Genomic DNA, 265,824 nt, shown 5'->3' with positions numbered 1-265,824 from the left:
ATCGTCTGTATATGCGTAGTGGCATAACACTGTCTGCTGGCAGGAAAGGGGATCTGCGGCGTACGGCAGTCGTGACATCAGTAGGCCAGGACAGACACGGGAGGGGGATCTCGGGGAAAGGCCACAGAAGGGGCCCACCAGGAACCCGCTGGTAGGTTCCAGATTGGGGGCGTGGCCGGGGGCGGAGCGAGGCCACGTGACAGTATAAGAGGGGCCCCTGTGGGGACCTCGTGGCTGTTGCTGGAAGTGGGATCCCCGCCATCGCCATCGTTCTTCTCGTCGTCTTCTTCATTCTTCTTGTCGTCTTCATCATTCTTCTCGTCGTCTTCATCATTCTTCTCGTCGTCTTCATCATTCTTCTCGTCGTCTTCATCGTTCTTCTCGTCGTCTTCACCATTCGTCTCGTCTCCGTCTGCACCATCCCGGGGCGCCGCTAGTCAGACAGCCTACCAGCTGTTCTAGCCAAGCAGTGCCGCCCACAATAGACGGCCTTCGTAAAGAGTGTGTTATCCCGATGGTGCTTGTTAAATAAAGAAGTGCCACAAGTCTTACTGTCTCCGAGTTGGTCACTACGCATGTGCTCAGGAGTGATATGCACTACATCGTTTTAACATTAGCAATTGGGGCGCCACGGTAGCGAGATGGTATCTGTCTCGCCTAGTATAAGGAGGTCGTGGGTACGATCCCGACCCTGACGCTTGCTGTATATTTGGAGTTTGGCATGTCGCGTGGATTTTTCTCCGGGTCCTCTGGCTTTTCACTCCACATTTAGAAACGTGCGTTTAGAGTATTTGGCTGCGATACATTTTCACGAGATCAGCTGCTTCGTTGAGCTGTAATATGTGGCCAAGTCTCACCTGAAAGAAAGCTTTTCGATTTAAAGCTTTCGTGACTGCAGGGATTCAACTTCTTGGTTCTTTCGGTAAAGTAACGTAGAAGGGAAATAATAAAATAATAAAAATATGTTTTAGTTTTATTATTTTCCTTCTACGTGACTTTACCGAAAGAACCAAGAAGATGAAAGAAAGCTCTTTGGGCCTTACCTGGTAAAATAAGTGTTGGAGAGTGCTGAAGCAGTAACTATTTGGCGTGTTTTGTTCTCGTGACAAACTTTACTACATACATTGCAAGAGTTCCCGTTTGGTAACAAAATAAGGTGGAAAATATTGGGCCAAATTTGGCCAAAACGACATAGGATAGTATGTCGATTTTTATTTTGAGGATCGAAAATTTCACGTGGAATTTCCTAATTTCCTTTAATGTGGCACCCTAAGACTTAACACATTTCAAGAGTTCCCTTTTGATAGCAAAATAAGGTGGAAAAAATTGGGCCAAATTTGGCCAATAACGGCAGAGGTTACTATGTCGAATTTTATTTTTATGGGTCGAAAATTTTAAATGGAATTTTCTTTAATGTGGCACCCTAAGACTAAACACATTGCACGAGTTCCCATTTGATAGCAAAATAAAGTGGAAAATATTGGGCCAAATTTGGCCAAAACGACATAGGTTAGTACTGTATGTCGATTTTATTTTGAGGATCGAAAATTTTCACGTAGAATTTCCTATTTTCCTTTAATATGTGGCACCCTAGGCCTCAACACATTGCAAGAGTTCACTTTTTATAGGAAAATAAGGTGCAAAAAATTGGGCTAAATTTTGCCAATAATGACATAGGTTAGTATGTCGATTTTTATTTTTGCGGGTCGAAAATTTTAAGTGGAATTTCCGATTTTCCTGTAATGTGGCACCCTAGGCCTAAACACATTGCAAGAGTTCACTTTTTATAGGAAAACAAGGTGCAAAAAATTGGGCCAAATTTGGCTAAAACGACATAGGTTAGTATATCGATTTTTATTTTTTTGGGTCGAAAATTTTAAGTGGAATTTCCTTTAATGTGGCACCCTAAGACTAAACACATTGCAATAGTTCACTTTTGGTAGCAAAATAAGGTGAATAAAGTGGGCCAAATTTGGCCAATAACGACATAGGTTAGTATGTCGATTTGTGTAGGTCGAAAATTTTAAGTGGAATTTCCTAATTTCCTTTAATGTGGCACCCTAAGACTAAACACATTGCACGAGTTCCCATTTGATAGCAAAATAAGGTGGAAAATTTTGGGCCAAATTTGGCCAAAACGACAGGTTAGTATGTCGATTTTTATTTTGAGGATCGAAAATATTCACGTGGAATGTCCTCTTTTCCTTTAATATATGGCACCCTAGGCCTAAACCCATTGCAAGAGTTCACTTTTTATAGGAAAATAAGGTGGAAAAAATCGGGCCAAATTTGGCCAACGACATAGGTTAGTATGTCGATTTTTATTTTGAGGATCGAAAATTTTCACGTGGAATTTCCTAATTTCTTTTAATGTGGCACCCTAAGACTAAACACATTGCAATAGTTCACTTTTGGTAGCAAAATAAGGTGCAAAAAATTGGGCCAAATTTGGCCAATAATGACATAGTCCTAATTTCTTTTAATGTGGCACCCTAAGACTAAACACATTGCAATAGTTCACTTTTGGTAGCAAAATAAGGTGCAAAAAATTGGGCCAAATTTGGCCAATAATGACATAGTCATTATTGGCTCGAAAAATTTTAAGTGGAATTTCCTTTAATGTGGCACCCTAAGACTAAACACATTGCACGAGTTCCCATTTGATAGCAAAATAAGGTGGAAAATATTGGGCCAAATTTGACCAAAACGACATAGGTTAGTATGTCGATTTTTATTTTGAGGATCGAAAATTTTCACGTGGAATTTCCTATTTTCCTTTAATATGTGGCACCCTAGGCCTAAACACATTGCAAGAGTTCACTTTTTATAGGAAAATAAGGTGCAAAAAATTGGGCTAAATTTTGCCAATAATGACATAGGTTAGTATGTCGATTTTTATTTTTGCGGGTCGAAAATTTTAAGTGGAATTTCCGATTTTCCTGTAATGTGGCACCCTAGGCCTAAACACATTGCAAGAGTTCACTTTTTATAGGAAAACAAGGTGCAAAAAATTGGGCCAAATTTGGCTAAAACGACATAGGTTAGTATATCGATTTTTATTTTTTTGGGTCGAAAATTTTAAGTGGAATTTCCTTTAATGTGGCACCCTAAGACTAAACACATTGCAATAGTTCACTTTTGGTAGCAAAATAAGGTGAAAAAAGTGGGCCAAATTTGGCCAATAACGACATAGGTTAGTATGTCGATTTGTGTAGGTCGAAAATTTTAAGTGGAATTTCCTAATTTCCTTTAATGTGGCACCCTAAGACTAAACACATTGCACGAGTTCCCATTTGATAGCAAAATAAGGTGGAAAATTTTGGGCCAAATTTGGCCAAAACGACAGGTTAGTATGTCGATTTTTATTTTGAGGATCGAAAATATTCACGTGGAATGTCCTCTTTTCCTTTAATATATGGCACCCTAGGCCTAAACCCATTGCAAGAGTTCAGTTTTTATAGGAAAATAAGGTGGAAAAAATCGGGCCAAATTTGGCCAACGACATAGGTTAGTATGTCGATTTTTATTTTGAGGATCGAAAATTTTCACGTGGAATTTCCTAATTTCTTTTAATGTGGCACCCTAAGACTAAACACATTGCAAAAGTTCACTTTTGGTAGCAAAATAAGGTGCAAAAAATTGGGCCAAATTTGGCCAATAATGACATAGTCATTATTGGCTCGAAAAATTTTAAGTGGAATTTCCTTTAATGTGGCACCCTAAGACTAAACACATTGCACGAGTTCCCATTTGATAGCAAAATAAGGTGGAAAATATTGGGCCAAATTTGACCAAAACGACATAGGTTAGTATGTCGATTTTTATTTTGAGGATCGAAAATTTTCACGTGGAATTTCCTATTTTCCTTTAATATGTGGCACCCTAGGCCTAAACACATTGCAAGAGTTCACTTTTTATAGGAAAATAAGGTGCAAAAAATTGGGCTAAATTTTGCCAATAATGACATAGGTTAGTATGTCGATTTTTATTTTTGCGGGTCGAAAATTTTAAGTGGAATTTCCGATTTTCCTGTAATGTGGCACCCTAGGCCTAAACACATTGCAAGAGTTCACTTTTTATAGGAAAACAAGGTGCAAAAAATTGGGCCAAATTTGGCTAAAACGACATAGGTTAGTATATCGATTTTTATTTTTTTGGGTCGAAAATTTTAAGTGGAATTTCCTTTAATGTGGCACCCTAAGACTAAACACATTGCAATAGTTCACTTTTGGTAGCAAAATAAGGTGAAAAAAGTGGGCCAAATTTGGCCAATAACGACATAGGTTAGTATGTCGATTTGTGTAGGTCGAAAATTTTAAGTGGAATTTCCTAATTTCCTTTAATGTGGCACCCTAAGACTAAACACATTGCACGAGTTCCCATTTGATAGCAAAATAAGGTGGAAAATTTTGGGCCAAATTTGGCCAAAACGACAGGTTAGTATGTCGATTTTTATTTTGAGGATCGAAAATATTCACGTGGAATGTCCTCTTTTCCTTTAATATATGGCACCCTAGGCCTAAACCCATTGCAAGAGTTCAGTTTTTATAGGAAAATAAGGTGGAAAAAATCGGGCCAAATTTGGCCAACGACATAGGTTAGTATGTCGATTTTTATTTTGAGGATCGAAAATTTTCACGTGGAATTTCCTAATTTCTTTTAATGTGGCACCCTAAGACTAAACACATTGCAAAAGTTCACTTTTGGTAGCAAAATAAGGTGCAAAAAATTGGGCCAAATTTGGCCAATAATGACATAGTCATTATTGGCTCGAAAAATTTTAAGTGGAATTTCCTTTAATGTGGCACCCTAAGACTAAACACATTGCACGAGTTCCCATTTGATAGCAAAATAAGGTGGAAAATATTGGGCCAAATTTGACCAAAACGACATAGGTTAGTATGTCGATTTTTATTTTGAGGATCGAAAATTTTCACGTGGAATTTCCTATTTTCCTTTAATATGTGGCACCCTAGGCCTAAACACATTGCAAGAGTTCACTTTTTATAGGAAAATAAGGTGCAAAAAATTCGGCCAAATTTGGCCAATAATGACATAGGTTAGTATGTCGATTTTTATTTTTGTGGGTCGAAAATTTTAAGTGGAATTTGCTATTTTCCTTTAATATGTGGCCCCCTAGGCCTAAACACATTGCAAGAGTTCGCTTTTGATAGCAAAATAAGGTGGAAAAAGTGGGCCAAATATGGCCAATAACGACATAGGTTAGTATGTCGAATTTTATTTTTGTGGGTCGAAAATTTTAAATGGAATTTCCTTTAATGTGGCACCCTAAGACTAAACACATTGCACGAGTTCCCATTTGATAGCAAAATAAGGTGGAAAATTTTGGGCCAAATTTGGCCAAAACGACAGGTTAGTATGTCGATTTTTATTTTGAGGATCGAAAATATTCACGTGGAATGTCCTCTTTTCCTTTAATATATGGCACCCTAGGCCTAAACCCATTGCAAGAGTTCACTTTTTATAGGAAAATAAGGTGGAAAAAATCGGGCCAAATTTGGCCAACGACATAGGTTAGTATGTCGATTTTTATTTTGAGGATCGAAAATTTTCACGTGGAATTTCCTAATTTCTTTTAATGTGGCACCCTAAGACTAAACACATTGCAATAGTTCACTTTTGGTAGCAAAATAAGGTGCAAAAAATTGGGCCAAATTTGGCCAATAATGACATAGTCATTATTGGCTCGAAAAATTTTAAGTGGAATTTCCTTTAATGTGGCACCCTAAGACTAAACACATTGCACGAGTTCCCATTTGATAGCAAAATAAGGTGGAAAATATTGGGCCAAATTTGACCAAAACGACATAGGTTAGTATGTCGATTTTTATTTTGAGGATCGAAAATTTTCACGTGGAATTTCCTATTTTCCTTTAATATGTGGCACCCTAGGCCTAAACACATTGCAAGAGTTCACTTTTTATAGGAAAATAAGGTGCAAAAAATTGGGCTAAATTTTGCCAATAATGACATAGGTTAGTATGTCGATTTTTATTTTTGCGGGTCGAAAATTTTAAGTGGAATTTCCGATTTTCCTGTAATGTGGCACCCTAGGCCTAAACACATTGCAAGAGTTCACTTTTTATAGGAAAACAAGGTGCAAAAAATTGGGCCAAATTTGGCTAAAACGACATAGGTTAGTATATCGATTTTTATTTTTTTGGGTCGAAAATTTTAAGTGGAATTTCCTTTAATGTGGCACCCTAAGACTAAACACATTGCAATAGTTCACTTTTGGTAGCAAAATAAGGTGAAAAAAGTGGGCCAAATTTGGCCAATAACGACATAGGTTAGTATGTCGATTTGTGTAGGTCGAAAATTTTAAGTGGAATTTCCTAATTTCCTTTAATGTGGCACCCTAAGACTAAACACATTGCACGAGTTCCCATTTGATAGCAAAATAAGGTGGAAAATTTTGGGCCAAATTTGGCCAAAACGACAGGTTAGTATGTCGATTTTTATTTTGAGGATCGAAAATATTCACGTGGAATGTCCTCTTTTCCTTTAATATATGGCACCCTAGGCCTAAACCCATTGCAAGAGTTCAGTTTTTATAGGAAAATAAGGTGGAAAAAATCGGGCCAAATTTGGCCAACGACATAGGTTAGTATGTCGATTTTTATTTTGAGGATCGAAAATTTTCACGTGGAATTTCCTAATTTCTTTTAATGTGGCACCCTAAGACTAAACACATTGCAAAAGTTCACTTTTGGTAGCAAAATAAGGTGCAAAAAATTGGGCCAAATTTGGCCAATAATGACATAGTCATTATTGGCTCGAAAAATTTTAAGTGGAATTTCCTTTAATGTGGCACCCTAAGACTAAACACATTGCACGAGTTCCCATTTGATAGCAAAATAAGGTGGAAAATATTGGGCCAAATTTGACCAAAACGACATAGGTTAGTATGTCGATTTTTATTTTGAGGATCGAAAATTTTCACGTGGAATTTCCTATTTTCCTTTAATATGTGGCACCCTAGGCCTAAACACATTGCAAGAGTTCACTTTTTATAGGAAAATAAGGTGCAAAAAATTGGGCTAAATTTTGCCAATAATGACATAGGTTAGTATGTCGATTTTTATTTTTGCAGGTCGAAAATTTTAAGTGGAATTTCCGATTTTCCTGTAATGTGGCACCCTAGGCCTAAACACATTGCAAGAGTTCACTTTTTATAGGAAAACAAGGTGCAAAAAATTGGGCCAAATTTGGCTAAAACGACATAGGTTAGTATATCGATTTTTATTTTTTTGGGTCGAAAATTTTAAGTGGAATTTCCTTTAATGTGGCACCCTAAGACTAAACACATTGCAATAGTTCACTTTTGGTAGCAAAATAAGGTGAAAAAAGTGGGCCAAATTTGGCCAATAACGACATAGGTTAGTATGTCGATTTGTGTAGGTCGAAAATTTTAAGTGGAATTTCCTAATTTCCTTTAATGTGGCACCCTAAGACTAAACACATTGCACGAGTTCCCATTTGATAGCAAAATAAGGTGGAAAATTTTGGGCCAAATTTGGCCAAAACGACAGGTTAGTATGTCGATTTTTATTTTGAGGATCGAAAATATTCACGTGGAATGTCCTCTTTTCCTTTAATATATGGCACCCTAGGCCTAAACCCATTGCAAGAGTTCAGTTTTTATAGGAAAATAAGGTGGAAAAAATCGGGCCAAATTTGGCCAACGACATAGGTTAGTATGTCGATTTTTATTTTGAGGATCGAAAATTTTCACGTGGAATTTCCTAATTTCTTTTAATGTGGCACCCTAAGACTAAACACATTGCAAAAGTTCACTTTTGGTAGCAAAATAAGGTGCAAAAAATTGGGCCAAATTTGGCCAATAATGACATAGTCATTATTGGCTCGAAAAATTTTAAGTGGAATTTCCTTTAATGTGGCACCCTAAGACTAAACACATTGCACGAGTTCCCATTTGATAGCAAAATAAGGTGGAAAATATTGGGCCAAATTTGACCAAAACGACATAGGTTAGTATGTCGATTTTTATTTTGAGGATCGAAAATTTTCACGTGGAATTTCCTATTTTCCTTTAATATGTGGCACCCTAGGCCTAAACACATTGCAAGAGTTCACTTTTTATAGGAAAATAAGGTGCAAAAAATTCGGCCAAATTTGGCCAATAATGACATAGGTTAGTATGTCGATTTTTATTTTTGTGGGTCGAAAATTTTAAGTGGAATTTGCTATTTTCCTTTAATATGTGGCCCCCTAGGCCTAAACACATTGCAAGAGTTCGCTTTTGATAGCAAAATAAGGTGGAAAAAGTGGGCCAAATATGGCCAATAACGACATAGGTTAGTATGTCGAATTTTATTTTTGTGGGTCGAAAATTTTAAATGGAATTTCCTTTAATGTGGCACCCTAAGACTAAACACATTGCACGAGTTCCCATTTGATAGCAAAATAAGGTGGAAAATATTGGGCCAAATTTGGCCAAAACGAGATAGGTTAGTATGTCGATTTTTATTTTGAGGATCGACAATTTTCACGTGAATTTCCTATTTTCCTTTAATATGTGGCACCCTAGGCCTAAACACATTGCAAGAGTTCACTTTTTATAGGAAAATAAGGTGCAAAAAATTGGGCCAAATTTGGCCAATAATGATATAGGTTAGTATGTCGAATATTTTTTTTGTGGGTGGAAAATTTTAAGTGGAATTTCCTTTAATGTGGCACCCTAAGACTAAACACATTGCACGAGTTCCCATTTGATAGCAAAATAAGGTGGAAAATATTGGGCCAAATTTGGCCAAAACGACATAGGTTAGTATGTCGATTTTTATTTTTGCGGGTCGAAAATTTTAAGTGGAATTTCCTCATTTTCTTTAATGTGGCACCCTAAGACTAAACACATTGCAAGAGTTCCCCTTTGATAGCAAAATAAGGTGGAAAATATTGGGCCAAATTTTGCCAAAACGACATAGGTTAGTATGTCGATTTTTATTTTGAGGATCGAAAATATTCATGTGGAATTTCCTCTTTTCCTTTAATATGTGGCACCCTAGGCCTAAACCCATTGCAAGAGTTCACTTTTTATAGGAAAATAAGGTGCAAAAAATTGGGCCAAATTTGGCCAATAACGACATAGGTTAGTATGTCGAATTTTATTTTTGTGGGTCGAAAATTTTAAATGGAATTTCCTTTAATGTGGCACCCTAAGACTAAACATATTGCACGAGTTCCCATTTGATAGCAAAATAAGGTGGAAAATATTGGGCCAAATTTGGCCAAAGCGACATAGGTTAGTATGTCGATTTTTATTTTGAAGAGCGAAAATTTTAAGTGGAATTTACTATTTTTCTTTAATATGTGGCACCCTAGGCCTAAACACATTGCAAGAGTTCACTTTTTATATGAAAATAAGGTGGAAAAAATTGGGCCAAATTTGGCCAATAATGACATAGGTTACTATGTCGAATTTTATTTTTGTGGGTCGAAAATTTTAAGAGGAATTTCCTTTAATGTGGCACCCTAAGACTAAACACATTGCACGAGTTCCCATTTGATAGCAAAATAAGGTGGAAATAATTGGGCCAAATTTGGCCACAACGACATAGGTTAGTATGTCGATTTTTATTTTTGTGGGTCGAAAATTTTAAGTGAATTTCCTAATTTCCTTTAATATGTGGCACCCTAGGCCTAAACACATTGCACGAGTTCCCATTTGATAGCAAAATAAAGTGGAAAATATTGGGCCAAATTTGGCCAAAACGACAAAGGTTACTATGTCGATTTTAATTTTGAGGATCGATAATTTTCACGTGGAATGTCCTATTTTCCTTTAATATGTGGCACCCTAGGCCTCAACACATTGCAAGAGTTCACTTTTTATAGTAAAATAAGGTGCAAAAAATTGGGCCAAATTTGGCCAATAATGACATAGATTAGTATGTCCATTTGCATTTGTGTAGGTCGAAAATTTTAAGTGGAATTTCCTAATTTTCTTTAATGTGGCACCCTAAGACTAAACACATTGCAAGAGTACCCTTTTGATAGCAAAATGAGGTGGAAAATATTGGGCCAAATTTGGCCAAAACGACATAGGTTAGTATGTCGATTTTTATTTTTGCGGATCGAAAATTTTAAGTGGAATTTCCTAATTTCCTTTAATATGTGGAACCCTAAGCCTAAACACATTGCAATAGTTCACTTTTGGTAGCAAAATAAGGTGAAAAAGGTTGGGCCAAATTTTGCCAATAACGACATAGGTTAGTATGTCGATTTTTATTTTGAGGATCGAAAATTTTCACGTGGAATTTCCTATTTTCCTTTAATATGTGGCACCCTAGGCCTAAACACATTGCAAGAGTTCACTTTTGATAGCAAAATAAGGTGGAAAATATTGGGCCAAATTTGGCCAAAACGACATAGGTTAGTATGTCGATTTTTATTTTTGCGGATCGAAAATTTTAAGTGGAATTTCCTAATTTCCTTTAATGTGGAACCCTAAGACTAAACATATTGCACGAGTTCCCATTTGATAGCAAAATAAGGTGGGAAATATTGGGCCAAATTTGGCCAAAACGACATAGGTTAGTATGTCGATTTTTATTTTGAGAATCGAAAATTTTCACGAAGAATTTCCTATTTTCCTTTAATATGTGGCACCCTAGGCCTAAACACATTGCAAGAGTTCACTTTTGATAGGAAAATAAGGTGCAAAAAATTGGGCCAAATTTGGCCAATAATGACATAGGTTAGTATGTCGATTTTTATTTTTGTGGGTCGAAAATTTTAAGTGGAATTTGCTATTTTCCTTTAATATGTGGCCCCCTAGGCCTAAACACATTGCAAGAGTTCGCTTTTGATAGCAAAATAAGGTGGAAAAAGTGGGCCAAATATGGCCAATAACGACATAGGTTAGTATGTCGAATTTTATTTTTGTGGGTCGAAAATTTTAAATGGAATTTCCTTTAATGTGGCACCCTAAGACTAAACACATTGCACGAGTTCCCATTTGATAGCAAAATAAGGTGGAAAATATTGGGCCAAATTTGGCCAAAACGACATAGGTTAGTATGTCGATTTTTATTTTTGCGGGTCGAAAATTTTAAGTGGAATTTCCTATTTTTCTTTAATGTGGCACCCTAAGACTAAACACATTGCAAGAGTTCCCTTTTGATAGCAACATAAGGTGGAAAATATTGGGCCAAATTTGGCCAAAACGACATAGGTTAGTATGTCGATTTTTATTTTGAGGATCGAAAATATTCACGTGGAATTTCCTCTTTTCCTTTAATATGTGGCACCCTAGGCCTAAACCCATTGCAAGAGTTCACTTTTTATAGGAAAATGAGGTGCAAAAAATTGGGCCAAATTTGGCCAATAACGACATAGGTTAGTATGTCGAATTTTATTTTTGTGGGTCGAAAATTTTTAATGGAATTTCCTTTAATGTGGCACCCTAAGACTAAACACATTGCACGAGTTCCCATTTGATAGCAAAACAAGGTGGAAAATATTGGGCAAAATTTGGCCAAAACGACATAGGTTAGTATGTCGATTTTTATTTTTGTGGGTCGAAAATTTTAAGTAGAATTTCCTTTAATGTGGCACCCTAAGAATAAACACATTGCAATAGTTCACTTTTGGTAGCAAAATAAGGTGAAAAAAGGGGGCCAAATTTGGCCAATAACGACATAGGTTAGTATGTCGATTTGTGTAGGTCGAAAATTTTAAGTGGAATTTCCTAATTTCCTTTAATGTGGCACCCTAAGACTAAACACATTGCACGAGTTCCCATTTGATAGCAAAATAAGGTGGAAAATATTGGGCCAAATTTGGCCAAAATGACATAGGTTAGTATGTCGATTTTTATTTTGAGGATCGAAAATATTCACGTGGATATTCCTCTTTTCCTTTAATATATGGCACCCTAGGCCTACCCCCATTGCAAGAGTTCACTTTTTATAGGAAAATAAGGTGGAAAAAATCGGGCCAAATTTGGCCAACGTCATAGGTTAGTATGTCGATTTTTATTTTGAGGATCGAAAATTTTCACGTGGAATTTCCTAATTTCTTTTAATGTGGCACCCTAAGACTAAACACATTGCAAGAGTTCACTTTTTATAGGAAAATAAGGTGCAAAAAATTGGGCCAAATTTGGCCAAAACGACATAGGATAGTATATCGAATTTTATTTTTGTGGGTCGAAAATTTTAAATGGAATTTCCTTTAATGTGGCACCCTAAGACTAAACATATTGCACGAGTTCCCATTTGATAGCAAAATAAGGTGGAAAATATTGGGCCAAATTTGGCCAAAACGACATAGGTTAGTATGTCGATTTTTATTTTGAGGATCGAAAATTTTCACGAAGAATTTCCTATTTCCCTTTAATATGTGGCACCCTAGGCCTAAACACGTTGCTAGAGTTCACTTTTGATAGCAAAATAAGGTGCAAAAAATTGGGCCAAATTTTGGCAAAACGACATAGGTTAGTATGTCGATTTTTATTTTGAAGAGCGAAAATTTTAAGTGGAATTTACTATTTTCCTTTAATATGTGGCACCCTAGGCCTAAACACATTGCAAGAGTTCACTTTTTAGATGAAAATAAGGTGGAAAAAATTGGGCCAAATTTGGCCAATAATGACATAGGTTACTATGTCGAATTTTATTTTTGTGGGTCGAAAATTTTAAGAGGAATTTCCTTTAATGTGGCATCCTAAGACTAAACACATTGCACGAGTTCCCATTTGATAGCAAAATAAGGTGGAAATAATTGGACCAAATTTGGCCACAACGACATAGGTTAGTATGTCGATTTTTATTTTTGTGGGTCGAAAATTTTAAGTGAATTTCCTTATTTCCTTTAATGTGGAACCCTAAGACTAAACATATTGCACGAGTTCCCATTTGATAGCAAAATAAGGTGGGAAATATTGGGCCAAATTTGGCCAAAACGACATAGGTTAGTATGTCGATTTTTATTTTGAGAATCGAAAATTTTCACGAAGAATTTCCTATTTTCCTTTAATATGTGGCACCCTAGGCCTAAACACATTGCAAGAGTTCACTTTTGATAGGAAAATAAGGTGCAAAAAATTGGGCCAAATTTGGCCAATAATGACATAGGTTAGTATGTCGATTTTTATTTTTGTGGGTCGAAAATTTTAAGTGGAATTTGCTATTTTCCTTTAATATGTGGCCCCCTAGGCCTAAACACATTGCAAGAGTTCGCTTTTGATAGCAAAATAAGGTGGAAAAAGTGGGCCAAATATGGCCAATAACGACATAGGTTAGTATGTCGAATTTTATTTTTGTGGGTCGAAAATTTTAAATGGAATTTCCTTTAATGTGGCACCCTAAGACTAAACACATTGCACGAGTTCCCATTTGATAGCAAAATAAGGTGGAAAATATTGGGCCAAATTTGGCCAAAACGACATAGGTTAGTATGTCGATTTTTATTTTTGCGGGTCGAAAATTTTAAGTGGAATTTCCTATTTTTCTTTAATGTGGCACCCTAAGACTAAACACATTGCAAGAGTTCCCTTTTGATAGCAACATAAGGTGGAAAATATTGGGCCAAATTTGGCCAAAACGACATAGGTTAGTATGTCGATTTTTATTTTGAGGATCGAAAATATTCACGTGGAATTTCCTCTTTTCCTTTAATATGTGGCACCCTAGGCCTAAACCCATTGCAAGAGTTCACTTTTTATAGGAAAATGAGGTGCAAAAAATTGGGCCAAATTTGGCCAATAACGACATAGGTTAGTATGTCGAATTTTATTTTTGTGGGTCGAAAATTTTTAATGGAATTTCCTTTAATGTGGCACCCTAAGACTAAACACATTGCACGAGTTCCCATTTGATAGCAAAACAAGGTGGAAAATATTGGGCAAAATTTGGCCAAAACGACATAGGTTAGTATGTCGATTTTTATTTTTGTGGGTCGAAAATTTTAAGTAGAATTTCCTTTAATGTGGCACCCTAAGAATAAACACATTGCAATAGTTCACTTTTGGTAGCAAAATAAGGTGAAAAAAGGGGGCCAAATTTGGCCAATAACGACATAGGTTAGTATGTCGATTTGTGTAGGTCGAAAATTTTAAGTGGAATTTCCTAATTTCCTTTAATGTGGCACCCTAAGACTAAACACATTGCACGAGTTCCCATTTGATAGCAAAATAAGGTGGAAAATATTGGGCCAAATTTGGCCAAAATGACATAGGTTAGTATGTCGATTTTTATTTTGAGGATCGAAAATATTCACGTGGATATTCCTCTTTTCCTTTAATATATGGCACCCTAGGCCTACCCCCATTGCAAGAGTTCACTTTTTATAGGAAAATAAGGTGGAAAAAATCGGGCCAAATTTGGCCAACGTCATAGGTTAGTATGTCGATTTTTATTTTGAGGATCGAAAATTTTCACGTGGAATTTCCTAATTTCTTTTAATGTGGCACCCTAAGACTAAACACATTGCAAGAGTTCACTTTTTATAGGAAAATAAGGTGCAAAAAATTGGGCCAAATTTGGCCAAAACGACATAGGATAGTATATCGAATTTTATTTTTGTGGGTCGAAAATTTTAAATGGAATTTCCTTTAATGTGGCACCCTAAGACTAAACATATTGCACGAGTTCCCATTTGATAGCAAAATAAGGTGGAAAATATTGGGCCAAATTTGGCCAAAACGACATAGGTTAGTATGTCGATTTTTATTTTGAGGATCGAAAATTTTCACGAAGAATTTCCTATTTCCCTTTAATATGTGGCACCCTAGGCCTAAACACGTTGCTAGAGTTCACTTTTGATAGCAAAATAAGGTGCAAAAAATTGGGCCAAATTTTGGCAAAACGACATAGGTTAGTATGTCGATTTTTATTTTGAAGAGCGAAAATTTTAAGTGGAATTTACTATTTTCCTTTAATATGTGGCACCCTAGGCCTAAACACATTGCAAGAGTTCACTTTTTAGATGAAAATAAGGTGGAAAAAATTGGGCCAAATTTGGCCAATAATGACATAGGTTACTATGTCGAATTTTATTTTTGTGGGTCGAAAATTTTAAGAGGAATTTCCTTTAATGTGGCATCCTAAGACTAAACACATTGCACGAGTTCCCATTTGATAGCAAAATAAGGTGGAAATAATTGGACCAAATTTGGCCACAACGACATAGGTTAGTATGTCGATTTTTATTTTTGTGGGTCGAAAATTTTAAGTGAATTTCCTAATTTCCTTTAATATGTGGCACCCTAGGCCTAAACACATTGCACAAGTTCCCATTTGATAGCAAAATAAGGTGGAAAATATTGGGCCAAATTTGGCCAAAACGACAAAGGTTACTATGTCGATTTTAATTTTGAGGATCGATAATTTTCATGTGGAATGTCCTATTTTCCTTTAATATGTGGCACCCTAGGCCTCAACACATTGCAAAAGTTCACTTTTTATAGTAAAATAAGGTGCAAAAAATTGGTCCAAATTTGGCCAATAATGACATAGATTAGTATGTCCATTTGCATTTGTGTAGGTCGAAAATTTTAATTGGAATTTCCTAATTTTCTTTAATGTGGCACCCTAAGACTAAACACATTGCAAGAGTACCCTTTTGATAGCAAAATAAGGTGGAAAATATTGGGCCAAATTTGGCCAAAACGACATAGGTTAGTATGTCGATTTTTATTTTGAGGATCGAAAATTTTCACGTGGAATTTCCTATTTTCCTTTAATATGTGGCACCCTAGGCCTAAACACATTGCAAGAGTTCACTTTTGATAGCAAAATAAGGTGGAAAATATTGGGCCAAATTTGGCCAAAACGACATAGGTTAGTATGTCGATTTTTATTTTTGCGGATCAAAAATTTTAAGTGGAATTTCCTAATTTCCTTTAATGTGGAACCCTAAGACTAAACATATTGCACGAGTTCCCATTTGATAGCAAAATAAGGTGGGAAATATTGGGCCAAATTTGGCCAAAACGACATAGGTTAGTATGTCGATTTTTATTTTGAGGATCGAAAATATTCACGTGGAATTTCCTCTTTTCCTTTAATATATGGCACCCTAGGCCTACCCCCATTGCAAGAGTTCACTTTTTATAGGAAAATAAGGTGGAAAAAATCGGGCCAAATTTGGCCAACGACATAGGTTAGTATGTCGATTTTTATTTTGAGGATCGAAAATTTTCACGTGGAATTTCCTAATTTCTTTTAATGTGGCACCCTAAGACTAAACACATTGCAATAGTTCACTTTTGGTAGCAAAATAGGTGCAAAAAATTGGGCCAAATTTGGCCAATAATGACATAGGTTAGTATGTCGATTTTTATTTTTGTGGGTCGAAAAATTTTAAGTGGAATTTCCTTTAATGTGGCACCCTAAGACTAAACACATTGCACGAGTTCCCATTTGATAGCAAAATAAGGTGGAAAAAATCGGGCCAAATTTGGCCAACGACATAGGTTAGTATGTCGATTTTTATTTTGAGGATCGAAAATTTTCACGTGGAATTTCCTAATTTCCTTTAATATGTGGCACCCTAGGCCTAAACACATTGCAAGAGTTCACTTTTGATAGCAAAATAAGGTGGAAAATATTGGGCCAAATTTGGCCAAAACGACATAGGTTAGTATGTCGATTTTTATTTTTGCGGATCGAAAATTTTAAGTGGAATTTCCTATTTTCCTTTAATATGTGGCACCCTAGGCCTAAACACATTGCAAGAGTTCACTTTTGATAGGAAAATAAGGTGCAAAAAATTGGGCCAAATTTGGCCAATAATGACATAGGTTAGTATGTCGATTTTTATTTTTGTGGGTCGAAAATTTTAAGTGGAATTTGCTATTTTCCTTTAATATGTGGCCCCCTAGGCCTAAACACATTGCAAGAGTTCGCTTTTGATAGCAAAATAAGGTGGAAAAAGTGGGCCAAATATGGCCAATAACGACATAGGTTAGTATGTCGAATTTTATTTTTGTGGGTCGAAAATTTTAAATGGAATTTCCTTTAATGTGGCACCCTAAGACTAAACACATTGCACGAGTTCCCATTTGATAGCAAAATAAGGTGGAAAATATTGGGCCAAATTTGGCCAAAACGACATAGGTTAGTATGTCGATTTTTATTTTTGCGGGTCGAAAATTTTAAGTGGAATTTCCTATTTTTCTTTAATGTGGCACCCTAAGACTAAACACATTGCAAGAGTTCCCTTTTGATAGCAACATAAGGTGGAAAATATTGGGCCAAATTTGGCCAAAACGACATAGGTTAGTATGTCGATTTTTATTTTGAGGATCGAAAATATTCACGTGGAATTTCCTCTTTTCCTTTAATATGTGGCACCCTAGGCCTAAACCCATTGCAAGAGTTCACTTTTTATAGGAAAATGAGGTGCAAAAAATTGGGCCAAATTTGGCCAATAACGACATAGGTTAGTATGTCGAATTTTATTTTTGTGGGTCGAAAATTTTAAATGGAATTTCCTTTAATGTGGCACCCTAAGACTAAACATATTGCACGAGTTCCCATTTGATAGCAAAATAAGGTGGAAAATATTGGGCCAAATTTGGCCAAAATGACATAGGTTAGTATGTCGATTTTTATTTTGAGGATCGAAAATTTTCACGAAGAATTTCCTAATTTCTTTTAATTTGGCACCCTAAGACTAAACACATTGCAATAGTTCACTTTTGGTAGCAAAATAAGGTGCAAAAAATTGGGCCAAATTTTGCTAAAACGACATAGGTTAGTATGTCGATTTTTATTTTTGCGGGTCGAAAATTTTAAGTGGAATTTCCTTTAATGTGGCACCCTAAGACTAAACACATTGCACGAGTTCCCTTTTGATAGCAAAATAAGGTGGAAAATTTCGGGCCAAATTTGGCCAAAACGACATAGGTTAGTATGTCGATTTTTATTTTGAGGATCGAAAATATTCACGTGGAATTTCCTCTTTTCCTTTAATATATGGCACCCTAGGCCTAAACCCATTGCAAGAGTTCACTTTTTATAGGAAAATAAGGTGGAAAAAATCGGGCCAAATTTGGCCAACGACATAGGTTAGTATATCGATTTTTATTTTGAGGATCGAAAATTTTCACGTGGAATTTCCTTTAATGTGGCACCCTAAGACTAAACACATTGCACGAGTTCCCATTTGATAGCAAAATAAGGTGGAAAATATTTGGCCAAATTTGGCCAAAACGACATAGGTTAGTATGTCGATTTTTATTTTTACGGGTCGAAAATTTTAAGTGGAATTTCCGATTTTCCTGTAATATGTGGCACCCTAGGCCTAAACACATTGCAAGAGTTCACTTTTTATTGGAAAACAAGGTGCAAAAAATTGGGCCAAATTTGGCTAAAACGACATAGTTTAGTATATCGATTTTTATTTTTTTGGGTCGAAAATTTTAAGTGGAATTTCCTTTAATGTGGCACCCTAAGACTAAACACATTGCAAGAGTTCCCTTTTGATAGCAAAATAAGGTGGAAAATATTGTCGATTTATTTTTTTGCGGGTCGAAAATTTTAAGTGGAATATCCGATTTTCCTGTAATATGTGGCACCCTAGGCCTAAACACATTGCAAGAGTTCACTTTTTATAGGAAAATAAGGTGCAAAAAATTGGGCCAAATTTGGCCAATAACGACATAGGTTAGTATGTCGATTTTTATTTTTGTGGGTCGAAATTTTTTAATGGAATTTCCTAATTCCTGTAATGTGGCACCCTAAGACTAAACACATTGCACGAGTTCCCATTTGATAGCAAAACAAGGTGGAAAATATTGGGCAAAATTTGGCCAAAACGACATAGGTTAGTATGTCGATTTTTATTTTTGTGGGTCGAAAATTTTAAGTGGAATTTCCTTTAATGTGGCACCCTAAGAATAAACACATTGCAATAGTTCACTTTTGGTAGCAAAATAAGGTGAAAAAAGGGGGCCAAATTTGGCCAATAACGACATAGGTTAGTATGTCGATTTGTGTAGGTCGAAAATTTTAAGTGGAATTTCCTAATTTCCTTTAATGTGGCACCCTAAGACTAAACACATTGCACGAGTTCCCATTTGATAGCAAAATAAGGTGGAAAATATTGGGCCAAATTTGGCCAAAATGACATAGGTTAGTATGTCGATTTTTATTTTGAGGATCGAAAATATTCACGTGGAATTTCCTCTTTTCCTTTAATATATGGCACCCTAGGCCTACCCCCATTGCAAGAGTTCACTTTTTATAGGAAAATAAGGTGGAAAAAATCGGGCCAAATTTGGCCAACGTCATAGGTTAGTATGTCGATTTTTATTTTGAGGATCGAAAATTTTCACGTGGAATTTCCTAATTTCTTTTAATGTGGCACCCTAAGACTAAACACATTGCAAGAGTTCACTTTTTATAGGAAAATAAGGTGCAAAAAATTGGGCCAAATTTGGCCAAAACGACATAGGATAGTATATCGAATTTTATTTTTGTGGGTCGAAAATTTTAAATGGAATTTCCTTTAATGTGGCACCCTAAGACTAAACATATTGCACGAGTTCCCATTTGATAGCAAAATAAGGTGGAAAATATTGGGCCAAATTTGGCCAAAACGACATAGGTTAGTATGTCGATTTTTATTTTGAGGATCGAAAATTTTCACGAAGAATTTCCTATTTTCCTTTAATATGTGGCACCCTAGGCCTAAACACGTTGCTAGAGTTCACTTTTGATAGCAAAATAAGGTGCAAAAAATTGGGCCAAATTTTGGCAAAACGACATAGGTTAGTATGTCGATTTTTATTTTGAAGAGCGAAAATTTTAAGTGGAATTTACTATTTTCCTTTAATATGTGGCACCCTAGGCCTAAACACATTGCAAGAGTTCACTTGTTAGATGAAAATAAGGTGGAAAAAATTGGGCCAAATTTGGCCAATAATGACATAGGTTACTATGTCGAATTTTATTTTTTGTGGGTCGAAAATTTTAAGAGGAATTTCCTTTAATGTGGCACCCTAAGACTAAACACATTGCACGAGTTCCCATTTGATAGCAAAATAAGGTGGAAATAATTGGACCAAATTTGGCCACAACGACATAGGTTAGTATGTCGATTTTTATTTTTGTGGGTCGAAAATTTTAAGTGAATTTCCTAATTTCCTTTAATATGTGGCACCCTAGGCCTAAACACATTGCACGAGTTCCCATTTGATAGCAAAATAAGGTGGAAAATATTGGGCCAAATTTGGCCAAAACGACAAAGGTGACTATGTCGATTTTAATTTTGAGGATCGATAATTTTCACGTGGAATGTCCTATTTTCCTTTAATATGTGGCACCCCAGGCCTCAACACATTGCAAAAGTTCACTTTTTATAGTAAAATAAGGTGCAAAAAATTGGGCCAAATTTGGCCAAAACGACATAGGTTAGTATGTCGATTTTTATTTTGAGGATCGAAAATTTTCACGTGGAATTTCCTATTTTCCTTTAATATGTGGCACCCTAGGCCTAAACACATTGCAAGAGTTCACTTTTGATAGCAAAATAAGGTGGAAAATATTGGGTCAAATTTGGCCAAAACGACATAGGTTAGTATGTCGATTTTTATTTTTGAGGATCGAAAATTTTAAGTGGAATTTCCTAATTTCCTTTAATGTGGAACCCTAAGACTAAACATATTGCACGAGTTCCCATTTGATAGCAAAATAAGGTGGGAAATATTGGGCCAAATTTGGCCAAAACGACATAGGTTAGTATGTCGATTTTTATTCTGAGGATCGAAAATTTTCACGAAGAATTTCCTATTTTCCTTTAATATGTGGCACCCTAGGCCTAAACACATTGCAAGAGTTCGCTTTTGATAGCAAAATAAGGTGGAAAAAGTGGGCCAAATATGGCCAATAACGACATAGGTTAGTATGTCGAATTTTATTTTTGTGGGTCGAAAATTTTAAACGGAATTTCCTTTAATGTGGCACCCTAAGACTAAACACATTGCACGAGTTCCCATTTGATAGCAAAATAAGGTGGAAAATATTGGGCAAAATTTGGCCAAAACGAGATAGGTTAGTATGTCGATTTTTATTTTGAGGATCGACAATTTTCAAGTGGAATTTCCTATTTTCCTTTAATATGTGGCACCCTAGGCCTAAACACATTGCAAGAGTTCACTTTTTATAGGAAAATAAGGTGCAAAAAATTGGGCCAAATTTGACCAATAATGATATAGGTTGGTATGTCGAATATTTTTTTTGTGGGTGGAAAATTTTAAGTGGAATTTCCTTTAATGTGGCACCCTAAGACTAAACACATTGCACGAGTTCCCATTTGATAGCAAAATAAGGTGGAAAATATTGGGCCAAATTTGGCCAAAACGACATAGGTTAGTATGTCGATTTTTATTTTTGCGGGTCGATAATTTTAAGTGGAATTTCCTATTTTTCTTTAATGTGGCACCCTAAGACTAAACACATTGCAAGAGTTCCCTTTTGATAGCAAAATAAGGTGGAAAATATTGGGCCAAATTTGGCCAAAACGACATAGGTTAGTATGTCGATTTTTATTTTGAGGATCGAAAATATTCACGTGGAATTTCCTCTTTTCCTTTGATATGTGGCACCCTAGGCCTAAACCCATTGCAAGAGTTAACTTTTTATAGGAAAATAAGGTGAAAAAATTGGGCCAAATTTGGCCAATAACGACATAGGTTAGTATGTCCAATTTTATTTTTGTGGGTCGAAAATTTCAATGGAATTTCCTTTAATGTGGCACCCTAAGACTAAACATATTGCAAGAGTTCCCATTTGATAGCAAAATAAGGTGGAAAATATCGGGCCAAATTTGGCCAAAACGACATAGGTTAGTATGTCGATTTTTATTTTGAGGATCGAAAATTTTCACAAAGAATTTCCTATTTTCCTTTAATATGTGGCACCCTAGGCCTAAACACATTGCTAGAGTACACTTTTGATTGCAAAATAAGGTGCAAAAAATTGGGCCAAATTTGGGCAAAACGACATAAGTTAGTATGTCGATTTTTATTTTTGTGGGTCGAAAATTTTAAGTGAATTTCCTAATTTCCTTTAATATGTGGCACCCTAGGCCTAAACACATTGCACGAGTTCCCATTTGATAGCAAAATAAGGTGGAAAATATTGGGCCAAATTTGGCCAAAACGACAAAGGTTACTATGTCGATTTTAATTTTGAGGATCGATAATTTTCACGTGGAATGTCCTATTTTCCTTTAATATGTGGCACCCTAGGCCTCAACACATTGCAAGAGTTCACTTTTTTTAGTAAAATAAGGTGCAAAAAATTGGGCCAAATTTGCCCAATAATGACATAGATTAGTATGTCCATTTGCATTTGTGTAGGTCGAAAATTTTAAGTGGAATTTCCTAATTTTCTTTAATGTGGCACCCTAAGACTAAACACATTGCAAGAGTACCCTTTTGATAGCAAAATAAGGTGCAAAAAATTGGGCCAAATTTGGGCAAAACGACATAGGTTAGTATGTCGATTTTTATTTTGAGGATCGAAATTTTTCACGTGGAATTTCCTATTTTCCTTTAATATGTGCCTCCCTAGGCCTAAACACATTGCAAGAGTTCGCTTTTGATAGCAAAATACGGTGCAAAAAATTGGCCCAAATTTGGTCAATAACGACAAAGGTTACTATGTCGAATTTTATTTTTGTGGGTCGAAAATTTTAAGAGGAATTTCCTTTAATGTGGCACCCTAAGACTAAACACATTGCACGAGTTCCCATTTGATAGCAAAATAAGGTGGAAATAATTGGGCCAAATTTGGCCAAAACGACATAGGTTAGTATGTCGATTTTTATTTTTGTGGGTCGAAAATTTCAAGTGAATTTCCTAATTTCCTTTAATATGTGGCACCCTAGGCCTAAACACATTGCAAGAGTTCACTTTTTAAAGGAAAATAAGGTGGAAAAAATTGGGCCAAATTGGCCAATAACGACATGTAGAATTTCCGATTTTCCTTTAATGTGGCACCCTAAGACTAAACACATTGCACGAGTTCACTTTTTATAGGAAAATAAGGTGCAAAAAATTGGGCCAAATTTGGCCAATAATGACATAGGTTAGTATGTCGATTTTTATTTTTGTGGGTCGAAAATTTTAAGTGGAATTTCCTATTTTCCTTTAATATGTGGCACCCTAGGCCTAAACACATTGCAAGAGTTCACTTTTTAAAGGAAAATAAGGTGGAAAAAATTGGGCCAAATTTGGCCAATAACGACATGTGGAATTTCCGATTTTCCTTTAATATATGGCACCCTAGGCCTAAACCCATTGCAAGAGTTCACTTTTTATAGGAAAATAAGGTGCAAAAATTGGGCCAAATTTGGCCAATAACGACATAGGTTAGTATGTCTATTTTTATTTTTGTGGGTCGAAAATTTTAAGTGGAATTTCCTATTTTCCTTTAATATGTGGCACCCTAGGCCTAAACACATTGCAAGAGTTCACTTTTTATATGAAAATAAGGTGGAAAAAATTGGGCCAAATTTGGCCAATAATGACATAGGTAAGTATGTCGAATTTTATTTTTGTGGGTCGAAAATTTTCACGTGGAATTTCCTTTAATGTGGCACCCTAAGACTAAACACATTGCACGAGTTCCCATTTGATAGCAAAATAAGGTGGAAAATATTGGGCCAAATTTGGCCAAAACGACATAGGTTAGTATGTCGATTTTTATTTTTGCGGGTCGATAATTTTAAGTGGAATTTCCTATTTTTCTTTAATATGGCACCCTAAGACTAAACACATTGCAAGAGTTCCCTTTTGATAGCAAAATAAGTTGGAAAAAATTGGGCCAAATTTGGCCAAAACGACATAGGTTAGTATGTCGATTTTTATTTTGAGGATCGAAAATATTCACGTGGAATTTCCTCTTTTCCTTTGATATGTGGCACCCTAGGCCTAAACCCATTGCAAGAGTTAACTTTTTATAGGAAAATAAGGTGAAAAAATTGGGCCAAATTTGGCCAATAACGACATAGGTTAGTATGTCGAATTTTATTTTTGTGGGTCGAACATTTCAATGGAATTTCCTTTAATGTGGCACCCTAAGACTAAACATATTGCACGAGTTCCCATTTGATAGCAAAATAAGGTGGAAAATATCGGGCCAAATTTGGCCAAAACGACATAGGTTAGTATGTCGATTTTTATTTTGAGGATCGAAAATTTTCACGAAGAATTTCCTATTTTCCTTTAATATGTGGCACCCTAGGCCTAAACACATTGCTAGAGTTCACTTTTGATAGCAAAATAAGGTGCAAAAAATTGGGCCAAATTTGGGCAAAACGACATAGGTTAGTATGTCGATTTTTATTTTTGTGGGTCGAAAATTTTAAGTGAATTTCCTAATTTCCTTTAATATGTGGCACCCTAGGCCTAAACACATTGCACGAGTTCCCATTTGATAGCAAAATAAGGTGGACAATATTGGGCCAAATTTGGCCAAAACGACAAAGGTTACTATGTCGATTTTAATTTTGAGGATCGATAATTTTCACGTGGAATGTCCTATTTTCCTTTAATATGTGGCACCCTAGGTCTCAACACATTGCAAGAGTTCACTTTTTATAGTAAAATAAGGTGCAAAAAATTGGGCCAAATTTGCCCAATAATGACATAGATTAGTATGTCCATTTGCATTTGTGTAGGTCGAAAATTTTAAGTGGAATTTCCTAATTTTCTTTAATGTGGCACCCTAAGACTAAACACATTGCAAGAGTACCCTTTTGATAGCAAAATAAGGTGCAAAAAATTGGGCCAAATTTGGGCAAAACGACATAGGTTAGTATGTCGATTTTTATTTTGAGGATCGAAATTTTTCACGTGGAATTTCCTATTTTCCTTTAATATGTGCCCCCCTAGGCCTAAACACATTGCAAGAGTTCGCTTTTGATAGCAAAATACGGTGGAAAATATTGGGCCAAATTTGGCCAAAACGACATAGGTTAGTATGTCGATTTTTATTTCGAAGAGCGAAAATTTTAAGTGGAATTTACTATTTTCCTTTAATATGTGGCACCCTAGGCCTAAACACATTGCAAGAGTTCACTTTCATAGGAAAATAAGGTGCAAAAAATTGGCCCAAATTTGGTCAATAACGACAAAGGTTACTATGTCGAATTTTATTTTTGTGGGTCGAAAATTTTAAGAGGAATTTCCTTTAATGTGGCACCCTAAGACTAAACACATTGCACGAGTTCCCATTTGATAGCAAAATAAGGTGGAAAATATTGGGCCAAATTTGGCCATAACGACATAGGTTAGTATGTCGATTTTTATTTTGAGGATCGAAAATATTCACGTGGAATTTCCTCTTTTCCTTTAATATATGGCACCCTAGGCCTAAACCCATTGCAAGAGTTCACTTTTTATAGGAAAATAAGGTGCAAAAAATTGGCCCAAATTTGGCCAATAACGACATAGGTTAGTATGTCGATTTTTATTTTTGTGGGTCGAAAATTTTAAGTGGTATTTCCTATTTTCCTTTAATATGTGGCACCCTAGGCCTAAACACATTGCAAGAGTTCACTTTTTATAGGAAATGAAGGTGGAAAAAATTGGGCCAAATTTGGCCAATAACGACATAGGTTACTATGTCGAATTTTATTTTTGTGGATCGAAAATTTTAAGAGGAATTTCCTTTAATGTGGCACCCTAAGACTAAACACATTGCAATAATTCACTTTTGGTAGCAAAATAAGGTGCAAAAAATTGGGCCAAATTTGGCCAATAACGACATAGGTTAGTATGTCGATTTTTATTTTTGTGGGTCGAAAATTTTAAGTGGAATTTCCTAATTGGTTCTTTACCCTTCTATCTGGCAACAAAACTGACACCTTTTTTTTTTTTTGTTGCCAGATAGAAGGGTAAAGAACCAATTATCATATTTTTACTGGCAAATGAGGTTCCCATAGTGTGGAATTTCCTAATTTCCTTTAATGTGGAACCCTAAGACTAAACACATTGCACGAGTTCCCATTTGATAGCAAAATAAGGTGGAAAATATTGGGCCAAATTTGGCCAAAACGACAAAGGTTACTATGTCGATTTTAATTTTGAGGATCGATAATTTTCATGTGGAATTTCCTATTTTCCTTTCATATGTGGCACCCTAGGCCTCAACACATTGCAAGAGTTCACTTTTTATAGTAAAATAAGGTGCAAAAAATTGGGCCAAATTTGCCCAATAATGACATAGATTAGTATGTCCATTTGCATTTGTGTAGGTCGAAAATTTTAAGTGGAATTTCCTAATTTTCTTTAATGTGGCACCCTAAGACTAAACACATTGCAAGAGTACCCTTTTGATAGCAAAATAAGGTGCAAAAAATTGGGCCAAATTTGGGCAAAACGACATAGGTTAGTATGTCGATTTTTATTTTGAGGATCGAAATTTTTCACGTGGAATTTCCTATTTTCCTTTAATATGTGCCCCCCTAGGCCTAAACACATTGCAAGAGTTCGCTTTTGATAGCAAAATACGGTGGAAAATATTGGGCCAAATTTGGCCAAAACGACATAGGTTAGTATGTCGATTTTTATTTCGAAGAGCGAAAATTTTAAGTGGAATTTACTATTTTCCTTTAATATGTGGCACCCTAGGCCTAAACACATTGCAAGAGTTCACTTTCATAGGAAAATAAGGTGCAAAAAATTGGCCCAAATTTGGTCAATAACGACAAAGGTTACTATGTCGAATTTTATTTTTGTGGGTCGAAAATTTTAAGAGGAATTTCCTTTAATGTGGCACCCTAAGACTAAACACATTGCACGAGTTCCCATTTGATAGCAAAATAAGGTGGAAAATATTGGTCCAAATTTGGCCATAACGACATAGGTTAGTATGTCGATTTTTATTTTGAGGATCGAAAATATTCACGTGGAATTTCCTCTTTTCCTTTAATATATGGCACCCTAGGCCTAAACCCATTGCAAGAGTTCACTTTTTATAGGAAAATAAGGTGCAAAAAATTGGCCCAAATTTGGCCAATAACGACATAGGTTAGTATGTCGATTTTTATTTTTGTGGGTCGAAAATTTTAAGTGGTATTTCCTATTTTCCTTTAATATGTGGCACCCTAGGCCTAAACACATTGCAAGAGTTCACTTTTTATAGGAAATGAAGGTGGAAAAAATTGGGCCAAATTTGGCCAATAACGACATAGGTTACTATGTCGAATTTTATTTTTGTGGATCGAAAATTTTAAGAGGAATTTCCTTTAATGTGGCACCCTAAGACTAAACACATTGCAATAATTCACTTTTGGTAGCAAAATAAGGTGCAAAAAATTGGGCCAAATTTGGCCAATAACGACATAGGTTAGTATGTCGATTTTTATTTTTGTGGGTCGAAAATTTTAAGTGGAATTTCCTAATTTCCTTTAATGTGGAACCCTAAGACTAAACACATTGCACGAGTTCCCATTTGATAGCAAAATAAGGTGGAAAATATTGGGCCAAATTTGGCCAAAACGACAAAGGTTACTATGTCGATTTTAATTTTGAGGATCGATAATTTTCATGTGGAATTTCCTATTTTCCTTTAATATGTGGCACCCTAGGCCTCAACACATTGCAAGAGTTCACTTTTATAGGAAAATAAGGTGCAAAAAATTGGGCCAAATTTGGTCAATAATGACATAGGTTAGTATGTCGATTTTTATTTTTGTGGGTGGAAAATTTTAAGTGGAATTTCCTATTTTCCTTTAATATGTGGCACCCTAGGCCTAAACACATTGCAAGAGTTCACTTTTTATAGGAAAATAAGGTGGAAAAAATTGGGCCAAATTTGGCCAATAACGACATAGGTTACTATGTCGAATTTTATTTTTGTGGGTCGAAAATTTTAAGAGGAATTTCCTTTAATGTGGCACCCTAAGACTAAACACATTGCACGAGTTCCCATTTGATAGCAAAATAAGGTGGAAATAATTGGGCCAAATTTGGCCAAAACGACATAGGTTAGTATGTCGATTTTTATTTTTGCGGGTCGAAAATTTCAAGTGAATTTCCTAATTTCCTTTAATATGTGGCACCCTAGGCCTAAACACATTACAAGAGTTCACTTTTTATAGGAAAATAAGGTGAAAAAAATTGGGCCAAAATTGTCCAATAACGAAATGTGGAATTTCCGATTTTCCTTTAATGTGGCACCCTAAGACTAAACACATTGCACGAGTTCCCATTTGATAGCAAAATACGGTGGAAATAATTGGGCCAAATTTGGCCAAAACGACATAGGTTAGTATGTCGATTTTTATCTTTGCGGGTCGAAAATTTCAAGTGAATTTCCTTATTTCCTTTAATATGTGGCACCCTAGGCCTAAACACATTGCACGAGTTCCCAATTGATAGCAAAATAAGTTGGAAAATATTGGGCCAAATGTCGAATTTTATTTTTGTGGGTCGAAAATTTTAAATGGAATTTCCTTTAATGTGGCACCCTAAGACTAAACACATTGCACGGGTTCCCATTTGATAGCAAAATAAGGTGGAAAATATTGGGCCAAATTTGACCAAAACGACATAGAAATTTTTCACGTGGAATTTCCTATTTTCCTTTCATATGTGGCACCCTAGGCCTAAACACATTGCAAGAGTTCACTTTTTATAGGAAAATAAGGTAGAAAAAATTGGGCCAAATTTGGCCAATAACGACATAGGTTAGTATGTCGATTTTTATTTTGAGGATCCAAAATTTTAAGTGGAATATCCTATTTGCCTTTAATATGTGGCACCCTAGGCCTAAACACATTGCAAGAGTTCACTTTTTATAGGAAAATAAGGTGCAAAAAATTGGGCCAAATTTGGCCAATAATGACATAGTATGTCGAATTTTATTTTTGTGGGTCGAAAATTTTCACGTGGAATTTCCTTTAATGTGGCACCCTAAGACTAAACACATTGCACGAGTTCCCATTTAATAGCAAAATAAGGTGGAAAATATTGGGCCAAATTTGGCCAAAACGACATAGGTTAGTATGTCGATTTTTATTTTGAGGATCGATAATTTTCAGGTGGAATTTCCTATTTTCCTTTAATATGTGGCACCCTAGGCCTCAACACATTGCAAGAGTTCACTTTTATAGGAAAATAAGGTGGAAAAAATAGGGCCAAATTTGGCCAATAATGACATAGGTTACTATGTCGAATTTTATTTTTGTGGGTCGAAAATTTTAAGAGGAATTTCCTTTAATGTGGCACCCTAAGACTAAACACATTGCACGAGTTCCCATTTGATAGCAAAATAAGGTGGAAATAATTGGGCCAAATTTGGCCAAAACGACATAGGTTAGTATGTCGATTTTTATTTTTGTGGGTCGAAAGTTTTAAGTGGAATTTCCTAATTTCCTTTAATATGTGGCACCCTAGGCCTAAACACATTACAAGAGTTCTCTTTTTATAGGAAAATAAGGTGCAAAAAATTGGGCCAAATTTGGCCAATAATGACATAGGTTAGTATGTCGATTTTTATTTTTGTGGGTCGAAAATTTTAAGTGGAATTTCCTATTTTCCTTTAATATGTGGCACCCTAGGCCTAAACACATTGCAAGAGTTCACTTTTTAAAGGAAAATAAGGTGGAAAAAATTGGGCTAAATTTGGCCATTAACGACATGTGGAATTTCCGATTTTCCTTTAATGTGGCACCCTAAGACTAAACACATTGCACGAGTTCCCATTTGATAGCAAAATAAGGTGGAAATAATTGGGCCAAATTTGGCCAAAACGACATAGGTTAGTATGTCGATTTTTATTTTTGTGGGTCGAAAATTTCAAGTGAATTTCCTAATTTCCTTTAATATGTGGCACCCTAGGCCTAAACACATTGCACGAGTTCCCATTTGATAGCAAAATAAGGTGGAAAATATTGGGCCAAATTTGGCCAAAACGACAAAGGTTACTATGTCGATTTTAATTTTGAGGATCGATAATTTTCACGTGGAATTTCCTATTTTCCTTTAATATGTGGCACCCTAGGCCTCAACACATTGCAAGAGTTCACTTTTATAGGAAAATAAGGTGCAAAAAATTGGGCCAAATTTGGTCAATAATGACATAGGTTAGTATGTCGATTTGTATTTTTGTGGGTCGAAAATTTTAAGTGGAATTTCCTATTTTCCTTTAATATGTGGCACCCTAGGCCTAAACACATTGCAAGAGTTCACTTTTTATAGCAAAATAAGGTGGAAATAATTGGGCCAAATTTGGCCAAAACGACATAGGTTAGTATGTCGATTTTTATTTTTGTGGGTCGAAAATTTCATGTGAATTTCCTAATTTCCTTTAATATGTGGCACCCTAGGCCTAAACACATTGCACGAGTTCCCATTTGATAGCAAAATAAGTTGGAAAATATTGGGCCAAATTTGGCCAAAACGACATAGGTTAGTATGTCGAATTTTATTTTTGTGGGTCGAAAATTTTAAATGGAATTTCCTTTAATGTGGCACCCTAAGACTAAACACATTGCACGAGTTCCCATTTGATAGCAAAATAAGGTGGAAAATATTGGGCCAAATTTGACCAAAACGACATAGGTTAGTATGTCGATTTTATTTTGTGGATCGAAAATTTTCACGTGGAATTTCCTATTTTCCTTTCATATGTGGCACCCTAGGCCTAAACACATTGCAAGAGTTCACTTTTTATAGGAAAATAAGGTAGAAAAAATTGGGCCAAATTTGGCCAATAACGACATAGGTTAGTATGTCGATTTTTATTTTGAGGATCGAAAATTTTAAGTGGAATATCCTATTTGCCTTTAATATGTGGCACCCTAGGCCTAAACACATTGCAAGAGTTCACTTTTTATAGGAAAATAAGGTGGAAAAAATTGGGCCAAAATTGGCCAATAACGACATGTGGAATTTCCGATTTTCCTTTAATGTGGCACCCTAAGACTAAACACATTGCACGAGTTCCCATTTGATAGCAAAATAAGGTGGAAATAATTGGGCCAAATTTGGCCAAAACGACATAGGTTAGTATGTCGATTTTTATTTTTGTGGGTCGAAAATTTCACGTGAATTTCCTAATTTCCTTTAATATGTGGCACCCTAGGCCTAAACACATTGCACGAGTTCCCATTTGATAGCAAAATAAGTTGGAAAATATTGGGCCAAATTTGGCCAAAACGACATAGGTTAGTATGTCGATTTTTATTTTGAGGATCGCAAATTTTCACGTGGAATTTCCTATTTCCCTTTAATATGTGGCACCCTAGGCCTAAACACATTGCAAGAGTTAACTTTTTATAGGAAAATAAGGTTCAAAAAATTGGGCCAAATTTGGCCAATAACGACCAAGGTTAGTATGTCGATTTTTATTTTTGTGGGTCGAAAATTTGAAGTGGAATTTCCAAATTTCCTTTAATGTGGCACCCTAAGACTAAACACATTGCACGAGTTCCCATTTGATAGCAAAATAAGTTGGAAAATATTGGGCCAAATTTGGCCAAAACGACATAGGTTAGTATGTCGAATTTTATTTTTGTGGGTCGAAAATTTTAAATGGAATTTCCTTTAATGTGGCACCCTAAGACTAAACACATTGCACGAGTTCCCATTTGATAGCAAAATAAGGTGGAAAATATTGGGCCAAATTTGACCAAAACGACATAGGTTAGTATGTCGATTTTATTTTGTGGATCGAAAATTTTCACGTGGAATTTCCTATTTTCCTTTCATATGTGGCACCCTAGGCCTAAACACATTGCAAGAGTTCACTTTTTATAGGAAAATAAGGTAGAAAAAATTGGGCCAAATTTGGCCAATAACGACATAGGTTAGTATGTCGATTTTTATTTTGAGGATCGAAAATTTTAAGTGGAATATCCTATTTGCCTTTAATATGTGGCACCCTAGGCCTAAACACATTGCAAGAGTTCACTTTTTATAGGAAAATAAGGTGGAAAAAATTGGGCCAAAATTGGCCAATAACGACATGTGGAATTTCCGATTTTCCTTTAATGTGGCACCCTAAGACTAAACACATTGCACGAGTTCCCATTTGATAGCAAAATAAGGTGGAAATAATTGGGCCAAATTTGGCCAATACGACATAGGTTAGTATGTCGATTTTTATTTTTGTGGGTCGAAAATTTCACGTGAATTTCCTAATTTCCTTTAATATGTGGCACCCTAGGCCTAAACACATTGCAAGAGTTCACTTTTTATAGGAAAATAAGGTGCAAAAAATTGGGACAAATTTGGCCAATAATGACATAGTATGTCGAATTTTATTTTTGTGGGTCGAAAATTTTCACGTGGAATTTCCTTTAATGTGGCACCCTAAGACTAAACACATTGCACGAGTTCCCATTTAATAGCAAAATAAGGTGGAAAATATTGGGCCAAATTTGGCCAAAACGACATAGGTTAGTATGTCGATTTTTATTTTGAGGATCGATAATTTTCAGGTGTAATTTCCTATTTTCCTTTAATATGTGGCACCCTAGGCCTCAACACATTGCAAGAGTTCACTTTTATAGGAAAATAAGGTGGAAAAAATTGGGCCAAATTTGGTCAATAATGACATAGGTTAGTATGTCGATTTGTATTTTTGTGGGTCGAAAATTTTAAGAGGAATTTGATAGGAAAATAAGGTGCAAAAAATTGGGCCAAATTTGGCCAAAACGACAAAGGAAAATAAGGTGCAAAAAATTGGGCCAAATTTGGTCAATAATGACATAGGTTAGTATGTCGATTTGTATTTTTGTGGGTCGAAAATTTTAAGTGGAATTTCCTATTTTCCTTTAATATGTGGCACCCTAGGCCTAAACACATTGCAAGAGTTCACTTTTTATAGGAAAATAAGGTGGAAAAAATTGGGCCAAATTTGGCCAATAACGACATAGGTTAGTATGTCGATTTTTATTTTGAGGATCGAAAATTTTAAGTGGAATATCCTATTTGCCTTTAATATGTGGCACCCTAGGCCTAAACACATTGCAAGAGTTCACTTTTTATAGGAAAATAAGGTGGAAAAAATTGGGCCAAAATTGGCCAATAACGACATGTGGAATTTCCGATTTTCCTTTAATGTGGCACCCTAAGACTAAACACATTGCACGAGTTCCCATTTGATAGCAAAATAAGGTGGCAATAATTGGGCCAAATTTGGCCAAAACAACATAGGTTAGTATGTCGATTTTTATTTTTGTGGGTCGAAAATTTCAAGTGAATTTCCTAATTTCCTTTAATATGTGGCACCCTAGGCCTAAACACATTGCACGAGTTCCCATTTGATAGCAAAATAAGTTGGAAAATATTGGGCCAAATTTGGCCAAAACGACATAGGTTAGTATGTCGAATTTTATTTTTGTGGGTCGAAAATTTTAAATGGAATTTCCTTTAATGTGGCACCCTAAGACTAAACACATTGCACGAGTTCCCATTTGATAGCAAAATAAGGTGGAAAATATTGGGCCAAATTTGACCAAAACGACATAGGTTAGTATGTCGATTTTATTTTGTGGATCGAAAATTTTCACGTGGAATTTCCTATTTTCCTTTCATATGTGGCACCCTAGGCCTAAACACATTGCAAGAGTTCACTTTTTATAGGAAAATAAGGTAGAAAAAATTGGGCCAAATTTGGCCAATAACGACATAGGTTAGTATGTCGATTTTTATTTTGAGGATCGAAAATTTTAAGTGGAATATCCTATTTGCCTTTAATATGTGGCACCCTAGGCCTAAACACATTGCAAGAGTTCACTTTTTATAGGAAAATAAGGTGGAAAAAATTGGGCCAAAATTGGCCAATAACGACATGTGGAATTTCCGATTTTCCTTTAATGTGGCACCCTAAGACTAAACACATTGCACGAGTTCCCATTTGATAGCAAAATAAGGTGGAAATAATTGGGCCAAATTTGGCCAAAACGACATAGGTTAGTATGTCGATTTTTATTTTTGTGGGTCGAAAATTTCACGTGAATTTCCTAATTTCCTTTAATATGTGGCACCCTAGGCCTAAACACATTGCAAGAGTTCACTTTTTATAGGAAAATAAGGTGCAAAAAATTGGGACAAATTTGGCCAATAATGACATAGTATGTCGAATTTTATTTTTGTGGGTCGAAAATTTTCACGTGGAATTTCCTTTAATGTGGCACCCTAAGACTAAACACATTGCACGAGTTCCCATTTAATAGCAAAATAAGGTGGAAAATATTGGGCCAAATTTGGCCAAAACGACATAGGTTAGTATGTCGATTTTTATTTTGAGGATCGATAATTTTCAGGTGTAATTTCCTATTTTCCTTTAATATGTGGCACCCTAGGCCTCAACACATTGCAAGAGTTCACTTTTATAGGAAAATAAGGTGGAAAAAATTGGGCCAAATTTGGTCAATAATGACATAGGTTAGTATGTCGATTTGTATTTTTGTGGGTCGAAAATTTTAAGAGGAATTTGATAGGAAAATAAGGTGCAAAAAATTGGGCCAAATTTGGCCAAAACGACAAAGGAAAATAAGGTGCAAAAAATTGGGCCAAATTTGGTCAATAATGACATAGGTTAGTATGTCGATTTGTATTTTTGTGGGTCGAAAATTTTAAGTGGAATTTCCTATTTTCCTTTAATATGTGGCACCCTAGGCCTAAACACATTGCAAGAGTTCACTTTTTATAGGAAAATAAGGTGGAAAAAATTGGGCCAAATTTGGCCAATAACGACATAGGTTACTATGTCGATTTTTATTTTTGTGGGTCGAAAATTTTAAGTGGAATTTCCTAATTTCCTTTAATATGTGGCACCCTAGGCCTAAACACATTACAAGAGTTCACTTTTTATTGGAAAATAAGGTGAAAAAAATTGGGCCAAATTTGGCCAATAATGACATAGGTTAGTATGTCGATTTTTATTTTTGTGGGTCGATAATTTTAAGTGGAATTTCCTAATTTCCTTTCATGTGGAATCCTAAGACTAAACACATTGCAAGAGTTCTCTTTTGATAGCAAAATAAGATGGAAAAAATTGGGCCAAATTTGGCCAATAACGACAAAGGTTACTATGTCGATTTTAATTTTGAGGATCGATAATTTTAATGTGGAATTTCCTATTTTCTTTTAATATGTGGCACCCTAGGCCTCAACACATTGCAAGAGTTTACTTTTATGGGAAAATAAGGTGCAAAAATTTGGGCCAAATTTGGTCAATAATGACATAGGTTAGTATGTCGATTTTTATTTTTGTGGGTCGAAAATTTTAAGTGGAATTTCCTATTTTCCTTTAATATGTGGCACCCTAGGCCTAAACACATTGCAAGAGTTCACTTTTTAAAGGAAAATAAGGTGGAAAAAATTGGGCCAAAATTGGCCAATAACGAAATGTGGAATTTCTGATTTTCCTTTAATGTGGCACCCTAAGACTAAACACATTGCACGAGTTCCCATTTGATAGCAAAATAAGGTGGCAATAATTGGGCCAAATTTGGCCAAAACAACATAGGTTAGTATGTCGATTTTTATTTTTGTGGGTCGAAAATTTCAAGTGAATTTCCTAATTTCCTTTAATATGTGGCACCCTAGGCCTAAACACATTGCACGAGTTCCCATTTGATAGCAAAATAAGTTGGAAAATATTGGGCCAAATTTGGCCAAAACGACATAGGTTAGTATGTCGAATTTTATTTTTGTGGGTCGAAAATTTTAAATGGAATTTCCTTTAATGTGGCACCCTAAGACTAAACACATTGCACGAGTTCCCATTTGATAGCAAAATAAGGTGGAAAATATTGGGCCAAATTTGACCAAAACGACATAGGTTAGTATGTCGATTTTATTTTGTGGATCGAAAATTTTCACGTGGAATTTCCTATTTTCCTTTCATATGTGGCACCCTAGGCCTAAACACATTGCAAGAGTTCACTTTTTATAGGAAAATAAGGTAGAAAAAATTGGGCCAAATTTGGCCAATAACGACATAGGTTAGTATGTCGATTTTTATTTTGAGGATCGAAAATTTTAAGTGGAATATCCTATTTGCCTTTAATATGTGGCACCCTAGGCCTAAACACATTGCAAGAGTTCACTTTTTATAGGAAAATAAGGTGGAAAAAATTGGGCCAAAATTGGCCAATAACGACATGTGGAATTTCCGATTTTCCTTTAATGTGGCACCCTAAGACTAAACACATTGCACGAGTTCCCATTTGATAGCAAAATAAGGTGGAAATAATTGGGCCAAATTTGGCCAAAACGACATAGGTTAGTATGTCGATTTTTATTTTTGTGGGTCGAAAATTTCACGTGAATTTCCTAATTTCCTTTAATATGTGGCACCCTAGGCCTGAACACATTGCACGAGTTCCCATTTGATAGCAAAATAAGTTGGAAAATATTGGGCCAAATTTGGCCAAAACGACATAGGTTAGTATGTCGAATTTTATTTTTGTGGGTCGAAAATTTTAAATGGAATTTCCTTTAATGTGGCACCCTAAGACTAAACACATTGCACGAGTTCCCATTTGATAGCAAAATAAGGTGGAAAATATTGGGCCAAATTTGACCAAAACGACATAGGTTAGTATGTCGATTTTATTTTGTGGATCGAAAATTTTCACGTGGAATTTCCTATTTTCCTTTCATATGTGGCACCCTAGGCCTAAACACATTGCAAGAGTTCACTTTTTATAGGAAAATAAGGTAGAAAAAATTGGGCCAAATTTGGCCAATAACGACATAGGTTAGTATGTCGATTTTTATTTTGAGGATCGAAAATTTTAAGTGGAATATCCTATTTGCCTTTAATATGTGGCACCCTAGGCCTAAACACATTGCAAGAGTTCACTTTTTATAGGAAAATAAGGTGGAAAAAATTGGGCCAAAATTGGCCAATAACGACATGTGGAATTTCCGATTTTCCTTTAATGTGGCACCCTAAGACTAAACACATTGCACGAGTTCCCATTTGATAGCAAAATAAGGTGGAAATAATTGGGCCAAATTTGGCCAAAACGACATAGGTTAGTATGTCGATTTTTATTTTTGTGGGTCGAAAATTTCACGTGAATTTCCTAATTTCCTTTAATATGTGGCACCCTAGGCCTAAACACATTGCACGAGTTCCCATTTGATAGCAAAATAAGTTGGAAAATATTGGGCCAAATTTGGCCAAAACGACATAGGTTAGTATGTCGATTTTTATTTTGAGGATCGCAAATTTTCACGTGGAATTTCCTATTTCCCTTTAATATGTGGCACCCTAGGCCTAAACACATTGCAAGAGTTAACTTTTTATAGGAAAATAAGGTTCAAAAAATTGGGCCAAATTTGGCCAATAACGACCAAGGTTAGTATGTCGATTTTTATTTTTGTGGGTCGAAAATTTGAAGTGGAATTTCCAAATTTCCTTTAATGTGGCACCCTAAGACTAAACACATTGCAATAGTTCACTTTTGGTAGCAAAATAAGGTGGAAAAGTGGGCCAAATTTGGCCAATAACGACATAGATTAGTATGTCGAATTTTATTTTTGTGGGTCGAAAATGTTAAGTGGAATTTCCTAATTTTCTTTAATGTGGAACCCTAAGACTAAACACATAGCAAGAGTTAACTTTTTATAGGAAAATAATGTGGAAAAAATTGGGCCAAATTTGGCCAAGAACGACTTTTTATTTTTTGGGTCGAAAATTTTAATGGAATTTCCTTTAATGTGGCACCCTAAGACTAACCACATTGCACGAGTTCCCATTTGATAGCAAAATAAGGTGGAAAATATTGGGCCAAATTTGACCAAAACGACATAGGTTATAGTATGTCGATTTTATTTTGTGGATCGAAAATTTTCACGTGGAATTTCCTATTTTCCTTTCATATGTGGCACCCTAGGCCTAAACACATTGCAAGAGTTCACTTTTTATAGGAAAATAAGGTAGAAAAAATTGGGCCAAATTTGGCCAATAACGACATAGGTTAGTATGTCGATTTTTATTTTGAGGATCGAAAATTTTAAGTGGAATATCCTATTTGCCTTTAATATGTGGCACCCTAGGCCTAAACACATTGCAAGAGTTCACTTTTTATAGGAAAATAAGGTGCAAAAAATTGGGCCAAATTTGGCCAATAATGACATAGGTTAGTATGTCGATTTTTATTTTTGTGGGTCGAAAATTTTAAGTGGAATTTCCTATTTTCCTTTAATATGTGGCACCCTAGGCCTAAACACATTGCAAGAGTTCACTTTTGATAGCAAAATAAGGTGGAAAATATTGGGCCAAATTTGGCCATTAACAACATGTGGAATTTCCGATTTTCCTTTAATGTGGCACCCTAAGACTAAACACATTGCACGAGTTCCCATTTGATAGCAAAATAAGGTGGAAATAATTGGGCCAAATTTGGCCAAAACGACAAAGGTTACTATGTCGATTTTAATTTTGAGGATCGATAATTTTCACGTGGAATTTCCTATTTTCCTTTAATATGTGGCACCCTAGGCCTCAACACATTGCAAGAGTTCACTTTTATAGGAAAATAAGGTGCAAAAAATTGGGCCAAATTTGGTCAATAATGACATAGGTTAGTATGTCGATTTGTATTTTTGTGGGTCGAAAATTTTAAGTGGAATTTCCTATTTTCCTTTAATATGTGGCACCCTAGGCCTAAACACATTGCAAGAGTTCATTTTTTATAGGAAAATAAGGTGGAAAAAATTGGGCCAAATTTGGCCAATAACGACATAGGTTACTATGTCGAATTTTATTTTTGTGGGTCGAAAATTTTAAGAGGAATTTCCTTTAATGTGGCACCCTAAGACTAAACACATTGCACGAGTTCCCATTTGATAGCAAAATAAGATGGAAATAATTGGGCCAAATTTAGCCAAAACGACATAGGTTAGTATGTCGATTTTTATTTTTGTGGGTCGATAATTTTAAGTGGAATTTCCTAATTTCCTTTCATGTGGAATCCTAAGACTAAACACATTGCAAGAGTTCTCTTTTGATAGCAAAATAAGATGGAAAAAATTGGGCCAAATTTGGCCAATAACGACAAAGGTTACTATGTCGATTTTAATTTTGAGGATCGATAATTTTCACGTGGAATTTCCTATTTTCCTTTAATATGTGGCACCCTAGGCCTCAACACATTGCAAGAGTTTACTTTTATGGGAAAATAAGGTGCAAAAAATTGGGCCAAATTTGGTCAATAATGACATAGGTTAGTATGTCGATTTTTATTTTTGTGGGTCGAAAATTTTAAGTGGAATTTCCTATTTTCCTTTAATATGTGGCACCCTAGGCCTAAACACATTGCAAGAGTTCACTTTTTAAAGGAAAATAAGGTGGAAAAAATTGGGCCAAAATTGGCCAATAACGAAATGTGGAATTTCCGATTTTCCTTTAATGTGGCACCCTAAGACTAAACACATTGCACGAGTTCCCATTTGATAGCAAAATAAGGTGGAAATAATTGGGCCAAATTTGGCCAAAACAACATAGGTTAGTATGTCGATTTTTATTTTTGTGGGTCGAAAATTTCACGTGAATTTCCTAATTTCCTTTAATATGTGGCACCCTAGGCCTAAACACATTGCACGAGTTCCCATTTGATAGCAAAATAAGTTGGAAAATATTGGGCCAAATTTGGCCAAAACGACATAGGTTAGTATGTCGAATTTTATTTTTGTGGGTCGAAAATTTTAAATGGAATTTCCTTTAATGTGGCACCCTAAGACTAAACACTTTGCACGAGTTCCCATTTGATAGCAAAATAAGGTGGAAAATATTGGGCCAAATTTGACCAAAACGACATAGGTTAGTATGTCGATTTTATTTTGTGGATCGAAAATTTTAAGTGGAATTTCCTATTTTCCTTTCATATGTGGCACTCTAGGCCTAAACACATTGCAAGAGTTCACTTTTTATAGGAAAATAAGGTAGAAAAAATTGGGCCAAATTTGGCCAATAACGACATAGGTTAGTATGTCGATTTTTATTTTGAGGATCGAAAATTTTAAGTGGAATATCCTATTTGCCTTTAATATGTGGCACCCTAGGCCTAAACACATTGCAAGAGTTCACTTTTTATAGGAAAATAAGGTGGAAAAAATTGGGCCAAATTTGGCCAATAACGACATGTGGAATTTCCGATTTTCCTTTAATGTGGCACCCTAAGACTAAACACATTGCACGAGTTCCCATTTGATAGCAAAATAAGGTGGAAATAATTGGGCCAAATTTGGCCAAAACGACATAGGTTAGTATATCGATTTTTATTTTTGTGGGTCGAAAATTTCATGTGAATTTCCTAATTTCCTTTAATATGTGGCACCCTAGGCCTAAACACATTGCACGAGTTCCCATTTGATAGCAAAATAAGTTGGAAAATATTGGGCCAAATTTGGCCAAAACGACATAGGTTAGTATGTCGATTTTTATTTTGAGGATCGAAAATTTTCATGTGGAATTTCCTATTTCCCTTTAATATGTGGCACCCTAGGCCTAAACACATTGCAAGAGTTCACTTTTTATAGGAAAATAAGGTGCAAAAAATCGGGCCAAATTTGGCCAATAACGACAAAGGTTAGTATGTCGATTTTTATTTTTGTGGGTCGAAAATATTTTAAGTGGAATTTCCTAATTTCCTTTAATGTGGCACCCTAAGACTAAACACATTGCAAGAGTTAACTTTTTATAGGAAAATAAGGTGGAAAAAATTGGGCCAAATTTGGCCAATAACGACATGTGGAATTTCCGATTTTCCTTTAATGTGGCACCCTAAGACTAAACACATTGCACGAGTTCCCATTTGATAGCAAAATAAGGTGGAAATAATTGGGCCAAATTTGGCCAAAACGACATAGGTTAGTATGTCGATTTTTATTTTTGTGGGTCGAAAATTTCACGTGAATTTCCTAATTTCCTTTAATATGTGGCACCCTAGGCCTAAACACATTGCACGAGTTCCCATTTGATAGCAAAATAAGTTGGAAAATATTGGGCCAAATTTGGCCAAAACGACATAGGTTAGTATGTCGATTTTTATTTTGAGGATCGAAAATTTTCATGTGGAATTTCCTATTTCCCTTTAATATGTGGCACCCTAGGCCTAAACACATTGCAAGAGTTAACTTTTTATAGGAAAATAAGGTGCAAAAAATTGGGCCAAATTTGGCCAATAACGACCAAGGTTAGTATGTCGATTTTTATTTTTGTGGGTCGAAAATTTGAAGTGGAATTTCCAAATTTCCTTTAATGTGGCACCCTAAGACTAAACACATTGCAATAGTTCACTTTTGGTAGCAAAATAAGGTGGAAAAGTGGGCCAAATTTGGCCAATAACGACATAGATTAGTATGTCGAATTTTATTTTTGTGGGTCGAAAATGTTAAGTGGAATTTCCTAATTTTCTTTAATGTGGAACCCTAAGACTAAACACATAGCAAGAGTTAACTTTTTATAGGAAAATAATGTGGAAAAAATTGGGCCAAATTTGGCCAAGAACGACTTTTTATTTTTTGGGTCGAAAATTTTAATGGAATTTCCTTTAAAGTGGCACCCTAAGACTAACCACATTGCACGAGTTCCCATTTGATAGCAAAATAAGGTGGAAAATATTGGGCCAAATTTGACCAAAACGACATAGGTTATAGTATGTCGATTTTATTTTGTGGATCGAAAATTTTCACGTGGAATTTCCTATTTTCCTTTCATATGTGGCACCCTAGGCCTAAACACATTGCAAGAGTTCACTTTTTATAGGAAAATAAGGTGCAAAAAATTGGGCCAAATTTGGCCAATAATGACATAGGTTAGTATGTCGATTTTTATTTTTGTGGGTCGAAAATTTTAAGTGGAATTTCCTATTTTCCTTTAATATGTGGCACCCTAGGCCTAAACACATTGCAAGAGTTCACTTTTTAAAGGAAAATAAGGTGGAAAAAATTGGGCCAAAATTGGCCAATAACGAAATGTGGAATTTCCGATTTTCCTTTAATGTGGCACCCTAAGACTAAACACATTGCACGAGTTCCCATTTGATAGCAAAATAAGGTGGAAATAATTGGGCCAAATTTGGCCAAAACAACATAGGTTAGTATGTCGATTTTTTATTTTTGTGGGTCGAAAATTTCAAGTGAATTTCCTAATTTCCTTTAATATGTGGCACCCTAGGCCTAAACACATTGCACGAGTTCCCATTTGATAGCAAAATAAGTTGGAAAATATTGGGCCAAATTTGGCCAAAACGACATAGGTTAGTATGTCGAATTTTATTTTTGTGGGTCGAAAATTTTAAATGGAATTTCCTTTAATGTGGCACCCTAAGACTATACACTTTGCACGAGTTCCCATTTGATAGCAAAATAAGGTGGAAAATATTGGGCCAAATTTGACCAAAACGACATAGGTTAGTATGTCGATTTTATTTTGTGGATCGAAAATTTTCATGTGGAATTTCCTATTTTCCTTTCATATGTGGCACCCTAGGCCTAAACACATTGCAAGAGTTCACTTTTTATAGGAAAATAAGGTAGAAAAAATTGGGCCAAATTTGGCCAATAACGACATAGGTTAGTATGTCGATTTTTATTTTGAGGATCGAAAATTTTAAGTGGAATATCCTATTTGCCTTTAATATGTGGCACCCTAGGCCTAAACACATTGCAAGAGTTCACTTTTTATAGGAAAATAAGGTGGAAAAAATTGGGCCAAAATTGGCCAATAACGACATGTGGAATTTCCGATTTTCCTTTAATGTGGCACCCTAAGACTAAACACATTGCACGAGTTCCCATTTGATAGCAAAATAAGGTGGAAATAATTGGGCCAAATTTGGCCAAAACGACATAGGTTAGTATGTCGATTTTTATTTTTGTGGGTCGAAAATTTCATGTGAATTTCCTAATTTCCTTTAATATGTGGCACCCTAGGCCTAAACACATTGCACGAGTTCCCATTTGATAGCAAAATAAGTTGGAAAATATTGGGCCAAATTTGGCCAAAACGACATAGGTTAGTATGTCGAATTTTATTTTTGTGGGTCGAAAATTTTAAATGGAATTTCCTTTAATGTGGCACCCTAAGACTAAACACTTTGCACGAGTTCCCATTTGATAGCAAAATAAGGTGGAAAATATTGGGCCAAATTTGACCAAAACGACATAGGTTAGTATGTCGATTTTATTTTGTGGATCGAAAATTTTCATGTGGAATTTCCTATTTTCCTTTCATATGTGGCACCCTAGGCCTAAACACATTGCAAGAGTTCACTTTTTATAGGAAAATAAGGTAGAAAAAATTGGGCCAAATTTGGCCAATAACGACATAGGTTAGTATGTCGATTTTTATTTTGAGGATCGAAAATTTTAAGTGGAATATCCTATTTGCCTTTAATATGTGGCACCCTAGGCCTAAACACATTGCAAGAGTTCACTTTTTATAGGAAAATAAGGTGGAAAAAATTGGGCCAAAATTGGCCAATAACGACATGTGGAATTTCCGATTTTCCTTTAATGTGGCACCCTAAGACTAAACACATTGCACGAGTTCCCATTTGATAGCAAAATAAGGTGGAAATAATTGGGCCAAATTTGGCCAAAACGACATAGGTTAGTATGTCGATTTTTATTTTTGTGGGTCGAAAATTTCATGTGAATTTCCTAATTTCCTTTAATATGTGGCACCCTAGGCCTAAACACATTGCACGAGTTCCCATTTGATATCAAAATAAGTTGGAAAATATTGGGCCAAATTTGGCCAAAACGACATAGGTTAGTATGTCGATTTTTATTTTGAGGATCGAAAATTTTCACGTAGAATTTCCTATTTCCCTTTAATATGTGGCACCCTAGGCCTAAACACATTGCAAGAGTTCACTTTTTATAGGAAAATAAGGTGCAAAAAATCGGGCCAAATTTGGCCAATAACGACAAAGGTTAGTATGTCGATTTTTATTTTTGTGGGTCGAAAATTTGAAGTGGAATTTCCAAATTTCCTTTAATGTGGCACCCTAAGACTAAAAACATTGCAATAGTTCACTTTTGGTAGCAAAATAAGGTGGAAAAGTGGGCCAAATTTGGCCAATAACGACATAGATTAGTATGTCGAATTTTATTTTTGTGGGTCGAAAATGTTAAATGGAATTTCCTAATTTTCTTTAATGTGGAACCCTAAGACTAAACACATTGCAAGAGTTAACTTTTTATAGGAAAATAAGGTGGAAAAAATTGGGCCAAATTTGGCCAAGAACGACACAGGTTAGTATGTCGAATTTTATTTTTTGGGTCGAAAATTTTAATGGAATTTCCTTTAATGTGGCACCCTAAGACTAACCACATTGCACGAGTTCCCATTTGATAGCAAAATAAGGTGGAAAATATTGGGCCAAATTTGACCAAAACGACATAGGTTAGTATGTCGATTTTATTTTGTGGATCGAAAATTTTCATGTGGAATTTCCTATTTTCCTTTCATATGTGGCACCCTAGGCCTAAACACATTGCAAGAGTTCACTTTTTATAGGAAAATAAGGTAGAAAAAATTGGGCCAAATTTGGCCAATAACGACATAGGTTAGTATGTCGATTTTTATTTTGAGGATCGAAAATTTTAAGTGGAATTTCCTAATTTCCTTTAATATGTGGCACGCTAGGCCTAAACACATTGCAAGAGTTCACTTTTTATAGGAAAATAAGGTGCAAAAAATTGGGCCAAATTTGGCCAATAATGACATAGTATGTCGAATTTTATTTTTGTGGGTCGAAAATTTTCACGTGGAATTTCCTTTAATGTGGCACCCTAAGACTAAACACATTGCACGAGTTCCCATTTAATAGCAAAATAAGGTGGAAAATATTGGGCCAAATTTGGCCAAAACGACATAGGTTAGTATGTCGATTTTTATTTTGAGGATCGATAATTTTCAGGTGGAATTTCCTATTTTCCTTTAATATGTGGCACCCTAGGCCTCAACACATTGCAAGAGTTCACTTTTATAGGAAAATAAGGTGCAAAAAATTGGGCCAAATTTGGTCAATAATGACATAGGTTAGTATGTCGATTTTTATTTTTGTGGGTCGAAAATATTTTAAGTGGAATTTCCTAATTTCCTTTAATATGTGGCACCCTAGGCCTAAACACATTACAAGAGTTCACTTTTTATAGGAAAATAAGGTGCAAAAAATTGGGCCAAATTTGGCCAATAATGACATAGGTTAGTATGTCGATTTTTATTTTTGTGGGTCGAAAATTTTAAGTGGAATTTCCTATTTTCCTTTAATATGTGGCACCCTAGGCCTAAACACATTGCAAGAGTTCACTTTTTAAAGGAAAATAAGGTGGAAAAAATTGGGCCAAATTTGGCCAATAACGACATGTGGAATTTCCGATTTTCCTTTAATGTGGCACCCTAAGACTAAACACATTGCACGAGTTCCCATTTGATAGCAAAATAAGGTGGAAATAATTGGGCCAAATTTGGCCAAAACGACATAGGTTAGTATGTCGATTTTTATTTTTGTGGGTCGAAAATTTCAAGTGAATTTCCTAATTTCCTTTAATATGTGGCACCCTAGGCCTAAACACATTGCACGAGTTCCCATTTGATAGCAAAATAAGTTGGAAAATATTGGGCCAAATTTAGCCAAAACGACATAGGTTAGTATGTCGATTTTTATTTTGAGGATCGAAAATTTTCACGTGGAATTTCCTATTTCCCTTTAATATGTGGCACCCTAGGCCTAAACACATTGCAAGAGTTAACTTTTTATAGGAAAATAAGGTGGAAAAATTTGGGCCAAAATTGGCCAAGAACGACATAGGTTAGTATGTCGAATTTTATTTTTGTGGGTCGAAAATTTTAAATGGAATTTCCTTTAATGTGGCACCCTAAGACTAAACACATTGCACGAGTTCCCATTTGATAGCAAAATAAGGTGGAAAATATTGGGCCAAATTTGACCAAAACGACATTAGGTTAGTATGTCGATTTTATTTTGTGGATCGAAATTTTTCACGTGGAATTTCCTATTTTCCTTTAATGTGGCACCATAGGCCTAAACACATTGCAAGAGTTCACTTTTTATAGCAAAATAAGGTAGAAAAAATTGGGCCAAATTTGGCCAATAACGACATAGGTTAGTATGTCGATTTTTATTTTGAGGATCGAAAATTTTAAGTGGAATTTCCTAATTTCCTTTAATATGTGGCACGCTAGGCCTAAACACATTGCAAGAGTTCACTTTTTATAGGAAAATAAGGTGCAAAAAATTGGGCCAAATTTGGCCAATAATGACATAGGTTAGTATGTCCATTTTTATTTTTGTGGGTCGAAAATTTGTAGTGGAATTGCTTAATTTTCTTTAATGTGGCACTCTAAGACTAAACACATTGCAATAGTTCACTTTTGATAGCAAAATAAGTTGAAAAAGTGGGCCAAATTTGGCCAATAACGACATAGGTTAGTATGTCGAATTCTATTTTTGTGGGTCGAAAATGTTAAGTGGAATTTACTTTAATGTGGCACCCTAAGACTAAACATATTGCACGAGTTCCCATTTGATAGCAAAATAAGGTGGAAAATATTGGGCCACATTTGGCCAAAACGACATAGGTTAGTATGTCGATTTTTATTTTGAGGATCGAAAATTTTCACGTGGAATTTCCTATTTTCCTTTCATATGTGGCACCCTAGGCCTAAACACATTGCAAGAGTTCACTTTTTATAGTAAAATGAGGTGCAAAAAATTGGGCCAAATTTGGCCAATAACGACATAGGTATGGCGATTTCTGTTTTTGCGGGTTGAAATTTTCACGTGGAATTTCTCAATTACCTATGCAGTAATACAAAGCACCCCAAGCCTAAACACACTGCAGTTCACTTTTAATTGAACTATAAGATACTGGTTCCTTTTAAAGCAGCATTAAATGAAGCAGAGCATGAGGAGATACACGAGGAGACACGTTGTCATCAGCCAGCTGAAAAAAAAACACTTTCATTTTCTGTTGAGATTTTTCATTCTTCCCACAAGGAAAAGTGACATCGCCAGACAAGAGCTTGATGAGTACTTCTTTTATTTTACAACAAAACCATCATACATTAAACAAATAACAAGTCTGACAAATCCATATAAGTGTAACACCACACAAGGATGTTTGCTACACAAAAACAATGTAAATATTTTAACAAGACAAAATCATTTCCCAAAATAATTTCATTAAAATGTCCATGTTTTCACGATAGGAACTACTGAAAACTTACAAGTGTACAATTCAAAAAGCATAAAAAATTACTCTACAATGCTATACTAACTTCATAAATGATGAGTGTGTAACATACTACAAACTTGAGCATAGATTTGGAACAAAGGCGTATAAGGCTGGTTATGCGAAGATTGCGTAAAACTTTTATTTTATTCTACCGCAGGTTGTAATAAAAAGTTGTAGATCCAAGCAGTGTCGCATCCTGCATGGCCACCAAACCACACTCAAAGATCAAATGACAACATGTTGTGTTCAAGTTTAGGGTCAAATTACAATGGCAATGTCATGTTCAAGTTTAGGGTTCCATGGCAAAGAAAATACCATGTTCAAGCTTCAGGTCAAATGAATATGAATATGCCATGTTCAAGTTTAGGGTGAAACAACACCGAGCATCTCATGTTAAAGTTTAGGGTCATCCAATTAATTAAAATGACATGTTAAAGTTTATGATTAAATAACATTGAACATGTCATGTTTAAGTTTAGTAAACTGCTGCCTTAACTTGGTGTCTTCATGCATTGTACAAAACAGCATCAACACAAACGATTATTTTATTTTTAGGACAAAAGTTGCCATCAAACTTTTGTTTGTACTTTCCTTTTAGATTTCAAAACAGATATACAATCCCAGGCCTTTGAAACAACTTCATGCTTGATAGAAATCACAGATTTTGATTAGATGGCCTCACCAAATGAAGAACTTGTGAATGCCTCAAGTCAAGCTACAATACAATTAAACCTTCACAACTAATAATATTTAGGAAAAACGGAGTGAAAAACAAGCTTCTTTGTTGTAATGCACAATACAAATGTCATGCATACATTACAAGCTTTATATAATTTCCGTGCTAAACCAGTTTGCTTGTTGTTATTCTGCAAAAACAAAACTGCATTCCCAATGCTTGAGGAAGCCCAATAACAAAATATTAATCACTTCAGGAATTATTCCTATATAACAAAGTTTTGCTTACAAAAATTACGATGAAGCTCGGTAAAATACTCAATGTAAAACGTAAACTGAAACCCTCTAAATATGCTAACTATTTAAAAATAGCTCACAATCAGCATTGCAGCACAAAGTGATTACGTTTTTTTTTGGAAATACATGAAAGCTCTGGTACACTATCAAACCTCAATGCATATCCTACAAGATTTAAAATATTACTACAGGACTACTATTTACAGTACAAAACAAACCATATACATATTACCAGTAGCTACAGTATATTGTAGATAAGACACTGCCGACTTTGACCTGACGTGAACAATGGCGACTCCTAAATGTTTTGGAAGCATTCTCAATGAACGATGCACGAACACACAGAATTAATGTGTGGGGTGGAACGGACACACCGGCGTACCAACACACATTTGACATTGCTTATTTTTTTGAAATCAACTACTTTCGAGTTGATGGCCCATTTTACATGCACACCCTAAACAAGTTGTCAAATATAAATTCGCAAGCTCCACTTTGCCGCAGATTTCCAAATTAATTTAAATCCACATGCACGTGCACCACGAGTGTGTCGAGTGGTTAAGATTAAACGAGAGTTGAAAGCTGGTCCTGAAGGCTGTAGTTGAGGAAAGGTTGTTCTAAATTATCAGCTTAGAGGACGAATGTTCATAACCGGTGCACAAAGACAATTATGCAAAATATCATTTTGGCATGCACTCCAACTCAAAATCAGTAAGACTGATTGCAAAGTCTAAGAACACCAATAAAGGTGTATTGATTGACATTTCTGAATGTAACATGGAAAATTATGTTGGTGGTATTCAAAACACAACAGTTATTTTCTAATGTATAGTACGAAGCAATATCATTTTTTTTAATCAGTGCAGATGCTGCTCACTGAACATGCGATCTTTCATGTGACCGACAGAAACTACACAACAAAAACTTAAGAGAACTGCATCCTACCCACTACCCAAGTATGTTTTCAGGTTTTACATTTTAGGTTTAACCAAGACACAACTTTAATAATTTTTATTGTGTTTTTAAATTCAAACATTTTTCTGACCAAAAGAAAGTTTGGCTTAATTTGTTTAAATTGAGAGGTGACAATATATGCAATGGTTCAAGCTATGCTGACACAGCACCCACCACCTTCCCAGATACAAAAGAATGTATTCACACACTACTAAGTACTATCAGTTCACAGAGTACGTCTGGATGGTCCCTAAGAATAAGGCCAGCTTGCACAAGACAGATTTAACCACTGTACACATCAGTTTCAATGTACCTCTTCCCTGCACTGTTGGACACATTTTAACAGACAACAGTGTTATTTTATAACTCAAGAAGATTGCAACTGAAACAAAGGAACTATCACCACCAACTGAAGACGACTCTCTTTTTAAAACCTAGAGTACGAAAGACGACAGTGCTGAATGCAAAGCCTTCATCATTGTAACCGCACAGTTCTGATACACACTTCAACCTACACTTTCACAAAGCTGCAATGCAACTCTACAATAGGTAAAGCCACCACAGCCGATCATTTATTGACTATCCAGTTTTACTGCATCAGCAAGATGGGAAAGACTCCTTAGTAGAACTGTTACCAGGGAGACAGGATTTGAAATGGATTTATAGGAAGGCATTGGCAATGTCTTTTTTGCAAGAAATCTGCCACCATTTAAGTGACCCACACTGCACATCAGCACCACATTTACAATGGGTCGGCTCATCAATGTGGCACTCATTTCGACCAAGTGTGTAGCATGACGATAATAAACTTTCACAATTACAGCAATTTAAGTAAAGAAAATGCTGAAATAAAAATCGCGGCAAATGAGCTGCAAGTTGTCCAGACCAAAATAATGGAAATAATAAAAATGCTTATCTCATAGCACTTTTAAAAACACAAGGCTTTGTTCCTCTGACAGTAATGACACTTGCATTTAATAATAATTAAAATAAGATTAAGCCGAATGTGGCAGTTCATACTTTTCAGGGTCAAGGTGTCAAACACAGTCCACATAATTAAATAAACAGGGTGATAAAATGCTATTTATATTAAATATGCCGTAATTATATGAACCCAGAAAGACTTGGCTGCCACCATTAGCTACTTTTCTCAACTTTTGGATTTCCTCATTTCTTAAAATTGAAAATAATTTCCCTAAATGAAATATCAATAGCTTAAACCATACAATTCATAGACCAGATGGCATTACCAATTCAAATGCTCCTGAAATTTTAAGAACGTCTGGGTGAAAACACCTTTGGGCATTGTCACACAATTGTGACCAGACTTCACACGGCGATAGTCACTGCAATCCATTAAACCACTGCCAAAACGTGCCGGAAGAAAATGCCACTAACCAAAATTCAATGCCTTCACAGTGTGATCAGCTCCTTGCTGCGTCACCATGAATAGCCCTCCTGTCCATCTCGATAAACACTACCAATGAACAGTCACACACTCACCCACCCACACCTCTACACCGCGCATAGTCAACACTTTTTCCCAAAACATTAGCCCCATGTACGCTGCAGCCATCAAACCTCCAACATCGCTCCACCTGCAGCACTGCAGCCTCCACTCAGACGCGCAGGATTTCCAGACAGTTGTTATAGCAGATGGCGATCCAGTCAGGCTGCGTGGAGGCCCATTGCACGTTATTTATCTCTCCCTCAGCCGTGTAGGCCAGGATGGGGTCCTCAATGGCACGGGGCATCTGCTGGATGTCCCAGATCAGCGCTTGGTGGTCATCAGCTGCAGCATGCACAGGGACGAAGATGACAAAGAACATCACTGTTATAATAAAAAATACAAATTTGGCCACTTTTTCACATGCTTGTGTTGTATAAGTGGGTCCACCAAACAACTTTGGAGACCCGATGAGGTTCCCTACACCCTGAGGATCCCTCTGAGAATTCCTTGGCTAAATCGGAGGGCCCCTTAGATCTGAGGACAAAGACAAACTGCCCCATCTGTCGCCCCACCCTCTCGGTGGCCCTGGCCATATGCGGATGTTTGCGAGCATCTTATCAGTTGTGCAGGTGTGTGTGTGTGTGTTCGTGTGCACCTACCAGCTGTGCAGATGTGGCAAGAGGAGTGTGGGGCCCAGGCAATGCCGTTCACACATGCACGGTGGTTGTTCAGTCGTGCCACCGGTGTGCAGGGCACGCGCACGTCCAAAATGATGACCTACACGCACAGCACCAGGACACGCGCATGTTAATGACGACACTAACTGCACACTAACTGGAGTAAAAACAGATATTTACAATGCTTGACGTTGTTCAAAGGTTATGGTATTTTGGAATAGCATGAACATGCATGTGGAATGGTTGTACTAAACTCATATATAAAACAAGTGCCTTGTCGATACCGTTGAGATGCACATCATGGTGTGAAGTGACAAACATGCCCAGACAGGGACACACACACACTTCCCAAGTGACCCACAGTTCGGCTGCTACGAATATTTACACCCATGACCACAAACACGCGTGGAGCACCTCAAGGCCATCCATGGCCATGGTGGCCAGGTAGTTGGGGTCCTGCTTGTTCCAGCAGAGCCGCAGGAGAGGCCGGTGCTGCGGATCCTCATAGATGATGGTACTGTGCTCCAAGTGGCGCAGGTCGAACATGCGCACGGAGCCATCGGCGCCCACGGACGCGAACATATCGCGCCCACCACCTGCCCGGCTGAATGCGATGTCATACACCTGCACTCACGCAATGCCGAGCAATGTCTCGTTAACTTGCAGGTTTTTAAGGTCACTCATTTATACGATAGTGTTTTTTTTCAACATTGCTATCTGGTAAAATAATGCCAATGGTAGAAAACTAAATTATTTTTCAGGAGCATACAAAATGTAGGACACCCCTAGAAGTGGTCCTGTACCACTCAATGGTGGAATACAGGCATCATATTTTGTTATTGGAAGTGCCCTGGAATCTGTTAGGCAGGTAATGATTCACTCCCATCTATGGTACAATAAATCGCCACAATTGGAGGTAAACGATTCAGTATAAATGTGTCTTATTTTTATTATCTTGTTAGTACTGTCTGGATTGTTTTGTCTCATTATGACCATTAGGCTAAAGGTAATGCTTGCAAACAAGATGCATATATCTTGCATAAACTTTTAATCATACCTCACACAAATAATAAACCATTGCAATATTTTTTTATCATTATATGCTCTAAATTGCCATCGATTGTTGGGCACACTTTGCCAACTGCACCGCCATGCACTGGAATGACAGTGACTTTGGAGTCCCTTGTGAGGAGGGTGCAGACCTCTTTGTCGTGAGCGATGAGCTGCGTCTTCACATGGCCTGACACCAGGTTCACTCGACCTAGCACCTGGCCAGTCTCAAGCCCCCAGATGGTGCAAGTCGTGTCGATGCTGGATGTGCCTAAAAATAAAAGACAGCAACAGTGCACGATTATTAAATATGAGAAATTGCAGCTTAGAAACCTTTAAAAAAACACTTTTGGTGAATTCAGCATATGCCATAATTGAAAAATCACTTAACAGTATTCAATAACTGGGTCGTACACATTATTTGGGGTACTTGAAAAATCAGAAGACCATGCCATACTGTGCAACAGTTTACTCTGACAAGGACTTATTTCATTAGGTCCAAACAGTGACTTCAAGTAATATTTTTATACAACAAAGTACCATTGAGGTTTTGTATTTACAAATAAAAATGAATAACCATACCAAGAAGATTTGGATCGACTTCATTCCAGTCAAAGGACGTCAAGGGTGCACAGAAGTCCGAGTTCTTGTTGTTGTTGAGCAGACACTCCAGCCGAGTCTCTGAGTCGCTCACCTAGGAACAGAAGGCAGGTGGCGTGGCAACATTGGCAGCTAAAGACGTCATTGCTCATTCCCTCACGCGCTTGGCAGCACTTGAAAAAGATTGGCAAATTAAATTATGACCGCTGGTTAATGTGGCTTTATAAGTCAAATATTATATTTATAGTTCGCCATTAAGTTCACTCCACTGAGTTAAAGTTAAAAATGCTTAGTGTTAGAGATCATAGGTAGAGGGAAAAAAGTGTCTGGTGTGGGCTGGATGGCTGGCCTCGGTGAGAGACTGGAATGATTGAGTGTTTGGGCTGGACAAGCTACTGGGATGTGTGAGCCTCTAGGTTATGTAAATGGGCGGTCAGGATGAGTGATCGGTTAAGGTGTCAGCTGGTGTCTAAGCCAAGCAAGTGTCTATGCTCGAGTGTTCAACGTCCGAACTCAAATCAGTCCCGGAGTCCCATGGGAGTCAATGAATCATAGCCACCATCGCAAAAAAAACTGAATGGGATAGGTGACAGAGCAAGGATGATCTTGGTGGAGAGCCTCAAGACAGTCTATGGAAAGAACAGACCTCTGTTAATGAGATCGTATAAAACGAGACACATCACTCTTTCGGTGGAAGCACTTTAGAGAGACTGACAAGGATCTCAATGGAGACAATCAGTTAACAGACCTTGGTGGACATGACCTTCATGGATGAGACCTTACTGTGATGAGGCCAAGAAAGATGTTGGTGGATTAGACTTGATGACCGAGACTGAGAGACCTGTGTTTGTTAAAGGGACATCGGTGGATGGGACCTCTGTGCAGAAAACGACGCCTCACCCGCCACACACGCAGGTAGTCGCCGCTCGTTGCCACCAGATCCGGAAAGACGCCTTTGGTGTCGGGAATCCACATCACTTTTGTGGTGGGGTACGGGTGGTCGAAGGTGCTCTTGCACACAAACTCAGAGCTCTCTTCATCCAGCCCCACCACCTGCAAATTCATGCCCCTTCATGACTCAATATTTCTGTTATTTCTAAGAGTAAATACTACATGTGGACATTGTTATTTTGACAATAATGACCCTCATACGTGGAATAAAATTTCATCTCTTACGTAACAATTCCCTCGTCAGTTCTGTTAGACAAATGAGCATTTTTCTTGAACAATACTTTACACCTCATTTTACATATCATATTGGTAAATTATTACATTGTTGTTAAAACATAACACTGAATTGCTGTTTTACTTTGACTGCCTAATATATAAAGTTTAAGTTTGTTTCTCTACCGGTTAGAATTTCAACTCTGAAATTTGCCGCGTGTGTTTTTATACATTTGATCACATTTTACTATCTTAATTTTTTGTTATATTTGTAATGTGAGGCTGTGGCCCAAATTTAACTGTGGACTTGTCATTTGTTAATCCAGGTCAGCTCACAATACATGCTTACAATTGGATTCGTAAAAATGGCTTATGACAGCTCGTGTCTCGTTATTCGGCAACTCAATAAACGGAATTTCGCTAAAACGTTACTTGTAAGTTAGAGAAGGAATTAGATATACGTTGCATTAAATTTGCACTTACGGGATTTGGGGGGGGGGGTGATTTATGGCAATGCATCAGTTTGTGGCAAGTACTGGACGGTATACATTTTTATTTTGCGACTTATCTTGAATCCAGTATTATTTTACCAAAAAATGATGGGTTTACCAGTGCATTTTTTATTTTAAAAGGTTTGCTGCATTCGGTATGATTTTATTATATCTTGGGGCCTTGCTTCATTCCATAGGAACGCATCTCGAATTCCGAACATCCCTCGATATACGAGCACAGATACGTTCCTGAAAAGTTGCTCGTAAAAAAACGAAATTCTGTTTATCGAACCCTAATTTCCCTTTGACTTACACAATACGTGATTTGTCACGTGGCAAAATGATTCCGACATACTTTGCAGGTGCGTATCTGTTCCGTTATGTCAAGGGATGTCAGTGTTCACATCAAGTCTCACGGCTCTTGGTATGCTTGTCATCTGTAACAAAAAAGAGCTTCATAGCTCATCGCATTTCTCCAGGATAAATATTCCGATTCTAAAATTCCACTCATGAGTGTGTGAGCATGTGGGTGGACACCAAAGAGCACCAATAGAAAGCCAATTAGAATAGATTTCGATTAATATCGTCGGATGTATTCGGTTCACGTGATCCGCGAATCGTTCCACTGGGCTCTCCCTTTAACAAGAGCGCGTTTCAGCGGGCGCTCACCTGGTTATCGATGACACCCGATGAAACCTGCGGTATTGCTTTTGCGAATTTGCTTTTGACTATCGGCGAGGGAGGTCGGTCATTCTCCTCGGCCCACACCGTAGTTTGGAAACTCTCTGCCCGTGTGTTCCTAGTCCCAGGCTCAAGAGTTTCCTTGTTACTCTGACCGACTGCCTCTCCGTGGACAGTTTGCCCACTGTTTCTGTACAGCATCTTGGCGCCCTCTAAATCCACATTTTATTGTGTTGCTAATGAGATTCGGAAGAACGAAACCTATACGGAGTTAGTCGGAGTGAGTAAACAATAGCTGCTGGGTGAAGACATGGGATGGCCAAACCAAGAAGGCCGACGAGCTAAACGATTTGGTTTTCACGCACAGACGGAGACTAAAGCGCAGGTTGCGATGAATCGGTGGTCGCAAATAAAATCGATCTCGCTCAGTCGCTAGGCTGCTCGACTGCCAAGCGGACGGTCGCATCTACAACCACCACCCATTCTCCCTCCCTCTCCGCACTTTACCAGCGCGGTGAAGTATGGTCAAACAAGCCGCGGGCCTTCATCCAGTCGCGATGAGTCGACGGCAAAATGATGACGATAACGAAGGGCGCCCCCCCCCACTCCACCCACCTGCACTTTGTTGTTGTACTCCTCCACGAAGCTGCCGAGCGCCAGGCGAAAGCGCTTGTCGGGCCTGACGCTCCAGTTCATGGCGTAGACCGTCCATGGCGCCTCGTACTTGTAGATCTCCTTCCTCTTGCCGTGCATGCTGCTCATGGTGGCGGCGGAGGAGGAGGAGGCGGAGGAGACGCGCGCGCCCTGCCGCTACTAGCTGCCGGGGGGCCCGGCCGTGCACGACGCCAACGCAGCGCGAGCGAGCGAGGATGACGGCGTTTTTCACGAGACGCACGGCGAACGTGTCTGGACAAAGGCGAGCTGTGGGGGTGGGTGGGGTGAGTGGGTGACAGACACAAAACAAAACAGAGAAGAAAGGAAAACCCCCTGCCCGGAGCGAGCGAGCGAACGCCACCAACACCGCCGCCTCGACCCCGCGGACTCGCTGCAAGTTCCCCCTAGGCCGCACTACATCCGGGTTACTGCAGCGCGCGGCGCGTCACAGGCCGTGGTCGCGGCCATCTTGCTAGGGGGAAGCTTTCCCTGGCGGCTTCAATGGAGGGGGAGGGAGGGGGGAGGCGAGGGGGTCGGGGGGGGGCGGGGGGGGCGCGAGGGGGGAGGGGAGGCGGGGGGGGGGCGAGGGGGACGGGGGTGGCGAGGGGGGCGGGGGGGGCGGGAGGGGGAGAGGGGTGCGGGAGGGGGCGGGGGGAGCGAGGGGGGCGGAGGGGGGAGGGCTGCGGAGCGGGAAGGGACGGCGGGGGGGGCGGGGGGGGCGGGGGGGGCGGGGGGGGGGCGAAGGAGGGCGGGGGGGGCGGGGGGGGCGAAGGAGGGCGGGGGGGTGCGAGGGAGGGGGCTGGCAAGGGAGGGGGTGAGGCGGGGAGGGCGAGTGGGGGCGGGGTGCCCGCGTTGTGAAGGCGGCGTCGCTGCTGAGTGACGCCGCGCGCTGCTGGGGCGCTCAGCCGGCCCCGGCCCAATATGGCGGAGTCGCTATCCCCTCGTGCGTCTGCCGACTACGGCCCTGACAATAACCCCGCAACACCACCAGCACCACCTCCACCACCCCGCACCACCAACCAGCACCACCACCCCGCACCACCAACCAGCACCACCACCCCGCACCACCACCATCACCAACCTCGTCCCTCGAAGTTACGCGATTCCCGATGGACTGCAAAGGTCACATTGACTACGGCGAACAAGGCTCGCGTCCCCTTGGAAAGGATCACTGTGGATTTTTTGTTAACTCCTTTGCCTATGTGATAATAAAGACATGGATGTTGGTTTGAAGTTTGATTACAGAAGTTGGGTTGGTAGTTGCAGTTTATTTTGTCCCTAAATGTGTTGCGGGTAATGGTATCGAGACTTCCCGCTCACTTAAAAGTTTTTATGAAAGTAGAATTATATCCTGTACACGGATCCAGTGCCTGTGTTGTGTAGGCGAATGTGTTAAGCATTTCCTTCTCATTCCAAAACTCCAACCTCAAGAATCCAGAATGGTTCACTCTATAAACGGTGAAGGGGCAGCCCCGCAATTGCTCGCTCACGCCACTGCTGTGGGAAGGTCTCCACTGTAAGAGGGTTACAGCCTAATATTTTATTTTTTATTCATTAAAATTTTTTACCTACGTGACTTTACCGAAAAAACCTAAGAATATGACCCCCAACATTTTGAAACACGTGTGAGTACCCACACTTTACCCTCCCCGGTGGTTGTGCCCGCCTACACTGCTGCTGGGTGGCAGAGCAGGGGGTGGGGGGCTGAGAAGCTACCTTCGTTGTGAGAGTGAAGCTGGAAGGCGACCTCTGGGTTGCATTGTCCTTATCATTGTGTGTTTTTTTTTGCATTTGACTGCAGGTATTGTGGTTAATGCAGACACGAATCCTTGTAAAAAGGTGTCAGTTTTGTTGCCAGAAAAAAAAGGGAAAAAACCCGATTATTATATTTTGGTACTGGCAAAGGAAGGTCCAATGATGAAGCGTCCAATAAGTTACGGGATGTGTATATTAGGTGCTATAGGCTGCTGCTTGGCTACTTTGTGTGCACTGCAATACAATCCTGTGTTGTACTGTACCTCTTTGCTCCATCCCCCTCCTTCAGCGCCGACTGATCATCGTGGATTCTGGTCAAATAACCCTTACGACCCGCACGGCGTGGGGAGGAGGCCCTCATCCGATTCATTGTTCAAAGCAGATCCTTCAGTCTCACTCATTGCTCGTGTGTCTGACTGGCCTGTAAACATCGCTTGACATTTTCACGTCATACTAATTCACCTTTGTTGCGGACGAAAAAAATTACCTTCGTTCTTTTCCCAGCCACTTAAGTTATTCATTTATTTTTGCCCATGGACCGAACGTCTGTACTGTCTGGTACGGCTGCCATGTACTCGGGTGGATATCTGTGAGGTTTCAGAAGACCACGTGTGGAATGAGACAGCTGGTTAGTCGGGCATCCGCCAGGCATGGCGCAATGCCCGTCCCTGAAATTTCAATCTGGGATTAATTAATGCACGGTCAGTGGAGGTATTAATCAGAAGACACTCCGTTACTGAAGTGGCCCAACAAGACGCATGTAAGGTTGCCAAGGCCACCGCGCTGACGCACATCATCGCTGGGTGTACACCTGAAGGTGGCATGGGGCCTCTGTGCCAGCAGCAGCAGCCATGGCTGTGGGTCCACCAGGGACCTTGCCACCCCGTGCGCGACTATTATTAGCGACAGGGACAGTGGGGACAAGGGGACACGGTGTGCCGTAACATCATCTCCAGCTTTTAATACGCACGGCGACGCAGAGCGCACCGCTGTGGACACAAACCACAAGTAGCCATGATACCGCAACTGCTGTATTCGTTTTACAACAAACAGTAAACAAGCATGCAACGACATGTTGTGTCACCTAAACATGAATTTAGCAATTTTAGTAATCCGTTAGCCTATCGGCTTTGTGGACCAATGTTTTCAAGCAGCTATTGTTTAAGAAAATCCCTGGACCAGTATTGATTCTATGAGTCACATCAGCGGTGTATGCCAGAGGTCGCAAATGGGTTTTGATTCCGTACCCGGCCGCACCAGGGTCGCAAACGGGTACCCGTAACCGGCCATACCCGATACCCGTACCCAGGTACCCGATACCCGTACCCAGGTACGGGTATCGGGTACCTGATTGCGACCTCTGGGATGAAGCCATGTTGCAGGTGCGGGTGAGTTGATTCTAGGAACTTGAATTGTGAGAAGAGACAAGACGTTGGGAAATGAGTGACAAACGGTGACTCACCAGTGACTCACGGCCTACCCGTACCCGGCCGCAACAGGGTCACAAAGGGGAACCCGTACCCGGCCGGGTCCGGGTAGCCGGGTATCGGGTAGGGTAAGGGTATCGGGTACCCGATTGCGACCTCTGGTGTATGCACATGTGTAACCACTTTGTCAATTGGATCGTTGGTGGGTTAAATATGACCATACGACACCCACGCTGATCAATGTGAGCGAAGTCGGAGGGAATGGGCAGTGCAAAGTTCAGCACAAGGGATTTGATACACTACCCACCTCTATCAAGGTAGTCCCACAGCAATCTGCAACATCTGCTTCATGCATGGGGGTTCGCACATCCAATCACGATCCAGGCTCATACCTGCTTAGATTCCAAAATTTGGGGTCATTCCACGTGATTTGGCCATAGGCATAAGCTTTCCGCTGTATTAGCAAATGCATAAGAACAATGCAATGTAAATGCATGGACTGTAACGTCTCAACACGGCTTGGAGGCATTGTTCGTTCCTTCGTTTCCATTTCGGGCTGGGCCCGAGCGGGTTATGTGGGTCACCAGGCGCTTGCCGGCGAACACCACCTCCAGGACTGGCTCCAGGGGGGTGTCCTGGTATACCTTGTCCGGGCGAGGTTATCTAACTCAAATGTTTACAAACCATTCATAAGGGGCGTTTGTTTGGACCGTCAATTGTCTGGAACCTCCCCTCAGACCTGTTCGCCCAGAGAGACCCTACCAGGAGTACAATACTCCAGGCGAGATAGCTCTGAGGGTCATTAGAACACACAAACTCCACCACCACGATAAGGTTACGATCCTTCGGTGGGGTTCACTTTGTCAAAGTATTTAACGTCAATTTTGCAGCAGATGGCGCTCTCTGATGATTCCATATAAAACAAAACGAAATTATGTTTTATTTTTGCAGGTAAGGCCCACTGAGCTATTACAGCTCATTTATCAAAAGCGACCTGGCCACAAATAATTGCTCAACGAAGTGGCTTACAATGTGAAGATTTCCAGCAGCCAATTACTGTATTCGCATATTGATTCTAAATGTGCCTGGGAAAAAAACGAACATTGGCAAGGATTGCTGCAATTGAACCTTGTACTCTGCAAAATGGCTCGGAATTGCGAGCTTGTGAAATCGCCACAAGGTGACACAGCCGCCGAATATTTGCGTATTTTAGTTCAGTACTAACTAGGAACGTTACGGGCAACATCTGCCAGATTCGACAGTTTCGTTCGCAAGCTTGGCTCCAGTTCCTCTCGGATGGAGGGGCAGTTGACCTGTTTCTTGTGCCACCACAGCTGTGAACACAACGCTAAGGAGCATGAGGGCCCAGCGCGACAATACCCCCTGCCACCGGCCCTGGTCGTTTATTTACGTTTTTATTACACAAGATCATAACATGGAAAGCGAACGTCGGGAAGGGGAAAATACCAAGCCACTAGCGAGAAACAAACCCGGGCCAGGTGGCCTCGGGGTAGGGATTGGCAAATGATGGCTGGGCTCACTGCCCTACTCCCTCGTAGGGGCCACGATTGGGAACGTTTTTTGAAGGGAGGGGGAGATGAGGAGTGGTGGGGGGGGGAGAGATAATGTACCCAAACAGAACCATAAACCAAGTAATATTTTAAACAAACTTTTTTTTTAAACACGCTTTAATGAAATGTACCGTACTAGTAATGGAAGAACTCCACGACTCCATGAAGTGGCCCCGAAGCTTGTGATAACGTATGGGACCATAGTGATTGACCACCAACATTAGTTGAGCGTGGACAATTAGACCCAAGCCGACACATAACATATAAAAAGAATGTTTAAAAATACGTTTTTTTTTATTGTTGATGATATAATATAGTATTGTCATCAGTATGACATAACTATACCAAGTTTGCAGTCGATACCACATTGGGAAGTAAGTAAAAATTTAGTTACAAGATTTGAGGATACAACAACAACAACAGACAGAGTGAGTGAAATGAAAGCGTGTAGTCATAATAACGACATACACGTGCCGAGTATGTCGTTACGTTGGACACTCGGGAGCGCCTGCCCAGTTAATCAGTACCTGAGGCAAAACCCTTGCAGGGGTTTAGTAGGGAACTCAAATAGGCTTGGCCAGTTAATCACAAACTAAGATACAGCCCTGGGCAATGAACGACTGGCAAAGGAACGTGGGCTAGGGTATAACGGGGAAAAGTAGTCCAGGACAGGGAGTTGTGGATGCGGAGTACCGTGTGACCGTGGACCTTAACTGTGGGTCAGTTTTATTTTTTTCAGTTTATTAGGTATAGCCCTGTGAGCCATTCGGCTCTTGAATCGGGTACAACTGCAACAAAACAAAAAAACAAAAACATGAACAAGAAAACATCTTAAAGTCACTATGCGCAAACAGAAAAATCCAGGAAAAAACTGCAAAGTTTTCCAGAAAAAGCACCGTACACCAACGCTGTGTGCAAAAATCCCAGTGGGATGCAAGTCAAACAACAACAACCACAAGACAACTTAGATTAAAGCCATCAGTCTTACTCCGTACTACAACAAGGGTCGTCTCATAAAGACAACTTGCTGAGCACGGCGTGAGGTGAATCCTTTCAATTCTTACAGATCCCCTGAAACAGGCCCTCTTCGTCTCAAATGATTATTTACATCACCCCTACGATTTCAGCTGCATTCAAGTCTGCATGAGGATGAAGGATCGAATTTACCCAGTGTTGTTCTCTGTTGCTCTGTTCCCGAATTGCTCCCATCGTGGGCCTCACCGTGGCTATAAAGCCACAGCTCACCTCAGTACAGAATATTTACAAGTGTGGGTGATAAAAAAAAATCCCTCACCTTATGAATGTAAACGTTCAAGCAGCAAAAGAACAAAACAATTTCATGCACAGGCAGCACCATGAAACGAAAAGGTCGAGAGTAGAACGGTGTTGGGTAACCAATATTATTGTAAAATAACGAAAAGTTGTTCATTCGATTAAAATACAGTGTACAAATATAAAACTTTTGATTTAAAGCTTTCGTGACTGCAGGGATTCATATTCTTGGTTCTTTCGGTAAAGTCACGTAGAAGGGATGTGGCAATCGACTCGTCTCGACGGGCTGGACACGATGCACGATTCAAAGTTTAATTGTTCGATAACGGAGTTTGTTATGCTAATGTTTGGCGTTTCGACATCGCGGAGTAGCACCGATTTCGGATTGATTGGTACCCCAGTCGCGAAGTTAAGTTACACCCCTGGAAAAAAAAAGTGTTCCAGAAATCAAATATTTAACTGCCGAGGCCAATTTGTATTATTTGGTACCCCGGGGTACCGCCACAAGGATCATTTATAGCCGCCAAATATTCTAAACGCATCATTATCATCACCACCACGCCAATCAGTGTGGGTTCATGTCAGCCGAGGTCAGAAATCGAATTCGGGTAGCGGGGTCCATCGGGCAGTGCGGTCACCACGGCGCCCCACATGTTGAAGTTTAAGAAGCCTTAAATAGTCTTGGCTGGTGATGTCAGATATTGTAATGAGTGTTAATGACAAAACACTGGCTATTGTGATTATCGTAATTAAATGAACCTGCTATTTTGAGCATAAATGCACCGAAGCAGCAAATTAAATACTTCCTCGCTGACAAGCACGCGTCTCTTGGAGGTGGTTGGAGATCGCGCCGAGACGCTGATGTCACTGCCGAGTGACGATCCGCTGAGAAACACGCCGCGCCAGCGGATTGATGAGCCCTGAATCACGCATCTAGAGGGGCCGCATTCGGACTCTGAGCTAATTACCGCAGTAGGAACATTACTGGGATACGTTACTTGAGACCAAGACGGGGGGCAGTTTTGTGGGTACGGGGGAGGAAGGTCTGGCTGTCTTAACGTCCTGGCATGAGCAATCCCCCCCCCTCGCCCCCAACAGAGGTGGCCAAATGCGTGAGTCACGATGCCAATATCAGCGCGGTCAATCCTATAAATATAATCACCGTGACAATCCGTGTCTCACACACACACACAGACGCGCACGACCTATCCTCCAGCGTATCTGCCATAGTTCTCACACTCCACCTTGCACAGGTGCATCATGAGGCCAGACGTGAGCATGTGCGGCAGTGGCAAGGGCACCCTGCGCTGCCAGGTGTTCGAGGAGAACCATCAGAAGAAGGAGTCTTACCGCGCCGAGTGGGACGACACGACCGTGAGCCACGTGGCCGAGAGCGCGTGAGTGGCACAAGGGGGGCGATTGCCTCGTCCGCAACACACGGACACACTCACTCACTCACTAACACACAGGCAGACTCGCTCACTCACTAACACACTCACACACGGACACACTCACTCACTCACGGACACACTCACACACTCACTAACACACAGGCAGACTCGATCACTCACTAACACACTCACTCACACACGGACACACTCACTCACTCACGGACACACTCACACACTCACTAACACACAGGCAGACTCGATCACTCACTAACACACTCACTCACACACGGACACACTCACTCACACACGGACACACTCGCTCACACACGGACACACTCACTCACACACGGACACACTCACTAACACACGGGCACACTCACTCACACACGGACACACTCACTCACACACGGACACACTCGCTCAATCACTCACACACTCACACACTGACTCACACACGGACACACTCACACACGGGCACACTCACTCACACACGGACACACTCGCTCACTCACTCACATACGGACACACTCACTCACACACGGGCACACTCACTCACTCACTAGCACACGGACACACTCACTCACACACGGACACACTCACTCACTAACACACGGACACACTCACTCACTAACACACGGACACACTCACTAACACACGGACACACTCACTCACTAACACACGGACACACTCGCTCACTCACTAACACACTCACACACGGACACACTCACTCACTCACACACGGACACACTCACTCACTAACACACGGACACACTCACTCACTAACACACGGACACACTCGCTCACTCACTAACACACTCACACACGGACACACTCACTCACTCACACACGGACACACTCACTCACACACGGACACATTCACTCACTCACACACGGACACACTCACACACGGACACACTCACTCACACACGGACACACTCACTCACACACGGACACACTCGCTCACTCACACACGGACACACTCACTCACACACGGACACACTCGCTCACTCACTCACACACGGACACACTCACTCACACACGGACACACTCGCTCACTCACTCACACACGGACACACTCACTCACTCACACACGGACACACACACGGACACACTCATTCAATCACATACGGACACACTCACTCACACACGGACTCACTCACACACGGACACACTCACTCACACACGGACACACTCACTCACACACGGACACACTCACTCACACACGGACACACTCGCTCACACACGGACACACACACGGACACACTCACTAACACACGGGCACACTCACTCACACACGGACACACTCACTAACACACGGACACACTCGCTCTCAAACCTGCAAAGACGACGAACATTCCCCCGTAGAGCCTTAACAGACTAACACGTAGGCTTTTGCGACCAATATCATCCATAAGAGGTTTTTTTTGGGCGAGTTCTAACCCAAAACAACCTCTATTATGGCTGTAACGGACTGCTGGGGAAAGTGCTGTTAGCGAGCAGCACCTACGAAGGGCACGACACACGAGGGGGTGGGTGGTCAGCACCACGCCCGGTCACCTTTGTCTCCCCAGTGGCGATATTTTACTCACTGCACCAGGTACTCATTTAAGGCAGAGTCGACCTAGGGGAGGCCCAGGACCGGTTCAGATATTCGTCATTGGTGTTGGCCGTGAGCGGGAATCGAACCCGGGTGGCCGAGTTCGTAGCACAGCGGTTAGTGCTGTCTCTCATGCACACACTCAACGATACACTCCCACAAATACAAAGATCCCCCCTATAGCCTTAATAGACTTTTAGGGGCAAGTGTTGTTCGGGTGCATCTATGAAGGCCGGCACGTTCACTCTCTCACGCACTCTATCTGGAACCTTCTAAGCAGGCTCTCTCTCTCCCGCACGCTCACACATTCACACAAATACACTCACATACACACTCACAAATATACTCACACACTCGCAAATACATTCACATACACTCACAATTACACTCAATTACACACTCACAAATACTCACATACACACTCACAAATACACTCACATAACTCACAATTACGCTCACTTACACACTCACAAATTCTCATATACACTCACAAAATCACATACACACTGACAAATACACTCACTTACACACTCACAAATACACTCAGTTACACACTCACAAATAGACGAACACACTCTAACACACCTTACACTTAAAAACACATTCACACAAATACATTCACACGCACACTTTCAAAAACGTATTCAGAAAACCGTCTCACGCAAGATCACGGACACACAAAGACACGGTCTCACACTCGCATATTCTCTTTTGCAAACATTCTCCCGCACACGCACACACGGACACATCTCCTATGTAGCCATATCGACTGTTGTGACAAGTGTTGTTAGCAAGAACCTATGAAGGCTGGCATGGTGAACTTACTCACCCACCTACCCAAACGCACAAGCAAACAGGCACTCACGTATCCACCACCAACCAACTCACCCACGCTCACCAATCCACCCATCCACTCACTCACCTGTCCGTCCCACCATCGTAACCTCTCGTGCCGACCGCGCGCACGCACAGGACCAACCTCCGGGAGGCGAACACGGCGCGCAAGGAGAGCCTGGAGCGCCGTGGTCAGATGTCCCTTTTGGTGCAGCGTTCCCCGGCGGGATTCATGCGCCTGGGCGGCATCGGCTGGTGGGGCGCGGTGCCCTTCCGCGAGCACCGCGTGCTGCCCGCGTCCCGTCCCGTGCTGCCCGTGCCCATCTTCACTCCGGCCAAAATTGGGCTGCCCAAGGCGTCCGAGCGCGAGCCCACGCCGCTGCCCATCAAGGGCATGTTGGAGTTCGAGTCGGCCCTCGGAGCGCGCAATCAGGCGGCCACGGGATCCCCCACTCCCAGGATCACGGATCCCAAGATCGATCTCAAGTCGCCCGGGATCTACCCGGCGCTGGCTCGATCCAACAGCCAGCTCCGCAGCTAGATGCTCGGCTCGGTGCGATGCGCGCGTGGCGTTTCGTCAGTGGCTACGTTCCCATCGCAGATGTTTGTCCGATAAAGTTACACTCATTAACAAGCAAAGTGTGACAGGCGCAATAGAAACAGGTATCATTTGCATACAACTGGTACTGTTGTGCAAATCTCCCAAATACGCCACGGTTTGAAAACGCTTGGCTTATTTTGAAAACTTCCATTGTCAATCGAATGCGAATCCGTTTGTCTTCATGCACACAGACACGGTTATTGCTGGCTAGCATAGCATCGCCGTTATGTAAACATAGCCAGTGTCTCATTCATAGCCTCCAGACGCCTGGCTTCACCGCACGCACCACCGCTGTCACTGCTGGCTATGTTGGTTAGCGAGTGCTTGAGTTGCCCTCAAGCCACAGCGTGCTTAGACGTTGCTTTGAGGTTGCATTCGAAGCCAGCTGAACTCACCTCGGCGTGCATTTGGGTCTGTTTATCTCTTTCCATCATAGTCTGTATTATTATTTAGTGAGTGTTGTAAGTGGTAATTGTATAAATATAGTTTTTTTTTGCTAACTATGAAGGTAGATGTTATTCACGCAGTTTTATTTTTAGAATTTTCATATTTTATCCCGATGTGTGGATGTGTGGCGTACGTTTAAATTGTTTCTGAGACTAGAATGTGTGTGATGGAAAGTCCCATTACTGCTACAGGTTCCGCGTAATGAGCAAAGTGGTAAAGTGTGCAGTTTTAATAGGTGGATTGAGAACGTTCGGATGAAGTGAAATGTTGAATTAAGGTTTTCTAAAGGTAGCACGGTAAAAAGATGTTTTAAGATGAATTGAGTGGTGGGTTGGTGGGTCCATGTGTATCTGATCCCATCATACAATGCTTCCCATCCACAATAAAAGCACTGCACCTGTTTTGGAACCCTACAAAACCGCACTGTTGGGCACAGTTGGTCACGGGACATTACCTGAATGGGCTCACAGCGGGTTGCTTTCATTAAAATGCCACTGGTGCCATGAAAATACCGCACAAAACACCACACATGTTCACATGTTAGTGACAGGAGGCGGTGGAACGCACGTGATGGAAACTTTGAAAGGACTTCCACTTCAATTAACTGTCGCCACCGCGGTGCCCCTGCATTTGCCCTCATGCTGCCGGAATGATAATTATACAGTATTGTGATATTTAACTAAATTAAGAAAATATGCCAACAAGCGCTACATTGCTATTTTCAGACTAAAACATCTATTGTGAGGTGCAGTGGATTTTTTATATTCTCAAAGCCTTACTAAACAGGATGGTTCGGATCGATATAAAGTGAACAAAAAAGTGAACAAAAAGTGAACATTGCAGGATGTTAATGAACGGGTCTAACTGATGCACTGTTACTCCGCGACCGTAGGAATGTAAAGTGACACGTCGATGGCTCTTTCGTGTCTCTGCACTTGTGGGAAATAAAAGCGTGACGTAGATGGAACGATGTCAAACATTGCTGTATTTTTTTTCAATAAACATTGGACTGCATTTGTCTTCTGCCACGCGAATTCATACTCTCGCAGCACAAATCCCGACACCTTTGTTTAAACACCGCAAACAAGGCCCTCCTCAAAAACATTACTTGAGAGTAAAGGGTGCGGCTTTCACAGATACACACATCCATGTCACTTGCTGCCCCAGGCGAGAGTTGAACTCATCACGACCTTCAGATTATGAGAACAACGGACTTAGGCCACAAAAAGTAAAAGTGCGGATTGTCCTTCAAATATCAGTCGACATTCATGGGTGGGGTACCCTGGTACAGTAAATCCGGGTTTTTAAAATCTAAAAACCCAGTTATTTCCATGAAGACCAAATGTACCCCATTTACAGCTTGTGGTGCCACTGCTGTTTTCCATATTGTATGTTACCTTTAATCTATATTACAACTACAAGTAGAGAGAGCAGACCTTCTGCTCGTCGTTCCACGCTGCGGTTCCGTGCAGCACCCAACGGGGACACGTGGCGCCTCTCTCTGCTGCGGCCAACGCCAAGTCACAAAAAAAACCCAAAACCTTTCGTCAATACCACTAATGCATGGCTTTAAAAATAAATACAACGTATTGAATAGGCGACGTTTAGGATAATAGCTGAGGTTTCTTTGTTATGTGTTCTTGTGCACCACTGTCAACGCAGCATCGCCAAAGAATGTGTTAAACATTTTCTTTCGGTAAATTCACGTAGATAGGTTCAAAGAAAATAACAAAAAACTACGACGTTTCGATCGCAACACAAGCGTTGCGATCGAAATATGTATTTTTTCGTTATTTTCTTTGAACCTATCTACGTGGCTTTATCGAAAGACCCAAAGAATATGAATTCCTGCAGTCACAAAAGCTGTAAGTCAAGATGTAATGTGTTAAACGACAACTTAGCATTGCTTTAGTCGTGATCACTGTAGTGACCTCACATCGGGGGCCCTGCGTCACTGATCGTGGTGCGTTCTCTAATCAGGTAGGTGCTGTATCTTCACCAGCCCGCAGTGGCCAGTGTGGGGAAGTATGTCCAAACAATCCCCCCCCTCTTACTTAGACGTTAAACCTAAACCATGCCCACAATACGCAGCAGCTCTGGTTCCACCGATAATAGGATCGGCTGGATAGGTGGACACGAATGCCACCTTTTGCCGATGGCTCATGCTGTCCACAACACGCGGACCCTGTCGAGTGAGCCAAAGGTTGTTGAACTGAACTACGCAAATTTGGGAAATCACTTCTGAGATGTCGTCAGATCTCAGGAGTCAGGAAACGCTTGAGCCGAGGCAGCTCTTGGTTGCACGACCACCGTGCATACCAGGTGCTATAGACCTTGGTGCTTCGCGGTGGGCAGTAGCGGGCAGCACAGAAAGAGCTGTTCCACTCCCGCATCTCGGCCTCCCGCTTCCTCCAGCGTGGCGAGGTCGAAACCCCTCTGCGACCCACACGGGTTTGGGAGTCCCTCATCCAGCAGCGGTTTGACGAAGAGGCTGCACTCGTGCAATGTTCATGACGATCTTGCTGTGGGCTATTCATTTATTACGCTAGTTCACTCAGGAAAGTCACGCTTTAACACATTCCTGCGGACGGAGCTGGTAGGAACGTTGGGTTGCTCGGTCAATGGCCAGGGTCAACGGCGGCGTGGTGTATTCCGCAAATATGACCGACTGTGAGGGCGGGCACAAGCCGGCGTGAGTAGGTTAAACGTTGAGTTTTATAAGGGCACCACGGGGTGACCAGCCCCTCCCCACCCAGCCCCACCCCTCCCACCCCCCACCCAGCCCCTCCCTCCCCACCCAGCCCCTCCCTGCACGACGGACGGACGGACACAATAATCCCGTGGGCTGGTGTAACCAGGAGGTTCCTACCAGTATTAGGAGGGTCCTATAAAGGCTGTTCTTTTTCAGTAGGGGCGATGATTGCGATGTAGAATGCCAAATTGGTGATCAAAAACAGCTGCAAAAAACCGCGGCTATTGTTGATTCTCAGGTGACGGCACTTGCAACACATTCCACAAAGGAGAGGAAGCCGCTATTTTTTGAACCCAGCGTCTTTCCGTGAAGCTCCCAGCAGACAAAGAGCGCTGTGCATTTGTGTCCTTCAGAGACAGGGCCGGGCTCAAAGGCATCTGCAGCAGCAGCAGTGAGCCAATTAGAAGAAATCATCAAGGCAGGACTTTCATTCACTGCGTGAGCCTACGAACATTGCCTTTGTGATACAGTAATCGTAGGGCATTCACACGGAACGCGGACGACGATGTGCCAGTGTCATTAGGCAGCCTGTGCCGATGACAAACGCGCCAAGTCACCGTTTAAATTTAGCCCACCTTGAAGTTATCGCTCAGAATGCGACAACTGCATTTCCGAAAACACTGCTCCGTCAGTCGAGACGGCGATATTTTCCAATACAGCAACCCGAGTCCACAATAAATTAGAGCAAACAGCGCTGTAAACTGCCTATTAACTGTATCTATGTGCCCTCTGTGGACCCCCCCCTTCCCCCCTTTGAGGAAATACAAAATACAAGCCGCACTCTCAACTCTGTCAAAGCTTTGCTGTCCTCGGTTACTCTGGGCTGTGGGTGAATAACATTGCACAGACAACTGTAAACTTGACTTCAAAAGACACCAGGCTATATTTAAAGAAAGAAGTTACCACTCAATGTGCCACTGCTCTAAACCAGAAGGAGTGGAGCCCGTCGTAGATAACGCTTTGGGACATGGCCTCTGTTCACGGTAACGGTAAGTCGCTTATAGATGGATATCGCACTTTGCAATATGTGCCCGTGATCTCTGTTAGTCACCTCGATCCTACTGCTCCCTCTCTCTGCTCTGAAGAAGGGCCTTTACCAAAACGTTAGTCCATATTAGTCGACGATTGTAGATAACTAGGAAAAATTAACTACAGGACATTATTGTAAAAACTTCACAAAGAAGGTTGCAAAGTTGGGCTTAAGGTATATAAGCTAAAGCATAAGAGATAAACAAGTTTTCCCAAATAAAATAACACAAATTGTTGCAGGGATTCAACAGGGAAGTACAGTAGAATATGTATACTTCGACAGTTAATGAATGTGGATCATATAAGGTTTTTTACCCTTTTTTTCTGGCAACAAAACTGACACCTTTTAAAAAAAAAAGGGTAAAAAACCTTTTATTATATTTTGCTACTGGCAAAGGAGGCCTCATGATGTGAATGTGGATCAGTTTCAAATTTAAGAAATAAGAGGCAAACAATCGGTGGGTGGAGAGCTTTTGCAAAAAAACGCTCCACAATTGATTTGCAGAACCATTCCAGCCAGTGCGCATTACTTGCAAAAGTACGGATCGTGAACAATGAACGCTGACAACAAAAATCACACAGAGCAAGAGCTGAAATGTGCAAAGTGGACACGCTTGGAATGACACAGAAACAGGAGGAGCACATGGATCAGGGAAGAAAGATAACCCAGAGGCCATTCATTGTCCAGGAGAGTTGGGCTTTGGCTTAAAAGGTTGATGGCCTTTGCAAAATACTGAACTATATTGTGTTTGGAATGGCAGCCACAGGACACGATGTAAATACAAAGATGACCACTGTGCAGATGGAGCGATGAGTGAGATCAATTCATGTGCAGGCATTAGACGGATTGTGAAATTGTAGAATTGTGAGGGGTGGCGATGGCACGGGGGAGACCTTAATCCAGCAGAGGATAAACCATGGCTAATTACGACGAAGGAGGCATTGGTGATGAAGATGGATTTGTTGATTTCGATCTGTGCTTGTTCCAAGTTGCTAGGCGCCGGCAACCTGCAGCTCTTCAGGGCCTGCTTCGTGACGCCACTTACCCGAGGACAACCACCGCCTCGTATTCACCACCACAGGGCATTGCGGCTCTTAAAATATAGAAGTAACCTTCTTGGTTCTTTCGGTAAAGTCACGTAGAAGGAAAATAAGAAAACAATAAAAATAAAACATATGATTTTTTTATTATTATTTTATTATTTTCCTTCTACGTGACTTTACCGAAAGAACCAAGAAGATGAATCCCTGCAGTCACGAAAGCTTTAAATCGAAATATAGAAGTAATTTTTGACCGAATGCTAAAGAAATGGCCAATGTTGTTGTTTTGGTTGCCGACCTCTGCCCATTGCCGATGCAGTCCCTGAATGTGTCGCTTTGAATGTGAACACCGAGCCAGCTGCAGTTTAACAAGCAAGCATCGCCACTCGCTACCTCCAGGGGACCTGTGCACAAGAAGAGGCGCTTCGAGGGGAAAAACAACGTACACACACACAGCGTACACACACACAGTGTACACACACATAGCGTACAGACATAGCGTACAGACACAGCGGCTGTACTTGGTTTCAGGTCAACACCAGATGCCCCCTGCAGAGGTTTCCGTGCAGCGATATCCTCCACTCCGTCCCGATAGCCAAAAATACCGCAGTGTCACCAACAACAAAAGCAAACGCGTTCCACCAATGTCCCTGCATGTGATGGGGGAAACTTACAGCAGCCAAACTCTAAACGCGATGTCTCTAAATGTGGAGGGAAAACCAGAGGACCCAGATGAAAATCCACACGACCACGGGGAGCGAGACACGCAAACTCCAAATATACAGCAGCAGGCGTTAGGGTCGGGATTGAACCCACGACCTCCTGTATACCAGGCGAGGTCGTTAACATCTCGCCACCGTGGCGCCATAGTCATTCAAATACCAAAAAATAATAATTAAAAAACATTTCAAATGTGATTTTCATCAGGCCCCACAGTGTAAAGTGCAGTCTCCATCTCTAATTATCAATTCTCTCTCTCTCTCTCTGACCTCTCCATGTGCGATGAAGCACGTTGCCCAAAACGTCGCCTTATATAGTTTCATTTTGCAGGCCACACTGTTCTTAACGAATGTTTGGAGATTCTCGAATGCAAAACGGCAATTGCAGCGACATTGCGTAGTCACCTGACCATCAACACTTTACCTTGAAGCTATATTTAAAAGCACACGCAATTTTTCCTAAAAATCATACTGTGCTATAAATTACCATACAAAATATTTGACAAAATACTAGTTTGATGAGTAATAACTATATTTTATAGCACTTTCATTATTTATTAACTTTATCGTTTAACACGTAGGCTTTCGCGACCAATATCATCTATAATACAGGGGTTTTTTTTGGGGGGGGGGGTTTGGGTGAGATCGCCTTAGATTACACGATCTCACCCAAAAAATTATGTATTATGAACTTCATCGTTATTTCACAAATAAATGACGAAGAAATTAAACAATGAAGACCAAACGAGCAACGAAGACTCGTGACGACCAAATTCATGCAAAAGGGACAATATGATGACCGTGGATGGCATTGCACGTTGTCGTTATATCGCGATATAGCGTAATATCGCCATATATCGCAATATCGCGATATGTAGTAATATCGCGATATTTCGGCAACTCGATCTACCATGCACGCTGAAACGGAGTGATGTCCAATCGAGTCGTCTGTGGATGCACTGTAGTTGACACTGAAACTTCAGAAACATTGGGTGGGAACTGTGTATACTGTACATATTGATGTGTATATATATAATGAATGTGTATATATTAATAAACTAAAATGTGCAAAGACGCCACGAAGGCTGGAGGCACACGCAGGCTGGCGCACAGCAACAGAGATGCGCGTGCTCATCCCGTGAGCCATGAACTGAAGGATGAGCATTGGCACATCATGAGACGCTCCTGGAAGTAAGGCGCACCCCAAACTTGTGTGCCCGGGTGTCATGTTTATCAAAGTGTGATCACACTCACACCAATCGCCAAACGGTTTGCTTTAAATACAGGAGGTAGGGGGGTCTTATTATAATCGGTAAACATTTTCAGAATCGATGACCAGCTCCGAAAGTCAGGAACCAAGGTCGGTCGAGCCCGGAGATGGAATGAAATCAGTAAGCTCGAAATTCCAAGCACAGTGCAACAAATATTACGACATGGCAGCTCCGTACACGTGTTTCTCAGTTTAAAAGGTGAACACTGCACGTGCATCGTTCTAGACACTTCTGTACTGTACCCGCCGCAATACGGTAACTGGTTGATACCGATCCTTCTCATGCGGCGACTGAGTGATGGGGGGGGAAACAACTCGAGTCGAGAACGCGCCCCATGAGGGCTGTGGCACAGCAATAGATCAGCGCCGCATGCCCGTGCCGTGAGCACGTGGGCCCCAGGGAGTGGCCGGATCTGGATTGGCCACTTCATAGCAGCTGCGTGGAAAGCGTGGCCACGACGCCGGTCCAACCAATACCAACACAGCCGCCACTTGCCACGAAGTGACGGAGATGTCACCACGGCGCCAGTGCCAGGCTAGGTGCACCTTGAGGCTACCACGTGAAGTGGCTCGCTGCTGACAGGAGGTCTCGGGACAGACCCAGCAGGTGCCATGGGTTGGCTGACTGAGATGACCGGTAGATGCATCACCAGCTCAACCCCCTACTGTGCCAACTTCGAACCGCTCAAGCGCAGAAATACACGTTCAGTAATTCGATGATGTAGGGGCAGACCTCGACTTACGAATGGGCTCCGTTCCTGAGGCCAGTTCCTGAGTCTAACGGATGGTAAGTCGGAACACAACAATGCAGTGTATTTAGATGCTCAATTCGGCCAGCTATACAATGTGTTACGGTTCAACTAAAATGGAAGCATTGTTGAACTCATAAGAAGAAATATTGTAAAATTTCACGTACTAATTTAATATTGTACAGAATATAAAAGAAAGTAACATGTATAGAAAAATAACATTCAACTTGGATTTTCACTTTCACTTACCTTGAGTCCCGATGCTGGCTTGCTTGTCGGAAAGGGCGCAATGAGTCCCCACAACCGTACACAAACACACACAGACAAGACAAACGCACACACAGACACTACTACGATCCCCCGTGTCGCCTTCCCAGGCTACTGGGGCAAGTGCTGTTAGCGAGTAGCACCGATGAAGGCCGGCACGGCACACGAGGGGGTGGGCAGCCAGCACCACGCCCGGCCGCCTTTGTCGGCTTCGGGGAGGCCCACGACCGGTTGAGATAATCGTCACCGGTGTTGGTCGTGAGCGGTTCGATTCCCGCTCAAGGACACCACCAGTGACGATCATCTGAGCCGGTCATGGGCCTCCCCAAGCTCGACTCAGCCTCAAATGAGTACCTGGTGCGGTGTGTAACAAAAGGCGGCCGGGCGTGGTGCTGGCCACCCACCCTCTCGTGTGCTGTTCCAACCTTCACAGATCCTACATGCGAACAGCACTTGCTCCTACAGTCTGTTAAGGCTATATGGGGGAACTTTGTCACACGAAACAGCATTCATGGATCGCTGTGAAGCCCATCCACCATGCTAATCGCTAGGGCTGAATGTGTCGTGAGAGCGAGGTAGCTGCGTAGCTGCGTTTCACTGCCCGCCGGGAGAGACCAGTGGCACTTAAGTGATGCCCATCCTCCATCTAACGCCCACCCATTGATTGATTTTAAAATCTGGCTACAGGAGTACAGTATTGATCATCATTCGCAAGAGTAGACCATTGTGTGCAGGGATCATGGCCCATTGCCAAATGAGAAACATTACCGGCAAACCACTCAATTGGAATATGCATTACAATCATCGCTCCCACCCCCGACTGCAAAATTTGGCAGGACCCTCCTTAACAAAGAGCCACGAGACTCGATGAGGCTTTGCTGGGTAAACAAAAAGCGTGGTAACTGAAACGTGCTCCCAGGTAGAGAGGCCCACAGGCAGACCTTAAGCGGTGGCGCTTTGCTTGCTGAAATGTCACAAGTTCTAAAAACGTACAACGGGACTTGAAGCTTTCGTGACTGCAGGAATGAATATTCTTTGGGTCTTTCGGTAAAGTCACGTAGAGAGGCTCAAAGTAAATAACAAAAAACTACGACGTTTCGATCGCAACACAAGCGGTCGTCTGCAGACGACCCAAAGAATACGTACGACGGGGTTGCGGTGAGTCTCATTAGATACGTTATTCATAAATTAAAGTTGCAAACCTTCTACAATTTGGCTGGTAACAACGTCTGCATTTCCCTGTGTATTATGGGTGGCAAAGTGCGGCTGCAACACTGGACAAACGAAGACGCATGTCGCCCTGCAAAGGTTAAAGCCCATTTTAAAAAATGTGTTATAAGTTGCACGTGAAAACGAGCGCCGTGGTCACGTCATCATCAGCCATGATTAGTCATCCACTGCTGGATTAAGGCCTTCCCATGTCGCCCTCTCACAGTTGCGACGTAACAACCCACCTCGCACCTGCACGCGAACTAGCATCGCTCCCTCTCGTGGATGAACATTCACACACGTGTTACGTTCAAAGCACCCCTTTTAAGTACCCCTCATCCGCGGATATCTTAACATTCCAGAAACATGAAGCAGAATATTCCTGTCGCTGACGAATGGGAACATTCCATTTCCTTGGCTCGGTAAATCGCACGGCGACGAACTCGCGCAAAGGACACTCGACGAGGTGATTGATGCATTGCTGGCATGAAAGGAACGTCAATGGGCCGAGTTGGCAGAGCAAAGGAGCGTCACACAGCCCACCTATCGGGTAGCCACATGAACCCCAAATGCAGCGAGAGCAAACCCGCGAGCTTGTTAGATCCAGCATCTCAGACAGACCGTGATTTTGGCAGTAAATTACTGCAAACGTTATAAATTGTCCAATTTGTAAAACAAAATAAAAAATGCATGTCGGTGTTCATTTACGTTAAATCCATTAAGTACCCTGGGGTAATGAAACCGCGACACACTCACAGGGGTAATAGATGGGGAGACACCCAAAGGGAACAATTGTGTCAATTTATTTACAGTTTGCAAACCAATGAAACGGTATAGTGTATTGATACACACGTGCCAATACACAGCCAGCCACAATTAAATGTAGAGCAAGATGTAACTGTGAGGGAATTGACTTTCAATTTAGAACCCCACTGCAAATACAAGTGGCGACAAATCTGCACATGTATCTATAAGTGTTAAACTTGTGCGGTCTGCTTACTGAGCATAATTTAAGGTAGTTCCCATAACGAAGCACATCAAGTATATTTGTATGAATCACTGTTTTAAATATTGAGGTCATAAGTCTATAGGACAGCTACCAAACATGCAATCTAAGTTATTTCCGGCAGTTCATACAGTTCAATGCATCTTATTTTGAATAACATCAACACTTTTGAAGCTTTCCCATGAGTTTTAAAATATCAATTTGGTATTTATGCATACCAAACATAAAAAGCTTGCCAATGTATTTATGTGAGTTGATGTCATTTTTCAAGGTTGTATGAAGCATGGTGGTAGATTGCTATACCATGAACATGTGATCATTAACTAAATCACCAGGATTAAGTGTAAATTAGAAGACTACCAGACCAGAAATGCGAACAGATTGCGAGACGTTACAATCATTATTTGAACTGTAGGCCAATTTCTCATCGAGTTTGTCATTGAAGATTCTAAACCTACTGTCCGACAACTTACACTCCTGGATATTGGACAGTCTTAAAATGCACACAAGGATCTCACTGATAAAGTTGTATACAATGAAGACATTAAATGATTAACCAATCTAAGAGTACAGAGATGAGTGGCATCAACTCAAAAGGCATTTGGCAGATGACACAACCTCAAAAGCTGTTGCTAGCTTTTACATCCCACAACACATCAACATATTTGCACATTACTTTAACATTATGAGCTCATCCTTAAAGAAAACAGTAAACATTGCCTACCAGTGCATGAGTTAGAACGTCTGGAAAGGTTTAATGCAAATGTCAATGTTCGAGGTACGTCGGTGAAGCTACCCGCATTGCGATTGAAAGGATGTAGCGTTGTGCGGTTGTGCAAAAAGAAAAGCCATGTAAAAAAATACAGGCGACTCTCTCGCCCAATTGAACAATTAAACAAAACGAGACGCGGTGTGCACGCGCTACATTTTGACAAAGTGGCAAAGGTAACAGGAAAGGGTCATTAAAAGTGTTGGTATAGCGCAGGGGTCAGCAATCTACGGCTCCGGAGCCGCATGCGGCTCTTTACGGGCTGCTTCTTGACGATATGTACGTATGTACAGTATGTACTCAGATGCATTGTGGCTCTTGAAATACTGAATTTTGTACCGAATTGGAAAGAAATGGCTCTTCTTGTTATTTTGGTTGCCGACCCCTGGTATAGCGGAACATTTGCCAGCAGTCTCTGTATGTTGGTTCTTGCGACAGCTATCTCGATTTGTAAATGGAAAAAAATGTCCCCACGTATTATTTAACTCACCGGTGCAAATTAATGTTCGGGATGAATGTCATTTTTTTTTAGGTCACAATTTAGGTGGCATGTGGGGCATAGTTTAGTACGATCTGATGGCTGGAGGGATGGCTGCACAATGTTCTTCATCCAATGTGTTGTCAATCACTGGTCTGTAATCCAATGTCACCTAAAGAGGACAAGAAATCCATCTCGATTAACACAAACGAACTATATTATACAAACTTACACTTGGCAGTCAACATTGGTTTTATAAATATAAACCACATCCACTTAACCACGCTCAAAACACTCAATTAAAATCGCTGCAAGGATTTTTAACTGGGCGTCTGAATGGCAACATGACACGCATACGTACGTACGTACGCACAATATCAAGCCCAATTTGTAGATAGATAAACGTACGGCAGTGATACGTCACTTGGCGGATTGCACAACCACCCCAATGTTACGAGTGAATGCCTGATATTGAAATGTCTTAATTCTGCAGTTAAATAAGGAATGCATTTTGGACAGCAAGCTAGGACTTCAATGTAAAGTTATCTTGGCAATATAAGAATAGGCTTTACCCTTTCTGGCAATAAAACAGGTGTTAAGATGTTAAAACATCAAACTGAAACCCTTTGCATGGAATCATGTCTGCATTAACCACATATATTTGTGGTGAACATGCAAACAAAAACATGTTCTGGTAGTATATGCATTGGCTGGTGTGGACCAATCAGTTTCAAAGACAATGCATATACTACCAGAGTATGTTTAATGTTCACCACAAGTATATATGGTGAATGCAGACATGATTCCTTGCAAAAGGTTTCAGTTTGGTGTTTTAACATCTTAATACCGGTTTTATTTCCAGAAAGGGTAAAACCTATTCTTATATTTTGATAACGGCAAGGGAGGGGTCCCCCATGATATCCTCGCAATGTTATGTAATTATTTTTTTTTTAAAACGCCAATGCAGCAGCCTCTCCTCACCTTGCCCGTCTCCGGCTCTGCCCAGGCGAGCGTGTGCTTGCGCCAGTGCTCCTCAATTGGCTTCTTCACCTGACCTTCCAACGGCTTCGAGAAGTCGTACTCGTCAATCCGCACCTGTGGTGCAGACATCGGCAGGTTAATTTGCACTCCTTCCGCCAGCTGTGTGAGAGCACGCGGAGAAACACGTTCTAAATTTTTTTTTTTTAAATGGGTCATCAGCTACATCAGTCATCTGTGACAAGGGGCAATGGCATCCAATAGGTTTTGAGGCAATGTTGTTTCAAGCCATATGAATTTCAGAATTTAAATTTACTTGCCAACTGCAGCTCATATATCATTGTGAACGTTTTGATAAGACTAGCAGCTATTTTTAGAAATAGTGATCTCCAACGCAGCTGCTGCATGATCATTCTCTCGTCATTAAATTGTCCTAATTCTGTCCTGTTGGGATGCTATTATTTAACCTCTTAAGCGTCCCGATAAGCTCCAGAACCCTACCCATCACAGTAATCCTGTATAATGCTCTAAAATTAACTTTGAAAAGGGATTTGATGAGATTAAGTTCTGAAATTTATTTTTTTGTGTGCAGCTGTGCTCAAGATATCGTTTTTCCTCTTACACAAAATATGTTTTAATACGTAATCCTCCGTGAATGGACTTGGCACGTTAATCTTTTTGCTGCAGCTCTTTTACGCTTGAGCATCACGTTCACTCTGGTGGGCTGCTATGAGACATGTGACTTCTATGAAATTATATTAAACATTTTGAACATACCTAGGGGTTGCTTTCACAACTAAAATCACATTAAACCAAACACACTGCTGAATTGTTATTAATCGGCTGCCCGCTGACCGAGATGATTTGGTAATAATCCTGGTTTTGCCTTCTTTTTGGCAATAGTGGAGAGCAACTTGCATTGCACCGATCTGTCATTGTATTCTGCGTTTAATTTGTTGAGAACAAAGACGCCTCTGGCAATCTGGGGTTTGTCCGCCGGAATCAAGTCAATTGTGTTCCTTTATTCACCCTTTTGGCTCCTCCGTGTCCACTTCCCAGACTCCTATTTTGACAACAGGCACTCATAATTCACGCACGAGAGGGTTAAACGACGAGGTGAGAGTGTGTCCGTCTCTGCAGGCGGGGGCGTCTCACGTTGTAATCCTCGCGGGCGTGCGCCCCGCGGCTCTCCTTGCGCGCTGCCGCCCCGTGGATGGTCTGCATGGCGCACAGCAGCAGGTTCTGCAGCTCCAGGGTCTCCACCAGATCCGTGTTCCACACGATGCCTGTCGGAGCCGTCGCAAAGCCGCACTCGGTAAGCACGTTCCCCCCCGTGTTGGTTTAATTTACTAACTTTACAGTGTATTCAAAGGGCAGTTGACTCTCAACACCTGCATGCTGCCTGGCTAACTCACATGCCCTCTGCTGGAGCTTTGAGAATTCATGGGCGAATTGAAGAAATGTCGTCTCTTACTTGCAGAAACACAAGTACCTACTCTCTCAATTATTATTTTTCAAATGACGCAAGATTTAAAAGCACCGCACAGCTTGGGATGAGGAAAAGCAGATGTAGAGGCCGTAAATTGTTTCCGACTGTCCCAGAGAGAGACGTGTCAAAGAGGCAGGATGGATCTTGTTTGTCTTGCTCAACTTTCAGCGTTCCCCAGTCACCAACAGAGTTTACACGAGGACAAATTACACCATCAGCAGCTGCCTGACCAGCCAAACAAGAATGGTGCCACTTTTATGAAGGTATTTCCATATGGTCTGAGTGGCTGAAGTTATTTTCTATTTTTTTTTCACGGTTTTATCAGATTTAGCCGTCAGGATCACTGACACACACACAACTGATAAATGTAATCGACTTGCACATACAAGGAAGATAAGCACTGCATAAGACAACGTCAACGCCATCTGCTGACGTGTGAATAGACAAACCCAAACCTTGTCACACCACGGGGTTGAAAGGCCAAAGCATGTGCAAGAAAATTCCTGTTCTCATCTATCATCACATCTTTAAGACTACCACCAACGGCCTCACACTTACAAGCATTCATGTTCACTGTTACCAGCGACTGGGCTTCCCAATGGACAGGGCAAGGCTTTCTCTTAATTTTGCCAATGTGTAAAAGTGTAACAACAGCCAAACTTGAAGACTCAAAACAACATCATGGCCCATTGCATTGAGACCTTTCTGACTTGCAACACAAACCGTACACACACACCTGTTTAAATGCTGCCTTGTATAATTGAACAACAATAACCTTGTAACATGTGTGACATTCACAATGTTCACACCAGCATCTACTCAAGTTTTCCCGCCTCCCCAGAGTCCGTTATTGTTCGTGTGTGCAATGAAACCACCTTCTGATTACTGCGCTATGAACAGCAGGAGTGCAGCTTTTTAAAGAATTCACCCAAATACACAAGCAACCAAATCAGGACTAGGCAAGTTATCAAAAGGGTGCCATACTCTAAGAGGACAACTATTTACACGCAACTTCACTGAATTGAAAAAAAAAAATTCATGCTGTCAATAGGGGGAGTAGGGGGAGTTAACTCATGATGAACTGTAGCAATGTTCCAACCCAGCTTTGTTTCAGGCAACTTGAGCCGTGCAAAAGTTAAACGTGTGCATTGCTTTCCATTACAGGCTTGGCTACGAGCCACGATGGCTGCACACACACGTGAGCTCGTACACACAAATGCGCAAAGACGCCGGGACTCAAGTGACGCGCGGCTGACCTCTGTCGAAGGTCTTGAGGTCGTGCACGTGCTGGTAGAGGCTGCTCAGCTGCCTGCAGCCCTCCTCCAGGACAGGGCCCGTGCGGAACACGGCTGCGTGGGTCTGCATCGTCTGCGGGTACATCGAGTAGACAGGGCGGGGGTTTGCACGGCACACTCAAGCAACAACCCCCTGCGCCTCGGTGATTAAATGTCTTGATAGTAATGGACGGTAAGCAATATGGCAGGTATAACCTGATTTTTTACGTGTTTTTTTCTTCAAAGTTTTTGGAAGGCGTCAGGTGCTTATATGAAAGATCATATAATTAATCATCAGCCGTGATCAATTTACATCTCGCATGGTCCTGCGATATAACAATTTAGAAAAATCCTACAAATGCAAGACAAGCCTCTGCTAGTTACATTTATTGATGAAAATGTATCTCTTTTAACATTTGACTTGACAAATCACAACTTGCACCGCGCCACTTTGATATACCTTTGCTCACATTAACTCATGTATCCACACACTACAGATAATTTTGGTTCAGTCAAGAGGACGTCCCTACCTTCTGCATGTTGATACGCAGCTCGGAGGTGCGTACGGACCCGTCGGCGTAACGCAGTTTGTCCAGGTTAGCCACGGACGACTCTCCGGCGCTCTGGCTAATAGGGGCCAGCGCTTCACCTGGGCCAGCAAACACACACACACAGGTGTTTCTTCGTGACAACGATCTTTACAACACAACGATTGGCTCGGTACACCTCACAATTAGTTCCTTCCTCTCTGAACGTACAATGAATTGTAGAGCCAAGGGCATTTTGTGATGTTTAGAATGGCTTAGCAATTGTGGTTATACCTGCTGAAGACCATCATTAGCAGGAAGTGTTACTACTTAGGCCACATTGCCCGAAACGACCACAAATACCAGCTATTAAAGCAAATCCTGGAAGGAAAAATCGAAGGGAAAAAACGACCAGGACGGCCAAAAACGACATGGCTCAGTAACATCAAAACATGGCTACAATTAACAGCAGCACAAACTCTACACGCCATGCTAGACCGGGACAAATATCATCGTGAAGTCGCACACGCCGTTAGGCAGCACTAAAGAAGAAGCAATTGTGGTAACACTCAAAAGGTCCAAAACAATTAGCAAATGACGGCTTGCCCGCATGCACTATATCTTACAATGTTTTCAACTCATGAATCGTCCTTTGGGCTAATGTTCAGACTGAAAATATGCAATCCAAGTCTGCAAAACCAGAACTTTGAAGGCGTTTTTTGAGTAAACATGATGCACTTGCTTGCTAATAGTAAGTCACTACTCAAGTCCACCTCCATCTCTGGCTTGTAAAAAAAAAAGTACCTACTTCTAAATGTAGCATCTACATTAAACTGTTATTGAATATTAGGTTTCTAACAATGAATCACCGATTTAAATATATTTATAAGCCCATTTTACATGTATTGCATGTGACAAACTATGACTTTGAATGCATATATAAATTTTGAATTATATTAGTTGCATTAGTAAATTGTGCAGTTAGGAAATTGTTATTCCGATTTCAGAATCATGTAGCCACTACAGACGCTATATGCACCACAATGCTCAAAAAATCTCATGGATCAACGAATCTAATCTAATAAAACAGCAATCTAAAATCACAGCGACTCACTGAAGAGCCCAGAGGATGATTCTTATCAAGACACACTAACTCCCCGCTTGCTCACACTCATTCCACACAAAGTGTTTGCCACAAATGAACCACGATACCTTTCCGATCTCGTCAAGGAACATAAACCATCAGGCGAACTCCGGTCATCGTCGCAGCGGCTTTTGGCTAGTCATCGAACAATGCCGCTCACCGCATCGTGCGCGTTCAAATGCGCCTCTACGGCAGTCTGGAATGCTCTTCCTTTTGATATTAGGAAGCCACTGGAGCTATGCACTTTTAATTAACCTTAGATTGAGAACTAATTTTTTAAGAACTGCTTGTTGTGTTTAGTTTGTCTTTCCCCCATACCTCCAATGAGTACGGTTGGCTACGTACGGTGAGAAGGATGTTCAACATAGTACATACGTGTTCAGTGTCCTACGGCTTACCGGGCTTGGCGAGCTCGGCAATGGTGAGCGCGCAGGCGCGGCCGAAGATGACGAGATCCAGCAGGGAGTTTGCACCCAGGCGGTTGGCGCCATGCACTGAGGCACTGGCGGCCTCACCGCATGCGTAGAGGCCCTGCACCACACGGTCCTGGCCGTCCTTGCGCGTGAGCACCTACGCGAGCGCGGCCACCGCACACCTCTGGTCAATCATTGTCTTTCGCTGGCTCTAAAGTAGGCATGCCGTGACACTTGCAAGTGCGAGCTTGTTAAGGATGTGTTTCTTCTTTGCGAGTGATCTGGTTGTAGATGTATAATGGAGCTCAGTGACACAGTTGTGTGAATGTGTGGTTTCTCAATCAGAACATTGGGTGAGGGTCGAAAGTGATAATTCCAAAATAAGCATCCACTTATGGTCATCAAAGCAGAATTTACTTTCTTGGTGACACTGTGATTGATCACTTTCATACAAAACAAATGAACAAAACATAACATAAATTATAAAACAAACTGGACATAGCATCTAAATGTGGCTACATTTCAAGATGTTGAAGAGAAACAATGTGAACAATTATTTTGCAGGGGCAGCCATTCATAGGCTGAGGTAAAAACAAAGGACTTGAGAGCCTGTGCTTGAACAGTGACAGGGAGTCGACAGCACAGATGACTGGGGGAAGGAGTTCCAGCCAATGCGGGGAGAGGTGAGCAGCAGAGGGGAACAAGCAACCCCACACTGAGTGAAGGTTGACTGGGGGCGTCGACAGAAAGCCTGGGTTGTCATGTGTACATACACTTAATCACAGGGCCTGTTTTAAGCATAACAACGGCACCTGGCCCTTGTAGTTGGTGGGGATGCCACCCATGTTGTAGTGCACGGTGGGCAGCACGGGGATGGGGTCTTTAGTGACGTCCACGCCAGCGAAGATCATGGCCGTCTCCGAGATGCCGGGCAGCCGCATGGCCAGCTGCTGCGGGGGCAGGTGGTGCAGCTGCAGGTGCACGTGGTCCTTCTCTGGCCCACAGCCCCTGTTGCACCATGGGGGAAAAAGGGGTTAAAGGTTAAGAGGACAGAAGCAGGCAGAAGCCAGACAAAAAAGAAGGAAAGAGAGAATGCTTTCAGAAATTTGAGGGTTTTCAGGTTGACGGTAGAATGCATGTTAACTTTTGGCACAATCTTTTGACTTGATTATAAAGAGCAAATTTCGTAACATTTGGTTTAACCAATTACAATAAATTGCTTAAACTATTGCACTTTTAGCACAAACAAGGCTCAAGGACAAAATACAATCGTACAATTTTAGGCCCATTTTTTAAATTAACCTAACGATTTGGAGGTTGACTTTTTTGGTGATTCCAACTCTAATTGTGCACACATCACTTCCCGAGCGACGCAACACAATGTACACTATGCTAGTCATCGCGGGGGGGGGGGGGGGAGAAGAGGATGGATGCGGTGAGCGATGGGGGTCATACCTCCCTTCGCGGATCTCGATGGTCATGGAGCGCGAGACCACATCACGGGAGGCCAGGTCCTTGGCGTTGGGGGCGTAACGCTCCATGAATCGCTCGCCGTCGCTGTTGATCAGGATGCCACCCTCGCCGCGGCAGCCCTCTGTGATGAGGCAGCCCGCGCCGTAGATTCCTGTAATTTAAAAGACAAGGGGGTGGAGAAACATCAGACATGCACTCACGTAAGATGTTAGATATTAAGGTGGCACGGTGGCTCAGAGGGCAGATCGCCAAACTGGCACTGCTGACGATTCTGTGTTTGAATCCAACGGCCGCCTTTGAGTCAACCTGGGTTCTCAAGAGTAGTGAGTTGATGCTCTCAGCCTGGTTACCAATCACTGCACAAAAACACATCACATACAATTTGGTTCAGCACTTAATTATAGTTAAATTCCAGCTGAAATAACAAAAAAAAGTCTGTTATGTGATAAACATGACTAGCAAACGGGGTGGGCAAGTACTGCCTCCTAATGTGTGTGCCAGAGGTCACTAAAAGGACTCTCATATGTAGTTCCGTTATAGATATCTGCTTCTCCAAGTTGTTCCCTAACATGGGGTGATGCCCTGCTCTGCAAGAGACCAGAATTTAATCTTAATCTCATAACATGACACAAATGGCACAATTGAGAACACATTTGATTAAATACATGAGAGGAACTAGTATGTTAACCTCGTATGGAGGTTGCTTCTGTCAATCAGTTGGACACCAATAACTTGACGAGTGATTTAAAATGAATTCCCAAGTGAGTTGAAGTGAAACTGAGCTGTGTGTAACGAGTGAAAGAATAACAGCTCTCGAGCAATACAAATAATTTTCACACCAGGACAGCTGAAATCCTTCCAAATCTTTAGAGCTCCATGCCAAATGGTGGCTGTGGTGCATGACCGCCCCCTAGTGGTCAAAGCTCAGACTATGCGCTCAAACATTGAAACCGCACAACTTCATGTCAACAGTAGCTTGTGGACATGTTAAGAAAGCCGATCAAATTCCAGACACTTTTTGGAAAAAATCGGAGCATTAAAGTGATATTTTTGGTTGAATTAGCTCTCCGATGTGATTGCTGGTTGTACCGCGTGTCCAAAGTTTCACTCAAGATGCTGGGAGCTTCTTCAGAAAACACTTTAGAAGATACATAGCAAAAGCACGAGAACTTAAGCAGTCTTCCCACACGCAAGGGTCAAAGTGTAACGTGGTATTTCTTCTTCCTCCAGACAACTTTCCAGGTCTCCTTCAACACTGGCAGCACGAGGTGTGTACCAACCTGTGGGATGGAACTGCACGAACTCGAGGTCCTGGTTCGGCAGTCCTGCTCGTGTGACCAGGGCCATGCCGTCCCCCGTGCTGGTGTGCGCAGATGTGCAGCTGAAGAAGGCTCGACCGTAGCCACTGTAGGTGCAAGGAAAAAAACACTCAACGTGTGCCGCACAATGCAGGAAGTGATTGTCGATCGTGCACAGGGGTCGGCAACCAAAATAACAAGAGCGATTTTTTTCTAATTCGGTAAAAAAACTCGATATTTCAAAATTCGCAATGCATGTGGTATACGAGACTGTTGCTTAATAAATAACATCACGAAGCAGTCCTTCAAGAGCCGCATGCGGCTCCAGAGCCGCAGATTGCCGACCCCTGGACATACAGAACTCCTCTTATCTGTGGTGATGTGGGGAACCAACGTCACGGACCCGATTATCTGCAGGACTATCTACAGTTTTACTCCACTTGTCTGTCAGATAACATTGCAGAGAAGGTGAATTTTCTACACGACTCCTCTTATTAGCCAAGAATATTGCAAATAGGAAGCCGTCCCAAAAACAGATTAAAAAAACCATGGAGAATTGCGGATTATAGGAAGAGTAAGGCTGTGGATAACCGGAGTTCTTGCATAACCTAGAACTCCGGCAGATACACGAGGATTCACATGTAATAGTGTTGTGGGTAAAAGGTGTTTCTCCTGTAATTGTATTCATTTTTTTACGTGAAATTCACAACATAACAATATACGCACAACCTCTGCAGCATAATTAATCGATATCCTTGCTTTAAATCAGTCGTGATCAAATATATTGCATGAGGTTCCAAACCACTGGGAGTCACAATTATTTTTTACAAAAAAAGACATGAAAAAATGGTATAGAAGGCTTAACACTAGCAGCACAACAGATAGTTTTAAAGGCAGAATTTACAGCAGAATCGAATTGTTTTTCAAAACAGCTGTTAACAGCTGAGCGATTTTATACGACCGTTCTCGCGCGAACTTCTGAGGCGAGAATGTTTACACTGCACAGATTTTCTTTACAGCAGCAGGCTTTTACCCGGTGGCCAGCACAGTGTGGTTCGCTCGGATTCGGTGGATCGAGCCATCCTCCAGGCACAGGGCGATCACTCCCCGGCACTCGCCGTTCTCCATCAGCAGGTCCAGCACAAAGTACTCCACGAAGTAGCTGGTGTCATATCGCAGGGACTGCCACCATGACACAATGACAACCACGGCATTGTTATATTTACATGTTGCTACAAACATTGTTTTTGTAATTTTCAATGTTTTACAACTTGTGTTCAAAGCATGAATGTGTTTACTCTATTCGTATATCTGTGACAGGGGGTCAGGATAACTCCCATAAAGATGATTCAGTATAAACAACATTTACGGAACAGGTTGTGTTGCTATTAGGGACATACCCTTGACTATACTGGTAAAATTGATCTAAGGGTTGCCCAAAATCAGCCCTAAATGGATAAGCTTTTTCAGCCAAAGTGATGGTGTCATCATGCCATGTGGCATGAAGTAATCTTTCTGTGGCTCTGAAGGTCACGTTATTATCGCTAATTTGAATACTTCTGTAGACATGCATATTGGTGTGATTTTTCGGCTAAAACCGATTATTCGATGAGTTTATTTTTACTTTTCTCTCACCGACAAAGTGTTTCCTTGCGTACATTATATCACCGGTAAGCCAGCTTTGGGTCACGCTACTCTCATAACACAACATGTAACCCGAAACACGGGCAGGGGTCGACTTTCATACGCAGGATGAATATAGCACAAGATGGAACCTGCCTTGTGCCCAAAAATAGACAGCACCTGCATCAGCCTTGTGGTAACCACATCATGGCTCTGCATGATCGCTACTCCCAACAGTAACTTGCAAGTTGGTAGGAACAGTATTAAGTTACAGCCTGATATAATATATAACTCTTTCCCTGGAGATGTGAAACAGTATTTATTGTCTTAATTCAGTCGACAGCAGTGTTAAGTTCGAAAAAAAGAGAAAGGTTTTACTTCAAATGTATATTTCTGTATTTACTGGGGTTTGTACGACTACATAGTGCACTAAAAAGCAGTTTATGCCTGCAACAACGTGCAGTTTTTGTTATTGTCAACCTGCCAGAACAGAGTTTCCTGACACGGTGGCCTCATTTTTAATATTTCGGGGCGGTCATATATCCCAAAGCGATTGGCCAATATGGCCATGACATTGGCACGTAACCGCATATTTGTATCCAGCGCATGAGTGCAAAGGAACAAAGCGTTTATAATCCCACCCAGCAAACATTGTGTCCATTCACAGCCCGAGTAGCTCATGTATATAAAACTGGAAAGCCTTCAGAGACGTTACAGGAATGACCGAGAACAAATGCCCCATGTGTGTAATGCTATTTAGGTTTTTTTTACAGGAGCACCAAAACAATACAGTAAAAAAAAAAATTTAACACATGTCTTTTTCTAAACCTTTAAGCCGTGTCCTGTATATTACACATACACGCAAGCTATGCAATACTGTAAATCAACCTTAGAGTGCAATTCTCCTACAGTCATCAAGCGTTCCACGCTATGTCCTTGAACTCTGATATAAGGGTAACGCTGCGATCAGCTGGTTGGCGTGGCGCAATTGCGCGACGAATCCAGCGACCAGAGTTTGATTTGCAGCCATGGTTAACATCACTGGTGTGTGCACTATGAACTGGCCCTCTCCACTCTGGCTTCATCAACCCACATTAACCAGCATTGACAAAGTATGGTCAAACAACCCCCATGAATGTATGTAGAGTGGCCTTCATTCAGAAGTCCAATGATAATGGACTTTACATTACTTTAGAATATCTCTGCACCTAACGCCTGGGCCTGGACAGACCTCCAGGCAGAGAGGGGGTCGTGAGTGGGCTCACCCGTCCATACAGGGTGTGCAGGAGGGAATGGCCGGTGCGGTCGGCCACGCAGCAGCACCGATGGGCCTGGCCTCCCTTGCCAAACTTCAGGCTCTGCCCTCCGAAGGCACGCTGGTAGATTTTGCCGTCGTCCGTGCGGCTGAACGGCATTCCATAGTTCTCCAGCTGCGGGTCAAAGGAGTACATTTCATTTATAGACGTGTGCAGTACAACTTTATGGGCACTCAAAAACAGACATGTAAAGATTCATTTGTTCAAGTTAGTAAAGCCACTGTTACTAGTGGGGGTCACAGTACAATTCGAGAACATATATATGTTTATCATTTTGACATCTCGTTTGTATTATATTTAGATATTAAATCTTGACTTAAAGCTTTCGTGACTGCAGGAATTCATATTATTTGGGTCTTTCGGTAATGTCACGTAGATAGGTTCAAAGAAAATAACAAAATAACAAAAAAACTACGACGTTTCGATCGCAACACAAGCGGTCGTCATCATCCTTTTCCTCTCACCTGAAGACGGTCGCTTGCGTTGCGATCGAAACGTCGTGAGCAATTATTTTGTCTACCTACGTGATTTTACCGAAAGAACCAAAGAGTATGGATTCCTGCAGTCACGAAAGCTTCAAATCAAAATTGTTATTGTTGTAGGCCTGCTACATAATATGTTTGTTGGTCTGTTTGTATCCAGAAACACATTTAGAAATTAAGGGTTGGAAAAATAATATCAGCAAAACACATAAGCGAAAATAAAATGTATGTCAATATTCATAAACTATGGCACTAAATACAAAATCGTCTGAGAATAACCCATGCATTCGGTGAGAAGAATATAAAACACACTAATTTTAAATTAAATACTTGCGACATAAATTTAATTTTAGAGCACAGAGCTGGCATGACTGAGGTTCTGGGTTCACATGCGGTAGCCAGTCTGTCATCAAACCAGATTCTCAAGTGTCAGCAAGTTTACTGTTTCTGCCTGGTTACTTCCGATGGCATGAAAAAAATATTGCATTCATTTGTTTACTTAAATTTTCTGCAGCAGGGTGACTGGGTAAGTGCTGCCCCCTCGTGTGTATAAGAAGTCACTTGAAGAGGTTTCAAAACTATTCTTTGATCGCTCCCAACGCGGAGCATTCTCTATCACAGGGTGATGCACTGCTCTCGTATAATTTGTTACGCATTATTCCATCTCATGACGATGCCAATGGCCCTACTGTAACTGTGACAGACCAAAATAACATGTTGGTTTTGAAACATAATTAAGGAGAAAAATGGCACTCCCAACTGAAATGTAATTGTTGAGAGACATTAAAGTCCTATTAAACTGTCAGCACTTGGATTTTGTTTTGTTTTACCTCAGAAAAGACAAAGAACCCCTGTATAACCTTAAGAGACTGTTGGGGCAAGTGCTGTTAGCGAGCATCTATGAAGGCCGGCACGGCACACGAGGTGGGTGGGTGGCCAGCACCACGCCCGACCGAGTGGCGATGCTTACACACCGCACCAGGTACTCATTTGAGGCTGAGTGAGCGGGTATCGAACGGGTTCGTAGTGCAGCGCGCTAGCCGCGACACCGCACACGCGGACGCACAACTGCTCCACACCTCAATGACAGCCTTGGGTGCCTGCTCCGTCATGTAAGCAATGGCGTCCTGGTCTCCCAGCCAGTCGGAGCCCTTCACCGTGTCGTAGAAATGCCAGCGCCAATCGTCCTCTTCCATGTTGCCCAGCGCAGCGTTTATGCCGCCCTGCAGACACACGAGCACACGTGCCGCGCCGTTCAGCCCTAACCGCGGCGCCAAGGTCCACGATTTTAGACGTTTTTATTGCCATATTATCAGAGGTCCGTTTAGAAAAAGTTGATAAAAGGGTATGCACAGTTCGTACACAAATCGCTATATTAGACGCACTTCACCCTGTACAAATTATCTATACTGCTTGTAATCCAAATAGAAGTGTTCAACAATATCAACATTTTCGAACGTGAAATAGTGCACAAGGTACTATTTTAACATCCCTCCTCCTCTCCCTTACAGAAACAGTTAACCCAAATGTCGCTTTTCCATCACTATCACACAAAAGTTGTATGCTGTGGTAAGTGTTACTTCATAACTGCACAATAAATGATTACTCAATACTTGTTTTTATTTTCAAATAAATCCTTATACTTAAAAAAAGATGAACTGAAACAAGGGAATCCACAAAAATGTTTTTTTTTCCGATCAACAACAAGATGCTTGACTCCTCCCTCGACAGAAGACTGCTGCACTCCTGTGGATGCACGAGCACTATTTACACCAAATATAAGGTAACAGCCGCAACGACAATACTGGGTCCACGAAACACTGGACTAATTCAGTGAGCGAGCCTCAGTATATCATTACTATATACTTAACAAAATTTATTATTTACATGAAACCAACGATAAAAAGGCAATTCTGGAAAGCACAATCCAATGCTATAGTACTGTACAGTACTAAACTGGGCCTTGTGGAAGAGCAGGCCAAAACACCCTGTAAGGGGCTTTCTCTAGAGTTCGCTCTAGTGGAGACCTTTCTGCTAGCAGTAATGAAAAGTCATTGCAAGGCTGCGTCCTTATCTTTTACCTTCTACTAAACTGAGACTGCCTGGTTCGTGATGCATCTGCAGTTTCAGTTTTCATTTGTTAGGTATAGCCCTGTGAGCCATGAGGCTCTTGACTCGGGTGCAACCGCAACAAACAAAACATGAACAAAGAACACCTTAAAGTGACGACGTGCAACAGAAACATCCAGTAAAATATTCCAGAAAAAAGCACCGTATATCAACGCTGTGTGCAAAAATCCCAATGGGATGCAAGTCTAACAATAACAACCATAAGACAATTTAGATTAAGTTATCAGGCTAACTCCAACAAATGTGGCTTAACCATACGTTTTCGAAATCACCAAAATAATGCTATAAAACAGTGTGGAGACACGGCTTATAAATCAATTGCTTTGCGCAATGTTCAAAGTTTAGCTTTGGGAGTGCGATATTCTAGATTTTCGATATTTAGGGGCTCCCAAAAGAAACCCACGGTGTACAGGAGAGGGTCAATCCGCCCAAGTTATTTCAAGGACACACAGCAGTAGCGTTGCGCTGGTGGCATTGGACAGTAACGCACCTGTGCGGCGACGGTATGGGAACGTGTGGGGAACAGCTTGCTGACGCACGCCGTGTTGAAGCCGGCCTCCGAGAGGCCAAAGGCGGCACGCAGCCCCGCGCCGCCGGCACCCACCACCACCGCGTCGAACTCGTGGTCGACCACGGGGTACTCGCGCGAGATCTGTTGCACGGGCAAAGTTGCGAACAGACACTCCTCGTTACCACCCTAGATTGAAAACTAATTTCTTTAGAACTGCTTTTGTGTTTAGTTTGTCTTTCCCCCGCACGTAGCATGGTTGACTACGTACGGTGTGAAAGAAGTTCAACATACATACATACATACCCTCCCACTATCACACACCCCTGTGCATTAACAAGATAAAAACCATTGTACACTTAAAAAAGGGCCAGATTTAGATGAAAAAAGTTATGCACCATTTATTCCCAACAATATGGGGATAAATAACATTTAAAGGACATAAACCTAATTTCATTGACTTTTAAAAGCTCAGAATTTAAACACACGAATAATGCATTGTTCTTAATAGCCATATCTACATATGATAGTCAGAAAGATCAAATAAAGCAGGCTTGGGCAAGACACATCACTACAAGTTATGATGGCGGTGGTTGACACTAACGATGTAGCGATGAAACTAGCTTGTGCGCACATGCTAGATGGAATGTTACATCGCAGGAATGTGAGAGTTGGTGATAGCTTTCATCCAGCAGTTGATTGATCATGGGTGATGATGATTACAGTGTTTTAGGGATATCAAAATCCTTACACATTTACCTAAATGCACACCCAACTTCCTGGCACCACAGGTACTTATTTTAGGCACCGTATACAAGTGGGTTGAGACCCACTTGTGTGTGGTGCCTACCACAGGGACATAGACTGGAATGCCAAACGGTTAATTGGCATAGAACCGTGACAGTCTAGGTTACCATGCCTCACCATATTAATCGCCATACACACAATGTCAAGGCTACCAAGAACATTGCTTACCGCATCAGAGGATTTGGCCTTGGCATCTTTCTTGCCGTAGACGGTAAAGTTGAAGTTTCTGGTGCTGGTGACACTTACTGACCGTCCCACTGCTGGATTCTACAATGGAAAAAAGCGTTTTATTTCTTGCATGATGTAACCATGAAACCTTAGGTATTCTTCTACTTTATCATCTACTCAAGTTAGGCTTAGAGTTTTGTAATGACCAAGGTTATGAAAATACGCATTTATATTCACTACAAATAAGGTAGACAGTCAACGAGAATATCAATATGTAAACTGCAAAATCAAGACTTTACCTGGTTAAAAAATATACCAATGTTACAGCTGTGAAGTAAATATAAACAATGTTAGCAATCTAAACCAGACATTTTTTTTTACAAAACAGGTGTCTTAAAAATGTGTTACAATAACAGTTGCTGGCATATTTGTATTAAATAGAGGAAGGTGTTAAAAAAACATTTGGCTTGAACACACACATGAATTAGTATATCAGGATGCTTAAAACAATGTTTGAACAGTGAAGTGCACACAAATGAACAGCCAACTGAACACTTAATGCAGCACAGCTGTGAAGAGAATGATGACAATTACAAACATCCCTGCTTGCTTTGCGATGGGTTCATGATCCACCATGCTACCCAGGCGAGCCAGTAAACATGGGCCAAAGGGGTTCACCGAGGACCGTCCCACATTCGTCTTTTGCATGAGAGAAAACAGGTTGATTGCAGTCATCTGGACTAAAACTGGATACAAAAAATAATTAACTACCCCTTTGAGGCGTGTTATATATGGCTAAATATATATATTTTTTATCTAGTTTTTGATTCATGGTTTAATCTTACCACTCACAATCAAACCAATCACAGAAAAATACAGAATTATTGCAGTTTTTATTCTGTCCCATTATAGCGTATGCCCTTTCGTGCAAAACAGGTTATGGCTCTCACATTCACAAAGACAAAATACTTATAAATAATGCATACAGCACATTATTCAAGAGAACATTATTAAAATGAAACTATATATAAACTATATATTATTTGCGCATTCTAAGCTACATCCAAAATATAACTACCAACTACAAGTGGCATACGTTAATGGAACGTGCCTGAAATACTGATATCCAAAGACCTCACCCACAGCTTTGGAGGTGAATGGTGCTTAAGGAAAAACTGAAATGCCTTCCTCAATGTGTTTGCATAACTTTCTACAGTGCACGCGAGCACTGTGGAGGTCTACGTGCTCGAGGCGACCACGAGAATGGATGCGGTTATCATCGCAGGCTTAAATCGAATTTAAATTATCAACTTTTGGTTGTTCTTTTTTACTCTTACAGCAAAGTTTGCGGTAGTCCAAACACGCAAATTTAGAAAATATTTTTTTATAGTGTTTGTTATGCAGCATCCAGGTCTACGACGATAAAAGCATATAATAATGTTGCGAAAGTCTAAATTTGCTAACAATTATACAAATTCGTGTTTGTTGTGCCAGATACGTTTTTGTTGTTGATAATTTAAATATAAAAACGACTCTTCTACTTGTGCCTGTGAATCAATTTCGTGTTTCACCACTCCTGGCAAAACAAAATTCCTAATCCGTCAGGCTCGTGCCCTGCCTATTCTAGAGGTCATCCCGGTGCCAAGCTCTCAGAGGTGCGCAATTTAATTAAGTTATCAGCAAGGCACGCATGCCTATCGCTCACATGATGCTCAAAGCAATTCCACGTCTCATTAAATTGAGCAGCCACCTATGACGCAGCTCTCAAGAAGTTTGCTGCCCACCTTACAAGTGCGCCAATTGATTAAATGACCATATTCTCAGATTATAATACACACTTATCCCCCTGAAATTTGAAAGCAAAGTTGGGTGCGCTTCGTGTAACCGGGAGAATACTCCTCCACCTGTTCATCATCATCTTTAATGCCACCGTTACCCACGGGAACACGTAATACTGTTGATCCATGGCAGCACATGACCACCCAGAGAAGACTGCCACAAGTTTCCTTTCAGAATTATCTCCCCGACCACATTTTTCCCGGTTTTAAAGCAGCCGGTTTCATAACCTCCTGCACGACTGACTGCTCTCTCTGGCATACCCTCATATCCCCAATGAGTGCAACGTTTTTTGAAGGTGTTTGATTAATGCTGGATTGTCCCTCAAGCCAAATCGTTGTTCTCATAGATGGAGAACAATGTTAATGATGCGTTAGGGCTTTGGCTCAAAGCCATTTTGGTGATCAGAACGTATTCGAGTCCAAGGGTAACAGCACTACAACTACTTTTGAGTTGAATCGCAGACGACATTAAGGGTATGCCAAGCAGATACATTTTGTGTTTGACCATTCCCAAGTTGGTTTATAATTGATCAAATGGACACTGGGGTCACAGGCGTGCGGTTACACGCTGCAATGTACTGTACACACGTATCAGATAATCATGGTACAGTACAGAAATATCACATTTTTAAGCTAGTTACATTTCGTTTTTGACGCGACAAAGCTGCAATTTAGACTTCAGAACTACGATACAATTGTATATGTACCCTCTTGTGTATATTAAATTGCATTAAATTCAATGACGTGGCGAACGCCGGAGTCGAACCCGCGTCGCGCGAGTTACCGTCAGGCAGCCCAGCCTCAACCTCCCCTACAGCACGCGCACAGGCAGACACCGCTGCCAGCAAAAGCGTTACATTTCATTACGTTTGCAACACCTTGAACAGAAATTACATTGAACACAGGGACCAGGCCGAAACGTCTCCGCGCTAGCGCGGACGGAGCCGGGAGGTCACGTCAGGTCGCGTGTCCCCTCAGCCCGGCCGCCTCGACCTTGAGCACAGGACGCCGAAGCGATACCGCAACCGCGTCGCTCTCGGGTTAAAGGCAACAATTAATCAAACAAAAGGGGGTGCTGACGTTACACGTTTGTGTTTCTGTGCCACCGTCTCCTGCTCCTCGTCGTCTGCCACCTCACCGCGAGTTTCCTGAGCGTGGAGCGCGCCGCACCGAAGCCACGCACGGCCGCCATCTTCGCGCCTCCCGGCAGGCAGCGCGAGCCCCTCTTTATAACCTCGGGTCGTACCAACTCAGCGGGGTAGCGTGGGGGTGGGACACACCCCCGACAATCGTGTTCACGTCATTCCTACAGAGCCCGCTGCATTAACTGGGGATTTTTGAGATAGCGAGATGTTGTAAAGATATCCACTCGTAAATATAACAGGAACATTTTGATGTAAATAATGATACATTAATTAGATTGATTGTGTAACAGGGGTAATACAATTGTGTAAGATTGATTGTGTAACAGGGGTAATACAGTTGTGTAAGATTCTCGGAAATCCCCCCTCCGTTAGAGTGACTATGGACGAGGCCGGGTCTTGTGATAGGTGAAGAGCTGCTCTGTGCAACACGTGTAACCCATTCAACTTCCACTCGGCTGGCATATTCAGACACACCCACACACGAAGCACACACCTCCGTAATAAAGCAACCCGCGTCCCCGCTGACCTTTCCACGGCGCTTGTGCCAGGCTAGGTTCATCTTGAGGCCACGTGAAGTGTCGAAGGCTCGCTGGCAGGTCAAGAATCAGACCCAGGTGCCATGGGTTGACTGAGATGGCTGGCAGTAACGTTCTGATCTTCCCCTACTGGACATCCTTGAAAAAGAGCTTGATAGCTCATCAGATTCCTCCAGTATAAATATTATCATTATATATGGGATGTATGGGATTATATATTGGATGTGTTGCACTCTTTGTCGGGTCTGCCTAATTATGACCAAATTAGCAAGGTTGAGCCTGGGTGGTGCTTGCGGCAGGCTACGTCATGGGGTCTCCCCACACGCGTGTAGACTGTGGGGGTTGTTTGACCATACTTCACCAGGCGGGTTGGTGAAGATGGGGTGGGGAGCAAAAGTACAGCAACTGATGTTTCTTGGAGCGTCCTCTGCTCCCTCTTCACACGATAGCCTCACACAAACCGGTAACACCTGTTATGCACCGTGTATCCAAGCTTAAGCTTCCGAGATCGGATCTAAGACTTTGATGTATTTGATCTTACCGGGGTCCTGCCTCCAAACACAGGCGCTCCAGTCGGCTCCACGTGCGGTGTGAGTCCTGTGCCAGGCACTGCTCGGGCAGGCCTCACACATTTCACTTGAACGTCAAACGTGAATTTAAAAACAAACAGCCGTCACAAGTCACCTTCACGGCGGCTTAACCCAAACACACGATGAGGCTGTCGTTACACGTGATGGCAGAAGGTCACGCGTAAGCTGACACTGCCCCGACCACCTTCATACACACATAGGAACTTAAGACAGTGACTTAGGCAGACATTATTTACCACGCGAAGTAGTTGTTACTAAGGTCCAGTGACTTGTTAAACCCACTGTGTTTCCGGCCTGCCCTATTTCCCTGTTTTGACAGGGTTCCCGTCATTTATACACTCGATTAATCGCGCGAGGTAACGTCAGCACAGACTGCTGAGTCCCTGCATTTACTGTACTGTAGTTCCTTGTACTAATTAAGCTTCAGACACTTAGGAACACCACAGCTAACCTGAGATTCATCTTTAGATAATGAAAATTTATTTTAGGTGCGATTCTGTGCCGAAACGTTAATCTTTGGAAAATAAATTTAGCGCATACGCCAGTTTAGAAACGTGTGTAAGCTCTAGTAACATGTTCCAATCCACTTGTTCCATTAAAGTGCAAGTTTACCATGGATACCATGACAAGATCCGGCTTTAATCAGGGTAACTGCAATCCAAGTCACATCCAGCTGCCACAACGTGCCAGGCCCCTCTCCCACCAACCCGACACGGCACTCACCTTCCTCGACACATACGCAGTCCCAAGTCCAGCTGTTCGGTCCGTTTGGCTTTTGTAAAAGGACACAACGAACACGTGGCCTCTGGTCAGCCTGAATGAAAGCCCCTACCTACCTTAGAATGGCTCTCCTTGCAGGGAAACTCAATCATATCTACAAGGTGGTCCAGAAGTCTCGTCTCGTGACCCCCCCCCCCCCCCCCATTAATTTATCTCCAACATGTTTTTCCTTTGCATAATCATTTCTGTTTTGAATAAACCTTAGTTTTAAAAAAATAGATAAAGTTGGGATAATTAAATGGGGGTCACAAGACATATGGGCCACCCTGTACTCTACGTACTTTGTTTTGCATATCCACGTTGAACTTGTTTCGCATTGCCAACCACGCTCATCAGAGGTGTGCCCAGGAAAGCACATGCTTTAGCCATGGCAGGAAACCAGGCAACCCAGAATAAATCCATGCAGAACAAGGCGAGAATATACAAATTTCACACACAAAGGCACCGCAAGTCAGAAATCAAACCCAGGTTCTTCTTGCTGTGAGGCGCAAGTTTTACCACCACGCCATCCTGCCTCCCAAGACAGCCCAGGCACACGGAGGCTGGATTCCGCTATTATGGGCTCAAGGCTATGAACGTCCACTCTGTCCAGCGGGAGCCAGGTTCACAACCTCCCTGCTCAAGCCAGATCGGAACAATAACACGGGGGCTGAGTAGCATCCACGAGCTCAAGTGCTGCGTACTCGTCACTGAACCACACACTTTAGACTGCGGCTCCACCCAGGCTGGGAGGGAACCTTTATTTCGGTTATACCACCGACAGCTGTGGACAAACCACAATCAACGTACCATGTGAAGATTAAACATCACCTTCCAAGGGTCAATCCACTGCTGGATGAATGCCTCCCAAATACGTCGACACCTCCCACGATCATGCGATGCAACCATTCACCCAGCGTCCGCACACGAATGGATGTCATCGTTCCATCTCCCCTGTGGACGTCATCTCGGATGCGTTCCATTCCTTGGCTGCCACTCCGCTATTATTCTTGACTATCGCCCGTCGTCCCTTCTAGTGTCCTGTCCAAGTCCACTTTTCTTAATACTACTGCCTATTAAGACAATTAAACGTTTTTATTCTATGGAAAATTACATTCCGCCAAATTAAAACATTTTACACTCTGCACTTTTCCCATACGGCCGTGCGAAGACTAGTCGTACCATGCAGCCAAACTGGGCCACTTGGCAAGGTGGTGCTTGTTCCCGACACGGCAAACAGAGACACGTGGGCGGCAGAAGCAATCCCATACCCAGACTACACTGCAGGATCCCACGGTGGAAGTACCGGGATCCTCTCTTCCACGACTATGGACCACGCTGCACCGCGCTCGAACACAACGCGGCAGATCAGCATGCACGTTCCATCCAAACCATTAAGCACATCGCCGATGAATGCTCCATCCATGCACACCCTGGCGGTATCGCTGAAATCCACACTGCGTCAACCACCTCATTGTCTGGATGAGCAACTATTGTATTCATTTCTGACGATCATTAAGAAAGAAAAACTGTTGCTTGTCACAATGCCACACGAGAGAGAGGAGACTGCAGGCGCTGCCGGCAGCAGATAGAGCAGAGGCCATATTCACACCTGTGCATGACCATCAGCGGAGCTCGCTAACATGGGACACAAAACAAAAGTGACAAAGGAGTTACATTAAATTCAGGGACGACATTGGCAGTGACGCACAAGCATACAACATAAGTCTTGGAAGAAATATACATTGTACGCCACTAATCTCTTGGATTATAGCCCTGCAAAGGGGTAATGGCATGGAACGTTAGAACATCATAACACATTTTGAAGTGCCTCATAATATAAAAATATATCATAGGCTAAAGTCTGAAGGGACCATATCCAAAAATGTTAGCTTATTATTGTGTTAAATGGCAGTGCGATTGACTTGGTCTGTAACAATTCAGAGTTACGATTGTGCTCAAGAATGACTTATTTAACATCGATTAACATAGCGACTTCTAAATGGAAGCAGGGCTGTAAGCAGGAGACAAGCGTTACATCGCTGGATCGTGGGAGACGGTGTCGGCTAGGGGAGGCCTTCATCCAACCGTAGATTGACCATGGCTGATGACGATGAATCTAAAACAATGGATTCGTACGAGTGCAATTTGATGTGTGCCTTACGCAAGAATCAATATTAACCGATGCATCTTTATCCTCCCCCCCCACCCATCAGTGAAGAACATGGCATGTTTTTCGCTCTCACAAAACACACAAATAAGGATCGTGCAATTGAGCATTTATTGTAAACACCAAGAAGGCACAATGCGTTTAACAACTCGCAAAGTATTACTCTTATCGGGGAATTACAGGCAGTTTACCGTTCGTAAAAAAAGAAACTTTTCTTTATACCCCAAGCCTAAGAATGTGAAGCATATCAATCTAACTTGCAGGTGCAGGATGCGCCAAACTACTGTAAACCCGCATTTCAATTAGTGCCTCTTTGATTGAAATGTCATCAGGGGGCCTCATCAGCCTGCCACTCAATTTCACAGCGTCGTCGAGTGTCCAAATAAACCGTGACACTACTGCCAAGCCCGTTCGCTATACAGTTTACCCACATCACTAAACAATGTAGAATACGGTTTTATGTTGGAAACACGTTAACTCTTGCATATTTCCAGGGTAACCAAGTCCTGGTAAATTTTACAAAACCCTGGTATTTTTACTTTTAACACTGCATTATTCACGAATTACACCCGTTTCTGGTAACTTAAATTCGAATGTACGTTATTTTACCCAAGAAAAATATCAGACTATTGGTCCTCCTGCATTGGCAAGTTTGGCAAACTCCATTAATCAGTGTTTTGTATGTGGGAGAAACCCCGTGTATACACGGGCATAAACACTCTAAACCCTGCATGGATTGATTCAAACCATAGACACGCAATCAGTGAGTGGACCAAATCCATCTGTGGACTGAACCCACCGATTTACAGAGACTCCTCTACTTACTAACGAGGTCTGTCCGCAAGTCCAACTTGACTCATGTCTATTACAAACATGTTACAAGGCATGTACACTCAACAGGGCAATGGCTTTAAGTTGCATAATCTGCTGCAGATGCCACTGGTTCACAACGCTTTATGTCCACTTGAGTTTCCATTGTAATAGTGCGCCTCTTCTGACGACCACCCTCAATACTTTAACCACTTTTACTCTTCTGAGACATGGGGGTTGATAACGTTCGTGAAAAGTAGACAGAGAACGTCGTAGTGAACCGCACGGCAACAACAAAACAATGGCAGCGGCCCAGGCAGAAATGCTGGGAATGCTGGGTAATGACACCGTGACAACCACCACCATATATCTCGCGGCGGTTGAACTTACGACTCTCGGTCCGAACAGGCAACCAGACACAGGGGCAGGTTTGTTCGCATCTCTGGAAGTTCGTAAGTAGAGGAGTCCCTGTATTAACATCTCCTGGCACACCTTGTAAAGTAGTTTTCATTTGCCTTCTCTTGCATTGATCACAGAGGCAATTTTTTTTTTATCAAACAACAAGAGATATTCGAATATTAATTTCTTCACACACAAATGGCACATTTGCACGACGCTCGTTTACAAAGCCCAATTATTCCCCACTAATGAGGTGTGAAATCAGACTCTGGAACATTTAGCTGCCACATTCGAACAAGAATGGCAAGACCACTACGCCCACAAGGGCTTGAAATAGGACGTCTCACGGGAATGTTTTTCAGCATTCATGATACGTTTAAAAAAATCTGTAGATGTCATTGGGGGTGCCACCGTGCATTCTGCGCCCTCCACATCAACCAAACGGCAGCCAAAGTCCGGGCCGAGTGACACAGACGTACCATTAATTCTGCACACTAAGTCACAAACGTAATCCTGGCATCGGTTTACAACTCATCGTGCCATCTCACAGGCTGGGCTGACTGACGGCTGGAAGACGTATTTCTATTTGTTTTCTTTGAGTTGCCGTTCAAGCTCGGCTGAATTACCTGCGACAAAACATAACAGTTGCCTCCCACCTCGCTGTGCTCCACTGTGGTTGCAATCCTCCCCATGTAAGGTCCAAATCCACAACTGGGGCACGATCGGTCATGCGTGCACAAGCGCGGGCTCTTATCATCACGGGTGTAAAGGAGCCTAGACCTGCAAGCAAATGGCATGTGCTAGCACGTGTGCATGTGGGTCTGCGTGTACGTCTGTGTTCGTGTGTGTGTGTATGCAGGTGTATGCGCTTATAAAGACAAAGATCACCTGTATATTTTAGATAGGCTGTTGGGGGCAAGTGCTGTTAGAGAGCACCTATGAAGACTGGCACTACACGTGAGTAGGAGGTGTAGCCAGCACCATGCTCTGCTGCCTTTGTCTCCCCAGTGCTGACGTTTACACACAGTACCAGGTTCAAAGGCCAAGTTGGCCTAGGAGAGGCCCAGGACTGGTTCACATTTGCAAATGATATTAACCGTGGCTGGGATTCAAACTCAGGCTGCCGCGTTCATAGTGCACTGCTAACCACTACGCCACCCCCCACTGCATGCTGATGCGCATGCGCGTGTCTGCGTGCGGGTGTGAGCACGTGTGCAGGGGTGTACATGCGCGGGTGTGAGCATGTGTGCGGGTGTGTACGTGCGGGTGTGAGCACGTGTGTGGGTGTGTACGTGCGGGTGTGAGCACGTGTGTGGGTGTGTACGTGCGGGTGTGAGCACGTGTGTGGGGGTGTACGTGCGGGTGTGAGCACGTGTGTGGGTGTGTACGTGCGGGTGTGAGCACGTGTGCGGGTGTGAGCACATGTGTGGGGGTGTACGTGGGGTGTGAGCACGTGTGTGGGGGTGTACGTGCGGGTGTGAGCACGTGTGTGGGGGTGTACGTACGGGTGTGAGCACGTGTGTGGGGGTGTACGTGGGGTGTGAGCACGTGTGTGGGGGTGTACGTGCGGGTGTGAGCACGTGTGTGGGGGTGTACGTGCGGGTGTGAGCACGTGTGTGGGGGTGTACGTACGGGTGTGAGCACGTGTGTGGGGGTGTACGTGGGGTGTGAGCACGTGTGTGGGGGTGTACGTGGGGTGTGAGCACGTGTGTGGGGGTGTACGTGGGGTGTGAGCACGTGTGTGGGGGTGTACGTGCGGGTGTGAGCACGTGTGTGGGGGTGTACGTACGGGTGTGAGCACGTGTGTGGGGGTGTACGTGGGGTGTGAGCACGTGTGTGGGGGTGTACGTGGGGTGTGAGCACGTGTGTGGGGGTGTACGTGGGGTGTGAGCACGTGTGTGGGGGTGTACGTGCGGGTGTGAGCACGTGTGCGGGTGTGAGCACGTGTGCGGGTGTGAGCACGTGTGCGGGTGTGAGCACGTGTGCGGGTGTGAGCACGTGTGCGGGTGTGTACGTGCGCTGGGTGGCGGCATCAGTGGTGGAAGAGGCGCAGGTTGGTGTGCGCCAGCGCTATGCCGTGCTTGTCGCACGCCTCCACGATCAGCTGATCCGCGGTGGATCCAGACGGCGCCGCTATGAACTGCACGCCGCTCTGCCGTGACGAGACACGCGTGCATGAAGATGGAACATTTAGTATTTTCGCCTTGGAACATTTTTGTTACCCTGTCCCTTCTTTTTTTAATTATTTTAATATGAATTCTCGTTGACAAATTTAAACGCTGTTGCATGTAATGAAGGTGTAAAAACCACTGATGTCATGAGAGCATATCTTGGTCGTCAATGTTAAGTCGACGTTTCAGGCAATTGCCCTTTATGTTATTAATTACGGCCAATGCCCAAAATGTCGGCTTTTATATTTACTTTCTTTATTTTTAAGGCCACAGCATTATTGACGAATGCGTTAAGTGTTTTGTTATTTGTGCAGTCCACTCCTAACGCGGCGTCACTAAAAACTTAATTTTATGTTGATTCGGGACAGGAGAGACATGGCGGGGAGGAAGGAGAGGAACTCTGTGCTAAATTAAGACATTCGGGTCGATGAAGACGGCCATAGGGACAGCAGATGAGCAGCGGATGAGCAGCCTCCCAATGGAGTGGAAAACAAATCGGTATTCAACTTCGTACAAGCCTCCTGCAGGGCGCTACCATCGAGGGGTGGACACGTGCCGACATCGCTCCCCTCCCTCCGCTACCTGCTTGGCGCGATCCACGTTGTCACAGAACGGGAAGAAAGCGTCGGAGCTCAGGGCGACGCCCTCGAGGCGACCAATCCAGTCCTTCCGCTCGGCCTCCGTGAAGGTCTCGGGGACCTCCTCAAAGAGGGCCTGCCAAGTGGCGAGGTCCACGTCCTGTGGGCCACGGGAAGAAGTAGTGTGTCGAGCGTTGTGAGAGTGTAAAAGGTTAAGGTGCAGTCGTGCAATTCCCTGCTCGACATTGCTGGTGGAAGGGCCTTTATTTAAACGAGCTACAGAGAGCCCCTCAAAAGGGTTTTTGGCCTATTCTTTCACGTTGGCCAGGCATCTTGGAAGACATGGGAGTAACCACACTTTGCCAGAGGCTCCTCATTCTGTCACTCAGTGTTCTATCAGCAACAACGATTACATTTTCCACTAACCAGATAACGACTACGATTATAAGAATGAACACGACGACGAATACGACCATGACGGCAATGGATATGCTGCCGACCACGACGGACGATGCGGCCTACGCCGCCGGCGTCGGCAAGCCAACGCCTGTGCACTCCGCCGCCCCCCGCACCTGCCCCACGGTGCCGGAGACGAACACGTCGATGGCGTTGGAGACTTCGGCGCGCTTCACAGCGGCGCGGAAGCGCAGGCCGAGGACGCGCGGGTGCTGCCGCAGCCACCAGTGGTTGGCCTTGTCGCCGGCCAGGCGCGTGCAGTGGATGCGCGACTGCTGCCCGGACCCGATGCCGATCACCTGCAGAGGTAGCGCGCCCAACATCAACGTTGGTGCCGGTAACCGGTTACGGATCGTTGCTGCTAATTGTGCTGGTTTACCCCAGGGAAAGGCTCACAGAGTGTCACGCTTCTTTCGCAGGAGGTCCCTGCCAAGTTTTCGTAGTTGGGGGCGATATTGGTGCTGTGTGCGATCCCGACTGAGTAGTCTGTCGGTAATGTTTCAGCATTGGGATGTGATGTTGTGTGGCCAATACCGATAATATTCTGTGTTTTTTAACCGTGGGAGGAAACCGGTGAACGCCGAGGAAACCCATGTAGAAGGAGGGGAGAACAAACACCCGACAGAAAAAGGCACCCAAGTCGGAAAGGAACACAGGAACTGCTTTGCTCCGAGGCACGGAGTGTTACCACTGCGCCACCCTGCTGCTACCAACTCACGAGGCTCAATGATTCACCCACACCCCCATCACTGTCGGTTTGAGCGTTGTGTTTAAGCGTCATGATCATTCAAGAAGTAACTTTTCTTTTTTAAAGATTAACATTGCTGAGAATAGGTTTTCCCCTTTTTTCTGGCAACAAAACAGTTGTGTTAAGATGTTAAAACACCAAACTGAAACCTTTTACAAGGAATCATGTCTGCATTAACTACAACACTTGTGGTCAGAATGCAAAGAAAAAACACACTGATAATATATGCGGACATGATTCCTTGTAAAAGGTTTCAGTTTGGTGTTTTAACATCTTAATATAGCTGTTTTGTTGCCAGAAAAAAGGGGAAAACCTATTCTCATATTTTGGTACTGGCAAAGGAGGTCCCATGATGTAGATGCTCACTCCGAGCCCTCATTACTCTGATAGTGCATTGTCTTTGAGCTGTACGCCTTTTGGCGTCCTCTGATCTAACACCGTTTTCAGACGAGGCTCAAAAGAAAGCTGTCTCTGGTGTGGACCAATCAGTTTCAAAGACAATGCATTTATTATCAGAGCACGTTTTTGTTTGCATTCTGACCACAAGTATTGTGGTTAATGCAGACATGATTCCTTGTAAAAGGTTTCAGTTTGGTGTTTTAACATATTAACATTGCTGTTTACAATTTCGTTGGCAGTGTGCAAATTATAATATTTCATTTTAACACTGTCACGTGAACCTATTACATACAACAAACATATGGCAAAAGTAATATTTTTTTTATAAACTCGATTCACCGCATGTACGTAGAGTATGTAGACATAAGCTACGCGTGATCCCACCTGTCCGTTCTTGGCGTAGCAGACAGAGTTGGACTGCGTGTACTTGACAGCGACCGACGCCACAATCAGATCGCGGACGGCTTCCTCGGGGAGCTGAGCGGGCAACAACAATGGGACGTCGCAGGCCGGGTCAGGGCACGGCACAACAGCACCGTGCACCGTGGCTCGGGGCTGTGGGCAGGTCACATTGGACTGCGGTCGCGACGAGTGTCGCCTTACAGTGCCGGGTTGCCGCGGTCGTGCCGTGCGTCTCTCCCATGCGCAGGGGTCGGCAACCAAATGAACAAGCACCACCATTTATTTCGAATTCATAAAAAAATTAACTCTAGATTTCAAGAGCCGCAATACATGTGCTGAATACGAGACGGCGGTCCTTAATAAGTAACGTCACGAATCGGCCCGCAAAGAGCTGCATGCGGCTCCGGAGCCGTAGGTTGCCAACCCCTGCCCTTGCATGTTCGGGTTGAACCGCGTGTAGATTGGCACGATCCGGAGTCGCTACGCGGTGCTGGGAGCTCGCTCAGGATTTGGAAAAGAAAAAAAATAGAGCAGCTCGCAGTTTTGCGTCAATGAAGCGGAAACGCCAGCAGCACCAGCAGCCAGCAATGCTCGACAGTTCGGACAAATCACGCCAAACAACACGCGGTACGACCCCAAAACACAGCGGAGGGCGGCAGGGTTCCGCCGACACCACGTCAGAAATTGGTGGTGGGAGTGGGGGCACCACCTCCTTGCGAGCCGTGACCACGTTGGAGAAGAGCGTGCGGTCGATGACGGCGTCGTTGCGCTTCTGCTGCAGCTGCAGGCCGAAGACGGTGCGCGACTCCTGCGGCTCCGGCTCGTATGCAGCGTCCATCTTGCCGGCAGAGCGAGAGAGTTGAAATGCAAACGATCGTCCCGACCGAGAATACAGTCATCACAAGCGCTCGACTCTGTCTGATATATGGAGACACAGTGCTGTATGATATATTGAGAGTTTAGGATTAAATTAAAACGCATTTAAGTGAGCACTTCAATAAGGGAAAACATTGCAGGATGATCATCAGCCATGATCTATCGATTGCTGGATGAATCCTTCTCCAAGCCGTTGGCATCATCATCTCTCCCGGTCTCATGTCACAAGCTATCTCGCCAAATCCATCGCTCTGTCTCCACCGTGGATGTTCCCCTTTGGCTACCACTCCACCGTTTGTGGTCTCGGTGACCACCCATCAACCCCTTCTACCAGGTAAGGCCCACCGAGCTACATAGCTCTTTTTCAGAAGCAACCTGGCCACAAATGATAGCTCAACGAAGGGGCTTATCACGTAGAATTTTATAGCAGCTATATTCTAGGCCTGAGCCTACTTACTTTTCAACCCAATCAATCCGACGTCTCTTAAACGTCGTGACGCCGACGTGTAACACCAAGTTAACCTGCACAATCTCTTGTGGGCCCCCCACCCCCCATCTCATAACCGTGTCCGCCTCTGTGCCTGGGCTCTCAGGAAGGCGAGGGCGGAGTTTCCGTATCGAAGTTTCGGGAGTGCGGTCCCTCTCCCGACGGACACACCTGCAGCACGCAGTAATTCCCATTCTTCTTCTTGGCCAGGATCTTCAACGCTTCCTCTTCGTATCCTGGCGCCACGATGCCGTCCGACACCTGAGCGAGACAAGGCGGCGCGCGCGAGAGGGGGAGCAGAGTTACTCTGGAGTGGGGCCGACTCGCGGCACGTCGAATGCGGTTACGCAGACGGTTACTTTGCGGTTCTCCTGCAACAAAAGAACAGCCAATGCTTTCCAAACGTACAAACGAGTTGGGAATGTTCCATTACTTGACGGTAGGTACATTTGAATTGCTTGGCTGTCTCTCGTTTTACTAAAATCAACCCGGATAAACACGAATCATTTATCCTGTAAGAAATCTGTGAATTTGTGGGGATAAAACCCTGACACAAATCACCTGCTTGATGAGCATCTCTCAGAGCCGAGACGATTCTGCCATAAATTCAACCAAACATTTTAAGAGTTTCTCCTTGTCACAGATTACTAGGACCCCTTAAAACTGGCTGCCCCCCCAACTCCTGCCACATTCCTCCTCCCGAAGGCAGGAAAACTCCCTCAATTGAGTTAAGTAGTCAAACCGAGAATTGGGCAAGGAATCAATTCGTTAATGTTTACATTCACGAGACGCTCGCTTAAATTCCCCAGAAACTCACAGCGCCTTACACCACAGCTCATGTCAAACATTAGGAGACCCCCGAGTGGCAGCTGTCCCTGTGTGTCATGTGACTCAGAACCGGCATGCAAGTTGGCATTAGTCAGTAGGAGGTGACGATTACTAGATGTAATCCCAATTTAGTAATTTACAGGCAATTTTTTTTATTTGCCAAGTTTGGCCGCTGGCATACAAAGACGCACTCCTCTCAAATGACATCACGGGATCTTTAACGTCCGCTGCGAAAGAGACGGCGCATATCACTTTATGGTTAATACACCCACCACAGTAATAACCAGGGTGACCTGCCAGATTCTAACCACGAAATTCTTGCAAACAAGCACCAAAAGAAAGCGCTCCCGCGTGCCCACCGCATCACCGCCCAGGGAATGGGAGGCCCCGGCACGGGTCTCACCTCGCGAGAGATAATCTTGGCAGTTGGCACGTCGCACACGTCCGAGAGAGCGATGAAATCGCCGAAAGATGACATGCGGTCAGCGCCTACGAACATCCACGGCAAGGATTTTCATGGTTCACCGTTTCCCCGAGATAAAGCAGTGTTTATTGGCAGCACAGTTCTAATTGTTATGGAGTCACTGTTAAACTATTGCTCTCCAAGTGAATAATCTATCAACCAATGGCAATTGGAGCGAAATCAGGCGTGACATGGATCCTGCCACGTTATGGGTCCATTTCAACCGAGACTTGCCAGGACAATATCTTTGGAGTGCCACGGTGGCTAGGAAATGTTAACTATCTTGCCTGGTATGCTGGTCGTGTGTTCGATCCAAACCCTGACACCTGTTCATCTGGAGTGTGCATGTCTCTCTCCCCGTGGTGACGTGGATTTTTATCCGGGTCTTCTGGTTTTTCTTTCCACATTTAGAATCAACATGTGTTTAGAGTATTTGGCTGCTATAAATTTCGATGTGATAAGCCACTTCGTGGAGCTAAAATTTGTGGCCAGGTCACATCTGTAAAGGAGCAGAGGGCCTGATCTGAATAAAAAAAATAGTAGCAAATTAATTTTCTGCTTTTAAACACGATCTAGCCAAGCTTGAGTGTTGACTCCATTAGCCTCTAAACCTCCCTATATGCCACGCGAATTTCCCCCCTCATCCCCCGTGACCTCTCACCCCGGGCACGGGCGTACGCGGTCGCCAGAGGGCTCAGGCTGCCGGCAATATCCTGCACCATGCACACGCGCGCCTCCTCCTCGCTCAGCGGCACGGCCACCGCTGCACCTGCACGGCAGCAACACGCCCATTAGCCACCAACACAAATCATAACAGTACAAGTCAATCGGAGTACTGGTAGATAAGAGTAGTCGTAGATAACAGTGCAGGAAGGAGTATAGGTAGAAAGGCCAAAGGAAATTATGAGAGCGACGATGAAACATGAGACAGAAGCAGGCCTGGCAGCCACCGCTGGTTCTCCAGCACCACCCGGCTGAGAAGCAGCAGGTGTTGCCGTCACTCAGCCGTGATGTGTGCCAGGCGCCACCGCGCACTCGCTCCTTCGCACCGGCAGGGCTGACATGCTTGAAGGAGGCGGCCGCCGGGAGAGCCAGCGCCGTCTTGAGCTCCCGCACAAGCTGCCACGCGTTGAGAGCGTCGCACAGGTTGATGAACCCCGGGGAGCCGTTGAGCACTGCGCCACGCACAAACGCGCACGCAGGCGGGGGCACGCACGCGGGAACACGCATGCCACTCAGCGCATCTATGCTGCAACGCGCACCAGCGGCTAAGCTCTACCCCAACGGCCATCAGTGTTCTTTGTGGCAATCATGGCGTATCGCAGATTGAGGATGAACTGTTTCGCTGGTACATTTATATCGATTCAATACTCTGCGTCGATCCAATGACCTGTCAACATTCAGTCACAATTCAGCAGAGGGCAGTGCAACAAATACAATTGTTGTATTGCACTTTCTATGTTCCCCGCCTTCGCCAAACCACTCTGACCAGCGTGGCTGAAGCACGATCAACTAACTCCCACGGCCCTCAAGAGCGCGGCGAGGCCCTCATCCATCAGTGGATCGACTAAACCGCTGTACACGTACACATACACACGGTAAGAAACAATGCTTGTAATTTAATGCTACTCCAGCCGACACCAGCGACTGAACCAGCGCGTGCGAGACCCGCCGGGGAGAGAGATCGAGAGGGGCCCGCGGCGACTCGTCGACGAGTGGACTGCTGCGGCACGGACCGGTGAGGGGGAGGCGGGGCCCCGTGGTGTAGATCTGTGCCGGCGCTTGGTGGGGGTTCATGCCGTAGCGCAGCGGCAGCTGGGCCGCGCCGCGCCCAAACTCGCGGCGGAAGTAGTCGGCGATGGCGGCGTCGTAGCGTGCGGTGTGCTCAAACGCCTGCGCAGCAACGCGGGGGGGGGGACAGGGTGAGCGGAGGGAGACGGCGGGAGTGATCAGCGCATGTAACGATTCGTCGAATCAGAATTTTCAAGTCGGATAAGTTAGGCGAGAGAGACCAGGGAAACGACCCCGCTAGTTGCGTGGCGCCGCCTCGCCGCACCGTGCGGAAGTCGACCCCGTGTCCCACGCTCGTTTCCCAGCGTGAATCGGCGACACGCTTCTGACCGCCCGCGTTCCTCGCCGCTTAGGACGAACTCCAACGTTAAAACGGCCTCCGCTCCATCTCACCTTGAGCGCCAGGCATCGCCGCGTCTCGGGCGAGCTGTCCCGCTCTGCCGACGCCTCCATCTCTGCGGCGACAGTGCCGTAGTCCGACGGATCGCACAGCACCGTGACACGCTCGTGGTTCTTGGCGGCCGCGCGCAGCAGCGTGACTCCGCCTGCGGGGGGGATCGGCGACGCGGCGATCACCGCACACGGTAACCCGTCAGCGAGGCCAGTGCGGTGGAGTATAGTTAGATAAGCCCCATTGTTGACACGGCATGGTGAAGTCTACATTCGGCAGTAGATTAGCAAAAGGCTGCAAGCTCTATGTAAGTATATTTGGTACGCAACGAGTTCTCACGAGGCCAATCACACTGCAACGTGCCGGGCAGTTTGAACGTCCGCACGTGTGGGCCAATCAAATCGATCATCACTTGAACCGAAACTTGATTCCGCGAATTTTGGCAGCGATAATGGATTCCGTAAATGATTCATGTGAAAAACTATTGTCAATTACCGACCCTACAACCACGAGACCGAGGTATCAAATGAAATTAATGTTCACGGAGAAATCGTGTTACCGATGTCGATCTGCTCCACGGCGTCGGGCACGGTGACGCCTGGCGTCGAGACGGTTTTAATGAACGGGTAGAGGTTGCACACCACCACCCTGGTAACAAGATGGAAACAACACGGAAATGAAGAATGCATGCTGCCCACTGGCTCCGGTAGAACATCCCCGGTGTGAACCACGCACGGTAGCGGATCGTGAGTACGAGCGGTTTAGAGCGTTGATTAAATGATAACCTCGTGACCACAAACCTCACTTACGTATTCCTACATCAGGCAACTATTTTTAAATAAAACCACGTCGAAGTTTTTGTACGTTAAATAGTAATAATTGGTTTTACAAGGTTCATCACTGAATAGATAAACAAACACATAGCACTGTACTCAATTGGTTGTGCATTCTGTGTTAACTCTAACCCAACTCATTGAATTGTGGGAGGACAGATTGGTAATAGCCTGACAATTATACAAGAGGTCAACTAAGGCAGGTTCGGCTATCTTCATCGGACTACTAAAGTAGGTTACCTCGAAGCATACTTTTTACTGAATGGTTTTGTGGATATCTTACACTCGGGAGATATATTATTAAATGTACATTTCCAAAGTCACTTATACAAAGAAACGAATGGGCCATTGTGTGCCAGCGTATTGGACCAAATTTGCCAAATGAAAAAAAAAGAAAAAATTTCCCCAATTGGGATTACACGTCCCAACCACACCCCTCACCGGTGGACTAAGAAAGCCCACTTGCAGATAGTTGTCACTCGGGGTGCCCTTTAAAATGTTTGAGACGAAATGTGATGCAAGTTTCTCATCACATGTATTAAGCACTCCAGAGATGCACCGCGCAAAGGATGCTCTATCAGAATTTTTAAAATACTAATTTGGACTCATTTCACTATGGGCTAATGCACAAGTTTTGTGTTCATAATTTTACAAATCCGTTGTGTCGGCCCAGACCTTATCATGCTGAAGCCGTGCTTTTCCAAGTCTGCCTGGTCCCCAGCCGACGAGCGCGCCAGAATCCCTGCAAAACAAACATCACCTTGACGACAGAGGAACAGCGCTCTCTCAGTGAACGACGACACACATTAATTTGTGACGTAACGATGCATCGATTCACAAATTGAAAATTATTCTTTTGCTCAGGGTACGTGGATTGAATCATGCATGTGGCAATTATCATTTATTTTTTTATTTCTGTATCTGTTGTATGAAATTAGTTTTCGTGATGCCAGCAGCCACGAGCAGCGCTACAACAAAGAATAAATCGCCAGCTTAAATCGTGAAGATTTGTTAAATTACTCGGCTGGGCAAATCATTACAGGCGCAGCGTCAACCCTAGCCACCCCGCCAGGGTGAACGATGGCGACGGCACGGGGAGGCCTTCCGTCAAGCAGTGGCTCGATCAGGGCTGGCAATGGCTGCCGCCGCCGCCGACCATGGTGAAGAGAGGTGGGCTGCAGAACGGGCAGTGTGTGTGGGATGCAAACGTCCGAGTGGGCCAAGAAATTGGGGGACGCGATCACCCCACCTCCGTGCACGGCCGGGTGCAGAGTCTTCACTCGGCCTCCCAGCATCTCGGCAAAACCCGTCACCGCCGCCACGTCCCTGCGCAACCGCACGCACGCACGCACGCCATCACGGGTGCACATGGCCATCATCAACGGGGTTTGTTAAAAATGTATATTTTAAAAAAAATTGCGTTGAAAAAAACGAGAAATAATGGTAACCAGTTTGTTGCACACATTAGAATCGTCCAGCAATTAAGGAATAACAGTTTTACATTTTAATTGAAACAAAAGGAGCTGCCCTGGTGACACAGGGGGCAATTTGCTGGCTTCCCCCACCCATTTACACCCAGCAGTATAAATGGGTAGGCCACGGTTAGTCGATGTCACGTGCAGCGGGGTAAAATGTGGGTACGTCCACATCTTTCAAGACGTCTCATCAGCGAGGGACAGTAGACCAAATACCCTTCAGAGCTACCATCTATCAGAGGCCCCTTCTACCAGCAGTGGTGCTAGAAAGCAATTGCCTTTTTTAATCGCTCCATCTCCTCCATTTGTAGATCTTAAAGTCGATTCTTGTGCTAGTGTCATCGTGAGCCGCGCGTGCGAGATTCCCTTCTTTGCAATTTATTCCAATGAAATGTTTCATGAATCATATTTATTTTTACTGGAAGAATCCAATGAGCTATAAAGCTCTTTTCACAAGATGTCCAATAGGGACGGGTTAGAACGTTACAACAACAAACAACAAGACTAAGTGAGAAAAAACAAGCAAACAAGATATAACAAAACTAGAGAAACAACACGTGAATTTGGACCTATGGAAGTAATTCCCTTGATATTCAACCATTTGAATAAAATGTCAAATAAACTTTGCCTTGGCACACAAGTGGCAGTGGCGAGGGCGAACTATTTGGTTTGGGTGTTGTGATTTTTGTGCAATCAGTTACTTATTATATTTAAACACGACTGTCACGGGGTGCCTCTGATAGATCACAACGTAAAGAAAATTGTGCAAATCTCATTACTTTGGAAATTCCATTTTGGGGTGCAGTGGTGGTGCAGTAGTTTTGACAATCAACTCACTCTGCTTGTAAACCCGGTTAAAGCTCATTTTGCAGGCTGAAACCCAGATCTTACACCCAGGGTCTCAGCGGTGCGGACTCCGTGCTCTCACCCCATGCCACCCGGGCACCACAAACGCATTCACACTCACTCTGACAACAACCGTATAGCAGCCGTAACAGATTGTTGGGACAAGTGCTGTAAGTGAGCATCTGTGAAGGCCGGAATGGCACATGAGGCGGTGGGTGGCCAGCACCACGCCCAACCAACTTATCTCCCTAGTAGCGATGTTTACACACTGCATCAGGTACTCATTTCAGGCTGAGTCGATCTAGAGGAGGCCCAGAACTGGTTCAGGTAATTGTCACTGGTGTTGGCCGTGGGTGGGAATCGAACTCGGGTTGCCGGGTTCGTAGCAAAGTGCATTAACCGCTCCACTACCACTACACGCACGCACGCACACACCTCGTGTCTAACAGCACTGTCTAGAGCAGGGGTCGGCTACCAAAATAACAAGAGCCATTTCTTTCCAATTCGGTACAAAATTCAGTATTTCAAGAGCCGCAATGCATCTGAGTACATACTGTACATACGTACATATCGTCAAGAAGCAGCCCGTAAAGAGCCGCATGCGGCTCCGGAGCCGTAGGTTGCCGACCCCTGGTCTAGAGGGACACAACCGTGGAGGCGACACACAGGCGATGATAGGCACCTGACGGAGAGGCCGGCATCGCGGAGAGCCGTGGCGGTCCCTCCGGAGGCCACCAGGCCGAGCCCGAGAGCGTCCAGCCTAGAGGCCAGGTCCACCAGGCCCTCCTTGTTGGACACGCTGAAGAGCGCTGCGATGAGACAGACGGACGGACGGACGAACATCACCCACTGGGGCCGGCTCCGACCCGTGCCAACGGCAGCGGTGCAGACTCGTGCGAGTGGTGTTGTTGCGGGCAAGCAGGTGGTGTGAATCGTGGAGCGTTGGCATAGCTATAGGGTGCGCAGGCAGTGCAATGGTGGCGTTAGGAGCCCATGAGAAGGAAAGGCCCCCATGCTAGAGTGGATAAAATGCACAGGGGAAGCCCCGAGGTCTACAACAGCCATTCAAATAGATACTGATAGTGTAATAAAACATCGATTTACAGATAATAGATCAATTAAAGATTCTCTATTTGTATGTTTTGTATCATACAGCACTATGAAGCAGAGTTTGATCTTCAGCCATGGCCATCACGAGTGGCGAGCAATATCCATGAAACGGCCCTAGGCTTCCCCCACTCGACCAACCCACACTTCACACTTGGCCAACAGCAGTGCCAACTGATGGATGTACTGCACTCTGCCATCAGAATGTGGAATTCCCACCACTGGCTGACGGCAGACCATGGAAACCAGTGCCGACTGCTCGCTCGTTTAAGCGGTAGCGACATTGATTCTTTAGAATGAATCTGTAACGGCTCATCACCGAATTCATCCCGGCTGCCATGGCTTACTCAGACGCTCCGCCACAAAGTCCAAGACGCGCCCTCTTCACTGCCCTGCACACGTATGCTGCATTAGCAAGGGAGCCTCTTAAATGCACAGATCATTCCTTTGTCTCCCGCGACTACTTGGCGAGTCTAAAGATATCGTGCGTGACACGGGGGAAGAAGAGATGCCTCTGTGAGACGTCTTCACGGCTCAATCGAGCGTGCGCCAAGGGGGGACTTTGTTGAGAAGCATGAGACAAGCTCTCCGCTTGTTAGGGAGCCATTTACAGCAAACTCCAGCCACCCCGTGAAATTCCAATCTCAAAACAACCGGCGAGTCCCAGAACCACTCGACGTCGTCCCTCAAAGACCAGCCTGGCATGCCATCGAGAGAGCGCGAGTGGGCCGTAGTGTCGAGGGGATTGCTACCGATTCTCAATAATTTGTAGCGACATTTACCGCGCACTTAAACGCCCCAACATCTCTTTGTGCCTTGCATCACATCTCATCGCAATCATTCCAGTACACAGGCACGGTTGTCTCTGTTTAGGCTAGGGGACACCCCGATGGCAGCTGTCCCTATGTGGCACGCCGGCAATGCAGCACCGGCTTGCAAGTGGGCCTCAAGATGTTGATGATATTGGTTATTCCAATTAAGTGATTTGAGAGTCCGTATAGTATTTTTGTCAAATTTTACTACGACGCAGGCACGATTTTTGAATGCAGGCATAATTCGAACGCAATCAAAACAGTAAAGTCGAACACACGCAATCAGTGTGGATTATATCGCATGGAATTGGGACCGCATCTCAAAATGCTGGTCAGATACCGACTGGTTTGTGTGCTCTTTGCACAACGCGCGATCTCTTCTCCATCCAAAAAGAACTCCGATATCTGTGCAGTCATCCGTGGACAAACGCGAATAATAAAATGTATTTGCCGTCACTTCTGTCCGACTCCCCACATCTGCGAAAAGTCGCGGATGAATCGGATTAATTTACCGCACTCCAGGAGAGGCCATTTCCAACAACAAAGTTCAGAAATCGCTGCCCTCTGTGGATTGTTTGACCATACTTCACCACGCAAGTCGTGCGCAAAGACGGTGCACGGCTGCAGTACAACAATGGAGTTTGCTGGCCCTATGGCAGCAACAACAACCGCGGTGGCCTCCCATCACCAACACGCCAACCGCAGCCTCAAACCAGCTGAGCTTCATACTTCTTGGTTCTTTCGGTAAGGTCACGGAGGTGAAAAAATTAACTGAATAAATAAAAATCACGCCGTTTCGGGCGCAACACAAGCGCGCGTCATCGCAAGAAGACAATTATTTTATGTTTTCACCTCCGTGACTTTACCGAATGAGCCACAGAGTGTGGATCCTTGCAGTCACGGAAACACAACTTGCAAACATTTCCACGCACATGCTGCATGTAAACATAGCGATACATTTATAGCAACTCTTTCACGATGCTAACTTTCTCAGACTTAACAACAATTTGTTGTTAGATCGCTTTTTTTTAAATAGAGCAACAAAATGAAAGTTGAGACATTGACATAGTGTGGTCGAAAAGTTCCTATACCCCTCCTCCGCAGCTGTTAATACGATTGTCAGAGGCAAGGGGTATAGGGAATTCCCGCCCACGCACTGTACATTAATTCTTCGTGATGTCGACTCATTCGTGAAGTCCCAGCGTAAAGTTGAATCATTCACAGCAGTTACAATCAATGTATGATTTTAAACTAATTCATTCAGTTAATTCATTCCTTTCCCTTCACACACTCGGGAACCACGCGCCGACCTCGTGGTTGCGCCACGCACGAACAAAGCGAAACCCGCGCGGCGTCTCGACAAAGTCCCCATCGCCACCCGGCACGGGGAGAGAGAGAGAGAGAGGGGGGAAGACGTCGTCGTCTGGCTGGCGATGTCGCATTACCCAGCTCGTTGGGGGCCATGGTTAGCAGCAGCAGCAGCGGCGGCGGCGAGGAGGAGAAGAGACGGCGAGGAGGAGGAGGATGCCGAGTGGCGGTGGCTCGGGCCCCGGGAACGCGGATTTTAGGCGCCGCCCCTCGCGGCCGCCGCGTGGATTTGGCAGCGAATCGAGAGGCAGCGTCACCACGAGGCAACAGCAGCAACAACAACAACAGCAGCAGCCTGTGCCAGGCTAGGTGCACCAGGAGGTCACGGGTCGACTGACTGAGACGAGTGGCCGATGCACTGCCTGTGCCACCTGCTGTGGCAACTTCAGCATAAATGCCACCCACCAAACACCACGATCATCCACGCTTCACAGTATCAATTAATCATGATGCACGGTGGTGAGGGGGGGGTAGTGGGGGGTGGTGGTGAGGGGGGGTGAGGAGGGGGGGTGAGGGGGGGTGAGGGTGACATGTGAGGTTGATTGCGAGCAGCGACCGCAAGGGGGCAGCCGCTTCGCCCCATGGCGAGTGGAGAATCTCAGTTGCTGTGGGTGGCACGCTTGGTGGGTGGCACGCTTGGTGGGTGGCACGCTTGGTGGGTGGCACGGGTGGTGGGTGGCACGCTTGGTGGGTGGCACGGGTGGTGGGTGGCACGCGTGGTGGGTGGCACGCGTGGTGGGTGGCACGGGTGGTGGGTGGCACGCTTGGTGGGTGGCACGTTTGGTGGGTGGCACGGGTGGTGGGTGGCACGGGTGGTGGGTGGCACGCTTGGTGGGTGGCACGCGTGGTGGGTGGCACGCTTGGTGGGTGGCACGGGTGGTGGGTGGCACGCTTGGTGGGTGGCACGCTTGGTGGGTGGCACGGGTGGTGGGTGGCACGGGTGGTGGGTGGCACGCTTGGTGGGTGGCACGGGTGGTGGGTGGCACGCTTGGTGGCACGCGTGGTGGGTGGCAATGGCCCTTCTACACAGCACATACTATTCCTCTGCACCGTACTGTACTGTATTTTCCATTCCATTTAAGTCCATGACTACCGATCACTTTAAACTGGATAAGTGGGTTGGCCAGACAGAGGTACATCCATGAATGATTGAGACCATTGGTGTGGAGTTTTAAGCGTTATGCCCTCGTATGCATCCTAGTTTCTGTTATGCCCCCACCTCCCCGACACATTCAGCAATCAGCACTGACCAGGGCGGTGAAGTATGGTCAAATAATCCAGCAGTGGATTGACAAGGTGGGCTGGACACATGCACGTTGCATACAGGGCCTCGAGGTCTCAACCAAGTAGACATAGTCATACAAAACAGAGCATGCTGCAGACAGCACGCACCCGTCGTTCGCACCCAGAGGGCACTACATCCTCACCACATGCTCGGGGTGTGTGGGCAGGAGATCTGGATTTGGGTTGGCAGTGGGGGGAGGGGGCAGAGGATGAGGAGTTGTTCTTGTGGGGGACTGCCCCCCTCGATGATGAACCCCACCTGGCTCCACTTCCATTGCAAAGTGAGCTCCTTTGTGTCGGCTCCGTTCTTGCTGAATCGCGTTCATTGTGGGCAGCCGGGCCCTATTGTTGTCGCTATTTGCGGATCAAACAGCCGTGAAGCGGTAACTGGGCCGGGCTGTTTGCCAGATTTCGCGGCTGCCAACTTCTCCCCACATTTGTCACATTTCCAGGAAGGTGAATTCGGTGAATGCGCGGCGGTGGCGATCACGCGGCGCCGAATCTCGAGAGCAGTGCCCACCGTGCGGTGCAGACCTTGACACGTGGCTGCTGGTGGCTCCGTGGAGGCCCAACTCAAGACACCCTGGCATTGTCGCGCCACACCTCCAACTGATTTTGTTAGATTTTTCGATTTAAAGCTTTCGTGACTGCAGGGATTCATCTTCTTGGTTCTTTCGGTAAAGTCACGTAGAAGGGAAATAATAAAAATTAAACATAAAATACAATTCTCACGACGTTTTGGCCGCAACGCAAGCAGCCGTCCTCAGGTGAGGAACAGGTCTGTCGGAAAGACATCGTCTGATTTTGTTAGGTTTTACCAAAGCCAAACTTTTTTTTTATGCAGCTCGTAACAACTATCTTTTTGGAAATCCTCCGGATGACTTTGTTAAAGGCTGGCAGGCACCGCTTGATATGAACGAATATTTTTGGGTTGTAGGTCGCACATATTATTTTTGATGATCATCATCAGCCATGGTCAAGACACTGCTGGATGAAGGCCTCCCCAAGTCTCCGTCGATCCCGTGATGGCAGCTGTACAGGCCCAATAACGAGCTCCATAGAGATCAGGGATTGGCTCAGCGTGGCCTCACAGACCGAGCGAGTCCAGTGACCCACTTACACGCCTCAAAGTCTGCACCGCGTGCTTAGTTATTATCACAGCCTGCAGTGGGACTAGTCTCGCTGTCAATAAACACGAGTTAATGATTGAATGAATAAACCATTAAAACACACAGACACAAAACACAGACTCCACACGCGCCATACTTGGATACATCTTCAGCCTGCACGGCTGGCGAACGCGGTGACGTGGTCAGGAACGCCTGGTCGCCTTTGTCTCCCCAGTGCAGATGTTACACATTGCACCGGGTACTTATTTAAGGCTCAGTCGACCTAAGAGAGGTCCATTGCTAATTCAGCTGTTCAGTAATGTAAGCAGTGGCCAGGAATCGGGCCCAAGTCGCAGCATGCCAAAATAAAGTGGAAGACGCTAGTTGTGTCCGTGGATAAAGTTTGACATTCGATACAGACGTCTGTACCGTGTCTCCAGCTGAATTGAGTTTATTGGGGGTTTTAAGGAATTGTGAAAACGTTTGCAGACGCCAATTACAACCTCGGATTTATCACTTCACTTTTGACGGAAATGTTATTTTCAGAAACAATGACGAATGAGCACATCTTGTTCTTTCACGTGCAGGTATTTTTGGATTTGAGAGCTGTATTGAACCAAGCGAGCCATCAAGACACCAATGACTCCACGGCTTCTGTTCACGAGACTTGTCTGACAAATGGTCATGAGCACAATCATCAACTGACACATTTTATAAATCAGTGGCATTGACCGAAAATGTAATATTCCACTGCTTTATTGCTTCTTCAGCAAACATTACACATAAAATGTACACCAACCTAAATGAATGCCAACACAGGTCAACATATTTAGCATTAAAGGAAAAGAGCTAATGCCTTACCATCGGTATGCCCTCGACAGCATCTCTATGTACGCAACATAGTTTTTGACACAAAATAAACCAGATAATATTTTCTAAGTGAGTGAAGTTTAAATGTAATCATTTAATTGTTCAGCAATGTACAGTGATTTAAAAAATAAAACTCTATCAGCTATAAGAGGTGTAATTTTGGAAAGAACCGACATGTGCTCATGTGCTTTAAACATTATAAACATTGTACAAAAAAATCCCCACCCAGAGAGTAGACAACTTATCGGGGCCTGCAGCATTACAATTCGCAAGGTACAAGGTTTCACAGTATAGCGTACTCCTGTAGGCCATAAGCTTGTGTGAGCCAACGGTCCAACACATATGAGCAAAACAAAATCGACACATGAGAAATGTCACGCCGATGGGAATTTTAAGAGACAAAAGTGGTGGAATTGTTGCTGGATACATTCGGGTTCACTGCAAGAGCCATGGGGATACTTGAGCAATTGCCTCTCCTCGGAGCTCGGGGAGTGGCACGCGGTGATAAGGGCATCCCAAAATACTTGCACCGTCGCTCGATACAGGACACACTATTCCCAGAAAGCTTAGGACTGCTTTCCTTTATTAACACACAGAATTTGCCAGCAAAGTTAAGTTCTAAAGTGCATTTTTCAATGAGGGCTTCGGAATTCATACTCTTGGACTTCACACTATTCGTTGCCTCGTGCTAAGGGGGGCTTCTGTGTTGGCGAAACGTTGCCTGTCCTGGTCGGTGCAACGGACGTTCGGCATCTACGCGTTTCTGTGGTTGGTGAAAGGAAGCTGCCATTTGGCCTTTCTTTGTCCGAGTCGAATCTTTATTCATCTAAATTAGCGTTTTAGCCAAACAATTATGAACGTGATGTGAATCCATGTATTTAAGTATCAACGAGCGTATGCGTTAAATGAAATATGATTGTTTAAACTAAAATAACAGTTATTGTACAGCATAATGGTGGAGTTAAATGTTGACGTACTATGCTGCAACACTTCTAAAACCAACGACAACATTTTTTTGTTTTTCTCACAAACATACATTATATTCCATTATACAGAGCCTTGCCTCTAAGCTGCACTTTGATATCAGTATGAAATTACAATCTGTAAAGTGGCTTTTATCGTACCAATATTTACACAAAATATTTATGTACAGTACACTATAAACTCGGCAGATAAACTCGGTGTCCTGCACTTTTAGAAAAAGACTAAAACACCAAACATAAATGAGATAGCAAAATCATTACAATGCGCTGGGATGGTCAGCAAGTGGATGTTTTCCAAGGTTGTGAGTTCATGACTGCTCTTCTGTACACACAGATTTTGCAAAGATAAACATTTTTCTTGTTAGCTGCAATTACATTTTTCATACGAAGCAAATATCAGCGAAACACCCTTTCACAATCAAAGACAGTGGTGTTTCCCCCAAAAGTCACCGAAACCACAGATGTGGATTACAATGTATAAACCGTGTCTATATCAAATAAAAATATACAGTCTTCCATTAAATATATACAAGTGACTAGCTACAACACAAGTTGAGTAATTCTGCCAAGAGCAAGACAGTAGTTCATTAGTGTTAATATTGACATACCCGAAGAGTGTTGAAAGCTGCAGCGCTGTCTTGATTTGAAGCTTGTAGTGCTGTGCTTTTCAGTAGTGAGATAATGCGAAGCGAATCTACACATTGCTTAGTACCACGGAGACCATCATACATACCACATTGTTTTATTGCTTCGGTATATCTAATAGTGTTAAAAAATAAACAATTCAATACGGTATAAAAACACGAAAAATATACAGCTCTTATAGCTTTTTTCCATTACTGTGTGCGATTCATTTGTAATTACCATGCTTTCAAATACATTAAAAATGTTGTGAACGAGTTCCTTTTGGGCCAGATTCACGTTGAGAAGAAACGGCTGAAACGCAACTGTGCATTGGCAATCGCCCCCATTTGCTGGTCATGGGAGACATCGGTACGTGTTAGCCAAAAACACTAGCTGAAAGGAAAAGGTTCGGCGAGATGTAAATCCGGTCCCCTGTCGCATCACCGCGTGTCCACGGATTTACCATGGTACGGTGGGTTTTGTGATCTTACTGTGGAGTTATTGAGCCTTTTGCGATGCACACACCTGTGGCTCGTTGTGTGGATTGGTGACGAACAAGACTGTGAAACAAACGAGAACCTGTGGGGGCACGGTCCCCACGTGGTAGTCCCAAGAACCACGAGCACTTCTCCTACTTGCAAACAAAACCCGTTTCACCACGACCGCTCCTGCTGATGCCCCTGGCTCCGCCGTGTCACTGGGGGTTAGCGCTTCCCTTTTTTGCAGGTGTCATAAAAATCCGAGACGCCCTGGACAGGGGGGCGATCATTGACACGATACTCCACGGGGCTTTCTCCACTACAGTCCTCGGCTACTCGAGTCTGCCGGTGCAGCACACCGTGGCGTCGATGTCGCGTCACGCGGAGGGTGTTCCACGGCGCCTCATATCGCCGCATCCACCGGCGCGCGTCACACCATCGTGTCGGTGTGTCCGCTCCGCACCCCCGTCCCCAGGAGCGGCATCACCGCCAGCAGATACTCGGGATTGTCCATGGCGGCGGCCACGGGGCCTCCGCCGCCGATGATGCCGTCCACCGACTTCAAGTGGCCGTTGCGCCTGTCCCCGGACGGCGCGCAAATGTACTCGGGGTTGTCGAGCGACGTCTGGCGGCACAGCGACGAGTCCTCCAGGTACTCCTGGTTGTCGAAGGCCTGGCTGCTGAACGGCTGCGAGCTGCCGAGGGGCCCCAAGCCGGAGTCCGCGTCCGTGTCGCTGGACCGCGGCTCGAGGTACTCGGGGTTCTGGACGGTGTACGGCGCCGCGTGGCCGGCGACACTCGAGGCCGTGTTCACGTACTCGGCGTCCAAGTCATCGGCGGCCTGGTAGTTGATGTACTCGGGGTTGGAGAGCGCGAGCGGGTCCTGCAGCCTGTTGATGGGGTTCATGTACTCTACACAGGGGGGCGGGGGGGGCGATGCGCCAAAGGAGAAAAGTCGTGCTCATTAATTAATCACGGACCAACGAACGCATAGTAACTGGACTCTTACTCTTCAACGTCGTTTAAGCGACACTTTCACACTGAGGGCGGCAGGGTGGCGCAGTGGTAAGGCTTGCGCCTCGTAGCAAGGAGGCACTGGGTTGGAATCCTGACTCGGGTGCATTTCTGTGCAGAGTTTGTATGTTCTCACTCTGTTCTGCAAGGGTTTCATCCGGGTTAAAAACATGAAATGTCATTGGTGTTTGTCAAACATTCCAATTTAGCAGGACCCTCCTGAAAAAGTCTTCAGGTTCAGTGTGGCTTTCCTTGATAAGCATTAGTATCTTTATTCCGCACTGATGGTTTGGCAGACGTTACACTAATTACATGTCCAGTGTTGGCAGTGGATAGATATTGGCGGCCACAATAGGCAGAGGATGTCCCTGCACCTGCACAGGATGTTCTTCTTTCTACATTTAGCCAATTTATATTTGAATTTATTTCCATTGGGAAACGCCAGGAGAAAACAAACACATGTCACGGGACAACACTTTGCTTGTCTTTGAAAGTGTTGTGTTTTCCCCAAATTATATCCCAGTTGTGTTGTGCCACGAGACTATCGCCCTGTTAGAGACCGGTCTGCGGAAGGAGACATCACGGAACTACTATTGAGCTCCATTCAAGTGACCTCTGGTCTACACAGTCAGCGGCAATACTTTCCCCACCTGCCCTGCTACTACCTGACAGTCGAACCATTCTTTTTAATTCTCAAGAGCTATAAAATTCGCCAAATTAAATGCAGAACTAAATTTTACGTGATGTTCTATTTTTATTTGTACAGTCACTGGATATTGGATATAAACTCACTACACCTGAGAAGTCGGTTTTAATATCCGGACAGCTGTCTGGATGTGAACCCAGGACCTCCGCAATGAAATTGAAGCACTCTCTGACCTGTGTACCACCCGGTCACCTCAAAGACAACACTTCTAGAAACAATATTCTCTCATCCCCGCATGTTAAGGGACAGTCCCATCCTAACCCTACTAAAATGTGTTTTCAAAAAGAAAATGCACTACATGCCGACAGGTCAGGAAACTCCGATTCGCACGGTTGGCTACGTACTGTGGCGAAAGAAGTTCAACATACATACATGAACTACTTGCTATGCCGCCTACAACTTATACAGGCGGCACCACCTCTATGCCCCACGCCAAGCTCACCGGGATTGTCCAGGTTCTGCGGGCGGCTTTGGAAGTTCAGATCGTCGCCGGTTCCGTCGTCCGTGTCATCGTCGTCACCACCGCCGCCGCCGCCATCGCTCGCGGGCGCCGATGGCCCCGTGGGGTCGCTGCTGTAGCGGTGCCGCATGCTGTTCTTGTGCAACCTCGGCTGCGACGCCTTCCCGTCCACGCACGTGCCGCCAATGGGGATCTCCCCCGAGCCGCCGCTGCCGTAGCCACCGGCACCTCCGACGAACACGTCCGCCGCGGAGCCACCGGCGGTGGCGTTGGCACTGCCGCCGGCGCCGCTGCCGGGGTAGTGGGCGTGCGCGCCATCCGACTGGCGCGAGATGCTGCGGCTCAAGAGCGACGGCATGCGCGGGGCCGCGGCGCCGTGCTCGGAGCCGAACTCCGAGTCCGGGTCCGACGTCTGCACCACGGTGGAGGATGATGCACGCAAAAAGACAAGTACGGAAAAAAACATCATGCATGCGCGTGGAGTCTGCAACGCTCCTAGGGAGCCAACGCGATGCCCGGTCACCTTTGTCTTTGCAGAACGCACCACATCACTAGGTTCTCATTTAAGGCTGAGTCGACCGAGGAGAGGCCCGGGGACCAGTTCAGAGATCAGTCACCACTCATGTTAGTCGTGGTTGGGAATTGAACTTGGTTAAACAGTTTCGCAGTGCTCTGTGCTAACCACTGCGTCACATATGTATGCGTGTGCATTACATACTAAGACAAATATCCCCGTATACCCTAAACAGACTGTTGGGGCAAGTTCTGTTAGCGAACACCTATGAAGGTCGGCACGGCACAAGAGGGGGTGGTGGGTGGCTAGCACCACGTCCGGTCGCCTTTGTCTCCCGAGTGGTAAAGTTTACACACCGCACAGGTACTCATTTGAGGCCGAGTCGACCTAAGGGAGGACCATGATCGGTTCAGATAATAGTCACTTGTGTTGGCCGTGAGCGGGAATCGAACTCGGATCGCTGGGTTTGTAGCGCGACGCGCTACCCGCTCCCCATGACACACACATGATCAAAACGATGTTAACGAGTGCCGGCTTCCTTTGTCTATCAAGCGCTTATATTCACGCAACAATGCACTGGGTTATTTATTTAAGGTTGAGTTGACTTAAAGCAAGCCCAAGCCATGTTCATATTGCAATTGAAATACGAAATGAACCCGTATTTCCAGCACGACTGCAGAACACACACACACATGACAGTTCAATGCCACAGTTGTTGACAGCATTTTTTTATTTATAATATTCAGGCACTCACCCCAGTAATGCCTTGGCAGGGCAGTGTTGGGGAATTGCTTCCACTCTGTGGGCACAGGGGGCACAAATGACACATCCATTGCGGGATGTCCACATTGCTTGGCAATGTGATGAATTGTCCACCTCCCAACGTGACTCCACTTCGGCCAGGAGGTACACACAGAGCTAGGTTGTACAATGTATTCAGGAGTCATCGTCAGTATTATGTCACACGCATTGAGACACACGTAGATGACGCGGTGACACTGTGCTGGAATTGTTATCGACTGACGTCAATTGAAACGAGCGTGTTATCAGTCCCAATCCTGGCCACGCTTGGCCCCCACTCCAGCCCGACCAGGATATCTGGTTTAGTTCCGGTTCAGCAGGGCAAACGGCAGCAGCCAGGGTAAAAGCACCCGCATTGTAATGGCCCCACGCTAGCTTGGCTCAGGTATGCCAGTGGAAAAGAGGTTGGAGGGTGCGGGTGGGTGAGATGCGTTGAGGCGCGGTTACCGGGTCGATGGCTCCCGGCGGCGGCGGGCGGAGGGGGAATGGCGGCGGAGTGAGGTACTCCTCGGCGTCCACCATCTGGCTCATGTCGTCCTCCTCCATGAGGCTCTGCAGGAAGCGGCTGTCGTTGGGGCTCGGCAGCTTCATGCGCTCGTCGCCCTGGCGGAGGGGACAAAGTCGCAGAGGTCACTCGAAGGGATCTCTCACGGGAAGGGTTTTCTCGCGACGTGACACTGATAGCACAATTGAGATAAAACTTAGAGACAGAACTGAGGAGTGCCTTGGATTAGAGAACACGTGCAGGCTAGAGACATCATAGTGACCGTGAAGCAAGGTTCTGTGAACTTGGCAGGACACGTCGCTCGAAGCAATGACGGCTAGTGGGAGACTAACTACCAAGCGGTGGCCAAAGAACAGAAAGCGCCCAAGTGGACATCCACGGTGGAGAAGGAGTGACGCAATCGGCTCGCGTTGAGGTGCTGGGCCGATTGTTCCATCACGGGATCATGTAGGATGGCGGTCACTTGGGGAGGCCCTCATTCAGCAGCAGATTGACAGAAACCGCTGCACATCAGAATCAGAATATTTATTTCTACTGGAGGATGTTTACGCATTTTTTCAATTTACTCTGCAAGAGTCAACACAGGTAGACTCAACAAGGGGGGTGGGAACTTTGTTTGCATATTTTACAACATTCCTAGAGGCATGAGTAGGGGAAAAAAAGTCCACGGTTGATGCAACTCGTGATAACTCAAACGCAGTGTGCAATAACACACACCACACTGCCACAGCGCAAGCAGTGCGGACCGGCCTGTCTCTCGTAGGTTCACCTCGGGGCGTGTGTCCCCACATTCCCTTGCGTTGGCTGCTGTGGACTTTTTTTCTCGTGAACGATATGTATGTGTATGTATGCTGAACTTCTTTCGCACCGTACGTAGCCAACCGTGCGAATCGGAGGTGCAGGGGAATGACAACAAACTAAACACAAAACAAAATAACTTCTCCAGAATTTGTTCAGAACTGCCAACGCCGATCGTTGTTCCGCACCGCGAGACACTGGTGGGAGCACACTGGGCGTGCTGCCATTTTGTTTCGTTGCTGCCTTAATATACGGCCATTACTTTCTAATATTTTGAGCTGGTGGTCTAGAATCAGAATCTTTATACTGGAGGAATCCGAAGAGCATTAAAGCTCTTTTTCACAGATGTCCAGTCAGGGCGAGTCTGAAAGTTACAACAACAAACAATTAAAAAAATACAATGGGAGTGCAGAGTATAGGAAAGGTAAGAAAATCAGGAAAAAACTAACATTTGTATTTTACCAGGTAAAGCCCACTGAGCTATTTAGCTTATTTCTCAGACGCGACCTGGCCATAAATGACGATGTGGCTAACATGTGGACTTTAATAGCAGCAAATTCATCTCAACGCTCTCTTTTGAGTCGGTGACCTAGACAAGACTTAAAGCAATGTGGTGGTCACATGACATGCAGGCAAGGGACGGTGGGAGTCGTCCCTTCCTGCTGTTTGTTAGCGACACTCACATACCGCTTGTTTCCAAGCCTGCAAGACGAAGGGGACACATGATGGCGTGATGGCGTGGGGACCCCTCACCTGGATGACGAGGTAGCGCGTAGGGTCGCGTGCCATCTTGGAGAATTCCGCGGCGAGTTCCCGGAACTTAGGACGACTCTCCGCATCGATCATCCAGCCTGGCGGGACACAAACACACGGAGCGTCAAGCGACTGCACGCTGCTACATTTGTTTTTCACCAGGTGACATGCCCCAGCGGGAGCGCTTTCGCCGCTTGTTTCAGAGTTTTGAAGTTCTAATCCGACAGGCCGTCCTGGTTATTACTATGGATGTATTAGCCATATTAATACGGGAAATTGCTTGCCGGTCGTGGTCCAAAATTGTAAAATAAAAAACCTACAAATTACTCAATTGGGAATAACACAGAGCAATCATTGCCCCCGACTGGTAGACAAATGCCCACTCGCAGGCCAGGCACTGGAGCCACCTTGTGCTCCCGGGGCAGCTGCCACTGGGGATGCCCTCTCAATTGTTTGAGATGAGATGTAAGTCGCTTATCACGTATATAGTGCTCTGAGATGCCCTGCTGTAAAGGGTACTCTCAAAATGTAATAATTATCATATCATTATAATAATCATCAAATTAGGTTATTTAAAGCCATCTACCTGCTCTTGCGCACGTATTTTTATTTCTGTAATTTTGATTCCAATCCGCCTTAAATGCACTGCTCGAGGTACATACACTCTACTGTGTTTTACAATTTATTTAGTTTAGTACCTAAATCAAAATTCAACACCCAAACCCCCCCCCATCCCCCTCCCGGACCCCCAACAGCACAGGATGTGGAGGTGGGAAATATTCTCCAAAGCTGCATCCCAGACAGCTCCAGCTGGAACGGATCCCCGGCGAGGCAGGCGAAGCGATCGCGTCAGGCGCCACGTACATTTCACCATGATCATGTAGACGTCGATGGTGCAGATGGGCGGCTGGGTCAGCCGCTCTCCCTTCTCCAGCAGCTCGGGGATGTCCCGCGCCGGGACGCCGTCGTATGGCTTCCCGCCGAACGTCATGAGCTCCCACAGCGTGACCCCTGTGATGCGCCGGCAAGGGGGGTGGGGGGGGGAGCGGGGGACAGCGGCGAGGGACGTTACCGACGGAGGTGCTCGAGTTGCGACGTTGTGTCCCATCTCGGAGACGAAGCTGGGTCGGAGCGTGTCGAGTATGTGGAGGGGCGTGACCACGTCGCTGCACGTGCAGGCAGCGACGTGGTCACGACGACATAGCATCGATATACCGCTGCAGAGCTTGAGACTGCCGTCTCTGCTCAAATGCATGGGTTTTCTCTGGTGTTCAAATTTTACCCACAAAGCAAAACACTCATTACTAAAATTGACCCAACATCTCAATACAGGACCCTCCTGAATAAGAGTCTTGAGACTCGGTGAGGCTCTAAAGGGCAATGAAAGGGCATTATTCGTATACGCTATAAGGGGTGACAATGTGCTACAATCAAGAGAAGGGTCTGCAGTTTGTCTGTCGTCATCAAAGCCAGACAGACGGTGAACGTGACCTCCTGCTCAGCAGGAGGTGCCTGCGGGAAGCCAGGCAGGTGGCTGCGATGAGTACCGTAGCTCCACACGTCACTCTGATGGGTGAAGATCCTCTGCTGAATCGACTCCAATGCGAGCCACTTGATGGGAAGCTGTAGAAATCGAACACAGACAAAACAAGAGCACATGCTTCTCATCCAACTAAAACTATTAAAATTTGTTCGAACTTTGAAGTATGATTTTTGTTCGAAATGCTATGTGGAACAAAGGATTAATATAGCATTATTTGGGGGCACATTTGAATAAATCCTGCAGAATGTTTAACCTGAAGGTTGCCAGATTCATAACAGATATTTGGGTCAGGCCACACATTTGCGGAGCAGATCTGTGTCATCAAAACATTAGAGCAGCTCCGAGGAGATGAGCTGTGGGGATGGGAGTGGGGGGGGGCGGGAGCTCACCTTGCCCCCCTCGGAGTGATACTCGGTCTCATTGAGGTCCAGCAGCTTGGCGAGCCCAAAGTCGGTGATCTTGACGTGGTTTGGCGCTTTCACGAGCACGTTGCGAGCAGCCAGGTCCCGGTGGACCAGCCTCCGGTCCTCCAGGTAATTCATTCCCTGTCGTTCGTGCGCGGGGAACATTTTCACAAATACTGTTGTCAAAACTCCACTGGTTGGCGCTCCTGGTGGGGACGATGTTGAGATGCGCGGGGTTCTGAGGTTCGGGCATGTGCAGCAGCGCCTCTTGCAAACTAGGTGCTTTCCACGCCCCGGGCCGCGCGCGCACATGCTTCACTTGCCTTGGCAATCTGCACACACCAGTTGAGCAGGGGCTGGGAGCCGATCTTGTCAGTGTGCTCGCGCACGTAGTCGAGGAGGCAGCCGTACGGCATCAGCTGCGTCACAAGCTGCGTCGTCGAGCTCAGGCAGATGCCCAGCAGGCGCACCAGGTGCTGGTGGTCGATGCTCGCCATCACGTAGGCCTCCTGCACGCGGCGACACCGGCACATGTACGCCCAGAGTTCAACAGCCTGGCTATTGCGGGGCCACTGAATGTGTAATGTGCGCTACTGTAAAAAAAAAAAACATTGCCATTACGGAGCATCATACACGCAACTTGCACAGACCCTTTGTCAATCCACTGCTAGAGGAGTGTCTCTTCAAGCCATGTGTCCCATCCTGAACACAGTTCACCACACTGCTCATTTAGGGTTGATGAAGGTGGGGAGCACAGAAGTAGAGTACTCTGTGGTGGGCAGCAGTGGGCAGTTCACCAAAATCCATTGAAAAATGGTGATCTGTGTTAGCTTGGGGGGGCGCTCATAAAAGTTAATTAGAGACAGGTGAAGGCATGTGGGGATGTGACCGTGACATTTCACGAACAGATTCGAGTAGCTGCAGCTGTAACAACGTGTCCTGACACTCACAGGGTAATGTGTTACATTGATTGCATTGTACCAATTTTATTGGAGGGGTGACAAAAGGCAATAATAGATTAAGCAATTTTCCCAAACATTTTTACTTCCTACACGACTTGAACCTGACAGCCGGAGATTGTGGGTGCAACGTGCACGGAGAACCAGGCCGTGCTGGGCGCGAGGTGACGTTATCGGCGGCGGTGGAAGGCGTAGTCAACAAGACTTGCGTCGAGCGACGGGCCACGCAAGGGCCCACCCAGGAATGCGATCGTTACTCCGCAAGGTCGGAGCGCGCCAATGGCGTTAGCTCCCGTCTGCCACTCGTGGGCGACCTCACACAGCGCGACGTGAGCGGTGGCGACACAGACGTGGCAAACAAAAAATGTTCGCCTGCCCAAGCTTGAAAATAATAAATACCCCGGGGTCCAAAGCAGTCAACTGTTTACCAGCAAGGAATAATTAAGTGGCATGCGTTATCAGATATAAAAGAAACTATATGATCATAAACAAAGCTGCCACTTGCACAGACTGTGCGCACATACGCGCAGACGTGCGCACGCAAGCCAAGGCCGCCGAGCGTTCCGACAGGTAACACAGGTAACAGAGGTAGCACAGGCAACACAGGTGAAGTTCCGATCGTGCTGTAGCCGATGAGATCAACTCCCCCTGGTGGAAGGCGGAGGGCTGGTGCGATTCAATGCAAGGCCATTACCATTTAAAAAAAGAAAATGTGTTTATCTCAAAGTACAAAACAATAACCAGCTTTTAAACAGAATCAACAGTGCGCACCTCTGATGATGTAAAGTACACAATCCACTGGAATCCAACACATCCTTTGACAGTGTTGGATTTTTGTACGGGGGGGAGAAGGGCAAAGGACAGGGAAAGTGGGGGGGGGGGGGGCGCAATGTGGAGGGGTGGTCGTGTTCCTAGAGCGCGAGTATGGGCAGGAAGAGCAACAGGGCCACTCCCGGTGACGATGTGTCGGCCGAGCTTTCAGGATTCGTGCCCCAGGCTTTTGTGGTCGTCGTCGTCGTCGCGCGGTGCCACCGTCCTCGCAGAGACGTTGTGCGTCGCCCGCAGGCAGGCCGCTGTGCGTGTCGCCTCTCCGTTTTTTGTTGTTTTTACTTCACCTGCACCGTGTCTCTCCGCGGCACCTCGAGAAAAGTCGCCTCTGTGTTTTAGCCGCAGACTGTGAAATGAAACTTGAACGCATCGGGCCCTATCTCGGCAGCGCGGTCTGGTTTCGCATGACCTCCACTGGCTGCCAGCATGACTCGGTGGCCGCCAGCATGACTTGACCGCCGAGAGGCTGCGGTAGAATTGCCGATGGTTCTCGATGCTGGCGCCGTCGCATACTCACATCCAAGATCTCCTTGTTGGCGCGTGGCGAGGTGTCTTCACGCAAAACCTTGATCGCCACAGGGATTTTCACCGTTTCTCCTTCTGGGGTCCAGATTCCCTTTGGAATAAATTGATTATAGAGAATTATTGACGTAAAAAAAGGCAGTAGTGTGGCATCACCTTGCCAGTAAACCTCATCTGCTGATTTACTTAGCACTGTAAGAATGGTTTTCAAGCAGCCCATTATTACAAAGCCCACAAATTACATAACATAGATTTTTATGTTATGTAATTTACTGATGACATTTTATTTACAGCGTGAAATATACGGAATACATTTATACTCAAAATGTCCAAAATAAACATTATTTGTTGAATTTCTTTTGCACTGTATTCAGCCAACCGTGCTAATCGAAGGTGCGGGGGAAGGACAACAAACGAAACACAAAAGCAGTTCTAAAGAAATTAGTTTTCAACATACCGACGACAGAGAACATGCAACAAAACTATGAATGAAGAGCGGAAATTAAAAAATTTGGAATTCTGAATCATAAAATTCAAGATTAAGAAATGGATTACAAAAATAAAGCGCAAGTGAGAATGTCAGCAAGCAAGCTTAAGAGTGAGCATTTGGTTGAATTAATATGTGACTCAGTAAATTAGTAAGCAATTGAGTGGGTAAATGAACAAGTGGCTATGTGAATGAGTGACTTAGCAATTGAGAAGGGAAGTAATTGAGTGAGCAAATGAGTGAGCGAGTGAACAAGAGATTACATGAATGAGTAAACAGTTGCGTCAGTGAGAGGGTGAGCGAGCAAGGGAGTGAATAATGATTGAGCGAGCAGTGAATAAGCGATTGCGTGAATGAGTAACTTAGTGAAATGTAGAGTGAGCGACGAAGCAACCAAGTGACTGAATAAGTGAGCAGAGGAGATATCGAGTGAGAGATTGACGTCGTGAGTGCACAGGTGAGTAAGAAAACAAACACTCCGTGAGTGCGAGTGAGCTGGCGAGAGCGAGCCGGCGAGAGCGAGCCGGCGAGAGTGAGCGAGCGAGCGACCGCTTCAGAGACCGAGCGATGGCGCCGTACTGCACACACCTTGTAGACGGTGCCGAAGGCGCCCGAGCCGAGCACCTTGCCACGCCGGAGCTCCGTCTCCTTGAGGATGTGCAGCTGCGCCTGGTTTGGGGTCATGCCGCTCGGCGTGAGTGGCTCCAGCTGTGGGGGGACACCGCGGGTGAGCGGCACGCAGAGCGACGGTGGCGGCGTGTCCGTTGGTGTTTGCGGCAGAGCTACGTTGCGCACGAATCCCCTCTGTGTATTGCGCGCGTAAGTTGAAATTGCAGTAGCTCCTTTGTGTTCTGTTGTGGGTTTTTAAACGCATTGCATTTTATATAGATTGCAATGTTGGTAATGATGATTATGATGGTCACATGGAAAATGCAGAGAATTACAAAACTGATGCGAACAATGATAGTAGTTGTAGTGGTGATGGTGATGATGGTGACAAAGATAATAACCACAAAACTATAAACAATTTTTTTTTTCCCAAGTAAGGCCCACTGAGCTGTATAGCTCTTTTTCATAAGTGACTTGGCCACAATCGATAGCTCAACAAAGTAGCTTATCATGTGGACATTTATAGCAGCCAAATACTCTAAATGCATGCTTCTAAACGTGGAGGGAATAACCGGAGGACCCGGAGAGAAATCCATGCGACCACGGGAAGAACAACATGCAAACTCCAAATCTACAGCAGCAGGCGTCAGGGTTGGGATCGAACCCATGGCCTCCTGCACACCAGGCGAGGTAGTCAACATCTCTGAGCCACCGTGGCGCCCAAGTCTGTCCTGAACAATGACGTCGAGTGCTCACCACCATCTCTTGGGAGCTCTCACCCTTCCCTTGTGCCCTCCTCTTCCTCCCCTTCTCCAATCTCCACCCATCCCCTTCCTTTTAACCAATCCCTCTAATCCCCTTCTAACAGCCTGAATGGACCCCTTGCCTTTTTAAATCCTTTATATTAAGTTCACTTGCTTGCTTGCTTACGACCGTGCAAATCTTTCGGTCGTTTTTTAACCCACTTCCCGTGATCCAATCGAGCTGACATTTTGCACACAGACTCGTTGTGCGTGACAATTTATTTTCGTGAAAATTTTTTTCCTAAATTTTACACTTTTTAGGAAAAACTAAATTATATTTAATTACCAATTGCTTAATGGTGGCAGGCAATCATCTGACCCATAGGTGGCAGCCATCTCAAGCCAGAGGACGAGAGGACTCTAGCCGCCACGCATATAAAGGATTTATAGTGAAAAACTTTGTTTTTACGGGTTAATTTTTTCAAATATCTCTGTCTTCTCCCTTTCAAATCTTCCAACCAACCACCATCGAGCAGGCCACGTCTCCTTATGCAGTAGCGCCCCCTCGTGGCGGTTATGGTGTTCACGATATCCATGTCACAAAGACGCTATCCAAGGATGTCCTTACATATGTATGTTGAACTTATTTCGCACCGTATGTAGCCAACCGTGCTAATCGCACTGCTGCTAAGACTGATAGCGGTTGTTGACAAGATGATAATAATGACGACGACGATGATGGCGACAACGATAACAGCAACGACGAGTGGCTATGAACCTGCGACAGGCACGCTACCTCTCGCTCGATCGCGTATCGCCGCAGCGTTTTCTTGCGCTTCTGGTTGCTGGAGCGCTTGTAGAGCAAAACGCCCAGAGTGAGAACCACCACCATACAGAGGCTCCCCACCACGGCCGCCAGCACGACGGGCGTCTTGCTGCTGCACAGCGTAAAAAACACACGAGCGGGTGGTCACGCATCATCCCCGCAGAGGCCAGGCCAGTGCCGGATTGTCCTCGTAGCAAAAGTAGCTACACAAATAGCTACTTGTGTAGTAGCTACGGGCCCCGCACTGAATGCTTTCAAGCTATCAATTCCGGTTCAGTGATTTTGCACTTGCTCTATACTATAGTACTATACTGCCTTCAACTTTGGTGTTGAAGGTTAGCGATTTGTTGTATTATCTGGCTGTATCACAAATGAAAAAATACAATTACTTTACGATGCAAGTAAAAAACTTTGTGTTTTAATATTTGCGTGTGTTTTTTTATTGAGGGTCCCTTTATAACATATGCTACAGGCCCCGCACTAGTTTAATCCGGCACTGGGCCCGGCCCAACTTCGGAAAAACCAGCTGCCGACTCGCTGGATTGTGCGTCACGCTGTAACAATGTTTCTTTGACTGAAAGCTGAAAATTGGCGGTACAAACAGAGCAACAAAAATAAATCGGTAATGAAGTGGACACGTGGAACATTGATGAGACAGGAGATGTGTTTACCTAGTTGGGCTGCTTGAACTTTCGCTCCATGGAAAAACGCAGTCGACAGGCAAAGGCCCTTTGCACCTGAACCCCCGCATTTAAAAAGACGCCGCACACACGCACACACGCACACACGCACGCACGCACACAAAGGCAAAAGACAGTGGTTACGGTACCTATTTTGACGGGTCGGAATTCCGTTGCAGTCTTCCAAGAGTGGCCCATCGCACCTGGGTGTCAGCGTCCACGTTGGAGGAAGAAGGTTTAACAGCCGGAATTAGACCGTGTGTCGGCCGGGAATTTCAAACTGTGGCACGTTCACATATGCCGGGTGGACGGCATCAATGATAAAAACTTAGCGAAGCTCCGAGCCACAGCGAGCGTGTCGCACCGGTGACGCACGCGTGCATCGGCACACCGTGCGTCGTTCAGCGAAACCTCCCAACGGTGCGGCACTTCCGCCAAGGAGCCTTACTGAGGGGAGGATAACTTGAGAATGAACGTGCGTTTAGAGTATTTGACTGTTATAAATTTCCACGTGATAAGCCGCTTCATTGAGCTATCATTTGTGGCCAGATCGTTTCTGAAAGAGAGAGATATAGCTCAGTGGGCCTTACCTGATCAAATAAAAAATTGTTTCGTTTTCAGTTTCACTTGTCTCGAAAGGAAATTCTGGGCATGGCAGGGCATGCTTGAGAAACGCTGGACTAATAATTTCTCCACCGAAAATGCCCCATCTAGTAAATCTGAAGAACTGTGAGATTTTCTGCGCTCAGGCATAATGAGTCATACTTTGTGAAACAAGAGTGTTTGTTGTATTTATGTTGTTTGCAGAAAAAAATCCCACGAGTGAAACTGAGTTTTGCTCAGTATTTTTACAACGTTTAGGGAAACAATGCAACACAAACCAAGCCAGCATATAAACGAAAAATTGTCCCACAGTGACTAATTATGAGCACATATTTTTTCTCGAGATAAAATACGAGCAAAAACCACGATGAGGAAAACGCGGTTTTAAATGACATCCTCAATCCGATTTAGCGGCATCTACGCAGCATGTCCACGAGCATTTCACGCAACGTCCCTCACCCTCAGCATTTTGGAATTGAAACACCGAAGTGAATATGCCATGAAAGGATGAGCTTTAATTGCACGTAATTTGGATCCTGCCCATCGCTGGCCTGCACGCGCACGTGGGCGCCGTGCTGCCGCTCACCCGTGCGTGCAGTTGGGGTGGCACGGCATGCAGGCGTTGTGGGCGTCGGGGAACTTGAAGATGAGAGCTCCGTGCTCCGTGTTCTGACCCGAGGGACACTTGTCCACGCAGTAGGGGCCGTCCTTGAAGTGGCGGCAGCGCGTGCACTTGTCGGACGTCTGCGGCTCGCCATCGAAGGCGCACGCGCAAAGACACACGCCGCCCACGTAAGGCCCAAGTAGACCGTTCAAGTGCTGTTAGTGAGCACCTATTATGGCTGGCACGGCGCACAACGGGATGGTGTGACCAGGACGACTGGTGTGCCTTTGTCTCCCCAGTGATCATTGTTACACATTGTGCCAGTTACTCGTTTAAGGGTGAATCGATCTCGGGGTGGCACAGGGAAAGTTCTGATACCGATTGCTGCTGATGTTACCCTTCACTGGAGATTAAACTCTCGTCGCCAGGTTCATCACGCAGTTTGCTAACCACCACCACACCCTCTTGCTCCCCCTCTCTACACAACCCCCCACACACAAGGAAACAACTCATTTAAGGGTGAGGTGAGTTAGGTAAGACCCTGAACAGGGTCAATTAAGACAGCCACTGATGATGTTAATAATGGCTGAGAATCTAACCCAGGTCAACATTGACATACAAAAAACACAGGCACGCAAGAACACAACAGCTCTCCTGTTTATCCCTAGTCTGATAGGGGGAAATGCTGTTAGCAAGTGCCCATTAAATGACACAAAGGGGCATTGTATCCAGTCCCACAACTGACGGTCTTTGTCCCAAAAGTGCTCATAACACACCGTGCCAAGTTACTGTATTCGTTTAAGGCTGAGTTGACCTTCAAATGAGCCAGGTTCTGATGCAAAAAGCCACTATCACTGCCCATGACTAGCAACTACTAACAACCACTCCGCAGGAACCCACAAGAAGGCAAAACCCTCATCGTCAGCAGTGTGGGTGTGTGAAGCGAAGTGCGATGCTCTGATTTGTGTAGACCTCCTGCCGGTGTCGGAGACCTCTCCGACATTAACATTAGCTGCCCCACCCATCTCTAAACCTTTATAAACAGCCTGCCTCAGCAGCTTTCCCCCTCTTTTTTCTCCTGATGACGATTGCTTGTGTTGCGATCGAAACGTCGTGATATTTGTATTATTTTTGATTCACTTTATTTTCATTTTTATTATTTTATTGTTATTATGTTTTCTATCTACGTGACTTTACCGAAAGAACCATCGAATATGAATTCCTGCAGTCAGTTTAAAGTCAAAATGCATATAAAGAATTGGCTTTTTATCTGTAAATGTCAGAATATATTCAGTCATCTGAACACATGGGAGACGAACACGTGAATTAAAGCTCTCATATTTACTGCCAAGAAAAGCAAAGTGAGCTTCAGCAGGACAGCTCGCTCGAGTGGATGGATGGCCGGCGGTCAACACAAAGGGGGGAAACAAGCCCTTGCTAAGCCAGGCCAATGGAGAACACCCAACGTCTAATGCAAGTGTGTGTTTGAGAAGGCCGTGTGTGTTTATCAACAGGTGACACGGAGTGGAGTTTACACCGACTATTAAAGTTTAGCACACACGGGAAAGCATCACTCTATTCGCGGTGAGGTAGAGCAAATGCGAATGATGACAGCTAAAGGTTCATATTTGCCGACCGCCCCAAAACCGCCTCGGAGACAAACGTAGTGATTGTCCTTACCGTGCCCTTGCAGGAAAGTGTCCCGTTGGTGGGCAGGCATTCGGAGTGGCAGGGCATGCAGAGCGTCCCATTGATGAACTCACGCACCTCCCTGCCACACAGACAATGTTTCACACATCCACTACATTATTGTATATATATGTTACAATTATCTTCTTAGGTTCTTTCGGTAAAGTCACGTAGAAAGTAAAATAAAATAAAAACAAAAATCACGACGTTTCGGAGGCAACACAAGTCTCCGTATCAAGTGATACAGCTAATCTGGCTGTGACGGTCCCACCTGATGACGGAGACTTGTGTTGCCTCCGAAACGTCGTGATTTTTGTTTTTATTTTATTTTACTTTCTACGTGACTTTACCGAAAGAACCTAAGAAGATGATTCCTTGCAGTCACGAAAGCTTCAAATCTAGAATTATGTTACAATTACTCAATTGGAATATACAGAGCAATCATTCGCCTACGACTACAGAAAAAATGGGCCGGGCCCCTTCTGAAAAAGAAGCACGAGACTCGGTGAGACTTTTGTGGGTAACCAAACGGAATAATAGTACCCATTGTCACCATTGTCATGAGCATCACCACTATCGGTACAATCGTCATCATCACCATTTACATCGCTACCAACATCACCTTCGTAAGACACTCAACCCCAGTGTTGAACGAACGAGCTTGAAACTTTGAAACCATATTCTATTTAAGCCAATGACCATGAAACCACCCCATTTATATAATTTCTTAGGCTCATGATACATGCGCTTAATTGTAAGCTCAGGATTAGATTATTTATTAGCCGATAAGAAATGCAAATGTCATGTTTATGTACCCCTTAGACTAATGAAAAAACAGACGGTACAAACAAGGCAAAAGTATACATTCTTAAATCAGATTGTGACGCCTACTGTAGCAATTCACCATGGCAGGGAGATGGTGTGAATCGTTGTGTACACAGGGACGGGTGTGATAATGGTGGTACCATGACTATCTATTGGAAAATCGTGACGGACAGTTTTTTTTTTAAGCCAGGACACATGGCCACACGAGGCCTACCACTTGGAAGCGGCCTGTGAACGATATTCATCGGTCACTGCGAGAACCTGCGCCGCACGTCTCCAGAACTGCGAGCCGACTTCATCACCGCGTGGGCGACAGTCAATCAGGCGCAGGCGTCGCATTCGCGTGGTGAAAAGTTTGAGCCCTAATTATATTTCTCGCGCGATCAGTGGACAACGTGAAGGCGTGCGCTATCGTGCGGCCACCTGCCAAAGGTCTTTGAAAAGTGACATTCGGCCATTGGTAAGGGGAAAAGTTCGCCCACCCCCCGGTGGAGGGGTTAGGGCAACCGACGTCCTTACCCGTCGTTCTGGTTGCAGGATTCGACGCAGGTGCGGACACGCTTGAAGAGCTTGCACTGCATGCACTGCTCTGGCCCGGGGCCCCAGCAGCCGTCCGGGGAGCACAGCGGGTCACAGGCCTCAGGGCCTGTGCGGCGAGCAAACACCGCACACGTGTGCAGAGACAAAGTTAAATACAAAGATCCCGACTGTTGGAACAAGTGCCCCTGGTGAGCACCTATAAAGGTGGACGTGGCAAACGAGGAGGTGGGTGACCAGCACCAGGCCCGGTTGTTGCCTTTCTTTCCCGAGCGGTGATATTTACACATTTGGCACCAGGTACTATTGAGGCCAAGTTGACCTAGGGGAGGCCCAGGACTGCCATCAGCAGGAATCTAACTCGGGTCGTTGGGCTCGTAGCACAGCGCGCTCGCTGCTACCCTACCCCGCTCCCCGCACACACAAAAACAAAGATCACCCGTATTGCTGTTAGTGAGTGCCTATGAAGGCCGGCACGGCACACGAGGGGGTGGAGATGTTTATACATCACACCAGGTACTCATTTAAGGCTGAGGGGACCTAGGGGAGGCTGAGGACCGGTTTAGATAATCATCACAGGTGTTGGCCGTGTGCAGGTATTGAACTCGGGTCACCGGGTTTGTAGCGCAGCGCACTAACCACCACACTACCGCTCCCCACTCACACTCGAGCGTACAAGTGCGCACGCTGACAAACACAAACACCCACAAGGGACCGGGTGGGTCAGATGGATCACAACGGCTTCCCCTCCCCGATGCTCTTCCACTCCGCTCACCTCTCCCTGCCCCCCCACCTCCACGCCACCCCCCCCCCCCATTACCCGCTCCCATACTTTGCCGCTATTCCCCTCTTGACCGCCGCGCTCGTGCGTGCCGGCCGCTCACCACAGACGCTACTGGAGGGCACGCCCTCCAGGTCGGCCTTCTGGCGCGGCGAGCGCAGCAGCCGCGTCCAGTTGACGGTGAGGACGTAGCAGAGGCGCGGCATGTTCTGCGCCAGCACACTGCCCTCCGTCACCTCGCTCAGCGCCCTCAGCCCCAGCACCTCGAGGTGGGGCAGGTTCCGCACCAGCACCGAGTACCCAACGCTGGACACCGGAGACGGTGGGGGCGGGGTGGGGGCGGGGTGGGGTGGGGGTGGGGTGGGGGCAAGGGGGCGCGCACAAGTCAACGTTAAGGTCACACTTAGCGCGTATTTTAATGCATTGGTTAACATGTAGGATAACACGTAGGTTAACAAGTAGGTGTTCGCAGCCGATACTATGACTGGCGATTGATTTTTGGTGTCGGTCACGTCGGTGATATGGCCAATTTTGCGTCATGAAGACCCTCCGCCACCCAACGCTGCCGAGGAGATGAAACAGCCACGAGGTGTGCAAGTGCTTAATGCGCCAATGAGATATCCTCTCCAACTCACCGGTGACCCAATACCATGGCGCTAATCAGCGCATTGTTAAACACTTGTCCAGATGGCACCCTCAGGACTTACACGGTGCTCAATGCGGGTTGGTGTATGTACGCATGTTGAACTTCTTTCGCACCATACGTAGCCAACAGTGCTAATTGAAGGTGAAGGACGAGGGGGGGGGGCCGGGGGACACCAGTGGCTATCGCTCGCCACCGGTGCTAGCCGTGGGCGACCTCACGCGTTGCCCGGTTCACAGCGCAGCGCGTTAACAACAGCGCAGCGCGTTAACAACAGCGCTCCCGCCCTTGTGCGTGGCTTGGTAATAAGGCGGAGGTGCCGCGTGTCTCACCTGCGGATGTTCCTCCCTCGCACGATCTCAAGGTTCTCGAATACGCTCAGGTCGGTCATGTTGGGCGGCCAGGCCTCAATGTGCAAGTACCCTGTCGACAAGACGAGGGGAGGCGTCGCATCACGCGGCGGGCAGGCGCACGCTCGTACATCACGCACGTGTGGGTATCTGTACGTATGTTGAACTCCTTTCGCACCGTACGTAGCCATGCTAATCGGAGGTGCGGGGGAAGGACGACAAACTAAAGATAACGTTGGGTACTCTAAAAATAACGAAAGGGGGTTAGCACTTATCATTCACTCAAACGCCACGGCGTCTCGGAGCGACTCGAAGCCTCTGGGTTCCCCGTCATGGCTCCGACCGAGAAGTCGCTGCCGGGGCCATGAGGCTCCAGCGTGCCTCTTACTGAACGACGCAATTCAATCGCGTGGTGACCCAAGGCCCAACACCCTTTAGCGAAAAATCCAGTAAATATCTACCCTCTATGGAAACGTAAACACCTTGCCTGCAGCCCGGTGGAATGTATCTCGTTATGGAGCCTTCATCTGCTTCTCTCAGGATTAGGAATTTCCACTGAATTCAGAGAATCCTGAGAAGACACCTGAGCACTGGTGATTCATCGCGACTAGCTAAACTCTTCCTACGTGTCACCTCTCGATAGCGACCTCTCACCTCTTCACATGGCCTCGGAGTAAACCCAGCGTGGCACAGGTGCAATAGGGATGTCACCATCACTGAGTGGTGCACAGCAACTGTTGATGTTGTGTCTGTGTGTGTGTGTGCAGTACGATAGTTTTGTTCTAAATAGCTACCTGTGATCTCCCGCACAGATCTGAACAACTTCAGCTTTTCGGGATGAGCAAGTAGGTCGCTGTAAAAACATAAAAAGCAACAGACACACTGATGCAAACTGACACCCTACACACAAAGACCCCCCGTGTAGCCTTAACAGACTGTAGGGGCAAGTGCTGTTAGCGAGCACCTATGAAGGCCGGAACGGTACACGAGGGGGTGGGTGGCCAGCACCACACCCGGCCGCCTTTGTCTCTCCAGTGCTGATTATTACACACTGCACCAGGTGCTCATTTAAGGATGGGTAGACTTAGGGAAGATCCAGGAACAGTTTAGACACTTGCCACGGCTGGAAATCAAGCCCAGGCCAACGGATTTGTCGTGCAGTGCGACAACCATTACGCTAACAATCCCTATTCTAAAGACAATTATCACAGAAGCGTACACACATGCAATTGGGCAAATAGGTAACGGTACACCGGAACCCACTTTGCTTTCGGGAATCCTGTCAAATGAGTACGCGAGAGTGACAGGGTCAGCTTTTGCCATGATGATAACAGGGGCAGCCTTGATAAAGGAAAATCAAGGGCCCTGTCAAGGCTCCATTGCTCATCTCTGGAGACCCACGGAGTTGTCATCCTCCACGCCGTCTGGACGTACGGCCACTCTCCGCTTATCCGCCCTGGGGCGGTTTTATCGTCGACGCTCAGTGACTCAGATTGCATTCGCGGTGACCTTGTCTCCAGCCGCGCTCTTGGCAACATAGCGGCGCATAGTTGACCTTGGTTACTATTAATACTGTCATTATTAACCGTCACTCATTAAAACATGTGTCTTGTGCGGAAATACAACATTGTACTGAAGGTGCGTGAGCGTGGGATTACAATGAGATAGAGAGACACACACGTGCATTTCGCAGGTTACAAGATGTACGAGACATGTTAAAACATCAACTGTTTATACAAGCGAGTGGGCCTGAGAAGTACGCGTTGCTAGAAGGGATGATGACCAGCAGTCAAGAATACGGGATGGATCACGTCCGACAGGATGTCAACCGAAGAGACGAGCAATGAAATCAGCTTGGATGGCGACGAGTCGGGTTGGCCTTCATCCAGCAGTGGACTGATCGTGGTTGATGATGACATGAGGCAATTTAAGTCGCGTGCAATTAATGGAGCAGGCACCCCACCTGTCGAGACCCGACTCGAGAAAGACGAGGTTGCCGTTGATGGTCGTGCACTCGCTGAACGTGTCCACGTTTAACGAGCTGACCGATTTCGCGTCCTTCAGATTCCCCGAGCCAATGCCGTCGCAGACTAAAGCACACAGGGACAAGCGCACGCACGCACACACACGCACGCACGCACACACGCACAGACACGCACACAGACACGCACACACACACACGCACACACGCACGCACACACACGCACGCACACACGCGCACACACACGCACGCACACACACGCACGCACACACACACATGCACACACGCGCACGCACACACGCACGCACGCACACACGCGCACACACGCGCACACACGCACGCACACACACACGCACGCATACACGCAGTGTCAGCACTCGGCGGACAATCTTTTCACGCGTCACCTCAAGCCACGTGGGGAATTTGGGCTCTCATGCAAGCCTGCCGGTCCGTCCGTCTTCCAGAAATAGCCCAACGTCAACAGAAACATTCACGATCCAAGCAGAACTCAAAGCCCATTCCTCGCTCACCCCCGAGTACAGGTTTTCATATTTATAAACAAATATATCCCCTCTATTCCAAATCATGTCATTACACAATGCACAAATCTCAAAAATGGCAAACATTGTAAAGATGCATTGTGGTTAGGAGTGAAAAATGGAGTTCAGGAAATAAATTGACAACCCTGACCTCATTTTTTTCCTGATCTGATTTTAAATAAACTCAGTTGACTTCGCTAACCAAGCGACAACATGAAATAGTGCATGTAAATAAATACAATGATTTCGCACCAGAATATTGTACTGTCTGGTCTGCAATGCCGCGTAATTCGCCCTCTCTCGTTTGTCCTGTCCCGTTTCGCATTTTATGCCCGTTCAGCCTCAAGAAAACATTTGCATTACATTTGCGCGAATCAAAAATATCAAATTTCTTGCGTGCATGAATCAACACATGCATCACGAGCTCCAAACACGAGTTGCAGTCGATGAGTGAGAAATCGTTTCACTCCCATAAGGTAGCACTCGCTCAGATTCCCGTTTGCTCCGTCGCTGCAAATTATTTCATTTTATTGCTTTTGCTATTTTTGGTGACCCTGGTGGCTCTTGCAAACGAGACTCATCCTGGTCCCTTGAGTTCTCCCCTAGACACACAAATTAACCTCAACTTGACAGGGGGAGTCACAGATTCTCAAAAGGGGGACACATCAGGAAGATGACGGTGGACGGCACCACTAACCTTTAGGGCAGCCTTGCTTCTCGGAGCAATCTTTGCACATCTTGACGCCATTCTCCTCCACCTCCATCTTCTCGTGGGGGCAGGACCGCGCGCACGAATTCTGGTCGATGAGGAAGTTTTCTGCGCGTGGGAGAAGCCGGGGGGGTGGGAGCGGGGTGGCAGTGGTTTTTGCCGTTCATTCTGCAACTTGACTGCGTGTTTAGTTTGAGGTTTCAAAAACTCTTGTTCAAATTTGAATTCTGTCACAAGAAGATGGGGCATGATGAACCCTGACATGTCATCATCAGTAATTACAAGATATGCCCAGCCGCAGGGATGGTGGCAATATCGGGAGTTGTTAGCCTTGCTCTTATCAGCTTTTACTGTATTTCTGTTGGATTTGACCTACATATGGTGGGGTTTTTTAAATTTAATGTAGTGCTTTGAAATATTTCACGATGAAAGGCACTTTATAAAATTATGATTATTTTAATATTTCAATAATTTACAAAACAAGGCTTCACATACTTGTGCATTAGCAAACAATTATCAAAACCTTAAAGGCAAGTAGCTCATCTAGATGTACATTCTATACAAAAAAATAATGTATCCAACTCCAGTTCTACAATCTATCCAGGCGTCTTGCCATCTGTCCCGCACCTCCAAATTGGCGTGGTTGGCTACGTATGGTGCGAAAGAAGTTCAACATACATACAAACATTTTCCAATAACTTTTTGTTTGTACACAAGCTTGCGGATGGGCCATTGTGGATAGGTGATATGATAAAGACACAAATAACACGCTGCACAAGATACTTTGTCTATTGCCGGATTCTATCCCAAGCGCGTGAATGGCGTCATGTCCTGGCACGAATAATGAAGTCACATTTCTTACACACACAGTACTGTAAGCCTTCATGTTGGAGAACATCGGGGAGACCCAGGACTGGTTCAGATAATCGTCACTGGTGTTAGCCGTGAGCGGGAATCAAACTCGGTTCGCTGGGTTCATAGCGCAGCGTGCTAACCATGGTGCCACTGCTCCACTTTACAAACACACACACACGTGTGCATGTGACACAGACACAGGGATGGGGGGGGGCACATGAGCACCCGGCTGGGGCTCACGCGCGTTCCCCCGCATGCACGGCCACTCACGAGGGCAGCGCTTGACGCAGATGGCCCCGTGGCTGTACTTGACGTCCGGGTTGGCCTCCTGCAGATACGTGTCGCGGTTGTAGATTTGCGTGGGTGGGCAGGACTCCACACACACGCCCGTGTCGTTGAACAGCTTGCAGGCCTGGCCGGCGAAAAGGAACGGAGGAGATAAGCCAAGGCGGAGGGAACACGGGAGGATGGTTTGTGGGTAGATGGATGAATGTATGTATGGATGGAATAATGAATGGAAGAATGAATTAATCAATGGATTAATGAATGAACAGACAAATGGACGGTGATATGGAAAGGCCAGGAATAAGAGCATGCCGGACTCACAAACATGCAGCAAGATACAAGCCATGAGCATATCAATATTGAACTAGGAGCTTTTAGCATGAGATATATTCAAAAGAGCTACGAAGGCAGTGGATAGAAGATATATTGAGAACAGAGATAAGAGCGTGAGATAAGAGGGACAAGTACGGGCGGTGCTCGGGCCTACGTCAGGTCACGTTCCTAGAAAAGGTGCCATAAGTCGAGACAGAATTTCCCAGAGAAACAATTATATAATTGGGGGTTACGTTCCTGACCAAGGGTCCCATATGCAACTTTTTTATAGATATGATTACAAATAACATATTTAATCAACTACCAATCATATATGAAGTACAATAATCATATTGTGAGAGTGCCTAACTTGATTTTTCATAATTCCTGGATTATTTGGACTGAATACAGCGATGGCCTTTCTGCTACCTGTCTCATCAACAGCATCACGAGCCCACCCACCTTTCCTTTAATCGGCCATTTTTAAGGATTAGATGAATAAAAAATCCTTCAGAATCACCCACAATGCACACAGGTAGAGCGCCGGAGCGCCGCGTCGGGAGGTAGACTAACTGGGCGGCACTGGCGCCAGTCGGTGTTGTGCCGTTCGTGCGGTGCGATCGCTACGAGTAACAACGTGGGTGGAATTGGTGACCTGCCGTCAGTGTGGATCGATGTACGTCGAGGATCGCCTGTGTTCTTGAAAGAATTGTGAGTAATATTTACTCAGAAGATGAGAGAGATAGGATATGTATCAGAAAAGATATACGAGATATTATTAGATGCGTGAGGCAGAGAGATGTAATACATTTCTTGTTAAATAATTATTTAAAATTATTTAATCTCGAGCCACAGCAGGCTGCATTTAATGGTAAATTAGAGATGCTGCAGGCCGAATTTAATGAGTTTGTGGGCCCACACACCAGGGTTTGGAAAGCCATGCAGTGTATGAATTTCTAATTTGCATTTCATCACAAAGTTGCTGATAATTTAATAACCAAAAAATAGGAGAAAGAAGTTACATTGGAGTGAATGTTAACCAAACAACAGTTTCATCTATGGTTCTGGTGTGGGCTCAGCATGTGGATGTATGTATGTTGAATTTCTTTTGCAACGCATATGTAGCCAACCATGCAGCAAGGTTAAGATTTATGGTCAGGGATCAGAAAAATGAGCAAGCTGAGTCTTGCGGTAATGGATAACGTTTTGGACTGAGTAAATTCCGGACTTGGTTTCATGAGTTATGAGCAGGGCCATCCAGAGTAGGGGTCGGGGGGACAAGAGGTTATTTTCTCCAGGCCTCACACAAAAGAGAGCCTCACAATAGGCCTGGATTTGTCGTGGCGTTGTGCTTCGGGCCTCCAGCCCCGGACCTCCAGGAAGCTCTGGGCAGTCCTGGTCGTGAGTCAAGTCAGGCTTTGGTATCAATGTTGGGAGCAAAGGTACGAGGGTGAGGGGTCGTACCAGGCAGTCGGTGTCACGCGGCCCCGTGCAGCCGCTAGCGCAGTGCTTGTGGCAGCACTGATTGGTGTTCGTTCCGTAGCAGCGGGTTGTGCACTCCTTGGCACAGATGGTGCTCGTCACTGCACCGTCACGCCAGTTTCAAACAGGGGAGGAGAAAAAAAATCATGCACACGCATGGACTCTACGACACTCTGGAGAGAGATGCACCCCAAACTTGTGCCCGGTGCCAATAAAGTTATACAAATCTGGTCTCGCAAACACATACACCGACCGGATTATAAGACGCATTTCATATTTAGCTTCGTAATGTAGGAATATAAAGTGTGCCTATAATGTGGAGAATCCGGTCATGCTTTCCAACGTGCATGTCCTCAGAAGTAATCATCGATAATGAAACTGACGGGTAGGAGTTGGGCAAAATGTGCTTGAATTTTTGTAAATAGCTCTTGTTACTGTGGTTTGGGTCTCCAAATTTAGGTCGTGTTTTGATCAATCTGACCGGTTTTCGATATGGCAAGTCCTGAATAGCAACACAACTTTACAACCACGTGTTGCTGATCTTGGACCATATTTATTGGACTTAGTGTGCCCATCCCACCCCCTCTCCCCTTACATAGGGAAGGTTTGACGTACATAGCTAAGGCATAAACAGTCATCCTTAATTATAAAACGTTATAAATGTATCGACATCAGGTTTCAAATGTACAAACATTGAATAATCAAAGACTCAATGCAAGTCCAGCTAATTTAGTCATCAGTGTTAGCTGGTGTTTATCTTTCCCTTACAGCCCAGTGACACACCAATCGATCTCAGTCCTGCACACGAACTGATCTGATCGCTCCATCTCTGCCGCGGGTGTCCCCGTACGTGTGTTCTCTCCCTTCCTTTGGCTGCCGCTGCGTCACAAGCCCTGTGCATTGGCCATCACCCCGCGGAGCGGGAGATGCTTCTCGCTCAAGTCTCTCGTCTCGAGAGTACAAAAAAACGTTTCTGCGTTCTGTCCCCGATTGAGGTGCCTCTCCTTCTGTCTCGCTGGCTAAAACCGAGCAAGCCACCTCTTCACGCCTCTTCGTACGCCTTTGGGCTTTTGTTCGCGTTCCCCCTGCCACCCGTGTCTCTTCGTCTGATTCGCATGTCACCGCTGGCAGAAGGCAATAATTGCAAAATCCACTCACGCTTTTGGCAGTAATTCGTGTCGGCCGACCAGCAGTGGCTGCAATCCTGTGGGCACGGAGGGCCTGTCGTGGGAAACATAACATGCGTTACGTACTTTAAAAAAAATGTGAAACAATAAAACAAAGAATGCTTACATAACATCAAGCTGTCAACGCAAATAAATAACCCAGTTACTCCCACGACCACGAACGCTACCTGCCTCTCACATGAAGTTATTATTGCTGCTACAGACGTGTGCTGAATTGCCGTAATAACACACGTGCAGTAGTTTGGTGAAATGTTCCATGAAACAAACAACAGAACTCATACCCAGTGAAGACTTCAATCCCGCCGAGAAACTGTCGCACAGCATATCAAGCATTGCTGGAACACCTGCATTGTTGGATCTAGCGCTTGATATATTCCACTAGGAGGAGAATGAGCTTTGGCCACTTTTTATCAACTTTCACGTCACACTGCATCAGGGGGGGGGGGGGGGTGAATTACTTGGCTCACCGATGATGAGGATCGCAGATTTGTAAGAGTTTTGCACGAGACAAAGCAATGTCTAATTCTAGGCCGACATCTTCCCCAGCCACAAGTGCTATGAAATCCCTGCCTCTGTCAACATCCAGATTCAAGTCTTTCCTCTTTAAGTCTGCCTATATCTGACTCTCTTTCTCTATATTAAATAAATAAATACGCTTCCTCTCCGCAAGATGATCACGTCCCACCGTACTACGCAGCATTTTGAGATGCAGCTGCATTCACACTCTTTATATAAATAAAAATTGTAACGTATTTGTGCTAAATTTCAGTTTTCTAGCACTTCTAGGACATTAAAGTTACATCATTTACTCAATGTACATCAGTCACAATCATCTGCAAGTACTTTATATGACGACTGATGCACAAACACCACCTGTTACGGCGACTAGTTCCATGCTGGGACATAATGCCTGGTCCGGGATGATAATATTCGTGCGGCAAGATAGTACAGAGCAAATCTCTCGATTGAGAAACACACACACGCAGAGCCCCCTCCTGTGAAGCTACTGCCGAGTATACGCGCATCTGAAACATAGCGTCCTCGGGATGGCCCCACGCCATAAAAATTTGCACGAATAGCAAATATGCTAACGAGGAGATGATAACAATGATCGACGGGGAGACAGGAGATCGCGTTACGTGCTGCGCTGCGGCACCACCCATCGCGTCATCTCAAGCGCCAGCGGAGTATTCCGAACGTCTGCTCGCAGCGCAGGACCCGGCGGTGAACAACGCTTGTGACGCCGGGGACTCACAATCAGGTCTGCCGTACGGCAGAACCGACTGATTGAGGTTTTTCTGTCCCAAGATGTCCTCCCACTTGATGGTGTCAGCGTGGCACAGGGACGGATTGTCGGTGATATTCACCCCTCCGTACAGGATCTCTGTCGAGTGACAAGTAAAGAACAACAGTAAGTACCCAACAAAAACAAATCAACAACAGTGGGTTCATGCGCTGTGAAGGCAGCATTGTGGGGAGCAGAGGGCAGCACAGCAAAATCGATGGCTGTGCTGTACTGCTATAACTCATTGTCGATGCTCCCCACCTTCACCATCCTGCATCACCAGCATGGTGAAGTATGGTCAATTCACCTCTACGACCCCTGATGATATTGGGAGGCCCACATCGAGCAGTGGATGTACAGGCCTCAATCAATGAATCTTTATTTAATGTGCCAATATCGCCCTCAATAAAGTAGGCATCGGTGCACATCACAACGGAACGGGAATGGGGCATAGAGCAACAGGAATTAAAAAGAACTCCGTCACGCGCTCAGGGGCTAACACCGACTGAGCAGAGTAAATTGCAACCACACACAAAATAAAGTGGTAACCGTGCACAATGAATAGCAACGAAAGGTAAGTAGTAAATAAAAATAAATAAAAGCAAAGAGACAGTTGTTATTTTACATTTTATGGCTGTACGTGTACACAGCAGGAACAGTATGAAGGGGAGATAATTTTGCTTAAGATTTTTTGTAGCGTGTTAAACGACGAGGGAGTGCTGTTAACGAGCTCCCATTAAGGCCACGTCACACACCCGTCACGTCACGCACACGTGCGCACAAGTCGCACGTACGAGCCGAGCTCCAGGTGCCGCGTCGAGCGGTGGGGCGTGGGAATTTCCCAACGTTTACAATCCCGCAGCACAAACAACAACGCAACAGCAGCAGCGCAAACAAATACACCGGGTCTTGGCTTCATGAGGCAGCGACAACAGGTGGCTAGAGAATTACCAGCTTGGAATACTACACGGCAAGTGTGACCTCTCAATCAAAAACATTAACCCCTGCACTGAGAGGTCAAACGTCTTTTTAAAAGCCAATAGTTTAATGATTTGGATTGGCCTGTCCTATAAGCCTGGCGTCACAGTCCTGAGAGCAGGAGGTGGTTCTTCTGCCATATCTGCCGCGTGCGTCCACTAGGACCTCTACCCGCTGCCATCTGTACTATTGGGAAGAGGCGCAGAAGAGAACTACAGAAGAACTCCGACATCCGCGCTCAAATTATCCGCGCTGGCGAGATGGTAACTACCTCGCCTGGTATGCAGGGGGGTCGTGGGTTAATTCCCAACCCTGACGCCTGCTGCTGTATATTTGGAGTTTGCATGCCGCTCTCCCTATGGTCGCATGGATTTTTCTCCGGGTCCTCCGGTTTTTCCCTCCACGTTTAGAATTAACAAGCGTTAAGAGTATTTGGCTGCTATAAAATTTCCGTGTGATAAGCCACTTCGTTGAGCTATCATTTGACGAATCCTAAACTTTGCAGTCCGTGACAACTCCCATAATCCACGGGGGCGGAGATGCCAAAATCCGTCATCTTTCCACAGATTTTTGGATCTCTTCCGGGGGGAGAGCATGAAGGGGGGGGGGGCTAATTCCTTCTTAAATATTTGGCACAAAGAAAAATTCTCTTCACACACACACTGAGGTTTTTCGTGTTGCGCTGCAAACTATAGGGTCTGTGAAGAGGTGACCACCACGCCACAGCGGATTGCTGTACATCGCCTGTGTGTCTCTTGTACACGGAGGACACGAGCAGCCGCCGCCGTATAAGGTTGAGACTTTCGGCTTTGGAGAAGATGTGCGACCTTTCAGTATCAGAGTGGTTTTGTAAAAAAAAACACATTCAATCGTGTTTGTTTTGTTTATGTTACATGAAATGTCTTTTATTGACGTGAGTTTGTACAGTATTTTTTTATTTTCCTGTATCGTGATTGTCTTTGCTCCGATTTTCCGTAGTTGCTTCATATCTGTAGATTTATTTGATTTTTTTTGTCATTTTGGCGAGACGCCAGGTCACACTTGCAAATGAGACGACCCTGGCTTCTCGAGTTCTCACTTGCTGCTTAAACAGATAAACATGAACTTCACTTATAGACAAGGATTGACCACTTTGACCCGAATCGACATTAATTGCTCAAAGTATTACATTTCAGTTCAATGCATTTCTTTTAATGGAACAAAAAAAACAAAGGTGACATCTTTAGGTCATAAATAGCATTTCTCATACGGCGACTGCGGCTCCCCTAAAATAGCTCGCACAAAGGTACGAAACATTAAACAAAACATCACTGGAGATGCTAATAATAGGCGGCGAGCGATCAATCAGTCAGGCCTCTCAGCCCACGGTGCGCTGAAAAAGCAGGTGGCACGTCGAACCTGTCAGTCTTTTGCGTCCGAGTGCTCACAGCGCACCGTGCTCACAGCGCACCATCCTCTCAACAACAAACCCCGTCCCAAGGTAACCCGACTCTCCTCGGACTACGCCCGTTCCCTCACATTCCTGCCACCGGACTGACCAATTACCAACAGCGGATCGCCAACGGACATCGTCGCTCGCATGGACGATTTGGTTGGCCGAATGACGGCGCTGAATTGAGAAAGAAATTGCTCATGAATTGAGCATTGCCCGTGTGTGTGTGCTAATTGCACAATCGGGGAAGGAGAGGGTAGGGGTGCAGTAGGCGGGGGTGATGATTGTTGGTGGCGAGCAGTAGCGCAAGGGTTAGCGATTTGCGCTACGAATTCGGCGCCCCAAGTTCGATTCTTGCTTACGGCCAACACCGGCAACGATTATTTGAACCAGTCCTGGGCCTCCCGGAGGTCGATTTAGCCTGGTGCAGTGTCTAAACATCGCCATTCGGGAGACAAAGGCAGCCAGGCGTGGTGCTGGGAACCCACCCTCTCGTGTGCCATGCTAGAGCCTTCATAGGCCAGCATGGCACACGAGGTCCTCGCTAACAGCACTTGCCCCACAATAGTCTGTTAAGGCTAGACGGGGGATCTTTGTCTTGGTGAGCATTGTTGGTTGATGATTAAGCACTGCAGTCAACTGAACCGTTTCCCGAAGTATGGTGCTATTTTTAGAGTTTCCTGTGAGTGATACGTGTTAACATATACCCAATGTGAGTTTTGTAAAAAGACATCCTGTTAACGGCAGGTTTGACTCATTGCATCTACCATCATCAGTCATGGTCAAGTCACTGTTGGATGAAAGACTCATCAAGACACCATCACCGCCTCTCACAATGATTAAACTTGCCTATCGAGGCCATCGCCTGGTGGATGATACTAGGGTACCAATAACTACGCAAAGAAACCCTTCAAACTAAAACTGGCTTCTCATAATTCAGCTTGCGCCTTTACATGCACAGCCATTTTGTTAAATCCGGGAAGCCATCCACGACGTGGGAGTAAAGAAGTACATTAGAACAGTGGAAATTCCCGTACTGCCCTCTGCTGCCAAAAATGCAATTCGGCTCATTCTGATTAAACACAACGCTCGTTTGGCCGCCAGGCAACAGAATCTTACGTGCAGGGTGTGCGGGACCCGGCTCCACCTGGTGAGGACACGTGTCAAGCAAAGTGCCGACCACACAAGGAATTCTGTGACCTCATTTTTTGGGAGCATCGTATTCGGCGGCACACGAGGTGACGTAACGCCGCTCGCTGCAGCAGGAGGGATGCAAATTCTAAAATGTCTCCGCCTTCGCGATGCGACGCGCCGCCCGGCAGCAGAATTGGCAAAGGGAAGGAGGACAAAACGCAGAGCAGCGAATGTAAAAAAGACATAACAAAATGCACCGGCTAATCCAGTCTGACGACCGGTGGTCTCGTGACATCTTGCTGCTCCAGTGGAGGGGGCACAGGGCCAAATCGGTGGGAGGACGCGAGCGACGAAGGCGCACCCAACCTACGTGAGGAGTTTAGCGAGAGAGGAGTTCTCTCGGGAAGGTTCATTCCTCCTCTCCCAGACTTCTCGCGAAACATCTCCGCGTTGCCCTCTCTTGTTCCCTCCTCTCTCGCACGCTTCTCAAAACATATACGAGACAACATCTCTGCACCAGTAAGCAACGAGCATTACTTTGACAAAATCGTGGTTAGATGTTAACTACCTTGCCTGGTATACAGGAGGTCGTGGGTCGACCTCGACCCTGACGCCTGAATATTTGGAATTTGAATGATTTCCCCGTGGTCACGTGGATTTTTCTCCAGGTCCTCCGGTTTTTCTCTACACATTTAGAAACATCATGTTTGGAGTATTTAGCTGCAATAAATTTCGACATGACAAGCCCCTTCGTTGAGCTATCAATTGTACGGGTTAGGGAAGATCGGAGCAATGCCCAGGAATAAAACTCTGGCTCCGATAACCACTGTTACCATCGTTTCCCCCCATTACCAATTCTGCTTTGTTTGTGTTGGATCACCGTCCTCTCCATGTAAATTTATTGCGATAATTTTGTTAGCCCAAAGAAAGCAAAACATCCTTCCCCCGCCCCACGGATTAGCACGTTTCGCTGTGTACAGTGTGAAAGAAAACATACATACATACATTTGTACATTTGTACATTTGTATGTATGGGAGCCGTGGTGGCGAGATGTTAACTACCTCGCCTGGTATACAGGGGCTCGTGGGCTCGATCCCGACACTGACGCCTGCTGCTGTATATTTGGAGCTTGGATGTGTCTCTCTCCCCGTGGTCGCGTGGATTTTTCCCCCGGGTCCTCCGGTTTTTCACCTCCACATTTAGAAACACGCGTTTAGAGTATTTGGCTGCTATATATTTCCACACGATAAGCCACTTCGTTGAGCTATAATTTGTGGCCAGGTCGCTTCTGAAAAAGAGATACATAGCTCAGTGGGCCTTACCTGGGAAAACAAAAAATATTTGATAGTTGTAGTTTCATTTAAAACTCTAGGAAGTAAATGTTTTGAGTGTGAGAACAGGCGAAGCCAGGGCAAGCTGACGAGGTCGGCGCACGTGGAACAGCGAGAAGGGTTTTTGAGCGCAGGAGCCAACGCAACTTGAGCCGCGTGCCGAGCTGGTGAGTCGACACCGTGCCCTCTCACTACGCTCGCGACACCTCCACGGGAAATTTCTCCATCCGTGACTAACGAGCGCCAGACGACTAAGTTCCAGCTTAGGTTTCAGTGTTGCATAAGAGTCGAAACAATCCTATGCAAAAATGTGTGCCACGCACTCAGAGATACGAGTGTGTCAGTGTTTGAACTTTAAACCACGAATGCCTTCGTCATCGGCACAACAAAAGATTTGCTTGTTAACATTTTCCCACTAAATATCGTTCGAGGCACATCTAATAAATGTTTCAACTGTTTGTTAACAAACTGCTCGATGACGAGCTCCCCATGCTTTGTATGTAGGTTGCAGGGGTTGTTTGAACATACTTCACCACGCTGGTCAGTACGGGTTAGGGAAGATAGGAGTCATGCCCAGGAATCAAACTTAGGCTCTGATAACCTCTGTTGCCATCGCTCCCCCCACCCCCCCATTATCAGTTCTGCTTTATTTGTGTTGGATCACTGTGCTCTCCTTGTAAATGTATTGCATTCATTTTGTTAGCCCAACGAATGCAAAACATCCTACCCTTGCATCTCCGGTTAGAACGGTGGGCTACATACGGTGCGAAAGAAGTTCAACATACAGTACATACATTTGTATGTATTTATTGTATGGGCGCCGTGGTGGCGAGATGTTAACTACCTCAGCTGCTATACAAGAGGTCGAGTGTTCGATTCCGACCCTGACGCCTGCTGTATATTTAGATTTTGCATGTCTCTCTCTCTCCCTGTGGTCGCGTGGATTTTTCTCCGGGTCCTCCGGTTTTTCCCTCCACATTTAGAAACGTGCGTTTACAGTATTTGGCTGCCATAAACTCTCACGTGATAAGTCACTTCGTTGGGCTATCATTTTGTGGCCAAGTCGATGTTGAAAAAGAGCAAAATAACTCGGTGCGTCTTACCTGGTAAAATATAAATAGTTTACAGCTTCTTACATTTATTAAACACATCTCTATCTTTTTTTGAGAAAATAACTTGCCCCCGTTCACATCATCATGCCTAGCTACCCATAAAACATCTCACGTGACAGGCATCTCTATTTTTAAATGCATTTAATATTATTATCCGAATGCAAGCAACTGTATAAAATGAAATGTGACTTTTAAATCACAAAGGCGGTCCCATAATAGCAGCTGAAAAGTAGCAATATGTTGGCATTTGCGGCTTGCACGTACAAACAGGGATATCCTACATAACAAACAGGGAGAGGGGTTTTGTTCGGGTAACGGACCTGCTCGCGTCGAGGACACGATACGTTGTTTGCACTGTACGCCCGCACACCTCCACGCGGACTCTCAGCGAGGCCCCTCTCCATCTTATTGGGGGCTCACGGTTAAATTGGGAAAAAAAAAATGCGAGTTCAAATTCTACGCATTCATCCGCCGAACCGGCCGCGGCTCTTTTTTTACAACGGCAGTGGCGGCATAACGCGTTGTGAGCGGACGGAACTTTCCAGCGTGTAACCTTTCGTAAGTCGAGGCGAGCCGCGGGCTAGGAACACGGCAAAAGTGCACGGCCCCGGCGGGCCAGGATCGCCTCTTGGCAAAACCCGCGCCCCCAAAAATAGAGGCGTAAAAAGTCGTGGGTGAGCAGCTTCGCGCCTTCGCGGCTAAAAACCGTACGTTTCCGCACGTATGCAGCGGTCGGCGCTGGGAGATAAACAATAATAATAAAAATCAAATGAAACGCGGCGCACGCGGTCAACCGAGACAAACTCGTGGCGAATTCCTTGCGGTGCAGATTCCCCTGCGCCACCGTGGCCAGATTAGCGTTGTTGATCGGCGCTTCAGCATCGAGTGTCCGATTACGATCGCGCACATCACGTAAATGCTGGGGTTATACATCACGGCAAGATATGCACGCACAGAACTCCGTAACGTGTGTGTTCTGTGCAGTCTGTCACTTACTTTAAACACAGATATAATTAAATTGTTCTTACTTTACCCAGTTTTACGTTTCCTACGGCAGAACATGAACGTAGTTGCTGTTGGTTGGGTCTGGAAGTGGGCGACAATTTATTAATTTGATTTTCCAAGACGAGACGATGAATAAAACAATTTCACCAGGATTAGTTAGTCGAGCGGAAGCTGCCATCGGAGACTACAAGCCATCTGCAATGAATTGTGATTATTTTTCAACTTATAATCCTTCACTTTTCATTAAATCTCTGCGTAATCATAATCTCTCGTGGATAATCCCAAATCGGATAAATCTTGAACAGGGCGCGGTTCGATGCAAGTCCGACTTGATTATGTGGAATCCAACATAAAACACCCAAAAAAACTATCGTTTATGTTAACGTAAACGTGCTCTCAGCCGCCACATTATCCGTCAATCAGGGTTCCACCACCGGCCCCTACGAGCCTCCGTGGTCGGAATCGCGGAATGATCGCATCCCAGCGTGCAGACCATGCGTACGCAAATCAGTTCACGTTCCACTTTCCGGGAAGCCCACCGTGGCAGTCAGGTGGCGGTGGAGGAGGAAGCTGCCAGGATAAGGGGGCTGTCAAAGTGTTGAAAAGTGAGTCACTGAGACCACGGAGCCCTGGACTTGGTACTGTGCGGTGCCTTTCAACCCCTTGAGAAATCTTCGGCGAGCCACTGCAGACTAAACGCTGCTTTGGAACTATGCATGTAGCAGTTTAGCCGTGTAAAATTTGGTGCTGATGAGCCCAAGTGAGGGCAAAACTCATGAGTGTCTCTCACAAAAAGAAAACCCATTTGCTAAAATTTTTAGTTGCAGTCAATAGAATGTACTTGTTTTCATGAGTTGTGCTTTTTTATATTAAATAAGCAACTATAAGCAGACGTTGTCTCAGTACCCGAGCGTCACTGGTGCATTTATCCCAGGAATGTAAGGACGTTTGCAAGGCTACACCATCATTGTCTTTCATTATCGTCATTTATCTTAGCGGGCACTAAACACACCGGCATGTGCGTGTGTGTCGTACGTATGCGAGCGCACACACGCGTGCGTGCATTTGTCACGCGCCCACTCCGTGCTGTTTATGGTTCTTCCAAGGTTAAGTGACAGCAGTTTAAGTGCAAGGGTCAGTCGAGCGATCACCGAAAAACAACGCGTCCGTGTCGCCCGTTCGTCGCCGACAACTGCCGCCGACGCGCCGCGGTCACGCCACTGCCGCCGCCCCCCTCCCCCCCTCCCCCCCTCGGCGCCTCACCAGTGAGGCTGCGCAGCAGCAGCGCCCGCAGGCCCGTGCCGAGGCCGCGCTGTCCGTTGCCGACGATGGCCAGCGCGAACTTGTCGTCGTAGAGCTTCATTCCGCGCACGATGCGCAGGCTCTCCAGCGGCAGCTCCTCAAAGTCGTTGAGGGCCACGAGCACGTAGCCCATCACCTCCCGGACGTCCTGCGCCGCGGGGGAGAGCAACGAGTCCGGCCGTGAGAGAGCAGCCGCGCGCCGCGTGGAAGTTTACATTCATCCCGGCAAGGCATGCGTACAACGCGCCGGGGGCCCCCTCACCCTTAGCTAACCCACGGACCCCATCGGCCTTTGTATCTTTGAATCTGAAAATCCATACGCCAGGCTGTCCGTCTACTGGGCGTGCAATGATGCATCGGATTCACAGATTGAATTGATTCTGATGGTCACGATAAACGAGCCGAATTGTGTAGGTTGAGAATTATTATCATGCTATATTATGCACCAACTTTAAATGTAGGAAAATGGAGCAAACAAAACTGCACAAACAAGTTTTGTACTGTTTTGGCATAGGTACGTGCGTTGTTTGAAACTCATATAGAAACAAAATAGAAATCATGCAAACGAGCCAAACAAAAATAAAAAAAAATATCTGATTTAATAGAATGGCAACAACGAATTATGACAATCCATCAACTTGTTGGCAGGTTAATAATTCCATGCCCAATGCCTGCCGATGCAAGAACATATCTTGTCTCTGTCTTGTGTGTGTGCCATTCGTGTAGCACTGAGTCGGCTTCACTCAAACTTTGGCTTCGAGCCAAGACTAAATAAATTCATAGCGCATTGGTTTAGACAGAAAATCCTGAAAGTTAAGAAAATCGCAGTGCTTCTGCTGTAATTGTAAGCGTCAAAATGGTGTTGGTAATAAGCTTTGAATAAAGAATGAGTTCAGTGTGTTTTTGACCAGACTGCAAAATCCAAGTGGCTTTCGATATCGCTGACCGCCAGATACTGGCTTCTTCCCAAGCGTTTTCATCGCGGGGATCAACCAAAGTCCCACGTAAACGGCATTATCAGTCAGCATCGCCGTTATCTCCGACACTGACTCACGGCACGAGAGACTCAAGTCGGCGAGAGCAGCCAAAGGCGGTGATGCACTCGCTGAGACACTGAACTCCTTCTCACTTTCCTCTTCTCCGCGGCTGCCAAGGCGGTCAGCGGCATGTGGCAGGCCAGACCGTGTGTCACATTAGCAGGAATCCCCAGCGCTTACTCAGCCTCCCGTTTGTTTAGTCACCGAGCTGCTCTTGCGAGAGAAGAATCTCTTTCGGCAGGGGTGGGGAGGGGGGTCGGGGCGATGTGGTCGTGACTTGAACGCAGTGCACCAGAGGTCGATCGAAATCGGTTCTTCTTTGCTCGGGGACAATGCCGGGACGTTAAACCATCCGGCTCATGACACTCGCTGCAAAGGAGGGGCCTTGTTTACAATACAATGGGGTACACAGCATTCACTCGTTATTCACCAACTTGCTATCCGCGAATCGCATTTGAAACTCTACATCACTCCATCGAGAGAGAAAGTGATGAGATCAAGTGATGATAGAAAATGTGGTGCGAGAAATTGATGAGATAAAGTTATAATTTTCACGTGTTTAATAGCTTATTTACGTGTTTATTTTAGGTAATTGGTTTAAAAGGTAGGTTTTTTTGTTGGCCAATATTATCTGCAAAATTTGCTATTCATGAGCATCTCTGGAACGTATCCTTCGCGAATCATTTTATCGTCCTTCCCCCGAACCTCCGATTACCACGGTTGGCTACGTATGGTGTGAAAGAAGTTCATACATACGTACAACGAGGGAATACTGTATCAGAGAAGAAACGCGGGTAACACGAACACTCGTATCTAAAGCCACGGTCGTGCAGATCGCGCGCAGTCGTGGCTGGTGAATCACTCGAGCGAGGTCACAATCACGAAGGCTACGCACGGCGCGAACGCGCCAGGGGCTTTCGAGGGCTGTGACCGAGCCGTCGGTTACACCGAGAGGGCTGATCAATGGGGGGTGGACGGAAGTGCCGATTTTTGCGGGCAGCCGTTCCCGGGAGCAAAGGGGTTTTTTTTGCCGGACATTTGTTGAATTCCACAGCCGAACAGCTGGAGGGGAGTTGGAAGAGAGCCGCAGAGTGAACCGCAGAATCCCCTGCCATCGTTAGGGTCAACATCGTACCCCTAGTCCAAAGACCCGGGGCCAAAGCACCCCCTACCCCATCTGACATCAACATCATCAGCAGCAGCAACACCGATCAGCAGCATCAGCAGCAGAAGATTGCAAAAATGTGTAACAATATCCTGCTGTGTTCGGACGAACAAGACCACATGAAGCAGTGATGACCGATGTAAACAGATTGCATATAAAAACGACACTCTGAAGAGAAGTTGCTTACATAAAAAATATTCAACGACCTGAATGGTATTTTTAAATATAGATAGAAATTCAATAACTCTTGAGTTTATTTTCGTTTTTATGTTACCACGCAGAGGACAACCACTTGTTGACTTCCCCCTCAAAGTGATGCTCAATTTATCAACCCTAGAGGGATGATGGGTCGTGTCAACCCCCAACTAGAATTTGAACTCCACCCACTCTTGCACTAAGCCACCTGGACGACTCTTTTATTATATATATTCTAAATTACTAAAGCCAGTAAGTTAATCATAAAATGGAGCTATTAAACTATCCAAGGCTCAAACGCACTAACTTCACTTGCTCAAGCACATGCGTAACGGTGGCACATTCCACTGTGCAATGTTGAACTATTCATACGTACACAGGCGCGTGCTCGAACTCCATAAGAAAAAAAAGTACGAGTGAGTTAGAGTGGAGAGGATGGAGAATTCACGCGCGAGAAGATTAAGTGCGGCAACTGTGTCAAGGCCGCGCAACCACGACGACGGTGACCCGTACAAACGCCCCCCCACCCCGCGCATAAATGCACGTGACAGAAATAGACACAAACAGACACTACCACACACACGCACACTCAAGCAGCCATATCACATCAAAGCACTGCAGTGGCATTGTTTGGATGGAGCCCATAGTGAGCGTTGTCAACGCGCAGAGTAAACTTGACTGGGTGCTCTCGGCCGCCACCGGAGGCTTGCGAGGTACAAAGCGAAGCCGGTTTGCTCGTCCCCTCCTCCGTCGAGAGTAAAAGGCGTGCAGTCACAGGCAGAGGGGGGGCGAAGGTGGGTCTTGAGCCTCAAACTCGGGGGAAGGGAGATGCACACGACGGGGCGGCAGCAGAGGCCAATGAGCGACATTCTACTGACCGAAGGTTAACTGGAGGCTTCGACGGAGAGTCTTGGTTGCTAGAGCGGAGAGTGAGTGGAGGGGAGCAGAATGAGATGAGAGGGGAGATGTAGTAGAGTTCATGGAGGGGAGCAGAGCAAGGTGAGAGGAGAGCCTTAGGCAGGGGAGGATCCGTGGAGGATCTTGAAGACGTTGAGCGCAATCTTAAAATGGTCCGGCGTGTCCGTTTAGTGTACGCCAAGCCTCACCTTGAGAAAGGAGAGGTCGTCTCCCCTGGAGAGATGTGTGATCTCCAAGTTGCCCAGCACCACCTCGCAGCCCTGGTAGAGGATCTTGAGCGACTCATAATGCTGCGTCTTACTGACGAGCAGCTCCAGGCGATGCTCCGTGCCCACGCACACTGCGGGGAGAGCAGAAGCAACGGCACGGAGTGTCAGAGCGGCCAGCCGGAGAGGGGCCCCACCTCAGGGGGTCGCGGACATGCACAGTCGTCCCTGCGCTACCTCTTGCGCTCCGAGCTGGAGACATCAATAAATAACACTGCAGGTGCCACGTGCGATGATCAAAATAAAAACAATGTCGGAAGGGCCAGTCAGCGGTTCGCCTCGCAAAAAGTGATTCAATTGTCATGAATCTTGAACACGATTTCATTGAACAGTGGATTGTTTATTTCATTATCATTTGTTTTTAATGTTCTGCTGTCTCATTTGTATGGTTTTGCTCACTTCCTTAGCCTAAACCTAACACCAGCATACCTTTTGCATACAATTTGTGCAAATCGTAAAGAAACAATCATCAGACGTATGATTCTATGCAGGTTTCATGAGCATGGATCAATACATCGTTCATGCCAATGGCTATCAAATAAATTATTATACTACAGGTCATGTTGACCTTATTTTATAGCAAGTGTTTAGCCAAGTAGCTTTGAGCAATAAAACACAGTCGTGTTTATGTGGTCACATGCTCAGCCCATCTTCCCTTTGGAGTCAATAAAACGTGTACGCAATTGTGTGTGAAGTCAGCAATTGCTTCTCTACCTAAGTGACCGGTTCCTACCATGGGAATGTGGAATTTCCTTCAGTGGCTCAGGCTCATCAACGGAAATGAACATCACGCTGTTGCTGATATGATCGAGAAAAAACAAACCCACTGAACTCATTGTGCTCTACTAAAGCCACCGCAATGCCTTGCAACGGCACTTGGTCAATGACAGTACAGCTCCTGCACATTCTGTGTTCACCGCCGAATCGATTTCGTGTGATTCTTTACAATAAAAAGTGTGCGTGGGGAAAAGCCGCACACTCCACTTCACGGCGACAGCGCACCCAGCCGTGCGCTGTGAAGTGGCATCTCCTAAAGACGCCTCGAAACATACCTCTACGGAATATTTGTAACGCAACGCCATCCGTCTCCGTGCTGCGCACACCTCTTCGGTTTCACTTGCTCGGTAAAACCTGTCATTGTGGACGCGGCGTGCGTCCAGTCCGCTGCCTCCCCCAATGCGGTGACGCTGGCGGTCTGCTCATCGCAGCGCTCCGTTTTGCAATGGGAATCCGGTTGTCCGCTCCCCCGTCACCGATTTATGGTTTCACAATCTGAAGAGTGCTCGGCGGCACAGCGAGCAGTGCGCCGCCCCGTCACGAGCGGCGACTTTTCCCCGATTTCAGACTTCAAATTCCCGCCCCCCCCCAACGCCGTACGCAGAGAGTCGAGCGCAAGGCATGTTCAAGTTACACGTTGACCTCGAGCTCATAATAATAATAACTCACGACGACGATAAAGTGATTAAATTATAAATGTGAGCGTAACTCAATCCCGGTCCCGTGCTGGGGAGGGGGGCGGCTGGGGGGGGGCAGTTCCACGGCACGGAAGTGTGGCTGGCTTGGTGTGTTTTTAAGAGGATGGCGTTTCGCCTGTTTACCCCCGTCTGGTGAAACAGCCCCGGGCATTTGTCCCCCCCCCAGTGAAGGCCACAGCCAGTCCGTATCATTAACCAAATTAGCCACCTGCCATAAAGCACCATAATTCGTGAAAAACAAACAGCCAGGCCTCCTGCCAATTGAGATGTGCCCCACTTCTTGGAGTTGCTCGCTTAAAAAATAGAGAGCGGGGTCTTCAAGCTAATGAGCTGTAAAGAGTTCAACAGAACCACCAGTGCAGAGATAGTTTTACTGTATTCCACAGACACATTAACATTCCTGGCTGGACAGAGCGACTGGAATAATGTCCCTTTCAGTGGCTGACGACACATTCCGCGTCAACGCAACCAACACACAACAACACCGCCGGCATGACCACGTTCTGAATGGCTTTAACCTCGAACCCAATGGCCAGAAGGGCTTTCACAGTACAGTAGTAGAGGTAACACGATTGAAGAAGAACTCTTAAAATCACAATCCAAAAGATTTGATGTTTGTCAATTTGTATAAATGTTTGCTGGCTTGGGGAAGACTTCTTTCAGCAGTTGGCTAGATCACGGCTGACGATGAGATGGTGTATGTAATGGGCACACGTCCTCCCTCCAGGCCGCGAGTCGTGACAACCGATTGAATCGTGGGAAGTAGGGGGGGGGGAAACGGATAACCGAGCCTCCGCGATTCCGCAGAGCGAGCCTCCGAGCACCATGAGTGCCCACAAACGGTCGGATTCTCCAGCAGAACGTGGAAACCCAAGTCTGGGCAGGGGACGTCGGCACTTATTAGGAGCTCGGCAGCTGCTCGCGCGCGGGTGACGAGTCGCCGCAGTGGCTGAGCAGCGCGCGCTCACACACACACACGTGTGGAACACAGCGAGCGTGCACGGGTGTGCGAGCGAGTGAGCAACCGACCGTGCGTGTGAGAGTGTAACTCAGACCTATCGACTTTCACGAGTATCGAAGCGCTCACATACTTACAGAAATACACGCGCCCACGCGCACGCTTGCCCATGCACGCAAGCATAGGCGCATGTAGATATTAGGAGATTTGTAAACGGAATAATTATTTTCCAAATGCGTACAATGCACACGTACGTTACACGCTCCCCCATGAATCGATGGTTCGGGGTCATTATTCGATTCACGAATCTATTTTTTTTTAAGGTGGCGAATGAAGCAGTCTGTAACGACAGCGAGCTTCACCTGAACCCACACTTACAACGCATAAGGATCGAGACGAATCGATAATTACGTGCACGATTCGATGGGTTACAGCTAAAGTAAGGATCTATTTGCATGCATGAATCAATGCATCGTTACATCCCTATTGTACAATGACCAAAATCAACTCAACCTCAGATTGATGGTCAGCATAGCGATTGGAACCCAGCTGGTTTTATTTATTCGAATCTTTACACACTGTGGGTTTTTATTTTTTCACGAAGACGATGTTGACGCTTCGTGTGCTGAACGTGCGACACGCCCCAGTGACCACTCTTGCCGCCAGGCCTGTCACTCGATGCAAACGCCAGGTACATCGCAGGGTGCCGCATTGGGGTAAAAAAAACACGTCAGATACGTTCTTACAAAACCAGTTAAACGTGGCCAACCGAGCGTGGAGCTCCAGTGGGGGCAGCTATCAAACCCGAAAGTATCGAGCAGTCAACGGCATCGTCCGTGTTTATTTAAAAGCAGCGGGCGTGGTATTTGCTGAGCTGTGAAAAAGAAAGAAGTTTAATTTAAATAGCATCGACTCTTTTTCTCTCTTTCCCAGAAATGAAACAACAACAAAAAAACTGTTGTCAGCTTTTGGCGACGACACCCCGAGGAGGACTGGGAGGCGGCGTCGACAGCTTGTTTTTCAAGTACTTGGGCCGTGTTACGCATCGCCATGAACGTGGCCAAGCAAACAACGACGGGGTCGAGTGGTGGATATCCCAGTAGGCTGAGCGGCGTTTACACGCTCGGTTTACTTGAACTTTCCAGGACGAAGCAGGCTACAAGCGACTTCGTGAAAAATCGCAGCAATATGAAGACACGCGCCGAGGCGGGCGTAAAGAGATCACCGAAAACGACCAAACACGAAATACTTGACTTCTGTCTCATTTAACAAAAGCAGAAACACTACCGAGTGCACGAAATGACATCTCGTTTGACTCGTCGTCTGTTCAGAGGAGATGCAACTATGGGTAAGGAATGAAAAGCGGTGAACTTTTATGGTACGAGTCGCCCCCCTTGACAAAGCCATGTTTGGTCTCAAAGGCACAGCTGTCTACCCATACGATTTACCCCGTATTCTTGTACAGGGAAATTGAGTTCACCTCCATACGACGGACAGCCGTTTCAAAACGGTCAAAACATTTTTTTATCTATTTGTTTGTGTTTCTCCCTTGTGATGGGACTTTGTAGGATGAACGTTGAGATTTATAAGGGCACGGGGTGACCAATAAGGTCTGAGTTGGTCTGTAATAAGGTAGGCACTGATAAGGGGCTGACGGCTATGTAAAGGGCTCTCCATCTGGTGATGCGACCATCCCCACCTGTACGGCAACTCCATACACGCTGTCGTTTTGCTTTACGGACAACTTCTTCATGAACTATCAGTTCCCGTATATCGAGGGAAAAATAGGGGTTTGACGTACGGAATTTCGCTTTGCCGACAATGTTCCACGAACGTGTGTCCGTGCCGTGCACATACATATCGGGGGATGTGTCCGTAAACAAAAGACGCCGGCAACCAAATGTGAGCCGAGCGCAGGGCGAGGGAGAAACTGGCAGGCCAGTCCGCTCTCCCTTCTGGCAGGCCAGTCCGCTCTCCCTTCTGGCGCAGAATAACAAGACGAATAAAGCATGGGATTATTCACGCCGCTGTTCAGTTCGCTGCGCTCTCGCCCATACAAACTTGTTCTCGGGTCCCCTCCCTTTTTAGGTTCCACAAATTTACAAACGTTTACATTTGGTGGAACAGAATGGAAAATTAAACAGTACTGTGTACGTGGTGATTTTTTTTTAACGAGCTAATAAAACAGGTGCCGAGCTAGGAAGCGAACGAACCAGTTTCATTGAAATGTAAAATGTTTTTGAAGAAAAGATTACGCTAAAATGTCCTCGATCCTGAAAAGTGGGGTGCGAGTAATTTGCTGGAGGCAAAACGAAGAGGGCGACAGAATGTGCCAGCAGCGGCGCGTGATTGGCAAGCGCCGAAAAAACACACCGTCGACTTTATCCACATGTAGCCTGTCAAGTTTGTTTTGATCTCTTTGTATTTTTTTATGCTCCACGTTCCACTTCGGGCGAATGCAAATGCCGACGATAGCTGCCCGATCGACGGTCGTCGCAACCGACATCGAATTAGTCAAATACGTGCACGAGTGCGGCGCGCGCACGTGTGCGGTCTTTCATCCTTCCAGTTGCTCGGTCGGTCTTACTTAGACGTACAGAAACTGTTCGTGTACAGCCCGTCTATCAATCCACTGCTGGATGAGCGCCTCCCCACGTCGTCGAGGTCACAAATGGTACGTAACCGGACCTCGCCACGCTGGTCAGTGTCGCTCGGTGAAGGTGAACCGCGCAGAAGTGTTAACATATCGGTGGAGTACAACCACGCGTTGTGCTGCACTGCCGGCTCCTGCCCACCACGAAGTCAATTATCCCAGCACCATCCAGGCTCCAGCCTGCTTAGCTTCCAAGATGGAATAAACCTGGGCGCAACCCGAGTCCAATGTAACGCGACAGCAGCCCATTGAGGCCACAAGTCTCTTCTTCAAGGTAGGCCTTGGTTACACAAGTAAACAGATGTAGGTGCAGCTACTTGCACAGCAAAACAGTAACAAAAAACACAACAAGCTGAAATACCACGAGTCAGCTCTTACATTAAGATGTGATATCAGCTGAACTGTTTTAGAGTATTAATATTCAACAAATCGGTAAACATGAACAAGATGGAGTCGATTCAACTTGAAGGTGACGGTCAAAGGAGCTGACTTCGGGATTGTTCAAATGACGAGTGGAGCCTAGCACAGCGAACGGCTGTAAAATACAAAACAAAAATGTGATTCTGTTGTGGGATCTGAGCCGAGCTGAGCTCTATCATGGCGAGCATGCAATCTCGGCGTCAGATTTTAGGTGATAAGAGATTTACCCATGACACTGCTGAAGCAACGGCTCCGCGTCTTCAAGTGTCCTCACACACAGACGAACAGCACTCGTTCAAGGCGGGTTATTCACCCACGAAAGCCTCACTGAGTCTCTAGGCTCGACTTCAGGAGGGTCCTGCATTGGGGTGTTTGGCCAACTCCCCGATAATGAATGTTCAGCTTCGTGTAGGGGAAAAAGCATTCTACCTGGGGAATACTAACAGCTCTGCACAGATAGATTCAGGAATTCATTAGTGTCCTGCTATCTCGTAGCATCCACGCAGTATGTGGTAACAAATCAAACCCACGTGTAACCAAGATTAGGTTTTTTACTACGTCTTGGTAACATAAAAGTAAAAAAAACAGAAGTTGTTAAATTATTCAGCTGGGTCAAAGCACAGCTTGTACAGCGGTACCTCTGGCCAAGCCACTTGTGCTCCACACTCGCGCATGGCAGAACACTTTCCAAGTTGAACAAAAAAAACTGGGTAGAAGGGACAGATCAACAGCATTCCTTTGTCGTGAGAGCACCGTGCCATTACCAGCCCAGCTCTCAGGCCCCGCGATTTCATTTTACGCCCGGATTACGCGATTACGTCAGCCGCCACAATGAGGAGTTGGGGTGGCGTTGGGGGAAGAAATCACCGGTTTAGGTAGCGAGAGCCGACCGGTGGGAAAGCAGCACTATCCATTGTGAAATCGAGAACTCCCCCATCCACGACTTAAGCCATAAACAGCGGGGACCACGTGAGCGTCCGGCGCTGCCAGGTAACAAAACAGCGCGTGACGCCGCCACGACATCGCATCATGATCGCAGAATGATCGTAATTACAACGGCACAAAGGATGTCCATTAAATCATTCAAGCAACAGGGCTTTGTTTGTACGGAGCCCTCGTACAGTTTCTGCGAGCATTACCTGCACTTTCTCCAACTAAATTGTTTAGCGATACTGCATTGGCAGTAGTGCACAAACAAAAATAACAAAACTCAACTGCTGAAGGCCCATTGCCCAAAACGTCGAGATTTTGAAGGGGGTCAGGACCGGTTCAGATAGCCATGGCCAGGAAGCAAACCCAGGTCTCCAGGTCCAGAGCGCAGCATGCGAACCACGGTGCTGCCGCTCCATGCCTCCAATTCCTCATTCGTGGCCAGGGATAATCTCCCAACAAATTTAGCTGGGCAGTGGTGGCTACGCACGGCTGTCATCCCAGCACTGTGGAGGCAAGGGTTGGTGGATAACACAATGGTTGAAAACGCCTCTTTGTGTGGGCATCAAGGTGCCATACCTTGGCTTATCAGGGGAAGGTGGTGCAACAAATGTGGACTGCTACATCTGTTCCATCTGCACGAGATATCGCGCGCTGCCCCCTTGTACGTGCGAGCTCTCTTCCACCACGTTAATAGAGTTGGTCAAACATCCCAATCAAGGGCCACAGCGCTTGGGCGTTTGTCGTGAGCGGTGGCTCTGGCTGCCTGCCCGCTTCTCTGTGGTTTCGCCATGCCTCTGAATCTACGCAAACTGTGCACGTTACACACCAAACTAGAGTTAATTTCAACGGTGAAAGTGAGCCTAACCCAGACAAATTGTTCAAAGTCTGCACACCGAGGGCAATTCGCAGCCCCTAAAATCGTATCTGGTTACTCTAAACGTGTGGTGGACTTTATAGCTCATTTACACACTGGCCTACATACGGGGAACTTCACTTCACATGATGAACAAAATCACATGCTGTTACACAGGACAGTGCATCTCACTCAGACAAACCTATTACCATTCCACAAAAAAGACATACGTATACAACGAAGCTGATCCATAACAAAGGTTTTTTGGGTTAGATTGCATTAATATAAATGTGTTGTCAAACCCGCTACCACATGACACAATTCTGACTAATCGCCTGATGAAGCTGGTTGTAATCACCAGCGTCGCACTCGAATTGTAAATGTTGGGGGTTTACTCTCCAACACACCGGCGTGCTGAAGTAGTAACTAATTGGGACGTTTTGTTTTCGTGACAAACCTAAATAATCGGCTGTGTGTCAGGCGGTGGCGGGTTTAACGACACATTTATATTTATGCGATCTAACCCAAAAAAAACGTTATTATAGATATTGTTGGTCGCAAAAGCCCACGTGTTAAACTAACGTAGCTTGTGTTGGCCAAATATCCCACTGTTGAAAAGTTACCTAAAAATTACTCAAACTGTGGTCACACAGCAGCAGCACCATCTATGAAAACTCGTCAGGACCCTTCTGAAAAGGAGTCTTGAGACTCAGAGTGAGGCTCTTCCTGAGTAAACAAGCACAACAACAAGAATAAAGTACAAGGCGTGATCTGTATGTCTTAATCTAAGTGCAAAGCAGGCCCGTTTAAGAGTTAATGAGCAACCTTTGTGCCTTTTAGCAAAACAACAAGGTACAGTTATGTATTGTTCCTGATCACTAGCGCCAAGCTCTTCGAAACAAGAAGTTTAAACAGGAGGCGGCAATTCTGGGCTAGCCCTGCACCAGCAAGGTCAGCGTGTTTGCCAAACCCAATGAGTTTGTTGCGTGTGTGTGTCTGTGCCTGCTGTGATTGTACCCAACTTTGCTTTTAATGCATTAGCGGGCACTCTGTAATTGATTTAATGTCTACTTAAAGACAGCACAATACCCTTCACTTATAGCAGCAAGGTTGTTGTTGTTATCTCTGATGGCTTCATAAACACTCGCTGGCAATGAGTAACTCATCAAATGTCTGGGACAGTTGATCAAAGGTCATGCATGTAAAACGTGTTTTAGGTCCAGCGAAAACTAAAAATGGCTGCAATTACGAGCAATGTTCAGAATTATTTCCTATTGAATCGCCAGTTAGCGATATGCGGGCAGCGTGGATTTCAAAAGTGGTTGTCCTATGGGGAGAGTATCCCCCCTGTTATAAGAATGAGAAATTGCCACCACTGACTCAGGGCAGTAAACAGGAGATGAGCACTGCTTCAATGCTCATGTGAGCAGCAGGAAATCCCTTCGACTTGGATTGAAATTTGAGAGAAATTCATGGTAAGGATGTTATTATGATCGAATGACCGTTTCCCTTATAATGTAACACTGTATTCCTGGCACCTCTAAAGAATTCACGTTTTCTTTTCCTCCCAACACCCGCGTCAAACTTGTGCCCAAACCCTCACGGCAAACACGACGACGACGAGGCGAGCATCGTCGCGAGTTGACCATTGTGCGCAAAGTGTCCCCCCTTGCCACGGGCACACGCGAGGCCAAGTTAGAATGCACCTTCTTCTTCTTCATGATGATGATGATATATACAGTTCAGGTCTGGAGCGTGAGGACCGGGCTAAGCCGGGCGTGTCTCTAACAACAACTTTGATTGGGGCTGCTCTCCCCTGGCCGGCGACAAACAGCGCGCGCCTGCGCCCACTCGGCCCCAGCGCCTGCGCCCACTCGGCCCCAGCGCCTGCGCCCACTCGGCCCCAGCGCCTGCGCCCACTCGGCCCCAGCGCCTGCGCCCACTCGGCCCCAGCGCCTGCGCCCACTCGGCCCCAGCGCCTGCGCCCACTCGGCCCCAGCGCCTGCGCCCACTCGGCCCCAGCGCCTGCGCCCACTCGGCCCCAGCGCCTGCGCCCACTCGGCCCCAGCGCCTGCGCCCACTCGGCCCCAGCGCCTGGCTGGGGACACGCGCCGCTCTCGCCCAGCGCGGCCACTGACGGCGGGGGGGAGCGGGTGGGGGGGGAAAGAAACACGGGGGGGGGCACACAAAACGGGGGTGGGGGCACACAAAACTAGGGTGGGAGCACACAAAACGGGGGGGGGGGGGGGGGGCAAACAAAACGGGGGGGGGGGGGAAACAAAACGGGGGGAGGAAATAAAACGGGGGGGGCATACAAAACGGGGGGGGCAAACAAAACGGGGGGGGGGGGCACACAAAACGGGGGGGGCACACAAAACGGGGAGGGGGCACACAAACTGAGAGTGGCTCAGCCCGGAGTTTGTGTGCCGGGGGACCGCCCCAGAGTCCTCGCGCTTTGGCCGCGCTCCGCGTTTGTTTCTCATTTACAGAGATGTTGACGAGCCCGAGATGTTGACAAGGCCGAGATGTTTACGATCGCCGACGGCGCGTGTGTGGCGACTGCGGAATATTAGAGTCGTGGGGACGTGTCCAACACGTGTGTGTGTGTCACAGTGTGTCACGTCTGAAGCTGTTGAATGGTTCACGTCGCTGGAGCGGGCGTCTGAGCGACACCGGGAAGAGTGAACGACACCCGATTGTGCGGAAAATCAATTCGTATTTATTTTCATTATATACTCAACTAAACTATTATTGAGCTCACGATGCACGCATAGGAGTGTGGGAGTTGTGAACTGCTGTTTATAAACAAGTATGTGTGTTGGATGTAATAGGTTCAAGTTTCCCCTGCAGTGACTCCAAGCGCTACCAGTCACTGCAATCTAAAATAGGAGTCGATCGATCCCTGAATTAAATCGGCGAAAAATATATTCACCAGTTGGGTGAATGTGTCCACCCCTAATACACATTGTTTTCTAAGCCACTTAATGAACAGCCTATAAAGTAAAAGTATAGCTCATTCCTTTATGGCCTACACGATTTTTTTTAACAATACTCACAGACTAATGAGGTATGTGACCCCAAAACTCAATCGGTATGAAGCTGAACCCTCCAGTGGCTTTTCAGCACAGAACATTTTGGCCAAATAGGCTTATTTGGGAAAAAAGTTTTCTTGTTATTATTTATTATCCTGTTAATTAGACTCAAAACAGGTCTTAATTTCCATTCTTTGTAGACATCAAACATTGCAAACATACAACTGACATGTTTGGGCAAAAAACTTTATACTTAAAAGTGTACCCACGATATCGCTCATTGTTTTATCATCGTTGCCTGTTCTTTTTTTATCGATGCACTATAAAATATTAACAGTTGCATTCGCTTTGATTTGATGTGAATTGTTTATGGGACGCTTGTGTATGCTCATCCCACACACACTGGCACGTTGTGCCTTCATCTCCGATGACAGGGGGGGGGGTCACGAATTTTCTCAAAAGATGTGAAATTCGGGAAGACGCAGGTTATTTTCTTTTTCATTCGTAACAACAAAACGTGAAGACACGCAAACAAGAATCTGGCAATCCACCGAGAGATAAGGCAAAAATGAGAAGAGCAGGGAAGATTGACATGTTTTGGCAAAAACAGATGTGAATCCAATTGAGTTGACACGGAGACACGAAGCAGACACTGGCCACAGAAGCAGCAGCAGCAGCAGCAGAGCCACGCTGTCCCCTCTCTTCACCTGAAGCAGTCACTAAGAGACCGACTTTTCAGGACCGAGGACATATTTAGTAAAAATACAAATATTAATAATAAAAACATTTGCTGTACACAAACAGGCCGGTTGGCTCACGAGAGTAAAGAGTGGAACGTATCGCTGACTTACAAGCGTACTTTTTAGGGTATTGTTTTCGTTACAATAAAAGCATCAGTACCAAAAGCTACTTTTTGCTCTTGGTACATAACCGGTCATCTGTCAATTCCTCTTCATTAAAAGGTGCAGCTTGTCCATCTGTATGGGTGAGGGTTTTGGCGCGCTTTATTTACGTTTCTGCTCGTGTGCCATTTGTTTCTGTGGCTTTATTCTTGGGCTCAAAAACCACACGGAGAGGTCGCGTGAATTTGACGTCCGTGCCTTTTGGAAATCAGAAACTGTACGAACTACACTGGGCAAAAAAAAACACGCACACACGCACGCAAACACACGCAGCATAATAGTGGATGTTGAGCGTATGGATTTGCACCCACTGTAGCGGTGTCCAAACTTCACAGAGATTACACATCGACCCTTTACCCCCTTCGCATTATCTCGTTGACAATAAATTTGAATTACTCCTACAAAAGACTTTGTAAAGGACAGCTTCATTACAGGTGTGTTTGCACCACCTACACGCTGTGGTTGAGGTTTAAAACATCGGCACCCTCTCATTTTTTCGTCTTCTTTTAATGCCAGTGCTGTTGACGAGTGTGTTGAGTTTTTGTTGTCGTTGTTGTTATTTGTGCTTGTGCACCACTACCAACGCAGCAGCACCAATCAACTTGCTACTTTAACTCCAACAATGTAATGAAAGTTTAACACGTAGGCTTTCGCGACCAATATCATCCATAAGAGGTTTTTGAGGTTAGATCGCATAAATATATTAATGTGTCGTTAAAACCCGCCACCACCCGACACAGCCAACTAGCAAATCTGGCTGTCGCCTGATGAAGCTGGCTGTAATTACTGGCGAAACGTCGTACTCAGATTGTAAATGTTGTGGCTTGGCTCTCCAACACACCGGTTAGTGCTGTACTAGTGACGAATTGGCACGTTCTGTTTACGTGACAACCCTTACTAGTTGGCTCTGTCGGATGGTGGTGGGTTTTAACGACACATTTATGTATTTACGCGATCTAACCCAAAAACTTCTATTATAAATGTAATGGGAGTTGGTGCTATTATGAATTCATTTCATGAGTTTTTTTTCTTCATGAGAATCAACATTGCTTATCATAAATAATGAATGGGACACATACAAGAATAATTGCGTCAGTAAGTAAATAAATACAAAATAAGTAATCTACAGGCCTATATCAATCTACTACGAGGCTACTGTATGGCCGTACTTAACCACAATGGTTGTTGAAAGGGGTTCCGTCTGGGCACCGGTTGAGATGCCACCAGGTGCTCCGGTGGCTAGGAGATGTTAACTATCTCGCCTGATACACAGGAGGTCGTTGGTTCGATCCCGACCCTGACGCCTGCTGTATATTTGGAGTTTGCGTGTCTCTTCCTGTGGTCACGTGGATGTTTCTCTGGGTCCTCCGGTTTTTACATCCACACATTACATTTCCACACGATAAGCCACTTGTTGAGCCACCATTTGTGGTCAGGTCGCTTCTGAAGATGAGTTATATAGCTCAGTGGGCCTTACCTGGCAAATAAAAAAAATAGTTTAGTTTTAGTTTACCACTGGCGGTACTCATGGCCGGGGATGGAACGAAAGTCACCGGCTATCCCACCGCTACCCTTGCCGTCAGTATTCATCACAATTTAAATGTTTAACATCTACAGAAGGCTGGCAACACATTCACACAAACACAACCTCCGGTTCTTGAACTCAGGTTGTCAGGATCACAGTGCCGTTCCCTCGCCTACATCAGCACTCCCCATAGCCACATTTGCCAGCGTGCAAACACAAACACACGCCACCCCGCTGTGCAAATGAGCAATTAAGTTATTGTGTTCAATGGCAGGTTCCATATCGGCACACCTGCCGGCCTTCGTAATGGGACACCCGAGTATAACAGCGCACCGTCACATCACAGCTGGTTGGTGGGGGGGGGATACACTTTGTAAAATCAAGCGATCTAGATTGCATGTGGATGGCTTGCAGGGCATGCTAGACGGTGGTCAGTTTTCTCACCTAGGACTAAAACTAAATACTGTTCAACTAAATTTAGACTTCAAACTTTCGTGACTACAGGAATTCATATTCTTGGTTCTTTCGGTAAAGTCACGTAGATAGAAAACAAAAAAATTTAATAAAAAACCCCACGACGTTTCGATCGCAACACAAGCGGTCTTCTTCAGGTGGAGAGGGAAAAAATGAGACCGCTTGTGTTGCGATCGAAACGTCGTGGGTTTTTTGCTTTTACTTTCGATTTTTTTTGTTTACTATCTACGTGACTTTACAAAAAAAACCATATACAGTACTGTTAAACTACTTTTTTATATATATAACTACCCAGAAAAGCCCACTGTATCTCACGACTGATTATTCAGAAAGGCTCTGCTTGGAATGTTTAGTAAATTCCTGGTTTGGAAGTTGGGACAATATTTTTGACATATCGAAGGAAATTGGGAGTGGCTGGAAAAAATCCCTGCATGAGTGCAGAATACTTATAGGCTAACTCGAGGATAATGCATTTTAACTGTTGCAAAAAAAAAACGTTCATTGCTCCGATCATATAATTGTCACACAGACTATGGGTATATCCAATTGCAAGTTGAGTATAGGACACTGTCACTGTAAGTACGCCTCTATAAAATAAATGTGTTCACGATTTCTGTACAGTATCTTAAGATGCAGTCACATATAGATGCCATGCTAATCCACATTGCATCATATTGTTTAGGGGGCTTTTCATTCATGAACGTGAGCAAGCACACTGGCCCGATCCTGCAAATGACCTCACAGTGGTATTTCATGTCCACTTTACAGAAAATGATGCACTGGATAATTTCCTTCTGAGCATCACTCTATGGAATCACTGGGCCAGTGGTATGCATCAGATGCATCGACATGTCAATGAATATTGATTATAAAAATATTATTATGCTCTTGATACATAGGTAGAATCATGCGCATTGATATTCAAATGATATGCCAATAGTATTCAATTACACTTATGCGAATGGAGAAAACATAACACAGAACAGCATCATGACAATGTAATGACTAGTGGGGAGGCCCTCATCCAGTCGTGGATTTACAAAAGTGTGTGGGCGGCAGGGGGCTGTGTGTATGTGTACCAATGCTATGCATCCCGCGCCTACCTCGCCGCACATCGGTTCAATACCAAACGAGCCGTGCCTCGGTGAGCACCGCACCGCCGAGTTTGGCAGCGGCGCGGCCGCTCGTCACCGCCTGCCATTTGTTGACGGTCGTCACGGCGCCGTTGCCGCGGCGACCAAAAGAAACAGCCGCGCCGCCGCAGCCGCAGGGCAAGGAGACACTGTGGTGGCGACGGCGGTGGGGGGGGATCACACGACCTTTGGTAGCCGGGCAAAGCGGCCCAGTGCCCGCGCCGGGCACGCAGCCGTGCCGGGCACGCAGCCGTGCCGAGCGGCGAGTGGGCGCCAAGCGAGAGGCTCCCACGGACGGTGGCACTCGCTCGGCCGAGGAACGCGGCCACTGCGTGTGGATTCACCCGCGGGTGAGGCGGCGAGCAGGCTCCGTGTGCCCGCACACGTAATCACGGCGCCCTCCACTCACACCGGGCCCCTGCTGCTGTCCGGTGCCAAGCCACGGCCCCCGTGTCTCGGGTCCTTGAGCCCCATTGCACAAAACACGAAGATGCGATAGTTCCCCGAGAGCTTCTCAAGTAAAGCGGTGGAACCGTTGAGTAGAATAATAAGTAAATACGTGGCAGCCCTTTGTCAATCAACCGCTGTGCTTTGCTCGTGGGATTGTGTGACCATCCATCACCACCATGGTCGTCACTGCTGGTAGGAGAAGCTGGTTGGGGCGGTGGGGGCCCAGGACCGGCTCCGATATTGCACGCCACTGACATTAGCCAGGTTCGGGAATCAAACTTTGATCGCTGGGTTCATAGCACAGCGCACTAACAACTGCGCCACTGATCTACCCGGTGGGGGGGGGGGGGGGAAATCGAGGTTTTATGCAGCGACCCATTGCTTCAGTGGCTCCAAACACAGCCCTGCGTCTGGATCTGTAAGGGGGGGCGTCTGGAAAAAGTTCCCTATTCACGAGGATTACCCCTTCCAAGTCAGCTGTTCTGTTCACTTGCAGATGCAGCCTGGTGCAGTGATTTTAACTCCCGTGAGCCTTCGCAGTCAGGTGCAGGAGTCTAAATAAACCCTCCCCACGTGCGGCGGCTGCTGCTGGGCGAGTTGGGCGGGGGGGGCAAAGATGTGGTGGTGGGCACGTTGACGCGGAGCGACGCAGCCGTTCCCTGGGCCTCTCCTCCCCGAGCCCTGAATGTCTGTCACTTGAATAACCCCACAGAATGGGCGGCTACCAACATTTTCTCGCGAAACAAACGAGGGAATTAACATGCAACAGATTTTCTGGGTCCGTGCAACACCGCGCGAAGGGGCGACGGCCAATGTCTGCAGGGGCTTGGCCCAGACGGGGATTGTTTTTGTAAGTTCCATGAAGACATCGGAAGGTTGTTGTTTATGCCTCGAGCCACCCGTCAGAGCCACCACGGTCCCAGGACATCTCCGCCAACCAGCCCGACGGGTTCACGCACACCAAACACCTCCGAGCCCCCTCCTCCCCCCCCAAAAAAATAGAGAAATTAAAACTTCTTCCCTCATTTCCTTACAATTTTTGGTTCCCCACATTCCACAAGTATTCACTTAAACGCTGAGCAGGAGGGATTTCTGTGCCGTTCTGTCCTGCGGCAGAATTCACGCGCCGTGCAGAAATTCCGTGCCGCACACCTGTACAGCACCCTGAGCACGCCGTGGCCCGACACGTTGTGGAGGCGTCCCTCGATGTGCGGGTTAACGCGGTGCGCGCTACAAGTTACCCCGCCAGTGATCCCGTTATTTGTCACGATTTAGGTTTGCAATTCGAATCAATAATTGATGATTTTTGTTGTCTCGTTTTAACTCTTATTTGTACCGATTGCATTTGTTTAGTACGTCTAATTTGTGCAGTGTTGTTCGCTCCATTAGCCCGCAGACAACATGATAGTTTACAACAACTTGCATACATCGTCCGCGTGCATCGTGAATAACCGACGATGAATGCATGGTGCAAGAATCGTGTGTAGAGGAGGAAGCGTCCGGTGGTCACAAATCATCCCCCGACAGTCCCCCCAACCACGCACGCTGCTCTGGAGACGCACTCCAAAGCCACCCTCAATTTAGGCGCATCCTGGTTCGGCATCTACGTCCCATCTGCCAACCCCACTGCCCCTATTACATTTGGTGCTTAATTCCAGCAAATTAACGCGGGGCAACTTCATCGCTGGGGAGCTCCAGGACAATAGCCCACAGTTGTGGTCCTTCCAGCCAATCCCCCTTAACCTTACGCCCATCAAGCGGCTCACGGTGGAGTGTTACGTTACCGAGCAGCTGAGGCTCCATTGTTTCATAATCCCCCGTAGCACTATCACAATTACTACCAAGGCCTATTTCGCTCGGATCCCTCATTCTTGAAACCCGTGTCCTCGAATCCGCATTTGTGGACACGGATCAAAAACTCAACATCGATGTTAAGAATTGGATTGTGGTCGTGGCATCAGAACCGACTGGCAAATGTAAAACATTTGTCATCGTTACCACAACACAAGCGCCTAGCTTTATTCACGCAAGCCCCTGAATTTAGCAAAATGCTGAAGGTTAAAGGGCACTATCCCACACGCGTTCGAAAAAGAGTTGAAAAATAAAACTGTATTAAATGACACATTGCCACGCTACTCGAGACGTCACCATGGCCGAAGCCGTCGACGCCACCCCACCACACCTCGCCAACGCTCTCTCTACCCTCCGTCGGATCGCACAGCTGCCGCACAGTTGACACGCGGTGACCTCCAAGATCGGCCCTGACGGTCTCTCACCATCTGCTCTTAAGTTTGCCTTGGTCACTGGACCCGCTACTGGATATTCGAGCACACATGAGTTTGAAGGGAATGCTCTGAATAACACAAAAGAGAGCTACTTGGGAAGAGAATGTGTGAGGGTTCGTTTTGCTTTGATGTAGGATGTATTGCACCATTGTCCCATGCTGGGCCACAACAAATAAAGAAATATTCCCGACATCACATCCAGCCCCATAGCAAAAACACAAACACACGGGTGCATGCACGCCAATCCAACTCCCATTGTTTACATCTGTTAACAATCAGATCAGACAGCAACGAATGATCAGCACTGCAAACAAACACACGAGTATTGTATACATCACAAGGTGAGGTACTCCTGTTTATATATACATGCCAGTATACTTCACACTTTAATTATCTTATGATAATGGCTGAGTGCCACCATTGGGGCTGAGTGCCACCATTGGAGATGAATGCCACATCTTTGTCTGCAAAGAGAGACTTGAGTCGACTTGATCCAGACCCTAATATTTCCATTAACTTGGCCTTTCATTAAACCACGCTGAATGCGTACAATCTCATCACATCAGGGAAGCTAAATAGAGGTGAGTCGGGTTAGCAATTTGATGGGTGACCACATGGAGGGCTTGCTAGGTGTTGAAGGCGATGGGGCTGCAAGGTGCGGCGAGCAGATCAGACGGTGCTGAGTGTCATCCCCCTCGTATCCACCGTGGATTCCCTCCGGGTGCTCCGGTTCCTCTCGCACACCCCTCATTCACCGTTTTGACCGGATATCCCAACGCAGGACCCACCTGATGTTTGAAACTACAAGGGCTTCCTGGATAAATTAGGCATTCTTTAATGATATTTACTGTGATTACTACTGTGGGTTTGTTTTAAAGACACCTGGGTTTGAATTATGCAAGACATTAAAGTGTGCTTTCTAATTACGAGACCATTGGCACCGAGGCTCCTATATTGGTTTTTAACCACCTCACCAACCAAACTCATGGCTTTGCAGCAAAACAAGTCACCACTGTTTAACCCCACGCGTAGGTTACAAACAACACACAAGCCACGCCGCACATACGTTTCACAATTTAACGCTCATAACCTGGCGCCAGCAGTGTGGCACGTTGCGTGTGCTCTAAACGTAAATCCTTGAGCTGCACACGCACTTTCGTTCGCGAGAATTACAAGAGTATTTAACGTGTTTATTTGCTGCAATGTGCGTTTACTCGAACGATTTTTTTTCCGAGCCGCCAGGTTCGGCGAGCGGAGAGATTTGTCACAGAAGCGCCACGAAGTGGAAGTAAAACTAAATCTCTCACGGCGGCGTCGTCGCGGCAGAGAGACATTAGCGTCGGCTCCCGCACGCGCGCACCACCACCAGGCGAGAGCTTCCGCATTAATAATGCAATGGATGGGAGATTTGCCGTGTAAAGTTTAACTTTTTAAAATTCATGAAGTCTTCCCCTTTCTAACTTTGACCCAAATCGAAGGAGGGCCGCACTCTGCACACAGCGCTGGCAGTACGTACACGGTCAGAGCTTTCACGTTCGCCTTCATTGACAACGTTGGAGCTGAAATGTATAAACGGGAGAGTCGCGGTTAGGCTGTGCACATGAAATTCGCTTTCAAAACAAACAACCCAAACATGAAGCTGAAACTGCTTTTCAAAAGCTCCCTCGGCAAGTAAATGTGGAATATTCATCTTCTCATCCATTCATACGCTATAAGGGCACAACTTCTTACGAAAGTTGCACGAGAATGCTTTTAACGTTTCCTACGCAGGACCGAGGGAATGCAAGCAGAAAAAGCGCCGGAGTGGCGTACGAACGGCAGAGTAGCTGTAAAACCAGCGTTGCGCACCCACATGCGCAGACACAGAATTAAATATACATACAACCCCAGAGATGTTAGAGTGCGACGGGAAACTTCCCCCGTCTCCACCACCACCGGGGGGGGGGGAGGTGGGCCTCGTTTCCCCTGGTTTCCTGCTCGGCTTGATTACTTCCAAGCGAGAAGGGCTCTCCGCTAACCGCAGAGGCCCACGCTCGCGCTCAGAAATGAAGAACGTGCCCTGCAGGGCTTCAAACGTTTCCTGCCGGACCCTGGCGGCAACGTGGAATTACTCCCGATGTGGCCGCTGACCTCTTCTTGCGACCTTTATTTAGCTGCAGTGTTTTATAAATATGGGATCACGTAGTTACACGGACACTTGCCGCGTGTAAAGACCGAAGTCCGGAAACAAAGTGTGGAACGAATAGTTTGTGTATACACATGGTAATCCATTTATAGGTTCCCCACTGATTTATAACGATCACCTTATTTTGGTCTCACCCACTTGACTTGATTGTTGTGCAAGCGATGAGCTCGATATCTGACACACGAAATTTATGAAATATGAAGTAACTGGACCGAGATTGGTGAAGGACACAGAGAAGCTTTGAATGCAATGTTGTTTTATATGAATATGTACATATGACATACACATATCCATGATTTTACATCTCTGGACATCCACCTCTGGACTAATGCAGTGAGTAACTGATGTAAACTCTAACGGGGTTCTAGAAGGGCTATAAAGCACAAATAGAGGCGAGTTCATGCTCGTAAGTAGTCAAATCTGAAAAAGTGAATCTTTGATTTTGGGGGGAAAATACAATAATTTATTATTTCATAGCCACCCCCCCCCCCCCCCCCCGAATAATTGGACGCAAAATACTTTAACATTTTTATTCTTACGCCGATAAAAACTTGTACCCTGTATTTCTACAACGGCATTTTTGGGGGTATTTCCTGTGAGCCCGTGGCACTGGAGCCGACAGAAAGCAGACAGAGGCTGCCCCCATTGTCTCGTGCAGTAACAACACACAGGGCGATCCATGTATGGACACCCTACTAGAATAATAGGGGCGGCATTACCACATACAGCAGAGCCATGTGAGCAGCCCTCATTAAATGGCAATTGGTGCTATTTTATAATAGGCATTTCTTAAGTTTTACTTCAGACATTCATAGCTAGTATAACGTTTTACATGGTACACAATGTATCTGCCCTTGCTTTTACTATCTTGCTTATGAGTTTATATAGAATTATATGTATGCCTGTGTATGTACAAGTCAAGGTCCCATCACAGCCATCGCTGTTCATGCCAGCACACCTCACCATCACCTCCTTCCTTCTGTCAGATCCCGTAGCCGACCTTGTAAGTCAGAATTTGACTTGCAAGGTCGGCTTGTGTACGCACGCACACACACAGTACTTGTTTATCTATGTATTTGTGTACATTCATGAATGTAAATACAGTGCTGTATGTATACTACTTCATATGCACGTGTGGAGTATGGCAGATCTGTTCCATAGCATACCTTTGTATGGATGTATGCGAGTGGTGGCACAGTGATTAGCTGATTGCGTTATTAACCTGCCGGATAATAATTTTGTATTTCTCGTGCATTCATAACAAACATCAATGGGCAGTTTAATCTGAACCTCAGCAAAGTCAACTCGGCCTAAAACGAATAGCTGGTGGAGTGTGAAAACATTAACAACGGACGAGACAAAGGCGAGCGAACACTCTACTCGGCACAGAACCCCCCCCCCGTGGGCCCTATCAGCCTTCATAGGTGTCAAACAGCACTTGCCCCAACGGTCTAGGTAGGCTATACGGGGGGTCTTTGTCTTTGTTTGCCATCGACGACAGAGCAGCAGATGAACTGGGCTGTCCTGTCAAGCCGTGGAACGGAAGACCACCCATGCTCCTGCACAGTGACATATTACTCGTCATTTTTCACAACTGCAAACAAAATAAAATACATATTTCATTTGTTTGCCTCCTCTGACCCAAATCCCTCTCCGGCTCTCCCACCCCCGCGCACCCTCAACGGAAACCCTAAATAAATGGGAAACTGTCAAAACTATCCATGGGAGCAAAACCACTGTCTCTTGTGTGCAGCACGATGCTACAAGGAGTCGCTCGGAGCGAGAACGCCTACGCAAGAGAACGCGATAGCCAAGGCTGCCTCCCTTCCCTGCAGTACACACACACACCACCACAACAATGAATGATTTGTCATCTTTACACGTGTCATCCCCCCACCCCCCAATTATTGTTTATTACAACGGTCCTAAAAGCATCATGAGACTCTTATAGGGAGCAGTACGACACCTGTGTCAGAGAACTTGCCTGAAAGATGATGCAAGACAACTTCATCTGAAGTCAATTCAAAAGGCCATGTTTGCACGCAAGGAGCACATGTTCTGTATGCCCTGCAAGGAGGGTCTATCAAACCAGTGCTTTATTTGAACATATGGAATTAGTTGAATTCGGTGAAAACATAAATGAGATAAGGTGGTTTTTGTCTTCCATTAATTTGTGACCAGGCTGAGGACCATCAACTTGCTACACTTGGGAACCAGGTTAAATCTCAGATGGATTCTCACCAGGTAAGGCTCACTTGGCTATACAGCTCTTTTTCAGAAGCAACCTGGCAACAGATGATCGCTCAACAATGTGGTTTATCATGTTAACATGTATAACAGCCAAATACTCTAAACACATCTTTATAAATGTGGAGGGAAAAACCGGAGGACCCGGAGAAAAATCCAGGCGACCACGGGGAGAACGTGCAAATTCCAAATATACAGGCATCAGGGTCGGGATTGAACCCACGACCTCCTGTATACTAGGCGAGGTAGTTAACATCTCGCCACCGTGGCGTCACGTCCACAGCAATACTTATGACAATGTGCAGTGATACTCAGTGATACACAGTGAGCCCAGAAAACCAGGTCACTGAGGCTTCTCATTACGCTCTACAGATTCACTTGTGTGCCGGCTTGTGCACCCGTAAATGCAAGTACACATACATACAAAGATAAACAATATTCCAGATGATATACTGCACTTTATAATCATGGGGAATCTAGTTGTGTAACTTTTTACCATCTCCACCTGCTTAATTCCTCCAGATTGGTGAAGTAATTTTCTTCTACGCCATTTGATCCGAATGTTGAGGGCCCAATGCCCACCGTTACCCAGTACTGTCAGGCATTACTGCTTCGTGTTGTTTCATGTTAAAAGTACACTAATGACCACAAACATGATACAATTTCGCAACACTGTTTGCTTGTGACGCAGACCAAATATGAAACGTGAAAATGACTCACAAACCATTTAGAAAAAAATTAATAATGAACTTGAGTTACAACCCTTCCCTACTAGCTGCAGAACACTGAGGCACGCCTCGTTTGCAGAAGAGATCGTGTATAGTTGTACAGCACTCACCTGGTTAAACAGACAATATTGATTAATTGATTGAGTGCTACTGCTGGGGACGAGTTTAGCGGGGCTGCTGGAGATTTGGTTAAAGATTAAACATTTCTAGCAGACCAATACAACCGCCATTCACCACTAAGCGACGGTGACGTCACAACGGCGCCTGTGCCAGGCCAGGTGCACTTTGAGGCTATCACGTGAAGCAACAGTCCATGACGCACGCGCACAGACGCACGCGCACAGACGCACATACACGTGTGGAGGGGGATTCTCACAGGACAGTGCCTTGACCTGATCAGCAGCTGGCAAAATGTTAACCACCTCGCCTGGTATACAGGAGGTCGTAGGTTCAATCCCAACCTTGACGGCTGTGAATATTGGAATTTTGCACGTTCTCGCCGTGGTCGTGTGGATTTTCCTCCGGGTCCTCCAGTTTTTCCCTCCACATTTAGAAACATGCGTTTAGAGCAGTGGTTCTTAACCTTTACTGCAGCCTGCAACCCCTTTGGTTCTCAATCGTAAAAAATGTATGTTATTAAATAGAGGTTTGATGAAACAAAGTAGTTGGCCTTATGTGCCCGTTCTTAATTTACCTTTTCCATAATTTACCTTCCAAAACAATCTGGCATGTCTCGCACTCCCAGGGGTGCGTGCAACCCAGGTTAAGAACCACTGGGTTAGAGTATGTGGCTGATGTAAATTTCCACATGATAAGCCACTTCGTTGGGCTATCATTTGTGGCCAGATCGCTTCTGAAAAAGCTATATAGCTCAGTGGGCCTTACCTGGTAAAGTAGAACAGTATACTTTTAAATTAGTTTAGTTTAGAGTAACCATGAATCGTTTAATCAATTAAAATCGTTTCTTTATGCTCACAAAACGTGTGTCAGTCACGCACGTGTGAAAATTGATCAGTTACGATTCATGCTAATTACATAATTGCGTTACATTTATAATAATGGAGTGAACAAAACTTTACAAAAAAGATGCGGAAAAAAATAACAAACAATACAAATGAGATGCCACAAAGGAGATTGCAGTACCGAATCATAACAATTCATCACTTGGGAGGCACGGGTGGGGGAGCGTCCGTGTGGTCTACACGGAGTGGGAAACGCAACAAGGTACGTTGGAATGTGCATAATAAGAATACCGTACACGTGACATGCCATGGCAGAAGAGGACGAAGATGCAAACAAAACAAGGAAATGTCCCGTCTCTAGGTCTGTACGGCAGGCTGGGCTTGTTCCACGCGCCACAGCTTCGTCTACTCTGCAGTTACGCCGCTTTGAGACCGGTTATCAAACGTTTGTGCATTTCCGAGAAAAACGAACAGTTCAAACACACAACGCCACCTCAGCCTCTCCTCGGCTTATAGCCGTTGTCCTCACGGGCACCCCGAGCCACCGAACATCACGGCGCAGGCGACGAGATCGGCGGACCGCTGTGTGCCTTTTCTCTGCCGTGGTACTCCGATAATATAAAAACGATTCAATTGTTCTTTGCATTATTACATACGAAGCTGCTTTTGTTGTTGTATACGTCCATCAACTTTCACCAAGGTTAAATTACGAATATAATAAGCCAAGAATGTGTATGTCCCGTGCGTGACGTCACTCCACATGAGGCCCACCCCTCTCATTAATATTCATGAGTGGGTGTTTTTACACTCACGTAGAAGGTCGAGCTAAATTAAATAATTTATTACGCAAAGTTGCTTCAAATATGACGTTTCTTTACAGAAAGTGACGGTAAAAAATACATCTACGCAGCACAGTGCTATATCCGTGCGTGACGTCACTGAAAAAGAGCCCCCCCCCCCTTCATATTCATGCCCGCATGGAAACTTACACGAACGCACAAGAATGTCGCGCACTCCACATGCCGCACCCCTCCCCTCATTAATAATCATGAGGGGGTGACGTCACTCAACATGCCGCACCCCTCCCCAATGACCATTAGCAAGTGACGTCACTCCACATGCGGCAACCCCCCCCCCCCTCATTAATAATCATGAGCTCAACAATTTTTCTATTGAATATTTCAGATTTACTGCAACATACACCCATCCTAGGATGGTCATAAAAGCTAGTAACAAATAATACAACAGGTTTTGGGCAATGGCTCTTCTTCATAACCACCTGGCATGCTACAAATGTACAATGAAGAAGGGTCATTGCCCGAAACGTCACCTCTTATATATTGTTCTCTTTAAGAGCGCAGTGATATTGACGAATGTGTCTTTTGTTGCCATTTGTGCACCACTGCCAACGCAGTGTCACCAAATAAACACAACATGAACTCAGTACGTTTGGCGGTGGAGGGATGACATGGTCATCTCCGGTCATCCTCACAGCAGCAGCATTTGGCTGGCCATCGAACAAAGACGGTCACTACATCGCGCGCTTTCAGATGCCCTTTTGCGGCCATCTGGAACGCTCTTCCTTCCGATATAAGCAAGCCGCTGGGTGCTATGCGCTTTTAAATATGTATCGAAAACTATTTTCTTTGGAACTCTTTTATGTGTTTAGATTGTTGTCCTTCCCCCACACCTCCGATTAGCACGGTTTTCTACGTACGGTACGAAAGAAGTTCAAAGTACATAGGTACATTTGGTGTAGGTGTATAGTGCTCACTAAAACAATAAACGGTTGCTGACGTGGCTCCATTCAATCCGGGAGGTGCACCTGTGCCGGGCGGTGTGGAGTCCCGTCACGAGCGCTCACAAGAAAGGCGAGTGGGCTACACCAGCCAATTCACAAACATTTTATATCTATGCGTCATTTTAATCTTATACTATAACTTAGATGTGTAATGATTCACAACCCTCCACCTTCCAGTGCTTCGATGAACTGCCACGGGTTCAGTTGAAGAATGCTGGCTGGCAGGGTGCACATGAACACGTCGCACACGTGCGTGAGTTTAAACATCATCGATTCGAACACAAGTGGTTCGATGATAGCATCGTGATCTTAAGAATCGAAATAAATCGATGCCATTATGCATCGGTAGACATCTACGGAACACAAATGCACGGAGTTCATTCCTACCACTTACGCAGACACGGTTAACACCATTATTCTACAATTCTTATGAAAAAAAACACTTGTTGAATCGCTGAGCTGTTATCGTTGGCCATGTAATTCCAAGCGCTCAGCACACCAAAGGATCTTTTTTTTGCAAACTTCAAATTTTTTGTCCAACTTGTCTTTGACAACGACAAGAAATAGATTTGATCGGCCGGCACGGCTTGCGTTGCAACAAGCGTGACCTTTGACTGAGCGACGCGTCATCCCCATTCCACAAGCATCCTCAACCGGTGGCGCGTGGGCGCCTGCGAGTCAGCGCTCATGACGGGACTCCATCCACACGGCCTGGTACGGGTCCTCCTGCCCAATGCAAAGGAGTCACACATTCGGCCAAGCGGGTTTCTGTGTATTTAAATATATAAATATTGTAATGCGTCCACGCATCCGCCACGGAGCCGTGTGTCTCAACAAGACACTGTGGTCAGATGCCTTGTCGGATTAACAAAGTGAGCGAGCAGAACACCCACCCCTGCAGCAGCACTGCAGCCCACACGTCGACGCTTCAAAAACGGGCGTAAATTCGTACACTTTGCGATCGGTTATATTGTGTCTCGTAGATTATTATACGCAAGAGGTGTGGTGCGCATCGCCTAGACCACTGATTCCCAACCGTTCAAGAACAGCAAAGCAATCTCAACTCTAAAATATTTTTTTGCGGAACCACATTTGGTAAAAAAATTAAAGTGTCGTTTTGTGAAAATAAAATCTTATCTGCAACGTCGCCACAGACCACTTCCCACGGCCTTGTGGTTTGCGGCCCACCAGTGGCCGACGGACAAAAGGTTGGGAACTCCTGGTCTGTGACATCTGGCCAAAGATGAGCAGACTGTGACGCAAACAATAGATTATGTCATCCCTCCATGTACAACCCCAGCTAGGGTCCTGGGAAACGCGGGTTTATTTAATAGCGTACATAGGCGCGCAGTTTAAAAATTCTATATTTAGCCATGAAAGTGTTACCAAGTCCTCATATCAGCTTGTCTGGAGTGTCCCGTTTGAGACAGACGGCTATTTCCCATACTGATGTAGAACTACCTCGATAAAAGCCCCAAAGTAAATAACTTGAAGAATATTTTACACCAATAAGTGCGTACTAGTAGTCACGTCGCTTGTCTCATGTTCTCCTTTACGAGCCAGCATAACCCTGACGAGCCACACACCGAACAAGACACAGGATAAAGTCCAATTCATGAATTGGTTAAAACTCCCTTTTGTGCAATTTCTGGTGAAAAAGGTCCGGAATCTTCTTGACTAACAATCCCTTTAGTTACCAAGATGTGTATTTGGACCTTGCAATGGAATAGTACTTTATATGAATGCATTGTGATTTCTTGGATGCATGGTGATATAATTGTTTCATTTTTATGGGACAGCTTGAGCAAAACAAGTCAATAAACGGCTCTGGAATTTGAAGGAAAAAATAGTCAGTTAGCTTTATTGTCTAGTCAGACATCTACATGTCATAACTTCCACCGCACCAGTTCCTGCAAAAATTCCCGTGCATTCATTGCGGAAGGAGGTTCCCGCCCAGCTGCGTGCGGAGCGCCGCGCCCCCACCATTGTCGCGTCACCATCGCCACTCGGGCCGAAAAGAAGCCATCGGGTTCGCATCTTAATGGGGGCAGAAAATCAGCCGGGTCCATTTATTAGCACGCGCCAGGTGCGTCCGGGTCGGTGAAGCGGACGAACGCCGGCTGCTGCCACCCAACCGAGCAGGGGACACCTGATAGGGCGACTGCCCCCCCCCCACTCCTGCCCCCCCCCCCACTCCTGCCCCCCCCCACGCCGCTCCTTCACGCCGCCTTGGTCGCGTCCCACGTGCTTCACGTCGGCGCTGTCAGCGTCGCTGCCGAACCGCTCCCCGATCCCACGCTCGGCTGCTCGCTCTCGGTGGGACGCCCGCGCCGACAACCACAATCAGGGTGCCCCGGTGGTCTGCGGCGACGAATTGCAACCCCGGCAACAGAGATCTGCAATGTCTGTGCCTGGATTTGTAAAAGCGGACGTTAATTGTTGCTCCTGTGCATGATCAGTCTGCTTCATTTTTGTTTGTAGTTGATATCAATGGGCTGGCTTTAAAACCATTGTACACTGTGCATATATCACAGCGGTGTGTATGTTGCGTGGCTACGCGTTGTGCTGTGTATACGCTTGTGGAACGTGTGCAGGCGCGCAGAGCCACCGTCTCGTTAGGGACCTCCATTTGTCCTTCTCCGTGCCTCTTTCTGCGGCCGTTTTCATGCCTGTGTCCATCTCTCCGTGCTTCTCTTCGCGTGTCGTTCAACACGTGTATCTGTGTACCCTTTGGTGTCTCTTTGTCCATCCCCATATGCTTTTCGGTGTGTCGGTCTACCTGCTTCTCCCACCTCTGCAACCGTTGCCTTCGTCTTCCTCTCTTCACGTCTCCGTCTGTCTACGTTCCCCTGTGCGCCTGCTTCTGCGTGCACTTGTATCTCTCTGCGCGTGCATGTGCGTCTCTGCGTCCGCCTCTGTGTTCATCTCTCCCGCTCCACGTCTGCATCGAGTCACCCCCCTCCCCACAACTTGGGTCCCTCTCCCCCCCGTCAGCAAAGGCGCCCCACGTAGCGCCCAGGCGGCTGTGCCCGCCACGTGAGCCGAGCTGGCGCGCCCGTGCTTCACACTTCGTCGCCCGAGTCGGCCCCTCGGTCGCCCAGGGCGCAGCGCCACCGTGGCACCGACCCACGTCGGTTTCTCTCGCAACGCTCTTGACGCGGCCTGACCCACCAACCCCCCCCCCCTCCATTAAGCCGGCCGAGCCAACGGGCGCGCAAGTCGGAGGGTCGTGTGCGGTCACGTCTCTCTGGCAGCCGCTCGTCTCGCGCGCAGCTGTAATCCCGACGGGACAATGCCCTGTTGTGGTGGCCAATGGCGAGGCTCCTCCCGGGGAATGTAGCCGACGCCTCGCGCTCAACGAGAGACGCTCGCAGCTGCCGGCGCAGCACCGAGCGAAGCCCCGAAGCCGGGCCACGTGCGCTTCTCTCTCCCAGTTTTTTTGTAACCTTCTCAGTTGCTCGGTCAGCATTGCTCCGACGTACGTGTACATGTGCAGGCCTGCCTGTCAATCCACTGCTGGATGAGGACCTCTCCATGCCCATGCGAGCGGGTCGTGAGGTTTAATTGACTGCACTTCACAGCGCTGTTAAGTACGGGTTGCCGAAGGTGTGTGTAGAAATGCGGAAGCGTAAAAGGTACAGAACGACAACAATGGATCTTGCCGCATTGCCTTTGACGCGTTGCCTTTTACTACGCACCACGTATCCCCGTAGCACCGACGACAAACTGTTTGTGCAGGGTGGTCACCGTGTCGTCACTGGCCAGGCTCAAGCCTGCTCAGTTTCCAAGATCTGACAAAACTGCTCGCTTTCCGGGAAATTTGGTCAAAGTAAAATAATTCGTGGAAAACTAAGATTTTAAAAACTACATTTGTAAGTGCTACTGGAACCCAACAATTGTACGGCTATGCTCTCCTCTGCAAGCAGCCCTGAGCCAGAGGTGTACATTCCACATTCCTATGGTACGGGTCATGCTACCATCTGACAAATGGAGAAAAATATTTGTACGGGTTGCCAAAGCATGTGTTGAATAAGACAATGAGGGATGGCCGTCCCATGGGGAGGCCTCCATCCAGCAGTGGATAGGCCACAGCCGATGATGAAATGTGAATAATTGTTTACGAAATAAAAAAAACTGCCTAAAGTACCACACGTTAACTATACGTAAGTGTTTACATAAATAAGACAATAGGAAACCAAATCACAACACCGAATCTTAAAGTGAAGTGTACGCAAAAAGTAAAAATGACTTCATCATGAAGGTTTTTGGATGAGATGTAATAACTCTCAATGTGCTGTTAGCCCACCCCCACCCGACACAGCCAACTAGTGGGGTTTGTCACGTGAACAAAATGTGCCAATTAGTTACTTCAGCACAACGGTGTGTTGGAGAGTCAACCCGCAGCAATTATTATTTGAGTACAACTGTTCGCTGGTGATAACAACCAACTTCATCAGGCGATGTGCCAACATTCTGAAGAAGTATTTCTGTCGCAAAAAGCCTCCGTGTTACATTTAGTTTGCTGCCCTTCCCCCCACCTCTGATTGGCACAGTTGGCTACGTATAGTGTGAAGAAGATCAACAGACTAAAATATATATAAATTACTTGCAAACTTTTAATGTGTGCCACATAGTTGCTACAGAATTTAAGGTTTTGTAAGGACTATGAAGAGGGTCAATGCCCAAAATATCGCCGATTATATATTTGTCCTTCTCAGGCCGCAGTATTATCGACAAATTCTTGAGTTTTCCACGTAACAAAAAATGTGCGTGCATGTTTAGGAATCACAAACAGGAATGCATTTATTATTTAAAACAAGCATTACACAAGCTAGCAATCAGCCGGGCTCCTAGCCCAACATCTGCTGTGTTTAGGCAATTCCCACATTTCCGGAAAAGTTCAAAAGATTTTTCGGAAGTCGACACAACCGAATATTTTTTTTCTGGGAAGACAGAAACCAGCTGATGAAACAAAAAAGTCAAAACGGAAACAGGAGAGCAGAGGCAGGCGCAACAGTGCGCAGCTGGGCGGCTTTTATCTACTTGGCAACATTTGTGCAGTAGCGCAATGAGATATGAAACAGCTGCACAGATGGACCAAAGTGAAATCTGCGGAACCAATCGCCAGCATTGACAAACATCTGCGGCAGCGTGCCCAGTTACAACACCTTCCACTGAAAACTTGCTCCTATATCCTACTCGTGGAACAATTCACAGATTTATCGATTCACGATCATTCGTACTCTCATGGTACGAAACGTTGATCGTACAACGCAAGAATCGACGATTCACAATTTCTACAAGTGATGTGACATTATTGAGGCTAATAAAGTAAATGAGATGGTGAAAAGCGAGACAGAACAGCGGAGAAGAAATACAAGCGAAACTGTAAAAACGACACCAAATAGTAATCCTGCGACTCCTGATTCATAACACGTCACCATAAGGGGTGAATCGTTACATCTCGAATATAATCCACTGCCTGATGAAGGCCTCCCAACACCACGACAGCCATGGGGTTTGTCTGACTTTACTCAAGTATGCTGGTCAGTGCGTGTTGGTGAAGTGGGGGCACCCTGAACCGATTCAGAGATCACTCACCACTGATGTTCGCCATTGCGGGAATCGAGCTCAGGCCACGGAGTTCACAGTGCATTTATCAATGTGCAACCGCTTACCCCCTTCACTCACTATTTCTAAACTATTCATTTGATTTTACGAGGTCAGGCCCACTTAGCTATACAGCTCTTTTTCAGAAGCGACCTGGCCACAAATGATAGCTCAACGCAGTGGCTTGTCATGTGGAAATTTATAGCAGCCAAATACTCTAAATGTATGTTTCTAAATGTGGAGAGAAAAATCGGAGGACCCAGAGAAACATCCACGCGACCACAGGGAGAACATGCAAACTGCAAATAAACAGGTATCGTCAGGGTTGGGATCGAACCCACGACCTCCTGTATACCAGGCGAGGTAGTTAACATCCTGCGGCATCGGCGCCCCATTGTGTAACTATTAACATAGTAACACAATGGCAAGTTTCAGTGTCTGTTTTCACAGATTTGTAAGGAGGCAGCCAAAACATTTAGAGTCATACAAAAGACAGGCGTACATTTAAAAGTTGCAATGTTTGTATATTTCTCTAGTTGTGACCAGGTCGTGACAGACACAAACCAGGAGGTGACATGTGACATAGGTGACGAATATGATTCGTGCATGTTGATTGTTAGAACATAACATAACTGAGGAATGTGTGGGAGCTGTTGAACATTTGGGGTTAAAAAGACAACACAAGCCAAGACAGGAATGCGATGTTTTAGCCTTTGTGCTGTTCCGCAGTTCTTTGTTCCTGCATATCCGGCCGGCAAATTTAAAAGAGCATAAAGAATTGAACAATAAACTGCTTCCATTGGGCGTTGATGTTTTATTCAGAGCTTAACTTTGAATATTATATGCTCAAATGAAGTGGGGTATTTTTTACATTTTGGAATCTGAAATGGTGCAAGTCATAAAATATTCCTTTTTTTGTTGGGGTGCTGAAATTACCTGAACTTGCAATGCTTTTAAAATATATATGCAATGTATGTTTAAAACATTTTTGGAGAATTTGAGAATATTCCCAGCAGACCAATTTACAATAAGCCGCCAAGATAAAGTTACAACCCAAAATAAAAATAGCACGCTTTCCGCAGTGTGCCCTGGAAAAGTTGTGAGCGTGATACGGTTGTAGAACTTCACAAGGCTTTGACCTTTATGCCACAACAACTGTGTTCACGTTCATATCAATGCCGCGCGTGATCACAACACAACACTTGCAGAGATGTGCAGTCTGCAGGAGAGGAGGGGGGGGGGTGCGATCTCGCCAGTTCAATAGGGGACACTGCGGGGTCATCTCACAAGGAGGTAGGAGGGGCGAGTCGAAGGGCAAGCGATTTGAGTCGACGCCTCGGTCTCTCTCTGTGCCATGTGGAGGAAGCAGCATCGCTTAACACTCCATTTTTCATGGGAGACATTATGCCAGCTGTCCCGCTTACATCCCGACATTCGCAGGGCTAAGAGGTCTCCTCGCAGGGGGACGTCATGGTGCAGGCCTATGCCAAATTTACCAGGCGCAGTGAAAGGATTTCGCCACGGGTGCCTTTGCAACAGGCGGAGGACGGAGAACCTTTTGCGCCACACGGACATTTTCACATCTCGGCGGCGGAGATGCCGGCGGAGTTATAAGCCGATTTGCGTAATTGTGGTAATTAAGAGAACTGCCACAGAGCCACTATGTGACCCAAATGTGCATTTTTTGTTTGTTTTCTTAACCATTTTGCACAAGTCTGATCGGATCGCGAGCGCGTGCTCACTCATGTCCGTGACGTCAAGAAATGCTCACACCTTGCCATTTGTGGGCACACGCAATTAAACAAAAATTCGTGGATCTCGCAAGGCTTAACAGTCAAGGCAGCAGTAGCCGTGTAAACTATATTCGAAATCTATTCCTAAATTAAGCACCGTGGTTGCCGATTGAACTTCTCTCGTACCGTACGTAGCCAACCGTGCTAATCGGAGGTGCGGGGGAAGGATAGTAAACTAAACACATAAAGAAGTTCTAAAGAAGTTACATTTTTATCTAGAGTTAAAAGTGCACAGCTTCAGTGGCTTCCTAATATCGGAGCGTTCCAGACGGCCGTATAAGCGCATCTGAAGGCACGCAATGTAGTAACCGTCTTTGTTCGATAACTAGCCAAAAGCCGCTGTGAGGATGACGGGAGTTTGCGATTGTGGATAAAGAAAAATTAGGCAACAGCAGCATTAGTTTAATCAACGCTCTGGTGATGAATGTTGGTAGCAACCAATCCAGATGTTTTTGCTGCTTATAAATGCTGGAGAACATTGATTTGGATGACCCCACCGGCTAAAAGACTGATATGTCAATTTCATTAATATTTACGTGGCAAGGCAACCCCTTTTCTGATTATTTATTATGTCATTATTTTATTGTTAGGTAGGACAATATAGTGATACACGACCGTTCAGTGCTGCCTGACAGGCATTCAAACCAACGAGCCTGCTGGCCAACCTGGCAATTTTCCTCCTAAGCATCACTTAATCGCACTTATATTTTTGGCCAGCTATAAAAAGCCGTCGCTTGGTAAAACGCTACAGCGAAGGAGAAGAAAAAAAAGTGGCCCCGTCGCCACCATCAATTGGCGTTCTTGTCTATTCAGTTAGCCACAACACTGGGCCGTTTGTTGCAGGGGGTGGGGCTGGGACGCGGGGGAGTGACTTTCAGCGACAGCGCTCGTACGCGCGTGTGTGTGTGCGTGCGTGCGTCTCTGGGCTCCACACTGAGCGGACGCGATCGCTGGTGGGGATGAGACTCAGCCACTTGCGCTCTCCGTCCGCACCCACGCGTCGGCCCTCTCTCGCATTAGAGAGGAGGCGCTAACGTCTCAATTTTCCTACCATTGTTAACGCCACGAAAGAGAGTCGAATCAATGGGCTCTCTCACAGGGTCATAAGTGAATTAGCATTTGACTGCTGTTTACAATGGGATATTCAAAGTGTTCGAGCTGTATGGAATTTGTTTGCCTATCGAGGATTTTAAACGGGGTAATGATTCTCAGAACGTACATTTCTCCCGCAATATTTCAAATAAGGTGGGTTTGAAATAAGTCAATAAAATGTGTTTTGCTGAATTTTTTTTTATATTCATGGGCCGACAGGTCTTGGAAGTTGCCATTACTTTTTGGCTATTGCACAACCCACAATACATGACTCACACAGACCAGTCTCTTGCCACTTGGTCACAGCTTATTGCCACACTCATCATAACTTTAAGGACGGATTGTCATGATGCAATTGGCTGTAGATGAGCGGGATGATTCAGATGTTGCACAAAACATAGATATGAGCACTCTGGTGTGAGCAGAGATGTGCATATATCCGACACACAGGATATACGCTACGATTCAGGCATTGGGCACTTGTCACAGGTGGTCGTGTCAAGGTGCTGTGCTTCGCGTGAGATGTCTGGAGGGACTCTACGCTCTTGCCACTCATCGGCAAATCGCAGTCAATTCCGCAACAGTCACAGCGTACTGCAAACCTCATCACAACTTTAAGTAAAGAAGGATGGGGGGCGATGCACCACGATTCTCTTGGCCACCGCTTAGCAGCACAATTCAGATGCCGTACGCCGCGTGGGAGATGTGGGGGGGGGTCACTGCGGGGGGGGGTGAGGGGGCTCGACTCAGCCGAGAGCAGCCCCCCTTCGGTGATTAAAGACGATAAGAGGGGCTTTGTCCGCACAGCGCCGGCCCCGCTCGGTGATGGGCACGCAAATCCTTCCACCAACCAACGTGGCGGTGGGGGCTTGCCCCGAGTGGACATGTCAACACCTCGGTGGGTACACTCGACACATCGCCGTGTTCCCACCACACAGGGGACCCCGTGTGCTCATCGTGAACCCCAATCTCGCCCGGGCCGTCCAGGAAACTTCGTCCTGCGTGTGCTTATGGATAAATTAAAGCATTACCAGATTACATATAAACAAAGACAAATATCCCTCAGTATAGCCTTAAGAGACTGTTGGGGCAAGTGCTGTCCACACCCGGGGGGCGTCTGCACGCGGGGGGGGGGGGGTGTCCGTGGCTGCGCCAACCCGTGCAGCCCGACCCAGTTTGTGAATATCCGCCGAGACCGACGCATAAATACGGCACAAACTTCAGATGAGTTTATTAGGACGAGATGTATAAATATGCTGCTAATATGGACAGGATGATGTACGGATAGGTCACAGCACAGAAGCAGCATCACAAGAGCCGGACTTATGTGGCATTTCTGTCAGTAGGGATTTACGGAGCAAAAAAATCCAGAAAAGAAAAGTCAAAATATTTTTAGTTTTTAAACGGCAATTACAACACTTAAAAGAAAGATAAAACTGACAAAACAGTCTCGAGTTCAGGGTCAATGCACCTGTTATGGCAGCATTAATTTGACGCGTGTTTTTTGTGCCGCCATCACAAATACGTATCGCTTTCGTCAGTAAAAAAAATGTTTTCCCATCACCTAATAGTCACAAACACGCAGCTATGAATTACAAGAGAAACTACCCTCATACAGCAGTGCACACTTAGCACAACTGCGTGCTCACTGCGATGTTCATTTTCATCATCATCATCAGCCGTGGGTAATCCACAAGGAATCCTCAAGCTGTCATTACCACTCACAGTCCTGGGATAAAATAATTGAACTCGCACATGCACTGCACATGCACTGTATGTGTGTAGAACTTCCTTCGCACCGCACATAGACAACAATGCTTATCGGAGGTGCAGGGGAAGGACAACGGATTTAATCGCTCCATCTCCTCAGTCGATGTCTTCTCGAATGCATTCCATTCCTCGGCTGTCACTCCGTTATTTATCTCCACGTCCGCTACTGTTAATTTTACTTTTAGCGTATTAGGTGTGGGGGATTACAAATGGAATCTCTGATGAAGGCCGGGCATGGCCGCCAAACCTGCCGAGGTCATTAGCCCCCCGTTGACCCTCTGACCTCAGCTGGGTAACTCGATAGGCAGCAGAGTTCTGTGCAGACCTGGCCTCCTTTCTGACGCAGACATGAAACAAATCTCATTACGTCAAACGTGGACGGGCAGACGGTGGGTGGCACTGGTCCTCTCATCCCGTCGTGTTGCTAAACTCTTCACCTTGGTTTTGTTTCCCACTATAGTCAGCAATTTGTTGATCTCTTTCGTTTTAACAATTCTGATAGTAATAAATATAACCACTTGAATCAATCAACTGCGGGATGAAGGCCTCTCCACACGATGGGGGATGTGTGACCGTACTTCACTAAGCTGGTCAGCGTGGATTAGTAAAGGCAGGGGGGGGTGCAGGACGTGCTCAGGTATCCCTCTCTCACCAAGTTAGCCGTGGCCAGGAATCGAACTCGGGCCGTCAGATTGTTGTCCGCCACAAAATGTTTCCGTTTTCCCCGTCTTGTGCCGTAAAGTGCTTTCATCTGCGTGTATCTCTTATCGCGTAGCGTATTCACACAACTTGCCGGCTATCGCATCGAGGCGCCGTTCTGCGTCGGGGTGCGTTCACCGGGAACGGCGACTCGCTGGCAAAGTAACAAGGCACATTCATCCGCTGAGTTCGTCAAGTCGCAAAAACAACTTGTTTTGAAGAGGGAATCAATAAACCGCACGTGAGCTGTATGCGCTTCCTCTCGCGCGCACTGCCGATGACGCGATAATCTGAAAGCACAGAACCTGCAGATTGCTATCTAAACAGCAGCGCTACATTCACAATACGTGGCGGGGACCGCTCTGTTCATCCGCAACACACAAATTATGTTCTTGCTGGCATTGCGCGGTCCCTCTTGGGGACTGATCCCCCCCTGTTCCGTGGGGCGCCGTTAAATATAAAATGGCTGGGGTCACGCCGAAATGCCATCGGCAACGCATCGAAGCCCGCGGCTCCATCTCCACACCCTCAAGTCGCACAGCGCGCACAGGACTGGTCTGTCCGGTTTAAACAAACAACCAAGGTTAAAAAGGTGCAGCATATTCAAATATTATGTAAGCGCAAGGGAGCACGGCTGTTGAGAGGTGGCACTAAAGCCCTTGTTGTAATAACCAACTGCGGGAGGTGAAACTTGAGCGAATGACTTTTGCACAAAGCGCTGTGTGTCGTCTGGATTTGAGCTTGAGCACGACTTAAATTTGAGCAAACACAGACCGCGGGTCTGCTTCGGACATTCGCCACCTGTTCCGGACCTTCCATAACATTTTCTTACTCGAAATGCCCGCTGTCCCGGCAAGGTGAATGAGTGTAGAGCGACCCTACAAGAACCGCACACGTAGATTTCATCCACAGCAATGGTTTTAATCTATCTGCGTGGTCCTTTGAGTGTTTGTCACTTCCTACGAGTGAGTTTTCTCCGCGGAATCTGGGTTCCTTCTACCTGATAACCATGCATGAATAGAACCGTGCAGATATCCTAATGCAGGACCCTCTTGAAAAAGTCTTCCGACTCGGTGAGGCTCTCCCATATAAATAATGTTGCATTATAAAGAAAATAACTGCATGCCGGAACGTGGCATTTAACATTATCGAGCAATAGAGATTCCATAAAATGAATATGAATTAAGTGGTGACCATAAATTATTCTGCCCCTTGGGTCTAGACACTTTTTCTTTCCAGGACAGCAAGAAATGATGCAACACAAAGTGTGTGATGTGTGATGTGTGTGGATGTGCGAGCATGGCGCATGTGTGCGTCTTTGTCTTCGAGTGAGCGTGGCGCGTGCTCGCACACTGCGCTACGAGCCCGGTGACCCGAGCTTGATTCCCGCTCACCATCCATAACAGTGGCGAATATTTGAACTGGTCCTGGGCTTCCCCTAGATCTACTCAGCCTTAAATAAGTATCTGGTGCATTATATAAATATCAGCACTGGGGAGAGAAAGGCGACCAGGCGAAGAGGAGGAGCAGGGAGGCCAGTAATGTGAGAATTAACATTGTGTATTCGCCGCTCGGCTGACCGGAGCTAACGCTCATAAACGCACAGCTCTGCTCAACTCAAATTAATGCGTTATTTACTCAGGCACAAATGCAGACACGCTAACACGCGCACAAGTGCACGTTCACGCCGTGCAAATGTGTGTACGTAGGGCAGCTTCGTGGTGAACAAACAAAAAGAAAATTGGCCACACTTTGCTTTCAAGTCCAAGGTTCTCATTTGCTGTTCTCTCTCAACAGCAACACCCATTCTTCTCTCCTTGGTCGCATGCGCGTACTGTTTATCACGTCCTGTCCCACTCACGGCACAGCAGGAGGACCCCACACTTTGTATCCATAGGTTCAAATCCCGGTCAGGGCCGATTTGGCCCCATCAACACCATCGTCTCCCAGGAGGAACGGTCAAATGAGTAGCAACTGGTGCACCAACATTACTTAGTGAAGAGTCGCCCAGCGGTTGTTATATTTTAATTCTTCCATAATTTATATGAAATTCCATTTGCTTAAATAAAGGATGTGAGTGGGATTTGTGCACTTATGTTTCTATGTCGACAAATATTATGCTGTAGGTGTTCAAATAAACTATCTTAATATTGGGTGATATTCTATTTTATTCACATTTACAGATGACCCTTCGCATTTGCAAAAAAAATAAGCTCACAACCAAAGAAAGCACCATAACCCTTCACGGTTGCTCTTGCGTCCAAGTACGATCTGCGAAGCGCGAACATGCGCCGTGCATGTGTTCAGCGTCTTGCAGTCAATCTCGCGAGAGGAAATGACAAACCAGCAAGAAATGTTGAAAAGAAAAACTGCAGTTTGTAGACGGCACCAACACATCTGTGACTCGGCCTCCCTCCTCCACCGCTCAGCCGCACAACCCGCTCCCCAAAGCGACGCAAACCCAGATACGGTGCGGTGGTGGCGGCGGCATTATCTTTTCAGCCACTGCGGTGCCACATTTAAAAACAAAACGACAATGCCGAGTGTCAAAGACCGTTCGTTCACTCTCGCGATCTAAACCATGCCACTGTGGCCGAGGGGAGAGATTCGCCAGCACGGACTCGCTTACAATTCCAGGGCGCTTCAGCCACCCAGCAAAAGCAGTTCCATAAAACATCCCTGCTGCTACAGTCAGTGGCGTGATGCGGTTGTACGTATGTGCGTTGAACTTATTTCACACCGTACGTAGCCAACCGTGCCAATCGGAGGTTGGCATGGGCCCGAGTAACGAGGAATAAAATGGGGCCCCCTTGTCAATTCCCAACCGCCTCCTCAAGCCACCTCTTTGTGGCCTAGCGCCTGGAGCCACTCGGCTCTGGTAAAGTTGCAACGTCTGTGTGCTCAGGCACACTCCGGCCACCATCCCAAAACGGTTTGGTGCAGCATCCCGACTGTAAGTGATGCAGCTTCGTTGGCATGGGCCATGGCACAAGGAATTAAATTAAGAAGAAAAAAAACCGTCTGCTGAACGCTGGACAACTTTTAATAAACGCTCTTCCGTACGTTGTTTGCTTAAAGTCGTCTCATCCACTTGGTGCAAACATCTGCTGAGTACATAAAACGGCTGCTCACCTTAACTCGTCCCATCTACGATAGTGCAGTAATTCAAATAATGTACAGCATTTGGCCAATCCCCTGTTGGATGAAGTCCTCCACATCCCGTGTTAGCAATGAGGTTGCATGACCATGCTGTCACAGAGGTGGCTCAGCGGAAGAACAAGCGGCTCGCAATCAGACGGTTGCGAGTTCAAATTCCGGTTGCGAGGTTGACTCAGCTCATCATCTGTCTGTGCGAAAGTCAAGAGTGGTTCTACAACAAAGTCGCCCATGCAGCACTTTGCCTGTGATATTAGCTGTGGCTGGGAATCTCAAGAATCGTGTTCATAGTGTAGTGTGCTAACCACTGTGCTACTGCTCCATGCCTCTCCTCTGTATCATTTCTGGTACACCGGGGTAAATACATGGCGATCCATTATTTATTTTTCTGCAAAGTTAACCATGTCTCACAACATTACAATGAGAATTGAAACGTTTGCTGTTTAAGTAACACTTTTGCCTTCGTGTCCTCAACCACATTTAGTCAACGTATTCATCAATAACGCTGCATGAAAAAAATAAAATGTCTACAATAGGCGGTGTTTCTGGAATGGCCCGTCTTCATAATAGAGAGATCACCAGCATGAACAATGATTTGTTCCGCATGTTAGGCGCGTAGCCTACGCAGGTGTGCGTTTTGCGTTGTTAGGGCACCATAGTAGCGATGTGAAGCTATAAAAACACGGGTCCACTTTAACTTTTTTGCTTGCAATGTTTTTGTAAGTGGGGGTGGTTAAGAAAATGGAAGATTCATTTTAATGTTTTAATGACACTCGTAAGAGCACTTGGACAAAAAGGAATTGTTTAAAGAAGGACAAACCAGGGCAAATTAGATTTTAGTTTCAAATAACTAATTACAAATGTATCATTCGTTTTCCTGTGCCTACAACACGCTCACTGTACGAGTCTTTGCCAAGAAACGAGGCGACACGCCGTAGCGACTAAATAAATCTAGCGTGTAAGCAATAAATTAAATGATACAGAACCAGTCCGGGATTCCAACACACCCTAAGTTTGAGGACCCATTTGACAAACTTATAACAAACAAAAACTGCATCGTGTAAAAATCAACCGTAACATATTAAGAGCATCACAGTCCAAATATTACTTACAGAAGACAATAAATTACATTCGGAGTGGGGCCGTTAAGTTAGTCTAAAACCCCCTACATTCTGCATTGTACCGGCGAGTACGCATCTATAAATGTACAGCAACTCCCGACCACAACGCCCGGGTGTAGCAGTGGCCGGCGGCAGACTTCAAACGCACGCATGGCGATCGGCACTGATCACAGAAGCTGGAGGACACGGATTCGGACACTCGGGGACGCGAGAGCAATTAACGGGTGCAACACAGCACACAATTTAATTATTCATTCCCATGGGGCCTCTGGACTGCACCGCCACTTCAGAGGGGCTCCGTGACCGAAGCGATGAATTATTAACAGAGTTACTCTCCCTCTCTCCGCTGCCTGCCCTCCCGCGTGAGCCTATCCTGACTCCCATCACTGTCACCTATCCACCACAATGCCACATTTTGGTGGATATGTCGTTATCCGGCCAAGTGGCTGAGTGGGTAGAGCGAGCGGCTCGCCATCTGAAGGTTGCAAGTTCAAATCCTGGTTGGGGGTCAACGTAGCCCATCATCATTCTGGGCATAATAAAATAGATACCAATGTGTGGGAGAGTGATCCTATGGAAGACTCGACTCTGACATCGGAATGTGGAACTTCCAAAACTGGCACAGGGCTGTAAATGGGAAATGCAAAATCCCTCGATTCTCATTTGAGCAGGAATCACTCGAGCATTTACTTTTACGTGAACCCTGCAGCACAAACAGGAGTCTTCTGATATACTGACCTGTCATCCTGATAGCAAAAACGCACCACACTCATCAATAACACGACTCTAAAAGTCGTATATTTCATAGGTGACGTTCCAGGCAAGTAACGAGCTGATTGGATGATTTTCAATTTACTTTATCACGTGAGAGAGCAAGCTGAATGTCTGGGTGAGACATTGGAAATAATATAAAGTGTCTATAAGTTTTGACTGCTCCTGGTCGTAAAAGCTGTGTAATCTTCATTGATTTCATTCCAATTATGCGTTGATATATGAAACAATAATATTTTAAAGCACTTCTTAAGAATAAGCATGAAAGCCAGGGGTGGACTTCTCTTGCTGAAGTTGATGCCAACAATTTTATCTTATTAGATCTCAGAAGCAAAACAGGTTTGAGTCTAGATAGTACTGGGATGGGTGACCACAGCGCACAAAACAGGCGTTGTAGACTCCTGCGGGGCTGCAATGCCATCAGAAGAGAGTGCAGAAAATGCTCTTGCTCTACCCTACTAGTCTCCCACACTTGCTCTACCGTACTGTTCTCCCAACAGCCCCACCTTCATCAACTCGCACTGACCATCATGGTGAAGGTATGGGTCGGATAACCTTCGACGACGCGCACGGCATGGGGAGGCCCTCAACCAGCAGTGTGTTGGCAATGAGAGCCGTGCACGAGGTCAGGGGTCGGCAACCTGCACCCGCGGAGCCGCATGTGGCTCTCGAAGGCCCGCCTCGTGACGTCATACTTCGCTCTTCAATTATTGAGCTTTTTTGCCGAATTAGGAAAAAAAATGGCTCTTTTTGTTATTGTGGTTGCCGACCCCTGGCCTAGATGAAGAGTAACACATACTGTATATGCATGAGACCTATTTAATAACTGTACAAGTTAAGCGGTGCAGTGGAGGGGACGCAGGAGGCTGGGGAAGCCAAATGGTGACTCTTTATCATTTGGGCTTCTGCAGAGCCTTGCCTGCAGAGCCCGCATACCTGCACCGAGCGGCTGGAATGGCACGATGAGGGCATTACAGTGCACGCCTGCTGTTGCTACAGACTCCAGAGGCAGCATTTCCGTGTGTCGCACTCCTCTGTGACTTTACACAGCCGTCCCGCATCCTCCTGCACGAGGCTCATTTGTCAACACATGGTGAATGGATCATGATGCCTAACAGTCGATGATGATGTGGGTGAGAGTGAAGGAGTTTTTTAGATATTTAAAAAAAAATTGGCAGTGATCGTCGTCTTGAATTGAATTATTATAACACAGGAGTCAATGCAATAACTAAAATCCAAATTATTATTGCTGCACAGTTTAAAGCACACAAACATACCTGCAAATGAGTGGGCTTCGCCTGGTTTAAATAACATTAACATATTCACCTATCTACTTAAAAACTTAACTTTAAAAGTACTTACTTACATAGTGCATGACTGAACAATGAAACTAAAGCAAAGAGTTAATTAGGATCACTGAGGTTCATTATTAAGGATTAGACAAATGTAATGGACTGCTAAATACATCACAAATTGTCTCATCATCATAAGAGCTGATACGTGTTAAACTGAAGTGACCCTAATATTCAGGTAGCTTATAGAACTTTAGCTTATAGAACTGGAGCTTATAGATGTGGCTTGACAAGAGTGACACGCTTGTTCATACACATGCGAGTTCACAGACACTTGTTCATACACATGCAAGTTCACAGACACTTGTTCATACACATGTAACCTACACAGACTGTTGGGGCAAGTGCGTTAAGTGAGCACCAATGAAGGCCGGCACGGCACACGAGGGCTGGGTGGCCAGCACCACGCCCAACCGCCTTTGTCTCCCCGGTGGCGATGTTTACACACCGCCAGGTACTCATTTAAGGCTAATTCGACCCAAGGGAGGCCCAGGACCGGTACAGATAATCGTCATTGGTGTTTGCTTTGAGTGGGAATCGATCTTGACTCGCTGGGTTCATACACAAATTCTCACACACACACTGATATGCACAATGCTGCACACACACTGGATAATACAGCACTTATACGCACAAACCGGTGTTATGTACGAGTGTGTGTGTTCACCTGTGTGTGAGTGTGTAAACCAGTGTGTTCACCTGTGTGTGAGTGTGTAAACCAGTGTGTTCACCTGTGTGAGTGTGTGTGTGTAAGGCAGTGTGTTCACCTGTGTGTGAGTGTGTAAACCAGTGTGTTCACCTGTGTGTGAGTGTGTAAACCAGTGTGTTCACCTGTGTGAGTGTGTGTGTGTAAGGCAGTGTGTTCACCTGTGTGAGTGTGTAAACCAGTGTGTTCACCTGTGTGAGTGTGTGTGTGTAAGGCAGTGTGTTCACCTGTGTGTGTGTGTGTAAGGCAGTGTGTTCACCTGTGTGAGTGTGTAAACCAGTGTGTTCACCTGTGTGAGTGTGTAAGGCAGTGTGTTCACCTGTGAGTGTGTGTAAGGCAGTGCGTTCACCTGAATGTGTGTGTGTAAGGCAGTGTGTTCACCTGTGTGTGTAAGGCAGTGTGTTCACATGTGTGTGTGTGTGCGTGTAAGGCAGTGTGTTCACCTGTGTGTGTGTGTGTAAACCAGTGTGTTCACCTGTGTGAGTGTGTAAGGCAGTGTGTTCACCTGTGTGAGTGTGTGTGTAAGGCAGTGTGTTCACCTGTGAGTGTGTGTGTAAGGCAGTGTGTTCACCTGTGAGTGTGTGTAAGGCAGTGTGTTCACCTGTGTGTGTGTAAGGCAGTGTGTTCACCTGTGTGTGTGTGTAAGGCAGTGTGTTCACCTGAGTGTGTGTGAGGCAGTGTGTTCACCTGTGTGTGTGAGTGTAAGGCAGTGTGTTCACCTGGGTGTGTGTGTGTAAGGCAGTGTGTTCACCTGTGTGAGTGTGTAAACCAGTGTGTTCACCTGTGTGAGTGTGTAAGGCAGTGTGTTCACCTGTGAGTGTGTGTAAGGCAGTGTGTTCACCTATGTGTGTGTGTAAGGCAGTGTGTTCACCTGTGTGTGAGTGTGTAAACCAGTGTGTTCACCTGTGTGTGAGTGTGTAAACCAGTGTGTTCACCTGTGTGAGTGTGTGTGTGTAAGGCAGTGTGTTCACCTGTGTGAGTGTGTAAACCAGTGTGTTCACCTGTGTGAGTGTGTAAGGCAGTGTGTTCACCTGTGTGTGTGTGTAAGGTAGTGTGTTCACCTGTGTGAGTGTGTAAGGCAGTGTGTTCACCTGTGAGTGTGTGTAAGGCAGTGCGTTCACCTGAATGTGTGTGTGTAAGGCAGTGTGTTCACCTGTGTGTGTGTGTAAGGCAGTGTGTTCACCTGTGTGTGTGTGTAAGGCAGTGTGTTCACCTGTGTGTGTGTGTAAGGCAGTGTGTTCACCTGTGTGAGTGTGTAAGGCAGTGTGTTCACCTGTGTGAGTGTGTGTGTAAGGCAGTGTGTTCACCTGTGAGTGTGTGTGTAAGGCAGTGTGTTCACCTGTGAGTGTGTGTAAGGCAGTGTGTTCACCTGTGTGTGTGTAAGGCAGTGTGTTCACCTGTGTGTGTGTGTAAGGCAGTGTGTTCACCTGAGTGTGTGTGTGTGAGGCAGTGTGTTCACCTGTGTGTGTGAGTGTAAGGCAGTGTGTTCACCTGGGTGTGTGTGTGGAAGGCAGTGTGTTCATCTGTGAGTGTGTGTGTAAGGCAGTGTGTTCACCTGTGTGAGTGTGTAAGGCAGTGTGTTCACCTGTGAGTGTGTGTAAGGCAGTGTGTTCACCTGTGAGTGTGTGTAAGGCAGTGTTCACCTGTGTGAGTGTGTAAGGCAGTGTGTTCACCTGTGAGTGTGTGTGTAAGGCAGTGTGTTCACCTGTGTGTGTGTGTAGGGCAGTGTGTTCACCTAAATGTGTGTGTAAGGCAGTGTGTTCACCTGTGTGAGTGTGTAAGGCAGTGGGTTCACCTGTGTGTGTGTAAGGCAGTGTGTTCACCTGTGAGTGTGTGTGTAGGGCAGTGTGTTCACCTGTGTGTGTGTGTAAGGTAGTGTGTTCACCTGTGTGTGTGTGTGTAGGGCAGTGTGTTCACCTGTGTGTGTTCACCTGTGTGTGTGTGTAGGGCAGTGTGTTCACCAGCGTTTGAGTGTGTCAACTAATGGGTGTGTTAATCATTGTGAGTACTCGTGTGTGTGTGTGTACAGTAGTGTTACCCGGTGTTTAATTGCGTAAGCTAATGACCGTGTTATTATAATCAGTGTGTGCACGTCTGAGTGCGTTGTCTTTAAACTGTGTAAAGTTAATCTCGCTCACACCCCCTGTGTGTCCACTCGCAGTCGTAAACATCATTGATTGCAGTTCTCCAAGTACACATTCACATTTGCGCACACACCAGTATACACACAATACTGGGGTGTGCACACACTCACTCTACTCTGCATAGCAACTCCAGAGTACACTCATATTGACACTCACAATATCTCGTGTGTACACACTCACACGAGGACACACTGCCCACACACCTGTACACACACGAGTGTACACACACTACTAGCACTCACATCGGCACACACAAACGCGCCTTTATCCTTGTGTACTCACTGGTGTACACACAGAGTCAACACACACTACTGTACACACAATCTAGCTCTCAAACTCGCGAACACTCACCGTGTACACACACACACTGTGTACACACTCACACACACTGTGTACACACACGCACTGTGTGTGTACACGCACTCACTGTGTACACACTCACTGTGTACACACTCACACTCACTTTGTGTGTGTACACACACTCACTGTGTACACACTCACTGTGTACACACTCACACTCACTTTGTGTGTGTACACACACACACTGTGTACACACACACTGTGTACACACACACTCACACACTCTCTGTGTACACACTCACACACACTGTGTACACACACTCACTGAGTGTACACACACTCACTGTGTGTGTGTGTACACTCACTGTGTGTGTGTACACACACACTCACTGTGTGTGTGTACACACACACACTCACTGTGTGTGTGTGTACACACACACTCACTGTGTACTCTCTCTCACTCTCGTGCACTCTCCCGCCCGCACCTTCTCTGGCCCCGGCGCTCCCCGCCGACCACAGCGCGAGTCCCAGCAGCAGCAGCAGCGGCGCTCCTCTCCCCGTGTCCCTCCTCATGCTCTCAGCATGACCTCCTCTCCCTCCGCCGCGTGTCCCCCTCTCCTCCTCGTGTCTCTCTCCGTCTCTCTCCCCGTGTCCCTCTCCTCCTCGTGTCTCTCTCAGTCTCCGCGTCTCTCCCCGCGTCTCTCTACTCTCGACTCGCACTCCTCTCTCCACTCCGCCGGACTCTCGACAACTTTGCTGTCTGCGGGGAGAGGGAGGGGTGGGGGAGGGAGGGGTGGGGGGGGGACAGGGCTTGGGCTCTCCCCTAGCCCCGCCCCCCACTAACTCCGCCCGTAAAAGTGCAAAGCCCCGCCCACTGCATGACTGGCCCCGCCCACTGCAGGACTGGCCCCGCCCACGAGTGTAACCACGCCTCTACTGTTTAGCCCCGCCCTCGGCTGCTAACCTCCACCCCCATCGCCGGTAACCACGCCCCTTTACACGGGTAGCCCCGCCTCTCTAGAGTAACCACGCCCCCTTACACGTGTAGCCCCGCCTCTTTAGAGTAAACACGCCCCCCGCGCGAGCTCAAGCCCCGCCTCTTTAGAGTAAACACGCCCCCCGCGCGAGCTCAAGTCCCGCCTCTTTAGAGTAAACACGCCCCCCGCGCGAGCTCAAGCCCCGCCTCTCACGCACGAGGACGTCGGGATACGGAGTTGGCCACGCCCCCTATTACGATGGCCCCGCCCGCCAAGTATTTGGTCACGCCCCTTATACATATAAGCCCCGCCCATATTAACTTTAAACAAAACCTCAAAAGACATTCATCACTTAATTCTAGATTTGAAGCTTTCGTGACTGCAAGGATTCATGCTCTTAGGTTTTTTCGGTAAAGTCACGTAGGTGAAAAATAATAATTATAATAGAAATAAAATAATAATAAATGAAAATAAATCAATTAAATCACGACGTTTCGGAGGCAACACAAGTCTCCGTCTTCAGGTGGAACCGTCACAGCTAAATAAGTGATACAGTAAATTTAGCTGTGACGGTCCCACCTGAAGACGGAGACTTGTGTTGCCTCCGAAACGTCGTGATTTAATAGATTTATTTTCATTTATTATTATTTTATTTCTATTATTATTTTTATTTTTTACCTACGTGACTTTACCGACAAAACCTAAGAGTACATTCGTCACTAACACGTGGCCTAATAAGGGAACCGAGGATAGGAATAGATCACGTTTCGGGCAGCAGCGCCCCTTATTCACAGCACATATGTAGCGAGGCCTGAGAGACAGAGTGGATACTAAGAGTTGGACATTGCACTTTACATCATGAGGCCTGGGGAGAATAAAAAAATAAAAAATCCTGATGGACGCATTTAAATAGGCACAGCTACTCATAGTTACCTATTAATAGTTCCCTATTTATAGCTATTGAGTAACACAAGCCCTTCATTAAAAGTAAAACCATAAAATATACTGTTATAAACTTTAGTCAATTTATACATTATTTCCCGAACCGCAATTATGACTGTTTTCAATACCGGCCTCATGCTTCCTCGCCATAGTAGCGTGGAATGTCCACCGCTCTGCGTGAGCTCAATGCTCAACGGTGACCTTTGCATTTTAGTGTGAATATGCTCACCATCATCATCAACCACAGTCGATCCGCTGCTGGATGAAGGCCTCTCCAAGCCACCGCCACATCTCACGATCCTGCGACAATAATCCACCCAGGACCTGCACGCGAGCTGATTCCATCACTCCGTCTCCTCACTGGAGGTCCTCTCTGGCATCCTCCCACGTTGGCTGCCACAGATTGTTCTGGGAATCGCCACGTCGTCTATGGATGCCCCCCTAATTTTTAATGGGGACACTCACATGTATTTATTTATGGTAAATTGTACTTTTAAAACTATGACTAGGTCAAGGCATCCTACCCTGAATAATTGAATGAGGCATTTGACAACATAATTAGTACCAGCAATTCGTCTTGATTAATTTTTGTTACAAATAGCCACCAATTTAGGGATGTGGTCGTATCTGCAATTGGCATTTCCATCCATGAAAAAACGCACAACATCTCAAACATTGGCAAAGGCACCACCGTGTAAACTGAGACTTGCTGTGAGCTGCGGTGGTGCTAGCAGCCGATTGGGGGCCAAAAGTATAATTGTGTTTATAAGAGTTGTGATGTGATAAGAGAATGGATGCAGGCAAGATTGTGATGAGATATTGTTTTTCAGTGTGTGAAATAAGAATTACATTTGACGGTGGCGAGATGTTATCTCTTTTGCCTTGTATACAGGAGGTCGTGGGTTCCACCCCAACCCTGACGCCTCCATATTTCGAGTTCTCCCCGTGGTCGCGTGGATTTTTCTCCGGTTTTTCCCTCCACATTTAGAAACACGCGCTTAGGTTATTTAAATTATTTGGCTGCTGTAAATTTCCACATGACAAGTCACTTCGTTGAGCTATCATTTGTGGTCAGGTCGCTTTTGAAAAAGAGGTAATAGCTCAGTGGGCCTTACCTGGTAAAATAAGAATAGTTTAATATAAAGAGTGTATCGTTTTATGGCATAAGCTCAGAATTTACTTGTTTTTTGCCGAGCGTAGCCACTGACTGGAATCAATTGATCCAAGGGTGTGTGTGTGTCGTGTGTGTGTCGTGTATGTGTCGTGTGTGTGTCGTGTAAAGCGTGCAGCCAAGGAATACCACAAACCCAAGAGGGCGCTCACTATGGAGACGGAGCAATTAAATAATCTCGTGTGCCCCTGCGAGATTCCCGTGGGGAATCGGAATTGCGAGACATCGTGGCATGCCAAAGTTATAGAATCGCGTGGGGCGTTCGGTCCTCTGGCCCAGATCTTCATAAGGGAAGGCTCTTTCGCCATCTAGTGTGCAAAAACGAGGCTCGCAGCCGGCACCTTCAACAATCTCTGCAAAATCCACACCGACGACTCATTCCAGACGGCCGAACACGGTTCATCCTCCTGTGATGCTGGCGTCGAGAGCCGGGACGATTAATCGATGAAGTCATCTAAAAATCGAAACAGACTACTCTTGTTCTTTTTTAAATCCTTTATATTAAGTTCACTTGCTTGCGCGCTTACGACCCACTTCCCGTGATCCAATCGAGCTGACATTTTGCACAGACTCGTTGTGCGTGACAATTTATTTTCGTGAAAATTTTTTTCCAAAATTTCCCACTTTTTAGGAATTTTTTTTTTTCATATTTAATTTAAAATACCAATGTGATAAAAATGAAACTCTTACTCAAGAAAAACAGAAATGAATAATAAAATAAAACCGATGCCACGCATATAAAGGATTTATAGTGAAAAACTTAGTTTTTACGGGTTAATTTTTTTTTCAATGACACGAGCCCCCCCAACATGGTTACTGCCTCTCACAGACAGATTTCCCGAAGGCAGGAAACCGCGCGACGCGGCTGATGCTGCTGATGGTGCCAGTAAGATCGGCCCATCACCTCCCGTCCAGTGGCACACGTGGAAATGGAGGTGACTCTTTTTTTAAACAACTTTCCGCTTCGTCTTGTAATGGAGCCAATAATCGGTAGCGTAATTGATTATTTGAATATTCGCATAGCCCAGCTCCACGCTCATGCACAGCCCAGGAGTTCAGAAGAAATGGACTTCACTACATTATCGATTTTGGGCGTGCTTACTGCCCCTTTGTCAATCCGCTGCTGGATGACGGCCTCCCCGTGCTTTGCGAGTAACGTGGGTTGTTTGGCCGTACTTCACCACGCCGGTCAATGCAGGTTTGTGGAGGGAAGTTATAATTTGTCAGTTCACATCCGTCGAGTGTTTCGCATCAATGTGAGTGCAGATTTTGCCACTCCTTCGCATCATGAATACTTATGACATTTGCAATAAAGAGAAGGCGTTGACACTTATCGCTCGCATAAAAAAACATTCCAATGCTTGTTTTATGAAATTCCCCACCCATCACTCACAGCCGATCACACCCCACGCTCAACCCAACAAGAGCATCCGATACTCGCCAGGAGCTGCAAGGTACGAACCAGCAGCCTCCGAGGGTGGATCGAGCTGGATACGTGGACCCCTTAGTTGCTCCATGGTTGGTCTCACCCCATGAAACAGAACGGCTTTGGGTGCTTCTCCTAATATCGCTGGACTCCGCTTGCTTAAATATAGCCGTTGTGGAACATGTGGCATTTCCACTGAATCTTAGAAACATTAAGCTCGGTTTGCTAAGCTTGCAAGCAACCCACAATTCTAAAACACCACTGGTTCACTGGTTGGGGTGGTGATTTCTTACATTAATAAAAAAAAACTTACTACCAGGTAAGGCAAGCTGAGCTAAATAGCTCTTTTTCAGAAGCGACTTGGCGACAAATGACAGCTCTAAAAGTGGCTTATCAGGTGGAAATTTATGAGCCAAATACTCTCCTGATTGTTAATGATTGGTATGACTAATATTCACATTACTCGCGTCTTCAATAGCGCATGCAATACAGCAGTAGTATCTCTCACTGCGTGAGCCACGTGCAAGCGTGCGCCATCCACCATTCTGTAACTGCACGAGAATCCAACAACAACGGTTTCAATAAACATGGCATCGAAATGCAATCACAAGATACTTTACAAACTAATAGATTTTTAATACATTCGGGTATAAGGCTATGGGGAGCAGGGGAGGGGGGGTACAGGGCAGGGAATCACGGAGGAGAGAGAGGAGAGGGCAACACGGCGGTACAGCCCAGGACAAAGCAATGGAGGCACAGAGCCAACAACAGCGGGACCTCGGGCCAGCCAGGGCAGCGCCACTGAGGCCCAAGGAATTCTTGGGTGGCCGGAGCCCTTTAACAAAACCTGCAGCCACACTCGTGGGAGGCCCTTGATTAAAGTCATCGCCCACATGATTGCTGTTCAAATGGGGTCAAGTTAGGCGAGCCCCCTCAATGGCTCCTTTTGAGAGCCTTACCTATCACCCCGTGTTGAAGCACTCCAGGTTGTTGTGAAGGTCCGTGTGGCATGTAAAGTCCACTGCATACAAAACATTGACATTTTCTTTGGGTCTTTCGGTAAAGTCACGAAGATAGGTTCAAAGAAAATAACAAAAAACTACGACGTTTCGATCGCAACACCTTTTCCTGATGACGACCGCTTGTGTTGCGATCGAAACGTCGTAGTTGTTTTGTTATTTTCTTTGAACCTATCTACGTGACTTTACCGAAAGACCCAAAGAATATGAATTCCTGCAGCCACGAAAGCTTTAGGTCAAAACATTTACACTGAAGGTTATTTTCCACCCGTGCAGATGGGTTTCCATGCATTCAAGCGATCTCTGATATTCTACAATAAAGTACCGACGTTTCGATTTAAAGCTTTCGTGACTGCAGGGATTCATCTTCTTGGTTCTTTCGGTAAAGTCACGTAGAAGGGAAGTAATAAAATTATAAAAATAAAACATCATAAAATAATTCTCACGACGTTTCGGCCACAACGCAAGCAGCTGTCTTCAGGTTATTATGTTTTATTTTTATTATTTTATTACTTCCCTTCTACGTGACTTTACCGAAAGAACCAAGAAGGAAAAAGCACCGAAGGTTTAGACGCTATGGATGATTATAAATGAAGCTTTATGAACTACATTAGCAGTCGCCTGCTGGATGGAAGCACCCCCATCATGCCTTGTCGGTCATGGTTCGTGCGGGTTGTTGAAGACGGGGAACATATTTCAGTACTGTACAACAATGTATGTTACTGCACTATCCCTGCTGGTCGCCCCTCCGAGCACTATCCAGGCTCAAACCTGCTTTGCTTCCCAGATCTGACAAAATCGGGCACATTCCAGGTGATTTGGTCATACAATGTATATAAATAAATATAAACTATACGCATTAACAACAAAAAAACACTCATTGCAAGAGCGTGCGTGACTCGAGACCAGATTTAGCAGGAATTGTGGGGTCACACCAGTGCGAGGCACACGCGCACATCCTGCTGGACAATAATGTTTAATGGGCTGTTTAATACGAGTTGGCTGTGTCGGGTGGTGGCGGGTTTTAACGACACATTTATATATTTACGCGATCTAACCCATGAATAATGGGCTGCACGACGACTACACGACAGCGCTGCCGGCCTGTGAAGAATCAGGGTCCTACTGTGGCTGGAACGAAACGAGAAGAATCGCAGCAAGCACACGCGTGGCGCAGGGCGACGAGTGCTGCGTTCAGCTCTCTTCGCCAAGCGACGGGAGTTTGATTTCTCACCACGGCTAAGTGCCATCTGAGCTGGTCTTGGGAGACCCGACTTTCACGAGCTTGTATCTCTCCGCTACTAAGAAGAGACATTTCCCAAAATGTCACCAATTTTAAATACATTTTTCAGGCGGTGTTATTGATTATTGTGTTGGGTTTTTGTTGTGTTTGTGTACCGCTGCCAACGTAGTGCAGTTATCACATTGTGTTTAATCACGCGTGAAGTATGTCTAAACAAATCCCATGGGGAGGCCCTCGTCCAGCAGGGGATACACGTGGCATACTGGAAGGGAGAGAGGGGTGCAGTAGGGGGCTGTTTAGCCATGCCTCAGGGAGTTTCTCGATAAAATAAAATCACAGTGATTACACCGCTACGGAGCGCGAACTTCGGTCGGTCGACCACAGGGACGTGACTTTGATGGTTCTGCGCCCATCCCAGCAGCTCCCTAAGCGCCGACCCTACTTTGGAGACAAACATATATTTAAAAAGCACAACTTCACTCACAGCTACTTAAAACTGTGGCCAAACCACTGAGTTGTTCCAAGCAGTGCACCACGATTGAGTGTGAATACAGCCCAGGGATGCCGTGGGGGAAACTCAACACCTGAATGGGGGGAGGGCTTCAGGACGTGTCAAGGCAGTGATGGCACTCGCGAGCCACACCGTGACTCACAGAAATGGCATTTTTTTATATTCTCGGCTGATCCCGGAGGCTCTCTCTGCGATGTAGGAAACACGGAGCTGTCTGGTAGTGGTGGTGGTTGGTGGTGATGGCTTTGACGCCTCAATCCGCGAGGGGCTGACCGACTACGAATCAGCCCCGCCCCGCTCAGCAATGCGAGAAGACTCACCAGCTACTACTACGACTCACCAGCTACTACGACTACTCACCAGCTACTACTACTCACCAGCTACTACTACGACTCACCAGCTACTACGACTCACCAGCTACTACTACTCACCAGCTACTACGACTACTCACGACCTACGACTACTCACCAGCTACTACGACTCACCAGCTACTACTACTCACCAGCTACTACTACTCACCAGCTACTACTACTACTCATCAGCTACTACGACTCACCAGCTACTACGACTCACCAGCTACTACTACTCACCAGCTACTACGACTACTCACGACCTACGACTACTCACTAGCTACTACGACTCACCAGCTACTACGACTCACCAGCTACTACGACTCACCAGCTACTACTACTCACCAGCTACTACGACTACTCACGACCTACGACTACTCACCAGCTACTACGACTCACCAGCTACTACGACTACTCACCAGCTACTACTACTCACCAGCTACTACTACTCACCAGCTACGACTACTACTCACCAGCTACTACTACTCACCAGCTACGACTACTCACCAGCTACTACTACTACTCACCAGCTACTACTACTCACCAGCTACTACTACTCACCAGCTACTACTACTCACCAGCTACTACTACTCACCAGCTACGACTACTACTCACACCGTTTGTGTTACCACCCCTATCTGTTCTCTTGCGCCCAGTGGCCAATCCAAGGTGGGGGGGGGGGTCATTAATCGCCCCCTTTCCCCGCCCCGTACCCGAAAACCTCTAAGATAGTATTTTATTGATAATTATTGCCAGGGAAAGATATCTAAAGTCTCAATGTTCATCGTGTTAATGTAGCCCCCCCCCCGCCGCCTTGTCAAGAGTCCCGGTGAGGGCCCTGGTGGAAGCAATTAAATCCCCAAATCCCGGGCTTCGGCACCCTCTGTCCCGTGGGCCCCGGTGCAGTTGCACCGCCTGCACACTCCATCGCGACGAAACGTCACGGGCCCCCATCCGACACTGCGGGTACTGTGTGTGCGTGCTTGCACGGTGCGGGCGACACGAGAGGGAGGCCACCCCTAAGGCTGACTCGGCCTCAACTGAGTACCCGGGACAGCATTCGGCCATTGAGGCCACAAATGCCGCTCACCACTCGTGTCCGCTGTTCCATCTGTTTCAGCAATCCATCTGTCATCGGTGCTCGCTCATCGCGGAGCTGCACTTGCCCTGGCATCTTCGCGATGCCCAAATTGGGGTCCTGGTGTTGGCGCGAATGTACGCCGCGTCTCGACACAAGTCTGTCGTGGCAAGGTGCCCCGGGGCCATATGAGGTCACCCCTCCCCCCCTCATTCACAGCAACCGGTCGCGTTCCTTTGCAACAGCCTCGTCCCAGCGCAGCCCAACCCAATCCTCTCACGACGCTGCCTGTGAACTCACCCAGGTCACACCGTGACCCACGAGCCAGCCATGTCACGGCATCAATTGCTGGCCCTTTTCTTACAGCTCGTCTGTATACGTGCATCGTGTACACGTGTGGCACAGATTGTGCACGTGCAAAGCTTTATGGGATTGAACACAGTTCTTAAATGAAAATCATTCTGCATGGACCACGTATGGGTTGAGGCTGGTGGTAAGTGTAGTTGGGATCTGATATGATCTAGCACCGATTAATGCAGCTTTTGGAATTGAGATTTATGTGAAGACACTTTTCACATGAATTGGCCCATGGAAACGGGTATTACAGGACTACCTCTGAGATTCCCTCTTGATACCTCTCGTCTGCACAGCAGGGGAGGAGAGGCAGCACTTCCCCACCCGCTCTGCTATTTATATTTTACAATATCAGAGCTGGAATGTAGTAAAATTAAGCGGAGCACCAAATGAAATGTGATGGCCTTTTTTGTTGTCGTTGCAGTCATTGGCGATTGGGCTGACACCATCAACTCACTCCACCTGAAAATCCGGTTTAATCACAGGCAACCGCCTGGATTCAAACTTGGCCTCTTAGCTGTGTTCGTTCAACAACACTGCCCTTTGAGCCATCCAGCCCCCTAAACTTTGTAAAAAAAATATATTCAACTGACAAGCAAATCTATGGGCCAGAGCGCAATTTTGAATCACATTTCTTTGTCTACGGTGCGACATTGTTATCACGGGGGTGTCAACTTTGAGGGTGTCACACGTTATGACCCTTAAATCTCAATGGAATTTCTATTCATACAGAATCCAAAACTCACGACCAAAATATATTCTTGACGATGCGAGCCTTATTCCAAAGGCCTAAGTGAGCTATTTCCTTAACAAAAAGGTGTATTAAAGTAAAAAATATATGCATGAAAACCAAATAAAAACAACAAAAGCTACAGCTAAAATGTTGCAGGCAATAAAAAAAAACCCATCACTATTGAAATCGCACTCAGACAAGTCTGGTACAGGAACTAGAATACAGAACTTTGCAATAGATAAACATTATTTGTACATGCAAGATGTTAGTTTAATTATTAAACACATTTTCAGACGCACAATGTGTGAAGTGTACAATATGTATGAGAGGGAGTGAAGGTGCAGTGGTAAATTATTATTAACACGTATTTGGCCTCTACAGGTTATTACATATGTACACATTGCAATAAAGTATATTAATACTTTATTTTTCTTTTCAAATGCCATCTACTATTGTGGATGCTCTTTCAGAAGAAAATTACTTTAAAGGGACATCTCCTATACAATATAGTAATAATGGAACCCAAGCTGTGTAACTTGAACACAAGATGGCACTGTTGATGTGTGCAGACATCGTCCACGTTACACCTCGGATTAGCACGATTGGTTACGCACTGTGCGAAATAAGTTCTACATACATACATAATACGCTGCAGCCACCATGTGAGTGTAAAGTATGTATTGGCGATGTGTGATTGATGTGTACTGCGCAAATAATCTTGCCACCCGAGTTCGATTCCCACTCAAAGTCAACATCGGTGACGAATACGGCACTGATCACCCTTCCCCTCGTTGTGCTGTGTCAGCCTCAATAGGTGCTCGCTAACAGCACTTGCCCCAACAGCCTGTTAAGACATACTCTTAGGTTTTTTTCGGTAAAGTCACGTAGGTAAAAATAAAAAAAAATATAATATGAATAATAATATAAATAAAATAATAAATCACGACGTTTCGGAGGCAATACAAGTCTCCGTCATCAGGTGGGACCGTCACAGCTGAATTTACTGTATTAAGTGAGGAAAAAAAATTAAAGAGGCAAGCCCTTAAATACAAGTTAAGGGGGGGAGGAAGGGGCTTGTCTGAATGTGGTAGCCAGGGGTATGACCTGATGGTCCTGGGGAGCGGGGCTAAAAGAGAACAATGGTGCACATCGGCTCATAGTTGTGGCCGGTGTTAGCTGATAATAAGCATAAAAGTAAGCAACACTGGTAAACGCTGGGGATGTCAACACTCGGTAAAGTAGAATAGTACCTGTCAGATAAGATGGTACAAATATGTGTAGTTAACTCTTTTTTACATGGTTAATAGCATCTTTCCAATGATTACTCAGTTTGTACCCATCATCACGGTTGAAGTCATGTCTGTATTTGTATATCTGGATGGCTTCGTGCACAAACCTCTGATGGTAGCCAGAAGGTTTGCAGAGCACCTTAGTCTCGGAAAAGACAATGACATGAGATTATGTTAAGATTATATGGAGGATCTTTATCCATAAAAAAATATCGTGGTCACATTGGTTTCCTAAACCACCAAATGATCAACATTAACTTGCAATGCCATGACATAAATGTTTACGAAATAATCATATAAAGCAAGTCATGACCAATGATTGGGGTTTCATACCTTAAGCCAAACGCATGCAGAGTCACACAAGCTGCAATTATCACCAAAATAGAAAAGGAAAATTATTGCAGCCTTCAGCAAAGCAGATTTTCAAAGGTCACACCATTGGTGGAAGCGGACTTTAAGGCGCATGTATCCATCCATCAGAGTCCTACGCCGGGACTTACGACAGCTGTTCACATTCCTCCAAAATCAGAGTCGCTAATCGCAGTGGCCATAAACCAAACGAGTCACCTTTTGCAGCTGCTAAAGCGAAGCAAGTTCGCGCACTTTGACTGACAACCACACCGCTGCTGTCGCCGCAGCGTCGGGCTAAACTTTGGCTCCAACACTCTACGGCATCCAAAACGTATTAAGCAAATTGCCGCAGCGGCAGAGGCCTTGTGCCCCCCAGCTACTGCACGCAGCTGCCCTGCGGCTCATTCAATGATTCCTCCTAAATTATCTCGAGTGAAACGAATCGTGAGGAAATCTGGCAACGTTGGCCACGAAACAAAAGAAGCCACATCCACCCGACGGTTGCAAAAGCCTCTTGGGAAACTTGCGCGCGTGTGTGTGTGTGGGGTGGGGGGAGAGATTTGCGCATGGAAAGCGGCAATCAGCTCGGGCGGGCAGCGCGGGAAGGGCAAAGTTCAGGAGAGCGCCGTGACCCCCACGTGGCCCCCACGTGGCGGCGGCCGCGTGGGGGTCACGTGGGGGTCACGGCACGCGCGGGGCCCCGCGGGCTGCCGTGGGAGTTTGGCGCGACGGCGTTTTCCATTGCGCCTCTCGCTCGCGACACCAACATTCAGGTGCGCGAGAGGAAAAAAACTCCGACTCGGCGGCATCTGTGAAAAAGAGCTTCATAGCTCATCGGATTCCTACGGTCTATGTAAATATTCTGGATTTAAAAAGAAAACATCTGATTCTGACATCGGCTGAAGGCAGCGGCACAGCGATTGTGGGTGTCCCGACACGATCCACGGTTTAGCGACGGTAAGACAATTCCACAATATTCAGAGTGATGTTTGAGTCCGCGTATTTTTTGGTTCCTTCAACAAGGTGACACATATGCCGGTTGTGCCGACTACGGAGCCTTTGGCATGCACGGTAGCGCACACACAGCAAACTCATCGCTCTGCGATGAAGTTGGTGTGGGGTGTTGGCGAACTGAAACGACCCAATCCGCCACCTACCCAGACACCACCGGCCCCGTTGGCGAGGAGGGCGGCAGCGTCGCTGGCGGTGTCAGGCGAAGTGAAACGCGCACAACGACAACGCGTGCTGGAAGGGGGAGAGGGGTGGTGTTGTTTTTGTGCGTCTATTTTGATCGCCCTACGACTAACTTCATTATTAAATATAGACTGGAAAGCACCTTGTAGAACCGCAAGGCTGAATCTCGGATTTATTGTTGCTTGTATTTACACGTTCATTAAAACGAATCGTCGCAATCCTTCAACACGCTGGCATATCGGGTTGTGTAACCCACCTTGGAATGTCAATATAACTAGACTTTGCATCACTGAATGTGCTCCTGTACGCGACGCTTTTATAATACTCAAAAAGTGGGTGACGACTGATGCGCGGACTTAGAATTTCCGATGGGAACTGCGTCACAGTGCGGACTGCGAGCGACATTCGGCAGAACGTTCCCTGCTGTGCCGATTGTGCCGCCTGCCAGGCCCAACTTTCATGTGACCTGTCCTAGGTCACGGCGTCTGACAGATAACACGATACACGCACACAGTACCTATATATATATGTGTGTGTGGGACCAGACAAAGAGTGATAAAGATCCCCACCGGTTGAAGCAGGAGCGCGTGAACATTGGCAGATTCAACTTCTGAGTAGCTGCCAACCCAGGGGTGAGGATTCGCATTAATCCCGTTCTGCCACGGTCCTGCCATCTGTCCTCACTTTACATAAACAAACAGGATTCTTCCCAAATGGTTGTACAATCACAACCGCTCCGCACCTCCGATTAGCACGGTTGGCTCCGTACGGCACGAAAGAAGTTCAACAAAGATACAAGTACAGCAGGGACGCTTCTGTGATGTAATGGTTAGCACACTGAACTTGTAATCCAGAGGTCACTGGTTTGATCTCCTGGCACAGCAGTTGAGATGATGGGGCAAGTCTCTTACCCCCCCCCCCCCCCTGTCCACCAAGAAGTGCAAATGGGATGGATACAACACAGGCGATCGCCAGGTCGCATGCGGGGGTGGGGGTCACGTGGGGCTACTCCTACTTCTTCCTAGATGTCTGGCCAGCATAGAAGATGAAGCCAAAATCGTCTCCAGCAGAGTCTCTTCCACCAGCAGTGGTGCGAATAAGAAATTGCAGGGCTCCACCTCTACCTTCACATCTCCAGTTTGCCGTTTGTCCTTGTGGACACAATCGCCAAAACTCATCGTCATCATCATCCTGGTGACTGGCTCCATTGTTGGTGACGGAGACATGGGCATCTTGTCACCGAAAATCACACGAGAAAAAGAAACCCGTTCACCAGCACGTGAATCACACCGAGTATGTTTGGGAATTAGGCATCAATGGACTTCGGCCACCTCCAGATGAATGAGGACCGATGAGTTTGCGACTCGTAAACCTTTGACGTTTTTACGGTGCCCGACTGCTGTTCAGGTCAAGTGACGAATGACGTTCTCGCATTCTTGTAAACCTCAGCACCATCACATAGAAGATTGGACACGTGGCTCACCGGAGTCATGTGCGGAGGACGATACCCCGATACGGGACGTCTGACTGCCGCGGCTGCGGACATCAAAACGTCAGAATCCGCTCGCGAGGAGCGCAGGTGATGCCTCTCCCCTGCTCCGTGGAAACAAAACAAACCAAGCACCTGGTATTCTGCGAACCTCGCAGCACGGCGCTGTCCAGTAAACAGCAGCGGTGCGCAATCGTCGCAGTGCCCCCCTTTTTAGTTGGGTCGCCCAGGTGGCGCAGAGGTCAGAGCGCTGCACTCGCCCCGCCCGAGATGCCGGGGTTGGACGCGAGGTTCAGCTACGCGTGATCAAACCGGGTTCCCGGGGTGTAGCGAGTTCTTGGTCTGAAGTCTGGTAATCGATAACTGGTTCTGCCCTAAATGTGGCCAAATTGAGCGAGGATTGTTGTATGTTTGACTGTCAGCAGAGCGGGTGAAATAGCGCGGTCCTCAATGAGAGATCCGAATCTATTCGTCCTCTCATGACGAGACACCAACAGCACAAACTGGATAAATTGTGAAAAGATGACCATCGAATTATCAGCCATGTTCAATCCACTGCTGGATGAAGGTATCCTGGTCAGGAAGGAATAGTTCTAGAGTGTTTAAGTTTAGTTCCTGGCAGTTTTCAAGCATATGACTAATGACCCACATTTCCTCAAATCTGTGCAGACCTTTCAGTGTTTTCTCCCCTCGTATGCCAGTTTTGTGTTCTCCGGGTTCTCCGGTTCCCTGTCGTACGAAGCCAAACTCTCATCAGTGGGATTAGCCAAACGTCCCAAATGCAGCATCCTTCTGGAATTGTTTTCTAAACTGAATGAGGCTATTCTTCTGTACGTACACCACGGATCATTATAATTATGAAATTATTATTAATATAATCATTACACAACTGATGCATTTTTGCGTATTACAAAGAGATGAGTGCCACAGTGCGGCGCTGATGTCAGTGGGCGGTGAAGGCGGTGTAGGAGGAGAGTGCGCGCGGTTTTTGGCGCCACGAGGCCCGAGGGGTGGGGGGTTTGACGGCATTGGCTGCACCACCGGCTTGAGACCCACTGATGGGGAAAATATTTTTTCCACGAATCTCGTAAGAACTGAATTTAGAGGGCCAAGGCGAAGCATTGAAAATACACCACTGTACTGCGCAGGAAGTTCCCGGCACTTGAGGGCGAACCAGGGCGAACCAGGGCAAACCGTGCATACCGTGGATACCGTGGGTAACGCGGATACCGTGATTACCGTGCCGAACAACGCGCAGACCATGAGACGGACTTCTCTCGACCAGGGGTCGGCAACCTGTGGCTGCGGAGCCGCATGCAGCTCTGCACGGACCGCTTAGTGACGTGATGTACGCGTCTACTATGTGGCTGGGTCATGTAGCCCGCATGCCCAGCCACCGCATGCCTAAATAGCTTTTGTTCGGCCAGATCGAGGGGGCTAAACGGGCGCGGCACGGGCTCGAGAAGAGATGGAGTGATGTGGTACAGGAGGATGTAGAGCTGAGTGGACTTGCCGATGACTGGTACCAGCGGTGTCAAGATCGGCCTCTGTGGAGGAGACTCGTGAAGGACGCTGCTACTGCTGCTACTGGGCAGTTGGAGGCAGTCGCCCTCCAACAACAACGGAGGGTGGAGGAGCGACGCTCACAACAACGAGCGGAGCACCTGGTGGCTAAAGCACAGCAAGTTGGCACAGTAGGGGGCACAGGTGGTGCATCATCAGCCAGTCGTCTCAGTCAGTCGACCTGTGGCATCTGGGTCTGCCCCGTGACCTCCTGCCAGCGGGCGTTCGACACTTCACGTGGCCTCAAGGTGCACATAGCCTGGCACAAGCGTCGTGGTGACGTCACCGCCACTTAGTGTGTGTGTGTATTCACACGCATTGCAGAGCTTTGAAATATTGAGTTTTGTACCAAATTCGAAAATAATGGCTCTTCTTGCTATTGTGATTGCCGGCGCCTGCTCGATATGGACAAAAACAATCATCATCACGGCCTTAAAATGTTTTTGTTGAAATAATCTTAAGAGAGAAAATAATTAATCAGCAAAAAAAACCAGCAAAAGATTAAAAAGTCGATAAACTTCGTCTTTTGTAAAACCGTGGTTTTTATTGCGAGCCTGTTTTTGCCAGAGAAAAATCTTTGGCTTAATTCCCTTGATTACCCAATATATACAGATCATGTCTCCCAGTCAGACGATGTTCACTTAAATACAAAGTAAAAGGTTTAAGCCTTAGCGAATAAAACCCACACAAAAACCTCCAATTATATTATAAGGTATACAGTTAGTAACACATTCTCTCATCAATGAATTATTGCACTATCAACTTTCTTTAAATTACAAAAAAAGCAGACACCTCTATTTGGACTTTGGCCAGTATTTACTTAAAATAAGCAATGTAAGTATATAATACAGTATATACTGTGTAATAGTCAATCAGCCACAGGGTGCCCACAATCTATTCCAGTGTTGATTGTAGTTGTATATCTCTTCCTTCAGCTGTTAGTCGTGACCAGCGGAATGCGTGACAAAGGAGCCAACGACGAATTCACAAAATGTAGCTTTGTCTCGGAGCTTTGGGATAAAACAAAAATGATTCGACATTATTTACCGTGATGACATCACGGATGCGCAAGTAAAACAAACTAAATTATGAGTGACGACAGTATTTGATTTACTCCACAAAAAAAGAACAACACCGAGTCGGTGGCAAGGAGTGCGTCTATGGGTTTGGGACGCGACGCTTCAGCCGGCGGCGTCGGGACACGAGGAGCTGCTGCAGCGTGGCTCAGAAGCAGCGCACCACCGCCACCACCACCGCCACCACCACCGCCACCGCCACCACCACCGCCGCCGCCACCACCACCGACGCGTCCGCACTGCCACGTCGCGCACCCCTACGACAAGTCAGGGAGGCCTGCGCCTTTTAAAGTGTCGCAAAAGCAAAGTCCGGTAATTCGTTTCACATTTTAGCATTTATTTACGATTAAAAAAACTTTATTCAAAATAAAATTTGTGGGTTTCTCTTCCGCCCCTGCCAGAAGAGTGAATCGCCGTGAGCCACACGGCGAAGACGGAACCTGCTTCATGTTGAGAGCGACTGTTTTTGTTGATCAAGGTTGCTGCGCACAGGCTCAAAGGCCCAAACAACATTGCTGAAGATCGAATAGATCAGAGTTAATACGGCTCTCGAATTCAGCAAGATTGTACAAACTTTGGTTGAACACGGTAGGCATGAGACGAAACTGTCAATCCGGTAGACAGAGCCCTCGACGTGAGAGGAGGAATCGCGGAGTGAAGATCACGGTTCCGATACGGAGAGGCACCCAAGATGGGCCAGCGATTGTGGGCTCCCAGCCACGTTTGATGGCACCAATTTGTGTCTCCAGTAAATATGCAAAGGTTAACGAGGGTTACTAAATTCCCTCCGTTTTTGTCAGCGCTACTCATTAAGCAGGTTCAACGACTCAAAGGGTCCAAGGATCGGAGTAAGTGCTTGTAAGTGTATCGGGGGATTTTATGGTAACATTTGAATTAAGTGCCATATGTTTAAAATCCACATTCCTTGCAAAATCACAATTGTTACAAGGCAGGGACAATTTTTTTAAGTCCATATGATTTTATACGCTTGAGTTTTTTTTGTGAATATATTAAATCAACTTTGCGTTCCGTGTTAAACCCCCGGGTTTGAGTGTTTGCATTAAAATGCGTCTTATGTACAGCGCTTTAAATAAAATGGGCCTCTTTTGATTATACCTCTTATTCTGTCACCTGTGAATATGTTAAAGGTCAAGGACAACAGTTCCAACATCAGAGAACCCCACTCCCACGTTTGGTGCTTCCAACACATCTATAAAAACAACCCGAGCAATATTCTAGTGGTCTTTCGGTAAAGTCACGTGACGTTACGTGACTTTACCGAAAGACCAAAAGAGTATGAATTCCTGCAGTCACGAAAGCTTCAAGTCAAGATTTCACCCGATAAACTGCACCACCGAGAGGGGACCTCCGCCAGTGAGACCTTTCACCCGATGTGAGTGTGAAACACGGGCGCGGTCTTCTCTCTCTCCGCTCACGTTACCAAGGCCTCAATCTCTCAGCAGAACGCCGAGATGCACACACGCACATAACTGTCCCCGTATGAGCAGCGGAGTCGCAAGCTGTCCGCCTCGCTCTCAAAACGTGAGCGGCAGCTTTCGGTCGCTTTCAACAGCCGTGGGTTTGTGTGTTTTCTGTTTTTGTTTGTTTCCTGCCAGACTTCAATCTCCCAGGCCACGGGGAGGAGGGAGGGGGGCAGACGTCACAGCGGAACCACGCTCTTCCCTGAGTGTGCTGAGCAGGTATGGATGTTCCTCCTCCTCTTTGTTGAGGCATCGTGGGTTATTCGTGGAGGAACTCGGAGGTATTCATGACGCAAGGAACACAGTGCATTACGTAGTAGCCCTTCAAACGACGACGCCTGCGTGTTTGTGCGCGAGGCGCGCTCGTGCACACACATTCACCTGCGGCACCCGTTCGACCAGTAATGACGCTCTGTGAAAAGTGTTACTTCTTCTGTCGCGGAGATAAGGCAACGAGTATACAAAAATGTAAAAAAAAACATAACATGAGATATTTAATGGCTAACCGTTTAAAAATAAAATGGTCCAAAACCATACCCACTCTAAATAATTCACACCCCTTTCCCAAATCAAATATATTAATGCTGTTTACAAACAACCACCAACCAGAAATGTGGTTTACACATTTAAATCCAAAAAAATGTCCAAAAAAAGTTTTTTTTTACATTTTATATACTTTTGTTCCCTAATGGAATGGTTTGTACACTTCACACCTTTAGTTTAAATTTTAAATAACGAAGTTATATTACAAGACACCCTTGTATCTTCCCGAGGAGTCACTGTGTGTTTAGGGAGCCCAGACAGACTCATTCTGCGCTTCTGGTGGCCCATGGGACAGCCAGCTGTGTGGCCCATGTGGCAAACAGCCGACTGGCCCACTATGTGGGCAGCTATTCGACTGACAGGACAGCGAGCTGCATTGCTGGCTGTGTGGCCAGCTTGGTGGCCGACTGGAATAGAAAGGCAACTTCCTGAACCACCCTGAGCCAATCGCGTACATCACGACTGCCCAGTAACAGCACTTCTGGTGTGATCTTTTTAACTGCACAAACTATTCTCCTTATTTTTAACAATCGACAACAACCGCAACAGCGATTATAAATTAACGATGTGGAAACTGCCGATGTACAGGGGGCTTTAGGAATGTAGCCAGTAGTTGTAGCCCAACAGTGCGAGCGAACTATATAATCGCGGGTTGCGACGGCACGGATTTAAGGCACTGTTCGCCACCGGTGCTATCGCTGCGGCGTTCTGGTGATGTGGGAATCAAGTCCTGGGTCAGGGGCGATCGTGGTGCTAGGGCACTCAGCAAAGCCATTTCTGGGTGCGTCACTTTGACTACGCACACTGTACGATGCCCAAGTGGCATTACGTACCTATTTTCAAGTTGGATGAAATCATTAAGGAAATAAACTAATTACTATTATTTTAATAGTATCATTTTAATTATTTTATTTGATAAGGATCTGAGTTGGCACTGATATTTGGTGCACCTCTATTTTAACCTGACTCCCCTTGAGCTACTTGGGGGGGGGGGGTAAACATTTTCTGAGTTTGCTTATTCTTAGCAACACCAATAGTCAAGGACTGATAAAGAAAATATATACATTATATAAATCAAACGTAATCTTCATTTTTTAAAGCTATGTGCTGCACACAACAGCCGTTTGGGTTGCTTCGTAGGCAAGCAAATTACTTTGGGATTCGTGTGTACGAAGACGACAAATATTGTTTGGTGGCAGCAAATCTGCCTGACGTGCCGTCCAGCCGGTGAGCGGAATAGTGACTCGAGTTGGTCCACACAAAGTCCGTCTGAGGCCCTCTCTTACACAGAGGCCAAAGGAGGCCCGAGGGAGGAAGGCCTGCACAGTATAAAAGGTGCTCAAAAGGTGGACACAATTCTGGCACTAAAAACTACAGTACTTGATTACCAGGTGATCATCCTCAAGGTCAAAGTCAGGGTTGGTTGAGAAAAGCCCTCCAAGTTTGGCCCAAATGCTGGTAGAGTCCACCGACTACGTAATCAGGCAGGAGAATGTGGAAGGAAACGCGTGCAACAAATTGCAGCTGGGATGAGTGGATTCATCGATTAAAAAAATTGTAATCAGCTTCTCTTTTGTGGTCGATTACAGAGGCCCTTTTTCAAAGCTCAACCAGCCCCGAAATCCTGCCTTCCAAAGGCACGAATCCCTCTAAAAGCCACGGCCAGCGTGACGCGGTTGATGGCCCTGAGGCCTTCGCCATGCCCCGCCAATGACCTCCCGTCCAGAGGCACACGTGGATACTTTCTTCCCCATGAGCCGAAGTGATTAAGCCAAAATGGGGAGAGTAATCGATTTCTAAAATAATTTGATATCCCAGCTTAACAGAAGAAAATAACAACGATAATTATAAGCCTACTGATAGGTAATACACTTCTGTACCAGTTATTATTCTGAAGGGATGTGTGCAACTATTGTGATCACAGCATTTTTTTTAAATGCAGCTCATTCTACGCTTACCACAGAAGCACCATAAGGGTTTCGTGTTTGTCAACTTTTGGAGGGAAAATACGACTTGCAATAACACCTAAGATACGTCCGGATGCAAGAAGCCATTTTGTGAAGGGGGATCCAATAAGTGTAAATTGAACATTTTAAGGAGCAGAATTTACAGGATTTTTTGAGTAGTGCTAATTGAGTCAAATGTAACCAATTCGGTCTAACAAACTTATTTAACGTGAAACCAATCCCATAGGCGTTAGGCATTTTGGCATGATATTTTCAAACATCCATTACCATTTAGCTCGCACTGCATCCTCACCTGCAGCATCAGCAACTCCTAAGCGATATCACAACACAAAAACAGTGGTGAACGACGTCACATAGACGTCAAGAACAGTAGCAATCAAATCAGTATATATTATTTTCTTTTACAAATGTAAAATGCATTCCTAAAATAAAGAATAATCAACTTTTGTTTTGGTCGACGTACCTTCATGGTCAGCAATTGCCAATGGCAATTGTGCAACGCAACGGGCGCTAACGGATTGTGCTTTTTGAGATTGTCAGCACGCGCGCACCCGAGTTGGTCACTCGCTTTGCCCTAAAAACGAGCTACGACGCCTGTGCACCACCACAGGCAAGAGCACGGACAGTCCCGACAACAGCCTCTCAGGCCAACGATATGAAAGTACCAAACAACGATTAAAACGTAAAAAACCCACCAGAAACATTGCGCTGATTTAAGTAATCTGCAACAACATAAAACAGTTACCTGAATTTTACAATCGACCAGGATACATTTTTTTTCATTCCAGTAAAAAGGAAACTTCTTGCCTCAAATTCTCCTCGCCAACAGGCCTGCACGGTTCATCCACTCGCCACCTCATCTTGCCAGTCCCTAACAAACTCCTTCACCAAAAGAAAAAGACGACAACAACACCAACGACCTCCTGCTCCCTCCTCCTCCTCCTCACGCCGTCTTCGTCGCCGTCAGTCGAGCGAGCGCGAGTGCTCCCCACGCACGATGTGCGACGAGAACTCGTAGCGGTCGCGGCTCAGGTGTCCGCACACGTTGCACTCGAGCGGCTCGCGGTAGCCGTGGCAGCCCATGTGGATGGTGTACATGACGTGGTCGAGGAACAGCACCTCGCAGTGCGTGCAGCGGTAGCTGCGCACCGCCGTGCCGTCCGGGCGGAACACGCGGAACACGTCGCGGTCGCGCCGCCGCTGGGGCCTGCGCTGCTGCTTGGCCCCCTCCTCCTCGTCCTTCATCTCCTGCACGCCGTTCCTGTCGCCTGCCAGGCTGCCGTCCTCGTCCGTCGACTCCTGCCCGCTGTTGTTGTTGTTGTTGTTGTTGAAGGCCCCGCCGCTGTTGTTGTTGTTGTTGTTGTTTTCGCCGTTGTCGGGCGAGGACGCGTCGGCGGCCGCGGCCGCCGCCGCCGCGCGGCTCGAAGATTTTGTCGGGAAGCACAGCCCCTCGGCGATGCCGCCGTGGCCGTCGACAGCGCCGCCGCGGTTGATCGGAGTGTTGGACCGTGGAGGGAGCGGCAACGGCAGGCCGTACGGCTGGCACACCATGCCGGCGTAGGGGCCGTGCGACAGGTCGCCCGCCAGTCCGCTCGCGCCCAGGTAGGACATGATCAGCGGCGGCACCAGCTCCTGTTCCTTGGGGAACGGCTGCGGGGCAGGGATGCGCACGTCGGGGCCGCCGCTCGACCGCCAGTGCTTTTCGACTGCGGGACGGGGGGACGACACGCGGGGCGAGGGGCGACACGGCGTCAGGCGTGACGTCAAAGCGCCGCCGCCCGCTGTCGTTGTAGCTCTCGCTCACTTTTAGCGGCGGACCGATGTTTTATAAAATAATCGCCATCGGCCACAATCCATCCGCCCTTGGCTTCCACTCTCATCATTAGTTTCGACCACCAGCCATCATCCCATCTAGCGATGTGATCTGCCCAACGCCACGTAACTTGCGAACGGTAATTATTCTACAATTCATGTTCCCCTCTGTCACTTGGTGTAATTCCAAGCACGCAGCTCTCCACGCTTGCTTGTGCACTCGTCAGATTTGTCTTTGGCACCGTCCATATTTTCATCCATGTATCATAGGTTTTATAAAACGCTGAGAATATTTTCCTAATTGTCATAAACTGAACACCGCCTTGCAATGAAAAAAAAAAATACACTAACATTAGGGCAACGGAGATTGTATATTTGTTTTGTCAGCAATAAGTCTGCATTTTTTCTGACGGTGATAGCGGCAAGAGTTTGCACAACGCGTTTCTCCGATGCTAACAACGCAGCCCCCGGAATTATATTTGTATTAAATAATGCTAAAATAATGAGCGCCACGGTAGTGATGATGTAAATTGTACTATTTAAACTAAATTAATCTAAAGCAAAACATATTAAAATACAAATATTAGGCCACGAATTATAATGCGTCTCTCTCCATGGTAATAAAGTAACGTGATGATGTTTTTTGTCCTCTTGCTCTTTTAATTATATATTGCACATCTGTTTGTGGCACAGACTGGCGTAATCTGTGTGCAGACGGTGGGAATGGCAGCTTTGGGAGCGCCGTTAGGGATCAGGGTCCCCGGCAATTTCTATATTTAAATGGATATAATGACACCTTAGGCCGAAATGATGACTACGTTCCGAGGGCAGCTTTATACACTCCAGACATTACGCAAGTGCCAAAAAAACGCACTTACAAATTCCAAAGTAACGGGATTTGCTCTGCCTTCCACGCACGAGCTGTGCGATCCAAACGGAAGCGCGCATTAGAGGCCGTGCCGTGGTGTCAAACGGCACGGGAACAGCGCCGATTTGACCGTTAACCCATTCGCCCAAGGGACGGCAACAATGCCCGTTTGGAAAAGCCGCGCAATAAAAATGCGAGATGAAGGACGTTTGATGGCCAGCGGCAGGAGACGGCGACCGCACGGGTAATGGGGGCTCGGCGGGGGCGGGGAGGTTACCGGGAGGTCACGGCGGCACCTCGCACGTGACGCCGCGTGTTAGACGGGGCGTGTTAGACGGGGCCTGGTGTCGCGCGCTCTACGCGTCCCCCACTATATCCATCGCGTGCCACGGCCCAATGCGCATCTTGCTCTACGGTCCAAAGACCTCCACGTCACCAACCAACACTAACCAGCATGGTCAAAGGGCTGTGAATTATTATTATTTTATTATCTATGAATCTTATATGCTTCTTAACATCTTTATTTATCATAAATGTCTGAATCAGCACATCCGGGTATGCCGAGAGATCACCCACAAATAGAAGGGGACAACCCGAAAAGATTTCCCCTTTACTACATCCCAGGTCACATCACGCCACGCCACACCACCCCGCTGAGCGTCACACTGTACCACGCCACACCGCGCCACGCTGCCGAGCGCCACGCTCCTCCGCCGCTCACCGATGAATTTCTGCGGCGTGAAGCTTTTGCGCTTGCCCAGGTTGGAGGCGGGAGTGCGGTCTGCAGGCGCAGCGCCGCCATGCTCCGGCTCCTGCGCTGGCTCGGCTCCGCGGCCGCGTCCTTCCTGCGCAGGGCGGCTCTCGGCGTCTGGGAAAGGCCCCCGGCGTGAGAGCGGCACACAGGATCCACTCGTCAGCCGCGACGCAATCCCAAGGGGGACGGCCACCGTGGCCCACCGGGGACGACGCCGCGTCAGAGGCGCCGCCGCCACTGCCGAGGCGGCCTGGGTTCGACCCCGGGGGTTTTAAATGCGCGAGATCCAACAACCGGATTCCCAAAAGGTGTCAAGCCAACGGCGCGGGGGCCCCTGGTGGGCATCTGTGCTGCTTGTAGCCACTTTCGTGAACCGGGAACACCCCCCCCCCACTCCTCTTATTTCAGGCGTTTCTTCAAGCATAGTTTTATTATAATTTGCTGCCCTTTGCCAATCCGGCTGACACAGAGAGAGAAATTAAAACACATCGCGAGGCTGGGTTGGTGATACCTGCGCCAGTGAGGCAAAGGATTCCCGTGCAACTGTTGTGTTTCTATTGCTGCCAATCAACGCGACACGTCCGGGACACATTAACACAATCATCTTTCTATTCATAGAGCGCCTTTCATCAAGAGTCCCAAAGTGCTGCACAAGACAAGCAGACACTCAGCACGAGAAAAACGCATGAAACTAAATCTATGATTTGCTAATATAATAAAAAAAAAACACTAACAGACATTTGCTGAATTACCTAAAAGTTTAAAAACCTTTGGTTAAACCATACACGTATGATACGTACCAATTACTCACAAATACTTTTTTTTTACTGCAAGAGAAAACGGTTATGAAAATAAAATGGAAGAATAATCCTCAAGCGACCAGATTACAGGTGCAGAATCCTGATTGACAATCACCCGGCACGTGTCCCTCTGCACTGTTCCGTGTGAGCCGCACGCAAGCCACCGACCGTCTGGCATTTATTAATTTGCTCATTCGTTGAATTCCCCCAGGAAAGCCTCGCCGAGTCTCAAGATCGTGCTATGAGGCTCCTGCTCTCACACGTTTGACCGACTCCTGTTTTCAGGAACGTTGTGCCCATGAGAGGAAATCCATGCGATGCGAGGGGACAGCACCCACTGGCCCGCAAGCAACGATTCATGAACAGACTCGCCGAGCCGCTGTCCCTGGCTACCTTCACAGCCCGGCAGGGGGTTCTGGGAGTGTTACAAATCTCTGCGTCAGGTGTGCGCCGTACGGCACGTGCGTCGACGCGCCGCGCGCTACAGGAGCCAGCGCGTGTGCGGCGAGTCTCTGCTCCACGCGAATTCCCTCGCCAATCGGGAAACCTTGAAGGGGGCCGTGGAACGTCGATTTGTTTGACGACCGTGACTCAAACAGGCGGCGTCATTCTACACAACGGCCGTGGGTTTTGTTGAGCTCACCCGGTCAACACCACGGATGCACAACACAGAGAACGTCCGCAACACGACAACCGTGAGACGTAGAGACCACCGCCACCGTTCTTGTCGTTGCCTTTGTATTTTATTTTGTCTGCGGTGTGCGGTGTGGGGTGCAGAGTTTGCTTTTATTTATTTGGTCGGAGAAAGAATAGTGCCGCATTCCATTTAGGGTTCACCTAATGAGAGCTATTCATAGGCACTGTCAGTGTAGCTCTGTCTCGTGGCCTTTGTCAACGTCAGGCTGTCGTGCCCGGGCTTGTCCATTGTACAACGCGTCGGCGGCGACTCTCCAGGCCCACAGCTCCCAGCCCCCTGCGAAGGGCGCGCGGCGGACGGCTGCGGGTGTTTCACTTCGCCGCAAAGTCACGCGTCGCGGTGTTGTTTGCGGTCGCACGTCACTCGTCTCGTGACGCCCATAAATTGCGCGCCGTGTAAAATAAAGGTGCGCGGTGACCGGGTGACTGTCGATTGGGCGGTCGCTAAGTTGACCGACTGATTGATTACGCCCGTGTCTCATCGCAAAGCCCGCAAGTGGACGAGCGGCAGCTTGAATGATGGCACCCGGCCGAGGTCCGTGGTTTGGCGCTATCGCCGCTGCTGCCGAAATGAGGTTGGACGGCGACACAAGTGTTTACATGGACCTGGTTGCATTTGTAGTGCCCAGGGGCAACGTGAAGCTGCTGGTATGGTCATGACGTGTCTCCGCGCGACCGTTGCTAATCAAACTTTTGAACAAATAGAAACTGTATTCTCCAGATCATAAGAGGCTCCGGAAAATGATATGTACCCCAAACTTGTGCCCGGTTTCAACAAAGTTATACAAATCTGTCCACACGCACACACACAAGCACCTACCGGGTCAGAAGACGCACCCACAACTTCTGATTTAAAATTCAAGGGAACAAAGTGCGTCACACAATCCAGAGAACAAAATTGGCACGTCGTTAAACGCTTTGACACCACGTGACAATTGAATGTGTTTGGCTGTGTCTTGTGGTGGAGGGTTCTAATGGCAGAGATTTGGTCTCAGATCATTACGGGGCCTGACCCAAAAGTCCCATCATGAATCACGGTGGCACCGATGATCCACATCGAGAGAGCGGTGTCATGGGGAAAAGTTAATAGCCCACATTCTCTTCATTATAACACGCACTGTGTTCAACAGGGTATTTAAAGTAGAAGTTGTGGGTGCGTCTTGTGATCTGGTAGGTGCTTGTGGGTGCGTGTGTGACCAGATTTGTAAAACTTTGTTGACACCGGGCACAAGTTTGGGGTGTCCTCTAACTTTGCAGAGTCATACAATCCAGAGAACGGGGCTTGTGTTTTAAAGGCTGTGCCGCATCCACTGGGCTTTGCCTGCTGCCAATGTCCACTCGCGGGGTGCTGCACCTGTATTACCCTTGGCTGCTGAGATAATCCATCTGTTGGGTGGCTGCTGGTGATTGGACGAGAGTTCAATCGACGGCCCGCAGCGGCCTTACTTCTTGGAAATTCAGGGTCACCCTGCAGGAACTTTGAAGTCGTTTTTTTTACACCAAGGTGATGGGATCGCCTGGGGGGAGCGGCTACGCGTGCGTGGGAATGTGGCCATGTGTGTGTTACCAAAAACTCAACTGGCTCTGGCAGACTGAGCCGGAAAACATCGTGTCGCCGCCACCGCCACCAGAGCATCGGCTTACCAGGAGAACCAGGTATAAGGGTGTACGTGCGTGTGTAAAGATGCGTCAAATTAATATCAGTGCTTTCACAGCTCTCCGCTGTGTGGTCAGGTTGCACCACGTGTTTTCTTTCGGAACAATGTCCGACGTTTAGCTTCACATTGCCGGGGACTTTCATGATAACAAACAGATGCCAGCTGCCAGGCACTGTCGTGATGTCACAATGCCCCTGTGCCAGGCTAGGTGTACTTTGAGTTGACATAGCGTGGCTAAAGCTCACTGATAGGATGTCTCAGGACAGACAAAAGTGTTGTGAGTCAACAGACCCGGGTGAATTATTTCCTTCCCATTCTACCAGACAAAGATCAAACACCCTCCTCGGCAGCCATTCCGACTCGGGGCACGAGCTGCGAGCGCCCATTCAAGGCCGGCATGTGCGCGAGACCTGCGACTCCACCGCCACTGATATTCACACATTGCACTCACTCCTCGTTTAAGGCTCAGTCAACCTAAAAGATGCCCGAGGCAAGTTTTGACGCCACCGACGTTAGCCGAGGCCAGGACCTGAAATCAAGTGAAGGTCGTTGTTTGTTTAACGAGGTGAGAAATCAAGAGACCCGAATGGGTCTAATTTGGAGAATGACCTGGTGCTCCTCAACTCAACCGGAAACACCAGCTACTGGGGCTCCGCAGTGCGCCGTGCGGACCCACGCTATTGCTTACCCTGTCGTGAGCACAACACACGAAGACGCGCGCACAGACGGCAAAACAAACCTCCTGTGCCTTAAGGAAGCATGCGCAGAATGCATTTCGTCATTAATCTGGGCTGACATCTCTGAATTCCTGACAAGCATAAAAACTCCCCCCCTCCCACCCCCGCCCTTTCGCACACCGCCACCGTGGACACGTGACCCTGTGAGCGTCATGGCGAGCGAGATTCTGGCATCCCAACTTTGGGCTCCAGCGTCGCGAGCTCTGCAAGTGACGCGGTCACAGCGAATTCAGTGATTATAAAACCATCAGAAACAGGACGGCAGACGTGAAACAGCACAAAACACGTGCTGGCTGGAAACAAATATGGCCACACGTCCAGCTCGTTTTTCAGCAGGTGGTCCCGAGACAAGGCTGATAGCATTGTGCAGTGTGGTGGTCACATGATATGCATGCACGGCACCATGCGAGTTGTGCCTTCCTGCTGTTTTTGAGCGCAGCACCTTTGCGTGTTGCCGTTTCTAATCATCTGGTCTAGCAGGGCGGTGACGTGGCCCGGCGGTAGCGCCTTCACCGCTTGTTACGGAGCTTCACGGTTCGAATCCAGCAGCCGCCCTGGTTAATAGTGCGGTGGGTGTATTAAGCGTAAAGTGACGTGCACCGTCTGCTTCACAGTGGACGTTAAAGATCTCCTGACATCATTCGGAACGAGTAGAAGGCCATTGTGTGCCGGCGTCACGGTCCAAATTTGCCAAATGAGAAAAGTCACACCGGGATTACACGTAGCAGCATCGTCACTTTCGACTGTAACTATCGCAAACAATGTCTGTGAAAAGTAGCGCCTTCATGATAGCCTTGCACTGTAACAATGGCGTGATAATTACCAAATGAACTAAATCATTCATTGTTATTATTGTTGCGCTGAAACTGCCCAGGGCCGATCCCTGACTGGTGGAGACCGCGTCCAGAGTGGCACTCACGAGGCCCAGGTGACCCTTCTCATGGCCCCATCGGCCACTGTGAGTCACGGCAACGAACACAGCCGCTGTCAAGGTGCTTTTGTGAATATCGTCTCATAGTGACCCGATTCTATCAATGAATGGCCAAGGTCAAGAGGTCATCACACCCAATGCTGCAGATGCCACCAAACCCAGAGCGATAGCTTCCGTCTGCTAGATCACGCACTTGTTACAGCCAACCTCAGGGGCATGACCACTACCATCTGGCTTTGGCACTGTGGTGGCGAGATGTTAACTACCTCGCCTGGTATACAGAAGTTCGTGGGTTCGATGCCGACTCTGACGCCTGCTGTATATTTGGAGTTTGCGTGTCTCTCTCCCCGTGGTTACGTGGATTTTTATCCGGGTCCTTGGGTTTTCCCCTCCACATTTAGAATCAACAACACGCGTTTAGAGTCAATTTCCACTTCGTTGAGCATTTATGTGTGACCAGGTCGCTTCTGAAAAACAGCTTTATAGCTCAGTGGGCCTTACCTGGTAAAGTAGAAAAGTATATTCTTGGTTCTTTCGGTAACGTCACGTAGATAGAAAAAACATATATATATATATCACGACGTTTCGATCGCAATCTCACCTGAAGACGATTGCTTGTGTTGCAATCGAAACGTCGTGATATTATATTATTTTATATCTACATGGCTTTACCGAAAGACCCATCGAATATGTATTCCTGCAGTCACGAAAGCTTTAAGTCAAGTTTAGATCTTCCCTATAGTTTTGGTTGATGCATCGTTCGAGGATCGCTCTTACAGCCGCATCACCATCGTCTGACTCTAGGTCCTCCCTTCGGTCCCCACTCCAATGCCCGTCTCAGTGACCTGCCCTCCTCCACCCTGCGCACCACGTGTGCCAACCAGCACTACTCCCTCCGCTTTTCCAAGTGTGTGTTTAATTCTGCAGTACACACATCGCGTTACATATGGTGTTCTGCAACAACAATAAAAAATGTCTGGATGCCGTAGTTTCAAGTATCAAGGTATGAGGAATGTAGAAAAAACTTTCGCAGAGTTCAACACCACGGACCTCATCCTACCCAGGAAGCGCCTTGGGTGTCCTCACAACAAATGCATCTAGAGGTAACTCTTATGTCATGAGGAATTGCTTCATTAAATCATGAGGTAATTAAAAATGTCTTCAATATGTAATTGCTACGTACTCAGTCACAGTACTTAACCGCAGATGGAAAACCTCTCACTGCCACTGCCATCGAGATTGAGACTTGACGATGGCAAAAACCGTGAATGCCACCCCACACCTCGCCAACGGCCCAACTCAAGCGGCAACCAGCGCCTTGGCCGGGCCACACACGCGGCCCACACTCGGTCCACCACGCTCCCGGACCACGCTCAGACCACGCTCCCGGACTACGCTCGGACCACCACGATCTCGGACCACACGTTGCCCCAAAAGAACTTCCGCCGCCGGTCAGTGCGTGTATGAACGCCGCCCTCCTTCCTGCCGACACCGCTCCTCCTCTCCTCGCCCCGCGGCAGAGGAGGGGGCGGACCTGTGTGGGTGTGAGTGAGTTTGCGGGAGGGGGGGGGTGTAGGCATGTATGTTGAACTTCTTTCGCTCTGTATGTAGCCATCCGTACGTGCGAGTGCGAGCGTGCGGTGGGGTGGGTGGGTGGACGCGTGTGGGTGCGAGCGAGGGTGGGGTGGGTGGGTGGACGCGTGTGGGTGCGAGCGAGGGTGGGGTGGGTGGGTGGGTGGGTGCGTGTGGGTGCGGGCGAGGGTGGGGGGCGGCACCTGGTGGGGCGGCGTGCGGGCCGTTGAGCGCCGCGTGCTGCAGGTACGCGTGGCAGCGCTCCTTGTGCTCCTCCAGGGAGCTGCGCTGCTTGTAGCTGCGCCCGCAGTAGGCACACTTGTGGGGCTTCCCGACTGCGGGCAGAGACGACGACAAAACTCAGCCGCATCTCTCGCTGCCGTACGGACGTTGAACTTCGTTCGCACCGTACGTAGCCAACCGCGCTAGTCGGAGGTGCGATCCACTCCTGGATGAGGGCCTTAAACGGGCCACACAGGTGGTGGAGGTCAATCGATCGGAGTGGACCCACGCTAGCCAGTGCGGGTTGCTGAACGCGAGGAGCATAGCCTCCTGAAACATAATACAGCACGACAGAATCACAATCAGAATATTTATTTATGCTGGAGGAATCCGACGAGCTAGAAAGCTCTTTTTCACAGATGTCCAGCAGGGGAGGTGAGAACGTCACAAGGACCGACTTCACCGCACCGACCACCGGCAACAACGTGGCCCGGTCCCCGCACGGCGGCACGCCGGGAAGCGTGCCGGACCCACGCAAACTCTCGGGCCTCATTCACACCACCGTTCTCCCGAGGAACCGAGCCGAGCATGACCGTGTGAGCCCGTGCGGGCGGGCGGGCGACGCACTCGCGTGAGTCTTGAGGTGGCCGGCGAGCGCGTCGCGACGGCGGCACGCGTAGTTGCACATGTGGCACTTGAACGGCTTCTCCCCCGAGTGGAGCTTCACGTGGCGCAGCAGGTTCCCCTTCTGCGTGAACGACGCGCCGCACTGCACGCACTGGAACGGGCGCTCGCCTGCGTGGCATAAAACACGGCGGCGGCGGCAGTAGCAGCAGTGAGCCACAGACACCCCAGCACCGTCGCCACCATCGTCGTCATCATCCAAACATCTACCAATGCCCATTATCGTCATTATAATAATCATCATCCAATGGCCTTTCATCATTATCCAGTGCCTATCATCATCTTCGTAATAATCGTTACCAAACATCCATCAGCATCAGTTTAACAAGTAGGTTTTCGCGACCGATATCACCCATACTACATGTGTACTGTACTACTAACGAATTGGCGTGTGCTGTTGACGTGACAACCTTTACTAATTGGCTGTGTCGGGTGGTGGCGGGTTTAAAGACACATTTATATATTTATGCGATCTAACCCAAAAAAACCCGTATTATGGATCCATCAGCATTTTCATCATCCAACTCCTATGATGCATGAATGTTGAACTTCTTTCGCACCGTACGTAGCCAACTGTGCTAATGATGATAATCATTATTACCACAATCAGCAGCCAATTATTACCACCAACACCCTTCCTATGGCACAATGTTGGACCAATGAGCATTCTTCAGTGTACCACCGAACCCCTCCAGCGGCACTGCCGACCCTGCGAGTAAGACCGCATGTCAAGACGCTGCAGGCCAAGGGAGACAATGGGCATGTTGCGATTGTACATAAAAGGATGATTTATTGTTTTTTTTCGAGAGAAGTCTAAACGTTGTACTCCAGTGGGATATGACTTTACTTCTGAGATCTTTAAACATGATGTCACTTATCCGTACACTAGGTGGCGCTGCACTCTCCCAAGCACCCTGCTTTGAAAAGCAATGACGACGACCTGGGCATTCTCATACTCTTTACTCACGTCAATGATGATTCTGATATTGATGACGACTCACAAGTCATCTGATGATGATTACCATGACAATGACACCGACTCTTGTACTCATCGATCTTACAATGACAATTCCGAAAACGAAGGGAACGTTTCTTCTAACGACGATGTCAGATTGCGATGCTGATTGTGACGTTGATTCCTACGGGGCGATGACAATCAGCTTCACGATCAGCATCACGATCAGATTCAACGTCACTGCTCACATTAAGAATATTTTTGTATTCATATGGAGCTGCGTAAATGCCTCGGCAGCGCAAAGCGCCTCGCATCACAACTCATCTCAAATATTCCGTGGGCACCCCCGGGCAGGTGTCCCCCTGTGCGGCACAAGGCGACGCAGCACTGGGCCTGGACGTTGTCATTCGCCTGCCAGCCGGGCGCCAATGATTGCCGTGTGATCCCAATTGAGTAACTGCCAAACAATGGCGGATTCATTTCGAACGACGGCGTCACGGGATCATTTACGCCCACTGTGAAGCAGACTGCACATATTTACGGATAATACACCCACCGCAGTATTCACCGGGGTGGCTTGCCAAATTATAACCGCGAACCTCTGCAAACAAGCGGGGGAATGCGCTACGGCTGGGCCACGCCACAGCCCATTATTATTATTGTCACGGGAATCGGCTCGCTCGCACTCACCACACGCTCATTCACTCACCACTCGCTCTCACTCACTCACTTACACACCACTCGCTTGCTCGCGCTCACGACTCGCTCACTCACTCCCCACTCGCTCGCACACACTCGCTCGCTCCTTCGCACTCACCACTCACTCCTACTCATTCACCACTCACTCCCACTCGCTCACGCACTCACTCACCCGTGTGGCTGCGCTTGTGCACCAGCAGCACGTTCGGCCCCACGCACACCAGCCCGCAGATGTCGCACGCCAGCTTGCCGCTCCCCGGTGTTTCGCCGCCACCGCCGCCGATTCCGTCGAGGGCTCCGTGGTCCCCTCCCGCTGCGTCCCGCGCGCCGCTCCACCGCGCGTCTCCCCCGGGTCGCGAGCCGGGCGCCGCCACGCCGGCGCCCGGCTCCAGCTCCTCGTCATCGCTCGGCGCCTCCACCTTGATGGTGTTCGCTAGGGGAGGGAAAGAGCCGCATACGCGCACGGACATTGTAATGCACAGGCTCCCTCTGGAGTCTCAGGCAGGGCTGTGCAAGGGGGGGGGGGGTCCTGCACCACCAAAGGTCCCTTTAGCCCTCACGAGTTCGCTCTGCTTAGCGATGTGTCACTGTTATTGTGGCCTCCCATTACGACTCTACTACCCCTCCCCCAATCTGAATTCAGCAAGAGTCAGGCCTGGGAAGTTTGGCCAATTTCGTGAATGAATGAGTGCCTTGCTTGTGGGAGAAATCCTGAGTGAGCCAAGGAAAACCCTCGCGTACTAGAGCATGAACACTCACAGGATTGCACGGAGAGATTCAACAATACATTTCTGTACACACAATGTTCTGAAACTCCCTTCCCCCAGGCACCCGTGTGCCATCCACTCCCTGCCTCCGTGCACAGGGCAATCACGTGTCATAATGGTCAGGTAGGACGCTAACCGCTGGTCTCGCTCATCCACAGCACAGGCCGGTCTACCACTCCTCCCTCTAACCCCGTTCAAGTCCAGACTCGACACCTCCCTCTCGTCCTCGGCCCATGTCCGACTGCCGCTCCCAATAACATCCACGTGCCCGCCGGTTCGGGACGGCGTCTTGAGATGCGGTCGCAATTCAGACAGCGCTGTCTAAATCGACATTGTTAGTCTGTCGCACGACACAACGGCACGTGTGTGTATAAACATTTAAGTCGAGCCCTTTGTACATACAGGGTGACCCAAAAGTCAGGGCACATTGGCTATTTATTTATTTTCTAGATTGAAAACTCATTTCTCTACGAGTGCCTTTTGTGTTGTTGAGTTTCTTGCGCTTCCTCCCCACCTCCGAACACGTGCGGTGACGTTAAAACATTTAAACTGTTTATTATTTAAGTTAATGTTTTATTCATATCTACGTTTCTTCTTCACCTCAAATATGAAACAACAAAACGTAACGGATGATGAATGTTCAAAGATTACACAGCTGGCAACTTAAAAAAAAAAATCCGGAATTAATTTCAAAAGATAATTCACGTGTGCGTTACCGTTAATGGAAGTCCGTATGACGATTTATTAAAACATATTCAATAACCCTATGTAATTTGTTAAAATAAATCAATATAACAATCGCATGTGTTTGGAATTTTGGGTCACAGTGCATAAACACGTAAGATAAACGCCAAGTTGACAACATAGAGTCACAGCGTGTACACAACAGCATACATAACAACATACACAACAGCATACACAACAGCTTACACAACATCATACACAACGGTTTACACAACAGCATACACAACAGCATACACAACAGCTTACACAACAGCATACACAACAGCTTACACAAAATCATACACAACTGTTTACACAACAGCATACACAACAGTTTACACAACAACATACACAAAAGCATACACAACAGCATACATAACAACATACACAGCATCATACACAACAGCTTACACAACATCATACACAACAGTTTACACAACAGCATACACAATATCATACACAACAGTTTACACAACAGCATACACAACATACACAACAGTTTACACAACAGCATACACAACAGCATACACAACAGCATACACAACGGTTTACACAACAGCATACACAACAGCATACACAACGGTTTACACAACAGCATACACAACAGCATACACAACATTATACACAACTGCTTACACAACAGCATACACAACATTATACACAACTGCTTACACAACAGTTTACACAGCAGTTTACACAACAGCATACACAACGGTATACACAACTGCTTACACAACAGCATACACAACATTATACACAACTGCTTACACAACAGTTTACACAGCAGTTTACACAATAGTACACAAGAGTATACACACCACAGTGCTGCGTGTGCATAAGGCGAGCAGCGCATGTCGAGGCACGAGTGCACAGACGTGGACACCACATTTCTCAACATGCGGACTTTACACGAATTCATTAACGCGAATAACGTTACGTGAATATGTACCGCACACAGCAGCACACGGGCGTGCATTGATCAGGGTGGTGCTCCAGATGTCTCGTGACCCCCAAATTAATTGAGCGGTAACATTGTCCTCTGTTTATTCATTTCTGTTTTCACACCCATCGGTATACGAAAACATTTACGTTGAAGAGAATTGAATGGGGTCACAATACTGTACATCTGAACCACCCCGTACAAAGCGCATGTGGCCAGTGGCGAGGACACGATGGACGCATAACCGATGCACACATTTCCCCAGCGATCAGGGATACATACAAATGTATTTAAATATATATTTCACTATGAAATAACGACCCCCCCACCCATACGTTTGCACTTTCCATCAAAATAAAACATAGGAGGCTGTTTTCTAAATCCATGAATAATCCTGCGTTAATTATAGTCATTAAAAACATGTTGTATGGCATCTGTGAAGATTGTAAAAGGCGTACTGTACACACACACACACCCCGAAGTTTGAAATTCCCAGAGAAACGCAAACAAATAAAAGGCAAAGCGGTCGCGCTCAACGCTGCCGCGCACCTTTGGACTCGGAGCGGCCCCGCACACAAAGCACCCGCCGGCAAACAGCGCAGCGCCCCGCGAGGAGGAGGCGCCTGGGGCTGGGGCTCGCCTACGAGTGGCACAGGCGGGCGGTACAGGAACCACGTGGACACAAGCAGCCGACAGAGCCGTGTTCTTTAGAGGGGAGGGGGCCACCTTCGCCGATAAGACATCGTCAGTGTGAGGGCCGCCACTCGCTCGAAACCATCGGGGTTGACACCAGGGGCCCGCCAGTGGCCCGTGGGCCTTACAGTGAAGAGCGCTGGGACCAGTGGAACAGTGAAGAGCGCTGGGAACAGTGGAACAATGAAGAGAGCTCGCATAATAACAGAACAATGAAGAGAGCTGGTATAACAGCGGAACAATGAAGAGAGCTGATATAACAGCAGAACAATGAAGAGAGCTGGTATAAAAGGAGAAAAGTGAAGAGAGCTGGTATAAAAGGAGAAAAGTCAAGAGAGCTGGTATAAAAGGAGGAAAGTGAAGAGAGCTGGGACCAGCGGAAAAAATCCGCTGGCTGGACCCGCACGGAGCTCTCGGGAGTTTACGGGAAAACAAAAACGAATCTCCGCCACGGAGAAGGCACAGGCGGGGGGGGGGGGGGTAGAGCGAGGAAGCTCCGCTCTGGGGTCGCCAGCAACTTGATTAAATAATCACGCCTTAAAAGTGCCCCCGCGGTTTTTAAGATTCCCATTTGTTGTTGTAAAGGACCTCTGAGTGGCTGAACACTGTACTCTGGTCAGGTGGCACAAGGGCCAAATGCCCAACTTCCGAGCAGAAGGTCAAGGAGTTCAAAGCCGAGTCCGTGATCGAGTCAACCCATCATCATCATTCGTCTGCAGTAAATAAATTAAGTACCCCTTTGTGGGAAGTCAATGAGTAGCTGCCATGTGGACAGACTGGTTCTTGTCAGAAGAATGCTGAATTCCCACCACTGTCTCATCGCCAGTGATGGAGATGAGCAAACACCGATTGCTTAATCGAGCCTGCGTGCGGTGTGAAGGTTTATTTATGAGAGACGTTCGAACATTTGAAGGAGATAACTCGGAATCCTCACCTGCGGTCGCCACTCAGAAAGCAAGACGAGTGCGATGATGATGATGATGAGGACGACGGCGACGATGACGACAACGGAGGGACAATGTCCACCGTACATCGACTGTTGTCTTGAGAGTTCACGACGAATAATCCTCTCTCGAACAAAGCCACGCCGAGACTCCCACACCCGCCTCTACCTCGACGCCCAGCGGAATAAGGAAAAAAAAAACCCCTAAAAATCTTCGTCACAATTTAAAATTTTCTGCCTCCAGTTCAGCTACACACGCGGCAGCTCAAACAGGCCCCGCGCGGCTGTTTGAACGGCGCGTTGTGTTTGCGTGACGAGACGGAAACTCCGCCGAGATTGGGAACGGACCCGTCGGAGCGCAACCTTCGCGGTGGTTGCCAGCACCCTGTGCAGCAGGCGGGCCTCCTCTAGAAACCCACGCAAGTCACCGCCACCCTCTTGCCCGCCGGTCTTCTCTCGACAGAGGTGAAGTAAACTACGAGACGAGGGAGCCACCTGGCTGCCTAACAATTGGTTATGTAAAAGAGCGCACACACACGACTGTATGTCATTACCCCCTCTACAATATCTAAACCTTCATCATCCAATAACCCACAAGACAAATCGCGTTTCACACCGTCGGCTCACGCTCTCGCAGAAGCAACAGAAACCGCCGACAGAAACGGCACTTTGGGCTTTGTTCTTCTCACCGAATGACGTGGTCAGCGCGACGAGTGCTTGTTTCGTTTGCTGTCCTCCCCGCGCACCTCCGAGTAGCACGGTGCGAAAGAAGAGCAGCGTGACGTCAATCGTCCACCTCGCTCGTCATGGGCTCGTGGCCAAAGTGGCAACTGCTGCTGGGCCCGGGCCTTTTGAGTGGCGTCCCCTCGCATGCCGAGAAGTCTCCCATCACCACCGTCACATGGCCGTGCTCACGGTTCACAACGCCCGGCGCAACAGCCGACCTGCTCCTGTGCTGTACGTCGGCACACGCTAAATGCTGCTTCAAAAAGCGAATTGGCCAGGCTCACAAAAACGCTGAAATGTCCTTGTGCTTCGTGATTTTTACAAAAATATTTTGTGAGAACAGATGTCAAGGCTTCCCTTTGCTTCAGCTGAGGATTGGCGGCACTTTCTGCAGTCAAACCGAGCCTCATTGCTTCCCTATTGCTTTATACAGTATATATGCATACATATACACTGCCGCACGTCAACTGTGTACAAATTAACTTCTGTACGGATTTCCCCGTTCACCACAGAGGGCCCTGCAGACCTGGCTCGCAGCTGTCCGCTGCCCAGACTTGAGGTGGGAACATCGTCCTCCATTCAGAAAGTCACCAAAAGCCCACATGGCACTCACATGGCACTCACATGGCACTCACATGGCACTCACATGGCACTCACATGGCACTCACATGGCACTCACATGGCACTCACATGGCACCGGTGTGTCAGGTTTACATCATCAATGTGACACAGCGTGCGCATGCATGTTCGCACCCACACGTACAAAGGCAAAGACCCCCCCCCCCCCATAGCCTTAATAGCCTGTTGGGAGTGGGTGGCCAGCACCATGCCCGGCCGCCTTTGTCTCCCCAGTGGCGATTTTAAAATATTCCCCACTTATTATTGGTCAGAAGCAGAAACTGAACTCCGGGGGCCGGGTGCGCTAACCACTACACTCCCGCCCCCCACAACACATACACAAGGACAAGCACACACACATACACACCATGCGAGCCAGCCTGGGATCTGTGTTCCCAAGGCTGTCCTGACCACACACAACTTCCCCTTAATTACACCAAATGACACCTCTGCTCACCGCAGCACTCTGAGCCAGAGTCACAGCATTCCATTTTCTGGATGTGGACTCCCATTAACTTAATCATCGTCATTTGTTGGTCATTGTGTCCAGGCGCTACCACCAGGGTAGCCAATGTTTCTCCATGCTTTCCTATTTCTGTCCTCACCACTCTGTCTTGTCTTTCCCAAGGCCTCCATGACACCGTCTTTTAAATCCATCTGTGGCCTTAGACCCTGGCCTCCTTCCCTCTTCCCTCTGTCTTCAAATCCATACATTTGGTGTGAATTTAGGATTTAATTCAACCAGCAGTGGATTACCATAAGGGTGGAAATAAAAAATAAATCACGCTCCATGGATATTTGTGCTCCTAACACGATCCTATTTTCCCAACATTTTCGAAGAAATTACACTTCAACCGCTCAGACACTGCAATAAAGAATTGGACGAGAATCATAAATTCCTTTTCGGCTGTCGATCTCCATTCCAGGGACGTGCGCACAGACCTACGAAGGCGAGCGAGGCTCCCAGACGAGGGCGCGCCAGACAGATGTAAGGAAACGGCGGCGACAAGACGGCCTGCGACCCATGGCGAGCATCCCAACGATCGTCGACCAACTTTTCACATTTATTTTCCTGCGTTGGAAGACGCCACTGGTCTTCTTCAGCTACAACCACCACGTTTGGCATCAAGGCCACATTTTATCGTGGATTAATTCGAGGGCGCTGTCGGTAAATGCCACGTACGTTTGTTTCGTTCGGGGTTTTGCACCGCGCGATTACCGTGGGGCTGATTTTCATTGCAGGGTAATGTTGTTGGTACACGTTACGGCGTGAACTTTGATGACCCCTCTCGAAGGAGGGTGCCCATGCTCTACCACACACCCCGCAGAGCAATGGGCATGAAAATCACAGGGCAAGAACTAAAGCGTGGCCTATAACATGCCATGATCGCAACATTAAATAATTATGACACCACTTAATAATGCTGCAACAACAACAGTTATTATTTCTTTTGAATGCGTAGAACGCTTCCTGTGCAGCGTGCCCTATGGATGCACTGGCCACAGGCATCAACACTGAAATAATTGCAATTATTCGATATCAATGCAGTAACAACAGACGAACTTCCTGCCCTAACTTTCCTCAGTTCACACTCGGCGCCCCATCTGCGCTCCAAACCATCCTCCTCTTCCCCTCTGTCCATCTCCCCCACCATCACCTATCTTCCACGCTGTTGCAGCTGCACCTTAGCGCAGCTTCTTGTTGCTGTTGTCACGCAGATCCCCTCCGCCCTCTCACACATCCGTCCCCGTCCATTCACCTTTGTCTGCAACCCGCGCTCCCTTGCCGCTGTCCGGCATCTTGAGGTGCTGCTGCTGAATTGAGACTCACCGCCGAATTAGAATTCTTATCGGGTCACATATCGCTCACGACGCAAAATCTCACCGATCCAAGGCATGGAAAACAACTCGCGTGCCCTTTCGCTGCTCGCTCTCGTTCGCCGGCCGCGCTCCGAGCGAGTGGGCCACCTGCGCACGGCCCGCGCAGTGGCGGGAGAGCGGGAGGTTCCCTCTCGGCGGGAGCCCCGATAATTTCTTCCCTTTCCTGCGTGGCTGCATTGCCATTGGGGGGTGGGAGGCGCGTACCAACCAACCACGGGCATATTTTTATTATTATTTCACTACGCCGTTCCGCTCACTGTACCGACACTGGCACGAAATGAGGGTTTGCGCCACAGGTGCCCTCTGCCGAGTGTGACATTTTTTTGGGTTTCCCAAACTTGTTGTCTTTTTTTGGTTCCTCAGAAGCAGTTTGTTGCTGTACGCATTCAAGCGCGCTGTTTGGTCGCAGCACGGAACTTGTTTGTCTGCGCAATTTGAGATTCCACGGAAAGATGGAAAAGCTGCATTCGCTGCGGATGAACAAGCCGGAAGTGAATTGGCAACTTTGGAACCGAGGGTGGTCCAATCTTACCAAAAGCAATGTCCAAGATGAGTGGAAAAAAATACTTTTGCCTCTCCACTAAATGTTTAAACAAAAGATCCCTTTCAAGTCAAGTGATGAAGTTCCCAAGCAGGTTCTCGCACGTATAGCAATGGGCCCGCTGATGCTTGATACACGCAGTGCACATTTCCGCACAAAAGCTCCGCACAAAACTACGCTATTGTGGAATACGTCTATTTTAAGAACTTTTTAAAATTCAGAATGCGTCTGGCGCCACGCCAACAGTGGCCACAAAAACTCCCGTCCCTCAGCTGCTGCTGCGCAACGCGCCTTGGCTTCCCCCCGGAAACCTCGGCTGGAAAATCCGGTCCCGGGTCCCCCGCGGAGTTGCTCAAGAAACCCACGGCTCTCCCCCACTGGGGCGCAGTGGGGGGGCCCGTTCCATCGGGTACAGGGGGCACTGAGTGACGGGGGTGCATGGGATGTGGGACCACTCTGTGATGGGCATGGGGTGAGGTCATATGGTGAGGGGGGCATGGGGTGAGGGGTATGTGGTGAGTGACATGGGGTGAGGGGGTTGTGGTGAGAGGCACGGGTTGAGGACGGGGGCGACAACGTGGGACGTGGGACGTGGCACATGGAACAATGAGGCACCTGCCACCGCTGGCTTCTGGTTTCTTTCTGAGCGACCGCGTCGGCCACTTCACCGCTATGAAATTTCGCCACCGGGGCTGGAAACTTCCGAAAAAACATTTTTCATTGGGGTTTTTGAAAAAGAAAAAAAAACTCACTCCACGTGGAAATAGTAATTTCCCGTACGTGCACAGGGCCCGTACACACGTCGCCTAACTTAACAGCACCGCACGCCATGCCGGATAAACGACGAACGCTCTCGCCAAACCAAATCCTACAACCAGAGCCATTGCATCTGCTCCCGACATAAATAATTCAAGAGGCCCCTTGCTAGCGTGGGACCTCATCGGGAGATATAAATGCAATTATTTTGCAATAAATTACACTTGGGCCAAAGCGATAATATTATTATTATTATTTGTGTTGTGCAATCAGAGAAAAAGCAGAGATGCGCTCTTGGTTTTAATGTTGTGACTGCGTGTACACGTTTTTCTGCGTTTATTGGCTTCGTTTTAACGTTGCTCGTGAAGGCCAACTTCAGGTCTACGGGGCCCAAGCCACATCGCATTCACATTATTTGCTCGTGTTTGCAGTTTCTGCACCGAGAGATGTAATGCTGTGAGAACACGACTTGGGATTGGAACAGCGTGACCACATTTAAAAAAAGTGCCCACATTATCAAAATATGTATAGTAGAACTGGCATTGGCAGAATGGTTTGTCAAACGCTGCCTTGCAAACAAAAGAAGATTCCTTCAAACTCGGGAAATGTGCACCGTTAATAATCTAATGTACATCTCTTTGTCAATCCACTGCTGGATTGAAGGCCTCTCCACACAGTATCGGTCGTGGGGATTATTTGACCATAGCACTCGGCTCAGTCTGGGTTGGTAAAGGTCCCTTTAGACATCACTCATCACTGATGTTAGCCAACGCCGGGCGTTGAATTCTGACTGTTGGGCTCTTAGCGCGGCGCACTCACCACTGTGCTGGAGTGGTTTGTCAAACCCTGGCAGTGAACAAACAGACTTGCAGCCAATGTACGTAAGGAAGTCCAGTGAAATAAAGAAATATTTACATATTTCATTATCTTACAAGCTTGTTCACATTCGTATTTCGTTTTCACTGTGATGCATCGCAGGCTTCACTGCATGAGATAAAAACGTCCGGCACAACTCTCACCTGCTTCAGTGAAACATAAATTATAAAAACCCGCGCGTTTAACTGTACCCATCAGTGGCGCGGTGGCGGTGAAGGGGACGCAATCTAATTGAGCGTAATTGGGGTGGGATGGCCCTTCCGTGACCCGGCCAGTTAGCAGGCGACGAGCGCCGACGACCGTAATTGCGCCGATTATTTATCCGCGGGTCCTGCTGTCCACGAGGCAACTCGGAAAAGCTCGGTGGTGGGCGTTTCTCAATCGGGCGCGACGCATAATGGCCTGCGCGTCTCCTTCTTTGTCCTCCGGTCCAGTTTAGCCGGATATTTTGTGGAGTAAAAGTCACATCAAAGGGGCGTGTGGACCAGTTCCGTGGCAAAGATAATCCATCACGAGGGCTGCGAGCGAGCGCCACGTTTTTGGGCAACGGTGAGTTATTTTTTTTCTCTTTCTCTCCTCCAGTGTCCTGAGATGCCCCCGCCTGGCGAGCGTTGCGCCAGCGACCGTCGCTTCCTCCAAAAAGCGCCGAGGGAAGTGTGGTCTCCAGTGAAGAGCGCCAGTCCCCGCGGCCCCCTTGCCCAGCCCCAAACACACAACCAATGCCACCAATGCCCCCCTTACTCAGAGATCGCGTGCCCACACCTGCAGTACGAGCGTGTCTTGTTACCGCAACGTGGGGCTCACCTTCCGCCCCCCACCCCACATTCGAAATTTCTCCTGCACAGTATCCATGCCGCGGTTTTTGGGAAGCCATTGGTAACAAGGCTAAGCCCATAAAAACAGTGACACTTGACATTGCGGGTTAATCACAGGTGACTCGGACCCAGGAGCTCAGTGGTGTCAGCTCAACGTTCTGACGTCTGACCTACCCAGCCACCATGTTTAATTAAGTTTGGCATCGTCACTTATGGTACGTAGATAATTAGAATATCACGATGCACTTATTCACAGGCATTCACGCTAAGGAGATGTGCGGCTCATGTTACGTGTGAGAATGTATATATATGTTTACGGTGCATACAAATTCCATGCGAATTGTATTCAAATTTTGGATCATGGGGCAAGAAAAATCTTCACTTAAGACAAGAACACAAATGAGAAAAAAAATATTACTGAATTGGATTAAAACACAATCCATAACTCTTTGTTTCATGGGGGGAAGTAAATTGTCACACTTATAATAACTGAGAAAGAGCATTATCACTATGTGGGTCTTAAAAAAGATGTTAAATAGTAACTGAAGCTATGGATTTAGGGAAGCTGGGTGGAAGATGGCTCGATATAAAAAAAACATTGCGTGGAATTTTTCTCCATAGACTCGTTACCGTAATGGTATTTAGGTTATAAGCAAACCTTATGAATAATAAGTATGTTATTATATTCCTTGGGTCTTTCGGTAAAGTCACGTAAATAGGTAAAAAAAATAACAACAAAAAACTACGACATTTTGATCGCAACACAAGCGGTCGTCATCAGGAAAAGGGGGTTAGCTTCTAAAGACAAACTGTTTATGAAGGTGTGAAACAGCCAATGTTGATGTAAGTGGTGGGCAGCGACCGCGACGGTGGTGGGTTTTCCACCAATCAAAGGGCTGCCAAGTAAACAATGAGCATGTTAATGTAAAATCGTTGAGCGGCCTCCACAGCCAGCGCCCTGAGGTGGCTATGTTAATGTGAGAGATGATCATGTTAATGTGAGAGATGATCATGTTAATGTGAGAGATGATCATGTTAATGTGAGAGATTAGCATGTTAATGTGAGAGATGATCATGTTAATGTGAGAGATTAGCATGTTAATGTGAGAGATTAGCATGTTAATGTGAGAGATGATCATGTTAATGTGAGAGATTAGCATGTTAATGTGAGAGATTAGCATGTTAATGTGAGAGATTAGCATGTTAATGTGAGAGATTAGCATGTTAATGTGAAAGATTAGCATGTTATTGTGAGAGATTAGCACGTTAATGGGAGATATTGGCACGTTAATGTGAGAGATTAGCATGTTAATGGGAGATATTGGCATGTTAATGGGAGATATTGGCATGTTAATGTGAGAGATTAGCATGTTAATGTGAGAGATGATCATGTTAATGTGAGAGATTAGCGTGTTAATGTGAGAGATTAGCATGTTAATGTGAGAGATTAGCATGTTAATGTGAGAGATTAGCACGTTAATGGGAGATATTGGCAAGTTGATGTGAGAGATTTGCATGTTAATGGGAGATATTGGCATGTTAATGTGAGAGATTAGCATGTTAATGTAAGAGATTGGCATGTTAATGTGAGAGATTAGCATGTTAATGGGAGATATTCGTATGTTAATGTGAGAGATTAGCATGTTAATGGGAGATCGAGCACAGCAAGTGAGGTGGCTGTGTTAGTGTGATACATTTAACCTGTTCATGTAAAATAAGAGATCCGAAAATAATTATGCATAATGCCCGTGCATTATGCATAATTATGCATTATGCATAATGCACGGGCATAAGTAGTACTAATCACGTACCTGCATTTCCCATATCCCCTCCCTTTGATGCTGCTAATCCTGCATAATGCACGGGCATAAGTAGTACTAATCACATACCTGCATTTCCCATATCCCCTCTCTTTGATGCTGCTAATCCTGCATAATGCACGGGCATAAGTAGTACTAATCACATACCTGCATTTCCCATAAATATGCTAAATTCCTCTTGATATGCAAATTATTTTGTCAAGGCGCCCTTTCCCCCCCTTCCGACCCAGCTTAAATATATGCTCGACAGACCTGGTTTTCACCTGAGGACGGCTGCTTGCGTTGTGGCTGAAACGTCGTGAGAATTATTTTATTATGTTTTATTTTTATTATTTTATTACTTCCCTTCTACGTGACTTTACCGAAAGAACCAAGAAGATGAATCCCTGCAGTCACGAAAGCTTTAAATGGTAAGATCACCTCAGCTGTACTTAACTCGGCTCATTTTGTATCTTTAATGAAGGACATCTCACTATCTCCAGGTGATTTGCTCGTTAGTTTCGATGTAGTCTCTTTGTTTACCAAACTTCCTGTGCCAGACAATTGCAATCATTGAAGACTTGGTCCAACAAGGACTGAATGCTGATGTACCGGCCCTGGTGAGACGCTGCCTCACCACCACTTACTTCACCTGGAATGGAACTTTCTACAAACAAGTTGAAGGTAACCCAATGGGCTCTCCCTAATCGTAGATGACACGTTCATCATCTGCCCACATAAACGACCAGCTCTGAACCAATTCCCGACATATATTAATTCCATACACCCAGCCATCAAACCATGGAGGTGGAAAAGGATGGCAAGCTACCATTCTTGGATGTTTTAATTTAAAGGAGACCAGATGGCTCAATGGGACACTGTCTACAAGAGAGCCACTCATAGATGCATATCTAAAACCTGACTCCCACCACCATCCTTCCCAGAATAATTCCCTCATCAAAACTTTACACCACAGAGCTCGATGCATTTCCGACCATCATCACCTAGCCAGTGAACTGGAACACGTACACCAAGTTCTCAAGACGAATGGATATTCAGACCACACAATCCGTAAAGCTATCACCCCAACCGTTGGAAAAGAACCATCTGAGGACCCAATAAAAACCATCACCTTGCCATACATAGGGTCACCAAACGATTTCCAAAATCATGAACAAACGCAAGATCCAGGTTCGATTTAACACAGTACATCAAATTCGTGATCTGATCCCATCTGTGAAGGATGTGATCCCTGACCTGCAATACCCCGGCGTCTACAAATGAAGCTGTGTCTGCGGCAGTAGTTACATTGGGGAAACTAAGTGACATGTCTCAGACTGTGTTCGTGAACATAAGGCAGATCTGAAACACGGTAAGACCAATACCTCAGCCGTGGCTGATCATTGTTTTTATGCGGTGGGCTCACACGAAATAGATTTTTCGAAGAAGAAGGTACTTTGCAAACCCACTGGCTATCAACAAAGATTCGTTCATGAAGCCATCCATATATACAGACACAATTTCAATCGAGAAGATGGGGATAAACTGAGGAATCATTGGAAGCACGTTATCAACCAGTTTAAGTCATACCTGGGTGTGATGTTCCCATCCTATCACCTTCCCATGTTGTTATTTTCGGCTCTCTAATTTTACATTAGCAGGTTAAATTTCTCACACGAACACAGCCTCCTCGCTTGCTGAGCTCGACGTTGCTGCTCTGCGATCTCCCATTAACATGCTAATCTCTCACATTAACATGCTAATCTCTCACATTAACATGCTAATCTTTCACATTAACATGCTAATCTCTCACATTAACATGCTAATATTTCACATTAACATGCTAATCTCTCACATTAACATGCTAATCTCTCACATTAACATGCTAATCTCTCACATTAACATGCTAATCTCCAGAGGTGTGGACTCGAGTCATGTGACTTGGACTCGAGTCAGACTCGAGTCATGAATTTGATGACTTGCGACTCGACTTGGACTTGCATAACAATGACTTTGTCCCACCTCTGCTAATCTCTCACATCAACATGCTAATCTCTCACATTAACATGCTAATCTCTCACATTAAGATGCTAATCTCTCACATTAACATGCTAATCTCTCACATTAACATGCTAATCTCTCACATTAACATGCTAATCTCTCACATCAACATGCTAATCTCTCACATTAACATGCTAATCTCTCACATTAAGATGCTAATCTCTCACATTAACATGCTAATCTCTCACATTAACATGCTAATCTCTCACATTAACATGCTAATCTCTCACATTAACATGCTAATCTCTCACATTAACATGCTAATCTCTCACATTAACATGCGAATCTCTCACATTAACATGCTAATCTTTCATATTAACATGCTAATCTCTCACATTAACATGCTAATCTCTCACATTAACATGCTAATCTCTCACATTAACATGCTAATCTCCAGAGGTGTGGACTCGAGTCATGCGACTTGGACTCGAGTCAGACTCGAGTCATGATTTTGATGACTTCAGACTCGACTTGGACTTGCCTCATCTTTGACTCGACTTGACTCGGGACTCGAGAGCAAAGACTTGAGACTTACTTGTGACTTGCACAACAATGACTTTGTCCCACCTCAGAGGTGTGGACTCGAGTCATGCGACTTGGACTCGAGTCAGACTCGAGTCATGATTTTGATGACTTCAGACTCGACTTGGACTTGCCTCATCTTTGACTCGACTTGACTCGGGACTCGAGAGCAAAGACTTGAGACTTACTTGTGACTTGCATAACAATGACTTTGTCCCACCTCTGCTAATCTCTCACATTAACATGCTAATATTTCATATTAACATGCTAATCTCTCACATTAACATGCTAATCTCTCACATTAACATGCTAATCTCTCACATTAACATGCTAATCTCTCACATTAACATGCTAATCTCTCACATTAACATGCTAATCTTTCATATTAACATGCGAATCTCTCACATTAACATGCTAATCTCTCATATTAACATGTTAATCTCTCACATTAACATGATCATCTCTCTCATTAACATAGCCACCTTAGGGCGCTGGCTGTGGAGGCCGCTCAACGATTTACATTAACATGCTCATTGTTTACTTGGCAGCCCTTTGATTGGTGGAAAACCCACCACCATCGCGGTCGCTGCCCACCACTTACATTAACATTGGCTGTTTCGAACCTTTATAAACAGTTTGTCTTTAGAAGCTAACCCCTTTTTTCTGATGACGACCGCTTGTGTTGCGATCGAAACGTCATAGTTTTTTGTTATTTTCTTTGAACATATCTACGTGACTTTTTCCAAAAGACCCAAAGAATATTAATTCCTGCAGTCACGAAAGCTTTAAGTCAAGTATGCTATTGTTTATGATTTATTAGAATCAGCAGAGAACAAAATGAAATGAAATAAAAAGCCATTCACCCTGATAAGAGGCAATACTGGGTGGCTAAAAAAGCCCGAGCTTATGATCGCTCAAAAAACTCTTCCCTTGATGCGTCAGCAAACACTAAAAATAGATTTGAAAATAAATTCTGCATGAGGTCATTGTTTTATTATTAATAAACACGAAAGGCCTATTTTTAAAAATCCATGCGGGCTCGATTAAAAATACCAAAAACCTATCTTCTCCCTCCCCTCGCACAAACGATGTTTGTGTTTGTTTGGAATGCGTCACCACCAAACATTCGTGACACGTTCGACACGTTGGGAACCACTGCAGCCACGGTTGCGGTGGCAGGGCCCGGGCTGCCTGGCAGCGCTGCGTGCGCCAGAGTTCCGCCACCCCGCCCCCCGCCCCCCCCATGTTCCACGGGATCGGCGCCTGACTCACAAAGGCCCGGGGCAAATTTGGTGCAATTCGACCAACCGGCTCGTTTGACAGCCACTCCTCCTCCCTCCAACCCCCAATCCCCCCCCCCACCCTACAGAGCTCCGAGACACAAACTGTACCTGTCATGCGCCTGCACTGGATTGGTGTCCAACTCGTTTGCTCGGTGCCTTCGCTGAAATACAATTTACCAAATCTGCTCGAAAATACTGAGATCGGAGACACTCCACTGTTCTAATGCACGGCAGGCTGCGTTGCGTGCACGCGGCTGGCTCGTGGACCGTACGCGACGTCGGTTCTGCTAATATCTATACAAACAAAATGGCGACCTTGCACGTGTTGGTTGCTGGAGCGCAAGCTTCTTTTAAGCGTGGGAAAATTAACTACTGTGCTGTACTTTGAAAGTACTGCACGCTAATGTACGCGATGTTGAGAACGCGTCGCTGCGTTGTCATGTGGTCAGATTTGGAAACATCTATAAAAACTAACACGGGGGCACCGTGCGCAAGCACTTGCACTGGGTGATTGTTTCCATTCTACGTGACTTTACCGAAAGAACCAAGAAAATGAATCCCTGCAGTCACAAAAGCTTTAAATCGAAAAATGGGTGAGGGTGGTTAATTCGTCAATAACGTTGCACTGTAATAGTTGCAAATGAAACATTGTTTCTGTACATTCGTACATTATTATTTTGCCAGGGAAATGTATTATTTTCATCTCCCACAGATGGAGCGCTGACACGTGCAGAGGCAGCCTCCTGCCTGCAGGTCCTTGTCTGCTCAGAGCTGATGACACCTCTGGCAAGAGGAGAGAACATCTGTGGAGGTGGCCAGCTGGCTCAGAGGTCACCTGGGATCAAGCTGCATTCGGCTAAATCACAGGTGACCCAACGCGTGTGCGAGTTGGCGCTCTCCGCCCTAGTCAGCCCGGTCACCAATGATTAAAGAAAATAATAATACAAAACTCATCGCACAAAATTTGGTTTTGTAATTAATTTGGCTAAAGAGAGAATATATCAGTTATGTCGTCAGGTAACAAACGTTACTCTCATATGGCAGAGCGCGTGGCACAGTGCTGCCCCCTACTGTGTGTGGATCAGAGGTCACTGGAAGGGATCTCAAAAGTAGCTCTGTGACATCTACTTCCGTGGGCCGTTCTTTAACACGCAGGGTCGCCGCTGCTTTGCAAGAGTTAAAAAAATCTGTTTCCCCTCATGACGTGATGCAGAACGCACCATCGAGGATGCAGTTAAATTGCAATTTCGAAAAATAAATAAGACATAAAATGCGTAACCTTCTGCCATCCTTCAGCAACGTCTTATGTTCCTGCCAATATCGCACATGATCATTTCTTTTCACTCGAGCTGTGTTTTTCACCACCTGGTGTCTGCGCCCTCTCCCTGTGTTTCCCCTCCCCCGAGCACGGCCTCACAAAGCCAAGCGATGAGTTCGCTCCCAGGGCAAGGTGCGGCCAGCACGCCCACCGCGGGCCGCCCCCCCTCCGCCCCCCCACTGGCCCGGCTCTCAGTCCGGCACTGCTTACCCAGTCCAGCCACTTCTCAAAAGTCAGCGCATAGCAAGATAGGCCTGAAAAAATACCCCTCCCAAAAAAAATATTCTCACTGCGTAGGTGTTTGTGGCTGCGTTGCACAGGTCTCCGATGCGTTTTCAGAGCACTGCGAATTGTTCCTGGTGGAGTCTGGCGTTTCGCACCATGTAACTGGCAGCTTCTGCAGGAACTGGATTCAGCACGCAGAGCGAAATGTCATACATTACACCGAACTACGCGGTACAACCTATTAGAACGTCATCATTCTCAACCACGGTCAATCCACTGCTGGATGAAGGCCTGGCCAAGCTGTCACTATCCTGTGATGTAATAATCCACCAAGCATCTGCTTCACAATTGATTTTTGGACGAGGCCACATAATTATCTGACCAAATTTGTGTCGTTCAAACCCTTCGCCACCGCCAAATAATACGAATTGCCGCATGTGCAAGCGTTTAACGCGGCAACTATTATTCTTTCGGCTCACCATTAAGTTATTGAACAAGTTTCAAAACGAAATCTACCGCTTAGATGCACAAAGCACCTGAACATTAACTGATTTCAATGCTCTATCTGCTCGATATGGCACCGTTTTTTCCCCCACACTAAAGCCGTATGGCGGTCGACGGCACGAAACGCGCTCTAGCACCAGCGCCAGAACGCGCTCCGAATCGAGCACAATCCCTCGTTGCTGTGAAGACAAAACAGCGGCGAGGAATGGGCCCGGAATGTAGACATCAAGACGAAAAACGCTCGCACAGCGGCGCTGACCTTGGGACGCGAATCCGGGAGTGGGAACGGCTCTCCTACGAATCGCAGCCTCCGCACGGCCTTGCCTATCACGCGCCGGGCCCGGCGGCCTCACGTCGCCTCCGTCTCGCTCTGTTAATGCCTCTCTAACCCTCTTGGCAAAATCTCCGCGTTCGTTTGCAGGAAGATGCCCTCCTTCTCCTCTGACTGGCGCACGGCTCGGCAAACGGCAACGCAAACGTCTGGGCCTCGGGTGAGGCCGAGTTAACCGAAGCGAGGGCAGGTGACCCGATGGTCCCCCTTCTTCTCCTCCGACTGCCGAAGCCGGACACCTGGTCCGGCTAGACGCTCGGCCGTGGCCTGCGGTGGCGGTGCCGTCCGTGGAAGTGCACGGCTCTTGCCCGTGCCGCCGTTTGGGCCAGGACGTGACGTGCGTCACGACCACCTTTGCCTCCGTAGCACGATGCCATCCCGTTGACCCCCCTCTATGCGCTTCTGCCACCAAGGGTTCGTCTGCGTCGTCATCATCATCGCCATCTGCCTGGTCTGTTGGCTTTCCAGATCAATATGGCCAAGCAATATTTGTTTAACCAAGAAAACTCTGGACAGGTTTGAACTTTCTGGGTCCCATCAGCAGAACGAGCCTTGTTACACAATGCTGCTGGATTATAGACGTTATTGGAGAGAGCACTCCATATACAAGATGGGTCCCCGTTATAAAAAGAAAAGCAAGTTTGTGTACATATACATTGAGCATCGGAGTGCAAGAAGCAAACTTAGCGGTTGCCTCTATTGGAGTCGGCAGCGGTTGTTCAGCGAACATTCACCGAGCCTCAATTAGCTGAAAATCCATGGCAGGGAGGTCGAGCCAATTTATTTTTGAGACATTTTCTGCGTGGGAGGGCACCAGACGGCTTGGAAGAAACCCAAATATGTAAGAAGAGAAAAAAATCGACACTTCACACAGCCGGGTCAGAAATCTACTTGCTGTACTGCCCCGTAGCATATGGGGGGCCGTATCTCCGAGCGAGCCAGCAACCCTCGCCGCCCGCCCGGCCGGCCGGGTGCAGGTGCGGTGCGCTCAGCTCAGCCACTGCACCTGTCGCGTCGTGATCGTCGCCGTACGGTTGGTGTGCAATGGAGAGCCATCGAACAAACACGGTCACTGCATCATCACGCGGTGCTTTCAGATGCGCTTCTGCGGTCGTCTTGAATGCTCTTCCTTCTGATATTAGGAAGCCACTGAGTTATGCACTTAAATCATCTCCATCCAAAACTCATTTCTTGAGAAATTAGTCTTTAGAATGAGTTTTGTGTTTAGTTTATTGCCCGTTGCCCGCACCTCTGATTAGCGCGGTTTCACAAAGCACGGCGTGAAAGAAGTTCAACATACATATATAAGTATGGAGCGACCCAGTCCGGGGTGGCGATCGTCACGTATGTACGAGAGAAATAAGGACACCCCACCCCCCCCGCCGACCGACCTTCGCCCCCCCGCCGACCGACCTTTGCCCCGGCGGGGGGTCAGTCGGCCCCGCGGGCCGCCCCGAGAGCCGGGGGGCGACACGGGCCGCGTTGCGCAAGGCGGCCGCGCCCACGCACTCCCGGTAGCGGGGAAACAGCGCCGCAGGGGTGGAAATCGGCTTGGTAAGAACGGCGCAGCAGAGAGAGCGGGCGTAGGGGCGCCTGAGCGCCGTGCCACGGACAAAATGGGGAAATCTGACGGGGGAACACTACCGTTTCATTCCTTGCTCCAGAGCCCACGCCATCCACGATACACCACTGGGCAGTTTCCCAGGAGCCTGAGAGGCGTTGGCAATCACAGACTTGCACGGAGAGCAAAGGATTTGCATGGCGACTCATGCTCTGATGTACAATACCATCTGGATTTTACATGGGAAAGCGAGCGAGTGAATGAGTGAGCTAGTGGAGTAAGCGAGTGAATGAGCGAGTGAGCAAGGGAATGAGTGAGGAGGTAAGCGAGGAGGCAAGTCAGCGCATGAGTAAATTCACGAGTGATAAAATAAGAGAGGAAGCAGATCTGGTGAGGGCATGTGCGAGCGAGAGTGGAAGTGATTGAGTGACTGAGTGACTGAGCGAGCAAGTGAATAGGTGGGTGAGCGAGCGAGTGAATGGGTGGGTGAGTGAACGAGTGAATGGGTGGGTGAGTGAGCGAGTGAATTGTTGGATGGGTGAGCGCACGAGCGAATGGGTGGGTGAGCGAGTAGCGAGCGAGTACGTGCGTGGGCGAGTCTCAGCCCGCGGCGTTCCCACCCGTCGCTGAGATGCGACTGCTTGTGAGAAGGTGGAGGAGATGGATGAGGAGGAGGTCCCTCCCATGGAAACAGGGCCACAGCTTCACGTCGACGAGCAGCTACTGGCGCCACGTTTTGGTTAAATAAGGATAACTACAGATTCTGATGGATGGGCGTGAACACGAGGCGCTGTATGCGGTCGCAGCTCATGGAGGAGCTCGTGATGCTCGAGTGGCACCATATTCCACTTTTAGACCGGTTCCCTTCCCTGAATATTCGCACACACATTGCTTCGTGCCTACTCTATAAAAACCATTAAAACCACTAAGTTACTTCAAATTTACAAGGCAAGGCCCACTGAGTTGTACAGCTCTTTTTCAGAAGCGACCTGGCTATCATGAATGATAGGTAAACGAAGTGGCTTATCACGTGGACATTGATAGCAGCCAAATACTCTTATAAACGCATGTTGATTCTAAATGCGGAGATAAAAACCGGAGGACCCGGAGAAAAATTAACGTGACCACGGGGATAAAATGCAAACTCCAAATATACAGAGCTTTGCAGCTCATCAGATTCCTGCAGTATAAATAAAGAATCATGATGAAGATTTTGATTGTGGGGTTGAACCCACGACCTCCTGTATACCAGGTGAGGCAGTTGACATCTTCCCACCGCGGTGCCCAAAGCCAGATGGGAGTGGTAATGACACTGGATAAAATTCCACGCGACCATGGGGAGAACATGCAAACTCTAAATATGCAAGCGACAGGGTTTGGGTTCAAACCCAAGACCTCGTGTATACCAGGCGAGGAAGTTAACATATCGCCACTGTGGCGCCCCCTATATACGCGGGCGTGCAGCATTACGAGCTGCAGCTCGCTGAAGAATGCTAAGAGCTTGTTAACTCGGCTCTCAGCTGCTAACTTTTCAATTAGTAATTCTGCATTTGTATATCGTGAGCGGGGAACCGCGAACCATTGTGTTCCCTTTGAGCAATAAGCAGGAGATATTTCACCATGGCATCAAGATAAGAAAAACACAAACCCAACCTTGCATGCGCATGCTAAACATTTTACGGTGATTATGTGAAAGGAAACGTAGTCCTCGGAGCTTTGAGACGGGATGCTAAGCCCGCTGCCCAGCCCGCGTGCGCATGCACACATTAACAGATCCCGAGATATCACTCAGCGGAGAGGCGAAGCATTGCGTGGCTTACGGAGTGAGCCAACGATCCTCCCACCGCGCAGCCTTGCCCAATCCTGCCAGCGCTGCACGGCCAAACACGTCTCCGCGATATCTTCGCAGATATTAGTAATAATTAATAACAAGAGACACGATAACGAAGAAGAGCCCGCACTCCGCCTCCTGCGCTGCTACGAAACCGCCGCAAGGGAAACCCCCAAGACGAGTCGCTTGGTCTCGCTCCGCTCACAGCAGACCGCCGCTCGCCGCTCACAAGTTTTCATTCCCTCCGACAGAAACGGAGCGCTTCGGTGTAATCGGACACGTGCTCGCCGCTGGCCTGCCGTCTCACCTTGGATCATGTGATCCGAGCCGCCCGGGGGGCTGCTGGGCGATGGGGAGGAGGCGGCACCGGCTCGGTCTCCGTCCGTCCAACCCTCTGCGCAAGAGAGATGCGCGCACGCACGCACGCACGCACGGGCGAACACGCACACACAAACACACACACGCGCACAGGCACGCACGCGCAATCAGCTCATGTTCGCCTACGACAGGCGCACGCTTCAAAGGGGCTCCGGATGCATTAGCAAACCGGCTGTCCCAACGGCAAACGCGCACCTCTCCATCTCCGTCTCTGTCTCTCCTCGCTCAAACGAGCGTTAAGGGAGTGCTCACGTCCACTGATGGATCTGTGCCAACTGTAGGAATCGCGCATTCCTGTGGTGCAGGCCAGGCTCCCCCCGTGGGACGGTCGCGATCCATCTTCCATGAAGTGGTACCGACTTTATCGACCGTGACGGAATGGTGGTATAATAACGATGGGCCGAGTCGAGCCACGGTTGCGATAACGCTGCCATCACTCGCGACCGTCAGTCCGCCGTGAGTAAAGGGAACGACGATCTCGCACGGGCAGTGGTGCATGAACGTGGTCGTGGGAAACTAGTCGCGGTGAATTCTACGGCCCGCGGAGCGTGCAGACACCACGGGTGTCGGGATACCCGCTACGCGTTAGCTATAAACGACATGCGTCTGTATCATCACGAGGCCTCCTTTGCCAGTAGCAAAAACCTTTCAGAAGCGAATACATTAATAAAAAACAAAGCACACGAGAAAATTAAAAGGCCACACTAAATATCGAGCATCACCAGTAAGCTGAAACGCATTCGCAATTGACACGTGCTCCAAATGCATTTCATACGCAAGCGAAAAGTGCTTTATTAAAATTAAACTGAACAAAAATTTTCCCGTATGCAGCCATCACAAACACGGCACCAGTGGTAGCACGATGACTCATTCTCGTGGCGAGCTGGTGGGAACTGAAAACATCAGGTCAAGGTATCGGCCGCGTCACCGCACCCCGCGTTTAGTGGAGGTCGTTATAGCTTTGGCGTTGCTGCTGATAAATGTAACAATGAGCGCGACAAGTGGCAGCACTCGGACTAAAAATGGCCGCATTGGCAGTATGAACAGGTACAAAAGCTCGCTGCTGACAGACGCAGCCTCGAGAATTTTCAGGAAATGCGTGCTAAAGAATCTGAAAGCCGTCACGCAATATTAACGTCGCATACCGACGTCTGAAATTCTTACCTCCCTCCATAGAAAATAGATATTTTTTCTCGCTCTCTCACATTTGAGTGTTTATGGATACAACTACGGTCTTCGTAACAATGGCCAGAGGGATTAGAAATATCCCGGGGTTTACTCGGTGGAAAGACACGAATGTCGAAGGAGGGCCTTTGATTTTGAACAGCCTCCGTAAGGTCACTCTGAGGGTTGGCTGCAGTGGGTGTCGGCCCAATCACACCTCCCACTGCTCGAGGAGGCGACACGCGGCGCTGCCTCGAGACGTGCGGCACGCTGGCCAGCCTTCTGTCGCCACGGGCGCTCGTCGCGCCGGGCACTACATTTGTATCAACGCCGACAACCCTGAACGTTGGAGTAAGATGCGTCCGTGACGGACGCGTCGACCGCGCGCCGGGCACGCGTTTCTGTGGCTCGCCGTTAGTAGCGTCCCCAATCGTGAGTGTAGCACGAGGTCTCCGGGAGACGTCGGTGGGAAAGGGACTGCCGGGTAGCGATGCGTTTGTGCGGGGCAGAGGGAGAGACCGTACCTGTGTGTGGCTGGTTGCCTGCGGCACTCTCATTGTCCGCTTCCATTATCATATCCACACACCTGGGAAGTCATCAAAAAACACAAATTAATAAATAAAGCACCGGGACCTGCGTAGGAAAAACAAACACCGGTGCAGCGCCATCACAGCGATGCACGACTCACTCCTCCAGGTGATGCACTACTCACTCCCTCTTTGCAGGTTTAAGTCCTTCCCCTGACTGCTTTAACCACCACCCATGCCCCATTATAGTAACTCCACTGTTGGTCACCTGGTTATTTCAGTTCCAGTTGCT

The 265,824-nt window shown here is 46.1% G+C and overlaps 6 protein-coding genes across 9 annotated transcripts; 1 reads left to right on the top strand and 5 right to left on the bottom strand.

Annotated features, from left to right (window-relative positions):
* Positions 1-47,032: 47,032 nt before the first annotated feature.
* DCAF7 (DDB1 and CUL4 associated factor 7) lies at positions 47,033-56,409 on the bottom strand. The gene is made up of 7 exons (XM_078870798.1): positions 55,900-56,409; positions 53,849-54,001; positions 52,931-53,042; positions 52,501-52,619; positions 51,713-51,922; positions 51,281-51,398; positions 47,033-50,963 (listed from the first exon to the last, which is right to left on the bottom strand). Exons 1-7 carry the CDS (start codon positions 56,044-56,046, stop codon positions 50,791-50,793), a joined length of 1,032 nt encoding a protein of 343 aa, XP_078726924.1. The 5' UTR covers positions 56,047-56,409; the 3' UTR covers positions 47,033-50,790.
* A 6,739-nt stretch (positions 56,410-63,148) lies between these two features.
* On the top strand, positions 63,149-67,847 carry TCAP (titin-cap). Its single transcript, XM_078870817.1, has 2 exons — positions 63,149-63,360; positions 65,924-67,847. Exons 1-2 carry the CDS (start codon positions 63,224-63,226, stop codon positions 66,324-66,326), a joined length of 540 nt encoding a protein of 179 aa, XP_078726943.1. The 5' UTR covers positions 63,149-63,223; the 3' UTR covers positions 66,327-67,847.
* An 8,809-nt stretch (positions 67,848-76,656) lies between these two features.
* SDHA (succinate dehydrogenase complex flavoprotein subunit A) lies at positions 76,657-96,808 on the bottom strand. The gene is made up of 15 exons (XM_078870797.1): positions 96,729-96,808; positions 93,753-93,851; positions 92,760-92,921; positions 91,219-91,362; positions 89,607-89,771; positions 87,752-87,900; positions 86,701-86,825; positions 85,403-85,571; positions 84,760-84,955; positions 83,933-84,104; positions 82,394-82,512; positions 81,846-81,957; positions 80,256-80,386; positions 79,104-79,217; positions 76,657-78,294 (listed from the first exon to the last, which is right to left on the bottom strand). The coding sequence occupies exons 1-15, from the start codon at positions 96,780-96,782 to the stop codon at positions 78,208-78,210; spliced, it is 1,998 nt and encodes a 665-aa protein (XP_078726923.1). The 5' UTR covers positions 96,783-96,808; the 3' UTR covers positions 76,657-78,207.
* A 4,035-nt stretch (positions 96,809-100,843) lies between these two features.
* ATIC (5-aminoimidazole-4-carboxamide ribonucleotide formyltransferase/IMP cyclohydrolase) lies at positions 100,844-118,256 on the bottom strand. The gene is made up of 16 exons (XM_078870816.1): positions 118,108-118,256; positions 115,426-115,552; positions 113,672-113,748; positions 113,098-113,164; positions 112,149-112,237; positions 111,592-111,743; positions 111,144-111,300; positions 110,457-110,582; positions 110,069-110,176; positions 109,348-109,433; positions 108,288-108,377; positions 107,463-107,591; positions 106,736-106,828; positions 105,321-105,503; positions 104,753-104,908; positions 100,844-104,151 (listed from the first exon to the last, which is right to left on the bottom strand). Exons 1-16 carry the CDS (start codon positions 118,124-118,126, stop codon positions 104,032-104,034), a joined length of 1,779 nt encoding a protein of 592 aa, XP_078726942.1. The 5' UTR covers positions 118,127-118,256; the 3' UTR covers positions 100,844-104,031.
* A 2,907-nt stretch (positions 118,257-121,163) lies between these two features.
* On the bottom strand, positions 121,164-209,365 carry LOC144943412 (epidermal growth factor receptor-like). 4 transcript variants are annotated; one of them, XM_078870794.1, is made up of 28 exons: positions 209,090-209,365; positions 162,997-163,148; positions 159,455-159,641; positions 151,169-151,297; positions 149,885-149,947; positions 148,709-148,827; positions 146,918-147,059; positions 145,781-145,900; positions 144,527-144,653; positions 143,358-143,416; positions 142,546-142,636; positions 141,674-141,876; positions 140,772-140,898; positions 139,419-139,509; positions 137,721-137,878; positions 136,681-136,734; positions 135,822-135,963; positions 134,262-134,381; positions 133,182-133,280; positions 131,201-131,386; positions 130,863-131,018; positions 130,478-130,553; positions 129,795-129,941; positions 128,931-129,028; positions 127,322-127,477; positions 126,828-126,872; positions 125,542-125,971; positions 121,164-124,291 (listed from the first exon to the last, which is right to left on the bottom strand). In XM_078870794.1, exons 1-28 carry the CDS (start codon positions 209,175-209,177, stop codon positions 123,810-123,812), a joined length of 4,047 nt encoding a protein of 1,348 aa, XP_078726920.1. In that variant the 5' UTR covers positions 209,178-209,365; the 3' UTR covers positions 121,164-123,809. The 4 variants fall into 4 exon arrangements, with proteins under 4 accessions (XP_078726920.1, XP_078726919.1, XP_078726922.1 ...); XM_078870793.1 differs by lacking the exon at positions 136,681-136,734 and adding an exon at positions 136,523-136,588; XM_078870796.1 differs by lacking the exons at positions 136,681-136,734; positions 209,090-209,365 and adding exons at positions 136,523-136,588; positions 177,403-177,432.
* Positions 209,366-226,547: 17,182 nt separating this feature from the next.
* LOC144943411 (DNA-binding protein Ikaros-like) lies at positions 226,548-265,581 on the bottom strand. The gene is made up of 7 exons (XM_078870792.1): positions 265,530-265,581; positions 263,771-263,857; positions 241,922-242,182; positions 240,039-240,206; positions 239,393-239,524; positions 232,763-232,909; positions 226,548-231,067 (listed from the first exon to the last, which is right to left on the bottom strand). The coding sequence occupies exons 1-7, from the start codon at positions 265,579-265,581 to the stop codon at positions 230,325-230,327; spliced, it is 1,590 nt and encodes a 529-aa protein (XP_078726918.1). The 3' UTR covers positions 226,548-230,324.
* Positions 265,582-265,824: the final 243 nt, after the last annotated feature.

Source organism: Lampetra fluviatilis, chromosome 31, assembly GCF_964198595.1.
Source record: "Lampetra fluviatilis chromosome 31, kcLamFluv1.1, whole genome shotgun sequence".
NCBI classification, from domain to species: domain Eukaryota; kingdom Metazoa; phylum Chordata; class Hyperoartia; order Petromyzontiformes; family Petromyzontidae; genus Lampetra; species Lampetra fluviatilis.
Note: the sequence above shows the minus strand (reverse complement) of the source record. Positions and strands in the feature narration are given on the sequence as shown.

Excerpts from the sequence above, each read along its gene's own strand:
- TCAP (XM_078870817.1), top strand. The coding sequence starts at position 63,224 with ATGAGGCCAGACGTGAGCATGTGCGGCAGTGGCAAGGGCACCCTGCGC. Across the intron at positions 63,361-65,923 it reads AGCCACGTGGCCGAGAGCGC|GACCAACCTCCGGGAGGCGA; the intron begins GTGAGTGGCACA and ends GCGCACGCACAG.
- DCAF7 (XM_078870798.1), bottom strand. The coding sequence starts at position 56,046 with ATGAGCAGCATGCACGGCAAGAGGAAGGAGATCTACAAGTACGAGGCG. Across the intron at positions 53,043-53,848 it reads ACTACCTGCGTGTGTGGCGG|GTGAGCGACTCAGAGACTCG; the intron begins GTGAGGCGTCGT and ends TTCTGTTCCTAG. Across the intron at positions 50,964-51,280 it reads TTGCCACATCTGCACAGCTG|CTGATGACCACCAAGCGCTG; the intron begins GTAGGTGCACAC and ends TGCATGCTGCAG.
- SDHA (XM_078870797.1), bottom strand. The coding sequence starts at position 96,782 with ATGGCGGCCGTGCGTGGCTTCGGTGCGGCGCGCTCCACGCTCAGGAAA. Across the intron at positions 84,956-85,402 it reads ATCGAGATCCGCGAAGGGAG|GGGCTGTGGGCCAGAGAAGG; the intron begins GTATGACCCCCA and ends ATGGTGCAACAG. Across the intron at positions 80,387-81,845 it reads CCTCAAGACCTTCGACAGAG|GCATCGTGTGGAACACGGAT; the intron begins GTCAGCCGCGCG and ends CGGCTCCGACAG.
- LOC144943412 (XM_078870793.1), bottom strand. The coding sequence starts at position 209,177 with ATGAGGAGGGACACGGGGAGAGGAGCGCCGCTGCTGCTGCTGCTGGGA. Across the intron at positions 135,964-136,522 it reads AGTTCAAGCAGCCCAACTAG|CAGCAAGACGCCCGTCGTGC; the intron begins GTAAACACATCT and ends TACGCTGTGCAG. Across the intron at positions 126,873-127,321 it reads CGCCGGGAGCCATCGACCCG|AGTGGAAGCAATTCCCCAAC; the intron begins GTAACCGCGCCT and ends CTGTGCCCACAG.
- LOC144943411 (XM_078870792.1), bottom strand. The coding sequence starts at position 265,581 with ATGATAATGGAAGCGGACAATGAGAGTGCCGCAGGCAACCAGCCACAC. Across the intron at positions 263,858-265,529 it reads AGGCAACCAGCCACACACAG|AGGGTTGGACGGACGGAGAC; the intron begins GTACGGTCTCTC and ends TCTCTTGCGCAG. Across the intron at positions 240,207-241,921 it reads GCACAAGCGCAGCCACACGG|GCGAGCGCCCGTTCCAGTGC; the intron begins GTGAGTGAGTGC and ends TATGCCACGCAG.
- ATIC (XM_078870816.1), bottom strand. Across the intron at positions 113,749-115,425 it reads GATGCCGGCCTCTCCGTCAG|GGACGTGGCGGCGGTGACGG; the intron begins GTGCCTATCATC and ends GCGGTTGCGCAG. Across the intron at positions 110,177-110,456 it reads CAAGCATGTCAGCCCTGCCG|GTGCAGCGGTGGCCGTGCCG; the intron begins GTGCGAAGGAGC and ends GCTGCCGTGCAG.